The sequence below is a fragment of the Panthera tigris genome, chromosome B3 (assembly GCF_018350195.1).
Source record: "Panthera tigris isolate Pti1 chromosome B3, P.tigris_Pti1_mat1.1, whole genome shotgun sequence".
NCBI classification, from domain to species: domain Eukaryota; kingdom Metazoa; phylum Chordata; class Mammalia; order Carnivora; family Felidae; genus Panthera; species Panthera tigris.
In genome coordinates, this window is record NC_056665.1 from 143,064,341 (window position 1) to 143,287,429 (window position 223,089).

Here is a 223,089-nt window from a genome sequence, read left to right on the forward strand (position 1 = left end):
AAGAAACTGTCATCTCTAAACCAAGAGAGTGGGCAGCCTGGACTCTGGCCCTTATCATCTCTGTGTAAGGGAGGAGATCCAGGTGGATGCGGGTTGGGGGGGAGCTTTAGCCGGCAGGCATCTCATCCCCTGCCTTATGAGGACCCAGATGCTGAGGCCCATGGAATGACAGTGCCGCCCCGCTGCTAGCAGAGCAGCTCTGTTCTACATAGATGCTGTCACATAGGTCATCACAGCATCCTGGGGGGAATTATTTTGTTATTAGCAGCCAGGACCCATACCAGCTTGGCTTTATCCCATCGTTCAGATGTCATCTCTTGGCTTTACCTTACATTGCCTCTGCAGCCAGGGCTCCAGCCGCAACCTGCATTCAGGCTCCTCTGTCTTTGTAGAGGCTAGTTCCTCTGCGGGGAATATCCCCTTCCCAACCGCTCCTTTCCAGCCTAGCAATGTGGCACGCCCCTCGTCTCGTGCCCCTCTGAAAACGTTCTCCCTCTCTCCGTGCGGATCTAACAACACATATGTCATGACAGTATTTTAGCACTTAACACATTGTAGTCATTCATCCGTCCAACGCGAGGACATAGGTTAAATGCTTAGAGCAATGTCGATCACAGGCTAACTGCTCAAAAAAAAAAAAAAAAAAGTTAGCTGTCGTCATTAACACCATTTACTCAATATTTATGGAGTGTCTCAGGCTGTTCGGCCACAGCACCGAACAAGAGAGATACAGTCCCTGACCACCCCGTACCGCCCACGAGCCAAGCCAAGTTCCCACCTTCAGGGTCTGCGATGCGGGAAACGCGGGACGCGCCCAGCATGGGGACTACAGATCCCAGAAGGCTGCGCGGCGGCGTCGCCGGGGCCCGCCCGCGCGCATGCGCAACGTCGTGACGCCGGGGCGGTGAGCGGGCGCTAGTGGCTGAGGCGGCGGGTCGCGGGCGGGGCGGACCGGCGGGCGGCGGCCTTTAGGGCGGAGCCGGCGTCCGCTCCCCTCAGTCGGCCGCGGCTAGCGGACGGTCGGGTTCCGGTGCCCGTTTCTCTCGCTCGCCGGCTCGGTGCTCGCTCTCGTGTGGAGCCGCGGCCGCCTGCCCAGCGCTCCCTGCGGGTCCCGAGCGCGGCGCCATGTCAGAGCCGGGCGGCGGCGGCGGCGAGGACGGCTCGGCCGGCCTGGAGGTGTCGGCCGTGCAGAACGTGGCCGACGTGTCGGTGCTGCAGAAGCACCTGCGCAAGCTGGTGCCTCTGCTGCTGGAGGATGGCGGCGAGGCGCCGGCCGCGCTCGAGGCGGCGCTGGAGGAGAAGAGCGCCCTGGAGCAGATGCGCAAGTTCCTGTCCGACCCTCAGGTCCACACTGTCCTGGTGGAGCGATCCACGCTCAAAGGTGCGGGGCCGGGCGTTGGGGCCCGGGGGGTCCAGGGTCGGGGTCCGGGGGGAGGGTCGCGGCCGGGGCGGGAGCGGCCTCGGGGCTGCAGACGCCCCGCGGGATGGGGCCCAGAGGCCGCCCGGCGAGGCCGGCGCCACACCCCCTGCCAGGCGGGAGTGGCGGGGGTGCCCCCTTCCGGGTCGCGGGGAACGACGAGGGTGCTCCCTGTCTAGCCGTCACCCAAAACAATGGGATCGCTTTGTCTGCCCGGGCCTCAAGATGGCCGAGTTGGGTGGAGACAGCGTCTCCCGGGCTGAGCGCGGGCGGAGGCCGCATCCCGGCCTCCAATGTCACATGAGCTTTTCGGTTTCGATTTGTGGCCGCGCCAGGCCGGCCTCGGGAGGGATGTGTCAGGGGCAGACCCGCGGAGCCGTGCGCAGCCTGGGGGTAGGGGTCGGAGCTGGGGGGGGGAGGGGGGGAGCCCTGGCGGGCGGGCGTCACGGCCCTGCCCTGTCGGAGCCAGATGCTGAGGCCCACGCAGTGACAGGGCCGGCCCGGGCCCGGCGCGGAGCATCCCTGTTCAGGGTGGATGCGCGCTCCCAGGGCTGCCTCTCGGTCCGCACAGCGTCCCTGCCGCCTGGGCGTATTGCCCCATTTCACACGCCAGCAAACAGGCTCAGGCGAAGTGACGCGCCCAAAGTCACCAGCCGACTCCCCTGCCTGGACTAGACTCAGCATCTCGGTGGCCAGGACACTGCTGGGTCTCTCTAATCACACCCTTGGGTCACTGTAGTACTTAGGTGATCCTTAATGACCCTGTAACATTTGAGTCTAGTTTGCAGGTTTTTTTTTAAAGAGAGACTCACTTGGGGACAGGGAGCAAAAGGCTTGCACATTCCAGCAGTCTCCTCAAATAGGGAGGAGCCTCAAAGGCGGCTAGGTTCATCTTGAGAATCGAGCTTGTCTTCAGGGAGAGTTTCTGGACTCACTAGGACCCCTAAGATCTGGCGGCACAGTTTGGGTGTGGCGCCGCCCGTCTAGGAACTCGGGTGTCCGGGTACATTTAACCCTGGTACCGAGGGGCTGGCCACCGTGTGAAAATATTTGCGGGGCGGCTCTGTGTTGTCCCAAGACCCGCTGTCCGTGTCTGTCAAGAACAGAACTCGCTACCTGTCTCCAGACACCCCCCCCCCCCCTGCGCCCACGCTAATGTTTATTTCTGATAGTTTGTTTCTTTCAAAGGCTATTCTGGGTACTCGAGAGAGGCTTCATTGTAGCTTCTGCTTGGGTGGGAGGGTCAGAGTGTGTGAAAGAGTATGTTTTAGATTCACATGGAGTGTTCAAAGCAGAGGAGCCATTCCGAGGTATTTTTTAGACTATTAATGTTGTTTAGGGTTTTCTGTTATGTTTAGGGTTATGTTTCCAGCATGGAAACCACTAGTGTTAAAAAAAATTCACCCACCTACTCTTTTTCAGGAAGAGTGTGTATTTAGTCATGATAGAAAATTTAAAGTGTACAGATAAAGAAAAAAATCACCCGGAGTCCTTCGACCCAGATATAACCACTGCCAGCATTTTGGAATCTGTCCTTCTGGTCATTTTTCAATGAATATACATTATTTTATTAAAGTGTGTCTTAATTTGTGTTAAATTACTGTATTTTGAGTAGTTTGACCTTGACCAATTCTTGATCATATTTTCATTGCACAGTTTATGTATGAAAATTGGTGATTTCTACGTTGGGTCTCCGTTTCTTTTTATGGAAAAAAAAATAGTTTTTGCTTCTAGATTGGCTTTTCTCAAACGTTGGAACCAAACTTTGCTAAAATTATTGGGAAGCCCTATTTCTGTAGTACGCTTTCTTGTGCAGATCATCTGTTTTCTTGATGGCATATTTTCATATTTCAGTCCAAGCATCCAAATCTTGGCTCCATAATGACTTGCACTTTTGAGCGTTGACTAAGGAATGAGGGTGTCTAAAATTGAAATCCTACCTCATTACTGTATGTATAAAAATAAAAAATACTTCCAATAATTCAACCTGTCTCTAATTTGTTTTTCATTTAAAAAATTTGAAGAAAGAGTATATGGTCCCATCAGTCTTATTAGCATCCTGACTAAACTAGCATAAGGTATTTAGACATCAGTACAGACCCGGGCACTTGATAAGGAGGGCTGTCTTCCGGGTGATTTTTGAGTTAGCATCAGCCTTTGTACATTTAATCAAATGTGAGCATCCAGTACTTAGTTGCAGTGAAAAAGTAGGTTTGCTTCATAGTGTGGAAAACAGATCTGAATTGTTTAAACTGAGTAAAGACCATCAACAAGAATGAAGTCCTGATGTAGTGAACAGGGGAAATTGCTTTTATTATTCCCTTTTTTTATTCCCCCTTTTTATAGAAAGAATTTTCCAAACACTTGTAATTGAATATAGACGCATTTATTTTTACTTCTTTTTTTTTACGTTTTTTTTTTTTTTCTTTTTTTTTTTGAGAGAGAGAACACATGCGTGAGTGGAGGAAGGGCAGAGAGAGGGGGAGAGAGAGAATCCCAGGCAGGTTCCAAAATGTCAGTGCAGAGCCTGATGTGGGTGGAGCTCCCAAACCCTGAGATCATGACCTGAGCCGAAGTTAGATGCTTAACCGACTGAGCCCCCCAGGCGCTCCGGAAGCATTTTTATATGAAGATATCTATTTTTTAACTACCCCAGCTAGCTATAAACTTTTCTGCTAGAGTACAGTATTCCTTAAAGTGTGGAATAAAGGTTGTGAATTTAGCAGTTTATTTTGCTGCTTTGAAAGGATTGGAGAGTTGGTGGGAAGAGGAATATCAAATTTCAGCTCCTGATCCGAAAAACAGAATCTCTTGTCTGTAATTCCTGGCCTGTAGGAAATTGTTTTCTTCCTAGCGTACTTCGAAAATTAGAGCCAGAAAGGTGCTCATCACTTAATAGGCATTTTATAGATTTAATGATGTTCTGTGGCAGTTTTCACCTGAAGTGCGTTTTTGGTTGGGTGGTAAAGGTAGAAGCAGGTGAGAGACGCTTCAGCCTGCAGCTGGTGGTGCCAGGATTGTCTGCGGGCTCCAGCTTGTTGGTGACCAGGCTCGGATCTGGTGCTGTGGGTTTTGGGTTTCGTTTACACTCAGGTGTCTTAGCCTTGGAACTTTAAGACTGAGAACAGTGACTGCCTTTGGTCACTGCTCCTAAGGTTGGGGTTCCAGTTTATCCTAAAAGACGTAATTTAGGGGTTTTACATCTTCGTTAGTGCAGAGATGGCTAAGGACAAGAATGTGAAGGAAAGCTAGAATTCTTGCAGTACTCATCTTCTTAGAGATACGGCAGTGTGGAAGGTTTTCATGGGGAATGTTTTTGCGGATTTTAAAAATTATTTTTCTGTGGACTTAATTTCCCTAAAGGATGAAGAAATGGTGACTAAAAAGTATTCATTTCTGGCCTTTGCTTATTCCTCCAAATGGTAAAGTAAAATGGTTAAGAAATTAACAGAAAGGATTTTCTGGGACACCACACTGTCTTGTCCCTCAGCCTGGGTTCCTGCTGTCCTGTGCAGTCACGCTGGAGGTGGGCACCCTTTGTAGGACAAACCAGTCTGCAGCCAAAATAAGTTTGAATGCAGTGTAGCATAGGAAATGACATCATGTGCAGCATGGGGACAAACCATGTCATCACTTCTTCTTAAAAAGTAAAGATGGAGGGAAAGTCTGTTTGCCAGCATCATAGGGTGTTATGTGGGATTTGCCCCTCCCTTCACATTTCAGTTTTCGTTTATTCTTTTTTATTTTATTTTGAAAGAGACAGAGAGCGTGCAGGGGAGGGGCAGAGAGAGGGAGAGAGAGAGAGAATGAGAATCCCGAGCAGGCACCACACTGTCAGCGCAGAGCCTGATGCAGGACTTGAACCCAGAAGCCACGAGATCATGACCTGAGCCAAAACCAAGACTCAGGACGCCCAATCGACTGAGCCACCCAGGCGCCCCTCCCTTTACATTTCTAACGGTGTTCCGAATGGAAGTCTTCAGGTTCGAGAGAAAACTCAGACTTTCCCACCATGCCCTGAGCCTCACACCAGAGCATGGGGTGGTCGTGGCAAAGAAGTCACAGCCCCTGAGAAGGAGGACGAAGGGGTGATGGATGTTGAGGTGACAGGAAAAAGCATCAGCCGCTGGAAAGGGGGAGCTGAAGCAAACATGTGAGAGAAAAGGGGGAGAACGTGTGATAGTGATCAATCCAAATAATCTGGTGCTCGTATGTTGTGGATTTTAAGAGGAAAAGAAGATGAAAGATAAGCAGAACCAGGAACATGTAACAAGCAGCCTGGTAGTTTGAGCCAAGGAAAACAGCCACTGCCTCTGCTGGATGGGACGGGGCTTGCCCTGTGGCTGGGGGAAGGTGGGAGGGCAGGGAGAATTGAGGGAGTGACCACGGACCCATGGAGTGGGGCAGCCTCGCCTGTCCCTCTACCAGTTTGCTGTGCTCCTTTTCCTTTGTGAAACATACCCGGTCCCCCTAGGAGAGGAAGGGTGAGTCTTAAGATAATCGAGTGCACGTTTTTTTATATTCGTTAAATGAGACATAATGCTCACCTAATCACAGTGTAATGATACAAATCACTCTTGGTTTGAACTACATTAAACCAGTCTTTCAGTAGAAATATACACAGATTAGTGCTAATTGATGTTTTAAACATCTCTACAACTCAGAAGTTAACCCGAGACACGTGCGCAGGTCACTAAATATGTACTAATACAGCTTGTAGCAAAGGAACCCATGTAGCAAAGCTCAGCACTTCTGTATTGGTACTTTGATTCTTGGAACGTATTAGCAGGCAGTACAGTGTTGGGCCATCGTGTATTAACCAGTAACTTCCCCGGCATTAGGAAACTGATTCAAACTTTACTGAAAGCAGTATTGCCTGCTAAAATATGCAGATTATGTTTGTATGTAAGCTTCTAAATATAGCAGGATTAATAGCTTCTTTGTTGTTAAGAATTAACTATCCATGATCTTTCTCTCCTCGTCTGAACAATTTTAAAAAATGTTTCTGCAGAAGTAGAGTGTCAAACTATTATTATTTGGAAGATGTAATAATTTACAGGGAGGCAAAAAGGTTAATTCTTTGTTGGCAGTTTATTAAACAATGGTATAAGTTCTTTCTACTAAGAATCGGGCATTTGATCTCTGTGGAGAATAAGCATTAAAAAACGAATCCAAAATGTCTTCTATGATTTCCATAAATTATTATCATCAAGAGAAGTTAGGGTTTCAACAAAGCAGTAGAGGGTGCCTATCGGATACCCTTGTGTGAGGACGGGGTCTTTGGGCGTGCCTTCCTGAGCTCAGGCGGGGTTCTGTCGCATTGCGGTAGCCCTGGTGTGGGGCTGGGAGCTGGGCGTTCCCAGCAGTGTCGTGGAGGAGCTGGGCCGTGACTCATCGCCTGGCGAGGTGCCCGCTTCCTTTAACCCTGTCTGCGTTAGGAAGTACAGGCAGTGTGGCCAGATGCTGCATCCAGTTGACACGTTTTCTGTGTGATTTTATTTTGTATAGATGTGAATCTTGTATCAGAGAAAGAAATTATTCAAAGTTGCGTGTCTAGTTATGTCAGTAATTTCCTTTGATTTTTGAATATTACTTTTATTTTCTAGATATTGTTGGAATGCTATTTTGATGATACATATTTTATATAAATCCTAGAACAGCGTTCAGAAAATTGAAAGAGGAAATATTTCATAATCCTACCACCCTGACAATTCTTTTAGTTTGAGAGTATTTACTTATGCTCTGTTTCATGGGTTGGATTTTAGAGATGGCAATCATATGTGTGGTTGGTTTCAGGCAGTATGATCTGTCCTATCTTGTGGTATATCCACATTTTGGGAGTTAAACCAGATTGATTTGTTTAGTTTCTTTTTTTTCCCCCCTAAGTTAGTCAGGTTTAAAAAACAGCTAGGAATTACCTGGCGTACAAGACTGTTTTGCCACCTCCTCTCCCTTCCTAAAATTATACTAAAAGTAATGTTTTGGAAGTTATTGTCTTCTTGACAGATATGCTAATATTTTTTATTTTCTAATATAACCTTTGTATTTGTTTCACCTTAAAGCTAATGAGGTAAACAGTTTTTGCTCAGACCCTGTAGACCCAGATTTTCAGTTTTTGGTGCTTAAAGAACCTGTGTAGACCTCCTAATACCCCACCCTCCCCCTTCTGCTGTCCGTTGCATTTATTTTTTATTGTTCTACATTTCAGTTCCAGTGTAGTTAACATACAGTGTTATCAGGTGTACGATACAGTGATTCAGCAATTCTGTGCATTATTCTGTGTTTATAGTAAGTGTACTCTTAATCCCCTTCACATATATTTCCACCCCTCCTCTGCCCATTTTACATGTTGAATTTGAAACCCAGAGGAAGAGGGGCGCCTGGGTCGCTCGGACGGTTAAGCATCCGACTTCAGCTCAGGTCATGATCTCACGGTTTGTGAGTTCGAGCCCCGCATTGGGCTCTGTGCTGACAGCTCAGAGCCTGGAGCCTGCTTCGGAATCTGTGACTCCCCCTCTCTGTCTGTCCCCTCCCCAGCTCATGCTCATGCTCTGTCTCTCAGAAAACAAATAAACGTTAAAAACATTTTTTTTAATAAAAAAAAGAAACCCGGAGGAAGAAACATGACTTTTCTAAGATCACTTAGCTAACTCTGCTGCCTTTGCTATTACATCATGACTTCCAAGTAAAGGTGAACTGCATACATCATGTTAATCCTTAGGCAGTCACTTTGCTAACACCGCTACTCCACACGTTCCCTGTCTGTCGTTGGCATTTGCTTAGGCAGTTCCGTGTTGCTGCAAAGATAATTCACCTGGAGCATTTAGGCAACTAGTGCATTAGTATTAGATCTAGAGGTTTGGATTATTTCTAATTCTTACAAGTTTTAGGTTTTCTTTTTTTTTTAAGTTTATTTATTTTGAGACCGAGAGAAGGGGAGGAGCAGAGAGAAAGGGAGAGACAGAATCGCAAGCAGGCTCCGCACTGGGGCTCGAACTCACCAACCTTGAGATCATGGCCTGAGCAGAGACCAAGAGTCAGACACTTAACTGACTGAGCCACCCAGGCACCCCACAAATTTTAGTTTCTCAATTGTGGTTTTTAAATTATTTAGACATTTTGTTTACGTGCATCTTGAGCTATCTTAACTATTCCATTAAGCTTGAATTCCAGTAAGTTTGTTTGTTTGTTTATGTTTATTTTTGAGAGGGAGTGCTCTAACAAGGGAGGGGCATAGAGAGGAGGGTTACAGAGGATCTGAAGTGGGCTTTGCACTGACAGCAGTGAGCCCAGGTGATGTGGGGCTTGAACTCAGGAACCATGAGATCATGACCTGAGCCAAAGTTGGACATTCAACCGACTGAGCCACCCAGGCAGCCTCCCCCCCCCCCCCCCCATCCAGTACGCCTTTCAAAATGGCCTCGCTGCATAATGAGCCTCCTGGGTGGCTCAGTTGGTTGAGCATCAACTCTTGATTTCGGCTCAGGCCATGATCTCATGGTTGGTGGGACTGAGCCCCTCGTGGGGCTGTATGCTGACAGCACGGAGCCTGCTTGGAACTTTCTCTCTCTCTCCCTCTCTCTGCTCCTCCCTTGCTCTCTATCAAAAATAAATAAATACATACATCAAAAAATAAAAATAAGATGACTGCTGTGCTTAGTGTTTGCAGAGCCGAGTCTAGCATGGCCCCTGCCCACAAGAGCTCACAGTAGGGGAGTAAGATGCATCCATACATCAGCCCCGGAGCAGGCTCTGAAAAGTGGTATCTGAGCAGAGGGGAGGCTGGGTGAATGGAATGCCTCTCGGTGACCCTGGGGATGTTCCTTCATAATGGTTTTCTTGACGGGTGTTTGCCCTGGGTGGGGCTTGATGAGGGACTGGGCAGGCCGTGGACTGGGGAGGACCCCTGGTTTGGAATTACAAACTTCGGAGTTCTCCGGACAGGTGTCTGAGGGCAATTTACTTAAATTTCTTACTTGGAAAGCATGGGTAATAATAGTCATGCCAACCCTTACGGGGTTGTCATGAGGGTTAGATGTGTGACATACCTAAACTATTTGATAAAACACCTGTCATGTAGTGAGTGTTGGGTTATGAATGGAGTGCACAGAGTGGAGAGCTCCTTCTGTGTTGGGAGGGCGAGGGTGAGACTGCTGGGAGGGGTGGTGAGCTATCTTACCAGGGCCAGACCTTGCTCTGGTACCTCCAACACCCAGGTGCGCCAGTGCCTGCTGGACTCACAGAAAAAGGAGTAGAGGTACGGGGAGTTCACTACCTTGCCCAGGATTGCACAGCAAAGTGCCTGGGTCAGGATTCGGAAAAAAATGGGGAGGAAGGAAAAAGTCATGTGGGTGTTTCAATGTCAGGTTGCAGTAGGGTGAGGCTAATCATTCTCTAAGCTTTTGATAAATTAAAAATTGGTAATGGTGACTTGATACAATATTTATTGTGATTTGTAGAGGATGTTGGTGATGAAGGCGAAGAAGAAAAAGAATTCATTTCCTATAATATCAACATAGACATTCATTATGGAGTTAAGTCCAATAGGTGAGTAAAGTGAATACACTGTTGCTTGTATTATAAGCTTGTGAGACGTGAATATAGATCTTAACTGACTTAGACGAAGACGTTACGAAAACACTCGAGATTTCTGCTCTTTAAATCAGTATCTTTGAGTTCACATATTGAAATTCAGAGGATTTCCAAGTCAGTATAAACTCTAAAATATTTTTATTTTAATTGCTGTGTCATGGCATCCATTTTAGTATTGAGCCATAAATGTATTTAATGTATATAATAACAATTCTGAGATTATATCTGCATTTTCATTATTATAAATAACTAGTAAAAACCTAGTAAAGATTCTTAGGTGGAGGTCTGATTTTTCTTAGTATAAAGAAAGAAAGCATTACCGGTTAAGATGCAGTGTGTCATTAAAATCTTAATGCATGTAACCAGATCTTTCCAATCTTCTAGAAGAGCGGTGCCAATTTACACTCCAGTAGACATATCCAAATTTAAATATGTAAATGCTTAATTTATACTGTATTTGCTTTTTAAACCTTTTTATTTTTAATAATTTCAAGCTTACAAGAGTTGCATGAATTATATATAGTTGATATCAGATATCAGTTGTTAACATGGCCCCGTTTGCACTATTGTTTTCTTTCCTGAACCATTTGAGAGTTATAGACAACCTGCTCCTTTATTCCTAAATACTTCAGTGTATGTCTTAAGAACAAGGATACTCCTATTCATAGCCTCCATACAAGTTTTAAATTCATGAAGTATGGGTACAATAGTATTCTTGATGTACTGTGTATATTCAAATTGTCTCAATAATGTCCCTTCTAGTAACTTCCTTGATCCAGAATCTCACTCTGTGTCTTTCGTGACATTGACATTTTTGATAAGCACAGACTAGTGGTGATTAGATTTCGGTTTGTACATTGTTGGCAGGGATGCTACTAAGACGTCTTCCTTTTCAGTGTGTCACCGCAGGAAACTTCAGTGACTTTTTAGAATAATATAAAGTGTTATGTATAAAGTACTGGCCTGGGAACAGAAAACTCAAATGCTATTTTTTTGAACTATTAATGTAACTACCTTTGAGCACCTGTTATGTGTAAGATATGGCCGTGGGTATACAGAGAAAACTTGGTTCCCAAGAAGCTTGTGGTCTTTTGGGAGGAAGATTGGCTTGGCAGACACACAACTGAGTGTACTGCTTGGCGAAATCTTAGAAGTGCAGAATACCATGAAACAAGGAGATTGGAGAGAGTGATTCTGGTTAGGGGAGACCCCAGAGTGTTGTAATGCTGGAATTGGGTTTTGAGGGTTCCTTGGAATTTCAGCAGCTGAATGTAGATTTCTTAAGCAAAGCCACAGAGGTGCATAATGTTTAGAGAATGGGACATCTGTTCTCGGTTGTGTCTTGGGTGAGGAAGAGGGTACATAACGAGATAGAACTGGAAGAGTTGGTTTAGGCCAGGTTGTGCACGGCCCAGAATGCCCTCTTGTCACTTTAACCTGTGGGTGGCTTTTGTTTATTCAAGCCGACATGTGACTTAGTGCCATAAACGAATGGTACAAGTTAGCATAAGATCAGAGTTAATTATGTCGTGGCTTGTAACTTGCAGTTGCTACGGAGGTTCGTTTGCGTGAGGCCAAGATTATGAACTCAACCCTTACATATGGGACAGATTGACTTTGCCTGGTTTCATGGTCACATGCCAAAACCTTAATCTTGATTCGATCGATTGTTCTCACATAAGCGAGTAAAGAAAGATAAGCAATGTATTTCAGTGTCAGAAAAGCGACAATCTGATCTATTCTTACTGTGATTTTTAAATTACAACATTCAAATGAATTTTTAATTTGTGTGCGATACAGAAAGGGCGACAGTTACCAAAACTATTTAGGAGTGAGGCTCTTTGTTCTAATTTCTTCTTTTGCTTTCTTTTAGCTTGGCATTCATTAAACGCACTCCAGTAATTGATGCAGACAAACCAGTGTCTTCTCAGCTTCGGGTCCTCACACTCAGCGAAGACTCACCGTATGAAACCTTGCATTCTTTCATTAGCAATGCGGTGGCTCCTTTCTTTAAGTCCTATATCAGAGAGTCTGGCAAGGCAGACAGGTAAAAACCATTTTTCCTTTGTTGGTTTGAATGTCCTATTTCCCTGAGTGTTCTCAGGAGACCACGCGAGATAATGTAAAATTCGGGACTTGGGAAGGCAAGGCTAATATTCCAAAAGGACATAAATCTCTTGCTTTAATAAGATGCATGTTATTAATGTTTGACAGACTTAAAATAATAGGGTCTCTTTGGAGACCAACAGCACACTAAGTTTGGAGTCTTTGTTAACTTTTTTAGGGATGGTGATAAAATGGCTCCCTCCGTTGAAAAAAAGATTGCAGAACTTGAAATGGGACTCCTTCACTTGCAGCAGAATATTGAAATTCCAGAGATCAGCCTGCCAATTCATCCCATTATTACAAATGTTGCAAAACAGTGTTACGAACGTGGAGAAAAGCCAAAAGTTACAGACTTTGGAGATAAGGTCGAAGACCCAACTTTTCTCAATCAATTACAATCAGGAGTTAACCGCTGGATCCGAGAAATTCAGAAAGTAAGAGCACGGTGTTGAATGTATTATGTAAAGTACTTCACTCTTTTTTAATGTCTCTCAGAAACTGGCCTGCATTTTTGTCATTGAGGTAAAGTCTCTGATGATGTTAGCGGTGCTCCCCTTTGTCCTGGGAATGCCCAACCGAGGGCTGACGTTGGCCCAGGTAGAATGGTTAGGGGACAGTGTGGTTATTTAAATGTTCGCCCTGAGAGAGCATTGATTTCAGCTGTCTTATACCTTTGCTTTCAAGTTAAGCCACTTACAATTGACGGAAGAAAATCTACTTGAAATACAAAAATTCAGTTGTAATGCAGGAGTTTAATTAATGATATTTTTCTACTTTTATTTAAAAATAGTGAATACTCTTGAACGTTATTTATCTTTAAAGGTGACCAAACTTGATAGAGACCCTGCCTCAGGAACAGCCTTGCAGGAAATCAGTTTTTGGTTGAACTTGGAACGTGCACTGTACCGCATACAGGAGAAACGAGAGAGCCCAGAAGTCCTACTTACTCTGGATATCTTGAAACATGGCAAGCGTTTCCATGCCACTGTCAGTTTTGACACTGACACAGGTAAACGCTGGAACTAATGATGTGATCAGTAAGAGATTGATCTGGCTTTTGTGAGACCATACTGATAATTCCAGTGAAAATCAATGAATGGACCATCTTCCCTGTTCCCTCTCTTGTATCTTGTCTCCTTTTCCCCCAGTTCTAGGTAATGACAGTAATTTTCCCACATACCTTCCTGCCCCTTCAGGAGTCGTGAGAACATGTGCCAATTTCTAGACCTGAGTGTAGAGAGCCTTGGGAGTTTCCCTCCTGCTTCTCAGTTACTTGGTTTCTTGAGTAAGCAGTACTTTTTTAGCATAAAGTCAAGTGTGCTTTTGACAATCCAGGCCGGGGGACGGTTGACATTAAGCGGAAGTTGTTTGGCCACAGGGCTGTGGAAGGAGAGCTGGTTGGTGCTTTCTCTTCCTCTTTTACCTGCCCCTTTTCCCTGTTCAGCCTTTCTCCCTGTTCTGAAAAGTGGCCAAGACGAATTTAGTTTTCTGAATGGACAGCAGTGTGAGTGACGTTGTCTTGGCACACTCTGGGCACTCAACTGTTTGCATGACCGGGCATGTTTGGGCATTTCTCTCCAGCTCTACCCACCAGGGAATGTTAGAGCAAGGAGCCAGGGCTGCGGTCTTTGTCGTGTTCTTTTCCTTCCCCTCCAAAAAAAGGCGTGCTGCCCACATTTGAAATGTTAGAGGAGGTTCTAGGTAGAAACCTTCTAGTTGCTTTGGTCACACTGCACATGTTACCTGAGCATTCAGTAATGCTGAAGGTTATGCCTTGAAATTTAGATATACCTCTGAAACTTTTACTTCTTCCCTTTTTTTTTTTTTTTTTTTTTTTTTTAAATCTTAATGTTAGAGGAGTCAGAAAGTAGACTAGGACCCAGGTGTTTCTGTGATTCTGTGTCCGTAACACACTCCCTTCACTTGAGCTGTGGGTGTAACATTTTCGTTTTAGTGTTCCCAAGGATGATAACACTGTAGTTCTTCTAATCTTAATGTTATTCATAGAACATTTCGATGGTATAGAAAGCAAGAAAAGAAATCACCCACGGCCTTTAACGTATGCATGAGTTGACTGATGTTCTTAAAAAAGCAACAGTGAGACCGTCCATTCATTAACAGAGGATCATCCTGTTAATAACATGTTCCTTTTTTTCAAATATAAATGGTTTCGGTGTCACTGAATCTTCAGCAACATGAAAGTGTTCCGTCGTGAGGCTGTGTTTCAGTTTCCTTACCCAGTATTAAGCTGTAAGCAGTAGTCTCTTCGTTGTATCACTTTCTTTAAATTAAGATGTGGTTGACATAGAACATTACGTTATACCTGTGTTACCTTACATGCAAACCATTGACTGTTTCTTGGTCAATCCAGGTCTAAAGCAGGCTTTGGAGACTGTGAATGACTATAACCCCCTGATGAAGGATTTTCCTCTGAACGACTTACTGTCTGCCACTGAGCTGGACAAAATAAGGCAGGCTCTCGTTGCCATTTTCACCCATCTGAGAAAGATCCGAAACACAAAATACCCCATTCAGAGGGCACTGCGTTTGGTGGAAGCAATTTCAAGAGACTTGAGTTCTCAGTTACTCAAAGTATTGGGCACCAGAAAATTGATGCATGTTGCTTATGAGGAATTTGAAAAAGTAAGTTTTAATATATCAGAAAACCAGCCTCAGGCACCGAGATGAAAACACGGCTGTAATAATAAGCCTCCTTTCTAAAATCATATCCTAGGTTATGGTCGCATGCTTTGAAGTCTTTCAGACTTGGGATGATGAATACGAGAAGCTTCAGGTGTTACTGAGAGACATCGTCAAAAGGAAAAGGGAAGAAAATCTAAAGATGGTGTGGCGAATCAACCCTGCCCACAGGAAGCTTCAGGCTCGCCTTGACCAGATGAGGAAATTTCGACGCCAGCACGAACAGCTGAGAGCTGTCATTGTCAGGGTCCTGAGGCCACAGGTATGCGTCGCATTTTAAAACTGCATCCATGGGTGGTTTTTAGAACCCCTTCTTTCTTTTTCTTAGAATGCTAATGAACTACTGCTCCCTCTGATTCGCACCAGGTGCCTGCGTAGTTCCCTCTGCATCCTATCCCTGTCCTGTCGGTGATGTAGGGATTCTGTACCTTCAGTCTTACTACTCCTCCCGTTCTTCCCTCCCTGCAAAATGCGTGAATTCCGGAGCCAGACTTCCTGGGTTTTAAATCCTAATTCCACCGTTTAACGAGCTGTATGACTTGGACATGTTTTTTAAGCCTTTTCCCAGATTCCTCATTTGCAAAATGTAGATAATGATTGCATATGCCTGAGATTTACTTACCTATTTATTTTAATTTTTTACAATTTATTTTTTAAGTACTCTCTACACCCAGCGTGGGGTTCAAACATTGACAACCCTGAGATCAAGAGTTGCACGCTCTTCTGACTGAGCCAGCTGGGCCTTCCTATACCTGAGATTTATTAAAAGAATTAAATGACTCCTTTTCTTTGGACGTGCTTTTTTTTTCTTCTCAATTCACCTTTCTTTTTTCTTCAACAATTTCTTTCCTTTAAAAAATCCAGTCCAGATGGGGTGCCTGGATGGCTCAGTCGGTAAAGCGTCTGACTTCCACTCCGGTCATGATTTCACGGTTCGTGAGTTCGAGCCCCGTGTCGGGCTCTGTGCTGATAGCCCAGAGCCTGGAACCTGCTTTGGATCCTGTGTCTCCCTCTCTCTCTCTGCCCCTCCCCTGCTCATGCTCTGTCTCTCTCTCTCTCAAAAATAAACATTAAAAACCAGTTTAAAAAAATCCAGTGCAGAAAGAGAGTGTGGACTGATCCACACTTGACACTTGAACACCATGGGGGTTAAGGGTGCCAACTCCCTGTGTATTCTCGAAAATCTACGTGTAGCTTTTGTCTTCCTAAAAAGTTAACTGTTGGGGCGCCTGGCTGGCTCAGTCAGCGGAGCATAGAACTCTTGATCTCGGGGTTGTTAATACGAGCCCCACAGTGGGTGCAGAGATTACTTAAAACTAAAGTCTTCAAAAACAACAACAAGAACAAAAAACTACTGATAGCTTACTGTTGATCAGAAGCCTTACTGATAACAAAAAGGGCTGATTAACATATTTTGTATATCATATATGTTATATACTGTTTTCTTACAGTAAAGTAAGCTAGAGGAAAAAAATGTTATTAAGAAAGCCATAACAGAAAGAAAATATACTGTGCTGGATTGAAAAAAACCGTGTGGGGGCACCTGGGTGGCTCAGTTGCTTGAGCTTCCAACTGTGGCTCAGGTCATGATCTCATGGTTTGTAAGTTTAAGCCCCACATTGGGCTCTGTGCCGATAGCTCAGAGCCTGGAGCCTGCTTCACATTCTGTGTCTCTCTCTCTCTCTCTCTCTCTCTCTCTCTCTCTCTCTCTCTCTTTCTCTCTTTCTCTGTACCTACCCCACTCATACTCTGTCTCTGTCTCTCTCTCTCTCAAAAATAAATATTAAAAAAGTTATTTAAAAAAAAAAAAAAACACGTGTAAATGAACCCGCAGTTCAAACCTGTGTTTTCAAGGGCCAACTATATGCAGACGGGATTGAGAAGTTAGCCAATACATGTCAAAGCCAATATATAGCCAATGTTATAGACTCTAGGTGGGCGCATCTGGGTGTTCAGTCTGTCATTCTTTCAGCCCTCTTGCAGTTGAAAACTTCTTGTAGTGAAACGTTGGGGAATCCAGTCTAGAAACCATGGCATCCAAGAAGCTTTATTCACTGCATTAGGAGTGCCTGCTATTTGGGGTACATTGTGGTTTGTTTTGTTTTGTTTTGTTTTGTTTTTTAATGAACATCTTTTTTTTAACGGTTTTTAATTTATTTTTGAGAGTGGGGGAGGGGCAGAAAGGGGGACAGAGGATCCGAAGCGGGCTCTGCGCTGACAGCAGAGAGCCCAACGCAGGGCTTGAACTCACGAACCACAAGATCATGACCTGAGCCAAAAACGGACGCTCAACCGACCGAGCTACACAGATACCCCTGGGTACATTGTTAATAATGAATCCTCGGCATCTTTTTGCTTAGTGCTCACTTACTGATGTGTGTGCGGGTTTTAAGTGTTAGCCCCTTATTTTACATGTGAGAGATTTGGTTCTAGTACTGATTCCTTCCAGCCTCGGTCTGTTGTTGTTGTTTCTAAATTCGAGTTAGTTAACATAGAGTGTAATAACGATTTCAGGAATAGAATTTAGTGATCCATCACTTACATATAACACCCAGGGCTCATCCTAACAGGTGCCCTCCTTAATACCCATCGCCCATTTAGCCCATCCCCCCACCCACCTCCCCTCCAGCAACCCTCAGTTTGCTCTCTGTATTTAAGGGTCTCTTATGGTTTGCCTCCCTCTCTGTTTTTGTCTTATTTTTCCTTTCCTTCCCCTGTGTTCATCTGTTTTTGTTTCTGAAACTCCACATATGAGTGAAATCATATGATATTTAACTTTCCTCTGACTTATTTTGCTTAGGATAATACACGGTAGCTCCATCCACATTGCATATGGAGACAATTCATTATTTCTTATGTCTGAGTAGTACTGTTACGTATATATATATATACACACACACATATATGTATATGTATATATATATATATACACACACATATATGTATATATGTAAATATATATATAAATATATATTTACATATATACATATATATGTGTGTATATATATATATATATATACATATATATATATATATATATATATATATATACACACACCACATTCTTATTTATCAGTCGATGGACATTGGGCTCTTTCCATAATTTGGTTATTGTTGATAGTGCTGCTCTAAACATTGGGGTGCATGTGCCCCCTCAAATTAACATTTTTGTATCCTTTGCATAAATACCTAGTAGTGGAGTTGCTGGGTCATAAGGTAGTTCTATTTTTAGTTTTTGAGGGACCTCCACACTGGTTTCCAGAGCGGCTGCACCAGTTTGCGTTCCCACCAGCAGCACAAAAGTGTTCCCCTTTCTCTGCATCCTCGCCAACGTCTGTTGTTGCCTGAGTTGTTAATGTTAGCCATTCTGACTGGGGTGAGGTGGTATCTCAGTGTGGTTTTGATTTGTATTTCCCTGATGATGAGTAATGTTGAGCATCTTTTCATGTGTCTGTTAACCGTCTGGATGTCTTTGGAAAAGTGTCTATTCATGTCTTTTGCCCATTTCTTCATTGGATTGTTTATTTTTTGGGTGTTGAGTTTGATAAGTTCTTTACAGATTTTGGATACTAATCCTTTACCTCATATGTCATTTGCAGATATCTTCTCCCAATTTGTCAGTTGCCTTTAGTTTTGTTGCTTACTTTGCTGTGCAGAAGCTTTTTATGTTGATGAGGTCCTAGTAGTTCATTTTTGCCTTTGTTTCCCTTGCCTCCAGAGACATGTCTAGTAAGAAGTTGCTGCAGCTGAGGTCAAAACAGGCAGTTGTTGCCTGTTTCCTTCTCTAGGATTGTGATGGCTTCTTGTCTTACATTTAGGTCTTTCATCCATTTTGAGTTTATTTTCATGTATGGTATAAGAAAGTGGTCCAGGTTCATTCTTCTGCTTGTTACTGTCCAATTTTCCCAACACCATTTGCTGAAGAGACTGTCTTTTTTCCATTGGGTATTCTTTCCTGCTTTGTCAAAGATTGGCCATTTGTTTGTGGGTCCATTTCTGGGTTCTCTATTCTGTTCCATTGATCTGAGTGTCTGTTTTTGTGCCAGTACCATACTCTCTTGATGATTACAGCTTTATAATACAGCCTAAGGTATGGAACTGTGATGCCTCCAGCTTTGGTTTTCTTTTTCAGGATTGCTTTGGCTGTTCAAGGTCTTTCCTAATTCCATACAAATTTTAGTATTGTTGCAGCGCCTGGGTGGGCTCAGTTGGTTAAGTGTCTGACTGTGGCTCAGGTCACAATCTTGTGGTTTGTGAGTTCGAGCCCCACATCGGGCCCTGTGCTGACAGCTCAGAGCCTGGAGCCTGGTTCGGATTCTGTGTCTCCCACTCTCTCTTTGCCCCTCCCCTGCTCATGCTCTGTCTCTCTCCGTCTTTCAAAAATAAATAAATGTTAAAAAACATTTTTTTTTTGGATTGTTCTAGCTCTGTGAAGAATGCTGATGTTATTTTGATAGAGATTGCATTGAATGTGTAGATTGCTTTGGGTACTGTTGACATTTTAATATTTGTTCTTCTGATCCATAAGCATGGAATGTTTTGCCATTTCTTTGTATCTTCTTCAATTTCTCTCATAAGCTTTGTATAGTTTTCAGTGTACAGATCTTTTACCTCTTTGGTTAGGTTTATTCCTGTATATTTTATGGTTTTCGGTGCAATCATAAATAGGATCAATTCCTTGAATTCTCTTTCTGCTTTCTGCTACTTCATTATTGGTGTATAGAAATGCAACTGATTTCTGTATGTTGATTTTATATTCTGTGACTTTGCTGAATTTATGTATCAGTTCCAGCAGTTTTTTGGTGGAATCTTTTGGATTTTGCACATAGAATGTCATGTTGTCTGCCAGTAGTGAAAGTCTGACTTCTTCCTTACCGATTTGGTTGCCTTTTATTTCTTTTTGTTGTGTGATTGCTAAGGCTAGGACTTCCAACACTGTGTTGAACAAAAGTGATGAGAGTGGATAGCCTGGGGTCTCTTAACCCTTTTTTCCCATGTACTTCTTAGCGTACATATTTTAAGAAGTCATTTACATTTTCTTTTTATTTGTAAGTCATGTGGTACATATCCTTTATATCAGTAAAATTAATGATAAACTTACATGTGCATGAATACGTTCTCAGAATGTTTTTATTGGAGTGTTTAGTAGTCTGTTCACATTTAATGTAGTCATTGATATGGTTGGATTCAGAGCTGCCATTTGCTATTTGTTTCCTGCTTATCTCACTTTTTGCTCCTCTATTTCTCTGCCCACTCCTCTTGTGTTATTTTTAGTATATTAAATTCTTCTATAGACTCGTAGCTTTATTTCTTTGAATTTTCTTTCTTGGTGATACTATAGGGATTACAGTATACATCCTTATCATGGTATGTATACACTCTTACTTCCAGTAAACTATAGGAATCTCATACCGTTACAGCTCTGTTTCTTCCTTGTCACGTATATTACATCTTTATGTGCTATAAACCCAACAATACAGTGTTATAAGTTTTGTTTGATTTTTTATTTTTTTAATGTTTACTTATTTTTGAGAGAGAGAGAGAGAGAGAGAGAGAGAGAGAGAGAAAACATGAGTGGGGGAGGAGCAGAGAGAGAGGGAGACAGAATCTGAAGCAGGCTCCAGGCTCTGAGCTGTCAGCACAGAGCTCAAAGTGGAGCTAGAACTCTCAAGCCGTGAGATTATAACCTGAGCCAAAGTCGGATGCTCAACCGACTGAGCCACCCAGGTGCCCCATAAGTTTTGTTTTAAACAGTCACATTCATTTTAGAAAAATTAGAAGAAGAAAAGTAATACATATATCTGTTACATTTGTGCACATATTATCATTGGTCTAGTTCCCTTCATTCATTCGTGGACCTGAGTTACTGTCTGGTGTCTCTTCCCTCTAGTTTAAATGAATTCTCTTAGTATTTCTTGTTCCATAGGTCTGCCGGCAACAAATCCCCTCATTTTTTGTCGATCAGGAAAAATATTTCATTTTCATACTTGAAGGATAGTGTCTCTGGATATAAAATTCTCGGTTGACAGCAAGTTGTAAATCTCCCCAGACTGTCCATTCTTAACAGTGCTCCCCGAGGGTCTCCATAATTTATTACGCCGGCCCTTCTCAGGCTCTCCCATTTTCCGAATCTCCCCTTGAAACATTGCTGTTCTGCTCCCACCGCAAAGTGCAGAGTGCAGGTTTTCGCTGCCTGAGCTGGGGATGGGAACACCTCCGGGCAAGAAGGCCAACAGCTGTTATTTATCTGATTTGGTAGCCCTTTGTCATGAGAAAACACATCTGTTTTCTGCCTTTGTTGGCTGCCTTTGGTTTTTCTCCATTGTCCTGAAAAAACTACTTTTAATAATTTTGTTCAGTTTTTGCCCTCATACTACCGTTACTAGGAATACTTAGAATGTTCTTAAATGCAGAAAATAAAATGTATGAGTTTACAAAGGAACAATTACCAATAAATTAGAAATTTATTAATTAAATTAATAAAATCTAGTAATCTGTGTGCTCCTCTATGAACACTTAAAATAGCAAGATCTAGTGAGGGGCCATATTAATACCATAATTTTGAAGTGATGAGCATGAGCAGGATTTCAAGATATAGGGGCACCTGGGTGGCTCAGTGGATTGGGCATCTGACCTCGGTGCAGGTCATGATCCCACAGCTCATGAGTTTGAGCCCCACGTTGGGCTCTGTGCTGACAGCTCAGAACCTGGAGCCTGCCTCGGATTCTGTGTCTCCCTTTTTTTCTGCCCCTCCCCTGCTCGTACTTTGTCTCTCTCTCTCTTTCAAAAATAAACATTAAAAAAAAAAAGATAGGTACACACATAATGAAGAAGCACTTTATTGGTGACAAAGCCACAGAACCTCAAGGGACTATGTGTGACTGTTGTGTGTATTCATAATTATAGGAAATGCTAAATTTTAGTTAGGGGTTAGTGAAAATAATGATGATAATTTCCCCCAAATTCCCAGACCATCTAAATTTCATCCAAGACATCTGTGGACACAGATGAAGACCCCCACCTGGCTTTATAATTCTGTGGGAGTGTGGGCAGGAGATATGTGTGGAAGTCTGACACCTGACGTAAAGCTCACGCTCTGTTCTGCTCTCTAGGGGGGGCTTCAGGGAGTGGAATGGGGGATTCTTCTCTCTTACTGAGCGTTTATCTGTCTATCCCTCTGCTGAGGTATTTACCCACGAATTATAATTAAAGTTTTAAGAATCAAAAGGAAGGGGCACCTAGGTGACTCAGTCAGTTAAGCGTCCAACTTTTGATCTCAGCTCATGTCATGATCTCACAGTTTGTGAGATCAAGCCTCGCATCAGGCTCTGCGTGGACAGTGCGGGGCCTACTTGGGATTCTCTCTGTCCCTCTCTCTCTCTCTCTCTCTCTCTGCCTCTCCCCTGCTTACACGTGTGCGCTCTCTCTCTCTCTAAATAAATAAATAAACCTGGAAAATCATTAAAAAAAAAAAAAAGAATCGAAAACAAAGACTATGTTGGACACCGAGTTTGCACATAGCTCTCCTCTGAATTCCTGAGCTTTTCAGTGCAGTTTTAATTGTAGACAAAACACTGAAGAGGCAAATACTCAAAGCCCAGGTTTTAACATGTTATTTTAGCTTCTCAGGCACCAAAACTACATTGTCAGTAGATCTTTATGGGCAGAGTTAGAATATACTCTGTGGTATTTTTTGTGGTCTTGTTGAGTTGTGGTTCTAAAACATTTGGCTAAAAGTTAAAAACTTACAGAGCAGACTGGCTGCACTCCGGGTGCACAGCCAAACGGCAGTCTTTGTGCCGTCAACCTTTCTGTCACGAATCCTTCTCTTTCAGGTCACGGCAGTCGCACAGCAGAACCAAGGAGAAGTCCCCGAGCCTCAGGACATGAAAGTGGCAGAGGTTCTCTTTGATGCCGCAGACGCGAATGCTATTGAGGAGGTCAACCTCGCGTACGAGAACGTCAAGGAAGTGGACGGGCTAGACGTCTCCAAGGAAGGCACGGAAGCTTGGGAGGCCGCCATGAAGAGATACGATGAGCGGATCGACAGGGTGGAGACCCGGATCACCGCTCGCCTTAGGGATCAGCTTGGCACAGCCAAGAACGCTAACGAGATGTTCAGGATTTTCTCCAGGTTCAACGCGCTGTTCGTCAGGCCTCACATCCGTGGGGCCATCCGCGAGTACCAGACCCAGCTAATCCAGCGCGTGAAAGACGACATTGAGTCTCTCCACGACAAGTTCAAGGTTCAGTACCCACAGAGTCAGGCGTGTAAGATGAGCCATGTGCGCGACCTGCCCCCGGTGTCGGGCTCCATCATCTGGGCGAAGCAGATCGACCGCCAGCTGAGCGCCTACATGAAGCGCGTGGAGGACGTGCTGGGCAAGGGCTGGGAGAACCACGTGGAGGGCCAGAAGCTGAAGCAGGATGGGGACAGCTTCCGCATGAAGCTCAACACTCAGGAGATCTTCGACGACTGGGCCCGGAAGGTGCAGCAGCGCAACCTGGGCGTCTCGGGGCGCATCTTCACCATCGAAAGCACCCGGGTCCGCGGCCGAACTGGAAACGTCCTTAAGCTGAAAGTTAACTTCCTTCCCGAGATCATCACGCTTTCAAAGGAAGTTCGAAATCTCAAGTGGCTTGGTTTCCGAGTCCCGCTGGCGATTGTGAACAAGGCCCATCAAGCAAACCAGCTCTACCCGTTTGCCATCTCGCTGATCGAGAGCGTCCGCACCTACGAGCGGACCTGTGAGAAGGTGGAGGAGCGCAACACCATTTCCCTTCTGGTGGCCGGCTTGAAGAAGGAGGTGCAGGCTCTGATCGCAGAGGGCATCGCGCTGGTGTGGGAATCCTACAAGCTCGACCCCTACGTGCAGCGCTTGGCGGAGACCGTCTTCAACTTCCAGGAAAAGGTGCGTTGATCTCCTGTTCCCTGGGAGTGAACTGAACGCGGAGACAGCTCACTCTGTTCACCTGGTAGCTCTCCCACAGGAGGCCTTCCCGACGGGTGTGGCATTGGGCCGTGTGAGCTGAAGGGGAGAGGAAGCCCTTCTACTTACTGTGCTGTTTGATGGTGCTCTGGGAAGGCCGTTAGGTAACTGAGTTTAGAAACCAGCGGAGAGATGAAGAACACGGGAGTCTGACGGAGCAAAATGAGAGCTTTACTACTGATACAGCTACGCGGAGAATGGGGCTCTGGCCGTCAGTCCCCCTAGACCTAGACTTGCTTCCCAGACCCTAGCATAGCCGGATGGTCGTAAGCCGTCTGGCCTACAGGCTGGCGCTTGCGACAGAGAAGGCACTGAGCGGAGCAGACTTCTCATTCAGAGGTCACCCTTCCTGTGAGCAGGAGGGAGTAAGGGGGAGACCTTGATCATTTCCATACGTTTTCCTTCCCTCTGTGGAAACACAGGAGTGGGAATAAGTGTTCTTACACCAACAGATAGGATTAGCTATTCATGGAAAGAACTCCTTTACCGTGAATATTTGTTCATTGAGAAGAATGTACACAAGCATAAAGGAATAGAGTGAATGGCTGTTTTAAATAATAAATGTGCCTTCCTTTAGGTGGATGATCTGCTAATAATAGAAGAAAAAATCGACCTGGAAGTCCGTTCCCTGGAGACTTGCATGTATGATCACAGGACTTTCTCAGAGATCTTGAACAGAGTTCAGAAAGCCGTGGACGACTTGAACCTGCACTCCTATTCCAACTTGCCCATCTGGGTCAATAAGCTTGACATGGAGGTGAGGGATGGGAGTGTTATCGTGGTTTTCATTTTTCTACTAGCAATATAAGGGTGGACCCTATTTTGTAAGTTCATTAGTGACTGAAAAGTATTTTTCCATAGAAATTACCATCAGTGGTCCAGTTTCCCCTCCAGAAATCCCATTTAGGTAATGACAGAGCCGAGCTGTGTGGTTCTAGCAATACTCCTGTCCATTCCAAGTTGAGGTGGTGAGGTGGGGGATTCTCTTTATCTTCTGAATACCTGACAGCTTCCTGCCTGCCCTTCCCTGCTCACCTGATAAAGGTCGTCTTCCCTGGCCTTCCCTCCAGGCATCCTTCTCTGACACTCTGCCCCTCTCGACCACCCAACTTAAATGCCTGGGGGTGCCTGGCTGGCTGAGTCAGTAGGGTATGCAACTCTTGATCTCTGGGTCATGAGTTCAAGCCCCACGTTGGGCCTAGAGCTTACTTTAAAAAAAAAAAAAAAAGGAAATGCCCAGTAACGATCTCTTATTCCTCTCGTAGAGGATTGGGGCTCACCCCTGTAGGGGTCTGCGGGGAGGTTAAAGTGCACATGTGTTTGAAACATACTTAACACCACATGTGGCTTTCTCATTGCTGGACATCAGAGAGCATCCGTGGGGAATCCCGGGAAGTGGGATATTTCATGACAGAGCTGCTCCATGGGCGGTGGTGGCTAGGCAGCTCTGAAGCACCTTAGTTATCCATTTTAAAGAGAAAGCCTGTGACCCACAAAGGTGCAGTGTATCCACACGTGGAACACTGGCGGGGAAAATTAACAAAACCCACTCTTCTGAATCTACTGGAAGTCTCGGGCTTTGTCACAGCTGCCCTTCCAGCATTCCCAGGATGGTTTTGTGGCCCAAGACAGACTCTGCGCAAAGATGTATAGGTGTCCTGTTCGTAGGAAAGTTACTTCTCTCGTTCTCGATCAAGCGAGACTTTTTTCTTCGCTTGTTAAGACGGTCACCTGTATGTGGTGACTTTGCCATGTACATAAATATGAAATCATTATGTTCATCTGAAGCTGATAGGATGTTATATGTCAATCGTATCTCAACTTCATAAAAGAGAAAATGGTTTATTCTCCACATCATAGATTGCTAGTTTTATCTCTGAGGCTACCAGGAAACTACTTTTGTTTTATAAATTTTCTAATACGTTGAGGGAACGGCAAGACTGTGACTGTATCTGCTGCATTTGTGTCCGTCTCCTTGTCCCTGACGGATCAGAGGGTTGGTGGTTAGGTTACCCCCAGATGGAGGTCAGGGTCTCTGAGTCTGGGAGAGGCACAGGATGGGGAAGGGGGGGATCAGGCTGAGATGAAGGGTGTGGTAGCAACTGTGATCCTCGACCTGAAGCATCGGCTTTCTATCTGACATGCTTGCCGACCTGCCTTTTGGAAGGACACTGTTTTCTGACACTACTTTCTCTGTAGATTGAAAGAATACTGGGCGTTCGCCTACAAGCTGGCCTGAGAGCCTGGACCCAGGTGCTTCTCGGACAAGCTGAAGATAAAGCAGAAGTTGACATGGATACAGACGCACCACAAGTTAGTCACAAGCCTGGTGGGGAGCCAAAGATTAAAGTGAGTATTTCCCGGGGCGTCCGATTTGCTAGTAAATCGAACAGAAGATTCTCCCCCTTGAAAAGTACCAATGAGAAGGCCACTTCACAGTGGAGAAACCTGACAGATACCACCCCACCCTCTGTGTTCTTTGTCCCCACACCTCCCAGACTCGTTCTAATCATGAGAAAAGGTCAGACATCCCTTACAGAACACCTCACCAGTACCCTTCCAAAGTGTCGAGGTCGTGAGACAAAGACAAGGAGGAACAGATGTCACAGGTTGGAAGGGGTTAAGGCATGTGACGAGTAACTATGTTGTGGGGTCCTGGGAGATCTGAGTGAAGTCAGGATTTTAGTCAGTGTTGTATCAATGTTAATTTCTTGGTTTTGGTAATTGTGACGTGTTAGATGTTAACATTACAGAGAGTTGGTCAAGAGTGCACGAAAACTCTTCATACTTTCTTTGCAACTCTCCTGGAAGTCTAAAATAATTTCAAAAACAGACATTTTTTTTAAATGGGAAATAAATTTTAGAAAAAAATCTACACTTGGGGGTGCCTGGGAGGCTCAGTCGGTTAAGCTTCTGACTTGGCTCAGGTCATGATCTCATGGTTTGTTGGGTTTGAGCCCTGCGTTGGGCTCCGTGCTGACAGCTCAGAGCCTGGAGTCTGCTTGGGATTTTGTGTCTCCCTCTCTCTCTGCCCCTCCCCCCACTCGCGCGCGCGCGCTCTCTCTCTCGCTCTCTCTCTCTCTCTCTCTTTAAAAAATAAACATCAAAAAAAAATTTTTTAATGGAAATTGGAAAAAAACTACACTGGAAAAAAATCTCTACTTTCCAGGCATACATGCAAGAAACCATTTCAAGTACTGAGTGTAACCTAGTACAAGGAAAATTCAGACTCTGACGCTAAAATGCCACTGTTTTCACACAATCTTCTCAGAGTCATGGAAGAGTGCACCAGCACGGTGGCCTCCACACAGGACAGCAGTCTTGGTCCCCAAGCCCCCCATTTCCCATTTGAGTGAAGGAGTGGCCAGCTGGAGCCCAGCAAGCTGTCTAGAAAAGTGTGTTAATTCGAGCTGTGCTAATAGGTCCTGTCTACTAATCTGGGCGTCAGTTACAAAAGTGTCTGCCTTACAGTAGTTCATTAAGCCATACATTTGTTTTAGGTAGTTTATGGCATTTGTGTTCAATTTACCAGTAAGACTACCTCACAAAACAGAGGTCTAAAAGAACTAAAGGTAAAAACTTCGATGTGGGAGAAACAATTGGCTGCTTTTTTCCTACCCAGACGTTACCTTCTCTTTTTTTTTTTTTCCTCTTAATGCTTGAAAAATGTTTTCAGTTTTGAATATTGCACATTTATTCCCAAAGCATACTTTTTAAAATACAGAGATGCAGACAAGCAAATGGGTCTGTGTAAGCCAGAGCAGTTACCCGGTGGAGGTGGAGGTGGAAATCTTGCTCAGCTTAAAGCAGGCACTGGCAGGTGGCACAGACTCACCTTGACTCCTAAACCTACGCCCGTGCCGCATGTCTGACAGCTAATGCCAGTCTCGTGTGGCTGCATCAGTGACACAGGGTTGTGAGGTCCTGAGGTCATTATGTCCAGAGATCACCACGCATATTAAAGCAGATGGTGCCATTGAGCACCCATTGTGTGTTCAGCACCTACGCACTGGGGATCCAGGAAGCGCCTAAGCAGTGCCTGCCCTCTGGCTTCTTATCCTCTGGGGAGGGCCATGCACTCCACACATGGGCTACAGCAGACCATGATGTCCATTAAAGTAACAGACCCGTGGTTCAGACTCAAGTAGGTTCATAATTCAGAGGGAGAAAAATATTATGCATCAAAACCACTTTTTTTACTTTGAGAAAGTACTTTTTTTCAAGAAAATTCATTTAAAATTATTCTAATGCTTTGTATGACAAAAATAACTAAGCTATAATTTGTATACTTTTTACCCAATTTTGAATTTAAACTTTCCAAGCACCCAATTGTACTTGAGGGAATTACTGAGTGACGATCACGTACGTGTATATCCGGTACCGTTTGATTGAAGGTGGCCCCTGGAGGCGTTCGGTAATTTATTAGTACATCAGTGCCATGCTTCGGTATTAGATTTTTAATCCAGAAATGATCACCCTTCTCGTGAATACTGATTCTGGCGGCACAAATGCATGAAAGCCTATTATTGAAATAGATATTTGAGTAAGAAACGAAATCTTCCCTTTACAGAATGTTGTTCATGAGCTAAGGATAACCAATCAGGTCATCTATTTGAACCCGCCCATCGAAGAGTGCAGGTACAAGCTGTACCAGGAAATGTTTGCCTGGAAGATGGTTGTGCTGTCTCTGCCCAGGATCCAGAGTCAGAGGTACCAGGTGAGCCTTCCGGGGATTCGCATCACATGGCCTCTGCCCAGGCCTCCCTAGGGCCCTGGGGCGCCGCCTCTCCTCCATATCCCTGGAAATGGTGCTCTCCATATGTCTTTCAAGACTCCCTACTTGGGACTCTGCATTCTAAGGGAAAGCTAGAGGAAGGCTTATGTGACTTGGCATTTTTCCCCAGTGGCTGCTTTCCCAAATCGTTGCATCTGCAGTTCTGATTTCGGTAGTCTCTCAGAAATTTCCCCCATGAACCTGTCTTTTAATTCCCCTTTCTCCCCACCCCCACTTTTTAATATAGAAGTTTGTAGATACACACAAAAGTAGAGGGAATCTCATGAGTTCACATCAGCCTGCTTTGTATATCATGTGGCCAATTTAAATTTTTATTCCTTTCCCTCCTCCTCCTCCCCACCAGACTATTTTAAAACAAATCCCGGATATACTCTTTAATAAGAGTATCAATAATAATAATGTGCTTTTGGAGCAAAAGGAAAACTGAAAAGACTGTTTAGTCCCTGGTCTGAGCAACATTACTTCTAAACAAGACTGGTGGTTTTCGAATAAGCAGATTTCCATAACCTCTGTTGCAACAGGCTCTTCTAGAAAGTCTCAGCTTTGAATATAAGCAGCATAGGCTCAGTTCTGAGGTGTTTTTGTGGTAGCAACCCCCCCGTAGACTCAGCCTTGGTGGTGACCAGCTAATCCGAACCGAGCTATGAACCGTTCCTTTCGCTCTGGGAGTGTGCAGACTGCAGGATATTTCTCGTCAGGTGTCCGTTCACACTGCTGTCCTGTTGTCTCCACACTGAACCAAACAGAAGCCAGCCCCTCTGACGCTGGAGCCCGTGCCCCTGCTCTGTGGCCCAGCTCCCCTCCCCTCTGCTGAGCCTCCTGTCACCCTCTAGCCACCTTACTTCTCAGCTCCCCTTGGTGAAAACACAGAGAACTCGTCTGCACACCTGCTCCGGGTCCAGCCCCTCCGGCATCAGGGTCACAGGCGTTTCCCTGCTGTTATGGCAGGCTTCTCAGCCCTTGAGAAGTGTCAGTGGCAGGATGTGACGGTGTGCACCCCCCCCCCCCCCCCCCCGCCCACTTGATATGCTTGTTCCGCTTGGCTGTCCTGGTTTTCCTCCCACCTCCCTGGCCAGTGTCCTCTGTGGCTCTTCCTTGGCTCTCTCTTCTGGCTCCTACTGTTTGAGTGCACTCTCCATCCCCAGCACCTGTCTCACCTGGTCCATTGCCGGCCAGATGGGACAACTGGGCTCATACCTCCAGCCCGGCCTTTATCCTGAGCTCTAGACCCATCTCCCCAGCCCGCCCCCCCGGGCATCTCCACAAGACCGATGGGTGCGAAAACTGAGTGTGCGTCTGACCCCCTCCCTCAGACTAGCTGCCACCCCCACTCCTTTTCTCTGCCTTCAGCCTGCTCAGGGCCAAGCTGGGGTGTCACCCTTGCCTCCCACTGTTTCCATCTGCAGAGTTAACCCTGATCTTCTTTTTCCCACATCCACTGATCCCACTGGTCCAAGGTACCATCATCCCTCACTTGGATTCTTAAAGTTCCCTTCTGACAGGTCTCTGTCTGCCTTTGCCCCTGCTAAAATCTGTTTTCAACACAGCAGCCAAAGTGTTAGATTTTATGTCCGTCCCAACACTTCTTCCCAGAGCCTGTTGATGGCTTCTCGTGTCACTCCCCATGAAAGCCCATGTCCCATGGCAGAGTGCTGGGCCCCACGTAATATGCTGCTCGTTGCTTCTCTGACTTGAGTGCCAGTATCTCCCTCGCTGGCTCTGTTCCAGCCACACTGGCCTCTTGCTCTCTTCACATTCCAGGCAGGCTCCTGCCCCTGGGCCTTTGCACTTGCTGACCTCCCTGTTCAGAACCCCCGGTAGCAACATACTGACATGGCTCACTCCCTCCCTCTCCTGGTCCTGCTCAGTGAGGCCTTCCCTGACCTTCCCCAACCCCACACTCCCAGCCCTCCTCTTTCCTGCTTTATCTCCATAGTACTTCTCACCTGCTGAGAAGTATCTCTCCTCCCACAGAGCGTAAGCCCATGTGAGCAGAGTTTTTTGTCTGTTTCTTGTGCCCACAGCAGTGCCTGGCACATAGCCAGCACTCAGATCATTGAAGCGATGCATGTGTCATCGCTTCCATCATCCAAGTCGGTGTAAATATTTGGTCATGGAAATCTCCATTCTTTGGACATTGCCTTTAATGTTCTGCTCTCAGATGAGAGATAGGTCTCGAAGTGCTCTGTAGCAGTTTTTGGGTTTTCTAACTTGTGCTTGATCTGATGTCCCTTCACTGGTTGATGAGTTGAGGAGGCCTCTGATTTCTTGTGGCTGGGGTAAGCAGATGTTCCAAATGCCATTTGTGTAGCGGGCTCTTGCTTCGGTTCGTTCGAATTCGGTGAAAGGTGGCTCTGAGATGAACATCTTTGTACACACTGCTTGTGTTTCTTCTGGTTCTGCTTGCTTAGGTGGGTGTTCATTACGAATTGACCGAAGAAGAGAAATTCTACCGGAATGCTTTAACGCGGATGCCTGATGGCCCCGTTGCCCTGGAAGAGTCCTACTCTGCGGTCATGGGCATCGTGACTGAGGTCGAGCAGTACGTCAAGGTGAGAAGCTCCCCGTCTCATTGAAATACGTTGTGGAGTGTGTTTAGACATAGCGAATATGAGGTCTGATGAACACGGGAGCCGAAATCTATGTAATGTGTGTCTAATATGATGTAATTGATGACACTTGCTTATTTTAAAGCAGCCAGTGAATGGTAGGACAGATCTTACAGAATATTAACTATTATTTTAGACAGCAATAAATGTTATTCCCTTTTAATATAAAAATTCGGAGAATTTGAAGTGAATTTTTCTGACAGTATTGACAACAAGTGAGACGTGAACCTAATGCGTGTGAACATTCTGTAAGAGGCCCAGCTGTGCTATCTGACCCTCCCGTCCACCTGCAGGTCTGGCTTCAGTACCAGTGCCTGTGGGACATGCAAGCCGAAAACATCTACAACAGACTCGGAGAAGATCTCAACAAATGGCAGGCTCTCCTGGTGCAAATACGGAAGGCCCGAGGAACTTTTGACAATGCGGAAACCAAGAAGGAGTTTGGGCCAGTAGTCATAGATTACGGCAAGGTGAGCTCCGCCCCCCCGGGGCAGGGGGTGGAGGTCGCTGTAAAGGCAGCGTCTGCAGGTGACGAGGACGCGTGGAAGCGTGAACACCCCGGCGCGAGGGACTGACGATCTGTCGTCCTGGGCTCGTTCCCCCACAGGTGCAGTCCAAGGTGAACTTGAAGTACGACTCTTGGCATAAGGAGGTTCTCAGCAAATTTGGGCAGATGCTCGGGTCAAACATGACAGAATTCCATTCCCAGATCTCGAAGGTGAGGAGGCGGGATCCTGGCCGTGTCGCGAGTCTGCCGGCAAACCCTCGGCTCCGTGTTGAATTCCTGTGCTCTCTCCACACAGTCACGGCAGGAGTTGGAGCAGCACTCGGTGGACACGGCCAGCACCTCGGACGCGGTGACCTTCATCACCTACGTGCAGTCTTTGAAACGAAAGATAAAACAGTTTGAGAAACAAGTTGAGGTGAGCTCTGTGAACGGTGAAAATTCTCATCATCACCTCGTGAGGCACGGTTTCAGAAATTAGGTGCCTACAGGCCACCACCGTCTTCCTGACAGCCACCTGACGGGCTGCTTGAGGGCAGGCACTGGCATCCTGGGGATCCGCGTTTTAAACAGCTCTCGAGGTTTGAGGTCCACCGCGTTTTGCCTTTTAAAATCTTTTACTTTAGTGGTTGTTCTTCGAGTCCTCAGACTTGCGTTCTGTTTGTAATTTGGAAGGAGGGGGTGAAGCACAGCCCAACGTGCCTTCGATCCTGGCCGGGCCCCCCGGCTGCAGCCAGGCACGGTGACGCACCAGCCGCGGCGGGCCCGGGCCCCGCTGCTCCCTGAGCGCCGTGCTCTCAGCGTGGAAGGTTTCCGGAGAAGAGCAGGCGTTGTTGTGTGTTCTGTAGCCGCACGCCGTCTTCCCTTTACGTGGGGGTCTGACGACAGTCTCTGTGATTCTAGAACTACAACCACCTGTGTTCTGACCCGCGCAGCTCTACCGCAATGGCCAGCGCCTGCTGGAGAAGCAGAGGTTCCAGTTCCCGCCCTCCTGGCTCTACATCGACAACATAGAGGGTGAGTGGGGGGCCTTCAACGACATCATGCGGCGGAAGGACTCTGCCATTCAGCAGCAGGTGGCAAACCTGCAGATGAAGATCGTGCAGGAGGACCGGGCCGTGGAGAGCCGCACCACCGACCTGCTGACGGACTGGGAGAAGACCAAGCCTGTCACGGTGAGTCCCGCCAGCGTCACAGTTTGCCCTGAACCCACAGCGTGATTCGCTGTCTTTTCGCCCAAACTTAAAAAGGCTCTGCTGTGGATTAGCTTTCCCACTAATGAGGACTTCTCCTTTTTGTAACTAAAACTTGCACGTGGTCTGTTTGACAAGTGAAAGCCAACGGAGACTTCTTCTTACCCAGCAACCCCTCATGACGAGCATGTAAATCATGAGGTGGTTTTAAAAAAGTTTTTTGTTCCTAAGCTATCCTTTCATTGAGCGCTGACTGTTCTGTGCCGTGGGGATGGAGCAGTGAACAGGAAGGACAGGAGCCCCCATCCCCGTGGAGTCACATTCCAGTGGGAGACGCAGGGAGAAACGAGCAAGGAAAACGCGTGTTCGAGTCAGGTGGTGCGAGGGGCCGCGGGGAAGGGCGAGAGCTGGGAGAGAGAGTGGTGTTGGGTGTGCTGCCGGGAGGGGAAGGGGTGGGGGTGGTAAGACCTGAGGGAGGGAGGGCAGATGGTGAGGGAGGACTTCGGCAGAGGTGACGTCAAGTGCGAGGCTCGAGCAAGTACATAACGGCATACCTGGTTTTCCAGGGCAGAATTCAGGGTCATTTATTTATACATAGAAACATAGGCAGGAAAGAGAAGGGGGAAGGTGGTCGTGGGACTTTGAATGTCAGTCTGGTTTTCTAGTTTGGGTGTCACTGATCCACACCAGGGCTGGTGACAGGTCTAGCCTCCCACCATCTACTCCGTAGGGCTCTGTGCTGCCTCAGCCCTGGCTGTGATGCTGCACCCAAAGGTCCTGTTTTGTGCTCAGTTTTGGTTCAAGGGCCCGTGGTTTTTTTGTTTGTTTGTTTTTGTTTACACGAGTCTCGTACTTGTTGTATTATTTTTTTTAATATAATTTATCGTCAGATTGGTTTCCATACAACACCCAGGGCTCATCCCAACAGGTGACCTCCTCAGTGCCCATCACCCGCTTTCCCCTCTCCCCCAACCCCCCATCAACACTGTTTGTTTTCACTATTTAAGAGTCTCTTACGGTTTGCCTCCCTCCCTCTCTGTAACTTTTTTTTCCCCTTCCCCTCCCCATGGTCTTCTGTTACGTTTCTCAAGATCTACATATGAGTGAAAACATAAGGTATCTTTCTCTGTATGACTTATTTCACTTAACATAATACTCTCTAGTTCCATCTATGTTGCTGCAAATGGCCATATTTCATTCTTTCTCATTGCCAAGTAGTATCCCATGGTATATATAAACCACATCTTCTTTATCCATTCGTCAGTTGATGGATATTTAGGCTCTTTCCATAATTAGGCTATTGTTGAAAGTGCTGCTATAAACATTGGGATACATGTGCCCCTGTGAATCAGCACTCCTGTATCCCTTGGGTAAATTCCTAGCAGTGCTATTGCTGGGTCGTAAGGTAGTTTTATTTTTAATTTTTTGAGGAACCTCCACACTGTTTTCCAGAGCAGCTGCCCCAGTTTGCATTCCCACCCAACAGTGCAAGAGGGTTCCCGTTTCTCCACTTCCTCTCCAGCATCTATAGTCTCCTGATTTGTTCATTTTAGCCACTCTGACTGATGTGAGGTGGTATCTCAGCATGGTTTTGATTTGTATTTCCCTGATGAGGAGTGACATTGAGCATCTTTTCATGTGTCTGTTGGCTATCTGGATGTCTTCTTCGGACAAGTGTCTGTTCATATCTTCTGCCCATTTCTTCACTGGATTATTTGTTTTTCAGGTGTGGAGTTTGATGAGTTCTTTATAGATTTTGAATACTAGGCCTTTATCTGATATATCATTTGCAAATATCTTTTCCCATTCTGTCGATTGCCTTTTAGTTTTGTTGATTGTTTCCTTTGCAGTGCAGAAGCTTTTTATCTTGATGAGGTCCCAGTAGTTCATTTTTGCTTTTAATTCCCTTGCCTTTGGAGATGTGTCAAGTGAGAGATTGCTACAGCTGAGGTCAAAGAGGTTGTTGCCAGCTTTCTCCTCTAGGGTTTTGATGGTTTCCTGTCTCACATTCAGGTCCTTCATCCATTTTGAGTTTATTTTTGTGTATGGTGTAAGAAAGTGGTCTAGTTTCATTCTTCCGCATGTTGCTGTCCAGTTCTCCCAGCACCATTTGCTAAAGAGACTCTCTTTTTTCCATTGGATGCCCTTTCCTGCTTTGTCAAAGATTAGTTGGCCAGGTTAGTGGGTCCAATTCTGGGTTCTCTATTCTGTTCCATTGGTCTACGTGTCTGTTTTTGTGCCAATACCATGCTGTCTTGATGATTACAGCTTTGTAGTAGAGGCTAAAGTCTGAGATCGTGATGCTTGCTGCTTTGTTTTTTTCTTCAAATATTACTTTGGCTATTCGGGGTCTTTTGTGGTTCCATACAAATTTTAGGATTGTTTGTTCTAGCTTTGAGAAGAATGCTGGTGCAATTTTGTTTGGGATTGCATTAAATGTGTAGATAGCTTTGGGTAGTATTGACACTTTAACAATATTCTTCCAATCCATGAACACGGAATGTTTCTCCATTTCTTTGTGTCTTCTTCAGTTTCCTTCATAAGCTTTCTATAGTTTTCAGCATGCAGATCTTTTATATCTTTGGTTAGGTTTCTTCCTAGGTATTTTATGGTTCTTGGTGCAATTGTGAATGGGATCAGTTTCTTTATTTTTCTGTTGCTTCATCATTGGTGTATAAGAATGCAACCAACTTCTGTACATTGATTTTGTACCCTACGACTTTGCTGAATTCATGTGTCCGTTCTTTTTTTTTTTTTTTTTTTTTTTTATTTTTGGGACAGAGAGAGACAGAGCATGAACGGGGGAGGGGCAGAGAGAGAGGGAGACACAGAATCGGAAACAGGCTCCAGGCTCCGAGCCATCAGCCCAGAGCCTGATGCGGGGCTCGAACTCACGGACCGCGAGATCGTGACCTGGCTGAAGTCGGACGCTTAACCGACTGCGCCACCCAGGCGCCCCTCATGTGTCCGTTCTAACAGACTGTTGGTGGAGTCTGTCAGGTTTTCCGTGTAGAGTATCATGTCATCTGGGAAAAGCGAAAGTTTGACTTCGTCTTTGCCAATTTTGATGCCTTTGATTTCGCTTTGTTGTCTGATTGCTGATGCTAGGGCTTCCAACACTATGTTGAACAACAGTGGTGAGAGTGGACATCCCTGTCGTGTTCCTGATTTCAGAGGGAAAGTTCTGTTTTTCCCCATTGAAGATGATAATTAGCTGTGGGGTTTTCTTAAGTGGCTTTTATGATTAAGTATATTCCTTCTATCCCGCCCTTCTTGAGGGTTTTTATTAAGAAAGGATGCTGTATTTTGTCAAATGCTTTTTCTGCATCTATTGATAGGATCATATGGTTCTTTTCTTTCATTAACGTGATGTATCACGTTGATTGATTTGCAAATATTGAACCAGCCCTGCAGCCCAGGAATGAGTCTCACTTGATCATGGTGAATAATTCTTTTTATATGCTGTTGAATTCAATTTGCTAGTATCTTGTTGAGAATTTTTGCATCCATATTCATCAGGGATATTGGCCTGTAGTTCTCTTTTTCTGCTGGGTCTCTGTCTGGTTTGGGAATCAAAGTAAATCTGGCTTCATAGAATGAGTCTGGAACCTTTCCTTCTCTTTCTGTTTTTTGGAACAGCTTGAGAAGGATAGGTATTATCTCTGCTTTAAATGTCTGGTAGAATTCCCCAGGGAAGCCTGCTGGTCCTGGAGTCTTATTTGTTGGGAGATTTTTGATAACTGATTGAATTTCTTCCCTAGTTATGGGTCTGTTCAAATTTTCTGTTTCTTCCCGTTTGAGTTTTGGTAGTGTATGGGTGTTTGGGAATTTGTCCATTTCTTCCAGGTTGTCCAGTTTGTTGGCGTATAATTTTTCATAGTGTTCCCTGGTAATTGCTTGTATTTCTGAGGGATTGGTTGTGATAAATCCATTTTCATTCGTGATTTTATCTATTTGAGTCATCTCCTTTTTGACAAGCCTGGCTAGAGGTTTATCAATTTTATTTTTTCAAAAAACCAACTCTTCGTTTCATCGATCTGTTCTACTGTTTTTGGATTCTATGTTATTTATTTCTGCTCTGCTCTTTATTATTTTTCCTTCTGCTGGGTTTGGGGTGTCTTTGCTGTTCTGCTTCTGGTTCCTTTAAGTGTGCTGTTAGATTTTGTATTTGGGATTTTTCTTGTTTCTTGAGATAGGCTTGGATTGCAATGTATTTTCCTCTCAGGACTGCCTTTGCTGCATCCCAAAGCATTTGGATTGTTGTATTTTCATTTTCATTTGTTTCCATATATCTTTAAATTTTTTCTCTAATTGCCTGGTTGACCCATTCATTCTTGAGTAGGATGTTCTTTAACTTCCATGCTTTCAGAGGTATTCCAGACTTTTTCCTGTGGTTGCTTTCAAGTTTCATAGCATTGTGATCTGAAAGTGTGCATGGTACGATCTCAATTCTTTTATATTTTTGAGGGCTGTTTTATGACCCAGTGTGTGATCTATCTTGGAGAATGTTCCATGTGCACAGGAGAAGAAAGTATATTCTGCTGCTTTGGGATGTAGAGTTCTAAATATATCTGTCAAGTCCATCTGGTCCAATGTATCGTTCAGGGCCATTGTTTCTTTACTGATTGTCTGTCTAGATGATGTGTCCATTGTGGAGTATTAAAGTCCCCTGCAATTACCACATTCTTATCAATAAGGTTGCTTATGTTTGTGATGAATTGTTTTATATATTTGGGGGCTCCCATGTTCGGCGCATAGACATTTACAATTATTAGCTCTTCCTGATGGATAGACTGTAATTATTATATAATGCCCTTCTTCATCTCTTGTTACAGCCTTTAATTGAAAGTCTAGTTTGTTACTTTCTTTTGACTTCCAGTAGCATAATAGATAGTTTTCCATCCCCTCACTTTCAATCTGAAGGTGTTCCAGGTCTAAAATGAGTCTCTTGTAGACAGCAAATAGATGGGTCTTGTTTTTTTATCCATTCTGATACTCTATGTCTTTTGATTGGAGCATTTAGTGCATTTACATTCAGTGTTGTTATTGAAAGATATGGGATTAGAGTCATCATGTTATCTGTAGGTTTCATGCTTGTAGTGATGTCTCTGGTACTTTGTGGTCCTTGTGACATTTCACTCACAGAGTCCCTCTTAGGATCTCTTGTGGGCCTGGTTTAGTGGTGATAAATTCCTTCAGTTTTTGTTTGTTTGGGAAGACCTTTATCTCTCCTTCTATCCTGAATGACAGACTTGCTGGATAAAGTATTCTTGGCTGCATATTTTTCCTGTTCATCACATTGAAGATTTTGTGCCATTCCTGTCTGGCCTGCCAAGTTTCAGTAGATAGGTCTGCTACTACCCTTATGTGTCTATCTTTGTGTGTGAAGGCCCGTTTATCCCTAGCTGCTTTCAGAATTCTCTCTTTTTCCTTGTATTTTGCCAGTTTCACTATGATATGTCGTGCAGAAGTTCAAGTTACATCTGAAGGGAGTTCTCTGTGCCTCTTGGATTTCAATGCCTGTTTCCATTCTCCAGATTGGGAAAGTTCTCTGCTATGATTTGTTTAAGTACATCTTCAGCGCCTTTCTCTCTCTTCTTCTGGAATTCCTATGATACGGATATTGTTCTTTTGATTGAATCACTTCGTTCTCTAATTCTCCCCTCATGATCCTGGATTTTTTTTATCTTTTTCTCAGCTTCCTCTTTTCCCATAATTTTATCTTCTAATTCACCTATTCTCTTCTCTGTCTCTTCAGTTCACACTGCGACCACCTCCATTTTATTTTGCACCTCATTTATAGCATTTTTTAATTCATCATGACTATTTTTTAGTCTCTTGATCTCTGCAGCAGTAGATTCTCTGTCTTTTATGTTTTTTTCAAGCCCAGCAATTAATTTTATGCCTGTTATTCTAAATTCTTGTTCAGTTATGTTGCTTCTATCTGTTTTGACCAATTCTTTAGCTGTCACTTCTTTCTGGAATTTCTTTTGAGGAGAATTCTTCCGTTTTGTCATTTTGGCTAGTTTTCTGTCCCTTATGAGTTTTAAAAGCTTGTTATGTGCTCTGGACCTGTGAGCACTACAATACTAAAGTCATACACTGTCCAGGGCCTGGAAGGGCCCCTGTTTTATGGAGATCTTCTCTGTCACTAATCCTGGCACTGTAGCTCAGGCAGAATGCTAGCTCCAGCAGGGGAGTGAGTATTGATCAACAGGTGAGATTCTGGTCACCAAAATTTGAATATGTTTTCTTGCCGTTTTTTGCTAGTAATGTGTTCTAGCTTAAATTTTCAGTGATATTTTATACAGTCATTCTCAAGTTATTAAAATTAAGAGTAAGCCAATAGTACTTTAATGGTCAACTGGAGGCCGTTTCCCTGAGGACTACTTGATTTCTCATTCTTGTCTGCAGAACTGATGTAACAGCTGTGTGCCTCGGGAGTGCGTGGCCAGCAGCCTCCCGAGAGCCATGTCCCCTCGGGTCGGGAGCATCCTGCTCCAGGCCCCAGTCTGTCCTGACTCCTCTCTTCCCGTCTCCCAAGGCACTCAGTGAGACAGTGACTAAACGGAGAGGTGCTCCACCTTTCTCCTTCATACCTTTATTGACGTCAAACGTGGAAGTAGAAGTTAACACTCAGTGATGTACATGAACTGTAAGTGTACATCTTGCTGAAGATTTACATGTGTGGACATGTTCAGGGAATCACAGATTTCCAGACTCCCAGCAGATGCTTTCCACCATTTCAGAGCCAAAGCACGCACCTGTCCTGGGACCTCGCCCTGCAATTGTGCACTTTGCTTTCAGGGCAATCTCCGCCCAGAGGAGGCGCTTCAGGCTCTTACCATATACGAAGGAAAGTTCGGCAGGCTGAAGGACGACCGGGAGAAGTGTGCGAAGGCCAAGGAGGCGCTGGAGTTGACCGACACGGGGCTGCTCAGCGGCAGTGAAGAGCGCGTCCAGGTGCGGACTCGGGGGTGGGGCTCCTCATCCTGAGTCTGCCCTTGACCAGGGCCGCGTCAGGGGCTCTGCCAGAGCCGCGGTGGTTTCTTCACCCACGGTCTCACTGTTCTACTGTCGTGATTTCAGGTGGCCTTAGAAGAACTGCAGGACCTTAAAGGCGTTTGGTCGGAACTTTCCAAGGTCTGGGAGCAGATTGATCAGATGAAGGAGCAGCCGTGGGTTTCTGTCCAGCCTCGAAAGGTACACCTAAAGGAGATGTGGTGTGTGTCCTCATATGCTGACGGTCGTAGACCACTCAGGAGCTTCGCAGGCAGGGAACTGTATTGTGCATCCTCAGAATGTCACATGACGGTCATTTAGGATTTATGTGGACTGATGAAAAATCTGTTTGGAAACCTTTTTTTTTTAAGTTTTGTTTTTATTTTTGAGAAGGATACAAAGAATGAGCGGGGGAGGGACAGAGAGAGAAGGAGGAAGAATTCCAAGCAGGCTCTACCCTGTCAGCTCCGCCCGATGCAGGGCTGGAACTCATGAACTGTGAAATCATGACCTGAGCCACAGTCAAGAGTCACGCTTCATTTCCTGAGCCACCCAGGCACCCCCAGAAAACATTTTTTAAGATATTTCACCATTTAAAGAAATGTTGGCAAACTAAATATCATTTTGTGTTCCTCTTGACAGCTTCGACAAAATTTAGATGGCCTCCTGAACCAGCTGAAAAACTTCCCTGCCCGATTACGGCAGTACGCATCCTATGAGTTTGTCCAGAGGCTTCTGAAAGGCTACCTGAAGGTAGTGGTTCGGTGCTGGGGTCGTGGGTGTCTGTTAGGAACACAGCTGCACGGTAACCTTGTTTACTCTCTCCGCAGATAAACATGCTGGTGATTGAACTGAAGTCCGAAGCACTCAAAGATCGCCACTGGAAGCAGCTGATGAAAAGACTTCATGTCAACTGGGTTGTTTCTGAGCTAACCCTTGGCCAAATCTGGGATGTTGACTTGCAGAAAAATGAAGCTATTGTCAAGGATGTGCTGCTTGTGGCACAAGGGGAGATGGCTTTGGAAGAATTTTTGAAGCAGGTGAGTAAATAGACCGATAGCCCCATTTATGTCCCATTTCAGGCTGTGAGGCCAGTTTGAGCTGTGTAAAAACAAGAGCTTCATCTGCGGTCCTTTTGTCCCCATAGCACTTGGCTGCTTGTACACCTGGCAGACACCCACATACTAATAAGGTGCCCCTTTTTGGTTTTAATTCAGATAAGAGAAGTATGGAATACTTACGAGTTAGACTTGGTTAACTATCAGAACAAGTGTCGCTTGATCCGAGGTTGGGATGACCTCTTCAACAAAGTCAAAGAGCACATCAACAGTGTCTCCGCCATGAAGCTCTCTCCGTACTACAAGGTACCCTTGTTGGGCAGGCTTTCCCTCTCCGATTGGGCTTTCCCCTGCACTTTCTCTGTAATACTTTTGACTGGCAGTTACCAGAAGCCTGTTTTTTAAAGCGTGAGTCAAATAGCTTGACATAACCTGCAGTTTTTTTAGTAAGTTTTGGCATATCTATGAGTGAATCGCTTAGCAGCTGGGCTCTGCTTCCCATCTGCCTACTAGGTTTTCGAAGAGGATGCCCTGAGCTGGGAAGATAAGCTGAATCGGATCATGGCTCTCTTTGACGTGTGGATTGACGTGCAGAGGCGGTGGGTGTACCTGGAAGGCATCTTCACGGGCAGCGCAGATATCAAGCACCTGCTGCCGGTGGAGACCCAGAGGTTCCAGAGGTATGGCCTCCAGCCTGGGTGCAAAGGAGCTGAGGGGTAGGTGTGACTGGTGACCCTTCTTCACGTAAAGGCTAACGACACTTTTGATTTGATTCGTAGTATCAGCACGGAGTTTTTGGCTCTGATGAAAAAAGTATCCAAGTCTCCCCTTGTAATGGATGTTCTGAATATCCAGGGGGTACAGAGGTCTCTGGAGAGACTGGCAGACCTGCTAGGAAAGATCCAGAAAGCATTGGGAGAATACCTGGAAAGAGAGCGATCCTCTTTCCCCAGGTAAGATGATTGCTTTGACTTGCGCGGAAGTCGAGTTCAAGTTCAGGAGCCTCCCCTCTCCCCTGTGGGTCTGTGTGTTAGTCACTTTGACATCAGAAGTTTTGTTACTAGTAACAAAATGAATGTTAACTCCCTTTCCGCGCATTTATTCCTTTTTTTAAAAAAATGCTTATTTTAGAGCATGTGTGCGTGAGAGTGAAAGGGCAGGGGGAGGAGCAGAGAGAGAGATGGAGACACAGAATCTGAAACAGGCTCCAGGCTCTGAACTGCCAGCACAGAGCCCCACACGGGGCTGGGACACAACGGACTGAGTCACCCAGGCGCCCGTATTCCTAATTATAATGTTAAATAATTCCTCATTTTCTGTCTTGTGTTTGTTTATTAAGCTTCATTGAAACTATTATCCACCCTTCTAGGTAGCTTGCATCTCTTAAAAGTTTAGCTCTGATTGTTTTCCAAACGGCATTTCTTCCTTTCTGAATAGTTTGCTTACTGTAAATTGAACAGGCTTTTATTTATTTTGTTTGTTTTGAGAGAGAGGAAGAGAGTGGGGAAAGGAAACAGAATCCCAAGCAGGTTCCTTGCTGTCAGCCCGGAGCCCGATGCAGGGCTCAGTATCACGAATGGTGAGATCATGACCTGAGCCAAAATCAAGAGCAGATACTCAAGCTACCTAGGTGCCCCTTGAACAGACTTTAAAAAAATACGTTCATGAAGTAAGGTGAATGGCATGAAGTGCATGGAATCCCTCTTCAGTAGCTTGTTCAACAAACGTGTGTCCTTTGCTGAGGGCTGGAGGAAACTCGGATGTGACCTAGTTTAGATTGGAGATTGTCCATCACCATCCAAGTCTAGTTTCCCTTCCTGCAATTTGAAGTTCCATTTTGATTCACCTTATTTATGTGTATGTGACATTTTACAACTTGAATGCTATTTTAATTTTAGGTTCTATTTTGTGGGTGATGAAGATTTGCTTGAAATCATTGGAAACAGTAAGAATGTAGCTAAGTTACAGAAACATTTCAAGAAAATGTTTGCTGGCGTTTCGAGCATCATCCTAAACGAGGATAACTCTGTCGTCTTGGGCATTTCCTCCCGTGAAGGAGAGGAGGTAATGAAGTTTATGATTGTAATTTAGAATGCTTCTCTCCTGCCTTTGTACATCTTAATTCTTGTATCATATGTATTTTAGGTTATGTTTAAAACTCCTGTGTCGATTACTGAACATCCCAAAATCAACGAGTGGCTCACGCTGGTAGAAAAGGAGATGAGAGTCACACTGGCTAAACTTCTGGCTGAGTCTGTTACAGAAGTTGAGATTTTTGGTAAAGCAACTTCGATTGACCCAAATACCTACATCACTTGGATTGATAAGTACCAGGTAACGTGTAGTCGAAGTGGGCCAGCGGAGAGGCGGATGCACCGGCTGGTCTCCAAAACGATCCTTTGGGTCTCGTGTCTCCTGTCTTCCAGGCCCAGCTTGTGGTTTTGTCAGCCCAGATAGCCTGGTCTGAAAACGTGGAGACGGCTCTGAGCAGCATCGGCGGAAGCGGTGACGCGGCACCCTTGCACTCCGTGCTGAGCAACGTGGAGGTCACCCTCAACGTGTTGGCCGACTCGGTCCTCATGGAGCAGCCACCGCTGCGGAGGCGGAAGCTGGAGCACTTGGTTAGTCCCGCGCCTGCCTGACTCACTCCTCACCGGTTAGGCCCTGCCTTCAGTGCAGGCAGTCAGCGGAGATCACGCCTGGGAGCACTCTTACTGGTGGTAGGGAGAGAAGGAGGTGGTGCATTTGTGAGCTCTCTGGTGTGGGTATCGCTCTGTTCTGTTGAAAGGTAGCCTTGGGGGAGCAGGGGAGTTATGTGGACACATCCTGGGGAAGGGGAGGCGGGGAGCCTTGACCAGGACTTTTGCCTTTGCCTGTCAGCCCCTTCCCAGAGAGGCGCCCGGGTGTGCCTGCACCGGTGTTGCGCCCAGCCTGCAGGGGACAGACTGGGGACAGAGACAGCCGTTCTCCTGACACATTTCATGCTAGTTAGGTCTTCGCTTGACGTTGGGTGTTTTTGTTTGTTGGTGGTTTGGTTTTGCTGCAGCTCTTGATTCTGTGTAATTTCATTGTGGGAATGCCAGTGCTGTTTTTGGAAGGGAATTTGGGTTTGGAATATTCACTGAAAGCTATTGCAACTGGATCTTGAATCTCAAAAGTCTGCTAAATGATCACGTGCCCAGGAAATGCAGTGTCCTTGCACTCCTCCAGTTTATGACAAAGTCTTAATAAGTGACTCTGTGTTCAGATTACAGAGTTGGTTCACCAGAGGGACGTTACACGCTCCTTGATCAAAAGCAAGATCGACAATGCCAAATCTTTCGAATGGCTCAGCCAGATGCGCTTTTACTTCGACCCTAAGCAAACCGATGTGCTACAGCAGTTGTCGATCCAAATGGCAAATGCCAAATTTAACTATGGCTTTGAGTACCTGGGTGTTCAGGACAAGCTGGTCCAGACCCCCCTCACCGACCGCTGCTATTTGACCATGACACAAGCCTTGGAGGCCAGGCTGGGGGGGTCCCCTTTCGGTAAGTTACTCCATAGACCCGGACAGATGGAGAGAGTAAATGCAATTTGTAAAGTTTAAATCAACGATTTTAAATGTATTTCTTAATTACGTAGCTCATACGTTCTAGAACCTCAGATTTGTCTGCAGTTGTTACACGTCCTTTGATTTTGTAAACGAGCTGGGTAAGGCTAACGATACCTCCTTGTGGACTCAAGTACTCAGTCACTCTTCTTCAAACAATAGGGCCGGCCGGGACTGGGAAGACAGAGTCCGTCAAAGCTCTTGGCCATCAGCTTGGACGCTTTGTTTTGGTCTTCAACTGCGATGAAACCTTTGATTTCCAGGTGAGAAGATTTCTGAGTCCACCTAAAATCTAACGGCCTGAGAGGTCAGCTGGGGAGTACCACGCCTGGACTCCTCTCAGGGCTCCTGGCCTCACGGCTTGGCACGGCCCGTCTGGCCTTCTGAGTCCCAGGGATGGTGTGGTTTTGAGTGGGGTGTCCGACATACCTGCTTTGGTGTTGACTTGAGCTGCATTGTTTCTGGAAGAGACGGTTAGTGCCTATGTGTGGGAATAAGTAACTATGATGGAAAAGATTGTTTTAATCAACAAAAAGGGGCAGAATAAAAACAGCTCTATCTTTGGAATCGGCACAGGAGGAGAAAAGGTGTGATGCCCTACGTCTGTACACAGACAACCGCCATTGTTAGTGAAGCACTTCTGTGTGCAGGCCACGCACCTCCCGTGTGAACCTGATGTCACGCTCACAGCCACCCGGGGGGGGGGGGGGGTGGTAGCCCGAGGTCCCGCCGGATCAGGGCCGTGGAGCCCGCCCGAAGCAGGTGGTTTGAGCTCCTGTCTTTGTTCGGTTTCAGGCGATGGGACGGATCTTTGTGGGGCTCTGCCAGGTGGGTGCGTGGGGCTGCTTTGACGAGTTCAACCGCCTGGAGGAGCGGATGCTGTCAGCCGTGTCGCAGCAGGTGCAGTGCATTCAGGAAGCGCTGCGGGAGCACTCCAACCCCAACTGCGATAAGAGTGAGACTTCCCTTTTCCTCTGCACGTTACTTAGCGGCTGTGGAAGGAGAGTCCACGGGGGCTGGGTCACACCTCTGTGATTAGAAACGAGTGAGAGTTTCACTTCGCTCCCAGGACTCACTATTGCAGGCAGGGCAGCGGGGCCCGGGATAACACTGCACGAGCAGTTTGCATTCTCCGGACCAGAGCGGCCCAAAGCCCTAGCTGTCCTTCCCCCGGTGAGCGAGAGTCCCTGTGCTCCGTCCCTCACTGTCCGCCCGCACTGAGTGTTGGGCCGGTGAGGGCTCTCCCTGCTCCCCGCTGCACGCCCACAGAGCCAGCCTTGCTGCCACCTGTTGGCAGAGTGTTGTCACAGGGAGCTTTAGGAACACGCCCTCTGTCACCATAGGATGACCTTCTGAGAGGCTTGAGGACTGCTTCCCCTGCCTCGGGCCACACGAAGCCGGGCATGCCCGGCGGAGGCAGGGTGCGTGCTGGAGGAAGCGATGACACCTGTGGCGGACAGGGCACGTGCAGTTAATTGGCGGGGCCACTTTTGTTCCGCAATAATAGGAACTTGTCTTCCCAAAGGCCCTGTAGGCCTCCTCAGTGGAAAAGGAGTGTCCGAGAAAGCAGTACCTGTGTGCTGAGTGTTCTCTCCAAGGAATAAAGTTCAGCTGTGGGTGGTGGTGGTTTTGGTCAGTCCCCTGAAAGGGCAGTCTTCGTGATCAGAGCCAGTCAGCTGTGTGGCACGGATACGTTTTTATATCTGCACCTACCATTGCGCCGCATTTCTATCCTTGCGTTGGTCTTGTAACACACAGTAATGCACGACAGAATATGCGCCCCCCCCCCCGCCCCCGGTGACGTGTCCCACGTTCCCAGAGCTCTCGTGTACGTGAGGTGTATGAAGGTAGCCGACGTGCTGGTAGGAGGGCCAGAGAGGGGCTCCCCTGCGGTCCCAGCCTTTGGGCTTTAGAGGCCAACGGGGAAACAGGTGCTTTGTCTGGGATTTTAGGGAGATTTTAGTGTCGCTCTTGAACATCACAAGTCTCAACCCTGTTCTCTGATTTTCAGCCTCTGCCCCCATTACTTGTGAGCTGCTCAACAAACAGGTGAAGGTGAGCCCAGACATGGCCATCTTCATCACCATGAACCCCGGCTACGCAGGCAGGTCCAACCTTCCCGACAATCTGAAGAAGCTCTTCCGGAGCTTGGCCATGACCAAGCCCGACCGGCAGCTCATCGCCCAGGTCATGCTGTACTCACAGGGCTTCCGCACTGCTGAGGTCCTCGCCAACAAAATCGTCCCGTTCTTCAAGTGAGTACCCCAGACTTACCTGTTGCCGTGTCAGTAGCGTGTGCAAGATGTGCCCTTGAAGGGTCATTTCTGCAATCGTGGCACGTCGTCCCAAGTGTCTGTGTCTGATTCTCGATGTTTGCTTATGTGGCTATTGAGAGTGGACTGTTCCAAGGTAGACCTCTTCCCTTGCAGACTATGTGACGAGCAGCTCTCCTCTCAGAGCCACTATGACTTTGGTCTTCGAGCTTTGAAGAGTGTGCTGGTTAGTGCGGGAAACGTGAAGAGGGAGAGAATTCAGAAGATTAAGAGGGAGAAAGAAGAGCGAGGGGAAGCAGTTGATGAAGGAGAAATTGCAGAAAATCTACCTGAACAGGAGGTTTGTACACGTGTTGTTTGAATCACTCACACCGTAAACACTAGTATTCAAGTTCACCCTTTCAACCTCCCAGCCATGGCCTGAGAGTTCTGTTGTGATTCACATGTGCTGGGATGGGCGAGTGGAAGACACTGATACTGGTGCGGTGAACTGAGTGAGGACCACGGGAGCGTGCTGAGTCGCTCTGTCACCGACAGCCACGTCTTCCATACCTTCTGGGGATACGGCAGCGGCCGTGGGAGCCAGGCTCCCCGCCACTCAGGGCTCGGTCCTTTTGTCGCCGTTAGATTCTGATACAGAGCGTCTGCGAGACGATGGTGCCCAAGCTGGTGGCAGAAGACATCCCGCTGCTCTTCAGCCTCCTGTCAGACGTGTTCCCCGGAGTCCAGTACCACCGGGGCGAAATGACCGCGCTTCGAGAAGAGCTGAAGAAGGTGTGCCAGGAAATGTACCTGACGTACGGAGACGGAGAAGAAGTCGGCGGAATGTGGGTCGAGAAGGTAACTGGCCCCCACACACTATGCAGCCACAGCAGCCGCAGCCACTAGGAGAAGCCACACTTAATAGAGCCCTGACCACGAGGGCCAGGGAGGTACATCCCCTGGTTTATGAAGATTTGACTTGAGGCTTTTTTCTTAACTTTGACGTAGACCTAACAATTTAGCTGAAAACCTCACTTACGTAGTGTGGTTCGTTCTCTGGAAATGCTGACTGAATGTGCGATCGTAACAAAGTATTTACACCGATAAAAGTTCTACTTACAAGACTTCCCAACGTCGTAGATTAACAACATAAATCTGCTAATCGGCACATGGTTTACAGTCCTTAGTGGCATTCTCCGTTTCGTTCTTGTGGGAGATTAAAAAGTATATTATCACACAAGCTGCCTGCTGAGCGTGAGCGATGCCGTGCTGGGTCACACAGATGGCTCATCTGTTGGGTCTCTGCCCTCTCTAGAAGGGATCTTAGGTGCCTCTTCTGAGGCAGGTTGGTAGTCACCCCCTCTTCCACTGGCTCCCAGCCTTCCCGGCTTAACAAAGCACTCCCCACGATTTAGTTAAAACCTTTCTTGAAATGTTTTTTGTAGGTGCGGCCCACGTAACGTCTGCTTTAAAAACTCGAGTGCAGCACTTGCTTGCCTTTAGCGCATGTCTCCTGTTTGCTGCCACGAAGAAGGGCTGAAGAACCTTCTCGTTCTTTCTCTGGAGTGGTCAGGATGTGATGTCTTTGGCTCTGCAGGTCCTCCAGCTCTACCAGATCACCCAGATCAACCACGGCCTGATGATGGTGGGCCCCTCGGGAAGCGGGAAGAGCATGGCTTGGCGTGTTCTCCTGAAGGCTTTGGAGAGGCTCGAGGGCGTGGAGGGCGTGGCCCACATCATCGACCCCAAAGCCATCAGCAAAGACCACCTTTATGGAACCCTGGACCCCAACACCAGGGAATGGACGGACGGGCTGTTCACACATGTCCTGAGAAAGTGAGTTAACCTTGATTCCAGCGAGTGGGACCTGGGTGCTCTGTCCTTCTGTTAACAGCGGGTGTTACTTTTCCAACCAAAGACTGAATGAATGAAAATGCCACTGCGGAGGCTGTTGCAGAGTGAGCGTTTCTAATCTCAAAAAGCTGTTTCAAAACCCTTCCAAACCAGGATCATAGACAACGTGAGGGGCGAGCTACAAAAGCGCCAGTGGATTGTCTTCGATGGCGACGTGGACCCCGAGTGGGTGGAGAACTTGAACTCGGTGCTGGATGACAACAAGCTTCTGACTCTGCCAAATGGCGAGCGTCTCAGCCTTCCGCCCAATGTAAGTGGCCTTTCGTGGGGTATCAGACCAAATATCCTGTGTACTCTAGAGGGCAGGTTCCAGGTTCCACAGTGTAGTGGTCGGTTGTGTAAATAGTTTTCAAAGTTGACTGAGTCTCCTTGTGCTAGATTTTTTCCATTCCCGTGGCCAGTGGGAAATACTTCTATAGAACTTATAAGAACTTTGTACTGTTGCTGAATGTTAACCATGCTCCGTGATTCCCAGTTAATGCTCCAAACCCAGCGTTACGGGGTTGTCAGTAGGATTTGTGAAGTTCTCACACATCTGGGAAGTGGCAAAATGAGTAATTTAGATACGGAAGCTTTCCAGGCTGTCCCTTGGAAACGAGCATTTGGTCCAGGTCCTGGACACATCACTGGATAGATCAGGAAACGTGGGTGGGCCTGGCATGGGTTTGCATCCTACTGAAGGTCCAGCAGGAAAAAAACAGACAAGAGCCCTTGCTGTCCTGAGGCGTACAGTCTGATGTGGAAAGCAGACCCTCAAGGTAAACAGTGTCGAGTACTCAGGAGAAGATGAGCTGGAAGGCAGTGGTTGGTGCTGGCGAGAGCTGGAGGGTACGTGGTCAGGGATGGTGACGTGGAGGCATCACCTAGAAGTGTTCGGCATGTGAGGGAGCCGGTCCCGTGGGCCTCCGGATAGCAGGGGGTTTGACTGGGGTATGAGGAGCGAGGGGAGAAAAGGCGGCTGGACCAGAGAGGAAAGGGGCCAGATCAGGTTGGGCCCAGGGCAGTGTAAAGACTGGCGCTTGCCCGTTGGGTGAGTCGGGAGCCCTGGGAGTCTGGATCACATCCCTGACTGTCGGGTAGAGAGTAGTTGAAGAGGACGTGTGGGAGCGAGGGGACCATCCAGAGGCTGCGAGGTGGCCCAGGCACAGCTGTGAGGCAGGCCGGGCGAGCTGGCTGCACGGGAGCTGCTGAGTTGTGGTGTCATTTAAAGTTCATGCTGACGGGACTCGCCGAGGGACCGGTGGTGGGCGTGAGAAAAAGGGGGCGGTCGCTTCACAGGAGCACCTGGTGATCATGAACCTGTGAGCCAGCAATAGTGGTTGTCATCACTTGAGAAGCCAAGCCAGTGATGCCTAGTGCCAGTCTGGAAATGTGCGCTTAGCTCCGCCTGTGCCTTGACACGTCAGGTCTCTCTGTTACAACTCGTTAGGCAGTAGATCCTGACTGTTGTTGGAACGAGACTGCTCTCCTGTGAGGCGTGTCGGCACTGAGGTTAGGGCTCTGGAATCAGACCATCTGCTTTGAATATCAGCTCCACTTACCAGCAGTGGGACCTGGGTGAGGTACCCAGCCCCATCTGTGGAACAGGGACACTGTGCCTGGCTCCAGGGATGGGTGTGAGGGTCGGTGGGTTCAGGCAGGGAGCGTGTCGCCGTGCCCGGCCCAGGGTAAGGCTAGCACACATCCCCAGCTGATGCCCCCTCCAGCGGAGCTGTGTCTTGTGTCCACCAAGAGCTGGTCCTGTGGGCTCACCTGCTCTTCTCCCCACCACACACACTTCCTACCCAGGTCCTTGTGGAGGGCCTTTGGTAGGTGCTGTAGTGATGACAGCCGTAGACGGTTTTGCTTTTTGAAATAAGTGCAGAAAAACTAGATTTAATTTAATCACTCTTTCGATGTGTGTATAGGTAAAAGAATTTTAACATCCCAGTTTCTATCAAACCTACAAAATTAAACCTGCTCTATGTTTTCTCTTCAAGGTGCGAATAATGTTTGAAGTACAGGACTTGAAATACGCCACTCTGGCCACGGTGTCCCGCTGCGGCATGGTCTGGTTTAGTGAGGACGTTCTCAGCACAGACATGATCTTCAACAACTTCCTGGCCAGGCTGCGTAGCATCCCGCTGGACGAAGGGGAGGACGAGGCCCAGCGCCGGCGCAAGGGCAAAGAGGACGAGGGGGAGGAGGCGGCTTCCCCAATGCTGCAGGTACGAGGGCCGTCACTGCTCTGCCAAGTGCAGCCGCAGATCTGCAGCTGGCGGGGGGGAGGTGCGGGGGCTTCCCGCACAGTGAGGTCAGGTGTTCCACCCCCCAGGGTCTAGAAGCCAGTGGGGGGGGCGTGGTGCTGCTCATCCGTGGAAGCTGGGCCCTCAGCGTTGTCGTGTGGCAGTGCCTAACGAAGCAGTATCAGCTGCTGAAGTGAAGACCCGTTTAGGAAACTTTAAAGAGTTCTTTTAGTTATCTGACTTTTCTCTGCAAATTGACGAACAGCTGCCTTTTTCCATTACAGTGATGGACTAAGGATTGATCATTGAAGGTTATCCAGAAAAGTGTGTGCGTGCGTGCGTGCGTGTGTGTGTTTACAGGTCACGTGACTCTCTCCCGGGCCTAGGTTAGACTATATGAAAATCTCTGGGGTTTTTCAAAATGACAGACATCATCTACTGCTTCTTGCAGATCCAAAGGGACGCGGCCACCATCATGCAGCCGTACTTCACGTCCAACGGTCTGGTCACCAAGGCCCTGGAGCACGCCTTCAAGCTGGAGCACATCATGGACCTGACCCGTCTCCGCTGCCTGGGCTCGCTCTTCTCCATGCTGCACCAGGCCTGCCGCAACGTGGCCCAGTACAACGCCAACCACCCCGACTTCCCCATGCAGATCGAGCAGCTGGAGCGCTACGTTCAGGTCAGCGAGCACCTGCATTGCAGGAGAGTGGGGCTCGACGGGGGCCGGGGCACGGATGGCCTCTGTGTCTGCGAACCTCCTGAAACAACGTGCCTGCTTGGGTGTGTTCTCTTCCCTGGGAACAGGGTCAGGCTTTCGTGGGGGCCGAGAAAGGTGCAAGCATGTCCATGATCCAAGAACACTGGGAACCGCTCTTTTCGAGGTTAATGTTGCCATAAATGTCTTCATTGTTGAAATTTTATTTAAAAACGGATCCTGTTCTCTCTTTAAATAGCGATATTTGGTTTATGCCATACTCTGGTCCTTGTCTGGAGATAGTCGGCTGAAAATGAGAGCAGAGCTGGGTGAATACATCAGAAGAATCACAACGGTGCCGTTGCCCGCTGCACCCAACATACCGATTATTGATTATGAAGTAAGTGCATGAAGGAGTGGCCTCCCTGCCTTGACCTTGACATGTTGGTGTAATTCATCCTGGAGACACCTCACCATGAGCTTAATCTTTATTTCTTTTTTTTTTTTTTTTTTTAATTTGTTTTGAGAGAGAGTGCACGCATGAGTGGGGGAGGGTTAGAGACAGGGGGAGAGAGAGAATCCCAAGCAGGCTGTGCACTGTCGGCACAGACCTCGCGACCTGTGAGATCGTGACCTGAGCCGAAACTAAGAGTTGGACACTTGACTGAGGCTCCCAGATGCCCCATTAATCTTTCCGTTTCATCAAAGGATACTGTCCTTTGCTTTATGTGGTATAAGGAGAGCAGTTCTGGTTTATATGAAAGTGAGCAAGTCTCTAAGTGAGGCGTGTGGCTCCCGGAGTGACCCGCACCCCTTCTCTGGGTGCAGGTGTCCATCAGCGGAGAATGGTCGCCGTGGCAGGCCAAGGTGCCTCAGATTGAAGTGGAGACACACAAGGTGGCGGCCCCTGACGTCGTCGTGCCGACTCTGGACACCGTCCGCCACGAAGCCCTCTTGTACACCTGGCTGGCTGAGCACAAGCCACTGGTCCTGTGCGGGCCCCCCGGGTCTGGCAAGACCATGACCCTCTTCAGCGCCCTCCGGGCCTTGCCCGACATGGAGGTAAAGCGGCCGGGAGGTGGGCGGCAGGCCTTTCGGTGCTCACGTACGGGATGGCGCTTGTGACAGTCGATTTGCCTCTTCCGTCTAAAGGTTGTGGGTCTTAACTTCTCGAGTGCTACCACTCCAGAGCTCCTGCTGAAGACCTTTGACCACTACTGCGAGTACAGACGCACCCCTAACGGTGTGGTTTTGGCCCCGGTTCAACTTGGAAAGTGGCTGGTGCTATTCTGTGATGAGATCAACTTGCCAGACATGGATAAATACGGGACACAGAGGGTCATATCCTTCATCAGACAGGTTTGTGTACATCCACAAATCCCCACTGACCTTGTTCACGTTTGCCATTAATGTGCTGACCCTCCCGCTTTCCCTCAGATGGTGGAGCATGGAGGCTTTTACCGAACCTCAGATCAAACGTGGGTGAAGCTGGAGAGGATCCAGTTTGTCGGGGCTTGTAATCCACCCACGGATCCTGGAAGAAAGCCCCTCTCTCATAGGTAACACACAGCTCCGTAGATAGCACTGGCCTCACACACACACCTGTTCCAAGATTGTTTTAGACGTAGCACAGCAGAAATCTGGTTTTGGTCGTAAAAAGGTAACAAAATGCTGATTATCGTAGGGTGCCCCTGGGCTCCTTGTGCCGTGCTGCAATACTGGAAAACACACTCAAAAATAAAAGCACTGACTCTCTGGGTGGTAACGAGCTAACTGCCCCAGACCTGTCTGTGGGGCCACGATGAGGCTGTATCAGCCTGCATCGTTTTCCCATTTGGGGTTGGCTCTTTTTCAGAGTTTTTTGCACCTACTGTTAGTGTCGGCGCCCAGGCCCCAGCAGTTTGTGCGTGCTCTGCGCGAATGGGGACGTGAGGCCTGTGTGGGTGGATCGGGAAGCAGCCCTGGGTCTGGGTCCGGGCCGGGCTGGGGCACTCTCCGCTCAGGCACACTGCTGATCAGCTGGGAAGTCTGAGCCGGCCGTCCTCACGCAGATTCTTGCGCCACGTGCCGGTCGTGTATGTGGATTACCCGGGACCCGCCTCCCTGACGCAGATCTACGGCACCTTCAACCGGGCCATGCTGCGGCTCATCCCGTCCCTGCGCACGTACGCGGAGCCACTCACCGCCGCCATGGTGGAGTTCTACACCATGTCTCAGGTACGTGGGGTCGGGCGCTGCTAAAAGATGGAGCTTTATTTAGAGCTCTTGTTGAGCCGGGACTTCCAGAGCCTGTCCTCAAATCATTCTACCAGGTACCACACTGCAGACGTTTCCCTTTTTTTCTTGTTGCCCTTGTCTGCACACGTTACATACGGTATTTTTTACAAAATCGGTACTGTACTCCTCAGTTTCTCAAAGGACACGGGCGCTTGTTATTACAGCACAACCATGGGTGTGCGTGTGGTTATTTGTAATGATGATGTGTTGTCAAACTGCTCTCCGGGCAGCTGGACCACCGACGTGGCCGCCAGCATCGTCTCCATCCGCCACCCTCATTACCGCTTTCAAACCGCCTGGTGAAAGGAAGCGGTTCTCCTGCTTGGGACTCGCGCATCTGGGATGCCTTCCGGTTCCGGTGCTTCCCGGGGCACTGAGAGCTGCTGACCCCCCACCCCCGACCAGGCACAGCCGCCCCACTCCTCCCCGATTGCCTGCACGTCCAGTAGTGTCCAGAAGTGTCCAGTACCCTTCCTGGTATTTAGTTTGCTTTTCGTTCTGTGGAACTGCAACTTTTCCTGCAGAATTTTTAACATCATCAAGTGTAATAAATCTTTTTTTTTCTTTGTTCCTGCTTTTAAAATCATGCTTAGGAAGGCTTTCCCTGGACTTAGGAATTACATGCTTTAAAATCTTTTCAGAAGAGCATTGTTGTAGTTTCGTTAAATAGAATTAATTTTAACGTAAAAGTGAGCAACTTGGATGGAACTTTGTTCCAGATAGTTGTCCAGTGGTTCCAACGTTGTCTACTAATTCATCCTTAAATTTTCTAGGGTTTAGGTTGTCTGTTTTGAATATAAAAATGTTACACAGCACTTGATCTCTTAACCACTTTTCATTTGTTTTGAGGGATTTATACATACCTCCCACTTTTCTGAACCTGCAGGAGAGATTCACTCAGGACACACAGCCCCACTATATCTACTCACCCCGTGAGATGACGAGGTGGGTACGAGGGATCTTTGAGGCCCTGAGACCTCTGGAAACCCTGCCTGTGGAAGGCCTCATTCGGATTTGGGCACACGAAGCCCTCCGTCTCTTCCAAGACAGGTAAGGCCAAGGATGCGGTTAGCTCCTTGCTCCGCCTACCCTGGTGCTTATGGCCCTCCGAGTTAGGCTCTGTGCGAGGCTGGCCTGCCCAAGTTTGAGCCAGCCTCTGTTGGCGGTGGAAGGGGGCAGAGGCAGCAAGGGCAGCCTTGGCGTCCGAGCACAGCCACCCCCAGCATGATGGGTGTCAGGGCTCAGGGACTGCCCACCACCAGTAGGGGTAGGTAGGTAGGGGGTGAGGCACTTCCATTAAGCTCGGTAACTGTCATGCCTGTGCCCCATAACTTTGTCCAAGCTGGAGTTTTCTGGCGAATTTAAATGCTTTCTAGGGGCACCTGGCTGACTCAGTCGGTAGAGCGTGCAACTCTTGATCTTGGGGTCATGAGTTCAAGTCCCACACTGGGCATAGAGATTCCTTTAAAAAAAAAAAAAAAAAAGTAGGAGCCCCTGGGTGGCTCAGTCGGTTGGGCATCCGACTTCGGCTCAAGTCACGATCTTGCAGTCTGTGGGTTCGAGCCCTGTGTCGGGCTCTCTGCTGACAGCTCGGAGCCTGAAGCCTGCTTCAGATTCTGTGTCTCCCTCTCTCTTCTCTCCTGCTTGTGTTCTGTCTACCAAAAATAAACATTTAAAAAAAAAAAACACCACCATTAGATGCCTTCTAGCGACTCCCTGGCAGGTGGTGTCCATAACCAGCTCTCCTCACCCTTGAACTTTATTGACATCAGAGGGTTTGCAGCTCTCTTTATCTGTTGGCCTCTTTTCTCAGGTCTTGCCTTGTAGATTCTGAGTTTTGGGACGAGCTGCTCATGACTGTAGTGATCAGTGTGGACCATGAAAAGTTTTGTGGTTTGAGTCCCAGGAAACACCACAGTGGAAAGTTGAGTCTTTACCTCTTGAGGAATCTTGAAAATTACTGACGTTTTTAAGCCAGAATCAACTTCTTGCATTCTTTGTAGTCCAGTACAATCTTCATTTTACAGTAAATTCTTAATTTTCCTAGTTTCTGCCCTGTTGTTTTTTTTTTTAATATTTTGTGTATTTTAGCAGAGTTTTTCAGGCTCATTTTAGATTGGTGAGGAAAAGTTAAATTTGTGTTACTTTAGTTCTAAACTTCTAAAAATTAATTCTTGGCTCAGTCGGTTAAGCATCCGACTTTGGCTCAGGTCATGATCTCACGGTTCGTGGGTTTGGGCCCCACATCAGGCTCTGTACTGACTGACAGCTCAGAGCCTGGAGCCTGCTTCGGATTCTGTGTCTCCCTCTCTCTCTGCCCGTCCCCTGCTTGCGCTCTGTCTCTCTCAAAAATAAATAAAAACCATTTTAAAAACATTTTTTAATAATTCTTAATTAATTTACTATTTAACACAGCACCACAGTTTCCTTTCTTTGGGGGAATGTTCTGCCTGTGAATCGGGCTGCTCAGAACAGTGCAGGAGGTCAGGCCTCTTGTGGCCGGGCAGGTCCCCTCTCTCACAGGGTAAGTGTGAGGTGGCCGTACGCAGAGGACATAGTCCCTCTGGCCGCTCGCAGTCCCAGGTTTATGTGGTTGGTCAGTTAATGTTACTCCTGGGAGAACCCAGGGCAGATGGCTCCCTCCAGACCGAGGGTTTGGACTTGTGTGTCCAGCGGCCGCACCTCCAGACCAGTGAGTCCTGCCTCCGGGCAGCTCTTCTCACCCGAGCTCACGAGGAGTCTCAGAACTTGCTTCATCGTAAGTCTCTGGCTCTCACGCCGGGCTCCTGGGAGTCCGCTGAGTCACACAGCAGCCCCGCCCCAGAGCCCAGTGCACGGCATGAGCGAAGCGAGTGGGGGAGGGGAGCAAGGAACATCGTGTTAGTTTCTTTTTATTTAAAACAGAACAAGAAAAACTTCTAACCCTCTCTTTTTTAATAATGAAGAAATTTGATGGGGGCAGTGCCTGGGTTGCTCAGTCGGTTAAGTGTCGACTTCAGCTCAGGTCATGATCTCACGGCTCATGAGTTCAAGCCCTGCGTTGGGGGCTCTGTGGAGCCCGTTTCAGATTCTGTGTCTCTCTTGCTCTCTCTGCCCCTTCCTGCTTGTGTTTTTTGTCTCTCTCTGTCTCAAAAATAAATAAATGTTAAAAAAAATTTTTTTTAAATAATGAAAAAATTTGAGCTATAATTTCACAGATTTCCCAAAATGCCAGAGATGAAGTTGTATTAAATTCCAATTGGCTGCATTAACTATGTGACCCGCACCTGGTAGCCTGAGTGTGTCACACATTCAGCTTCTCAGGAGGTGCTCGCCACCCCCCCCCCACCCCCGGCCCATCCATGTGGACTCGTTCAGTCTTACCTGATTCGTCATGGTTTCCTTTATAAGCCCTGGGTCTCTGGCACCGCGTGTGTTGGCTGTCCCCCTGTTCCCCTGTGACCCTGGGAACTTTGTATCAGGCAAGCGTAGAAACTGGAATCACGTTGGCATGTTGTAAATCGATGTGATTAAACACTTTTAGAGGATTTTTTTTTTACTTGTTTTTTAAGTAATCTCTACACCCAACATGGCACTCACCCTCATGACCCCCACATTAAGGGTCGCATGTTCTAACTGAGCCAGCCAGGCGCCCCCTAGAGGAATTTTTTTAATGTAACGGTGCCATAGGTTTGAGGGGTTTTATGTTTAATAACATTTTGAATTGTTTAAGCTGTCTGGAGTTCAGATTCTTAGGTTTTTCCATTGGGAGAAAAATGAAAACTTCCAGTAAAGGCTAATTCTAGCCCTTGGAGTTGCCCGCAGCCCCAACAAAACGGGGTGTTCTCTCAGCACGGCTCCTGTTTGCATTGATACACACACGGCTCTTCTTCGACAGACTCGTGGAGGACGAGGAGAGGCGCTGGACAGACGAGAACATCGATATGGTTGCTCTGAAGCACTTTCCCAACATAGACAAAGAGAAGGCGATGAGCCGGCCCATCTTGTACAGCAACTGGCTGTCAAAGGTAACAAGTTGTCATTTCAGAAATACTTCCTTCTGCCCTTTCAGTTAGAATTCTCTTCTTGTCAAACAGACCTTTTTCCCAAAGTACCCTGTAAGCAAATCATTGGTTCCAGGCACAATACTGATAACTTATGGTAGACTGTCCCCGGAGTGTGCCCGGGGCTGGCGGGCCGGCCGTGTGTTTCTTATCCTATGAGATGGTTGCTGCCAGAGCCATGCAGTCCCACCCGTCAGGGGCCAGGCTTCAGTGTGTTTGCAGCAAAAGGAGTCTTCCCCTTTGCTTTCACCTCCCTCACACTCCAGAAATGAGCCAATTGTGAATAATCCGTGTAAAAACATCTCCTATACTGTTATACTATACAAAGTTGACGCTTCTAGAATAGTTGTGAGCTGTTGTTTTTCTGAGAGTAGGATTTTTAGTAAGGTGTAGTTTCAGTGTGCGTTCCATTCAGCAGGTAGTTCAGGCACAGGGATGAGGTAGCAAGACAGGTTTGGTGTTGCTAGAATTTTGTGTGTGTTTCTGGACTCCAGATACTAATCGTTCTCCTTTATAGGCACCATATTCTCCCAGTGGCTCATCTGTCGCTGTCTTTATGGTGTCTTCTGACAAGCACATGTTGTCAGAGTTCTGTCATTTAAACCCATAATCCGTGCGTGTGTGTGTGTGTGTGTGTGTGTGTGTGTGTGTGTGTGTGTGTGGAGTGAGCTACAGGTCTGTTTCCAGTTTTCCCCTGGGACGTCCTGACCCGGCGCTATTTGTTGGATGATCCCTTACTTGGCAGAATCTGTCATTATGGGTTCCCTGCCTTCACAGGTCTGTTTCAGAGTCTCTGTCCTGCTCTGTTGCTCATTTGTCACTCCCTGTGCTCAAAACTGCATGACCTTGATAGATAATGACGATGAAGTCTGATAGGATAGGCCTTCACACCTGGTTCTTCTTTAGGGCGATCTTGACCTGACCGTCCTTGGCCCTTTCCTCTTGCAAATGAAGTTTAGAATTGGCTTGTCAAGTTGTACTAAAACCACCACCGCTGTCCACCACTGAGATTGTTTGTGGCTGGGATCGTATTCACTTTCTCTGTCAAGTTGGATGGAGCTGACGTTTTTACAGCAGTTCACTCATCTCTGCACGGTCATGGTTTCTGTCTTCTTCATTTATTCAGGCCTTCTATGAGGTCTTTCAGGGACGTTCAGTTTTCTCTACAAAGATTTCCCCTGGTTTTAGATCGAGTCCCAGCTAACTTACATTTTTGTTGCTATGTTGTAAGTGATACCTTCTCGTATATTTTAATGGTTTCTTGGTACTTGGAATTGTAATTGACTAGTGTAATACAGAAGATGATTTCTCTTAGTAATTGGGTCTTAATTCTTTTTTTCTAGGATTACATCCCAGTAGACCAGGAAGAATTGAGAGATTACGTCAAGGCTAGGCTGAAAGTCTTCTATGAAGAAGAACTTGATGTTCCTCTGGTCCTGTTCAATGAAGTGTTAGACCACGTGCTCAGGATCGACCGGTGGGCTTTTTGTTGTTACAGCCTCCCTGCTCACCCACGCCACTGTTCATATAGTGGTAGGGGATCCTCCCAGCCGACCTCCCCTCACCTCCACCTCTGCCTTCTCAGCTAAGCAACCCCCCTCCCTTCTAAGTCCCGCTTCTCCGTCCCTTACTTGCCTCCCGCACAGTCGCTCGGCTCCTGCTAACAGTCTGTTCCTGCCACGGTTGACACCTCTTGTTAGATTCTGCCTTGTGTCACCTGGGTGTCTGGAGGATAGGACCACGTCCCCCACTAGGCCTGGCAAATAGCAGTCGCTCAACAAGTGGTTGACTTACCAATTTAAGTTAAAATACCTTAGAGATGTTGTAGGTTAACTCCTGAGGAAGTTTAGGACCTGAGTGTCAAAAGGAGAACATAGCCTAAAACCCTTTTGTCTTTTCTGATGCTGTCAGGATATTCCGCCAGCCTCAGGGCCACTTGCTTCTGATTGGTGTCAGTGGAGCAGGAAAAACCACCCTGTCCCGTTTTGTGGCCTGGATGAATGGTTTGAGTGTGTACCAGATTAAGGTGGGTCTGGTCGATGCCTCTTACTCCCAGCGACAGTTTCCCGATTCACGCACACGGCTCCCTGAATGAGATTGGACCTAACCTGCCGACTGCTTCCGCAGGTGCACAGAAAGTACACCGGGGAAGACTTCGATGAAGATCTTCGGACGGTGCTGAGGCGTTCCGGCTGTAAGAACGAAAAGATAGCGTTTATAATGGATGAATCCAACGTGTTAGATTCTGGATTCCTGGAGCGAATGAACACCCTTCTGGCCAACGGGGAGGTACGTGCCACATTGCGTGGTATTGGGCGGTGGTGTCAGCTTCCCAGGGCCGGTCGGTCGTAACGCCCTCTCGTCTGTTAGGTCCCCGGCCTCTTTGAAGGAGATGAGTACGCCACTCTGATGACCCAGTGCAAAGAGGGGGCCCAGAAGGAGGGCCTGATGCTGGACTCGCACGAGGAACTGTACAAATGGTTCACCAGCCAGGTCATCCGCAACCTCCACGTCGTCTTCACCATGAACCCGTCCTCGGAGGGGCTCAAGGACCGCGCGGCCACCTCCCCGGCACTTTTCAACAGGTGGGCTGACGTGTGCTCGGCTCTGGGTTACAACAGCCGATTTCTTCTCAAGGGACAGACCTGGCTCTTGGGAGCTATTTGAGACGTGGGCGTCTTTTGCAGGTGTGTGTTGAACTGGTTTGGGGACTGGTCCACTGAAGCGCTGTATCAAGTGGGCAAGGAATTCACGAGTAAAATGGACCTGGAAAAGCCGAATTACATCGTGCCTGATTACATGCCGCTTGTGTATGACAAACTACCACAGCCGCCGTCACATCGGGAAGCGATTGTAAACAGCTGTGTATTTGTTCATCAGACTCTTCACCAGGTGGGTTGTTTCAAGGTCCCGGAAAAAGCAAAACCAACCACCGTAAAGGTAAATCGATGAAGACGAGACCCTAGGGTATTGCGTATTAGGCACAATACCACTGCTCGTTGTTAACTCTGTCGGTGACACATCCTCCTACTTACCAGGCTGCACCTTCTGAGATCCTTGACCTTCGCTGCTCTGTGGATTCTGCTTCCGTAAAGCGCTCTACTCCGCTTTCCTTTTCTCGTTGCCGCTAGGTGCACGGGTCCTGGTTGTCTATCCTAGGCCAGGGGTTGGCATACTTCTCCTGGAAAAGGCCAGATAGTTCATGTTTGAGGCTTCATGGACCAGGAGGGTCTCTTGACTGCTTGGCCCTGCCTTGATACCCAGAGCCTGCACGGCCCGCATGGAAACGGGTGGGTTTGGCCGTGTGCCGCTAGTGCTTCGTCTGCAGAAACGGGCAGCGGCCAGGTCTGGCCCACTGGCCAGGGTTTGCTGTCCCTTGCCTTAGACTCCTCATCATGGAGGAGTCCCATCTGCTCCCATCTGAAAGACATTCGTAAAGACCACTCTGAGCCTGTGGGCGTCCAGTCGACCACTACCCTGCCACCCCCTGCCATACCTGCAGGCTGCCTCCACTTGCCTCTGGAAGGTAGCCCTGCCCTGGCTTCCTTGGCTGGGCTCGTGTCCTCGTGCCGTGGCCGGAGGGGCCGGAGCAGCTGGTCCCACGGAGCCGCGCCTCTCACCCTCTTCCTGGTGCCACCTCTTACTTTGGTGTCCATGGAAAATAAGCAGAAGGCCTAGGAGGCACGGCATTACACAGTGACCCCCAGCTGTACACGTGTGAGGTCGCCAGGGTCATCAGAGGTTTGACGAGCGAGCTTAGGGGTTCCCGGGGCTCCCTGAGATCTTGTAGGAGGCTGAGCTGAGACCCCAACTCAAGTGTGACTCCTTTTTTTTTTCATGTGTGTTTATTTTGAGAGAGAGTGAGCACACGTGTGCGAGGGAGGGGGAAAGAGAATCCCAAGCAGGCTCCGTGCTGTCAGCGCAGAGCCTGGTGCGGGACTCAGTCTCACAAACCGTGAGATCGTGACCTGAGCTGCGACCAAGGGTCAGATGTACGACCCACCGAGCCACCCGGTGCGTCTCAAGGGTGGTTCCTCGGGGCTGGGTCCCTGCCCCAGGTCACTCGGCGGCCTACAGAGCGGTTAGCGTTTGGAGGGCAGATGGCAGAGAACGTCCTCGAGAGCGAAAAGATTTCACTGTCTTCTCAAAGGCTAATGCTCGGCTAGCGAAGCGAGGGGGCCGGACGATGGCCATCACACCTCGCCACTACCTGGACTTCATTAACCACTACGCCAACCTGTTCCACGAGAAGCGGAGCGAGCTGGAGGAGCAGCAGATGCATTTGAACGTCGGGCTCAGGAAGATCAAGGAAACCGTCGACCAGGTACGTCCATCCCGGGTGCTCGCTTCACTTGCGGGCAGGGGGCTGGCGTGAGGACCCCTTTCCGGGAAATTTCTGCGCGGCTCTGTCCCCCTGACGCGGCGCCCGTCCCACAGGTGGAGGAGCTGCGGCGCGACCTGCGCATAAAGAGCCAGGAGCTGGAGGTGAAGAACGCGGCCGCCAATGACAAGCTGAAGAAGATGGTGAAGGACCAACAGGAAGCTGAGAAGAAGAAGGTGCTTGCCGGGCGCGGAGGTCTTGTCCCGGGTGGGCTTCAGGCTGCTGGGTGGGGGCGGAGCGCCCAGCGGAACGAGGACCGTGGCTCGGGTCGCACTCGGCAACGCGGCGCGGACCCGTAGCTGAGCCGTCCCTCTCACCAGGTGATGAGCCAAGAAATTCAGGAACAGCTGCACAAGCAGCAGGAAGTCATCGCAGACAAACAGATGAGCGTCAAAGAAGATCTCGACAAGGTGGAGCCTGCGGTCATTGAGGCCCAGAATGGTACGTCACAGCTGTCGGGGGTCTGGCTTTCTAGAAAGGGCGTCTTCTGTCCACGGGGCTGGCTGTGCAGCTTGGGGCTGTGCCCGGGTTGCCCCCAGAGGCGCGTGCGTGTCTGGAAGCATCACTGGCAAATACCTGAAGGTTTTTCTAAACACCAAAGACGGTCTTCGTTCCTTAAAGCAAATCCCCACGGGGCTGTCTGCTTCCACCAGAGCCGAGCCCCTCTCGTAGGAGACAGTTGACAAAATATGTTTTACGTGAATACGTTTGTTTTTTAATTTGACGATAATTACATGAAGACACCATTTATGAATCCGACTGGAGTTTCACCCAGAAATGCCTTAAAGTGTGTAGTGTCGTCTTGGGGTTATCTACGCGTTTTCTGGCCAGACCAGCGAATGCTAATTTGCGTACCCATGGCAGTCGCTGCCCATTCCTCATCGACACGGGCTCCTGCGGGACACCATAGCGCCTGGGCCAGGATCTGGGCCGGGATCCGGCCCAATGTCTTGCTCGCTCGCGGCCCGTCAGCGCCTGTTTCAAACGTGCGCTGTTCCTGTTACACCATCCAAACTATAGATTTTCCTTGAGAATCTAATTTCGAAGGGAACTTAATTTTTACTGCCGAGTAACCAGTGAAAAAGTGTTGTAGTAAAAGTTCAGACTGGAAAAAGTGCAGTTTAGCTTGTAGAAGGCGTCGGCCATCCTTTTTTTAGAGCTGTTAATTCTACATATTCATCCAGCCAAGCAGACAGCTTCTAGATTATGGCAGAATGTAAATATTGTTGCTTAAATTGTGTAAGGTAAGTACATAATTGAAATGTGTCAGCGTTTTAAGTGTTTATGGGGGTAAAGGAACTAACTGGGACCCGTGAGACATCGCCAAAGGCAGCTTCCTGCTTTTTACGGAATGTTCAGTGTGGCCTTTAGTGCCGGGAGAGCTTCAGAGTTATTTAAAAGGCCAGCTATTCCAGGGGGTTTAAAGACAGAAAGTCCCGCTCGCTGCAGCCTTCTGAGCGGTGGCCTCCTCCTCATCGGAGCCACGGCTCTGCTGTGCCACCGCACCTCACCTGCCCGCCCTGTCGCCCTCCCGCCCCTCCTGCCACCGTGGTGCCCAGCTGTGAAGTCGATAAAGAAGCAGCACCTCGTGGAGGTGCGATCCATGGCCAACCCCCCTGCCGCCGTGAAGCTGGCGCTTGAGTCCATCTGCCTGCTGCTGGGCGAGAGCACCACAGACTGGAAGCAGATCCGCTCCATCATCATGAGAGAGAACTTCATCCCCACCATCGTCAACTTCTCTGCAGAGGAGATCAGGTGAGCGTCGCCAGGAAGCAGGAGACAGCGCTCCGGCATTGAGAGGTTTCCCTGCTTTTGCGCGGCCGTGTCACCGTGGCCTGTTGTGTCAGGAGGTGGCGTCTGTTACGTCAACTGCACAAATGCCTTTTAAGCCCATTTCACTCAAAGCTGGCGTTGGGCACTGACGCCCGTCGGGGGAGCGTGGGGGCGGGAAGGTCAGAGACCACCATCCCCCGGAACACGGGTGGTCCGGCTCATCCTCCGTGGTCACTGGGGCAACAGAGGGGAACTGCCCTTTAAGATCTTTTGCCCCACACGTGCTTAGAAGCACAATCCCTCTTCTGCAGCGATGCCATAAGGGAGAAGATGAAGAAAAACTATATGTCCAATCCAAGCTACAACTACGAGATTGTCAACCGGGCCTCCCTGGCCTGCGGCCCTATGGTGAAATGGGCCATCGCGCAGGTAAGTGGCGTGGCCGGGAGCTCCCGTGGGAAAAGTCCCCTCCGGTCCCGTCACTCGGGAAGAGTTAATTACCGTCTGCCCTTTTCAGCTCAACTACGCTGACATGTTAAAGCGGGTGGAGCCCCTGCGCAACGAGCTACAGAAGCTGGAGGACGACGCTAAGGACAACCAGCAGAAGGCCAACGAGGTGGAACAGATGATCCGGGACTTGGAAGCCAGCATCGCCCGCTACAAGGAGGAGTACGCGGTCCTGATCTCGGAGGCCCAGGCCATCAAGGCAGACCTGGCCGCTGTCGAAGCGAAAGTAAGGTCGTCGCCGGGCGGGAGCACTCTCTCTGCCAGCTCCTCTCAGCTCTTCGTGGGCTCTGACATGAGGTGCCCCTGGCGCCTCATACACGTCCCCGTGTGTGTGCCCGCCTTCTCGTCTGCCAGCCAGCTCCGTCCCGAGAGGGCCTGCTGGCCTCCTGGTTCACCGGGCTGCGTTAATTAGGACAGGTGGACACCAGGGGGCGATCTGAAGCCAACCTGTGGGGTCACCAAGGACACGGTTGTCCGAGTCTTGCATTCACTGCTGTGTCCTTCGCCATGCCCACGCTCTTCCTGACTCCCCGGAATATTCTCATCTCCTGCCGGCAGTGTCTCTTCTCTCTAGGCCAACCCCCACCTGCTGTTCTGTCCACCCCGGGCCCTCTCCCTGCCCCGTCTCCATTCACGCACATGTCTCAAGGCTACCCCTGCTTCTCTACACCCTCTTGTGGCCCGATTAGATTCTGAGGCCCGTATCATCCTCAGTCGTGGAGGAGCTGGGTCCTCTGTCCTCTGGGACTGTGAACGGCCCTCCCAGAGCCCTATGGGGGGAACCAATTTTCACTTTCTGGTATAAATCCTGCTGGATCTTCCCCGTAGGTAAACCGGAGCACTGCTCTCCTGAAGAGCTTGTCCGCCGAACGTGAACGATGGGAAAAAACAAGTGAAACTTTCAAAAACCAGATGTCCACCATCGCCGGGGACTGCCTCTTGTCGGCCGCGTTCATCGCCTACGCGGGTTACTTTGACCAGCAGATGCGCCAGAACCTGTTCACCACGTGGTCCCACCACTTACAGCAGGCCAACATCCAGGTAACGGGCCATGGGGTTCTGGCCTGGCGCCTGGTCAGCCGTTTCCACGCTGGCCCGGAAACGGTGCGCCTGGAGCTTTGAGGAGGAAAGGAAGGTAACCGCCCTCACTTTCAGTTCCGTACAGACATCGCGCGAACCGAGTACCTCTCCAACGCCGACGAGCGCCTTCGCTGGCAAGCCAGCTCCCTACCCGCAGATGACCTGTGCACGGAGAACGCCATCATGCTGAAGCGCTTCAACAGGTATGCGCTCGTGCACAGGGAGTGGCTTGGAAGTCCTTACGTGCGGTGACCCCGTGGTTTTGTGTTTCTTCGGAATACGTCTTTGAGGAGACGAAGGGAAACTTGGAAATGGGCGAGCACGCAGGCAGGCCCAGCGCTCGTCTCTGATGGGGGCGCGGCCCTTCCCACCCCCGCTTCCCCACCGCCCGAATTGTTCTGCAGCGAAGGCCTCTCGTGCCACCTTTCAGAGCTGATTGGCGGGCTGTGTGTCAGGGTGGACGACAAAAACATAATTACAAAAATATTACAAGAACTGAAAATAGTTAGCTAAAGAGAGTTAAGGGGGAAAGTGGTTTAAGGAGGCCAGAGTTAGAGGTGGAGGGTGACTTCAGGGAGGGCAGGCTTGACACTGGCTCAGGGGGTCCTCAGGGCCCACCCCACGTACAGGGCCACACGCCCTGAGGCTTGACCCTCCTGTGTGGCAGCTCTTAAAGCCAGACGCCTCCAGTGTTTTCTGACTTTATCTCCACATCTTGAAGTCTTTGAATCCTTGAAGTATGTCACGGTCCCAGGGACACGTAGAGGATGAAGCCCCTTGCAGGTGTCATTTGATTTTATGAGCAAATCCTCAGGCCCCACCAGTGGCTCCGTGTCTCGCCAGATGTGCTGGTGAGATTATCGGTCCATCGGTGTGGTCTGCGCAGAGCTGGATTCACCTGAATGGGAAGTACACACACCCCCAGGTGCTTATTCAACAGTAGCTTGGCCCACGTGAAGCATGACAAATGTCAGGACAGAATGTGACTGACAGACTGAAAACGCCTCCCGTGCCCCTCAGTAGGAGCCAGTTAAGCGATTACGGTGCGCCTCCGTAGTGGACGGCTGGGGTCCTGCAGACCGGGCCTTTCCGAGTGTGCGTTCAGAGAAGGCTCCAGCAGACCGTGCGCAAGGGGAGTGGGTGCCGTGTCCCCGCGGACGCACGTGCCCACGCGCACACGTGTCTGCAAACACCTGACCCTTCCCCGGGTAGACAGGTCAGAAACTGGTAACAAAAGCTAGAGGAGGGAGGCGGTTCTTCTCACCGCACGCCCTTTTGTAGCTTCTGGATTTTGTACAAGCACCTGTGTGCATTATGATTTTTAAAAACTAACTGGTCACGCACGTGACTCTGGACAAATCCCTGTGGCCTCTTAGTGCCCCATCTTCCTCACGTGTAAAACAGACGTGCTCTCAGTACCTTCTCATAGGCTTCTCCTGAGGATTAAGCTGTGTCTGCTATTTGCCAGGGTCCCTGGCGGCTTGAGCCGTCTGCACCTGTTAGCGGTAGGTGCTGCTGAGCATTGGTTCTGGAAGGGCAGTAGTACATGGAACGGTAATTCTAGCAGAGCGCACTCAGCACCTGGAGAAAAGCACATGCTGGATGCTTAGAGAAGAACCTGTGTCCCAGCAGAGAAAGAGCTTGTAACTCTGGCTCTGCTCCAGAGAGTGTGTGATTCTGTTAGCTGCTTGCAGAAGTGCTTCCGGAAGGCTTCAGCATCAAGGATTTGTTACGGTTGTCTGGAAGCCGCACTTGAGTAGTGGGAACGACCTTCCCGTCGTCTTGTTGTGGGCTCCTCGAGCCTGCACTCACGTGGCCTCACCCTCAGGTACCCGCTGATCATCGACCCCTCTGGCCAGGCCACGGAATTCATCATGAATGAGTACAAGGACCGCAAGATCACGCGCACCAGCTTCTTAGACGATGCCTTCCGCAAGAACCTGGAGAGTGCGCTGAGGTTCGGGAACCCCCTTCTGGTGCAGGTGTGTGCAGCATCCAGCCGTGGGTGTGGAACAAAACTAGATTACGTGATGCGAACAGTGGTAGTTTTTTTTACCTTTGTAAGACTTCCTTTAATGCCAGAAAAAAGATAAACCTTTACAATTGTTCTGTAAAAAGGGAATCAAAAAAAGTGTTTATCTGTCATCACCGTCAACTAGAACTTTCTGCACTGATGGCAATGTTCTGCTTTGTGCCATCCAGGGTGCTGGTAGACACGTGTGGCCAATACGCTTAAGGAACTGAATTTTTTATTTAAATCAGGTCACCACGGGTGCTGGTGGCTGCCGTACTGGACGGGGAGGTCTAAGAGGCTGGGTGGCTTCTGCGGTGTGTTCATCTGGTTAGGTCAGCATCAAAACACTGTTACTTGGGTGAAGATACATGTTGTAAAACCCCAACCGTGAAACTTCCTGTGTGTGCGTCTAGGATGTGGAAAGCTACGATCCGGTTTTGAATCCAGTACTGAACCGCGAAGTTCGGCGAACCGGGGGGAGAGTGCTGATTACCCTCGGCGACCAGGATATAGACTTGTCACCATCATTTGTCATCTTCCTGTCCACCCGAGATCCAACCGTAAGGACCAGGGCACTTGGGATTCACATCTGTGGCGGTGCTCTGTGTCGCGGCTCCAGTGACGAAGCGGACTGTTCTCTTACCCTTGTGGCAGGTGGAGTTTCCGCCAGACCTGTGTTCCCGCGTTACCTTTGTCAACTTCACGGTCACCCGCAGCAGCTTGCAGAGCCAATGTTTGAATGAAGTACTTAAGGCAGAAAGGCCTGATGTGGACGAAAAGCGTTCCGATCTTCTTAAGCTTCAAGGTATGTTTCTGGCTCTGTAGCTTTGGGAGTCTCGGAGCAAGCTGGGGGCTGAACTTCCTTTCTTTCTTTGTAAGTTTATTGATTTTTGAGACAGAGGGGGGAGAGAGTGAGAATCCCAAGCCGGTGCTAGGGGCTTGATGCCGGGCTCAAACCCACAAACTGTGGGATCATGACTTGAGCCAAAATCAGAAGTCAGACGCTTAACCTTAAAACCACCCAGGTACCCCTGGGGGGGTGGGGAGGGGGCTGAACTTTTTTTTACTGTTTTTAAGTTCATTTTGAGAGAGAATCCCAAGCCAGCTCTGCACCATCGACGCAGGGCTCGATCCCACAAACCGTGAGTTCATGACCTGACTGAGCCACCCAGGTACCCCTTGGGGCTAAAATCTTAATTAAGGTTCTAGAACATGTCAGGTTTATTCAGACACTCAGGGGAGTTCTCTTTCTGGAAGAAGCAAGTGGTGCAGACTCTGGATGTCGTGACCGTTTCAGGAGAGTTCCAGCTGCGTTTACGCCAGCTCGAGAAGTCTCTGCTGCAAGCTCTGAACGAGGTGAAAGGACGCATCTTGGACGACGACACCATCATAACGACCCTGGAGAACCTCAAGAGAGAGGCGGCCGAGGTGACGAGGAAAGTGGAGGAGACGGACATCGTCATGCAGGAGGTGGAGACCGTGTCTCAGCAGTACCTGCCGCTGTCCACCGCCTGCAGCAGCATCTACTTCACCATGGAGTCCCTGAAGCAGGTGACTGCGGGAGCCACCCCCGCGGGACGGCGCTCGCTCTGTGCCTCCCGCCTAATGGCCGTCGCCCGCTGCTTCCTTTCAGATCCACTTCCTGTACCAGTACTCCCTCCAGTTTTTCCTGGACATTTACCACAACGTCTTGTACGAGAACCCGAACCTCAAGGGCATCACAGACCACACGCAGCGCCTCTCCATCATCACGAAGGACCTCTTCCAGGTAGAGAGCCCGGCGCTCGCCTGTCCCCAGGGAGGGAAGGTGGGAGGTCGTTCTCCGGGGACGGCAGCGTCTCCCGCCCTTGTCCCCAGGTGGCGTTCAACCGGGTGGCCAGAGGCATGCTGCACCAGGACCACATCACCTTCGCCATGCTGCTGGCCCGAATCAAACTGAAGGGCACCATCGGGTAAGGCCGCCACCCTGCTGCACTTGTCCCCGCAGAGCGCTGTCATTTTGCAGGTTTTCTACTAGCATCTTAAGGGCTTAAAGAGAGGAAAAAAGAGTCTTTGCTATTACTGCTCTTTGAGTGCAGAAGTGAATCTGAGACCCTTGCTAACTCGTTGCCCCCTTCCCAGGGAGCCCACCTACGACGCCGAATTCCAGCACTTCCTGAGAGGGAAGGAGATCGTCCTGAGTGCTGGCTCGACGCCCAAGATCCAGGGCCTGACCGTGGAGCAGGCCGAGGCCGTTGTGAGGTTGAGCTGTCTCCCTGCCTTCAAAGATCTGATTGCAAAGGTTCAGGCCGACGAGGTGAGTGTTCTGAACGCGTCCCAGCCTCTTCCCAGGAAGTTGGCAGTAAGGAATTGCGTGTGTCGTGCGCACACGTCAGTCGTCTGATGTATTCATCCCAACTCTCTGCCCACAAAAACGGGCTGTGCTCCGTGGCGACGCTTCTCCCGTTGTGTCCACAGCAATTTGGCATCTGGTTGGACAGCAGCTCCCCAGAGCAGACGGTCCCGTACCTCTGGAGTGAAGAAGCCCCCTCAAGTAAGCCCGCATCAAGGCCTCCCCGGTGTTTTCGTTCTGGACCCAAATGTAAAATTGGGCTTTGCCACCTGAGTGAAGGGATACCTCCGAGAAGGTCGCCAATTCCTAAAATAAGTGTCTCAGTGTAAAATCTTCAGGTCCTAATTCGTGTTCCCACTCTCACTTAAAGACCGAGAGAGACAGGTAGGAAGACCGTTGCCCGACATTAAGGGAGAGATTGGCTAGTTCCGAGTGTAGTGCCCCAGGCCCTGTGCTAGCCCGGCTCGGGCCAGTGGGCAGGGTCTCCACGGCCACAGGGCAGCAGGGGCAGGGCTGGCGGTGGCTGTGATCCTCTCTAGACGGCTCAGGATCTGTGTTCTGCCTGCAACAAATGGGTGGCGGTGGAGTCACGTGAAGTTGGTAACTGCCACCGTGCCCACAGGCCCATGTGGTAGACGTGAGCACAGGTGTGTCCGGGGGCTTCACTGAAGACAGGAGAGGGTGGCAGTTCTCCTTGGGGCAGAGAAGACCAGAGGTGGCGGCATGATTCTGAGCCGTCATCCGAGCGGGGACTTGTAGCCAGACCAGTCCTGGCGGGGCAGTCTGGGCCGTGTCCTCCCCGCAACCCTTCACATGCCTCGTTCCAGCACCCATCGGGCACGCCATCCACCGCCTGCTCCTGATTCAGGCTTTCCGCCCTGATCGCCTGCTGGCCATGGCCCACATGTTTGTTTCCACAAACCTCGGGGAGTCCTTCATGTCCATCATGGAGCAGCCTCTTGACCTGACTCACATCGTGGACACAGAGGTGCGGCTCTGGCTCCCAGCAGGCTCGGGTGGGCCTCGCCTGCCCCGGCCCCTAGGCGCCATCTTGTCAGGCCATATACCTGCTTACAGACTCCCACCCTGGCCGGCTCCCAGCCCCCGCACCTTGGGGCCGGGGGAATCTTCGCAAGGCCCGCCCCACAGGCCTCTCCTCTCCAGACTCCCGGTCTTAGTTCCGACCTCTGCATCTGCAGGTAAAGCCGAATACTCCTGTGCTGATGTGCTCTGTGCCTGGGTATGACGCCAGCGGGCACGTCGAAGACCTTGCAGCAGAACAGAACACGCAGATCACTTCAATTGCGATCGGTAAGGGCACTTGGTGGGTTTTTCGGGCCGAAGCCCCTCAGAACTCACGGTGGACACTGAAGTCCAAGCCTGCCGTGCTGACACTAAGCTTTCTGGCACCAGGCTCGGCCGAAGGCTTCAACCAAGCAGATAAAGCCATCAATACAGCCGTCAAGTCCGGCAGGTAGGCCTGTCTTGTTTGAAAAAGCCTCGGTTCCCAAGAATCCAGACCGGAAACGTGAAGTGTAGCTGTGGCTCTCGCTTCGTGCAGGTGGGTGATGTTGAAGAACGTGCACCTGGCCCCGGGGTGGTTGATGCAGCTGGAGAAGAAGCTTCACTCCCTGCAGCCGCACGCCTGCTTCCGGCTGTTCCTCACCATGGAGATTAACCCCAAGGTGTGTGCTCGGCATGTTGCTCTGAGTGCTGGTTTGCCATCTTTCTGTCCTGAAATCGGGGGTGTGTGTGTGTGTGTGTGTGTGTGTGTGTGTAGAGCCGAAGCACGCAGTTAACCAGGGCACTGACAGGAACAGTGTCTTCCTCAGGTGCCCGTGAACCTGCTCCGCGCAGGCCGCATCTTCGTGTTCGAGCCACCCCCGGGGGTGAAGGCCAACATGCTGAGGACATTCAGCAGCATCCCCGTCTCCCGCATTTGCAAGGTAAGCGTCCCTTTCTCCTGGTGCACTTTCTCCGGACAAGCCCAGGAGACCAGGTCCCTTCAGCAAATTCGGAAGTGGGTCCCCACGTCTCCCAGAAACACCAGAATGGCTGATAACCCTGGAAATTGTACTACTTAACTGTAGGCAAAATTCCCTTCCTGCGAACAGATTGAAAAGTATGCCTGCACGGTCCTGTTGTGAGGGTGTGACGGCCAGGCTCCCAGGAGAGCAGACGCCCCCAGTGCAGCTCTAACCAGAGCCCAGATTTAGGTCCGGGGTAAATGAGAAGCCTGAGCTCCTGACCATGGTCCCCTGAGGCTGGGCAGTGCCCTCCGAGGCGCCAAAGACCAAGCTCGTGGGCAGGAGGAGAGGAATTCTGAAGTACTATTTCATTTTGTGCTATAATCCCCCTTTTCTGACCATTTTAGATTTGTTTTCTGTATCATTTTCTACAGTTGAATAATTTATCTTTACAGCGTTATTGGATTACATCTTAATTAACAGGAAAACTAGCACTTAATTTCTGGCAACGGTATTAGTGTTAACGGTACTGCGTCAGAAGCCCTAAAGTTCAGTGTGGTTCAGGGTGAAAAGCTCTTTTTATTTTTGAAAGAGAGACAGAGCACAAGCGGGGGAGGGGCAGAGAGAGAGGGAGACACAGAATCGGAAGCAGGCTCCAGGCTCTGAGCTGTCAGCACAGAGCCCGACGTGGGGCTCGAACCCACAAACCGCGAGATCACGACCTGAGCCCAAGTCGGATGCTCAATGGACTGAGCCCCCTGGGCTCCCCCAAAAAGCTCTTCTTAAAACTTTGTTAGAGAAGCTGCACTGTTTTCTTGGAAAGGATGTTGCTTTCTAAGGGTTCCGTCTTTGATAACCTTCCTCACCCAGTCTCCCAATGAGCGTGCTCGCTTATACTTCCTGCTGGCCTGGTTCCACGCCATCATCCAAGAACGCTTACGATACGCACCCCTGGGGTGGTCAAAGAAGTATGAATTTGGGGAGTCTGACCTGCGGTCAGCCTGCGACACGGTAGACACGTGGCTGGATGACACGGCAAAGGCAAGTGCGGGCTGCCGTGTCAGATGGGAGGGGACGCTCGGGAGCGCGCACGGCTGTGGTGGCCGACGGTGGGGGTCGTGTTCGATGTGGGTGTGAGGAAGGACTGACCCCACCAACAGAGGGACCTGGTGTGCCAGTTCCCCTCCGACCTGCCCCCACAAACCCACCTTTCCTCACACAGGGCAGGCAGAACATCTCACCAGACAAGATCCCGTGGTCCGCTCTGAAGACCTTGATGGCCCAGTCCATCTACGGCGGGCGGGTGGACAACGAGTTCGATCAGCGTCTGCTTAACACTTTCCTGGAGCGTCTGTTCACGACGAAGAGTTTCGATAGCGAATTTAAGCTGGCCTGCAAGGTCGACGGGCACAAAGACATTCAAATGCCCGACGGCATCAGGTACAAGCCTACCTCCTGTGACCCAGACCCCAGCCGTGCCCGGCAGTCCCCGGCGTCACCCAGGGTGGCATTTCCCAACGTGCTGCTTTTCTAGGCGAGAGGAGTTCGTGCAGTGGGTGGAGCTGCTCCCCGACACGCAGACGCCCTCCTGGCTGGGCCTGCCCAACAACGCGGAGAGAGTCCTACTCACTACCCAGGGTGGGTACCCCACGGGCAGCCCCTTCCCTGTGCCGACCAGGTCAGGCCTCAGGCCTCGGCCTGCCCCCTCCCTCCGCTGGCCCTTCCGATCCTGGCCCCTCCTGGCTCCGTCCCTGGGGAGGCACGGGAACTGGAGTGGGTCCCAGCTGGTGCCTCCCCTGCAGTCTAGGCTCGGCTCTGGACAAAACTTGGTGTTTCGGTCAATGAGGTCTGGAAGTTACATCTAGGGCATCAGCTTACATTCAGACATGATTTCTTCTGTTTTGCCTAAAAGAGTCAAAAGGCACCTGGTATTATGTGAAGTTTTAAAACCGTTAGTTTTTATTAGGATACTCCTTAGAAGCTTTTTCTTTCTCCTTTTTTTCCCAAGAGTATTCAAGAAATAGCTAACGCAGAGGTTTTCAAAGTATGGTTCTCAGCAGCATTAACCTCATTGGAATTTCTTAGAAATGCAGAGTCTCAGGACCTGCCTCAGACCTCTGCAGTGGGAAGTGGGGGCCCAGCCCCCTGCTCCAACAAGCCCTCCGGGCAGCTGCTGTGTCTGCAACCTTATGAACGGCTGATCTAACCCAGACTTCTCTTTATGGGAACCGGGCCCAGAAAGAACTTGTGATTTCCCCAAACTCACACAGGTAGCTGAGGGGACAGGATCAGACAGTTCCCTTCGGGCCATCTCCCCAGCTCTGCACAAGAACCCCTACTTACCAGGCTTGCTCTCTGAGGACAACTTTGAAGGCATGCCAGGCTACCCCACCCCCACGAGGTGGCAGAGGTCCTGTAAGCCACCGAGACGAGACGCTGGCCTGCTGTGCGAGTTCGAGGCCTCGGTGCAGGGCAGGTCCTGGCAGGTCCAGGGTTGGGCCCGAGTGCTCTGTTGTACGACAGCCCGTACTGAGATGAGATCACGTAGGGTATTAACACCCAGGGCACCCGCTGCGAGCCCTACTTGGCTCCCATGACGGGACTGGTTTGTAGGATTTGTCGCTCACCCTGGCTGGCCGGAATGCCCTCCCTGTCCCTGTACTAACAAGCTCCCGCCGTCACTCCAGCCCTCTGCTGGTCACACCCAGTCCCACCTTCAGGTAGCCCTGAAGGCTTGGCTGGTGCCCACCCCACATGGGAGCCCGTGCCGGCCTGTCCTCTCTGGTCCGGCCTTCAGTGCCGCTCAGGAACTGGACTTCGAGCACTCTGGGACCCCGTGAGGGCGGGGGTGAGGCCAGACTTTAACGGGACGGGGGCCGGTGTTTGAGGTGGAGCAGGGGGGCAGACGGCCCAGGGCACACGGAGTTAGCAGCGCAGCAGCCTTCCCGGCTGGCGCCTGGCATGCCCCAGAGCCCGCCCCTCTGCAGCCTCGGTCGGGGCTCTGCCAGCCTCACGGTGAGCTCCGAGTCTTCGAGCAGCCTCGCTCTCGTCTTCGGCGCTCAGGCTGCCGGTTCAGCCCCAGCAGCCGTGACCGGATGTGGCGGCAGCTTTCCACTGCATCTGCCACCTCACCTTTTGGCCCGGCCGCTTTCTGAGCTTCAGAAACGCGTCCTCACTCGTACCTCACGGGTAGACGTGTTCTGTGGCCTCTGCATTCAAATCCTTCTTCCTCTGATCTCCCGCCCGTCCCCCTCCCTCCGTCACCGGTGGGCTGGCGGCCCAGGCGTGGACATGATCAGCAAGATGCTGAAGATGCAGATGCTGGAGGACGAGGATGACCTGGCCTACGCCGAGACGGAGAAGAAGGCCAGGACGGACTCCACGTCCGACGGCCGGCCCGCCTGGATGAGGACCCTGCACACCACCGCGTCCAACTGGCTGCACCTCATCCCCCAGACGCTGAGCCACCTCAAGCGGACGGTGGAGAACATCAAGGTGCCGGCAGTGGGCGGGGCCGCCCCTTGGCGGCTGTGGCCCCGGAGGGCTGGACGGACGGAGCTCAGTGTAGTCCCAGCGGGCCCCCGGGCTCAGGTTCAGGCGAGAGGGGGCGACCCCGTGGAGCCGGCCAGAAGCGCTCTACGAGGTGGTCCGTCCGCGCACGCCGGGCCGGCGGTTCCAGGGCCCGGCCCGCGGCAGGCTTCTGGCCAGCTTCACCCGAGGCCCGGGCCCAGGGCGAGCTCAGGCGAAGCCGTGAGCTCCCGGGCTCCCCGCGGGGGACCTGGTGTGGACGGGCCTCCCTCCCACGGGAGAGGGGGCCTCTCCCGGACTCTCCCCTTCACCCTGGCCTTCCCGTGTCTTTGAACAATTTTAGGACCCCTTGTTCAGGTTCTTTGAGAGAGAAGTGAAGATGGGGGCTAAGCTACTTCAGGACGTTCGCCAGGACCTCGCGGACGTCGTCCAAGTGTGTGAAGGGAAGAAGAAGCAGACCAACTACCTGCGCACGCTCATAAACGAGCTGGTCAAAGGTACTGGCCCTCCCGGCGTGCCCCGGGGCCCGGCCCCCCACGTCCGCCTCACGGGGCGCCGAGCAGGGCGCACCGGGGCCAGGTGGCTGCTGCCCTCCGGCGTCGGCAGGTCCCGCCCGGCCTCGCACACGTTGCCATCTGCACAGACCTGCCTGTGAGGGCAGCTGGGGGTCGGGCTTCGAAGGGCCCAAGAATTTGTTTTCCCTACTTGCTGGGCCCTGAACGTTCCCGAAGATCTTTACCGTCTTCAGGAGGGTGGCCACCACAGAGGAAAAGTGGGGGACGTGAAGGATACAGGGAGCGAACACCCAGATGTCTCAAGAGCCTGACCTATCGGTGACGCCCAGCCCCTTCCGTGATGGGGGTTAGCAGCTGCGGTGTCCCTTGGGGCCACTGGGGTCCTCCATGTACACCCCGTCAGCCACACTGGACTGAACAGGGCAGAGGTGGTGCGGGCCCAGCCAGGACAGGAGACGGTGTGGGGAGGGGGCGGGCGGAGTGCTCGCGCGCAGGCGCGGCTGGGGAAACAGGCGAGCTCTGGCAGGTCCGAGCACCTGTGCCGGGGATGTCAGAACCGAGCCTGGGTCACCTCGCTCGCAGGGATCTTGCCTCGGAGCTGGTCCCACTACACGGTGCCCGCGGGCATGACCGTCATCCAGTGGGTGGCCGACTTCAGCGAGAGGATCAAACAGCTACAGAACATCTCTCTGGCGGCTGCGTCTGGCGGCGCGAAGGAGCTGAAGGTGGGGAGCGGCTCCTAAGTGGCACGGGGGAGGGGCAGCCCCGGGACCGCTCGGGGACAGGCACAGATCCCCTGCGGCTGGTGCTCGCCGCTCACGGGGGCCCCTCCTTCCCGCAGAACATCCACGTGTGCCTGGGCGGCCTGTTCGTGCCCGAGGCCTACATCACCGCCACCAGGCAGTACGTGGCCCAGGCCAACAGCTGGTCCTTGGAGGAGCTCTGCCTGGAAGTCAACGTCACCACGTCCCAGAGTGCCACCCTCGATGCCTGCAGCTTTGGGGTCACGGGTGAGTCGGGGTCCAGGTCGGGTGCCGGTGTGGCTCCCAGTCCGTGTCTGAGGTCGCGGGAGGCAGCACGCCAGGGCCGGGCGCGGTGTCACAGATTCGGGCAGCCTTTCCCACGGGTGACAGGGCCTGACTTCTCCCCGCAGGGTTGAAGCTCCAGGGGGCCACGTGCAATAACAACAAGCTGTCGCTGTCCCACGCCATCTCCACGGTCCTCCCCCTGACGCAGCTGCGCTGGCTCAAGCAGACCAACGCAGAGAGAAAGGCTAACGTGGTAAGCGGCCCCTTCCTGTCCTGGGGTTGGCAGGGGCCGTGCGCACAGCCTCGAGTGATCAGGTGCAGCCATCGCCCCCCTTCCCCCGGGGCCAGCTCGTCACTAGGACCCCAGGGCCACGCAGAGGCAAGCCGCCCCATCACCAGGGCCACTGTCCACCGTGCCCGCGGTGTCCTGCCTCTCCCGAAGCTGGCAGTAAGGCCCTGCCCTCCCCCCCAGGTGACCCTGCCCGTCTACCTGAACTTCACCCGTGCGGACCTCATCTTCACGGTCGATTTTGAGATCGCCACCAAGGAGGATCCACGTAGCTTCTACGAGCGTGGCGTCGCCGTCCTCTGCACGGAGTGAAACCCGACTCCTGGTCCCTTTTCTGTAGTAACTATTTAACGTTTCTTCGTCATTAAACCGTTCGGAAGGAGCGGACTTGTCACAGGAAAGTCGTCGGTTCGAGGTTGGAGGAAGCGGACTGGAGGCTGAGGGACGGGACGGCGGGAAGAGGAAGGACTCGGTTGTGTGCTTGGGAGGGTCCGTAGCCTGGTTTGCTCGGGAATAAAACACTAAGCGCGATCCAGCTCTCGCCTCTTCTGTCCCCCTCTCCTCCCGGCGTGGAAAGTGGGGGCCCTTCGCAGACACCAAAACAACTCCCCGTGCCTAGAGCAGTTCTGGCCATCCTGACTTAGCACCCTGCAGGCTTGGGCCTGCTCACGACCCCTCGGGTGGTTTCTGTGTCACGTGAGGGTGCCGACGCCCCCAGCCAGCCTCCACCCATCCCGTGTCTACCCCCACACACCCCAGGGAAGCAGCTGGTTCCCACCAACTGCTCGCTGTTCACACCGGACGTGATGCATGTGGGCTCCTTGTGAAACTGGGTTGAGTGCCTTATGGCAGCTCCTAGGGTTGATCAGCGACCAGCTGAGCCTGAGCACAGCCCCCCCCCCCCCCCCCCCCCCCCCAATGACAAGAGCCTATTCTTGCTGCCGGGCCCCCCCCATGAGCAGGGCTCAACCACCAGCCGGGTAAGGAGCCGGGTCTGAGTGGGTGCCTAGGCGCCTGTCCCGGACACCGCCCCGACCTCTTCTGGGCAACTGCCAGGCTCCAAACATCCCCAGGGCTTGGCAACCAGTCTCCTCCCCGCCCGGTTCTGGAATGGTCTATCAGGGATCCTGGGAAAGCCGCCTTGCAGTCCAAAGTTCTATTTGATTGAAAATTGAGGTCCATTTTAAATGTTCTTCTCTGAACCGATAAATAAGGTTTCTTAGTTTTTCTGCAGCGGTATTCCCGAACAGGGCTATAGGCTGGGACCAGGCCCAAGGACGGATGAGGGGAGCCCACAGAAAGGCCGCCATGGGCGTCTGTCCCGCCTACCTCCTCTGCCCACCCAGCACACACAGGTGACGGTCCCAAGCACGAGAGCAGCCGTGCCCTCCCGGCACAGAGCAAGTTCCTGAACAGGGAGGACCGGACGCCAGCCCTGAGCGGGAGCCGCTGCACCTACTGGACGCCTGCCTGCTGCCCCCGAAAGCCCAGTGTGACCGTCCTGGGCCCCAGGGCCTCTGAGCCTCACCCCACTGCAAGCCCGGCCTGTGGGGGCCTCGGTGGGGGGGGAAACCCCACCTCTGGGACCACCCGCTCACCGTCCAGTCGGGAGGGTCGGGCCGAAGAGTGGCCACGGCGCTACTCCTCCTTAGCGAGCAGCGCTGGCACACAGGCCAGAGGGCCCCGGAGCCGGGACAGCGGCGCGCCTGTGCCCGGGCCGGCCCCCCGTTACCCACCTCGCACCCCGGCGCCCCGCCCACCCGCAGGAACAAGCGCTCTTCTCCTCGGGCTTCCCTTTATTGGCACTTGGGAACAGCACGGTCCTGGGGGTCCCGGGGCGTGTGGGCAGCGGCCACCCGGCACTGGCGCCAGGCTTGTGCTCAGTTCATGCCTGCTGGGGAAGAAAAGGCTCAGTGAGCAAACGCCCAGAAACTGGGAAAGGGTAAGAGAGCCATAAAAGAGCCACTGCCACCCCACTGTTTTTAAGTGGCACGTCAAGAAGGGGGCGCCTGAGTGGCTCAGTCGGTTAAGCGTCCGACGTTGGCTCAGGTCATGATCTCGCAGTTCATGGGTTTGAGCCCCACGTCAGGCTCTGTGCCGACAGCTCAGAGTCCGGACCCTGCTTCAGATTCTGTCTCCTTCTCTCTCTGCCCCGGTCCCTCAAAAATAAACATTTATAAATTAAATTAAAAAAAACACGTCAAGACCATGACGGTGTCAACAGCCAAAACCAACTGCTCAGAAAACCCTTTGTGAACAGTGACAGAGGAACAGAAACGGGGACACCGGAGGCAGCTGGTCAGGGTGCCGGGTGGGCAGTTCACACCAGAATCCACCGGTGTGTCATCCTAAATATCCTTACCTTGTTGTGTCAGCAACCCCCAGAGCCCCTCCTCTGTCCATCCCATCCCCCACCCCCCTCAGCAGATGCGCCAGCAGGGAGGAGAACAACGGGTACCACGAATTCGGGTTTTTTAAAAAAATTGTTCCACCGACGCATAAATATTTAGTAAAAGTCAAGAAATGCTCGGACTCGGGAAGTGGGTTCCACGAGGGCCACACAGGACCTTTCCTCCACCGGAAACCCGTTTGTAAGCAAACAGGTGGGCACCCAGGTGTGCATTGTTTAAGACACACCAAGGGCAAGTGTTCCATTGATACGAGTCCGTCAGCGTTGGCTGTGGCCAACGGGCACCTCCTTCCCGAGCCAACTCCGCTCACCTCGGTCTAGGCCACATACTGCTTCTTCCTCTTCCTTTTCTCGGGCTCTGCGAGTAAGAGTTCCAGTTTCCTCTTGAAGAGGATGAGCTCGGGCCCCTTGTCCTTCTCACTCCCAAGTCTGGGAGGCGGCCGGGACCCTCTGGTCCTGCCCTGCGTGTGTCTGCCGGGCTCAGAGGGCTCCGCGGCAGGGAGGAGGGGACCGGCTGCCCTGGGCCACCCCTCCTCCGTCATTCTCCGGTCCTCTGGGGCTCCGGACGGCCCGGCTGGCCACCCTGGCGCCTCAGGGCCGCTGGCCTCGACAGGCCACATGTCCACGTCGTCGGCCTCCGGGGACGCAGGGCCCCAGCTGGCAGCTTTGAGGAGGCGGTCTGGGATTTTTGAGGAGAGAGGATCTTCTACGCGGACCTCTCCCGGACTCCTGGACTTCGGTGCGTGTGAAGGCACAATACAGGTCACGTCGCCCGGACAACAGGTGCTGAGACCGTAGACAGAATGGCTGGGGGTATCTTCCGAAGACTGGCCGTCGTAAGGATCTAAAAACTGACGACATCGTTTATTTCTGAGCCAATTAGCAATTTCTACCAGGGTAAAGCACCACACACTTCTCACGCGCAGAAGTTCCTCTTTCCATCACTGATGGTGGCAAATTTTGCATATCTGCCTTGCAATTGTTAAACATGCATTAGATGGGCACCCGGGTGGCTCCATCAGTTAAGCGTCCGACTCGATTTTGGCCCAGGTCATGATCTCACAGTTTGAGTTCGAGCACCGCGTCGGGCTCTGCGCTGAGGGACTTTGTCTCTCCCTCTCTCTGCCCCTTCCCTACTCGATCTCTCTCTCAAAATAAATAAACTTAAAAAAAAATAAGTAATAGGGGCACCTGGGTGGCTCAGCCGGTTAAGCATCTGACTTTGGCTCAGATCATGATCTCTCGGTTCACAGGTTTGAACCCTGCCTTGGGGTCTGTGCTGACAGCACGGAGCCTGCTTGGAATCCTCTGTCCCCCTCTCTCTCTGCCCCTCCCCAGCTGGCACTCACTCTCAAAAATAAACATTAAAAAAATAAAAAATTGGGGCGCCTGGGTGGCTCAGTCAGTTAAGCATCTGACTTCAGCTCAGGTCATGATCTCACAGTTCGTGGGTTCAAGCCCCATGTCAGGCTCTGTGCTGACAGCTCAGAGCCTGGCACCTGCTTCAGATTCTGTGTCCCTCTCTCTTTGCCCCTCCCCTGCTCGCTCGCTTTCTCTGAAAAATAAACATTAAAAAATTTTTTTTAAATAAAAAATGCATTAGACAGATACCCCATAGCATCCAAAAGGCCTGAGGGTCCACCATCACTGGGGGCCCAATCTGAGCCCCATAACTGAAAGCCCTTATCCCAGTGCCGTGCACAGGCCGGTCCACACCACCAGGGGCCCGGGAGGACGCTGTCTGAGCTCACTTCCTCCCAGAGTCCTGTTCCTGGCCTGCCTCCCTCAGGCTCCCTGACCAAGGGGTGCAGACATGTGCCCCTCACCACCCACCACCCCCGCACGAAGGGCTGTCCAAGGCGGCCCAAAGAGGTTGAGATGAGCATTTAAGTCCAGTGGTCACGGTTTTCAAAGGTGCCCGTGCTCTGTCCTCAAAGGCCACGTGTGCAGGTCAGCAGCTGGCCGCCTCTTTGTGACCGCTGGCTCAGGGGGCCTTGGAACTCTCTGGATCCCTTATCACATGGCTCCACTGCGTGTACCCAACCTCGTACCCGAATTCCTTGACCCGAATTTCCTATTTCTGACCTGACCTCGTACCCGAATTTCCTATTCCTTACTCTAGCTTTTTACCCTCCTGCCGAAGTGGCTCTGGCAGCAAGGGTCTCCAGGAAAGTCTAAGGCCCCGCGACTGACCGTCGTCACTTCCCCCGCTGACAGTGGGGAGCTGCACCCCTGGTAACTCCCAGCGCCGCGCTGACCACCCCCCCTCCCAGCTACGCCAGGGCCCCGTGAGGACCGGTGAGGTGTTCCCCTCTCACTGACCACGCACGGGGCTTCAGTCACACCCTGAGAAAAGGCCCCGGGGCTGAGCCAATGCAGGGACCCCCGTGGGGTCATCTCACCTGGGTGGTGAAAACCTCCCGAGAGAGCTCATTTCTTCTGTGGACAGTCAACGCTGTTACGGAGTCCCCAAAACAGGGAATAAAAATAGCTAACAGCATAGTCTGTAGGCAACGGTAATCATTTCAGATTCAGAGACCGCTCAGAACTGTTGGGAGTTCACAAAGCCGGCATCGTGGGACCCCCCACGATGGCCTCAAGGCCCAGGCCCGAGGGGGTACCCGTGTGGGGGAGGCTAACGGTCTCGGCCTGCAAATCAGCCAACAGCATCCATACTTACAAACCAGGGGATGCCGGGATAGGACGTTTATCCCCTGGCTAGAATGGTTTGGGTCAGAACGGCAGGACAGCATGACCTGGTGCCTCAAAGCACCATGAGACCAAATATTCACCATCCCCGAACTGATCATGGAGATTGATTTTAATTTCGATTGAATTTAATCTACCCCAGCCGGTAGAATGTGCCACTCTTGATCTCCAGGATGTGAGTTCGAGCCCCATGCCGGGGGTAGAGATTAATTAATTTTGAGATTGCAATTACTCAAACTTATGGCCTTGTCAGTCTTCCAGGGGAAACTACTTTGAGTCTTTTTCTTACTTAAATGTTTTGGGAGGGGGGGAGAAAAAAAAGGAAACATCCATTTAAATATCAAAGTGAAGCTCCTCCTCAAATATAGTAACTCCATTCTTAACCAGAAAAGGGCACACACAGCAGGTCCCAGACCACTCTCCTTGCAAAGGCCTCCTTGAAGGGTCGGCCCGTGGCTGGTTCTGGGGACTTGGATTCGGGGAGGGCTCCACCGTCCTCTAAGTGAGGCTCTAAGTGAGGCTGCTGGCCCATTCTACCACCTACCTCTCTCCAGATACCTTCAATTAAGTCCATGTGATTCTTTTTGTGATTGGCCTGGGGAAATTTAAAGAGACAAAGACAGACGGTAATCCTTTCGATGAAGGCAGGCGGACAGCAGCTCAGCGTTCAAGAGCAAGGGGCAGAGAGAACCCACGCCCGCGGCTCCCGCCACACCGGACACTCGGCGGATGGCGGCCCTCGGGGGTGGACGAGAAGGACTTCCCTGGTCCGAGGGACTAAAATGCAAACGTGGGCCGCCATGAATAGGAAGAGTAGAACCAGGAATGTGGCAAGCGGGCGAATTCAGCAGCTGGATTTAATCGGGGAGAGAGAACCCTGGAACTTATTCTAAACCCAAAGCCAGAAGATCATGGAAGATACTAGACCATCCGTCCTAACCCCTTCCTTTACAGATGAGGCCCAGACAACAGCCAGGCCTTGCTTGCTCAGGGTCCCTCGAAGAACCCGGGGCTGGCACCAGATATTCTAGAACCCTCCTTGCTAATCCCAGGCTGCTGGGAGAAAGCAGCTCTTGCTTTTTCTCATCAATAGACAGACTCCCAAAGGACAGGAGATTGAACACCCCTGCTCTTGAGAAGAGAAGCCCCGTAAAGATGTTACCAAGAACCGCTGAGAATACCACTTCCACAGAGGGTACGGGCCCAGAGCAAGGGTTCCTGGTCTGGGGCACACGGGGTCTCCCACCCTCCCCGCCCTGCCCCCATGTCCACTAGGAGGGGAGGGGGCGGCGAGCAGGAGATCACCTTGAAGCGACGGGGTCTGTTCCTCCACCTCTTCTGGAAGCCGGCCCTGGTGCTAGCAAACGCTGCCCTGATGCAGGCGGGCCGGCCGGACCTCAGACCAGCCATGGCCGGGGCCGCTCAGGGGGGGCTTTTCACTTCGCTACAAAACATCAAGTTCACAGGGACGAAGCACAGGTCACTGGTTGCTGGGGGCGGGTGAGGGCTTGGCCGCAATAGGGCAGGAGGGAACCTTCCGGAGCTGTGGGACTGTGTGCCTTGGCTGTGATGGCGGTCGCTCTGTAGGACGCATTTGTCAGAGTCAGAGCTGCGTCCCAACGGGGCTGGGTTTCACCATGGGTGCGACCTCCCCAAGACAGATCTACAGTTTTCCGAAAGCGTTTTAGGGAACCCGCGGGCAGCTGGCGGCGGGGAGTGTAGCCCGTGGGCTTCGCCTCTGTGAGGGGAAAGCCCCTTTGCCCCGAGAAGCTCGGTCTTAACAAGCTCATTGGAAATGTCACACATTCAGTATGGAAACCAATTTGACAATAAATTTCATATTTAAAAAAAAAGAAACAAAAAAAATATCTTATTTTACGAGGAAAATATATTCTTTGAGGCTTTCATTTTTATTACGCTAACTACTATCAACAATTTCAATTTCTTTTGAAATAAAGCACAGATAAATCTAGGGAAAAAAAAAAGGAAATGTCACACATTCATGGACACTGAAAGTTCTAGACTGTTGAGGGGGGGCACCCACTCAGCTCAAATGTCTTCCCCCTTTAACAGATGAAGAACGTGAGCCCGGGATGGGGACTGACCCACCCGAGTCCGAGAGCTTTTCCCAAGTGTGAGGTTGTTAAAAAAACAACTTTTTAAAAAAACAACAGGCACCCAAAGAAGAGCGAGAACAGCAAAAAACAAAACAACTTACCAAGAGCACGAGGGGCTGCAAACCTACCTCCGCGGAGTCTCATGTCCCTCGCTTTCAAGAGTCCTTGCGGGAAGGCACCGCCAGGCCCTGAGGGGAGGCGCCACAGTCACCACGCGCACGCCTACCTCCCGCTTCCCAAAGTGGGCTCCGTGGCACACCAGTTCCGGGCCAAGGTCAGAGGAACAGGAAAGGATAAAAACAGACCCTAGAGCACAAGGCACATTAGCATCTTCAAGGCTAGAACGGTTCCCAGCAAAAATCAATTTCTTTAAGGGGCGTCTGGGTGGCTCTGTCGGTTGAGCGTCCGACTTCAGCTCGGGTCATGGTCTCGCAGTTGGTGAGTTCGAGCCCCGTGTTGGGCTCTGTGCTAACAAACAGCTCGGAGCCTGGAGCCTGCTTCAGATTCTGTATCTCTCTCTCTCTCTCTCTCCCCCTCCCCTGCTCATGCTCTGCCTCTCAAAAATAAATGTTAAATATTTTTAAAAAATCAATTTCTTTATTAACTGAAGTCCGTCTGGACTTCCTTCAGATGTCATTAGTTTTCTCCTCGCCTCCTATTTCTGCCCCCGGGTCCCACCCAGGACACTACATTCCACTCAGTGGCCACATCCTCTTAGGCCCCTCTCGGCTGTGACAGCGCCTCAGGCTCTCCTCGCTTTTGATGACCTGGACGGTTCTGAGGACCGTCTTGTAAGATGTCCCCCCACTGGGATGCGGCTGACGTTTTTCTTCCGAAATCACTAGGACTGTGGATTTGGGGAGGCCGCCCACAGAGGGGCAGTGCCCTCATCGCACGGGTGTCACCATCAAGTTTTACAGGGGACCTCGCCGTGGCCACCTGGCTGGCACGGCACCTGTCGGGTTTCTCCCTCCCGGCCCTCCTGGGACACGGTCACGCCGGCCACCACACTCAACGACTGGAGATTTATGCCCCCGCACAGACAGGGAGCGTCTACGGAGCTCCCTCCGCGTGGGAGATTTTTCTACCTGTTTATCGATTTACTCAACCACCCGTGGCAGTGTGGGTTCACGTTTATTTTACACTTGGGTTATAATAAACACGACTTCATTTTTGGGGTGCAAGAGTATGTGACTCTTGGTCTCGGGGTTGTGAGTTCCGGCCCCACGTTCAGCGTAGAGATTACTGAAAAAACTAAAACATTTAAAAATAATAACTACATACATGCTACGCGATTTAGTCCCGTTTTGGCCGGAACTCGTTCCGTTGACTCCCGTGTCCCTGTGACATGTCCAAAGCAACTTAACTTTGAACTCCGAAGGAACACGTCCTGTTTCTCAGTGCTCTCTCCAGGCCAAGTGCAGATAAAAGTATGAAAAAAGTGAAATTATAACAAGTAGAGGAACCAGACCCCTCTTTCCTCCTCGCTTTCTCTGACGGAGGTACAGGCCAGGGTCAGTGCCAACCCCACGTTTTCTAGACCAGCTGGTTGGCACCGTGTTAAAGGGCTTCTTACGTACTTTTTAACGAAAAGGTATTTCATGCACGTGGTTAAAAAAAAACAACCACCATTAAACATTATACAATAAATACACGAGGTCCCCCAGATGCTGACTGTGGGCCACCCTGTGCGTCCCCAGGACGTGCAGAGTGGATCCACATGCAGGCTTTTTTTTTTTTTTTTTAAATGTCTACATATTTATTGAGAGAGAGAGAGAGAGAGACAGAAAGAAATGTGGGGGAGGGGCAGAGAGAGAAAGGAGAGAATCTTAAGCAGGTTCCACGCTCAGTGGGGAGCCCGATGTGGGTGGGGCTCAATCTCGACCCTGGGATCACGACCTGAGCCGGAATCAAGAGTCAGCCGCTCAACTGACCGAGCCACCCAGGCGCCCCCACGCGGGCTCCTTTCTACGCACTTGTCCACGTGGCGGGGCAGGACTCTATCTCGTGATCTGTCCACAGGATGTAAGGGCTATGAGGCTCGGCCCTTTACCCCAAGGGCTGCCGCTGCCTGTCCCCCCACAGCTCCCGGGGGTGGGGGAAGCTCATGATTTCAGGGGAGCACGTGAGGCCTAAGGCAGGCTGACAGTGCTGGGCTTGTCCTAAAAAAGGCCTTCCCGCCGGGAAGCTGCGAGAACGTCAGCCCGTCCCCTTGGGCTGCATGTTTGAAAATCTGATGAAGAGTTGAGAAGTCATCACCTCTGCCCTGAGAGCCACCAAATCCCTACCTTCGAGCGAGTCCTGGGTGTTAAGCTCTAACCCTCAGTGCCGCTGCCCACCCTGCATCTGCCCAGCCACACGCGCCCACTCGCGTGCACGCACAAGCACCTGCACCCACGTCCCTGGCCCCGAGGCCCCACCCCCGCCTCTGGTGACCCTGGTCTCCACCTCCCGGCTCCGCACGTCCGGGCCTCGCCAGGATCTCTGACAGGTTCTCCCAACTTATTTGTCCAAGGTCAGCCGGCTGACCTTCCCCGAACCTGCCCCACCGCAGCCCTCCAGGCTAGGCACAGGCCGCTCTGCCGATCTTGCTGCTCAAGCTACCGTCTTCCCGTCGCCCCGACCCGTTGCCTTCCAAGCCCCGCGTCCCGTTCATCAGCCAGCTTCCAGATGGGCCCAGAATCCCATTGCTTCTCCCCACGTTCTCGGCCCAGAGCCACGCTGTTAGAGCTTGGCTGGCATCACACAGTATCCCTCCTGCCCCCTGCGGCCTCCCGGTCCCTCCCAGCTCCGCTCGTCCACCCCTCCACGGCTGGCGGTCCCCCCTCACCGGCTGAGCCCCTCGCCTCGAACCCGTCTTTCCGCTGAGGCCCCCCTCCCACGAGGCCTCGCTAGAGGCCCCCCAGCTCACATCCCAACCTCCCGCTCACGCCGCCTCTTCTCACGCAGGCGCACAACACCCACCACTGCATTTTTCTCCCTGGTCCCGGTCACTCTGGCAATCTCCGTGCCCTCCTGCTCTCTCTCTGGGATCGGCAGCCCCTTTCAACCGACTCGAACTCCGTCACCTGGACTTTTTGCTTCTCCGTCCACAGCCGTGTCCCCAGAGCCTGGCACAGCACTGACCACGGGGCCGATGCTCAACAGGTATTTCCTGGAGGCCTGTGTGCGTGCACGTCCCACAGACCCCCTCATCCGCTACGTCCCCGGCCAAGCGCATATTTTTTAATATCCGGTGGTCATGGACAATTTTACTTTTTTAAATTTATTTTAATGTTTATTTATTTTTGAGAGACAGAGAGCTAGCAGGGGAGGGGCAGAGAGAGAGGGAGACCCAGAATCCGAAGCAGGCTCCAGGCTCCGAGCCGTCAGCACAGAGCCTCACGTGGGGCCTGAACTCAGGAACCGTGAGATCATGACCTGAGCCGGAGTCGGCCGCTCAACTGACTGAGCCCCCGGGCGCCCAGCGGTGCATTTTCCTCCAAGAGGTGTCCCTGCTTCTGAGGTCTCCAGTGTAGCTACACTGACACCACCACCCACTAAGACCTGCCACCCTGTCCCAGGCCAGACAGCAGCTCCCATTTGCCAACTGCCAGATGGCTAACAGTCAACGTGGTAATTTGACATTTGCTACAAATTGAACGCTTGGCCAATTTTCCTAACAAAGCTTTACAATTTTTGCTTTATAAGTAGAACGTTTTAGTGTACTAATAAAACACTGGATAATAAAGAGCAAAGGGGTGGCTGGGCGGCTCAGTCAGTTGAGCGGCCGACTTCGGCCCAGGTCATGATCTCGAGGTTTGTGGGTTCGAGCCCCGTGTCGGGCTCTGTGCTGACGGCTTGGAGCCTGGAGACTGCTTCGGATTCTGGGTCTCCCTGTCTCTCTGCCCCTCCCCTGCCTGTACTCTCTCTCAAAAATAAACATTTTAAAATTTTTAAATAAATAAAAAATTTTTAATGAATGAATGAATGAATGAAGAGCCATTTTTACATTTTTCTAATCACAAGGTTAAATGCTGGCCAACAAGGCAGGAAGAAGAAAAAAAATGATGGGCCAAGACCTCCCCCAAACGATCCAAAGCCCCAGAGACTAGGGTGACCTCCTCCGGGAGGGGGGGCAGGAGAGGGGGCGGTCCAGGCCCAGGACTCCTTAACCTTAGCTTCAAGCTCCCTGGGACCTGTCCCGAGCCCCTTGTCACTCCGCCCCTGGAGCCACGTCCAGGAAGCGTGGCCCTGGGGGGTCAGGCCCACTCCCTAGCTGAATGAAGCTGGGTCTGAAGGTTCCTGCCTGGAGTCCAGGAGCAGGGGCTACAAACGCAAGGTGAGGTCCAGACAGCCAGCTCCCAAGCGGGGGGCCTACGGGCAGACACGCCGGTCTGCAAGGAGGAGGAACAGAACACACGCAAGATGATCTTTCGGCCAAGAGGAGTTCCGCGAGTGTACTCTCAAGATGTAGGAAAAAAGGAGGAAAAATTACGGTGAGGCCTCATCCACCACCATCAAGAGGCACAGTGGGGTCATCAGAATTCGGACCGGGTTTGTTCTAAGTTGGCCACTAAGTTGATCTCAGTACTGAAGTAAATTTTGCTTTTCTGCTTTAAAGGAAAAGCACATTTTAAAAGTTGTCTCTCAGGGCGCCTGGGTGGCTCAGTCAACGGTTAAGCGGCTGACTTCGGCTCAGGTCATGATCTCGCCATCTGTGAGTTCGAGCCCCGCGTGGGGCTCGGTGCTGACAGCCCGGAGCCTGGAGCCTGTTTCAGATTCTGTGTCTCCCTCTCTCTGACCCTCCCCCGTTCATGCTCTGTCTCTCTCAAAAATAAATAAACGTTAAAAAAAAAAATTTTTTTAAATAAATAAATAAATAAATAAATCAAAAATAATAAAAGTTGTCTCTTGGGGCATGTGGGTGGCTCAGTCGGTGAAGCGTCCAACTTTGGCTCAGGTCACAATCTCATTCTTTGTGGTTCCGAGCCCTACGTCGGGCTCTGGGCTAATAGCTTGAGCCTGGAGCCTGCTTGAAATTCTGTGTCTCCCTCTCGCTCTGACCTCACCCCGTTCACGCTCTGTCTCTCTCTCTCTCTCAAAAATAAATAAACATTTAAAAAATTTTAAGTTATCTCTTAACAATATTAATATCAACAGTTCTAGTTCAAGAACAGGCACCCTTTCCTTGCAATAAAATTTGTTCTGAAAGAATCCTCAAACTCCACATCCCCAAAAGTGATATTTTTTTTAATGTTTATTTATATTTGAGAGATAGAGAGAGACAGAGCATGAGTAGGGGAGGAGCAGAGAGAGAGGGAGACAGAATCCGAAGCAGGTTCCAGGCTCTGAACTGCCAGCACAGGGCCCGTTGTGGGGCTCGAACCCACAAACTGTGAGATCATGACCTGGGCCGAAGTCAGATGCTTAATCAACCTAGCCACCCAGGTGCCCCATCCCCAAAGTGGTTTCTAGGCGGATTGGCTTTATTCGGGTGCAGATAGGCAGTGGTAACATGGTCTATCATTTCACAGGAAGCTCTGCCTTCATTTTCTACCTGCTTGAAAGAAACTAAGATCCGGTCCAGACTTCAAACATCTGAGCCCCCCTTCCTGGCCCAGGAACCTGGGAGAGCAGGAAGCTGTTGAGGGTTGCTCTTCAGAGTATAAACACCACTACCCCCAAAACATACACATACACACACTCTATGTCCCTTTTTTCTACATTTATTTATTTATGGGGGGGGGGGGGGGGGAGGGGCACAGAGAGGGAGAGAAAGAATCCCAGACAGGCTCCGTGTTTTTAGCAGAGCCCATGAGACCGTGACCTGAGCCAAAACCATGAGCTGGACACTTAACCGACCAAGCCCCTCAGGCGGCCCCCACACTCTACGTCCTTTAGACACATGCCTGTTAGGCATAGCTTCGTTATCTCCATACACAAGTCCCTGGGCCAGGGTCAGTGCTCAGGAAATATTCACTCAAGTGTAATAGTCTCAAGTGCAGTCAGAGGAGTCTCTGGGTGGCTCAGTTGGTTAAGGGTCCGACTTCAACCCAGGTCATGATCGTTGGGGAGTTCGAGCCCCGCACTAGGCTCTCTGCGGTCAGCACAGAGCCTGCTTCAGATCCTCTGTCCCCCTCCCCTCTGTCTCTCAAAAATATTTGAAAAAAAATTTTTAATAACAAAAGAAAGACTTAAAAAAAGAAAGTGAAGTCAGAGACTGAAAATTATCCTCCTTACCTACCTGCAGGTCCTACCCTTTAAATGATGGGGTGGGGGGTGGGGGCATGAGGGTCTGTACTTTGGTACACAAATCACAGAGGTGTTCTTTTTTTAATGTTTTTTTAAACTTTAAAAAAAAATTTTTTTTAACGTTTATTTTTATTTATTTTTGAGACAGAGAGAGACAGAGCATGAATGGGGGAGGGTCAGAGAGAAGGAGACACAGAATCTGAAACAGGCTCCAGGCTCCGAGCTGTCAGCACAAAGCCTGATGCGGGGCTTGAACTCACGGACCGCGAGATCATGACCTGAGCCGAAGTCGGCCACTTAACTGACTGAACCACCCAGGCGCCCTTTTTTTAACTTTTTTAAATGATTGATTTTTGAGACAGGAAGAGACAGAGCATGAGCAGGGGAGCGGCAGAGAGAGAGGGAGACACAGAATCCAAAGCAGGCTCCAGGCTTCGAGCTGTCAGCACAGAGCCCGACGCGGGGCTCGAACTCATGGACGGTGAGATCCTGACCTGAACCGAAGTCGGACGCTTAACCGACTGAGCGGTTATGCTTAATATTTACTTATTTTTGAGAGAGTGCAAGCTGGGAGGGGGGGGGGCGGGGGGGGGGCAGAGAAAGAGGGGGACAGAGGATCCCAAGCAAGCCCTGCACTGACAGCAGCGAGCCCAATGCAGGGCTTGAACTCACAAACCGCAAGATCAAGACGCTCAACCAGCTGAGTCACCCAGGTGCCCCGGGGTTGGTTTTTTTTTTCCCTTTTCCCCTCCCTCAGTGTTAGATTTTATGATGGACACCTTCCTACCAGACTTGATATTATTTTGGCCACTTTTTCGTGCAATTATTCCGAGCTGTAATAAAAAGGAAAGACAGTGGATTTTTTTTTTTCACATTCCTTATGCCAACTGAAAAAAAGGCAAAAACTTGTAACTCCAGGGCACCTGGCTGGCTCAGTCCATGAAGCATGCGACTCTTGCTCTTGGGGTCATGAGTGCAAGCCTCACGTTAAGCACCAAGATTACTTAAAAAAAAAAATCTCAATTCCCATTCCAGACAATGTTGACCAAGCTTTAGAGGGGGGAGGGGAGGGGGAGGACACAAACGTTTCAGATGAAGCCAATTCTCACTTTACCTTGTATCTGTGAGTCAACCTCCCCAAAGCACCTGGGCTTGTATCAGAATCCATCAGATCACCAAGTTCTACGGCCAAAATAAGAACAGCTATTCAGACTGAAGGAATTCACAGAATTCCGGGTCCTGGAGCACAGGACCTCGGGATTTTATTTCTTATTTTAAATCAGGTTGCCCTCGAGGAAACTACAGGTTAAGATAACATTTTGGAGAAATCCTGTGTAGCTTTGCAGACGAACCCCAGGGTAATTCCCAGGTGTCCTAGAATTTTCCTGTGGGTTTGCAGGGGGAGGGGAACATGTCCACCAAGCTGTTTCATGTGTGAGGGCAAAGCAGGGTCAGCCCGGGGCCACCCTCCCACCCTGACCCTGACCCTGACCCTGACCCTGGGCAGAGATGGCCCAGCGCCCACCGGCCCCCACCCCTCCCCACATTGGAGGAAGGCTGGAGGCACCCCTTCTTAACCCCTCACAGGTCACGCCTGGGGGAAATGGAGGTCCCCCCCCACCTCCGTCCTCACCACACACTAGGCTCTCACTGCCCTGCAGGCCTGACTCCTGGAAGACTGGCTGCCCCTCCATAAGGGGAAAAAGGGGGGGTCTCCAAGGCAAGGACTCCAGACCCAGGCGGTGGGGCACCAACCCCCCAGGGAAGGCTGTCCTCACTCCCACGGACCCCCCCCCCCCGCAGGATCTGGACCCAGCTGCCTCGGCCCCTTCTTGCTGGCGGAAGCCCACCCGCGTCCTACCCGGGACCACGCGGCTCTACGGCCCCCTGCGGGGGCAGCAGCGGCGGGGAGGGCGCCCCCGGCCAGGCCCCGGCGCCCCGCACCTGCGCCCCCCCTGCCGGGGCTGGGGCTGGACGGGAAAAGTAGCCCCCGACGTCGCGAGGGCGTGTCGTCCCTCCGGTCGTGGGGCCACCGGCAATGGGCTCGCCACCCAGGTGGGCCCGGCCGAGGCTCCTTCAGTGCCGCCCAGGTCGGAATTCGAGGGTCGGGCGCGCGGGGCGTGAGGGCCGGCACCGCAGACTCACCTTCTGAATGGCTCGTCCATCTCGTTCCCGGCGTGGTCACCGCCGAGCCCCGAAGGGGCGGGGGGGGGGGGGGGGGCTGTGGCCGGACCTGTGTGACGTCACAGACATCTCCGCGGCGACGGGGCGAGCGGCCCCTCCCGCCCCGCCCAGACCCCCGCCCCCCGCGCCCCTGCGCCCCGCGCCTCGGAGCCGCCCTCCCGCGCTCCCTTCGCGGCCACGGAAGCCGTCCTCAGGACGTCGCTTTGTCGCGAAATCTTGAGCGACTCCCCTGTGCCCCGGGATGACGTCCAAACCTTTTAACGCGCCCACCCGCCGCCCCCCTCCGGCGGTACCCGAGGACTGCTCCCGCCCCCGGGCGGCGGCCACTTCCCGTCTCCCAGGTTGAGGAGGGCCGCGAGCCCCTCCCCCCCAACCACCCCCAGCCCGGACTTCACCCCGCCCCCACCTCTGGCTTCCTTAAACCGGGGGAGCTGAGTGTGGCGCCTCCTCCAGGAAGCCTTCCCGGACCACGGAAGTTACAAGCCCCTCCCCTGCGTTCCCACCGCCGGCCGGATCAGCCTGTGTGGAAGTGGCCCGAGGATTTCTACTGGCCCACGAGTCCATGCGCCTAAGGGTTCCAATCCCAAGGTCCCTCCCCCCCCACCCCACCCCCCCACGGTGCCCGGCACAGTAACCGCTCAAACATAGGTTTTGAATGAATGACAGGAATTGGGGAACTGGATACGCCACGAATCCTGTTAGCTGTGAACTCGCTAGCCTCTTTGGTATTTTTAACCTTTTTTTTACGTTTATTTATTTTGAGAGAGAGTACAGGCACACACAAGAACAGAGGAGAGACGGTTGCCCAACTGACTGAACCGCTCAGGCGGCAGGCCCCCTCCCGAGCCAGCTGGGATTTTGACAAGGACTGTGTTGAATCCGTAGGTCGATTTGAGTAGTATTTTGCCATCTCAACATTGTGTCAGATGCTCAACATCACTAATCGCCAGGGAAATGCAAATCAAAACCCCAATGAAAGGGGCACCTGGGGGGCTCAGCCGGTTAAGCCTCCGGCTTCAGCTCTGGTCATGATCTCCTGGTTCGTGGGTTGGAGCCCCGGGTCGGGCTCTGTGCTGTCAGCTCAGAGCCTGGAGCCTGCTTCCCATTCTGTGTCTCCTCTCTCTGCCCCTTCCCTGCTCGTGCTCTGTCTCTCTCTCAAAAATAAATAAACATTTAAAAAAATGAAAGGGGCGCCTGGGTGGCTCAGTCGGTTAAGCATCGGACTCTTGGTTTGGGGCTCAGGTCATGGATCTCATGGTTGTGGGTTCGAGCCCCCTGTTGGGCTCTGCACTGACAGTGAAGAGCCTGCTTGGGATTCTCTCTCTTCCTTTCTCTCTGCCCCTCCCCTGCTCACGTCTCTGCCTCTCTCAAAATAAATAATTTAAAACCTCAAAAACAGGGGCGCCTGGGTGGCTCAGTCGGTTGAGCCCCACGCCGACCTCTGTGCTGACAGCTCGGAGCCTGGAGCCTGCTTCGGATTCTGTGTCTCCCTCTCTCTCTGCCCCTGCCCCACTCATGATCTGTCTCTTTCTGTCAAAAATAAATCAACATTAAAAAAAACCTTAAAAACAACTTTTTTAACTAAAAAAAAATACAATGATGTGCCAGATTCCAATGAAGTGTTACTAGGTATTAGCCATAAACAGGAGCGAGATCTTGCCATTTATGACAAAATGGATGGACCCAGAGGATACTTTGCAAAGTGAAATAAGTCAGATAGACAAATTGCAAACAATTTTCACTTACATATAAAATCTAAAAAATAAAACAAATGAAAATAAAAAGCAGAAATAGATCCATAAATACAGAAAACAAACTGATATTCACCAGAGGGGACAAGGGTGGAGGGACAGGCAAATGGAAGGGAAATGGGAGGTACAGGCTTCCATTAGGGAATGAATAAGTCAAGGGGACAAAATGTACAGCATAGGGAAAATAGTTAGTGGTGTTTAAAAAAAATTTTTTTTAACATTTATTTATTACTGAGAAACAGAGACAGACAGAACATGAGCATGGGATAGGCAGAGGGAGACACAGAATCTGAAGCAGGCTCCAGGCTTCGAGCTGTCAGCACAGAGCCCGACGTGGGGCTCGAGCCCACAAACCACAAGATCATGACCTGAGCCAAAGTCAGACGCTTAACCGACTGAGCCACCCAGGCGCCCCCCCCCCCCCAGTCAGTGGTATTGAATAGTGTTGCATAGTGACAGATGGCAGCTACACTTGCTGTGAGCCCAGGATAAGGTATGGACTTGTCCAATTGTTACGTGGTCCACCTAAAACTAATGCAACACTGTGTGTCAACTAAAATAAAATACACACAATATTATCACTTCCAATCCATGAACATAGGATGTCTTTTCATTTATTAGATCTTCTTTCATGTCTTTCAACAACGTTTTACAGCTTTCAGTGTGCAAATCTTGTTTCTTTTGTTAAATTTGTTGCTAAGTATTTTCTTCTTTTTGATGCTTTTGTAAATGGAGATATTTCTTTTTTAGATTTTTTTTTAACATTTGTTTATTTTTGGAAGACAGAGCGTGAGCAGGAGAGGGGCGGAGAGAGAGGGAGACACAGACTCGGAAGCAGGCTCCAGGCTCAGAGCCGTTAGCACAGAGCCCGACGCGGGCGGGGCTCGAACTCATGAACTGTGAGATCATGACCCAAGCCAAAGTAGGATGCTCAACCAACTGAGTCACCCAGGTGCCCCAGTGGAGCTGTTTCTTAATTTTATTTTTGGTTTGTTCATTGTTAATATATAGAAATACAATAAATTTTTGTATATTGATCTCATATCCTAAAACCTTGCTGAACTGGTTGTTCTAATAAGGGTGTGTGTGTGTGTGTGTGTGTGTGTGTGTGTTCTCCTTAGGGTTTTCTACATGCAAGATTATGTCATTTGCAAATAGAGATAATTTTTACTCCTTCCTGTCCAATCAGGATTTTTTTTTATTTATTTATCTTGACTAACTGCGCTGGCTCAAACCTCCAGTATAGTGTTGAGTAGAAGTGGTGGGAATGGGCTTCCTGTCTTCTTTTTAATTGTGCATTTAATTGTAGACCAAGTACCTTGAGTATGTTTGAGTTATAAAGGTATGTTAAGGAAAAGATGAAATACTTACAGATTAAATGACACGATGAGGGAAACAAAAGGAAAAATGAACTATTGGGACCTCATCAAGATAAAAAGCTTCTGCACAGCAAAGGGAATTATCAACAAAACTGAAAGGCAACCGATGGAATGGAAGAAGATATTTGCAAATGACACATCAGATAAAGGGTCAGGATCCAAAATCTATAAAGAACTTATTAAGCTCAACACCCAAAAAACAATCCAGTGAAGAAATGGGCCAAAGACATGAACAGACACTTTTCCAAAGAAGACATCCAGACGGCTAACAGACGCATGAAAAGATGCTCAACGTCACTCATCATCAGGGAAATACCAATCCAAATCACAAAGAGATACCACCTCACACCTGTCAGGATGGCTAAAATGAACAACTCAAGAACCAACAGATGACGGCAAGGATGCGGAGAAGGGGGAACATTTTTGCCTTGTTGGTAGGAATACAAACTGGTGCAATGCTCTGGAGAACAGTATGGAGGTTCTGCCAAAAATTAAAACTAGAGGCACCTTATGACCCAGCATTTGCACTACTAAGTATTTATCCAAAGGACACAAAAATGCCAATTCGAAGGGGCACATGTAGCCCATAATTTATAGCAGCACTATCAACAATAGCCAAATGATGGAAAGAGTCCAAATGTCCATCGACTGATGAATGGATAAAGAGGATGTAATATATATATATATATATATATATATATATATATATATATATATATATATATTCACACACACAAAAGAATATTACTCAGCGATCAAAAAGAATGAAATCTTGACATTTGCAACAATGTGGATGGAACTAGAGGGTATCATGCTAAACCGTATAAATCAGGCAGAGAAAGACAAATATCATATCATTTCATTCATATGTAGAATTTCAGAAACAAAAACAGATAAACATGGGGGAAGAGAAGGAAAAATAAGATAAAGAGAAAGAGGGAGGCAAACCATAAGAGACAAATACAGAGAACGAACCGAGGGCTGCTGGTGGGGTGTTGGGTGAGGGGATGGGCTAAATGGGGGATGGGCATTAAGGCGGGCACTTGTTGGGATGAGCACTGGGTGTTATATGTAAGTGATGAATCATTAAATTCCATTCCTGAAGTCATTGTTACACTATATGTTAACTAACTAGAATTTAAATAAAAAGTAACAAAAATAAAGGATACGATGAAATTCAGGAATTGCTTCAGAAAGCCTGGGGGGGATGACGGAGGGTTCCTGCAGTGTGGATGGGCCCAAATGGCCATGATCCGTTGACTGGACAATGATAGGCACGTGAGCTTCCATACTATTCTATCTACTTTGTACCTTTGAAAGTCACATAACTGGAAAATGAAAAAAGTAAAATAAGGACTATGTAGAGCCAAAAAGAAAGAACTAAGAAAATAAGGGAAATAGAAATTCCACCGAGGAACTGGAGCCCTGGGCAAGAATCCCGGAGCAGCCGTGGCCTCCACCCTCCAGGTAGAAATACCTTCCCCAAGTGGGCCATATCGCACGCCCGGCCTCCCTGCCCCATGGTGCCACCTGGCCTTTAGGCTAAGACTGGTTGTATCCCTCAAGTCTCTTCTAACCTAGAGCTGTTTTAGTTTGTTTTAATGGCATGGATTTATGGGGGAGACCAGGCCAGATATCCTGCAGAATCTTCTGGTTTTGTCTGGCTGCTTTCTCAAAGTGTTGTTTAGCTTGTCCCTCTATCCCCCTCTCTCCTGTATTTCCTATTAACTAGTTACCAGGAGAGTCCCCATTTATTGGACAATTAGGCTATGTCCAATGTTTCCATACTGCAGTCTTGCAAAGAACATTCTTGTACGTTTCCCCTTGTGCAGGTGGGTAAGACTTTCTCTAGCACCAGCCAAGAAGGGGAAGTAAGTTCTTCATTAGAGACACCAAATTGCTCTCCAGTGTAACTCTCAGTTCACACTCCCACCAGGGCTACACGTGAGTGCCCGTTTGCCAGACTCTAGCCAAAATCTGGTAATGTCTGACTTAAATTTCTGCCATTCTGATGGGTGTAAAATGTACCTCCTTGTATTCGGTTCCCCTTTTGTGATCACCAGAGACCTTCTCACATGTCTGCTGAACTTCCAGGCTAAGGAAGGGCATTGAGACAGAAGAATCCATAGGATGTAGGGGAGTTGCAAAATAGCGTGCCTTGCTATATCCACAATGAATGGAATTCAAATATTAAGTGTTTTATTGGTTTCATCTGTTCAACTATTTAAATTTTTTTTCTTTTTTTTTTTTACTTTTGAGAGAGAGAGACAGAGCGTGAGCAGGGGAGGAGCAGAGAGAGTGGGAGACATAGAATCCGAAGCAGGTTCCAGGCTCCGAGCTGTCAGGCCAGAGCCCGATGCGGGGCTCAAACTCACGAGCCGTGAGATCATGACCTGAGCCGAAGTCGGATGCTTAACCGACTGAGCCACCCAGGCACCCCGGTTCAACTATTTTAAAAAGCAGGTAGCTAGGGGTGCCTGGGTGGCTCAGTTGGTTGGGCGACCGACTTCGGCTCAGGTCATGATCTCACAGTCCGTGAGTTCGAGCCCCGCGTCGGGCTCTGTGCTGACAGCTCGGAGCCTGGAGCCTGTTTCAGATTCTGTGTCTCCCTCTCTCTCTGACCCTCCCCCGTTCATGCTCTGTCTCTCTATGTCTCAAAAATAAATAAACGTCAAATAAAAAAAAATTAAAAAAAAAAAAAAAAAAGCAAGTAGCTGAGGGGCACCTGGCTGGCTCAGTGAGAGAGCATGCAATCTTGACCTTGGAGTTGGAAGTTCGAGCCCCACGTTGGGTGTAGAGATTACATTTATTTATTTATTTATTTAAACACATTTTTTAAAAAAAACCTAAGTTTATTTATTTATTTTGGGAGAGACAGAGACAGGTGGGGAGGGGGAGAGAGAGGGGAGAGAAAAATCCCAAGTAGGCCCTGCACGGTCACGTGGAGCCCAATGCGGGGCTCGAACTCGCCAACCGTGAGATCATGACCTGAGCCCAAACGCAAGAGTTGGATGCTTAACCAACTGAGCCACCCAGGCGCCCAAGATTACTTTGAAAATAAAAATAAAACCTTAAAAAAAAGCAGATAGCTGATTTATCCTTTCTTTCTTTCTTCACTCTGATTTGTTAGTTATTTTTAAACCTGGAATTAAAAACAAAACACACACGGTGTTGCTTTTTGGACTACATTTCAAGCCCTAGAGCGTCACTGGTCAAGTGTTGAAGCCTTAAAGAACTTCCGTAAGAAGCTAACGTATGTTCCGAGCAGACAGATACACTTGGCAGACAATACGCTCAGCTTTGCTGGCTTTGCAATAACATCATGGAATCTTTGTTCAGAGTTTGACGGTGCTATTAATATACCATGACTCACTAAGAGCTCTGCCTCCTGGAATGTTCCTCCCGGGGAGGTGAAGCCATGTTCCTTCCTATAGAAGAATAATCTGTAATCACACTTTCAAAGGTTTGAGTAGATCTTGAAGGCTTGGAAAAGGGAACAAAAAGCCTCCTAAGTTGTGCAGAATTAGTTACACAAATTGCCATCGACACAGAAAGGGGGAAATAGCCGTTAGATCAACCGGTTATTCATTCACTCCGCAAGTACGTATCAGGTGCGCCAGGCTGGCGGCGGGCACACGGGGCCCGTGCCTTCCTTCGTGGGTAGATGGGGCCGTGGAAAGGCGAGACCATCAACGAAGCCTTGAGGGACACTGGGGACAAACGCCGGAGAGAAAGGGAGAGCGTGGCGGGGGCTTTTGTGAAGGAGGCCACCTGCCTGGTGCAGAGGGGCACGAAGACCGTCCTGGGTGAAGGGGCGCGTGGAGGCCTCTAGAGGGGGCAGCCGGCAGTTTTGAGTTGCTGACCGCTGTTCCGGGGACAGTCCTACCAGGGGAGGCCAGAGGCCTGTGTCCCAGCCTCCCTTGCCCCTGGGACAAGCCGCGTAACGAGCCTCAGCCAGTCACACGCTTTGAATGGGCTCTTTGACCGGAGTGGCCGGGGTGGGAAGAAGCCGGGGTCTGTCGACAGTGTGTGTTAAAAAAATTTGCCATTTTGACCATTAAAAAAAAAATGTTTTTAATGTTTCTTTGAGGCAGAGAGAGACAGAGCATGAACGAGGGAGGAGCAGAGAGAGAAGCCGGCTCCAGGCTCTGAGCCATCAGCACAGAACCCGACGCGGGGCTTGAACCCTCGAACCACGAGATCATGACCTGCGCTGAAGTCAAGAGCTGGACGTTTAACCAAGTAAGCCACCCAGGCGACCCCAAAATGACAGCTTTATTGAGATCCAATTCACATACTGTACAATTCATCCATTTGAAGCGTGTACTTCAGGCTCACCTGGGTGGCTTAGTCAGTTGAGCGTCCAACTTCAGCTCAGGTCATGATCTCACGGTTTGTGAATTCGAGCCCCGCGTCAGACTCTCTGCTGTCACTTCAGAGCACGCTTCGGATCCTCTGTCCCCAACTCCTCCCCAGTTCGTGCTCTCTCTCTCTCAAAAATAAACATTAAAAAAAAAAGCGTATGCTTCAGTGATTTTTGAGTATAATCAGTTATTCAACCGTCACTGTAATCAATTAAAATTAAAAAAAAATTTTTTTTAACGCTTTTTAAAATTTTTTTTGAGACAGAGAGAGACAGAGCATGAACAGGGGAGGGTCAGCGAGAGGGAGACACAGAATCTGAAACAGGCTCCAGGCTCTGAGCTGTCAGCACAGAGCCCGACGCGGGGCTCTAACTCACGGACCGCGAGATCATGACCTGAGCCGAAGTCGGCCGCCCAACCGACTGAGCCACCCAGGCGCCCCCAATTAAAATTTTTTTTAACGTGTATTTATTATTGAGAGACAGACACAGAGCGTGAGCAGGGGAGGGGCAGAGAGAGGGGGAGACACAGAATCGGAAGCGGGCTCCAGGCTCCGAGCTGTCAGCACAGAGCCCAACGCAGGGCTCGAACCCACGAACCGCGAGATCATGACCTGAACCGAAGTCAGTCGCCCAACCAACTGAGCCACCCAGGTGCCCCACTGTAATCAATTTTAGAACACTTGGAGCACCTCAGAAAGAAACTCTATAGTCCTCAGCAGTCATCCTCAACCGCCCTCCCCTGCAGCCCCAGCCCATGCACCCATGCTCCTTCTTTCTGCCCCCATGCATTTGCCTGTTCTGGAAATTTCGTGTAAGTGGGATCCTACAGTAAACATGGGGCCTTTTGTGACTGGCTTCTTTCACTTAGCATGTTGTCAGCTTCCATCCATGTTGTGGTATGGATCAGCATGTCATACATCCCTTTTTACAACAATAATACAATATCTGGGATGATTTTCCATTGTATGGGTCACACTTGGTTTATCTATTCCTGTGTCGATGGACATTTAGTTTGTTTCCACCTTTTAGCTGTTCTAAGGCTACGAAAACGTGCGTGGACATTTTTGTGAACATTTTCATTTCTCCTGGGCGGACACCCAGCGGGGAATTGTTGGATCCAACGGCAAGTCTCTGTTTAACTTCTCAAGGAAACTGCCAGACTGTTTTCCAGAGCAGCGCCGTTTCACATTCCCAGCGGCGGTGCAGGAAGGCCCCGATTTCTCCACATCGTCACCAACACTTGTTACTCTCTGTTTCTCTGCTTGTGCACGTGTTTAAGAAACCCCAAAAGCCAGGGCACCTGGGTGGCTCAGTCAGCTAGGCATCCAACTCGATTTCAGCTCAGGTCACGATCTCACGATCGGTGGGACTGAGCCCCTCGTCGGGCTCTGCGCTGACGGCATGGAGCCTGCTTGGGATTCTCTCTCCCTCTCTCTGCCCCTCCCCTGCTCATGCTCGTTCTCGCTCTCAAAATAAATAAACATGAAAAAAAAAAAAAAGGAAATCCCAGAATAAAAAGAAAAAATAGAAGAAATTGGAAACTGAGTGTGTGTGTGTAAACTGAAGTGCTCTGGCTGGTTTATTAGCAAACACTTGACTGCCACACGCTGTCATGCGTATTTGGGGCAGATAGTGAACAAAACAGAGAAAGGTCTCTAATTCAAACTCAGGACAGCTTGAGCTGGCTCTCGCTGAACCGCCATCTTTGGAGGACTTGCCTCCCTGTCCTCGGTCCTCAGAGATGACCGAGTGGCAGTTGGTGTGCTCTCACTCTCGTGCTGTTCCCTCAGGTGGCCCCGCGCGCCTGCCCCCTGGCACCTCTTCCCCTGCGGGTGGGACAGGGTGGGCTTGCATGGAGTAAGGGGCCACTGGGATGAAGACCAGACAACCACAAGGAACAAGATGGCGTAACTGCCTCACCACTTCCTGGTATTCAGGCCATTCCTCCAAGGGTGGGCCCAGGCCCCGCTATTTTGAAGAGGCCGCCCACGGGCTACTGCCTTCCCACCAGGTCAGTTGTCAGCCAGAGTCTCCGTCTGATCCCAGTCTGAGGCCATGGCTAATGGCTGGCGTCCAAGGCGCTCACTCACTCACTTTTTCACCCTCCAGCTTCCTCGTCTCTAGGACCGTGTGTGAGTCCCTTCCCCAGACCGAGTGTCCAGCTTTATGTCAGCAGTGACCCCCTTCTAGGAGCTTCTGCAGGACCTCTCCCACCACAGAGTCCCTCCTTGCTGTGCTGGTACCTCAGCTGGAGACGCCGTGGCCTTCACGGTGGCCGCCATAGGTCAGCTGGCCTTCTGCAAGGACGCCGTTTTCGTGTGTGGCCCACCGAGCCATGCTGGGCTAGTTCTTAGTGGGGACTCAATACAAACTTGATGAATGTGTGCCTGCTAGGAATTCCTAACAACTGAGAAGACCGAGAGAGGATGAGGGCAAAGCAGTGGAAGAAAACTTCCCGGAGGGCATGAGGCTTCGGTCAGGCTGGGGCTCGATTACAGCCCCCAGCAGCGTGGGGTAGAAGGGAGCCTGAGCAAGGCGACCTCGTAGGACTGGCAGGAAAGGCCCTGAGAGTCCTTGCCAGTACAAGCCGTGTCACTGAGCACTTGTTCACCAGGCACCTGTTGAGCCCACTACCTAGAAAGTGCCAGGGGTATCTTTCAGGCAGTTTTTTCTTTTTTTAAATGTGTATTTACTTTTGAGAGACAGAACGTGAGCTGGAGAGGGGCAGAGAGAGAGGGCGACAGATTCCAAAGCAGGTTTTAGGCTCTGAGCTGTCAGCACAGAGCCCCACGCAGGGCTCGAACCCACCAACCGTGATAACATGACCTGAGCCGAAGTCAGAAGCTTAACCTACTGAGCCACCCAGGCGCCCCTAGGCATTATTATTTCTAATTTACAAATGAGTTCAGAGGTGTGGGAGGCCCAGTGACTTGCTTAAGGTCATTTTTGAACACCATGAGACTGCCTTCCATACTTGTTTTCATTTGCTATTTAAATAAAACACACCGTTGAAATTCACCCATTTTCAACTCAATGGATTAAAAAAAAATTTTTTTTAAGTTTATTTTTGAGAGAGAGACAGAGCACAAGCAGGGGAGGGACAGAGAGGGAGACACAGAATCTGAAGCAGACTCCAGGCTCTGAGCTGTCAGCACAGAGCCCAACACGGGGCTCAAACCCACGGACTGTGAGATCATGACCCGAGGGGAAGTTGGATGCTTGACTGAGCCACCCAGGGGTCCCTCAGATCGATGGATTTTAATATAGTCATGCAGTCATCACCTCATCAGGTTTCTGGACTTCCAGCGCTCCCCCAAAGTCCCCTCTTGTCCCTCTGTAGTCAACCCCCACCAGGACTTCTGGCCCTAGGCACCCTGCTGACCCACCTCCTGCCTTTTCTAGAACTTTGTGAAAAAGAAATCAGACCATGTAGTCCTGTCTGGCTTCTTTCACGTAGGACACTTCTAGCAAGGCACCCCATCTTACTATTGTTTTCCAACACCGAACGTTCCCTCTCTCCGCTCCGCAGTGTTTGGTGGGCAAGTCTTGCAAAACCTTTGTAAAATTTGTTTAGCTTGTTACTGTGTCTTTCAAGAGTTAACAACGGCTTGATGCTGAGTTCAACGGATCTTTGCGTGGTCTTAGGGTTTTGCTAAATTCACGTACGGTTCCAGTTCCGTTCTTGTAGCGTCCTTGCTGGCTGTGCATCAGACAACCACATAACCTGGGAAAAGCCTTCACCTTTCCTCAGATGGGACCAGTTCTGGAAGGTGTGAAGCAAGAGTGGATTTTGAGGCCACCTCTGCATCTCCCCCGCCGCGTGGAGCACCCATCCTCCCCGGGGGGGGGGGGGGGGGGCACACGGCGTCACTGGGTGGTGGTTCTAGACACAGCACACACCTGCCTCGAGCACTTTCTCAGTGACCCAGGGAGGAGGCGTTCAGTTGGATCACTTACACGCAGGTTCTCCGTTTGTGGATTCCCTCAAACACCTCTTCCTGCAGGCTTCAGCTTTCTTACCAGACTAGGGAGAAACTTGCCCTTCAAGGCCTCCTACCGGCCACTTCCACGCCCTCCTAACTGGGAACATCTTCCACTAAATGCAGAACAGCCAAACAACTTTGGGCTTTGGGGACCAACCTGGACTCAGATACTGACCCCCCCACGTAAGCAACTCCCGTTTGCGGGAGGAGAGGAAGCTCTACCTCGGGGGCTTTTAAGGCTCAAACGTGACTTCCGTTCACCTGGCACTTAGCAGCCGTCCTTCCACCGCCCCGCGTTCTCTCCCAGCCCATCCCCCTGGATTCTACGTCACGGTCTGCGGGGATCTTCGCCTCCAAATCCGGCGTGGACCCACTACTACCCAGGTGCCGAAGGCTGATTTAGTCCCTGCTGCTCCCAGCGGGGAGCCCCACCGACCCGGCCGGTTCTCCCCACCCCGCCTGCTGCTGCTCCCAGGGGTCAGAGACCACCCTCCACGCATCTCGCCAGAGGCTCAGTGAAGAGCCGGAGAATAAGCGGATTTCAGATGGGATGGAATTAGAGTTGCTAAAGAACGCGGGAGACACAAGGCTGAGGTATTAAGGAGCTATATTTAGGGCATAAGGCAGGTCTTACAAACACTACAGAAAAGCCGTTTGGACGTAAAAACCCAAGGAGAAAGGAGTCATTAGGAAATGTAACATTGGACACAGAACGCATGTTGTGTGATGGTCCCTTCTCTTCCGTGTGGTTCCAGAATACGCTCCTGACCCGAGCCGCCACCTGAGCGCGCACTGGGAAGGTCACAGATGACTTCAGGCCGGCAACGTCAACCACCGCCCTCCGTCTCCCAGCAGGCAGCATGTGTGCACCCCAATTTTTACAACCCGGGGCCACCCTGTATTTTGGAACCCCACTTCCCCACACAAAACGTTTTCGCAGAGCTTTTTTTAAATTTGTTTGTATTTGTTACAACCTTTTAAAGCAGAATGTGTCTCGAGCACTACATTTCCACTCACGAAACTTGCGGAGTTATTTCCCCAACAGCTTCACAACGCGCCTAAGCAGCCTTCGAATTTCGCTACTCTAAACAACGCTCTTCTCTTTGGAAAACAAGCCCTATAGTTACTCCCATCAAGTTGGTTCGGTTTAACACACTAGTTTCTAGAGGCCTGGTACATGCAGCAAATAACTACAGGGGACAGAAGATTTAAAAAGTAAATCCTAGAAGGTGAAAGTTGTTTCAACCGAGATTTCTCTTTTAAACACCAAGGTATAGCTCAGAACACTTCAGTGACAGACGAGTTTGGTCTTACTAGGGAATCCACTTGTCGCGAACACTTCAGACCACGCGGTTCACGGGAGGTTACGTACACCTTGCGACAAACGTTACCTCGTCCTGGAAGAGCAGCCGGCGTGGCACTAAAAACACAAAACATAACCCAAAAAAACAAACAAAACAACTAGCCGGGCTTTAGTTTCTACGCATCACAGTATCACACTCGAACAGAAAGAAATCTTATCTTCCCCGTAAGTAGCTCTCGTCATGCCTTACAGATTTTTAAAACGTTAACAAAAATAAAGAAAAACATCCTTGAAAATAGATCGTTGGAGGGAACGGGATAAAGCATCGAGTACATATACAAGGAATCCTCGGGGCGGCGCTCAGTCGACTTCTTCCATGCGCGACGTGTCATCGTCGCCTTCCAGGGGTGGCATCTCCTCGGTCACCGCAGCACTGCTGTCGTCAGCGGTGGGGTCATCTTCGTCGATACCTTTTCGGAAAGGAAACCCTCAGGTTACACGGTCCTGAACCAGTGCCTGGCGTCAGCCCGGCACCGCTCTCGGGGCGGGGGGGGCTGGCTCTTGCGAGCAGATGACCTCTTCGTCGGGGGACCCTAAGGGATTTCTCACACAGGGTGCCTGGCGAAGCTTACCCAGACCAAGTTTGATCATCCTGTAGATCCGGTTAGCGTGTGTCTGTGGGTCTTCCAGACTGAAGCCAGAGGACAGGAGCGCGGTTTCGTAGAGCAGGATGACCAGGTCTTTCACGGACTTGTCGTTCTTGTCCGCCTCCGCCTTCTGCCGCAAGGTCTCGATGATGGAGTGGTCGGGGTTGATCTCCAGGTGCTTCTTCGCTGCCATGTAGCCCATGGTGGAGTTGTCCCTTAGGGCCTGGGCCTTCATGATCCTCTCCATGTTCGCCGTCCAGCCGTATGTGCTCGTGACAATGCAGCACGGGGAGGTCACCAGTCGGTTTGACACAACCACCTGCAATGAAGACGCAGAGTGAGGACTGTGTCTAGAAAAGTCCCTCTACCACAGCTTTATCGTAAAACAGAGGGACTCCCGCTACTGTATTCACAAAACGCGAAATGCCACATACAGACCCACGTACCCACAACCCTCTCCCTGCACATCCTGACACCTTTTAGCTCCTTCAAGACGGTAGAGGGCCTTCCTGCTCATTTAGCGGGCCTAATTTTCTGCTTGTGTCATACTGTAAAAGCCGAGAGAACTTGGGAGAAAGGGGCTGTATGTTCGGACAACCTGAAAGACACCTACGGGCCTTTCAAGATCACGCCCACAACTAGGAAACCCAAGTGGAAGGAAACCACGTTCACCCACCTTTTCCACTTTTTTCTCCAAGATGTCCTTCATGATCTTGCACAGGTTTTCAAACTTTGTCTTCTTCTCCTCCTGTTTCTTTTTCTCTTCTTCATCTTCTGGAAGTTCCAAGCCCTCTTTGGTGACGGACACTAAAGTCTTCCCCTCAAATTCCTTCAGCTGTTGGACACAGTACTCATCGATCGGCTCGATCATATAGATCACCTCCAGACCGTGCTTCCGAAGACGCTCCACAAAGGCCGAGTTCGCCACCTGGTCCTTGGTCTCCCCTGGGGCATCAGTAGAAAGTTACACCTTCGCTTAACAGGAAGCGGTGTCGCTTCCTCCGGACTTTTCCCAGTCTCGTCAGCTCGAACCACAGATGCGCCCACAGACGTGGCGCACGTGGTCTGGCCGCGGTTAGTACCCAGGGGTTGACACGGGGCCCCACGTGCCTAGGGAACACACCCACGGTCGCCAGGCGGTGCCGTGCCCGGAACGAGGCCACGACGGCACGCCGCTCGCTCACCTGTGATGTAGTAGATGTGTTTCTGGTTGTCCTTCATCCTGGTGCAATAGTCCTTGAGAGACACCATCTCGTCGCCAGAGGCAGACGTGTAGTAGCGCAGCAGCTCCGACAGCTTCTTCCGGTTCTGGGAGTCCTCGTGGATTCCGAGCTGCAAGACAACGCTCGCGTCAAGTCTCCTCCGCCTCAAAAAAAAAGTCACCAAGAACCAGAGGAGCCGGTTTGATCACCGCTGGGAAGGACCAGGCTCTTTCCACGAACCTTAATGTTCTTCGAGAACTGCTCGTAAAACTTCTTGTAGTTCTCTTTGTCCTCGGCCAGTTCGGTGAAGAGTTCTAAGCACTTTTTGACCAAGTTCTTGCGGATAACTTTTAAGATCTTGCTCTGCTGCAACATCTCCCGGGAAATGTTCAGGGGAAGATCCTCGGAGTCCACCACGCCTCTAATGAAATCTGGGAAAAATAAAGCCGTCGCCGGGACAAAAATCAACAAACTCCTACACCCCAAAAACCGAAGGGGATTTCCTGCCCCACAGGCCCGAACCAACGCCCCGGAGCGGAGAGGCCCCCACGCTCAGACTTCACACCCGATCGTCCTCGGTACTCACTCAGGTATTCCGGGATCAGCTCCTCGCAGTTATCCATGATGAAAACTCTGCGCACATACAGCTTGATGTTGTTCTTTTTCTTCCTGTTTTCAAACAGGTCAAAGGGAGCACGTCTTGGGACGAAAAGCAGGGCTCTGAATTCCAGCTGTCCTTCGACCGAAAAATGCTGTAATAAAACACACGCCAAACCATCAAGCGATGATGCAAGCGACTTTGACTTCAACTAGGACTCTCGCGGCGCCAGAACCGAAAGCACTTCCAGGGAGAGGTCAAGGGCCGGGATGGCCAAGTGCTCAGCCACGACCCTCGATTTGACAAGCTCCGACAAGCCACCTGCAGAAGCAGACCAGCTCCGAAGCACTTGGGACACTCACCTTCACTGCCAAGTGATCCTCCCAGTCGTTGGTCAAGCTCTTGTAAAATTCTCCGTACTCTTCGTTAGTAATGTCGTCAGGGTTTCTGGTCCAAATAGGTTTGGTCTTGTTCAGTTCTTCTTGATCGATGTACTTCTCCTTGATCTTCTTCTTCTTCTTCTTGTCTCCGTCCTTCTTTTCTTCCTCCTCCTCGTCGGAACCAACATCTTCTATTTCAGGCTTGTCATCGGACTCCTTCTCTTCCTTTTCTTTTTCTTCCTCTTTCTCTTCCTTTTCTTCAGCCTCATCATCACTGACCTCTTTATCCCGCTCCTTCTCCACCTTCAAAAGAACATGGGAGATCACGTCACCTTTTGCATTCTGGAACTAAACGGAGCGTATGCGCTTATAACCAAAGCCCAAATTAATCAGCCACACTCAAAGGTCTGGTTAAATAACCAGAAAACCACTCAGTAACGTTTAACGCGTCTACCTAAACAATCCTGGGTACCTTGATAGTACAACAGAACTTCAGACTAGCCGGGTCAACACAAGTTTGGATTTTTCCCTCAGTAATAGATTCAAGAACTACCTTAGTTTGTTAACTTTACATAAAAAACAAGGACACTCACAAAGAGAGTGATAGGATAGCCGATAAACTGGGAGTGTTTCTTCACAATCTCCTTTATTCTTCTTTCCTCCAGGTATTCCGTTTGGTCTTCTTTCAGATGCAAGATAACCTTTGTTCCTCGACCCATAGGTTCACCTGTAAAGGAAGGAAAAAAGTGGACTCCACCTCAATCTGAATGGGCAAACCAAAGTGTTGGGGGGGGGCGGATCACAATTCAGCTCCCAATGCCATCCACACCTAACCGCTTCTGAGCACGTTTAGGAAAAGGTTATGGATGAAAGGCGTCCCATGGGAGTTTAACTGCCTTGCCCCAGCGACATCAGTAACCAGATCCCTACCATCGCACCATCATGTGCTTACTAGGCATGTTCCCAAAGAAGCCAACGAATTTTTACCAATTCCACAGCATCTTCAGGGGCCCCCTTCCTACAGCACCCGACCCTCCCCCGCGTGACCAAGTAAATCGTTCCACCAGGTGCCTACCTGTATCAGTCCTGACCGTGAACGACCCTCCTGCAGAAGACTCCCAGGCGTACTGCTCATCATCGTTATGCTTGGTGATCACCGTCACTTTCTCGGCAACCAAATAGGCAGAATAGAACCCGACACCAAACTGGCCGATCATAGAAATATCTGCGCCAGCCTGTAAAGCTTCCATGAACGCTTTGGTCCCAGACTTGGCGATTGTACCGAGATTATTGATCAAATCGGCCTTGGTCATGCCAATCCCGGTATCCACGATAGTGAGGGTTCGATCTTGCTTGTTTGGAATGAGATTAATGTGCAGCTCTTTCCCGGAATCTAGCTTGCTGGGATCAGTCAAGCTCTCGTATCTGATTTTGTCCAGGGCCTATCGGAGAAACACATGCCGGTGAGCACAGAGCTCCCGGAGGGTGGGACGCACACACCGGGACCGCGACCCCGTTCCGCAAGCCGACACTCACATCGGACGAGTTGGAAATCAGCTCGCGCAGGAAAATCTCTTTATTCGAGTAGAAAGTGTTGATGATCAGGGACATCAACTGGGCGATCTCCGCCTGGAAGGCGAACGTCTCCACCTCCTCCTCCTCCATCGGCTGGTCTTGGGTCTGGGTTTCCTCGGGCATCTGCAGAGGCCGCGGGGCCGGTTACGCGGCGCCACAGGCCTCCGGGAGGCCCGGCCCGCCGACAAAGGATGACCTCATTTCCAGCTGCGACGCCGAGGCCCGCGCGCACGCCGCCAACGGGCGCCGCAGGCCCGCGGGGACCCCCGCCCGGAGCCGGAGCCCCGGGGCCGCGGCCGGGCAGGGGTCCCCGCGGCGCGCCCTCCCCACCGCCCCTCCGGGCCTCCGGGCCCCCATACGCGGGCGGGGGTCGAGGACGCGGCAGGCCAGAGGCCTCCGCCGCCCAGAGCAGTGCCGCGCCGCCCCGCGGGGCCCGGGGACCCCCCGGGAGCCGCCTCCGCGCCCGCCGCCCCCCCCACAGGCACCCCCCAGTCGCCCCCTCACCTCGGCTAAAGGACCACACGGGCTCCGCGACGACGCAGCACCAGGACGCAGAAGCAACTGGCGCGCCGCCCCCGCGCTCCCTTTATATAGACGCGGGCCCGCCCGGCGCGCGGCGCCTTTTCCAGAAGCCTCCCGAACCTTCCGGAAGAACCCTCCCCAACCGCCGCCGCGGCCGCGCGCCTGCGCCTGCGCCCTGGCCACGGCCCCGCCCCTCCCCCGGGCGCGCGCGGGCCCGCCCCGAGCGCTCCACCCCCAACGGCCGCCGCGCGCGTCCCCGCGCCCGTCTCCGTGCGCCTGCGCAGCCCGGAATTCTCGCGAAGGTCTGGCGCCTTCCGGGACTACCGCCCCCAGCCCTGCCTCCCGCCGGCGCCCCTGCCCCCTCTACCCCGGGCGTGCGCCGCGAGCTCGGCGCGCGCGGGCGCAGTGGCGCCACCCAGGCCCGGGACCGCGTATCCGCAGCCGTTGCCTCTCTGAAGTCTGTAGAAGTAATTTGCCCTTCTTAGACGGTGTCCCCAGGCCGTGTAGGCTTCGGGACCCTCGGCGCCAGCCACCAGGGGCCCCGGGCCAGTTCTAGGGCTCTGAGGCCGGGGTCAGGGTCTCGGGGAGAGAGGAGTCCGGCCCGCAGGTATACGCCTGGGGCAGTGATCAGAGGCTCGGGGCTGGGGCTACGGCTGAGGGTTCGGGAGTCCCATGCCACGTCTTCACGGTCCTGGAAGTGGGGCAACAGGTGCCCGCCAGAGCCTCGTGGTGCGGAGCCCCCCCCCCCCCCCCCCCCCCCGTCCACAGCCTGGTTAAGGGGTGCCAAGGCGCTGGGCCCTGACAGGTGTGAGGGGTGACCGGGGCATGTGCGTGGGGTGGCCAGGCCGACCCCCGTTTCTGCCCTGAAGCAAGGGAGCCTCCAGCGACGCGGGGGTCTGTTTGGACCCGGGGAGCCCCTGGAGCCTGGTCGGACTCCAGGGACCCGGTTCTGGCCGTGGGACGAGGAGCGAGGAACACCGGCAGGTGACAGGGTCATCCCCTGCCTCTTCCCCATTGCCCTGGAACCTCCAAACGCAGGCCGCGGCTGGGGTCGGGGGCTGGTCCTTTTCTTACGCGGTGCACAAGGGGAAGTGCTGAGATGGACCCTTAGGCCTGGATTCTCCAAACCCATGCTCCATCCCTTGGGACTTTCTGCCTTTTTTTTTTTTTTTTTTTTTTTTTTCTTTTCCTTTAGTTTGAGTAGAATGTAGCGATTCTTCACTTATAATATCCAGGGCTCATCACAAGTGCCCTCCTCAATCCCCATCACCTCTACTTGCTTTTTGGTTTGCCCTGAAACGGTGTCCTTCACACTAGTCTGGAGTTTCCGGATCCGTGAACGAATGCGTGCTCGCCCAGTACACCCACCAGAATTTTGTAAAGCCGTTTATTGCCTGTTTTACGTAACTTGAGGTATCCATATGAAGTATCTAGCTCGCGGTTTGGGGGACTAACTTGCTCCCAAGGCCAATTTCTAAATGGGGATTCCTAAGGGATTTTGAACAATGGCAGGTGAGAGTCGTAAGAATCTTGGAGTGGAGGGGCCCTTGGACGCCACCCAAGTCCATACCAGGTGGCTTCTGATTTGAAGGACCCCGCCTGGAGCACTGTGTGTCCCAGAAAAAGAGCTCAGCCCTCGGCTCCTTTGTTGCTAGCTCCTCCCAGCACTCCGGCCTCACCCTCCCCCGGGAACAATCTGGAAGCTCCTTACAAGTTGTAAACAAACCTGACTGAACTCTCCTTCCACTTCCTCATTTCCCGGAAAACCCACTCTTCCCTGAACGGGGTTTTCAAAGTGGGGCTTGAGACCCACCGCGGGTGTGTGAAATCGAGGCAGGGGCATCTTGACTAGCATTAAAAAATAGAAATAGAATGGAAACTTCCAGCCACGTGGTCGGGGGGGGGGTTGTTATGCATTTGCTGGGGCACCTTGTAAAACGTATTTGTCACCCCATCTGTGTCTGGGAGCTCTTGCCCGGGTTTTCCCTGCAGCCTGGGCCGGGAGGGGGCAGGGGAGAGGAGACAAGGAGGAGGGGCAGTTAGCAGGCTGGCTCTCCCTGTGCCAAAGCCCTCTCCACCTGGACCGCACAGGGGCACTCCTGCTCCCGACCCGGAGACCTAGCCCACTTCTTCCCTTCCACCCCACTTCTGTCACAGCCCCCGGGGAAGTTTCAGGTTTCTTGTAGGTGAGCCATTCAAGGCCCCAGCTATGACATTCTCGGTTTCTGGAGACTTCACCTGCCTCTGCTCCACAGAACTCAGCCCAAGGTCACTCCTGGGATCATTGTTGCCCAGCTGATTCCAACTTGAATAACCCTCCCTCCTGCCACATCCTCCTGCCCTTTCAAGCTCTCTCCTGCCTGTCTGTCTGCTTTAGTTACTAAGTAAAAGAACTTTCTCCTCCTGCCCCTTCTTGGCCTCTGGGCAACACGTTACACCAACCCCCATTGCCCTGGGGATCTCTGCCTCAGTTCCACCACCAGCGTGCTGGCTGCCCCGCCCCGCTCTCCGGCCTTTCTCTGGAGCTGTTGGAACAGGACCTCTGTGCAGATGATGACAGAGAAGCCTGGGCCGGGACCATTCTAGTGCCACAGCTGGACACTGAGCTCACTCATTGCCCCACCTGGCTGGTCTTCTGGGACTCACTACTCAGCTAGCCGGCTATCCCACCAGCTTCTAGAACGCCCAAGCATCCCCATGGGGATCTGGTGTGAGCCCTGCCGTTTCTGCCTCCTGAATGCCTCTCGAATCCATCTGCTGCTTTCCAACTCCCTTGTCCACTTCCCTCCCCTAGTCTCTCACCCCTGTCACCACAACCAGTGGCTCGTGGAAAAGACCTCCATAGCCACCTAACTGCACCTGTCTCCACCCTGTAGCCTATGGTCCCCCATGCTCCTTGTCACTCCTTTCTAAACTTCACTGTGAACTACCCCCACGGGGCTGCGCACAAGTCATTACACTGAAAGAAACCTACCAGTCACTGATGGAACTTTAGAAAATGCAAGCCTGGACACCATTCCCTCTTTTTTTCTTCTGAGTAATGTCCCCGTGGACCGTCCCCTCCATCTCCCCAGGGGCCCTTCCCATCCCGACTTGCCTATCAGGCCCAATCCCCTGTATAAATAGGTTCTCAGAGTGTGAGACCCCCCCCTCCCCAGCGTGGCGTGTGCTCCTCCACTCCAGCCAGTCCTCTGACCCCTGCTCTCTCGTGCCCCCCTCACCTCCTTTTCCACCCAGTCTCCTCCTGCTCCCTCCTCTGGGTTCTGATCACATATCCAAATCCTAAATATTTGTGGAACTGGTCCCAAAGTGATCTGCTGTCCAGGGAACCTGACCATTTTCTTTCTTCACTTGAACCCTCCGGTGTCCCTCTGTTAAGCTGGAACTCAAGACCCTGTTGGCATGCTGGACTCTGGATCCAGGGGCTCTGGATTCAAGTGTCAGACCTGAATCTACCTGCCCATGTGACCTGGGCAAGTCACTGACTCTGTAACATGCCTGCCTCTGTAACGTGGGCATGAGAAGACTATGCTTGTAGGGTTGTGAGCCTGACGCGAGCAAAGTCTGTTTTGGGAAATGACCCAGCACAGGGCCTGGCACATGGTAACTGCACGAAATAAGTAACTTTTCAGTTTCCCTTTGATTTCTTCTTTGACCCACAGATTATCTATAAATGTGTTAGTTGCTAAATATTTGATGGTTTTCCAAAAATCTTCTTGTTGCTGATTTCTAGTATTTCATTTCATCGTGGTCGAAGAACATAGTCTCCATGATACAAATCCTTTCAAATTTATTGGGACTTGTTTTATGCCCAGATTATGGCATATACTGGTAAATATTCTGTATAGAAAGTCATTACACTGAAGGAAACGTACCAGTCACTGATGGAACTTGAGAAAATGCAAGCCAACCTTTAGTGACAGAAAGCAGACCTGTGGCTGCCCTGGGGGTGGAGGGGGGGGGCGGCAAAGGCAGGGGTAGGGGGACAGGTGCACCGAGGAAGGCTGAGGCACCCGTTCACCGTCTAATTTGCAGCACGGTTGCACAGGTGTACAAGTGTGTCGAAACATATCAGATCGTGCTTAACATGCAGTTTGTTGCATGTCGATTATACTTCACAACACTGTTTTTTAAGAATTGATCTTGTTTAGCAAACACCAAGGAGATAGGTTCAGAATCGAGTTATCTAGGGAAATTCAGTGGTTCATACTTTGGAAACAGACACAGTTGACTTGGAGGAGCATGAGTGCAGGTCTGCCTCTGGACCATGAGCCCTGTCCCTGCCACTTGCTGGCTGTGTGACTTTCAGCAAGCTGCCCGACCTCTCTGTGCTTCGGTCTTCTCATCTCTACATTAGTGATGATCGCAGTGAAGACACAAGGATGCTGGGAAAGCCTGTAGGGCCAGGCGTGCAGTGAATGCTTGAAGGATGATGTGCCGTTCTCTTAATGGGGAGCGAGGAGACAACCACCAGGTCACGGTGATGCTGTCCTGCGCTTGGGCCCCATCTGCTGGATTTGGGCTCACTGCTTGGGAGGGAAGGGGCGGGCTGAGAGCAGGGTCCCATAGGAAGTGAAAGGACGGTACGTGGAGTGACCAGGCCGTATGTTTTAGAGTTGGTCCTAAAGTGGATTTCCACACAGCGCACCAGTTTCCCACCGAGCAACCACAAAACTGGGGGCACTTTGGTACCCAAACCATTCTTCTCCCGGCAAGTTGTAACCTGCCCTTGGAGGCCCAGCCTGGGCAGCCATTCCTGGAAGTCCCAGACGGGGTTGATAACTTCCCTGTCCGTTTGCACACGCTGTCACCAGAGGGAGGCGCGGCAAGCCTTCCCTCGCCCTCCTCTCCCACTGCTGTCAGCAGAATGTGGCCATTTGATAGGGGAAACAGTATCCTGTTGTTCAATGAGAACCGTCCTTTTTTTCTTAATTTATTTTGAGAAAGAGAGAAAAAGAAAGTGGGGGGGGGGCACAGAGAGGGAGAGGGAGAATCCCAAGCAGGCTCCATGCTCATCAGCACAGAGCCAGACGTGGGGCTCGATCCCACGAACTGTGAGATCATGGCCTGAGTTGCACACTCAACCGACTGAGCCTCCCAGGTGCCCCGAGCACCATTTGATGCCTGTTTACTGAAAGCCCGTGTCCAGGCCCTGGGATGCAGTGGGTGTGACGTCGGATCACTACACGCGTGGTGGAGACGGCCATGAGGCCACCGGCAGGTGAATACGCAGATTTATAAACCGATGAGCGCTGGGAGGGTGTGGGGGCACTGCCCGAGGCTTCTCTGAGAACTGACAGTGGTGTTAGCTGCTGGAGGGGGAAGGGGGGAGGGCATCTGGGAAAGAGAACTGCGTCTGCAGAAGTGAAATCTAGAAGGAAGACAGGAGTCTTAGGGAGGAGTGAGAAGGCAGAGAAGGAAATGGAGGCTGGAAAAGCCTTTCTGTGGGGTGGGTGGGACGGGGGACACAGCCTGCGGGGGGGGGGGTGCAGGGTGACTGTCGCAGCCGAAGCAAGAGGTGGGTGCCAGATCCCGCAGGGCACTGTGCCGGGGGACTCGAAACGTGGCCCGACTGTCCCAGGGGCCTGCATTCAGATGTCCCACTCTGCCATGTGCACGGACGTCAGGCCCAGGGAGAGCTGAGTAGGGCCGGAAGCCCCCGAGCTGGTGGGTGGGCACGGGCAGGCTTGCGAGAGAACAGTCCAGGGGAGGTGAAGGAGCCTATGGGACCCCACGTGAGGGATCCCGCGTGGGGGACACTGGAGTGGCCACAGCAGCAGGTGGCCTGTTTGGTGTCACCATGTTGGGCTGAACCGTCTGTGGGGCATCGGAGGGGACGGGCATCCAGCGAACGGGACTGGGGGGGGGTGAACAGGAGTGTGGCAGGAGGGGTGGATGGGAAGGAGGGCCGCTGGATCTGCTTGGAAGGTACAGGCCTTCCCCAGGACGTGGTCTCAGTGTAGTGAAGAGCTGGGAACTTGGAGCGACGGGGAGGCTGCGTCTGTTGGTGGGGGTGCGGTGTGACCCCCTACCAGCCCCCCCCCAGGCCTCCCAGTCCCTCTCCTATGAGCCCCCCCAACCCCCCAGGCAAAGAGTCTCAGGCCGAGCCTTCAGGGGCTTACATTCTAGTGGGGGAGGGACAGACTGTAAACATGCAAATGACAAGTGGGACAGTCTGGGCCAGTACTTCAGGCCCCAAAGAATGGGCGTGGTCTCGAACTTCCTGGAAACACCGTCACTTTCCCTTGACTCACCTTTAAACCCTGTGAGTCAGCTTTGACTCATCCCTCGGCCCCCACCTTCTGACAGCTGCCAAGTGGGCTGGATTTTTCCTTTAAAATGCCCTTTCCGTCCATGCTCAGGGTCCCACCCCGCCCCAGTCCCTCAGCCTCCAAGCCCTGGCCCCCTTAGCTGGCTCTTGCTGGATTCACCTGTTCCACATTCCTGGTCTCATCTGCCCACCTCCCAGGGCAGAAATGTCCAGGGGTCCCGGGGCACCAAGCCAGCCCCTGCACAGGCGTTCAAGACCTGTGCCCCGGGCTGTCCAGCCCAGGCCGCCTCCAGGCCCCTTGCCGCTCTGCCCGAGACCCACATCCTCCCCATCTCCGCACCCGACCTTGGTGCTCTGGGGCCTGGAATGCTGGCTGCAGGACCCCCCTCCCCCCATAGACCATCTCCAGGGGGAGGCAGCACTGTCAGCCTGACCAGGTGGCCCGGAATTGAGGACGATTATAGCCGAGAAGCAGGTGCAGAGGAAGGCGGGGAGGGGCAAGAATATGCTGCTGCATTGTTTTCTGGTTCTGTTCCAGCCGCCCTCCTCCGTTCTCTCAGCCTCCACAGGCAGCCGGAATGACCCCCTTAGGCGAAATGATCGCCCTCAGGTGAAACACCTTCACCGAAGAGAGTATTGCAGCAATGCAAGGACTTGGCGGTCTGGCCCCGATCTTCTTTCGCAGACGCTCCTCTGCCCACTCTCAGTCGTCCCCCAAACATGCCTGGAACCTCAGAGCAGCTCTCCTTGTCAGACCCTTCTCTTCTCCAGGTAGACACAGGACACGCACGTGTCTACCAAGCTCAGCTGGGAAATCCCCTCCTTCAGGCCAGATTCACTCTTCAAACCTCCTCCCCTTCCCGTGGGGCTGAATTAAAATGAGACTTTGTCTTCCTCACCTCATTACCCGCCACCCCACCCCCCCCACCCCCCTCCCGTCCCCCCGCCGACAGGGCTGCAGAGAGGGCAGGCAGCTTTCTGGAAAGGAAAGGCTAGGAGTCCGTGTATGAAGGCACCAGGTTAGAGCCCTTGGGCCCAAAGGCAGTGACTACACTTTGGCGCCATCTACCGGCCAGTTGATGGGTTGTTTGGGGTCTAATTGGAAATGACTTCCGTTTTCAGGGATTTCTTGTTTCTTTATTTCTCGCGAACAAGATAATTAGGAAAGAGAGAATTATGTGAGATCCAGTCGGGATCACCGTCATTAATGTCTCACCCTGAAAAGTTCACGGCAAAGCTTCCAGCCTTTCAGTGAGCAGGGAAGAAGCTGTCTATAAGAAAACAGGAGGCAATTTTCTGAAATGAAAAAAAAATAATTGCATGTATTTCACTACTAAAACCTCACACACGAAGAAAGGCTGGCCCTTTAAAGGACTTTAAAGGCAAAGTATGAGTGCCAATATGGAGAGTTATTGTGTCCAGCCTTCCCTGCTCCTCTCCTCGACCTCCCTTGGGTGGATCTCTCTTGGGCTAACAGGGAGCTAGCCCCTGCTCCCTTCTATCACAAGGGCAGAGGTGAGACCCACTGGATGCAGCCTCTAGTTCAGCCCGTGGAAGGACAGGTCCAGCTGGCCCTGACAGGTCCCAGAGGGGCTGTTGATTCTGATACCCCCGGGTGGGGTGGGCTCAGAAACCGAAATTGGGGCTGGGGGAATGAGCAGGTATGACATCCCTGGCTGACAGTTCCTTTCTGTCTGCAGTGAGGCAGGGGTCATCTGCCTGTAAGGATCCTGCCCATGTGGCCAGCCGACCAGGTGGCGAGCACCTTGGTCTGCCCACGTTGCCACAAACGGGGTTGTCATTTTCAGCGCTGACTCCCTTATAGGGTCCCGAACTGGGCTTATCAGGCCTTCCAAGAGCTGGTCCTCCTGCTTTGCCCCTCACCCCCAACTGCTGCAATCAAGTGGCTCCCTGCCCCCTAGCATCCTTGGCCCTTTGATCTTCCCATTCACCTGCCTGGAGAAGCCCACTCCTTTATGAACCCCACGGGAGAGGTGTCTGCTCCTTTGTCCTTCTGTTCCTCCTGATTTGGGGGCATCTCTCCTCTTTCTTTTTTAATTTTAATTTTTATATATTTTTCTAGAGGTTTATTTACTTTTGAGAGTGTGAGCAGGAGAGGAACAGAGAGAGAGTGGGGCAGCAGATCTCCGAAGCAGGCCCCGCCCGCACTGAGAGCAGCGAGCCCAATGCAGGGCTTGAACTCAAGAACTGCGAGATTGTGACCTTAGCTGAAGTTGGTGGCTCAATCGACTGAGCCAGCCAGGTGCTCCTAATTTTTTATTTTTATTAGAGAGTGTGAGTGGGGGAGGGACAGAGGGAGAGAGAGAGAATCTTAAGCAGGGTCCATGCTCAGCGCAGAGCCCAACTTGGGGGTCGACGCCACGACCCTGGGATCATGACCTGAGCCGAAATCAAGAGTTGGATGCTCAACCGAGCCACCCAGGCACCCCAAGTGTCCTCCTCTTGAAGCCTCAGTTTCCTCATCTGGAAAAATGGGGGTAGGGAGGGGACAGTTGAACCAGGTACCACTTGGCTTAATGTGGTTTTAAATTCTTTCACTGGAGGACAGATGGACTGGGGTCCAAGTGCATTATTCACTAGAAGTGCACAATGAACAAGTTACTGGAAACTTTATGCATTGCAGCCCCTCGTACCTTCTCCAAAGTTAGGGCAGACAAGCATATACATGTTTTACTTCACTGTGTCTCAGCGAATGTGTGGTGGCAAATCATAAAGCAAAGTTCAGTGTTCAAGCTGCTACTGGCTACATAATGAGAACGATCTAAATTTATAAGCTGCTTCACAATTCCTCTGAGCAGCACTACAACTGCAGATGATCTGCTGCCTACAAACTCAGAACCCCTTCAGCAACTCTGCCTGTCATTTAGAAAGACAGGATGGGGACACCTGGCTGGCTCAGTCGGTGGAGCACGGTGACTCTTGGTCTCAGGGTTGTGAGTTCAAGCCCCACATCGGGCTCTGTGCCGACAGCTCAGAGCCTGGAGCCTGCTTTGGTTTCTGTGTCTCCCTCTCCCTCTGCCCCTCCCCCGCTCATGCTCTGTCCGTCTCTCCCCAAGATAAATAAACGTTGGGGCGCCTGGGTGGCTCAGTCGGTTGAGCGTCCGACTTCGGCCCAGGTCATGATCTCACAGTCTGTGGGTTCGAACCCCGCATCGGACTCTGTGCCGACAGCTCAGAGCCTGGAACCTGCTTCAGATTCTGTGTCTCCCCCTCTCTCTGCCCCTCCCCCACTCACGCTCTCTCTTTCTCAAAAATAAACATTACAAATTAAAAAATAAATAAAAATTCCCCCTTTAAAAGAGAATCGTTGGTGAACGTGAACGTCCCAATTTTTGTCCTTGTTGAGTAAGGATGGCACAGTGAGGGGAGCCAGGCTCACGGCGAGTTCTCTCCGGATTCAGATCATATGTGTCAATGATAAAGAGGGACCGCATGAGCAGCCGTGTTGGCCACCCTGCCTAAGATATAGACATTATCGATAATGTTGAACTGTTTCACCACATACATATGGGTGTCCTTAAGTGATGGATGTTTGAATTTAAGTAAAGACCTGGTTAGCACATGGATTCTGTGACTTCTTTTTCTCGGCACGATGTTGACTTGTGCACTGCTCCTTTCTCCTGCTGCAAAGTATTCTACCACAGGGCTCCACGACAATTTGTACGTCTGTTCTGTTGGTAGACATCTGGGTTGTTTCCAGACTTCTGCTATTGTAAACAGTGCTGCTATGGATATTCTAGTAATGTTTTCTGGTTTCGCTGGGTATTAAACACATCGATTTTAGCAGATACAGCCAAATTGCTTTCAAAATGATGTTATCAATTGACACTCCCAGCAGAAAATGAGTCTCTCTCAACCCACTGTCACGATCACCTGGTGTGCCATTTGAACATTTTTTTTGCCAGTCTGGTGGCTGTCAAATGGTACCTTGTTGTCTTTATGGGCACAGATCTGAATCCCTGCTCTGTTGTCAGGCTCCGGGGTCTTGGGGAGATTAATTTCTATGGGCCTCAGTTTCCTGACCCATGAAGTTCCCCTCTAGATAAATGGACTACTTTCAAAGACCTATAGACCCTGACATTGGGGGGGGGGGTCCTCCGGAAACCGCTGGGTCCTCACCCACAAACCATGAAAACTTTCCAGTCGGTATTTTAGTGTCTCCTTCTCTTGTTCTAGTTCTGAGCCCTGGGTGTGGCCCGGCTGGCAGCTGTGAACGCCCTGATGACCAAGGGAAGGTCAGTCTCTGCCTGTCCCTCTGCTTCCAAGACCACCCAACACTGGGGTCACTGCCCCCTCCTGCTGCTTTCTTGTCCCACTCCTTTTTTCTACATGACACACACATGTATCATCTTTAATTTTTAAGTTTATTTATTTGAGAGAGCGAGTGGGGGAGGAGCAGAGAGAGAGAGAGAGAGAGAGAGAGAGAGAATCCCAAGCAGGCTCTGCACTGTCGGTGCAGAGCCCGATGCGGGGCTCGACCCCACAAAACCGGGAGATTGTGACCTGAGCTGAAGTCGGATGCTCAACCGACTGAGCCACCCAGGCGCCCCCACACGTGTAGAATCTTTCCCTCCATCTATGAGGGGCTCCTGAAGAAGCAGAGGACACCCACTGTGTCTAACCAGAGGCAAAAGGGACATCCCTGGGCACCAAATGTGACAGTCCCTCTGTGGCTCAGCTCCTTCTGTGGCTCATTTTGACTTTCGGATCAAGTCCAAAGTCTTCGGCACCGCCTTCCTGGGGCCCTACCTCCATTTCCCTGCTCATCTGCTGCCACTACCAACTCCCAAGACCCCCGCATGCCGCCTCCCAGCTGTGTTCTTTCTGTGAGCAGGTGCTCAAGGTGTGGCTCTGGGAGCCGTGGGAATGGTATTGTTTTTCTGCCCTTTCTTCCCATAGCACTTTTTCCCTGCATGTGTGGTAGCCCTGTACCGTGATTATGTCATGTGCTCTCCAGGCAGGGACCTGGTACCCTCTTGGGCATTGCTGGGGCCTGGAGTGGGACCCGAGGAGCCACTGCTGCAATGAAAGAAGACTGGGCAGACAAGGGGAAGAACAAGAAGGTCACTGTCCTGCCATTCTGTGGCCCTCACCAGGTGGGCTGGATGGCTGGTTAACTTAGGAAGAATTGTTTATTTTAGAGTGACAGTGTGCAAATGTGAGCAGGGGAGGGGCAGAGAGAGAATCTTTTTTTTTTTTATGTTTATTTATTTATTTTGAGGCGGGGGGAGGGAGCAATCAGGGAAGGGGCAGAGAGGAAGGGAGAGAGAGAGAATCCCAAGCAGGCTCTGAGCTGTCAGCCCAGAGCCCGATGCAGGGTTCCAATTCACCAACTGTGAGATCATGACCTGGGCTGAAATCAAGAGTTGGACGCTTAGGGTGCCTGGGTGGCTCAGCAGGTTAAGTGTCTGACTTCAGCTCAGGTCACGATCTTATGGTTCGGTTTGTGAATTGGAGCCCCGAATAGGACTCTCTGCTGTCAGTGTAGAGCCCACCTCCAGTCCTCTGTCCCTGTCTCTCTCTCTGCCCCTGTCTGGCTCTCTCAAAAATAAATAAAACATTAAAAAAAAAAAAAAAAAGAGTTGGATGCTTAACCAATTGAGCCACCTAGGTGCCGAGAGAGAGAGAGAGAGAGAGAGAGAGAGAGAGAGAGAGAATATCTTAAGCAGGCTCTAGGCTTAGCATGCAGCTGACATAGGGCTCCATCCAGGACTCTGGAATCATGACCTATGAGGAAATCAAAAGTTGGAGGCTCAACTGACTGAGTCACCCAAGCGCCCTTAGGTAGAAAAGTTTAGAATAGTTAATTTTAAGCCTTTGTCCGTGCACCACTAACAATATAAAACAATGTAAACAATTTCAAGCCTTGGTCCATGGACCATTAACAATATAAAACAATGTCAACGACAGGAATGGCTGATCTCGTAGAACTCTGTCCCTCTGCCTTAGCTCCAGCTGAAGCCTGAGGACGTGGCGGGTGGCGCCCAGGGACCTGGAGGAACCGACAGCAGGGAGATGAGTGGTGGATCCTGAAACACACGCCCAACGCCCGAGGAAGAGTCAGGACTTTCTCTGGGCGCCAGTGAACAAGAGCCCTGATGGCAACACAAACCCCACAGAGCCATGGAACAATCTGCTGGTAAAGGTAAGGCCAACCCTGGCGATGGTGGTGCCGGGATTTCTCTAGGCATAGTAGGAAAAGAGTTCAAGCCAAAACAACTGGAGGCCTGCCTTGGGATCGTGGCCACCGAGTCATCCGGACTCAAGCTGGCGACAGAGCAAAAAACACTGGCTGGAAGGAAGGGGGGCAGAGAGGCTTTGTGGCGGGAGACTACCCCCCACCATTAGGCAGAGATAGATCTAACACCTGTACTGAGCACCTGCTGCGTGCCAGGCCCTGTAGGGGGCACTGGATGAACGTGGACCTGGCCCAGCAGGGCACACTCTGGCTTCCATAGACTTTCCCTGTAACCATCAGGTGGACTGAAATACATGGTATGTTCTCTTCCTACTTGGAAAGCCAACTTGGGAACCCAAGCGTGGGTCTGAAAGGCAGACTGTCGCGATCAAGGAGCTGGGTGACTTCACGGATGCTGTTTGGCACATACCCGCCTCCCGAGGGACTGAGGAAGGTGGCACTTGTGCTGTGGGGCGGGCGCTGGCTCTCGGTCCGGGCTAGAAGGTCAGCAGCCAAAACCAGGACGTGTTTATTTTCCCGGGCTCCATCACAGCTGTTCTGATGATGTAGGCAAGCTGCACCGAAGGGCGTAAGGTTCCGGCTGGGTTCTCAAGTTGGTGGCTCCGGGCAATCCCCCTTGAAAGTCCCTCAGGAAGGCACCTCACCGGGGCCATACAGGCCGCCTCTTTGTAGCCGAATGCAACAGATTCTCCGCCAGCCTGGAATGGGTGTCGGTGCTTCTGTGAACTCTGGATGGGGTGGGGGCACACACTGGATTTTAGGGGCCAAGCGGTCCGAAACCCAAGGCTCTCTGCTCTTGGAATCACACGGGGGCGCAGCTGACGATGCCCAGGGTGTCCGCACACAGGGTGGGCGTGATCCCCGCGCAGGTGACATAGCTGTGCCACGCGCAGACTTCAGGGAGCCGAGTGCCTGCGCGGGTCAGTCCCCGGAGATCACGAGCTCTACTCGGTATCGAGGGGCCCCGGCATCAACCAACCCGGCTCACATTCCGGCTCTGCCACACACTTGCCTTGTGAGAGTTTCTCATCAGTCGAATGGGGGTAATTGTACCTACTTCCTGCGAGTGTTCTGGGGATGCAGTTCGATGAAGTACGGACAGTGCCTGGTACGCAGTCAGTCCTCAGGGGCAGTGTGAATGTGCCGCCTGGTTTCGTCTCAGAAGCGGCACCGTTACAAAGGGCCTCTCGGGAGGGGCTGCCCTTCTCATCAGGAAGAAAACCGTTCTCGCGAACAAGCCAGTATAAGCAGGGGGGGCCCTCCCGCCCCGAGCAGGCCGAGTTTCTGCCGAGCGGCCCGGAGGCCCCGGTCACCGGCCGGCGGGGTGGACGGCCACCGTGTGCCCAGTGCCTGTTCCTCCCTGCTCTTTGTTCTTTGGTCTCACGGGGCACTCCTCACCCATCCTAGCCTGTGACTCCGGTGGGGCGACCCATCTTAGCACCTCACCCTCCCACAGGGTGGGCACCCGTCCCCTGGCTGTGGCGACCGGTTCAGGAAAGGATCAGACTGCAATCGGACCCATCAGAGCCCTTCGCTGGGCCTCTTCTGGCTGGAATTGGTGGGAAAGAACACGTGTTCCTTTTCATCTTCAAGGTTATACTGAAGCCCCCGGGGAGAGGTGGAGAGACGAGATGGCTGGTGAGAAGCTTTCGAAGATGCAGGCAGGGAAGCCCCCCTGCCCCCACATCTTCCGTGGCTCGGGCGGGGGAGGCACTAACCCGTTTCGTTTATGATGAGTGTGTGTGTGTGTGTATGTGTTCCTGTTTCTGGCAACCAAAGGAGCTCTGAATGGTGCACCAGGGCTCCCAGGCGTTTGCTGTCTGGTGGGTGGGTGTGGGGAGGACCTCAGAATGATTTTCTTAAGAGAGGCTCAGAGTGCCTTACAACCTGAATAGACGAACCTTATTTGCTAGTGAGGCAGGATTCCTGGGTTGGATAAGAAAGGAATCTGATTAATGACTCTTAAATGCTATTGACATTCAGTGGCAGACACTCCCGGTTGTTCAGTCATTTCCAACAGCCTCTCTCTGAACCGCTGGGAAGCTGAACACACACTGTACTACTTGCTTTTCCAGCCTCCAAGCCGGCAGGGTGCCACGTGACCTGGTCCCAGGAGACAAGGCAGAAGTGCAAGTCTGTCTCTGGTGGGGGTGTGTCTTAAATGCTTTTCTATTATGATTTGCCTCAAAGAATTTTTAGAACTTAGCGGCTGTACAAAAATAATGAAAAAATAGCAGATTTTTTTAATTATAAAATTTCCAGTTTCTTTTTATTCTGGATAAAAACAAACATAAGAAAGTATTTCAAACTTTCCAAAATAATTTACGGCGTAGATGAAAGAACGGACAGTAGGCATTGCGAATGCCTGATATTCCTTCTACGAGGCAAGAGATTTCATTCAACCTTCATTTGACACACACTGATCTAGGTCTGGGGACTCCAAGATCCGTCAGACTCACTTCCTGTCCTGGGACCTCACTGCTGGGGAGACAGACCCAAGAATAGGGAACTGTAAATGCTGACGTAAGTGCTATGATAAAAATAGGCTCAGGGTGTTATGGGAGCACAGTGAGGGCCAGAAGACTTTCCAATGACAACCACACCTGAGCGGAGTCGTCAGGGCCATCTGGTCGGGGCAGAGGCAGGGCATGCAGACGGGGGCCCTACGCGTGCAGAGGTGTAAAGGTGAGGAGCGTGGGGCGGGAGCAGTGCGCTGTGCGGGAAGGCGGCCTGTGCAGGAGGCAGGGTCCGTCCGGAAGGCCTGGGCCTGCCCTTGGGGAGTGTGGCCTCTGTCCTACAGGAGACAGCGGCGGGGGGCAGGGAAGGGGATCTGGGTATCAGTGTTGTAGTGGATCTTTGCAGGATGGTGGACCTGGGATGTGAGGACTGCAAACCCGGGCGCAGGGAGACAATTAGAAAGCTGGTGCAAGGGTCCAGGTGGAGAGGGGGAGACGCCCGTGAACCAGGTGCCTGGCACGAGTCATTTACACCCCACCGCACGGGCGTGAGATTCACCTTCTCCAGCTCCCTGTTTAGAAACAGACCTCCAGACCGATGGTTCTTGACCTCTGGAAACACCGGTCCATGCAGCCATTCAATTGCTCCTGGAAGTTTTTTTTGCTATTCTCATAGAATGGATATCAAAATTCATTTTGATCAAAGTATTTCATTAGCTTTTGACTTTCAGTGGGCAGAAAAGAGCCACCATTTAATCAAGAACCTTTTGTTCTGTCAGCTAATATCAAGTGAGGAGCTTCTTTAAAAAGAAATCCTGATTATACCATCATGAATAATCATGATGGAGATAAAAAGAGAGAAGTAATAGAGGAGTCCAGTGCGCCGGCATGAGCTCCCTGTTGAGCTAATTTTTTTGAGAGGATGAACAAAATATAGAGGAAAGGAAGCATAATCAGAGACGAATCCTGGAAAATGACACGATCCTGAAAAACACTGTCAGGAAGACTATGCTCTGGTTTGCTGGAAATCCCAAGGGAAACAAAAAAAAAAGGCCTTTACAGTTACTCTTAGAGCAAGAAGAACAAAGGGGCAGATCCACGGCTTAGGGGGTGATGCGAGAAGCCAGACACCCTCCCCTTCATTTCAGCAACGTTCAGGCTCCCGACAAGCTCGGTCCTTCCAGAGGGCCTGGGGATGGGGACCCTGGAAGCGACCGATGCGGGTGGGGGGCAGGGTAACAACCAGCACCCCCACGCCACACTGTCGTTTTTCCACGTGGAAGGACTTCTGGCATTTCCACAACTATACGGAATTCTTAACCTTTCGGAAGCATTGATTTCCTGTGGCTGCTGAAACGAATTATCACAAACTGGGGGGCTTAAAACAAGACATGCATTCTCTCACAGTGCTGGAGGCCGGACTCAGGCTAAGGGAGGATCCTTTCTGGCCTTTTCCAGCTGCTCCTGCTCCAGGTTTTCCTCAGCTTTGTGGTCTCTTGCTACGGCCTCCCTCCATCTGTGTGTAGCCTCCGCCTGTGTGTCTCTCTCCTCTGCCTGTCTCTTTAAGGACACTTGTCATTGGATTTAGGGTCCACCTGGCTAATCCGGGATGATCTCATCTCAAGATCCTTAATTACATCTGCAAAGACCCTGTTCCCAAATAAGGTGACACAGATGTCACGGGGCCACCATTCGACCCACTGCAGGATCATAAACCGCTTTCAGGATCTGATGAGAGCTCATGAACTCTGCATCATGTCAAGTTCCTGGAAGCTGAGGCTGAGACAAGGGTTCTTGTACAAGTAATGTATGGAGGGAGCGCCCCAAGAAGGGGCGTGAGGAAAGCAGGCTTGGCAGGGGACAAAAGCTCAGCAAGAAGTGGCCTCAGCTGGAGAATAGCTTCCTCCTGACCTCCGAGATGCCCTGGAGCGTGAACTGCACTATAGCTGTTCCCATCTGGAGGCAAGAGGTGGCCTCTGTACCTCCAAGTCCGTCAATTTCCCCTGGTGGGGGGCAGGTGTCGTCTCTCAGGCCAGGAACTCCCTTTAGGGCAAGGAGGATTCAGCGAAGGAGTGGGGAGATAGGAACACTCACGGCAGCCCTTGGGGATGGGTTACAGGGATCTATCTGGCCAGGACCTACAACATCTACTACAGGCTTTCTACAAAAATGCCACATATGGGGCGCCTGGGTGGCTCAGTCGGTTAAGTGTCCGACTGCGGCTCAGGTCATGATCTCGCGGTTCGTGGGTTCGAGCCCCGCATTGGGCTCTGTGCTGACGGCTCGGAGCCTGGAGCCTGCTTCCGATTCTGCGTCTCCCTCTCTCTGGCCCTCTCCTGCTCACACTCTGTCTCAATCTCTCTAAAATAAATAAACATTAAAAAAATTTTTTTAAAGAGAAATACCACACACACACACACACACACACACACGCACACACACCATTCAATCTCAGGGACTTCACAGACCCTTTAAAGGCATGGAATCCAGGTTGCGGGCTTGTGTCCACTTCTAGTCTCTTATCCCACCTTGCTCCCTTTCCTCCTTTCCCAGAGGAAATGACTGGTGGTGTCTGGGATGGAATCACTCCTCTTCTGCTTGCCCACCGGCAGAGCCAGCATCCTGCCCTCAGGAGGGGCCTGCTTCAGGGCGGGTGAGATGAACTCACAGTCCCTTTGGCCACAGATGCACAGCCCTCCTTTCTAGTCAGCTTTTCAGTATGAAAGCTGATAGCTTTATCTCCACCTGTCCAGCTCCTACGTCTCTCAAGTAGTTCTGAAGTCAGGCAGGGACACGAGAGACTGTTTACAAACCTCCTAAGACCCCGAGTCATCTCGTCAGAGACAGTGTCCCCCTTGAAGCATGACCTGTGGGCTGTCAATTCACGGACTGCCACCCGACCCCTCGCCCCAGGACATGGCGCTTCCTCGCTGGTGAAGCTGGCCAGCAGGGCGGTCGGCTGACCTCAGTGTGCGCCGTGATGGACAGAACTTCCGTTCTGGTGCCGACGCGCGTCCTCGCACACCGGCACTTCGAGTGGCACCGACAGAGGCGGCTGTAGGTGAATCTGGGAGGCTGAGCCCAGGGGGGCTGATGAGACAGGTGGGCACAGACTGAAGGGTTCTCATCTGAAACAGGGAGAACACGGTGACACGTTAAAAAGAGGCAAATCTGACTCAAAATGATGCAATGGTAACAAAAATGATGGGTGGTGGGTTCGCCACCACCGCTGTGTCGCGGGCTTGGATCCTGGAGGCCCGATAGGGGCGACGGACGGGCACGAGGGCTGTCTGGGGAAGGACGCAGAAGTACTTGCGGGAAAGAGGACACGACAGAGTGGAAAGCAGGGAAGGTGGTCCAGAGGGAAGTCCTGGGAGCCAGATGTGGGAGTGAGTTCGTGATTGGGAGCAGAACAGGGGACTGGTGCGTTCTGGAGAGCAGCTGGTGTCACGGCCCTGGGCGGGGGGGGGGGGGGGGTACTAAGAAGGGAAGGACTGCCACAGAGGGTCCCTCACTGGCCCGGGCCCCTTGGAAGGTTCTAGCAATATGCTCCTGATTTTGTAAATTTTGAAGCATTAAGCTATTTCACTGCAAACGGCCAACACCCCCGTGTGTCTCTGCTCCATTTCCACTCCTATCAGATGGCTACACTTAGTTTAGGTGTGGCGGGCAGCTGCTGACAAGGCTCGGTGGCTTCTCTGGGTGGTCAAGGGTGGGGGCAGAGGTTTCAAGGAGAAGTGAACGGGTCCTAGTGCGCCTGGTGACGGACATGTGTGAGGTGTGGGGGGGGAGCAGGTTTGAAATGCATGAAGCCAGGAGGTAGCTGGTGGAAAATTCTCCCAGCTGCCATGGTGTGAGAATATAAGTGGAGGATTCGGTTTCTACCAATGCCTACTCAGAACGGAAGATCTCTTCTTTCGGGGGGCCTGGGGGGCTCAGTCGGTTCAGCGCCCAACTCTTGATTTCAGCTCAAGTCATGATCCCAGGGGTGTGGGATTGAGCCCCGCGTTGGGCTCTAAGCTGAGCGTGGAGTCTGCTTGGGATTCCCTCTCTCCCTCTCTCTCTCTGCCCCCCCCCTCCGCTCTCACTCACCCTCTCTCTCCCAATCTCTCTTCCCCTCCCCTGCTCCCACTCGCCCTCTTTCTCTAAAATAATAATTAAAAAAATCCCTTTTGTTAGGAATATACTCAGTAACACTGTGAATGTAACCATAAACACATCACACAATTTTTTTCTGCTTGGAATTACATAAAATAGATTTGATCACAATTCCTGTGTCCTCTGCACAAACCGGCAGCAATACCGCAGGTAGCCAAGTACATCCGTGTGCCAAGTCTTGCGTTCTATACATCGCAGTCTATTGGAATGCAAGCCTGGGTGCCCGATGCACCTTAGTCTGATGAATTCTGGCCTGCTAAACTGTCCCAGAGGCAGCAAAACAACCTCAGAAACAAGTGCTCTGTGACAAACCTCCCACACGTTTTCATTAGTATGTCAAAGTATGAATTATAAGAACAGTTTGATAACAATAATGTGGTACAATATAGCACAGTGGTTGAAACACATTTGAATCGTTATTTGTATTCTTAGTTTCAGATCAATTTTGTATATTCTTTCCAGATTATTTTTTAATTATTTATTTATTTTTGAGACAGGGAGAGACAGAGCATGAGCAGGGGAGGGGCAGAGAGAGGGAGACACAGAATCTGAAACAGTCTCCAGGCTCCGAGCCGTCAGCACAGAGCCCGACGCGGGGCTCGAACTCACGGACTGTGAGGTCATGACCTGAGCTGAAGTTGGACGCTCAACCGACTGAGCCACCCAGGCGCCCCTCCAAATCATTTTTTTAAGCTTATTTACTCATTTTGAGAAACAGAGAATTCCAAGCAGGCCCCGCATTGTCAGCACAGAGTCTGATATGGGGCTTGAATTCATCACCTGAGCTGAAATCAAGAGTCAGACACTTGACTGAGCCATCCAGACGCCTCTATTCTTTTCAAATTATTTATCACACCGAAATTCAAATATGATAAGAAGGTAAGCTACGGGAAGCAAAACGCATGAAGTGAAAAAAAGATGAACAGAAAGTTAAGAACATTACAATATAATTATAAATATAAAGTACAATGATCACTGTATCACAGTGGACACAAAAAATTCTTACGGTCAAAATCGCGAAGATAAGGAAAAAGTTATGACAGCCAAGGAAAGTACATGATGAAACTTAAAATCATAGAGATAAAGATTATGAGAATTAGGACACTGCCATACAGGAAACAAAAAGGCAGAAGAAGACATAAAGAACAAGTTGGTACATTCAACAAAATGTACATGAAAGCCAGCAGCAGCCTTCTGGTGAATGTGGTAACTTCACCATAATCTTTCATTACGGCCTTTTACAATAAGGATCATATTTTTAAAGTTAGCAATTATACTTTTTTGTTTCCAAAAGCTCTTCTTTACACCTAGGTTATTTGTTTTTTAGAAAGAGAGAGAGAGAGAGCGAGCGAGGGCATGGGGTGGGGCAGAGAGATTGAGAGAGAGAGAGAGAGAGAGAGAGAGAGAGAGAGAGAGAATCCCAAGCAGGCTATTAGCACAGAGCCGGATGTGGGGCTCGATCTCACAGACTGTGAGATGGTGACTCGAGCCAAAATGAAGAGTCAGACGCTTAACCGACCGAGCCCTTACAGCTAGGATTTTCACTTGAGCAGCTATGGGAGTGCTGGTGCTGCCATTTATGGAGACGCAAAGGACTGGGGCAGAAGGACTTGGAGAGAGCACCAAGAGTCCTGTACTGTTTTCCGTCTGAAGGAACTGGTAGCACGACCGGATCATAGGTGACACAAACACTTCTAGGCTGTCAAACAGCTCATTAGCTTCCTATGCCTTTCCTTATCTTTTTATACATGTACTACCTTAAAGCTGTTTGTGGCAACATGGAGATGGCCTGCTCAGATCCCCTTCTAGAAAGGACCAGCTGCCCAGATGCATGGAGTGGGGTTAAGCTGACAAGCTCCATCTCAGCTTTTAAACAGAGGTCATACGATTTCTGGGGCATCTCCCAGCCAATGATTGGCCAGACATGGTAGCTAAGGGCACTCTCTTTATGGGCAGTCCCTAGTCAATGACTCAGCCAGACAGCAGTACAAGGGTCTAGCCATTTCCACCGGACGCAGGACCCCTCCATCAAGGAATCTGCTCTAGAGCTCCCTACCGGGCTGGCTGGGACTCTACCAGGTCTGCACTGCCATCTGATGGCACTCACCTTCACAGGTGTTATTCTTCAATAAACCTTTTGTAGTCCTAACTCCATCTCAGCATCTGCTTCCTGGAGAACCCAACCCGTGACACTATTAGAGACCAAAATACAACCTCCTTTTTCAGCTCTGTGCCATGTATCAGTAAGATCATAGGAAAGATTAATTTGGAATATGTATTAGTCAGCTATTGATACAATAATGCTGAGTAACAAACCACAGAAGCTCAGAGGTATACAATAAGCATTTATTTCTTGCCCATGCATATGAGAGTTAGCTGGGGTGGCTTGGCCTCAGGCTGCAGGTCTATGGAATAGCTCTGTTCCAGGAGTCACATTCTAGGACCTGGGCTGAAGTCAGAGGGAAGCTCTGCCTCTGCCAATCATGGCAGATTATTGGAGTGTAAGAGAGCAAGCCCAAATGCCCATTCACAAGCACATTTCAAGCCCCTGCTCCTATCATGTTTACTCACATTGACTAGAGCAAGTCACATGGCCAAGTGTGAAATGAAGGGGTAGAGAAAGACCTGACGACCTGGAGGCCATGGCAAAGGGATTGGGGACTATTATGGGGACTGATAATTCACCTACTCCCAGGAATGGTTCATCAAGTTGGTATAAGACTCAACATAACCAGGGGCACCTGGTTGGCTCAGTCGATAGAGCATGTAACTCTTCATCTCAGGGTCATGAGTTCAAGTCCCACTTTGGGTGTGGAGCCTACTTAAAATTAAAAATTAAAAAAAAAAAAAAAAGATTCAACATAACCATACTTAGCTCCTACTTCCCAGTTTATGCATCCATTCTGGAATACTATTAATGCTTACTTGCAGGGTTTTTTCTGGGTTTAAGGCACATAGAGCTATAGAGATAACTGGATAATTATAAGATTCCCGGGGGACTCCTAAAGATTATTCAGATTAAAATATTTTCTGGATGTACAAAGGCAAAATCTAATGCTCCTCTATTACCAATGTCATATAAAGATTGAACATGCTTCCTAGTTCAATGGAATCTGTTTTAACATTTTTGGTAGAATATATACTGTGAATCTGCATTGCTATTAAATAGCTGTTTCAGGATATATACATTTAAACTACTTTATTGAGGGATGTTTGACACACAGAACGCTGTACTTATTTAACTTAACGGATATAACTTGGTAAGCTTCAGGATATTGATGGACATTTTTCTAACGATAGCCTTGATCTATGTCCGTGTGGACAGTGTAGACATCTGATCAATCATGTTCTAGTGTTCTTGAATCTGATCTGCTACATGGATCATAAATACCTGTCTTGAATCTGTTTTCCAAACTTATAGGATTATTAGAATATAGCAGAATGTTCAGAATTTGTTATTACCTTCATAGTTCTTATTATGATCTAAAATTATTTTTTAATTAATTTATTTTATTTGTATTAAAGATTTTTTTTAACATTTATTTATTTTTGAGACAGAGAGACACACAGCATGAATGCGGGGAGCGTCAGAGAGAGAGGGAGACACAGAATCTGAAACAGGCTCCAGGCTCTGAGCAGTCAGCACAGAGCCCGACGCAGGGCTCGAACTCACAGATGGCGATATCATGACCTTAAGCCGAAGTCGGATGCTTAACTGACTGAGCCACCCAGGAGCCCCTAAAATTATTTTTTTTAAATGTTTATTTTGAGAGAGTGTAAGCAGGGGGAGGGACAGAGAGAGAGGGAGAGAGAAAATCCCAAGCAGGCTCCACGCTGATGACGTGGGGCTCGATCTCATGATATTATGATCTGAGCTGAAACCAAGAGTTCGATGCTTAACCGACTGAGCCACCCAGGTGCCCCCAGATATTTTTAAATTACCAATAGATGCTACTGACTTCCTGTTATGGTAGATGCAGATTTAGCTCTTTTACCACTTACAACCCCAACCATTACATGCCTCCCTTTTTGGATAACTTCCAGTTATTCTGTCAGTAATTGCCTTGCGTTTATGTTTGCATTGTTTTGTTTCATATAAACATTTTTCCTAAAGTCTCCAACAGATCCTTCAAATACCTATCAATGTAACATTTTCAGAACACTTAAATGCAACGATCACCTATTAATTTCCTAGACCCCTCCTTTTCACAGCCTTCCATCCTTCTCCAACCTAGGCCTGTTGCACATCCTGGCGATTCCTTTTGCTGCTCTTCTCAGTTAGGATCCTTACTTCCTAGATCCCACATCTTCTTCTTTCTTGCTTTAGCTCGTGGTTTTGCAGAAGTACATTCTCTGGGGCACATGGCAACTATGGGCAAGGATGCCGGCGGTTGTGTCAGCTGGTGCAGCTGTTCTGGAGAGCCATCTGGCAGTTTCAATCAAATGAAGACTCTGTGAACCTTCTGACCTAGCAATCTTGCTCCTGCGCACATATAAAGGCAAATGCTCACAGGGGTCCATACGAGGACATGTACGAGGATGGTTGCTGAAGTACTGTTTATGTATTTGTGTGCATAAAGATTTCTGCAGATAACTGTATACCTTGCCACTCCTTAATAGCAGTCTTTTTGGTTGATGCTGTTGGATTTTCTAAGTACTTGATCATATCATCAACAAATAGCAAAAGTTTTACTTTTTTCCCAATTTTTATACATCTGATTTCTTCCTCTTGTCTGATTGCTTTGGTTAATACTTTCAGTACAATATTAAATGGTGGTAGAGATGGAAATTCTGGTCTTGTCCTGACTTTAGTAGGACAATGGGCATTTCATTTAAATTTTATTACACAAATGGATTTCATTTTTACTTTTTTTATTTTTTATTTTTATTTATTTATTTTTAAATGTTTATTTATTTTTGAGACAGAGAGAGACAGAGCATGAACGGGGGAGGGTCAGAGAGAGAGGGAGACACAGAATCTGAAACAGGCTCCAGGCTCTGAGCGGTCAGCACAGAGCCTGATGCGGGGCTCGAACCCACAAACCACGAGATCATGACCTGAGCCGAAGTCGGATGCTTAACCGACTGAGCCACCCAGGCGCCCCTACTTTTTTTTTTTAAATGTAAATCCTATACCCAATGTGGGGCTTGAACTCATGACCTCAATATCAAGTCATATGCTCTACCAACTGATCCAGCCAGGTGCCTTTCATTATGATTGTATTTTTAAGTTTCTTTTTAAATTGTGGAATGATTCCTACATACATATAAACATACAAAAGAGTGTATATAAAATACATACGTATGATTAAAAAGAATAAAGCCAATACCAGTGTCCCATCACTCAGGCTAAGAAACAGCATTCCTAGAGGTGTCTCGGTGGCCCAGCCAGTTGAGCTTCCCACTCTCGATTTCAGCTCAGGTCATGATCTCACAGTTCGTGAGTTCAGACCTCACATCTGGCTCTGCACTGACAGTGCAGAGCCTGCTTGGGATTCTCTCTCCGCCCCCTGCGTGTGCCCTTTCTCCCTCAAAATAAATTAAAAAACCCCAAAACGTTACTAGGTCTTGGGAGCTCCCTAAGGTCTAGGTCTTAGCTCTCCCTAAGGTAGCTATCATCTTGTCTCTTGTGTTACCATTTTGTATTAGATGGGGGGTAGGGTGGAGATAAAGTGCTGTAGCAAAGATATTCAAAGATATTGCATTAGGAAATGAAGTGTTTCTTTTTCACATTTAGACTGATGTGAACAGGCCAGGTTGGTGGGGCAGCTCCTGCTCTGAGCGGTCATACTGTCTGTGTGGCGGACGCTGTGTCATTGGCACTTCTGGGAGGCAGCCAGCAGTAAAGGGAAAGAAAAATTACGGGAAAGGCACCCTAGAGTTTTAGACCCACACCCAGAAGGAGCACATCACTTCTACTTAGGCTCATAAACAAGACTTTTGTCGTACAGCCGTCCACATGCTGCTCAATTACAACTCTGTAACCAGGGGAGATGGGGAGAATGGGTTTTGGTAGACAAAACCCATCACTCATTCCTTTGATTTCCTTTGTAGTTTTACCACCTTTGTGTGTACCTTAACAGGATCTTTCAGTAAACAAAACAAAAAACTAAATGGCAAGCACGTATTTACTTGTGTTAAGGGAAAGGCAACATTACCACTATCCAAATGAAGGCTTCCAGGAAAATATAACTAGAGGGCTACATCATAGTCTGGCTTCTGCTTCCCTAACTGCTTACAGGACCCCTTCTGGGTAGGATCAGTGGGCAATGGTGCAGAAGAGTTCACACAGCAGGCCCAAGACCGCACTCCTTAGAAAGGTCTATTTGCTTGCAAGGTTGGCCCATGGCTGGTATCTGGGAACTTGGATCTTAGAAGTGTTCCCATCATTCTCTAAATGGGAAGAGTAGCCCTTCGTGCAAAAACTGTGCAAATGTAGTTTTTACGTTGAACACCTGCTTTCCTTCTGGGACTGTGAAAGTTTGGTATATGCCTGTATGACTGGCCTCCAATAAAAACCCTTGGTGCTAAGTCTCTAATGGATTATCACAAATTTGTTGCGGGAGGAATTAAGCATGTCCTGGGTGACTCCACTTGGAAGACTCCGGGCTCATACCTGATTTCCTCTAGACTTTGCCCATGGCCTTTTCCTTCACTGACTTTGTGTCCATTCACTGTAATAAAGCAAAACCTTGAGTACGACTATGTGCTGCGTTCTGTGAGTCCTCCTGGCAAATCACTGAACTTGGGGGTGGTCTTGGGGAACGTCTGCAGCAAGGTTATGAAGCCTGGGAAACACAGAGGTCACCACAGTTGGAGCGTTTGACTGGACTGTGTGTCCCTTAGGGACAGTAGCAAGACGAGTGGGATCTGCTGTACTTTCCGCTCCTTAGTTCATTCTGCTACTCCTGCTCGGGAGTAGGTCAGAGTAGAATTATTTCTACGGTGTGAAATGAAGGCTCTTAGTTAATGCTGGTGGCAGGGAATGGAAGGGAGGGCAGGAAATTCATTAGTAGAGGGTCCAGGCAAACCGAGTACAGATGAGGATCTGGGCCAGGACAACCAGGGCACTCTGTCCCTAGACAAAATGGTACGACAATGGCAGTGGGCATTGGCACCTGCTCCAATCTGAACTGGCTGCCCATTACAGCTGATGCACAACTATTATCACCATCTTCCTAGGGGTCCCCTATGTCTTTCCCTCTTGTTTCTGTACTGCTTGCCTTTCTTGTTTTGGTGGAGCATATCCTCTCATGCCTTCCTGGGAAAGGGTACATGGAGGGTAAACTGTTTGGAGACCTTACATGTCCAAGGTCATGAACAATCCACTTGATTGATGGCTTTAGTTATAGGCTGGAAGAGACTTTCCCTCAGAATTTTGGAATTATCTCTCCACTGTTCTCTTTCATTCAACAAATTTTTATTGAGAACCTAACGCATGCCTGGCAGTGCTCTAAGCACTTGGGATACATCTGTGAACAACAGAGACTAAGATACAGAGAGACAGAGTCAAAGGGCTTATATTCTAGGTGGAGTTCTGGCTTTTGGTGTAGTTGCTGAGAAGTCTGAAGCCATTCTGATTTCTGATCCTTTGTGAGGTTTTCTCTCTCTGCCAGCTCGTGGGATCTTCTCTTTATTCCAAGTGTTCAAAGAGTTCACAACGTTGTGCCTCGTATGCATTTATTTTCATCCACTTTGCTGGGTACTCGGTGGACTCATTTGCCCTGTAAATCCGTGTCCTTCCGTTCCGGACATTTTTCTTGAACATTCTGTAGATGATTTCCTCCTCCGGTGTTTGGATGCTGGACCTCTCAGGGTGGCACTCTTTCTATCTCCTTCTCCTAGGATTTATCTGGTTGCTCTTCCTGGGAGACTTTCTCAATTTTCCTTTTCAACCCTTCTAGTGTTTTTATTTCTGCTATCTACATTTTTAATATCTAAGAGGTTTTATTTTCTTAAAAAAAATTTTTTTTAGTGTTTACTTTTGAAGGAGAGAGACACAGAGCACGTGGTGGGGCAGGGGCAGACACAGAATCCGAAATGGCTTCAGGCTCTGAGCTGTCAGCAGAGCCCAACATGGGGCTCAAACTCACGGACCCCAAGATCATGACCTGAGCAGAAGTCGGGCACTTAGAAGACTGAGCCACCCAGGTGCCCCGAAGTTTTTTTTATTTTCTAAAGTTTCTTATAAAAATGTCCTGTTTGTTTCATAGATGTAATATGTACTTATCTGAGAATGTCAGCATGTTTTAAAATTTTCATCTTCTTGCCTGTTTTTTCCAACACTGCTTCCCCCCCCCCCCCAACCTCCTGCTCCCCGTTCATTTGTTTTGATCTCCAAAACTCATGTTTAGAAGCTTTTCTCTGATGTCTGGATAATCATTGGTTGCCTGCTTATGATTAAGAGCCAGGGACTAAAAAACATTTTTGGAAGATCTGAGCATATGGTTTTTAGGACTTTGAGACTTTGGGGTCACTGTAGGGTATTTTGTATGGGCCATTTGTTGGGCAAACTCTTATGCCGGTCTCTTGGGAGTTGTCAGACTCTCCAGAAAAGAATCTTTTAAAATTTCTGCATGGAGAGTAAGATTTAGTTTTCAGTGCCGGCTTAGTGAGGAAAACAGGATGAGGACCCCAGCATTCAGTAATCACATGCTCTCTCTTAATCCCCATTTTCAAGATACTACTTGTGACCTTAATTTAGCCTAGTATCCCCTGTATAGAAACTCTTTTGTTTTGCCTTTTCCAGAAAATAAAGGGTTAGATATCTGCAAGGATGAGAAATCTAGATTTCTGAGGATAAACTCCAAGAAGTGGAGTTGCTGGATTCAAGAGTACATACATTTTCTTTTCTTTAAAAAAAATTTTTTAACGTTTATTTATTTTTGAGACCGAGAGAGACAGAGCATGAACAGGGGAGGGGCAGAGAGAGAGGGAGACACAGAATCGGAAACAGGCTCCAGGCTCTGAGCCGTCAGCACAGAGCCCGACGCGGGGCTCGAACTCACGGACCGTGAGATCATGACCTGAGCTGAAGTCGGCCACTTAACCGACCGAACCACCCAGACGCCCATACGTTTTATTTTCTTAATGTCCATTTATTTTTGAGAGACAGCAAGAGAGCGTGAGCAGAGTAGGGGCAAAGAGAGAGGGGAACAGAGGATCCAAAGTGGGCTGACAGAGAGCTGGATGCAGGGCTCGAACTCACGAACCACGAGATCATGACCCAAGCTGAAATCACACGCTTAATGGACTGAGCCAGCCAGAAGCCCCAAGAATGCATACATTTTAGATTTGTTTTAATTGCTGGCAAATTATTCTTTATTGAGCTTGTATCATATATACCACCACCAGCAATATATGAGAGTATGTTTCCTCATACCTGGTAGTCACCAAACCTCTTGACTTTGAAAAAAGGTGGGAGATATTTTATCTGTTATCTTAATTTACATTTTTCTGAAGTGTGAGATTGAGCATCTTTTCATGGTTGAGAGACATGTTTCCATTTTTTTCCCTCTTAAGTGTTTGCTCACATAACCTTTGCCCATTGCATTAACTGATTTGTAGGAGCTCTTCACTTTTTCCCAGTTTCTTGTTTGTTGAATTTGCTTATAGTGGTTTATTGGAAAGGAAAACTGTTTTTTTTTTTTTTTTTTTAAACAAAGCTCTTTTATTTTCCATGCAAAGGTGAGTCAGAGAATTTACATAAAGGTGCGAGATGGGCAGCCGAGCAGGGAGCAGAGAGCTTCCAGCGTGTGGCTTGGGTGATGCTGCCATGGGAGCAGGGCCAGGGCCCCCTCCATCCACCGGCTGCCTACAGCCTCCTGCTTTCCCTGACAGGGGAGAGCCAGGGAGGCAGCCCCAGCCTCCACTGTGCCTGCCCTTCCCGAACTGCCCCGCTAGCAAGGCTTTGGGCCTGGCCTGAGCTTCATCATGGCTGAGTTTGGGGGTATTAGAAACACGGGGAGAAGTAGAAGAAAATGGCCTGCGCTGAAACACACATTCCTTTGTTTGCTTTGTTTGTTATTGTTTTGTTTTAGAGGGAAAGGTCCCTGGAAGGTCCTTGAGGGGGACCAAAATGCCATCGTGGTAGTAGGGACTGTAGCATCTGCAAGTATTGAGGAAGGAAAACATTCTTCAGTGTGGTCAAACTTATTCTATGGCTTCCGCACCCTGCGTCTTATTGAGATAGACTTTCTTCTACATTCCAAGATTATTAAAAACGTCTCCCGGGGCGCCTGGGTGGCTCAGTCAGTTAAGTGTCTGACTTCGGCTCAGGTCATGACCTCACAGTATGTGAGTCCAAGCCCCGCGTCGGGCTCCCTGCTGACAGCTCAGAGCCCGGAGCCTGCTTTGGATTCTTGTGTCTCCCTCTCTCTCTGCCCCCCACCTGCTTGCTCACTCGCTCACTCTTTCTCTCAAAAATAAACAAAACATTAAAAAAAAACTTAAAAAAAGAAGCCTCCCCCTTATTGGTCCTATTTTCTTTTTTTGTATTTTAATTTTTCATCCATTTGGATTTTTTCCCTCAGATGGCTACCCAGTTGTCCTAATCCTATTTATTAAACATTCATCTTTTACTTACACATTTTAAATAACATCAAAATAATGACAGGGGCCCTTGGGTAGCTCAGTTGGTTGAGCGTTTGACTCTTGACTTTGGCTCAGGTCATGATCTCAATGAATTCGAGCCCTGCTTTGGGCTCCGTGCTAACAGTGTGGAGCCTGCTAGGGAGTCTCATTCTCTTAAAATAAATACTTTAGGAAAAGAAACAACTTATGTACAAAATTCTTGTATATTTAGGTTTATTTCTGAAATTCTTGTTCTGTTGACCTATTCACGTGCCTGCACTACACGACTTATTGTATTTTCTTTTTAATACTTAATAGAGTGGATTCCCCATTTATTCTTTTTAGAATTTTCAGAGCTTTGTTTTTTATTTTTTCCACTTGAACTCTGATACTATCTTGCCTATTTTCCAAACATGGTTGGGAATTTAATGGAGTCACATTAAATTTATAGGTTAATTTAGGAAGAATACATTCATGATGTTGAGTCTTTCTATTCGAGAACATGGTGTGCTGTTCCACTTGTTTAGTTGTTCTTCTGAGTCCTTGTGTAGTATTTTAAAGTTTTTACTATCATGATCTTACAGTTCTTACTGAATATATTCCTTGATGTTTTATCTTATTCATGGCTATTGTAAATGGAGCCTTCCATATACCAACTAGTTGTAGCTTGTACATATAAAATATATGCAAATTCTCTTACTGTTTGAAGTTTCTCCATTCATTCTATTCCACTTTCTATGCAAACAATATCATTTGCAAATAATAATTTTACCTTTTTTCCCCAATTGGCATATTTTGCATATCTAAAATTCACTTTTTTATGTTTATTTTTGAGAGAGAGAGAGAGAGAGAGAGAGAGAGAGAAAGAGATGGAGAGAATGAGTGGGGGAGGGGCAGAGAGAGATGGGGACAGAGGATCCAAAGAGGACTCTGTGCTGACAGCAGAGAGTCTGATGTGGGGCTGGAACTCAAACTGTGAGATCATGACCTGAACCGAAGTCAGATGCTTAACCGACTGAGCCACCCAGGTGCCCCTAAAATTCACGTTCGATATCCTTTTTGCCGATAGCATCTGTATGATATTTCTTAGGGCCGCTGTAACAAAGTACCACAAAGTTGGTGCCTTAAAACAGATGTTTAAGGCCTCACGCTTCTGGCAGCCAGGGGTCTGGAGTGACGGTGTCCGCAGGGCCATGCTCTGAAACTTCCTGTCTTTTCCTGCTTCTGGCGGTGTGCTGGCAACTCTGGGTGTTCCCTGGCTTGCAGCAGCAGCACTTTTGTCACCACCTGTGTCACCTGGTGTCCCCTCCCCCCAACCAGGAGTCTTGTGTGTCCTTTTCCTTCCTTCCTTTTTTTTTTTTTTAAATTTTATTTATTTTGAGAGAGACAGAGACAGCGCAAGTGGTGCAGGGGCAGAGAGAGAGGGGGAGACAGAGAATCCCAAGGAGGCTCCGTGCTATCAGTGCAGAGCCCGAAGTGGGGCTTGAACTCACCAAACTGTGGGATCATGACCTAAGCCAAAACCAAGAGTTGGATGCTTAACTGACTGAGCCACCCAGGTACCCCTATCTTTTTCCTCCACCTCTTTTTTTTTTTTTTAACATTTTAATTTATTTTTGAGACCGAGAGAGACAGAGTGTGAATGGGGGAGGGGCAGAGAGAAGGAGACACAGAATCCGAAGCAGGCTCCGGGCTCTAAGCAAGCTGTCAGCATAGAGCCTGATGTGGGGCTTGAACTCACGAGCTGTGAGATCATGACCTGAGCCAAAGTCGGACGCTTAACTGACCGAGCCACCCAGGTGCCTCTCTTTTTCCTTCTTATTAGGATATCAGTCATAATGGATTCAGGGCCTACCTTAAAAACATCATCTTAATTTAAATACATTTGCAATGATGGTATTTCTAAATAAGATCATATTTAATAGAACCAGGGGTTAGAATATTAACATATCCTTGTGTGTGTGTTGGGGGGGGGGTGGTCACAAGCCAATCGCAGCATTGAACTGTTTTCCTCTTTATTCACTGTGAAGACTGAAGTTTATAGGAGTCCATGGATTGTTTTGATGAAGTGTCTTATCAAACCCTAAAAGTTCATATATAAAATATGGCAGGTATATGCATTTGGGTTGAGGAATCGGGTTCAAAGCTTTCATGGGTTTTTGTAGTGGGTCTGTTATCCCCTAAAAACTTAAAGAATTGTTTATGAAGACCAAAAAAAATAGTATTACATTAAGTCCATTTGGAAAAATTTATAGGTCTATTAGCTTTGTTAGAATGTGGATAATCATGGAGGTCATCCAAATTTAGCAACTTTTGATTACCATATATATGGTATATATATGGTGTATATGGTGTATTGCTGTTTAAAAAGAGATTTTTTTTAAAAAAAAAAATTTTTTTTTTTTCAACGTTTATTTTATTTTTTGGGACAGAGAGAGACAGAGCATGAACGGGGGAGGGACAGAGAGAGAGGGAGACACAGAATCGGAAACAGGCTCCAGGCTCCGAGCCATCAGCCCAGAGCCCGACGCGGGGCTCGAACTCACGGACCGTGAGATCGTGACCTGGCTGAAGTCGGACGCTCAACCGACTGCGCCACCCAGGCGCCCCTAAAAAGAGATTTTATATACACTTTGCCTTTTGAGCCTTTACATGTCATGTATAGGACACCATAATTTCCAGCACAATACATTCTGGGAAGTTACTCTCCAAAATTAAAAAGTGAGTCCTATAGTCAGTTCTCAAACTCTGGGCTTAACAAAACCCTATAGGTACAGGAGTCCCCCTTTATCCACGGGAGATACATTCTAAGACCCTCAGTGCATGCCTGAAACCACAGAGAGTACTGAACCCTACATATACTGTTTTTTTTCCTATACATACATACCTATGATAAGGCTTAATTATTACAAATCAGGCACAGTGAGAGATTAACAATGACAAAACAGAGCGCTATAATGAAATAGTACTGTAATAAAACATGTGAAACTGGTCTCTCTCAAAATACCTTATGTATTGCACTCATCCTTCCTCTTTTGGGTGAGATGTGAGGAGATAAAATCCCCATGTGATGAGATGAAGTGAGGTTAGTAACGTAGGCATTGTGATGTAGCATGAGGCCGCTACTGACCTTCCGACAACAGTCAGGAGGAGGCTCATGTGCTGTGGAACCCCAGTTAACCATGGGTAACTGAAACTCTGGAGGCAGAACCATGGGTACCACTGTATATGGAAGTGTTAACTTCTCACAAATGAACTCCCACGTACTCTTTCCATGTCAGTATGTATGGCCTTATGCATTTTTTTTTAACAACTGCAATGTACAGAATTTCCATAATTTATCTAATTCTTTATTGATGAGTATTTAGGCAATTTCCAATTTTTCACTATTAAGCGGAACAATGCTTCGTGCAAATCCTTGTGTACATAAACTTTGTACATTTGTGAGGATAGATTCCTAAGAATTGGAGTCGTTAAGTCAATGGAACTACAATACATATTTTGACAGTCATTCATAAACTGCCCTCCAAATATCAATTTACATTCCTGTCAATCCTTCTTAATACTTCTATAAACACCAAAAACTGTGGCGATATTATCAATTTTATACTGATAATTGCTATTTTCCAACGTGATAGTAAAAAGTTTTAATTTGTGTATCTTTCGTAAGAAAAGTTAAGCATCCTGGAGTGGGGAAGTTCTTTCTAGGCAGGACAGGAAACTCAGAAGTCAGAAATAAAAAGCCCGAAAAATGCAACTTTTGTGAGCTGCTTGCTAGGCCCTTTGTCTATTTTTTTCCACTGGGTTAGGTTTCCTTTCTAACTGATTTAAAGAAGTATTTTCAAGTTTAGGGATTTTGTGCACTTGCCATATGTGTTACAAATCTTTTTTCCAAGTCTGTTGTCTTTTTGAATGGTATTTTGTACCATGCAAATTACAGAATAAAAATATCCTTCGGCTTATTTGTTTGGGGCTATGTCTAGAAAAGCCTTCCCTATTTCAAGATCACAAGTATACTTATTCAAGTAGCTTCTTTTTAGATTCTTATGGTTAATTCTTTTATATTTAAATCTTTGACCCATCTGGAGTTTATTTTGGAATAAGGAGAGAAGTAGGAACCTCGATTTCTTTTATTACAAACGGCTAGTTGGTTGTTCCAATACCTTTTATTAAATTAACCCTGTCATCTTTACCGTATGCACATTCTTATCGGGGTCGAATTCCGTACTCCATTACACTGCATTCGTGTTTTCGCTAAGGAGGCTTTAGAATACATTTTAATATTTGGGAGGCAAGTCCTCCCCCAATATTACTTTTTTTCCCCCTGAATTTCCAATGATTCTCAATATCTTATTCTGCCAAATGAAATTTAGAATAGTTTTGACTGGTTCTAAAGGAAATTCTGTTTAGATTTGGACTGCATTCAATTTGCACATTAATTCCGAAAGAGCTGGCATTTTTACAGTGTTGTGTCTTCTCACCCAAAAACAAGGTGTTTCATTTAATTATTTTAGTTTCTTTACAGGTTTTATAGGATTTTTTCAAGTAGTTTCTGAAAACTTTCTAAGTATATTCAGAGACGCTGTGCAACCCAACCCCAGGGGGCACCGTCCACACTGCTGTCAATGAGACTAAAGACCCCCAGTTGTCTGTATGATGGGTACGAGCAACTGTAAGGTTAGTCCTGTATTTTAGAGTGTCATTGTGAGTGACAGGAGTTTTGTCATATTTAACAATGATGAGTTTAAATAGAACTTTTGGTATATCTAAATTTGTTACTATTGTCACATGACAAAGTTTGCATATTAATTTTATAACCTGCTACCCTGTTACACTTATTGTTTAATAAGAGATTTTCAGTTGATCCTCTTAGGTTTTCCAATATATAGTCCTAGATAAATTATGGTAATTTCACTTTGAACTTTTTCCTAGTGCACTGGCTAGCACATTCAGCACAATAATAATGGAATCATGAGGAGAACTCATGTCATGTCTTTTGGCTTTAAGTCCAATGCTCTTTTCTGGGTTCATATTCCATCCACTAAACAGTCCTGAGCACCAATGACCTTTCATGATCTTTTCTTACCCCAACAAGCAGATCTAGAGCTGCAATATTCAGTTGATAATTCTTATGCAAAATTCTCCAGCAAATTCAATATTCTAGTCTACTAAATTGAAACGTGACTCTTAAAGATAATTCTCCAAGAATATGTTTTGGTTTGGGGGGAATGGGGGGCTTTGCAGAGAAGAAAACAGACTGAGCTAGGGCTAAGGCGGTGACTGAAAAATGCGCCTGCTCAATAGGTATTTACTTGAAAGCGAAATACATAAAGTAAGCAAGGGGCTGAACTACCCCCTGCCCCACCCCCAATAGGAACTAGAAGCAGAACTATCTGGAAGTACAAGTGACGTGACCCTAAAGCAAAGTTTCACCTCAGGGCTAAGGTATGAGAAAAAGCACGAACGGGCATGTTTTCAAGTATGTGAACTGCGATCATGTGTAGCTAACAATCTAGTGAGATGAGACAGCCATGTAACAAATGTCATCATAAAGTTAAGTATTAACGTGAGTGCTAAAAGTTAGAGAATGTTTCTCAAAGGTGACTCGTTCACCTGGCAACTACATAGAATACCTCTTGAATGCCAGTACCCAACCTAGAAACAAAATGCTGAACGAAAAGAAGGGATCCCTGTTCTCAGAGAGCTTAAAGTCCACCGGCAGAGGCGGATGTGACTTAAATACACAAGTCTCGCAAAGGAAATGACAAAGCTGAGAAGATACACGGTGACATAGCCCAGAGCTGGGGTGTCAGCCAAAGCCCTTCTGAGAAAGCAGCCTTCCAGCTGGACTCTGAGGGATAACCAGGCAGAGTACAGGGCCCGGCAGGGAGAGGCAATCCGCTGGGTAAGGCCTAAAGGATGAGGCAGCAGTCTGGCCCTTGTGACGCGCACAGGTGAAAGGGACTGTGCAAAGGCACAGAAGGGCAGGCGCGACAGGTATGAGGAACCACAAGTGCCGCACCTCGGTTAGGGAACATGCGGAAACAGAAACGCCAGGAAGAGAAAGAGAAACCCCACAAAGATATCAGCAAGAAGGAAGAGGAGAAAACTAGAACTTCAACTCAGTACACGTTGAGCATCTGCTATGTGCCTCGTGATACAATAGGGGATTCTTCCAGTTCCAAAGAGTAAAGACTGGGTCCTCCTGTTAGTAAACTCTGTCTAGCTGGGTTCGTAACAGAAACATTCTTCTTTGAAGATAATCTTTCAGAGAACACTCCCTACCCCGTCCTAGACTAGATCTTTTCAGTATCGTAAACTGTATTTCTACTTTCCCAAACAGTAACTACTAGTGGAATCTGAATTGATAACAAACGCATCTTCCTTTCTGTCACAGGCCCCCAACTGCTACGTCACTGAAACCTGTGACTAGAATCACTCAGCTTTACTGGGTCCGTCTCAACAGTCCCAAAATGTCGACAAGAGGTCTCCAGGGGGGTGACCGAGAAGTACATCCTAATCATGTATTAGCGGCATGTTAATTTTTTCTCTTTACACAGAGTACACCGACTTCTTTTTTTGCCCCAAACCTCCTTTTCTCTCTTTCCTGCTTAAGGTTCTCAGAAAAAGTCAGAAACTATAAATGAGGTTATTAAACTTGAATGTCCTTGCTCTAATCTCTAAAGAGATAAAATCCACCATGTTTCCTGGGCTGCTTGGAAAGTCTGTAACTGAAGCTCTAACTGGAAAAGCTTCACAATGAAAAACAAAGCTCCACAAGCTCTAGCTACAAAAAGCGATGTCCTCATTTGGGTGCAGTGCTAAGAATACTCTAAGTAATAATCCCACTGGTTCTATGCCTGGGAGTAACAGAACGTCACAGCCTCCTGACAAACGACGCTTTCGTTTTCTTCCTATATTGCTTCTTTTGTCACTATGCTATAGAATTTCTTTTATTCCTACGGGATGGAACCCACTTTTGAGTCTTATCCCCAGGGTCTAAGACAATTAAAACCGCACACGTGGAGCCGTGTTTACGAGGGGATGGGAGACAGCTGTGGATCTTTTAAGGCTGGGGCTGGAGACGGGCGATAGAGGTGTTTCCAATCGGAGAAACACCACCGCCAAACTCTCAGGCACCACTGCCAAACAGACCCCCAGGCCCTCTTTGCTGCTACTGTTTTTGCTCAGCTTCACAGTTTACGCTGCACGGAAGGAGGCAGTGGAGCAGTGCAGTGGGAGAGCTTGTCTGGGAGACAGGGTAGGACACTGCTGGAGGGTGGCATCCGGAGGAGATAAGAGGGACCGAGTACAAGAACATGTGGAGAAATTCGTTTTGGAAAGAGATACTTCTTCCTTTGATCCTTGAAGAGCAAGAATAGATTCAGATAGAGATAAAAATGCAGGTTGAACTTGGAAACTGAGGGAGGTTCATGCCTTATGGCAGAGCTTCTCAAACTTTCTGGGTATTCAGAACCCTAATAGCTCTGTTTATTAGATGTTCGAACAATCTAGAAGTATTTGTTTCTAGTGATGTAGCAGTTTGAAAAATAAAGTGGGCACTGTATAGTCTGTTCTGGTTTTAGTTTAACAGCACATACAATTCACCCGTTTATAAAGTGTATAAATCAGTGGTTTCTAGTATATTCAGGATTGTGCCGCTATCACCTCAGACAGTAGTGAAACACTGGGGAGCCTGGGTGGCTCAGTCGGTTAAGCATCTGACTTCGGCTCAGATCATGATCTCGTGGTTTGTGGGTTCAAGCCCTGCACTAGCTGTGTGGACAGCTCGTAGCCTGGAGTCTGCTTCGGATTCTGTGTCTCCCTCTCTCTCTGCCCCTTCCCTGCTTTCTCTCTCTCTCTCTCTCTCTCAAAAAACAAACATTAAAAAAAAAGAACATTTTCATCACCCCAAAAAGAAACCCCATACCCATTACCAGTCACTCTTTCTCCCTCACCCTCCCCTCCTCTAGGCAACCACTAACCCATTTTCTGTCTCTATAGACATTTCATATAAATGGAATCATGGCTATGTCTGCCTTCTTTCGCTCGGCACACTTTTTCAAGGTTTGTCCATTTTACAGCATGCATCAGTATTTTATTCCTTCTTATGGCTGAATGCTTCGTTGCATAGGTATACCACATTTTGTTTATACGGTCATCAGTTAGTGGACATTTGCTTTTTGGCTATTATGGCTGATGCTTCAACAAATACTCATGTACAAGTTTTTGTGTGGACATGTTTTCACTTCTCTTGAGTATATACCTAAGAGTGGGATTGCTGGGTCATATGGTAAACTTTTGAGGAATGCCAGACTATTTTCTAAGGTGCCTGCACTGTTTTTACATTCCTACCAGCAGTATATGAGGCTTTGAATTTCTCCACATATTTACCGCTTTTTATTATGTGTCTTTTAAACTATCACAGTGGATGCAAAGTGGGATCAGACTGTGGTTTCTATTTGCATTTCTGTTGAGTATCTTTTCATGTTTATGAATGGCTTACTGGCCATTTGTATCTTTGGAGAAATATTCAGGTCCTTTGTCCATTTTAAAATTAGATTATTTGCTCTCTGAATTGTAGGAAATCAATGTATACAAATACCTTATCAGATACATGATTTGCAAATATTTTATCCCAGTCTGTGGGTTTTTTCTTTAAAAAAATTTTTTTTTAAATATTTATTTTTGAGAGAGAGAGGCAGAGCAGAAGTGGAGAAGGGGGCAGAGAGAAAGGGAGACAGGGAATCCGAAGAAGACTCCAGACTCTGAGCTGTCAGCACAGAGCTGGATGTGGGGCTCAAACTCATGAACTGTGAGATCATGACCTGAACCGAAGTTAGACACTTAACTGACTGAGCCACCCAGGTGCCCCTAGTTTTTCTAGTTTTGAGTTAAAAGAAAAAAAATACATGTTTGCTCCACTTGAATTGCTATTCTTCCCCTTTTAGTACAGTTTAGAAACTAGTATGTTGTTATTTTATTTATTTTTTTTAATGTTGATTCATTTTTGAGAGAGAGAGAGAGAGACAGAGCACAAACAGGGGTGGGGCAGAGAGAGAGACACAGAATCCAAAGCACGCTCCAGGCTCTGAGCTGTCAGCCCAGAGCCCAATGTGGGGCTCAAACCCATGAACCGTGAGATCATGACCTGAGCTGAAATCAGACGCTTGACTGAATGAGCCACCCAGGCACTCCAGTATGTTGTTATTTTATTCCAAGATGTTTCTCTTATGAGACCTGAATTCAAATTTTATTTCTGCTAGCTACCTAGCTCTACGGTAGTAACTTGGACGAGTCATTTCATTACTCTCTGTTTTCATACTTGTAAGAAGAGGATAAATAGTACCTACTTTATAAGGTTATGCGTGAAAATGACAGCATGTATAAGTACTTAGCATAATGCCCAGACTCCCACAAAATGGGATTTGAAGACTTTAAAAGATCTTTGAAGAGCACTTTTATTTCAAGATATGTGTGAAATATTAAGTACTGTATTACTTCATGATGATTACTGAATAAAGAATAAGATGCTTTGTGCAAATCAATTTATATCAAATCATATCCTAATTTAGTAATCCTGACTGTGTGTCAGTTTTACCATTCTGCAAATCTGAGGCTTTAGAAAGTAAGCTGGCATGTGAAGGATACTATGTTAAGTGATGTTTTCCAAATTTGTCTTCGAGTCCCATAATGGTCTTACAAGAAAATACCGAGTCATAATGTAGTAAGAGAGTAAGTTCAACCAATAAGATAAATTGGAGATTGGTTACTTTACATGAGTCAGTAAAGGGTTAAATGTGGTTCCTAAAGACACCTGTGCATGCTTATTTCTTTTTAATTTTTTTTTTAATGTTTATTTATTTTTGAGACAGAGACCGAGCATGAACGGGGGGAGGGTCAGAGAGAGAGGGAGACACAGAATCTGAAGCAGGCTCCAGGCTCTGAGCTGTCAGCACAGAGCCCGACGCGGGGCTCGAACTCATGGACCGTGAGATCATGACCTGAGCCGAAGTCGGACGCCCAACCGACTGAGCCACCCAGGCGCCCCTGCTTATTTCTTTTTAAAGAGTCACTGCGGCAACCACTCATTCTCCTCAAAGTTTAATTTTTTAAAATGTTTATTTATTTTTGAGACAGAGAGCATAAGTGGGGGAGGGGCAGAGAGAGGGGGAGACACAGAATCTGAAACAGGCTCCAGACTCCGAGCTGTCAGCACAGAGCCCAACGCAGGGTTCGAACCCATGAAGAGCGAGATCGTGACCAGAAGTCGGACACTTAACTGACTGAGCCACCCAGGCGCCCCTTCTCATTCTCCTCAAAGTTTAAAAAACAAACATGCTTTTCAGAATTTTCATGGATTAAATCTCTGAATCTGAAAAACAATGACATATTGGACCTAAAGTGAATATTCTGTCTGTATTAAGTTGCATGCACCTGCGCACACACACAAAAGCCATGCTTTAAGACATCAACAAATACTCCTCCTCTTCCTCCACACCCACCGTACCTCCAGGTCTGTCCCAATGTTCACACTCACTGTCTTGGTGATGGGACCCAGGCTTTAAATACCACCTTTCAGCTAATGACTGCCAAATGCATGCCAGCAGCTCAGACTTGTCTCCACACTTGATTATTCAATTGCCTCCTAGACACTTCCCTCAAAGGCTTAGCAGACATACCCGACACGTCCAAAATTGAACTCCCGAGCTTCTGCTAGAAACCTGCTCCTCTACAGTCTTCTCGTTTCAGTTAATGGCATTTCCACTCTCCGGTTGCTTATGTTTACCTTGGAGTCATTCTGGACTCCTTCCATTTCTTCCACAGATCCCATCTGCTCTGTTGGGAAATCCTACTGGCTTTACCTTCAGAATCTATCTAGGATCCTCTAATCTCTCTGAATCTCAACTGCTATCATCCCTAGTCCAAGTTTCCACTGTCCTTGGCCTGGATTACTACAATTAGACTCCAAAGTGACCTCCCCCTTCCAGTCTTGCTTCCCTTGGTCTAAGCAAATGGATTTAAAAAAAAAATTTTTTTTTAACATTTATTTATTTTTGAGACAGAGAGAGACAGAGCATGAACGGGGGAGGGGCAGAGAGAGAGGGAGACACAGAATCGGAAGCAGGCTCCAGGCTCCGAGCCATCAGCCCAGAGCCCGACGCGGGGCTCGAACTCACGGACCGTGAGATCGTGACCTGAGCTGAAGTCGGACGCTCAACCGACTGAGCCACCCAGGCGCCCCTGGATTTTTTTTTTTTTTTTTTTAAGAGACAGTGAGAGCGAGCATGCACACGCTCAGAGAAGGGGCAGAGAGAGAGAGGGAGAATCCCAAGCAGACTCCGTGCTGTCAGCACAAAGCCTGACGTGGGCTTGAACTCACAAACCGTGAGATCATGACCTGAGCTGAAGTTGGACAACCAACCGACTGAGCCACCCAGGTGCCCCTGTGGCTTTTAGGCTTGGAAAGGCTTGACGATGAGACTTAACTAGTTCTTGAAGAACAGAGTATGAAGAAGAAAGGAAGGGCTTTCTAAGCAAGAGAGAGAGAGCTATGGGTGAAGGCAGAAGTTTGACTGCAGTGGGGGAATTAATGTAATACTAAAAATAGGCTATGAATTGCGTGGTGTATGGCTTAATATGGTTGGTGCAAGTCGCTGACACGAGAACATAACATCTAAAGCATTGTTTCAGGAAAATTTGGTAGCTGTTTATAAATGGAGAAAAGTTGAGAAAAATGTAAAACTGGGAAATCATTCATGAAGCCGTTATATAATAATTCCAGTTTGAGGAAATGCAAAGGGAACCGACAAAGTTTCGGGACGGAGGAATCCGAGGCACCAACCCATTCAGAAATGCCAGGCTTGAAAGTGAAAATGAGAAATGAACTTTATTTAGGTCAGGCCCACTTATATAAATCTGGGTGTTATTTATTGAATCCTTCAGCGTGTGTGGGGGCAACTACAAGAGGAAAAAAAATGCTAAGAATAGAGATTATCCAAAGGCTCTGAATGGGACAAAGGGGGACAGCCTATTATTACTGTGACAATAAAATATGTCACATAAAACCTTATCGAATAAAACCTTATAGCATAAAACCTTAATCGAATACCTGAGGCATACAGGTATTATGATTAACTGAGGTTAACTGTGGTTAATTGAAGGCTAATGAGATTTTTTTGGTCTTAATTTTTGCTTGCCGAGTTTCTTTTTTCCCCCCTAAAAAGTATGTCTTATTCCCCCTCAAAAACTAGGGAACATAGCTGAATTATTTTTAGAGGATTCAGGATGTCCCCATCCCTCAAGGTGATCATCATAAATACATATTTTTAATACAAAATCACAGTTATAGGAAATTGGGATAAATCCACGGTGACCACAGTGCTTATCCTGGTATTTTAAAAGACTCTTGACATTTATTTGCCTTTCAGAGAAAGGCAGATAATATCAAAACAATTACAACCCAAACTTTCAGCTATTTTAGGGATCTCTTACTAAACAAGCAGGATTTTGCTCCAGTGTGGTTTTTTTTTTTTTTTTTTTTTTGCCAACACGTACGAAGGACACAGGATGTTAGTGTCAAATCTATTACATCATGGCAGTTTCCACTGCCATCGCCTTGCGTTGTAACAGATGCTTGCGATTCAGGCTCCCTTACTGCAGAACGTCCCTTCATGCACTAATTTTGCGACCCTCCAGCTCTGATTTGAATTTAAAGAAACACTTCATTCTTGGTGTACCAAATGTTGGCTTCCGACCCCCCGGAATTCTCCCGGGAAGTTTCTGTCGCTTTAGAAACTTTCATATTCCAGCGCAACATGCCAAGAAACGCAGGTATACGGCAGCGACCGTGGAAGGCTCCCCACGTGTGCCTGCCCTCCCACATCCGGGCCTCGCACGGTGTGTGCACACAATCACGCCGAGGTCACAATCTCGCAGATCCCACTTGAGCCTTTCTTGTTTTCCTTTTTAATCAATGGTCTCTAACTTTCTTAAAAGCTCTTGCTAAGCTATCGAGCAAGTCAAGTGACTCCGGCTTCGATTCGGTCCCTGGCTCGGAAAGCCCCTGCCCGGCCCGGCCCTCCCCTCCCCCTGTTCTCTAAACACCCGCTGAAGACAAACTCCAGAAACAGAAGTGTCTATACAACCTCTTCTCCTTAAAATTAGCCAGTGCTCTCCACAGGCAGGTACCCAGACACCGGCCTTGCAAATACACCCGCGGCGCGTACGCCCGCCCAGGGCGCTCTCCCCCTGCCCGCCTAAAGGAAGGTGGGGAAGCTGGAAACCGAGCCACCGCGCTATCTTCTCGGAAACTGACTCCGGGAGGTGCACAGGGGCGTCCCGGGGGCCGTGCGGGGGGCCGAGGGCAGGCCCTGGGGGAAGGGCCCCCCCCCAGCCTCGGGGCGTCCCCGCACCCCCCCCCCCCGGCCAGAGAGTCGGGGCTCCCGCGCCTTGCTCCCGGCACCCCACGTGCGGAGCCCGCCTGGGGCGGCGGCCGCGGCGGCTCCCTCCCTCCGCTGTCCCGGGTCCCGGGTCCCCTCAGGGCATGGCCGGAGGCGGCTGAGGAGGTCGCCCCAGTTCACCTCGGCGCTCCCGGCCGCAGCCCCGCCGCGGCATCGGCTTACCGGCTCAGCCCCGGGGGGAGGCGGAGGGGGAGGCGGAGGCGGCGGCACGGCTAGCACGACCTCCAGTCCTAGCCTCCCTCACCTGCGCGACAGCGGAACCGGCCGGGGGCCTCGCCAGGGGGAGGGGCCTCCGGACGCCCAGGCGCGCCAAGCGCGCCAGGTGAGCACGCCTGCGCAGTCCGGCCGTAAACAAGCCCGCCCCTGCCCCTCGGCCGGCCTCCGCGGGGCCGGCTCGCGGGTGGGAGGGGCCAGGAGGAAGAGGCGGGGGAGGGGGGGGTAAAGAGCGAGAGCCCAGCACGGCGCCTGCGCGGTGGGCGTGATCCGGGCACTTAGGGCAGGATGAACGCTGCTTTCCAAGATGGCGACGGAGGGAGGAGGGAAGGAGATGAACGAGATTAAGACCCAATTCACCACTCGGGAAGGTCTGTACAAGCTGCTGCCGCACTCGGAGTACAGCCGGCCCAACCGGGTGCCCTTCAACTCGCAGGGATCCAACCCCGTCCGCGTCTCCTTCGTAAACCTCAACGACCAGTCTGGCAACGGCGACCGCCTCTGCTTCAATGTGGGCCGGGAGCTCTACTTCTATATCTACAAGGGGGTCCGCAAGGTACCGACCCGGGCGTCACCGGGGCCCGCCAGGGGCGTGGGCGGAGGCCAGGAGCAGGGCGGTGACAGCGGGGCCCAGGGTGACCGATAGGGGTGGCGGTCGCTCTTACTTTTGAGTGGGCCGGTAACTCCACTGGGGTGCTCCTGAGGAAGGGGGATTCACGAATAAGGAAGGTGGTGTTTCAGAGGGGTGGAGGCGGCGGAAAGGGGCCGTGGGGCACAGGGTTCCGCCTGGGAGGCCCCAGAAGGGGACAGTTGCTTTCTCTCTGGCAGGGTCCGTCAGGCTCTGACACTGCCAGGGAGCGGGCCTGCGAGTCCCCCGGAAGAGGTGGGGTGGCCGTCTTGTCTGCTTAGACTGCCTCGCCTCCCGGGAGTTGTGTGTCTCGCTCTGGGCTAGAGAATGGGGGCGCGGGGCGGCTGGGGAAGGTCTGGAAGGCGGAATCCGGGCGGCAGCGGAGGGCTTGAGACGAGGTCGGAAAGGACCTGCTCGGCACTAAGGGCTACTCCACCTGCTACCGACCGCACTGACACTTCCTAGGAGCCTCTGCTGGTGTTAAGACTCTTTCCGAAAACATCAGAAGGAGGACGGCTGTCACTTTCTCCGCCGGGGCGCCTTCTCCCGAGAGATTGTTAAAGAGGGTCATCTTGGCCCTTATGGTGTGGGAAAGACTGAGTACTACAGTTGGGAGGTCGAAATGATGTTTTCATCAACCGGGCTGGTTCATGGGTGTTCTGTGTGAGCGTGCCCAGATTGTTCTTGTCCAGCAAGTCAGACTATGTCCCAAAGAGGGAGGGATATGCCTTAAAAGCTACTTTACAAGAATCACTTTTTTTCTTGACGGGCGACTTCACATTAATTTTGTGAAGCATGTAATCATCCTTTAAAAAGATCTCTTCAAAAGGAGCAACTTTATTAGTGCCTTTCCTTTATTGGCTGTGTTCTCACTGAGAACTGCTTACCTTTGAGATTTGTGGTCTTTGACTTGGCTTTTGGGAGAATAAGGACACTGATGCGTCCCGCAGCACGTAGGCATGGATAAAGGTGATAACAGATTAATTTTTAAGTGGTTAGCGTGAAAGCAAATCGTACACACTGAAGAGTGGACGTTCTCTAAGATGTAATGTATCCAGAAGCAGTAAGTTTGCTTGGTTTCTCAAGACCTAGGGAAAGGAGGGTGGTGTCCTGTTGTAGCCAGTTTTCTCATTTGGTCAGGGTGCATCTTTTTGGTTAGCGTTTGTGATGTGTTCTCCTGTGTTTGAGGTTTGGTATTGCTGAAGGTAAATCGCTTGACTTCATTTTTTCTCTTTTGGAATTGAGAAAGCGTCAAGTAGTTAGTAGTCTAGGAGCTAAACTTTTAGGCTCGCTCTCAACTTTTTTGCTGACTTGTTGGGTGACCTTGGATGAGTTCTTTAACTTCTATCCGCACCTCTTTAAAAAGAGAACATGGCAGTACTCACGTTGTAATTTATACTATAACCGTAATGAACTTTAAAGCCTGAAACCCTCAGCAGGTGTAAAATATAGTTAAAATGAGCATTAAGAGTAATGTCAGGGGCACCTGGGTGGCTCAGTTGGTTGAGTGTCTGACTTGAGCTCAGGTCATGATCTCATGGTTCATGAGTTTGAGCCGCACGTCGGGCCAGAGCCTGCTTGGAATTCTCTGTCTTCCTCTCTGGCCTGCCCCCGTGTGCGCTCTCCCTCTCTCTCCCTCTCTCTCCCTCTCTCTCCCTCTCTCTCCCTCTCTCTCCCTCTCTCTCCCTCTCTCTCCCTCTCTCTCCCTCTCTCTCCCTCTCTCTCCCTCTCTCTCCCTCTCTCTCCCTCTCTCTCCCTCTCTCTCCCTCTCTCTCCCTCTCTCTCCCTCTCTCTCCCTCTCTCAGTAAATAAATAAATGTTTTGGGTTTTTTTTTTTTTTTAAACTAACTGTCAAATGGGAAGCTGCTATCTTGACATTGATACTAGGACTGAAAGGATCAACTTTTTCTGTGGAAATAAGTTTAGAATTTTAAGTTACTAAAATTCATGTAAAATCTTAAAAATGCTTAACCGCTGAATTTACCAGCAATTACTAGTGTCAACGTTACCTTTTTTTTTTCTTTTTCTTTGAAGTGTATTATTTCTGAAGCATTCCGGTGGCAAACCTTATCTGGATCTGGTGGCTGTGGTTTGCATCATCAAAACAGCTCTCTTGCTTGAAAGTATCATAGTTGTGTTCTCTTAGCTGGATGCTATTTGATGAAGGTTAAAACTAGGATAGCTTTCCAAGCTGTAATTTAAAAAAAAAAATTTTTTTTATGTTTATTTTTGAGAGAGAGAGAGACAGAGCACGAGCAGGGGAGGAGCAGAGAGAGAGGGAGACACAGAATCTGAAACAGGCTCCAGGCTCTGAGCTGTCAGCACAGAGCCCGACGCGGGGCTCGAACTCACCATGAGATCATGACCTGAGCTGAAGTCGGACGCTTCACCAACTGAACCACCCGGGTGCCCCAAGGTTTAATTTTTTTTTTTTTAATGTTTGTTTATTTTTGATAGAGCACGCAAATGGAGGAGGGACAGAGAGAGAGAGAGAGGGAGACACAGAATCTGAAGCAGGCTGTAGGCTCCAAGCTGTCAGCACAGAGCCGACGTGGGGCTCGAACTCACAAACCACCAGATCATGACCTGAGCTGAAGTTAGACCCTTAACCGACTAGGCCACCCAGGTGCCCCTAGGAGAGCTTTTCAAAACCACACCCCAAAATTATTTTAAATAAGACAAATCTTAAACATGTAGATTTGCCTCTAGCTGCATAATTTATGTGAGCTCTATGACTTTTTGTGAAATTTAATTTTCATGCAGTAACATAGCATTATATGGTGGACATTTCCATTCTCTTCTAGTCATCATGATTTTCTAAAACTGTTTTCCATGAATGTGTTTGCATTTACTTACTGTTATTTCTGAGTGTGTGATTGTTTTTGAGATTATCTTTTCTGATTTTTTAAATTAAAATTTTTTTATATTGAGAGAGCATGCAGTGCATGTGCAAGGGGGGGGCGGGAAGAGAGAGAGAGGGAAGGAGGGGGAGAGAGAGAGAGAGAGAGAGAGAGAGAGAGAGAGAGAGAATGAATGAATATCTTAAGCAGACTCCATGCTTGGTCCCTTGAGGGACTTGTTCCCACAACTCTGGGATCACGACCTGAACAGAAATCAAGAGTCGGGTGCTCAACCGACTGAGCCACCCAGGCATCCCTGTCTTTTCTGATTTTAAAATAGAGCAGATAATTTCCTACTCAGATAGGAGTTATAACTCTGTTCTTACAGTTGGTCATTTTGACTGTTTTTATTCATTTTTTAAAATTGGGGCGTACAAAGTTTTACAACAATTAGTCGGATCATTTGGAAGGTCTAATTTGGAAACATACATTCGGCTTAAATCTGCATGTGAAATAAGTGGAAAATAGGTCTTTGAATACTTAAATCACGAGCTGTGTGCTGCCATTCCTAAAAGGAAGTATGGAGTTGTGGGGGAATGGAGTGGATGACGAGGTCATCTCAAATCTGAACTGAGGAGTGTATTCTTGGCCCTTTAAATAGATTTACAGGTCAGTTTGTAGAGCTAAACGGGACCTTCAGCTTTTGCAGTCTCACCGTCTCTGAGGAAGCCAAGGCTAGAACGGGAGTGCAGACCTGTGTTACAGTTTTGTTTTTTTTCTTTCTCATGGTCAGGAACATGAAGCGTAGCTGAATCTAAAGAACTGTCGTAGTGAGAAGGGACCGATCAAGCTTTTTGATCACGCGGATGCCATGGCCTCCGAGCACTGCAAGATCTACCCCAGCATTTTGCCATATATTATCTCTTCGAATCTTGATAGCAATCCTGTGAGGTACAAGAAAGCGTCTTCTTTTTGCAGTTGAAGTTTGCAGTGGAGTTCTTGTGTACGGAGATGTAGTTTTGTGAAGTTATTTTGCTTAACTGAAGATAATATGAGCACTGATTTAATCCTGACACTAATCATTTCAGCAAAGATTTGAGGGGCTACTATGATGATAATTATTCTAGATGGGGGATCTGCAGTAGAGCAAGACCCTGCCCCTCTCCAAAGAATTGTCAACTACTGGCCTTTACACCTTTTGATTGAGTGCTGGCCTTGCCTTTTTTTCTTTTCTTTTTTTTAAGAGATGGTTTTATAAAGATGCCAAAGGTAGCTGGGCTTATTGGACCAACCCTTTCATTTTATGAGATCCAATTTTACGTAAATGTGAATGGCAACCATTTCAGATCTCAGTTTAGACATCACTTCCATAGCATATCCTGCTTTGAATTCCCAGGCTAGATCAGTTTTCCTTATTACATGTTCTCATAACATCCTGAACTTTGCCTTTCTAGCACTTTTCTCAATTTGTAATTCTCTGGGTTATAATCTGTCTCTCTATAAACAAAGCTCTCTTATAAGAGACATCTTGTCTTTTCTGCTTTCACTGTTTTCCTAGTGCCCAGCACGGTGTCCACCATAAAGTAGGCTCTAACTATTTATTTGTTGAGTGAATGACTGAATAAAATATCTATGTCCATCTGTGCCATACTTTAAAAAAGATTTTTACGAGCTAAAAAGCCTATTTAATTTTGGGCTCCCAAATGGGTATTTTTAGTGGCTGACATCTTTTTTTTTCTTTCTGTTTTTTTTTTTTAAGCTTATGTATTTATTTTGAGAGAGAGAGAATGAGCAAGGAAGGTACAGAGAGAGACAGGGTGGGGGGGGGGCGCTGGAGGAGGGGGAATCCCCAGTAGGCTCCACACTCAATGCAGAGCCCAACGTGGGGCTCAGTCTCACGACCATGAGATTATGACCTGAACCGATATCAAGAATAGACGCTTAACTGACTAAGCCACCCAGGCGCCTCGTGGCTCACAGTTTAAAAAAGACATTCAAAATTATTGTTAGTAGGTAACAAATTTAGCTTTCTTACAACTGGGAAATTGTGTAGCAAGAGACCATGAAGTAATGGAAAGTAACCAAATGACACAGATTACTTTTGATCTACTTCTGTCAAACCACATTACCTAACAAATCTACGTACTAACAGACAACTTGTAAAAACTATACTCAGAACTACTTAACATTCAAATCAAAGAGACTTACTTTTCCCCTCCTATCTTCAGATTCCAGGCCACAAATGTGCTGCCCAGAAGTGTTACTGAAGCAATTCCTACAATGGGGGGGGGGGGGGGGGGGGGGAAGAGTAGAATTGGATGGCTTTCAAGGTCTTTTCGACTCTGAAGGTTGTAGGAGTCTGTGCTCAATAGTTTTTTAATGAAAATAAATACATCTTTTTATTGGGAAGATGTCTTCATGTCTTGGAATCATTGCCTACTTCTTTAATGAGAATTGAGGAGTGTGGGGCGTGTTGTGAAAGCAAGTAGAACACGTTGTGATTCTAGGTGTTTATGCTAGAAAAGTACTCACTGTGTTGACGTGAAGCTTTGGCCAGAAGAGTCATTTAATAACAGCTAGAATATTTTCAGAGCGAGAGTTGTCCAGGAGTGCAATGGGTTGGCTTGGGAGAGAATGAGCATTCTGTGTGGGAGATAGTCTGTCTTTTTCTCAAAGACTGTAGGAGCACCTGTTGGTGACTGAGGGATTCATGCTCTGTGTGGGAGGGTGAGCTAGAAGCCTTTTAAAGGTTTTTTCCACAGACTAGTTTTAGATACTGGACTGCTCCAGAGAAGGTCATGTTCACACCCTTCCCTCCATTTGTAATTTTCACATCTCTCTGCTCTCTCCATTTCTAGTTTAGAAAGAGGCTTAGGAGACCAAAGCTTTTTATATCAAATTTACTTTGAGAAGTGTTGTGCTTAATTTAGTGGGGCACATGTGAAATTGGAAATCGTAGTTTTTTTTTCCCATCAAGGGCTACTTAATGTCTTCTGAAATATTGATACTTATTTGACTTATTGATCTTATATACTGAAGGGAAGCATCTTAATTTGTCTCTTAGAACAGGCTAGAGAAACTTTCATATGATTCTTTGGTTCTGTTGACCTTGAAGAAGAGGATGATGATGAGATTTTTGAAAGACAGAATGGGTGGATATGACTGATGGTAAGCAGCTCTCAGAATGTGTCCTAGAGACCCATGAGATAGTCATGAGTGCCATTGTTTTAGTAAATAGTTGTGGGGCACGCTTAGCAGATAGGAGGTGCTCCTCTAGATGCTGGGTTTAGACGAAGTCTCTGCCCTTAAGAAACTTGTCACCTATGTTTATTGTCATTGAATTAGTCTAGTGACTTCATTTATTTAAGTATTTATTGTGCTTTGGTAGAAAACTTGAGCAAGACTCAAAACAGTGGATTTTATCACTGACTAGTTTGGCTATATGCCTAAGAACCTTGTTTTAAAAATAAATGTGAAGATTTTTGTAATCTGATATCTTAGAGAACAATTTTATTTATATTTCAGTGAGATTAGTTTGTGAAGAAATATGAAATGTGGCCCTATTTGGTTATGTAGGAATAAACTTCAAAAGCAGAAATAACTTCAATTGGCAGACATTCTCTGTTTTAATTTTCAGGAGATTTTATTTTTATTTGTTTAAATGTTTACTTTCAAGAGAGAGAAAGAGAGAGAGCTAGCAGGGGAGGGGCAGAGAGAGAGAGGGAGACACAGAATCTGAAGCAGGCTCCAGGCTCCAAGCTGTCAGCACAGAGCCTGGAGGGGCTCAACCCCACTAGCTATGAGATCATGACCTGAGCTGAAGTCTGACGCTTAAGTGACTAAGCCACCCATGTGCCCCCCCTTTTTAAATTTATTTTTTTTATTATTTTTTTTAATGCTTTTTACTTTTGAAGGAGAGAGAGACAGAGCATGAGTGGGGGAGGAACAGAGAGAGAGGGAGACACAGAATCCAAAGCAGGCTTCAGGCTCTGAGCTGTCAGCACAGAGTCCAATGCAGAGCTTGAACCCACGAACGCTGTAAGATCATGACCTGAGCTGAAGTTGAACACTTAACCAACTGAGCCACCCAGGCACCCCGATTTTCAGGACATTTTGTTTATTTATCATTAATTACTATCTTTTTAATGTTTATTTTTATTTTTGAGAGAGAGCACGCGTGAGCGAGCGAGAGTGGGGGAGGGGCAGAGAGAGGGAGACAGAATCCCAAGCAAGGCTCCAGGCTCTGAGCTGTCAGCACAGAGCCCAACATGGGGCTCAAACTCACAAATTGGGAGATCATGACCTAAGCCAAAGTCGATTGCTTAACTGACTGAGCCATCCAGGCACCCCAGGACATTTTAAATTGTCAGTGACGAGTTACCTTATTCTCTGCAAATTTGGCATCTTTGTGTTGTTTTTTTAAAGATTTACTTATTTATTATTTTTTAAAGTTTATTTCTTTTGAGAGAGAGAGAGAGAGAGCCGGGGAGGAGCAGAGAGAGAGGGAGAGAGAGAGAATCCCAAGCAGGCTCTGTACTGTCAATGCAGAGCCTGAGATCATGACTTTGAGCCAAAATCAGGGGTTGGATTGAGCCACATAGGTGCCCCGGCGTCTGTTTTTTATAATACAGTGCAAGGTATGTCTGGCTTTGGAAAAAATCCTCATCAATCAAGAGTTTATTGCAGACCTGTTATGTACAAGGTACTGGTGTCTGTTGTGGGTGTTGTGAAGGTGAAGGAAGACACTTCTGTCTGTGAGTGAGGAGCTTGTCTTTTTGTACTGATAATTGGACTACAGAGTAGAAGGCTGTGCTGTGCACATGGTATATGCGATGCAAATACCAAGTGGAGTTCGGGAGTAAAGGTGAGGTGGAGAAGTGTTTCTCTGCCTAGATGGAGAAGAATATTGGGTTGGATTTCAAACAGATGATTTGCCCTGAAGTGCGTGTAGATCGCATTTTTGTAAATTTTAAAACTTGTATCTTCGTAGTTGTAACTTCAGAAATGCTTCATCTTCATTTCTGATTGAGGTTGAGCTGGCGATCGCTCTTACCTTTTAGCATTTTTTCTCAACTTCACAGCTCCTCTGCCAATGGGTAATTTGTAAATTGAGCCCTGTTTTGCATTCTCTTTTGTAAAATGGATTTTTAAAAAGTAGGGTGTATTGTACTAAAAACATGCCAAGTCAGTCTCTGCTATGCTTTTACTTTGTAGCAGTAGGAAAATGTAGATCTTATAAGAAAGAGGCAAGATTTTGTAAGAAAGAAGCAGCCTAAGAAAGAAGCAAGATTAAGAAGGAACTTACAAGGTTTTTGTATTTTACAAGTAAGAATAGGAATATTTTCGCGTCTTCTCCAGCAGCCACATTGCAGATGAGCTCTGTGGCCTGGCTCAGTCTTTCCTTTGGTTGGTGCAGTCCGGCCTCACTGCTGCACTGCCTGTGTTTCCCTGCTACAGCAGAACTGGTACAGGTGCTCCTTCTCTTTACTTGCTTTGATCTTCATTTCAGAGGCGCAGTCTTAATGTCTCATTTGACAAATATTTGAGTGGTTTTGTGTGAAAAGCAGTACACTAGACTATGGGAAATCAAAGAAGTAGGAGACATGATCCCTGACCTTGAGAGGATTATCGTCCGACCAAGGAGATAAGATACACACTCATTCATTCTATCAAGATTTGAGTGGTTGCTCTGTGTTGTTGTTGAGACAGAAGCTCTGCCATCAAGGAGCTCACAGTCCAGCGGAACAGAAAATGACTTACTCATCCAGCTAACATGTATCGGACCTGTAGACCCAAAGACAAATAAGACGTAGTCCTTGGCCTCAAGTGCCTACCATCCAGTGGTGAGATGGGTGAGTAAGTAGTGGTGAGACGTGCACACTATTCACTTATTAGTGCTGCCTAATCGGAGTAGAATTTAGGGGATGCATCAACCTAGATGGGCAAAAACTGTAACCGAATTCGAACGTGTCCTTCCAATTGTGGATTTAGTCAGCAAATCGCAGAGGCAATGTAACAGACTTGTGACTTTATCACCAGTGAAAATCACAGGTGTTTGCGTCTCACGTTATGGTTGTTGCAGGTGGATAGATGTCACAGTCATCGCTACTTCGAAGTTACAGTGGTTAGTGGATCTGCACTAGAGCTTGTTACAATGTGACCTGAAGAAACTTTTATAACTAGCTGTTTAAAAAAATTTTTTTTAACGTTTATTTATTTTTGAGACAGAGAGAGACAGAGCGTGAATGGGGGAGGGTCAGAGAGAGGGAGACACAGAATCTGAAACAGGCTCCAGGCTCTGAGCTGTCAGCACAGAGCCCGACGCGGGGCTCGAACTCACGGACCGCGAGATCATGACCTGAGCCGAAGTTGGCCGCTTAACCGACTGAGCTACCCAGGCGCCCCTATAACTAACTGTTTTAATAATTGATCTCTTTTGTAATCTTTCGTATTTAAAAACATCGTTGTGAGAGGAGTCCATAGCACAGAAAGCTTAAGCACCCTGGTTTTGATAAGTCTCAATTTACCTTTTCTCCTGTGTCACGTGTGATGGAATGTAAGAGTGACCGGTCTCTCCTGTCCTGTTAAGTAACACTTCTAGCTGTGTGAAGAAGCGTCTGTGGTACTTGGGGTGGCTTTTTACTCAGCAGTTGATTATCTAGGATTCTAAGTTGGCCATGTCTTGTGTTGTTTTTCTTTCTCTTCTGGATCATTCCTTTACTCTTGCTGCCCTAACTAGAGGGAGGAATACAAGAAGTACTTACAAGATTGAGTCTTGTAAGAGTGTTTCATTGGTTCAGATCATAGATGATTATGATACAGTGTTACAATGTGATATTTGTCTTAGTTGCAGTAGAAAGGGAGAGGCTTTAACAAGGTGATGTTTGAACTGAGTTCTGGGGGCACCTGGGTGGCTCAGTCTATGAAGCGTCCAACTTCAGCTTAGGTCATGATCTCTCAGCTTGTTAGTTCAAGCCCCACATCAGGTTCTGTGCTGACAGCTCATAGTCTGGAGCCTGCTTCGGTTTCTGTGTGTCCCTCTCTTTCTGCCCCATCTCCCCCCGCTGCCATAAATAAACATTAAAAAAAAAAAAAAGCTTTATGAACTGAATTCTGATAGGTGGGTGGGGTGAAGGGAGAAGGGATTCTAAACCAAGGTGACTAGACACTCAAGGCCTGAGGATGTGGCATGACTCCTTGAAGAGTCACTGTGAGGGTTGAGGCTTTAGCAAGACCTGATTAGAGGACAAGATTATCTTCTTTCTTTTAAAAAAAAAAAAATTTTTTTTAACGTTTTTATTTATTTTTGAGACAGAGACAGAGCATGAGCAGGGGAGGGGCAGGGAGAGAGGGGGAGACAGAATCCGAAGCAGGCTCCAGGCTCCGAGCTGTCAGCACAGAGCCCGACGTGGGGATCGAACTCACGGACTGTGACATCATGACCTGAGCCGAAGTCGGACACTCAACTGACTGAGCCACCCAGGCGCCCCAATTATTTTCTTTCTTGACGATCATCCAGATGTTGGCTATATCCTAGCTTCTGGAACTCTTAGTATGATTTTTAAAATGATTTTTTTTAACGTGTATTCTTTCTTTTGGTACTACTTCTGAGGTAACGTACTACATTAGTATCTGGTCCTCCTGTAGGACTCCTAGCACACTGTCCTTTCGGAACTCGGGTCATCGGATTGTATCAACCCCATCCCTCGTTGGACCCTCATCACTTCCCATCACATCTCAGAGATTTTGGCTCCTGCTACACTGCCACTCTCTCCAGCAGACTCCTGTCTTAAATGCTGTGGCTAGTCATTATAACCCCCTCGCACTCACTCTCCCTTCTAACCCGGACTCAATCGACGCCAACAGCAAAAGGGAAGAAAAGGCCTTTTCTGGCCCCCGCCCACTTGGTACCTGTCCTTTGCCTCCGGGAGCTACTGCCCCAATTTCTCAACTACTTCTTAAAGCCAAGCTCCTCTAGTTGGCAGCTTGGACAGCCTCAGAGTGTGGTGCACAGACCAGCACCGTCCGTGTCATCACCTGGGAGCCTCTGGGAAGTACAGAATTAGGCCTCATGCCAGACTTCCTGAATCAAACTCTGCATTCCTGGAGGGTCTCCGGGTAGTTCGTGTGCTCACTGAAGTTGGGGAGACATTGGTGTTTACTGGCTTTCTTTAGTTCTCAGTCAGATTATCGTACCTTCCTGCCATCTATTTTAAGTGTATAATTCAATGGTTTTTAGCGAATCTACCAAGCTGCACAACGGTTACCACAGTCCAGTTTTAGAACATGAGGGATTGTTTTCAAATTTAATTTTGTGTAAGTTTCAGTTAATGCTAGATGAATAGATTCTGAAGATCTGCTCTACAGCAGTGCCTATGGTTAACAACATGGTATTGTGCCCTGCAGAATTTAAGAGGGTAGATCTAACATTAAGTGTTCTTACCACAAAAACAAAAACGAAGGGACATGAGGAAACTTTGGGAGGTGTTGGGCGTGTCTGTTACCTTGGTTATGGTGATGGTATCATGGGTGTGTGCATCTGTCTAAACTCAAACTGTATACATTTAATATGTGCAATTCCTTGTATATTAATTATACTTCAATAAATCTATTAGAAAAAATTTAATTTTATGTTTCAATTATGGAAGACTTTTATGTGCTTCCAACATCAAAACTGTAAAACAGGTTCTGTTTCAGAGACGCTTAGCTTCCATTTCTGTTCTCCCTGCAAAGCTCTCTCCCTCTGCCTATAATCATTGTATTTGTTTTTGACTCATCCTTCTGTTGCTGTAAGAATAAGATGACATTTGAGGAGAGAAGAAATTGAGGGAGCACACTATGGTATTTTGTGTCTCAGTTTTTCCCACTTAATTATATATATATTGGAGAGCTTACCATATCTGTAAATAGAGGGCTTCTTCACTCTTTTTTTATAATTGCTTTTTATTCTGTGCTATGGATACATATCACTATCTTTTTTAAATTATTATTATTACAAATAACGCTGCAGTAAATAACTTTGCATGTATATTATTTTGCACGTAGACAGGTATATTAACAGGATGTATTTCCAGAGGAGGTACTGCTGGGGCAGAGGGTTGATGCCTACATATTAAAAAAAATTTTTTTTAATGTTTATTATTTATTTTTGAGAGAGACAGAGGGCAAGAGGGGAGGGTTAGAGAGGGAGACACAGAATCCGAAGCAGGTTCCAGGCTCCGAACTGTTAGCACAGAGCCTGGTGCGGGGCTCAAACTCAGGAACCTTGAGATCATGACCTGAGCCAAAGTCGGATGCTTCACCGACTGAGCCACCCAGGCGCCCCCTTATGCATTTTTGATATATATCATCAAATCACCATCCCCAGGGAGGGGTTGTATTATTTTGTACTCCCACATGAGAATACCTGTTTTGCCACAGCCTCACCAACAGGGCATGTTGTCAAACTTGCATTTGATCTGATAGGGGAGAAATTTGTATTGTTTTTGTTTTTCCCATGTGATGAGAGTGCTTGAGCACCTTTCTATATATTAAGAATTGAATGTATTTCTTTTTCTACAGACTGTCTCATATCCCTTGCTCATTTTTCTGTTTGTTGGGTATCTTAAGTTTTTAAAAAAGGAGTTCTTTATGTGTATTAGGGAGATTAGCCCTTTGTGATATGAATGACAGATGTTTTTTCTTTCATTTGTCATCGGTCTTGTAACTTTGCTTAGGGGTGAGTGTGTGTGTATTTGTTTTTACCTTGAATAATTTTCATCCTTTTTGTGGTTAAATTTGTAAATTTTTCAGGTAAATTTTTATAGATCAACTAGTTGTCCTCCAAAGTTTGAAGATGAGGGAAGAGATTTACATTTTAATATTTGAGAATTCGGTTTAACAAAGACTTTTGTAGGAGCAAGAGATAAACATTGAAATGTGCTGTAAAAGGAGCTGGTGGGTGGTGATTTGCTGGTAGTTTTTATGACTTAATATACTTCAAATATGTTAGGTATGATTTGGTTTACGAGTAACAGGAAACCCAGCTCCAACAAGGTGTTTAAACTTTAAAGGGGATGCTTATGTTGAAAATTCTAGGGGTGAGCTGGGCTTCAGGTGCCAGCTCAGTTTTGCTGAGGTTCTCTTGGTTCTGCTTTCGACTTTGTGTCAGCCTGGCGTAAGTGGCAAAATGGTGGTAGAGGTCCAGGCTTCACATTTCTGTAACACATGGTCCAGAACGAGAGCCAGTATCCAGGATGAGAGTGAACAGGTCTTCTAGTCATTTTCTCAGGAGAGTGAGAAAGGTTGTTTTGTTGAAGCCGCTGGCAAACCTCCTCTTTGACCTTTTGCCCCAGACTGGATTACCAGCCCATTCCCATGGCCAGGGAGGTATGTACCGAGTGACTTCTGGCAAGGAGATTGGATTCTCTCATACCCTGATTTCCCTGGAGCCCACTCTGGAGCTGCGAGTAGATAGCAGACAGGAGAATAGATCTATACGTAGGTACCGGGTAGGCAACCAAGAGGTGCAAACTACACTGAGCGTCTCACACCGGCTCAGGTGTCAGGGACCCAGATGTAACAGATTTTTCCTTGAGCTCCTGGTGAGATGCAGCAATGCAATGGGGAAGGCGACACACTGCAGTTGGAGGATGGCCGGGCTGCGTTGGCCGGGCTGCGTTGTACTCCTGCGCAGTTGAGAAACCTCCTTCCTAGGGGCAGCCAGGGGGCTCAATCGTTAAGCATCCGCCTTGATTTCTGCTCAAGTCATGATCTCACGGTTCATGATCTCAGGGTTTGTGGGTTCGAGCCCTGCATCAGGCTCTGTACTGAGAGCATGAAGCCTGCTTGGGATTCTCTCCCTCTCTCTGCTCTCCCCGCCCCCCCCCCCCAAATAAATAAACATTAAAAAAAAAAAAAAAAAGAAACCTCTCTTTCCTTTGCTCTTGCTGTTTGACTGCTATGAATGCCCTTCCACTTTTTCATACAATTTGGAATTTTTTGTTTGAATCTCTGTCTCCCCCACTAGATTGTGCAATCTTGAGGGCAGAAGCCATCTTATTCACCCATATCCATCACAGAGCCTGTACATAATAGGCACATTGTGTCGATTTTAAATGAACGAATTTGTTGAGATTGTAGTCCTCTGAGGATTTATTTGAGTAAATGAGATGATCTTTTAAAATCCCTGTCACAAGCCAAATATGGTCGCTGTCAGTTACCGAAGCTTGCAGAGGCCGGATTGCCGACTCCTCTTGCTTTTGTTGCGAGGCCCCTTAGAAATTAGTCACAACCTCGAATCTTGTGCTGTTCCTCTGGGCTTTTCCAAGAGGAGGCTGTGGCTAGAGCTTTGATCATCTGGAGCTAGCTTTGTTTGGAAGCTGCATCTTCCTTGTGCTGGTGTCCCAAGCAGAATCGCTCATGCTGTCCCTTGCAGTCCCTTTTCCTTCTTCCCACTTAATCATGGGAAATTGTACAACTCCTGACATTGGGCTGTTCTTTCCTCCGGATCTTGGAGCAGGTGTGCGTGTGCTAGCAGGACCGAGGGCGGGATTAGCTCAGCTTGCTCTGAAAGTGGGGCGCAGGTAGAGCCGGAAAGGCAGAGTCCTGACTGCTGCACGGTCCATTTGCCACTCCTGGTGTCCCTCCGAAGGCTCTGCCCTTTAGACTCTTCTGCTTTTCTCCTTCTTCCTCATGGCCGCCTCTGCTCGTTGAAGTCTTTAGTCCCTGCCTCCCAGCCTTCCTTCCCACTCCGGTCCTGGCGTCCTCTGGGGAGGTTTTGTGTCCGCTGCACAGCGCCTGGGGCACCTTGGCTTCCACCTCCATCCCAGCCACCTCCTCTAGTCCACCCGGGGCACGGACTTCCATAGTGATGCCCCAGGTCTTAGTGGGGGCTGAATGGGCTTCAGCCCTAAGTTACTAGTTCAGTTAGAAACATTGTCCTGCTCCAGTGTGATCTTGGCTCCCGCTTTATTATTATTTTTTTAATTTTTTTTACTATTTCTTTTAAAGAAACTTCTTAAAAAGTTTATTTATTTAGAGAGTGCATGAGTATGAGTGGGGGAGGGGCAGAGAGAGAGAGAGAGAGAGAGAGAGAATCCCAAACAGGCTTCGTGCTGTTGGCACAGAGCCCAATGCGGGGGGGGGGGGGGGGGGGGGGGGGGGAGCTCAATCCCACAAACAGTGAGATCATGACCTGAGCCAAAATCAAGTCAGACACCCAACCAGCTGAGCCACCCAGGTGCCCTGACTTTCTCCCTTTTTGGCCCACGCCTCTCTGGCCATTCACTACTTCATCCCCTTTGCCAGTTTTTTCTTTCCCACCTACCTCACCTTGAACTGGGCCCTGTTCACTTTTCCTTGCTCTCTCCTAAGTCTCTCTGTTTTCTAAAATTGTTTATGCCTTTTCTCCCCCTTCCCCAAAGGAAAAAGTGCTTACTGCAGTAAATTAATCCAGTGGGTGTTCCCTTGAAAGCATGGATCCAGTTGTTGGGACAGGTATGTGCTCTGGCAAAGCTCCTTCTCTGTCACCATTGGCTCCAGATCCCAGACCTTCCTTCTTGATGGTGACTTTTGCCAGTTCCTTCTCCTGTTCCTGTTGCCTTTCGTTGTCTGGACCGTCTGTTGGCGATTGTGGATGTGGCCGTGACTGGGTTGGATGTGTGCTCCCCTCCTCTGCAGAGCTGTGACCTGCTCTGGGGCCCAGGCACTAGCTGGGCTTTGCCCTCTTGTTCGTATTTTAATTCTTCCCAGAACAGAGTTACAAGAGTCTGTCAACTAAGATTTTGTTTCAAATACTCAGCTACTGTTTGTGAATCTGTTGTAATCTGTATTTCCTGTCTGCTTTCTTTAGGTTTACTCTTCTTCTAGCTTTCTGATTTGACAACATAGGTTTTTAGCCCTTTTTCAAAAAGTTTATTTTGTTTTGACAGAGAGGGAGCGCACGCGCGCAAGTGGGGAAGGGGCGGGGGGAGGGGGGAGAGTATCCCAAGCAGGCTCCCCACCACCAGTACAGAGCCCGACACGGGGCTCGAACCCACAAACCGAGAGATCACGACCTGAGCCGAAGTCGGAGGCTTAATCCACTGAGCCAGTCAGGTGCCCCTAGCCTTTATTTTTAATGATATGCTCAAAACTGTAGCATTCCTTCTCAGTATTGCTTTAGCAGTCTTCTGTATGTTAGATATATGGTGATGTCATTGTTATTAAGATCTAGATATTTTTTTATTTCAATTTTTAGTCCCTCTTTAACCCTTGAATTTCTAAGCAGGCACTTTTTAGTTTCTATTCATGGTGTTTAATTTTGTTATTGATCAATTTATTTGCATTGTATGGTCCTAAAATATGTTTATTGATATTCGTTATTTGAAATGTGATGAGACTTTCCTTTGGTCCAGTTAAAATGTTTTCCATGCGTTTTAAAAGAGTGTATATTCTCTTTGTTAGGCCAAGATGACATGTCTGTGTGTGCGTGTGTGTGTATGTGTGTGTGTTTAAGTTTTTAATGCCGTTCGCAGTGTTTGTATTTTTACAACTTTTTTGACTACCAGTTTCTGATGTGATAAGTATCTCTGATTCTGGACTTGTCAATTTCTCTATCACTTTTTGCTTTTTTGAATTTTCTTTTTGTTTATTTTTGAGAGACAGAGAGAGACAGAGTGTGAGCAGGGAGGGGGAGAGGGAGACACAGAATCCGAAGCAGGCTCCAGGCTCTACCTGTCAGCACAGAGCCCGCCGTGGGGCTCGAACCCACAGACCGTGAGATCATGACCTGAGCTGAAGTCAGACGCTCAACTGACTGAGCCATCTATGTGCCCCACTTTTTGCTTTTTTAAATTCAGAATTGTTAATCTTTGTAGATTGTTCTTTGTGTTGGCATATTGTACTCTCGATCATGTCTAATTTTGCCCAAAATTCTGTTTTGAGGATTGGAAAATCTGTTTACTTTTAATTTTTTTTTTTTTAACGTTTATTTATTTTTGAGACAGAGAGACAGAGCATGAACAGGGGAGGGGCAGAGAGAGAGGGAGACACAGAATCCGAAACAGGCTCCAGGCTCTGAGCTGTCAGCACAGAGCCCAACGCGGGGCTCGAACCCACAGACCGTGAGACCATGACCTGAGCTGAAGTTGGACGCTTAACCGACCGAGCCACCCAGGCGCCCCTGGTTTATTTTTGTTAGTATTTGCATGGAATGTCTTTCTATTCCTTATTTTCAGCTTACATAGTTTTTGTTTTCAATGTGTCCTTTTAAATATTTTCTATTTCATTATTGTCTTTGGCACTTTCTTCTCTGCCTCCCTCTCTCCCCTACCCGCTTTCCCTCTGTCAGGAATCTCGGTTGATTTTTTTTTTTAAGTTTATTTTTAAGAGAGAGAAAAAAAGTATGAGCAGGGGAGGGGCGGGGGGGGGGGGGGAGAGAGAGAGAGAGAGAGAGAGAGAGAAAGAGAGAAAATCCTAAGCAGGCTCCACACTGTCAGCACGGAGCCTGATGCAGGGCTTGAACCCATGACCTGTGAGATCATGACCTGAACCCATGAGCTGAAATCAGATGCTTAACCAACTGAGCTACCCAGGCGCCCCAGTGGATTTTTTTCTTTAAGTTTTTGTTTTTTTTTTTTTTTTTTTTTTTTTTGTAATCCTCACACCCAACGTGGGGCTCAAACTCACAACCCCAGAGATCAAGAGCCACATGCTCTTCTGACTGAGCCAGCTGGACGCCCCCGGAGTCCTGATTGATTTTTACTTCTGAAATACACCTTCACTGCCCTCATGGTGCCTCCCCTGAGCACCAGCCGCTCTGACTCGTCTTCTGCTGTGCCTGTGCTCCGCTCTAACTTATTCTCTACACAGGAGCCAGTGTGATCTTTAAAAAGCGAATCTGGGGGCGCCTGGGTGGCTCAGGTGTTTAAGTGTCTGACTCTTGATTTCAGCTCAGGTCATGATCTCATGGTTTATGAGTTCAAGCCCCACGTCGTGCTTTGTGCTGATGGCACAGAGCCTGCTTGGGAGTCTCAATCTCTCTCTGCCTCTCCCCTGTGCGCGCGTGCACACACACACACTCCCTCGCTCGCTCTCAAAATAAATAAACATTAAAAAATAAAGCATATTAAAACATTAAATTAAAAGTGAATCTGTTCATCACTCCAGCCTAATAAGATCTTTCAGTGGTTTGAGTTGCTTTCAACATTGAGAACAAAGTGGTTAACATGGCCTGCTGGGCCCTGATCGAGCTGGCCCTTGCTTTCCTCCCATCCTCTTTTCCTTTCACTGTGTCTTTCTGACGTACTGCTTTCCTTTTCGTGTCTTTAACCAGGCTTCCCTACCCTCTTGCCGCAGATTCTTCCGTGCTGGCTCCCTTGTGTGGGGCCCTTCCACTCCCCATCCCCTTTCCCCTTCACTGCGTAATTCCTGCTCCTGCACATCGTAGCTCCTGTGTGGTTTGTGCCAGGCCTCTTACCCTGACCTCTAGACTAGGGCAGGTCTCCTCCTATCGTCCACCAGCTCGTGTCTCTAGCACGTGTCTTGGCAATAATGGAGTAACTTGAATTTGAAGTTTGGTGTCCTTCTTCTCTCCCCACCCCCTAAGCCAGATTGCCAGCTGAGGAGGGCTGATTTTCTCCAGTTCACTGCTGGCTTGTGCTTTTGATACGTTATAGGCGCTCCGTGAGTATCCGAATGAATGGAGAAATGTGTAAGTGACTGTCGTTTGTTTCTGGACGGTGGGAACATTAGTATTGTCGGTCATATTGTCTTGTACGTGGTTGGTATTGGGTTAAATGTTTTTAAACAAAGTAATCTCTGATCTGTCTCGTTTGTGTTTTGTGAGCTACTGCATTTAAAGAACAGCCAGCTGTTGTGTGTACCCCATTTCTCCCTTGTTCCTCTTTCCCCCCACTTCTCCCAAACATGTTTTCCCCATACACCTTCCCTTAGCACTGGCAACCAATGGAGGCATGAAAGAAAACAGAGAAATCTGTTCAGTTTTAAAAGTTTTCTTGGAAGAAAAGTTTGCTGATCAAACTATTAAGTTTGCCCTGTAAGAATTTGTCCTTCGTTGGTGGCACTAAAAAGGAAAGTTATTCCCCCTGCAGTCCAAAGTAGGGTATGTTTATGGTAGAAAATTCAAAGAAGAAAAAAAATCCCATATCCAGCAGCGGTTAGTATTTTGTTGTTTTTTCTGCCAGTCCATTTTTGGTGCTCAGTTAGGTATTTTAAGCATAATTTAGGTCCCTGCAGGGGTGGGTGCTCATTACGTATTTAGAGAATGAACCCAGGTATGGATTCTTTTTCAACTTTAAAATCTCCTGCAGCTCCCTGGTTTGGTTTGCAGATAAGCATTGCGTCTTGTTGATGGTGTTGATAACCTAGAGTAGTTGAGCTTTGTTCTTTTTAGATGAACCTATTAGGTCGTTGTAGGAAGTTGCTTGGGCTAAATTGGAGTCACCGGTGACTGCTTTCTTTTTCTCAGTGTCCAGACCTTCAGTGGTGAAGGCTTTTGGCCCTGACTTAAGATACATCCAGAATCTGATCACTTCCCACCTCCACCTTTGCCTCCCCAGTGTAAGGAAGCATCACTCCTCACTTGGGTTATTACTGGGGTGGTTTCTCAGTGGGCTCCCTGCTTCTCACGGTCTCTCCTGATGGCAGCCAGAATGATGTTTAAAACAATATATAGGTCAGATCAGTTTTTCCAATGCTGAACAGTTTCTGATGCTTTTTCATCATTAGGATCTGGCGCCTTCCCTCTCCCAAGCCCCTAGTGTGGTTTGCTACCTTACCCGCCCTTACTCCCTCCATTCTGTTCCTTGAGGAGGAGCCCAGCCACCCTCAGTCGCACGCTTACTTTCCCCGGCCAGCCACAGGGCTGCCTCCCCCGCTTCTTCACAGCTCTGCCCAAACACGAGCCTGTCAAAGAAGCTTTCTGTTACCCTGCCCGGAAGTGTGCTGCAGTCACCCTCGCACCCTTGGTCTCCGACTCCCCTTCCCCGTCCCCGTCCCTACTGTTCTCTGATGCTCACGGGTGACTTGTCTGCTGACTGTCCCCTTCTAAAGCCCACGAGAGGAGGGTTTACTGTCTTTGCTGCTGAGGCTCCCGCACCTGACACGGTGCTCGGTGCAGACAGAACTCGGTAAACTTTGAATGGATGGTGAAAGAGATTTGTTATCTCAAGTGACGTAGTTTGAAAATTTTCATTTAGGATATAGGTAATATGACTTCTCATAAGCATATTTTCTTTTCTTTTCTTTTCGTGTGTTTTTTTTTTTTTTTTTCTTTTTGAAGTAGGCTCCATGCCCAGGGTAGGGCTTGAACTCACGACCCTGAGGTCAAGAGGCACATGTTTTGGGGCTCCTGGTGGCTCGGTTGAGTGTCCGACTTCAGCTCAGGTCATGATCTTGTGGTTTGTGAGTTTGAGCCTTGTATCTGGCTCTCTGCTGTCAGCGCAGAGCCTTTTTCTCTCTGTGCGTGCATGCTTGCTCTCTCTCTCTCTCTCTCAAAAATAAACGTTAAAAAAAAAAAAAGTCACATGTTCTACCCTCTGAGCCAGCAAGGGCCCCCAGGCACATTTTACTTTTAAAATAGGTAACCTAGGGCGCCAGGGTGGCTCAGTCAGTTAAGTGTCCACCTCTTCATCCTGCCTCAGGTCTCGATCCTCAACGTCATGAGTTCAAATCATGCACTGGGCATGAAGCCTACTTGAAAACAGCGCCTAGGTGGCTCAGTCGGTTACGGCTAAGCATCTGACTTGGGCTCAGGTCATGATCTCACGGTTCGTGAGTTCGAGTCCCTCGTTAGATGCACTCGTGCGCCACTTCGGGCAAGCTCATGCCCCAGCTCGGGTGAGTCCTGCTTCTCTCTCTCTCTCTCCCTCTCCCCCTCTCTCCCTCTCTCCCTCTCTCCCTCTCCCCCCATCTCTTTCTCTGCCCCTCATGGGATATTCTCTCTCTCCCCCTGTCCCCCACCCCTCACTCATTTGCACCCTCTCTATAAAATAATAAAATAAAATGTAATATTGACATGATTCAAAATTCAAATGGCCTGCAGTGAAAAGTCTCTCATAACCTGTCCCTAGCCGCCCTGTTACCCTGCTCAGAAGTAACCATTGTGAAGTTCCTGTGTATATTTCCAGAGATGACCCCTGGTCCTACACAAAGAATCACAGACATACTCTATTCCTCCCTTTTTTTAAAAATGTAAACTTTAGTATTGGCGCAGTTTTGCACCTTGTTTTTTTGTTGGTTTGTTTTATAAAATGCATTTTGAGGATTATTCTTTGTCAGTGTGTAAAGAGCTTCTTTATTTTGCCAATAGCTGCACAATATCCCATTGTACGAATGTACAAAATGTACAATACTTCCCCTTTTGTTGGACATTGAAGTTGTTTCCAGATTTAGCTATTACAGACTATGCTGCAATAAATAACCTGTGCATATGTCATTTTGCCATGTTGCTAGTACCTGCAAGGAGTAAATTCCTGAGTGGAATTGCTGGGTCAAAGGACATGTGGGTTTGTAATTTTGATAGATACAGTTACCTTGCCTCCCACAAGTTGTTCCAATTAATACTTCAGGCACAACATACTATTATTTGATCTTTGCCAATTTGGCAGATGAAAAATAGTGTAACACTGTAGTTCGGTGTTTCTTGAACTATGAATTAAGCGTCACTTCATGTACGTAAGAGGCATTTGTATTTTTTTCCTGCATAGCTAACTTGTATCTTTTATTTTTCTTTTAATTGAAATATAGTTTATATATAATGCTACAATAGTTTCAAGTATATGCCTTTTCTGTGAGTTGTCTATGACCTATATCCATTTTTCAACTAGGATTTTGGTCCTTTTTTGTAAATTAGCCCTTAATCTGTGGTTGGACTGGCAGCATTTGGTTCCATTTGTCAGTTGTGTTCTGATTTTGCTCATGGTGGTTTTTCTTGGGTAGAATTATTTTTGTTTTTGTAGACAAATGTATTAGTCTGTTATCTTATGGCTGTGGGTTTTGGGTCCCAGTTAACCTTCCTAATTTTATTTTTAAAGATCCTCATGGTTTCTTCTTGTACTTCTGAGGTTTCATTGTTTATATTTGATATATCTTTGATATTGCTGAAATTTATTCTGGTATAAGATATGGAATAGGGTTTCAAACTCTTTTCTTTCCCCCGGAACAATCTTAGGATTTCCTGATCTCTCCTGTCTTTTTTGGAAAATAATCTGTCAGCAGTTTTCTCTGAACTTCGAGTGATGTAGACCAGTGGGCCATGATGTCCTGTGTATTTTTTCATTTTAAGTTATGTTTCTCTTTATCTTATCACTATTGACCCAAAAGTGTTGATTGAGATACAGTCTCTTCATGAGCATTGTTTTAAAACAAATTTTGTAGACTTTAACTCTGGCAAATAATATCTGCTTTCCTCTGGCAGATAGTAATAACAGGTGCAGTGATAGCTAACATTATGCACTATACTTAGGGAACACGTTCGGTAACTGAGGAGATATAAGGTTTTCCTCTCTTATTTGAGTGAATTATGTTTGCGGTCTCTTAGCTCCCCTGATTAATGCCTGGTAACACCAAATTAATAAATAGTAGGCCCTAATGGGGCTTGATTCTCCTAGCTGGTAGACCCTTTCGTGGACCACCATCTTGTAGAATGTACGTTCTAAAGGTCCTGGCTGTTGGGATAAAGGTGCTTCAGGATCACCTGTATCCCAGTCAGCAGTGCACCTTCACTGCTTTTGCTCTTTCCGTTTCCAGGCCACTTAGCCTGGCCTTACCTGCTGTCCCATCCCTGCTTGCAGTTGTCATTTTCACCATGTGGCTAACTTTCCCAGGATTCATAATGGCTCATTTTACTCAAACCACCAAATACGAGCTGAGCCTCGTAAGAAAGTTAGCCTTTGAATGGCTTCTTCAAAATCTATCCGTTCTTGCGATGAGATTCTCCCAGAGATACTAATTGGCCAAGCTGACCTTGATGTCCCTGCTTCGTCTGTCTGTCTGTCTGTCTGTCTTGGTTTTCTTCGTAGTGCCTTCTCATGCCTTTCTGCTCAACCATCCCATTGCCTAGGTATTTGACTTCTTACCTTTACAGAAACTGTCAGGCCCCTCTTCCTTCTCTCTACCCTTGGAGCGGTGGTTCTCTTCTGTGAGGTGTTCAGCCAGCCACGTCAGCACCTCTTCAGAGCTTGTGGGAAGGCAGATTGGAGGGCCCTGGCTCCCCCAGCTGACCCAGAAACGCTGGGGGTGAGGCCCAGCAATCTGTTTAGCCAGTGACCGGTGTGCTGAGGTGTGAGAGCCACTGCTTTATGGCATGTGATTTGAGGCTCTCCTTACAGTAAACCCTCCGTGAAAGCTTCTTGGCTGTTTAACATATAGATTGCGTTAATAGCTGTTGATTAATTTGTGTATCATTACAGCTACCTTGTATTGAACACGTACTCTGCTGGCATTCAGCTGGGCGCTTTCACATCCTCAGATGCTTCGTAAAATAGGTAGTGGTGTTTCCTACTTTAGAGGCGAAGGGAGACGCTGAGGAATGAGGTCACGTGCCAAGGCCGCACAGCTGGTAAGCGGCACGGGCGATCTGTCAGACTCCGAAGCCAGTGTCCTTCCTAGCACGCACACTGTCTTTCCTACAAATCCTTTTCCCCAAAGAGTGCGTGTGACTACGTGGCTGTCATCTGGGCACGTAACAAATGATTGTAATACCCATATTTCTGGATTTCCCTCATTATGTTCTTTCTTTCTTTGTTTCTTCCTTTCTTCCTCTTTCTTCCTTCCTTCCTCCCTTCCTTCCTCTTCCTTCCTTCCTTCCTTCCTTCCTCTTCCTTCCTTCCTTCCTTCCTCTTTCTTTCTTCCTTCCCTCCTTCCTTCCCTCCTTTCTTCCTTCCTTCCCTCCTTCCTTCCTTCCTTCCTTCCTCTTTCTTTCTTCCTTCCTTCCCTCCTTCCTTCCCTCCTTCCTTCCTGCCCTCCCTCCTTCCTTCCTTCCTTCCTCTTCCTTCCCTCCTTCCTTCCCTCCTTCCTTCCCTCCTTCCTTCCCTCCTTCCTTCCCTCCTTCCTTCCCTCCTTCCTTCCCTCCTTCCTTCCCTCCTTCCTTCCCTCCTTCCTTCCCTCCTTCCTTCCTTCCTTCCTTTCCAGAATTTGTTTTTAAGCAATCTCTGCTCCTAGCGTGGGGCTTGAACTCACGACTGCAAGATTAAGAGTCCCACACTCCACCAACTGAGCCAGTCGGGCACGCTCATTGTATTACTCTACTGAACAACAGCCTATCAGCTTTTTTGTTTTAAAGGGAAGCATTTTATTTCCTTTTTCTAACATTCATTCGCTTACTGTCTGTCAGAGAAGCAGGTGAGAGAGCCTTTGATGTCACAGTCCAGGCTCTACACATTCATGTACCTGACCATCACATTGTAATGTGCCACGGGTAGTTTTGTGTCAGAAATTAACCTGTACTTTCATTGAGGTACCACACAGTTCTGGCCTCTGAACTTAATTTTTACAACTTTCAAAAATTATGTTGCACTGAATTTTGGTAAAATCTGAATGGACTGAAAAATGTAATTTTGCTGGCTGTGCTTTGGTCCAGCCGTGTATGAAAGTGAACAGGTTATCAGAGCGAGCACTTCTGACCCAGGGCACAGTTGTCATTTCTGGTGAAGGGACAGGGCTTGTCATTTAGGTTCTCTGTGCTCTTTTTTACCTCTCTGACCTCCTCCACTTCTCACCCCCAACACTGACACACATTTTTGGACAGGCAACTAAATAGGAAAATACCTTTATCTTTAAAGATGTGAGGAATCAGGGACGCCTGGGTGGCTCAGTCGGCTGAGTGGCCGATACCTGATCACGGCTCAGGTCACGATCTCCCTTTTGGTGAGTTTGAGCCCTACTTCACTCTGCACTGACAGTGTGGAGCCCGCTTGGGATTCTCTCTCTCCCTCCTACCCTGCTTGCGCTCCTCTGACTCTTAAAAATAAATAAGTAAACATTATGGGGCGTCTGGGTGTCTCAGTTGGTTGAGCGTCTGACTTCAGAGCAGGTCATGATCTCGTGGTTCACGGGTTCCAGCCCCACGTCGGGCTCTGTGCCGACATCTCAGAGCCTGGAGCCTGCTTTCAGGTTCTGTGTCTCCCTCTCTCTCTGCCCCTCCCTGCTCATGCCTTGTCTCTCTCTCTCAAAAATGAACATTAAAAAAATAAAATGCCTATGAGGAATCAAAAGCTTGTTTCCTTGCTAACTCACTATTGTTTGATTGCATTTAGCAGATGTAAATTGATGTTACTTACCTAGCTCGTACTTACATGAGCACTTTGTGTTGCCACTCTAACCACTTACACATTTTAACTCCTTAGCCCTCTATACGTGGTGGAACTCTTTTGTTACCCTTATTTTCCCATTTTGTGGAAACAGTAGTGTGGAGAGGCAAATAACTAGTCTGAGCTCATAGGGCTGGGGACAGTAGGAGCTGAGTCTGACCCAGCCGTCCTAGCTCCACAGTCTGTGCTCTTAACTGCTCTTCAGAATGTAATGTAGGTTTCCAACCAGATTTTCCTCTAAAATGTTTTACTCTGCACTTTGAAATGGTGGGCTGTTCCATGTTTTTGTTTTCCCAGGTTAGGACTATGTGGACGATGGGATTGACATGTGAGCTCTCACGGAGAAATAACTCAGGTCCTTTAAAAATGTTAATTAATTGAGGTGTTTGCCGGGGACTCAGGCAGAACGTGTCCTAAAATGATGGCAGGTGGCCTTCTGGCCTGGGACACTGCGGGGCCTGAACAGCGGCCTCCTAGTGCCTTTCCAGCCTCGTCTTGTCCGGGGACAGGACCTGCCTGGCTGGCTCTCTGTGCTTTGCCATGCTCCTCCTCCTTTGGGGCCCTGGGTCGGCCATGGTTTCTTGCTGCCTGACCTTCATGCATGTGGCTTGAGGTCCAAGGACTTGTGAGAACAGTACAAGCACTTGGACTTGCTGTAGACAATAAGACACTTGGAAATGGGTGTTACATTGTTCTGTGTCTCTTTAAATTTAAAGACATACATGGTCGAAGTACTCTACATGGAAGAGAGATCAGAGATCTTTCCATACCACCCGAGAGACTGTCTTTTGGTCTGTAGCCGCAGGTGCTGCTTATAGGACCTGCTGGTGTTTGGAGCCTCAGCCTTCGTTGTGACCACACGCACCGTCAGGCTGAGCTGCGGGCGGGCGTTTTCTCTGGCTGTCAGCATCTGCAGCCTCGCTTAGGGCTCCCGCCTGTCCCGCCATCCTTTCTGCGTTGGCGCGCGTCCCTGCTGGCCAGAGCTTTCTCATCGGGCATTTGACTCTGCTGCAGAGGGAAGACTTTCCGGAAGGCAGTCAGGAAGTTTGGAAGGAGCTGTGGTAGTGGGCTTTGGCCTTGGTTGCTCAGGACACGGCCGGCTTGAAACCGTGAATTATCAAGCAAGCTATTCCCTTCTTAGCCAAGAGAAGGCTGGCAGTGGTCCGAACTTACCTGTGAGCTTTGCGCCAGCTAAAGGAGCGTCATTGGGTTTATGCTAAGCTTCATGAGCTTTGCAGAGTCTTCTGTATTTCTCTACTCTGTGTTATAAATGATAGAATTTCAAGTTCTGACAGCTAGTTACTGTTTGATGTAGAAGCACGAATGCCACAGGTGACAGGAAAGGAGACAGAAGTGAGGGCATTGGGTTAGGTTACCCTGTGCTGTCCCCGAGTTTACTGGGTATAGCCCACTTACAGCCAATAGGATCAGAGCTCCAAGTGTAGCTGCTGGGTGAATTGATTTATGATTTTAGGCAGCTTACATCTTTGGTTTTAAGTTGCAGCATCTTTTTTTTTTAACTTATTACAATTTTTTTTTTAATGTTTAGTCATTTTTGAGAGAGAGAGGAGCAGAGAGAGAGGGACACAGAATCTGAACCAGGTTCCAGGCTCTGAGCTGTCAGCACTCCTGAACTGTGAGATCATAACCTGAGCCGAAGTCGGACCCTTAACCAGCTGAGTCACCCAGGCGCCCCTTAAGTTGCAACATCTTGAGAGCAAATGTGGCTTTTTTAAAAGCTCCACTTTTATCTCTGTCCTCTGATTCCATGAATATGAGACTGAACGTTAACCAACATTCATATGAGACGCCTGTATATGGAGATCTATTACAACATTACTCACACTGGGAAATGGATTGCTTCAGTCCATAAGCAATCCATTTCTTTGTGAATAGCTTTATATTTAATTTTTAAAGCTAATATTGCACATTAAAATTTTTTTTAATGTTTATTTATTTTTGAGAGAGACCGCAAGCTGGGGAGGGGCAGAGAGAGAGGGTGACACAGAATCTGAAGAGGCTTCAGGCTCTGAGCTGTCAGCACAGAGCTTGATGCAGGACTCGAACTCACAGACCTCAAGATCATGACTTGAGCCGAAGTCGGACCTTCAGCCGACTGAGCCACCCAGGCGTCCCTAATAGTTGCACATTTTTAATTATGTATTTGATTACATGAGGTAATGAATGACAAATGGAGTGAAGCAAAAGTGCACTTGTTGCCAAATGTTAACTTTCGGGTTAGGGTTGATTTCTGCCCTCACTGTGGCACTTCCTAATCAGTTCCAAGCTGGTTGGCCTGCTAACCCACATTTAAAATACACTGCTGTCCCCTTTGAGACTATGCATACGATACTGTCCCTATTGAGCCTACCAGTTTTATTTCAGGCCTCAGAGGTTTTAGCTTTTAAGTGCTAAAATATTGCTGAATGCAGAAAAGCAAATTCCACTGAGTTACTCTTGCAGCTATTTCTTCTGGATTGAGGAAAATTTAGGATTGGGTTTTCCTAGAATCTTTAGAAGAGCTTGGGATTGATGAGGAGTTCTCAGTTCAATTCTTGTGAGAAAGATGGGGACTCAAGTATGAATCTACAGTAGGGAAAAAGTTAGGAGATAGACTTAGAACAGATTGGATTTCCCAAAGAAGCCTCTGGGCAAAGTTACTTTATTTGCCACTGTAGCAAATTCGGAGCGCACAGTGAGCCCTTCTAACACTGCAGTACTATTCGAAGAGTGAAACAGTAGAACCAGCCATGGCCTGCTTATTTGTCCTCTGAATGATTGGCTCCTTTAAAGAATTTTCCTGTCCTTTCTCATCTCATTGAGTGACATCATTGGTGCCACAGAAACATTAATAACATATTCCAGCGGTCCCAACTGGCGTGAAACTTACGATTTGCCTGGTTCAAAATATATCATCACCTGTTGGTGATATATCATCCCATTCATGCATTTGCTTGGTGTCACAGTAAGATTTCTTTTATGGTGAATTTTACTATTCACAAAGGCACATATTTTTCTGTGACCCTGCGCTAGGCCATGACATGCTTTTAAGCCACTTAAAATAATTTTGAAAGTTTTAGTGGTTTTTTTGGCCTGTGGGTTTTTTTTCCTTTTTCTATTTAAGAAATTACACAAGTAATATATAATTATTGATGAAAAGTTAGAAATTAAGATAGGCAAAAAATTATCACCTAAATACTACCCCTAACCTTTTAATAACCACGTTTCATAGTTTGATGAGTATCTATTTGAATTGCTTTCTTTGCAACTATACACATACAAATGTATATTCTAAAAGGAATCCTACTTTTTTAATTATGAAAAATTTCAAACTTACACAAAAGTCGGGAGGATGTTGTAATGAACTTCCGTACACCTGTCTCCCAGCTTTGCCATTTGTCAGCATAGGACTAGTCTCACTTAATCGATTCTGTTGCCCTTACTGCATTACTTTTTGAAAAATACTCATTTGTTTTTGAGAAAGAGCGAGCAGGGGAGGGGCAGAGAGTGGGGAACGGGGGATCAGAAGCGGGCTCTGTGCTGACGGTGGCAAACTCGATGCGCGGCTCGAACTCACAGCCCTTGAGATCATGACCGTAGCCAGTCAGATGCTCCGCTGACTGAGCCACCCAGGCTCCTGCTTTACTGCATTATTTTAAAGCAAATTCCAAGCATCGTGTCTTCTGTATTTTTTCTATGATACGTGGACTGTTCTGAGAAATGAAACTACATTTTCACACGTTAAAAATTTACATTTGAATATAGTCTGTTCTTTGACAGATTCATGAATATTCTTTACGGTTTCTTGATTCATAAGGATCTTTTAATTAATTTATTTTTAATTTTTTAATTTGAAGTGATTCTATATTCACAGGAAGTTGCAAGAACTATGCATGGAGGTCTCATGTACCCTTCATCCAGTTTTCCTCAGGGGTAATATTCTGCGTAACTATAGTACATCTCAGTATCAGGAAATCGCCGTTGGTGTAGTCCTCAGAGCTCGTTTGGATTTCACCAGTTTCAGATGCACTAGCGTGAGTGTGTGTGTGTGTCTGTGTGTGTGTGGTTGGTTGCTTCTGTGCCGTTGTATCCCATGTGTAGATTCATGTGACCACTACCACAAAAAGATGTTTTTAGTTGGCTTACTCACCTATATTTCCAAACAAGGACCACACATTACATTTAGTATACATACCTCTTAAGTCTCTCTTTTGTAAAAATTACGTTGCTGTAATTTCACACTTACAGAAAAGTGACAAGAACAGTGCCAAGAACTCCTATATGCCTGTCACCCAGACTAATTGCTTAAAATTTGCCCATTTGTTTTATCATTTGTATTCTCCCCTCCCTCTCTCCCCCTCCCCCTCTGTGTATGTAAAATATATATCATTTGAGACTGGCTTGTAGACATCGTGTCCATTTCTTTCCCCAGAACAAGCATTGTCACTCACATAACCATAGTACATTTATCAAAATCAGGAATATAACATTGATGCATTCCTCTTATCTAATCAACAGTTCACATTAAAATTTCACCAGTTACGGGGCACCTGGGTGGCTCAGTTGGTTACGCATGTGACTCTTGGTTTCCCCTCAGGTCATGATCTCACGGTTCGTGAGTTTGAGCCACGTATCAGGCTCTGCACTGGCAGCATGGAGCCTGCTTGGGATTCCCCCTTCCCCTCCCCCCCCTCCATCCCTCCCTCTCTCTCTCTCCCCCCACCCCGCCCCACTTTCTTTCTCTCCCTGCCTCTCTCTGTCCCTCCCCTGCTCGCATCAATATGCACACTCTCTCTTTCAAAATAAAACAAACATTAAATTTTTTTTCACCAGTTACCCTAGTGTTGTTTTTAAAAGAAAAATTTTTTTTTTAAATGTTTGTTTACTTCTGAGAGAGAGAGACACACACAGAGCACAAGCAGGGGAGGGGTAGAGAGAGAGAGGGACACACAGAATCCAAAGCAGGCTCCAGGCTCCGAGCTGTCAGCACGGAGCCTGATGTGGGGCTTGAACCCACAAACCGTGAGATCATGACCTGAGCTGGTCTGGTGCTTAACCGACTGAGCCACCCAGGCGCCCCACCCTAGTGCTGTCTTTTAAAAGTCATTTTTTCCTGGTTGGGGTCCCGTCCAAGTTCACACACAGCAGTTAGTTGCAAGCTCTTTAGTCTTGTTTAGTCTGGACCTGTTCCTTACCCTTTTCTTTGTTACCATGATCTTGACATTTTTAAGAGTTCAGTTATTTTGTAGAATCCCTCTCAGTTTGGATTTGTCTGATTTTTTTTTTTTTTTTCATGATTAGATTCATGGGCTGCATTTTGGGGAGAAATACCACAGAACTGATGTTGTTGTGCCCATCCCAGGGCAGCATGTCAAGAGGCACATGATGCTGATTTGCCCCAGTATTAGTGGGCAAATTAATGTTAACCTGATTAAAGCTGTATTTACTAAATTAATCTGTTGTAAAGTTCCATTTTTCTCTTTGTAATTGAGAGGTAATTTGTGAGGGGACACTTTGAGACTACGTAAGTATCCTGTTTCTCATTAAACCTTTATCCACTAGTTGTAGCATTCATTGATTTTGGCTGAACCACTTATTATTGTGTTACTATAATAGTTGCAAATGGTGATTTTCAGACTCCATTATTCTTTCCTCCTACGTTTGTCAGGTGTTAGTCTAATATAAGGAAGAGCTTTCTTTTCTCCATTTATTGATATCAGTATAAACTCAGATTCTTACTTTATTCCATGAAAATTCTGTAGTATTATTTTGATGTATTTTTTTTAAAGTAATCTCCAACCAATGTGGGGTTCGGATCAAGGGTCACGTGCTCTACCGACTCAGCCAGCCGGGTACCCCTCATTTTGATGTTTGAACCGTCCCATCTTTGTGTAATGGTAGCCCCTCTGCCTTGCCCCCTAAGTCTTTTGGGCCCAGCTTTTGTAGTCTTTGATAGCTTTCTTGCCCAGAGGTACAAAAAGATGTTCCAGATTCATTTTTTGCCCCATACCTGGTATCAGGTTCTAGGAGCCTTGGTGACTTTAAGTGGCAAATACTGTTCGAGGCAGAGTCTAGGCACCAGAAGTTGCTATTTGGTCATTGCATCTATACCCTTTTATTGCACACAGCTAGAAAATGTCTTTTTTTTTTTTTTCTTAAGAAAACACACACGGTTTTCTATTGGTCTTTCCTAGTCAATTTTTTGAAAAGGTTTATTCATTTTTGAGAGAGGGAGAGGGCGAGGGTGAGGGGAGGGGAAGGGGCAGAGAGAGAAGGAGACACAGAATCCGAAGCAGGCTCCGGGCTCTGAGCTGTCAGCACAGAGCCCAACACTGGGCTTGAACTCACAAATTGCGAGATCATGACCTGAGCCGAAGTTGGATGCTTAACTGACTGAGCCACTCGGGTGCCCCTCCTAGTCAAATTTAAGATGAATGATTTTACATTTATACCTCTTATGTGCAAAGTCTCAGCTCCTAATGACATTCACATAATCAGCTTGCTTCTACAAGGTATATTCAAAATAACGATATACTGTTATTACTAACAGTGTGATTACAGTATGAATACGATTTTAAGATGTCTTTGCAATTTTTTTTGTCTTTAGAATCCTATTTTTTATTGTTTCATTTTTCCACTTAATAAAGCATAGAACATCCTTCTTTGCTAGTAAGTAAATATCTTCATTTTAAATGGCTACATGACATATTTACCAATTTCCTTTTTGGAACACACAAGATGTTGATAATGTTTCAGTGTAAACAGAGTTGAACTAGCTGTGTTTGTACATGTGTTTGCTCATTAAAATTTCTTTTTAATTTAGGAATAGCATAAAGAAAGAAGTGTGTTAAGTGTAAAGCTGTGTTAATTTGTCACAAAGCAGAATCAATCCGAGATTTAAGGAACCGCATTCCTGGCCAACCAGCCCTATGGCCCCTTCCCCACGCTCTTCAAGGGGACCCACTGTTCTCACTTCTAGCATCGCAGATTAGTTTTCCTTATTTTTGAACTTTATATAAATGGAATTATTATATGCTTCATTTATATTTGGCTTCATTTAATATATTTTTTGAGGTTTATCCACATTTGTTCTCAGTGTGTAGCATTCCATGGTTAGCCCGCTCTTTATCTAGCCTCCTATAGATGGACATTTATGTTGGGCCAGTTGGGGGCTGCTACAAATTATGTACTTGAAAGATAGGCTAAGGATGCATTCCTAGGAGCTCAATTTGTGGTTAGAGGAAGGGAGGCATTTGCCACGTGTTGCCAAGTTGCCCTCCTGCATAAAGGCTCTGCCAGCTTATGCTCCTGCAGTGGTGAGGGGAGGCCAGCCTCTCCACGTTCCTGTAGGTGCCAGTTTTGCTGGTCCACGTCTTGAAACTGGCTGCTGTTGCGCTGCTTGGCCAATGGTACATTCCAGGTGCCTGGAGAGGCTTTTTTCTAATCTGGCAGGGAAAAACCATCAGAAACGTCTGAGTGGCTGTTACTGAGGCGGCCTATGAGAAAGTTACGCCCTCAAAGCTTTGCATTAGCTGGGGAGATGAGACATCCGTGACAAGTGACTGAGCACAAGTGCCGAGCGCGTAGTTCCGGTGATGCTGTAAAACTGTAGATGAAGGAGAGGTTGGAACTTTTCCTGGTGCTGGCATTGAGAGCAGGTCAGCTCTCCCCCGCTCCACTGATCTGAGGCTGCTCCCTTCAGCTGAGCTCTGGCTGATTAGAGATGAAGTCTTTGAATCACAGAGGCCAAATAGAATATTTCGGCCACGGCTTTTAGCGGCTCATCTCCATGGTGTAAGAGAAGTTTGGTGTTTGTTCGTTCTCTTTAGCTTTCTTGCTTTCTGTTTGGAAACACGGCATCGTACTGGCTCCAGAGTGCTGTCATTTGATATATAATTACTAGAGCACATTGGTGCCAATTAAAAGAAATTCGTCTGTTACAGATTCAGTAGTTCATTGTTCCAACTGAGATTGGGTGATTGGAAAAATAGCAGTTTGGGGCTAAAAGCACAGTTCTACGCTCTGGGAAACGTCGGGCAGACCACCACCCTTCCTTGGGCCTCAGTGTCTCAGTAGGATGAGGAAATGGGAGCTGGAAGGTGGCGGGGCCTCTAGACAGTTGGGGATTTCGGGGATTTCTGACTTAGAATGGGAGTTCCTCTGCAGATTGCTGCTTAGGTTACAAAGCAACCTGAATCGGAAAATTTAAAAGTCCTCTTGATGCCGTGCCAAGCACCACAAGCTCGTGGATGGCCTCGGTGTTAGGAAGACAGCGCGGCAGTCGTTGAGCAGCACATAGGGAGTCCTCACCGCCTCCGAGTGGCCTGCAGTTTACCAGCGTCGCAACGCTTTTAGGTCCAAGGATTCCCCGCCAAGCCCCTTTAAGGGGAAACTTTAAAAAATATATATATATATAGTATTTTCTGAGAATTTGAAGTGAGTATCTTTTGCAGAAATAAAACACTTTGCCTTTTCTTCCATTCGAGGTGTTGGCATTCCCTCAGGAACAGGAGTGCATATTTTGTGCATATTTAACAGAAGGGTTTAATAAAAAATAGGTCATTTGTGTATGTCAGCATTTTAATGTGATGAGATCTGGTGTTAGAACGCGGGCAAACTGAATTCAGCTGATGTCGATTCGTGGCTTTTCTCTAACGAAGAAATCCGTGTTCCAGTAGCCTCAGCGGCGGCAGCCATTTGTAGAATCTCCCACCGCGGAAGAGCCATGACCTGAGCGTGGCGTTCGGCTCGAGAGCTCGGAGAGTTGGCGAAGGTGTGGTAGTTCGGCGGCTTGTTCGGTTCGTCTTTGAGAAATCATCCGAGGGTAGGGGAGTCGGCTTTTGGGTGACAGGCTGCCTTGGGGAAAACGACATGGGATGACAACACACGCTTGTTGTTTCAGCAGGTCCTTGACGGCAGTGCCGGGCCAGGGGAGAAGACGCGCCGAGCAATCCCGTCCTGCTTCCTCCCCGCGGCACCCCTGCCCCGCCCTGCGCCCTGCCGACCTGCTCCGCTGACCTCCCTCCGGAGAGGGGCCTTCCCTGCCCCTGTGGGAAGCGTTTCTCTGGAGACCGGGAAGCCGCGCCACAGATTGTCGCTGTGAAAATTCAGTGAACGTATCTTGTGCGTTTTGTGAGTGGGCGACTCTTCCCGTCCTGGAATGACGTAAGGGTGGTGCCCCTCACCTTTTACGCCTCGTTTGCCTGTATTCTGAGGAGGTCCGGCTCACTGGCCTTCCCGGCTCTCTCCCTCCACGTTCTCCAGCCTGGCCGTGGCCGTGGCCGTGGCCGTGGCCGTGCCCACGGGGCAGGTCTGAGGTGGGGGCTCTGGGCGCCCCTTCCAGGGTCGGAGCCCAGCGGAAGCCTGCTAGCAGGTGTCACCCGGCAGTTTGTTTGTTTTTAGTAACGGGAAGGGGTCGGACGTCACGTGGGCATGTGCTGTTAGAGGAGGAAGGAGGCACGGAAGCTACGAAAGGGAAGGTGCTGTCTTGTTGGGGAAAATTCCGTAGAAAGGAGACCATGCCCTAAACTTGGCTTCTCCTGTTGTCTTTGTCCAGGAAATTTAGGGCAGAAAGAACCCTGTTTTCCTCCTGTATACTTCTTTGAAGGTATTAGTGAACGGTGAGGGTTTTCAAAGCCTGTCTGTGGTCGGCAGCAAATCCTCACATATGCACGAGGAGAGACGTGAGTTGAAAAGAGAACTAACTTTTCTCAAGTGCCTTTGAAGTGCCAGGCGCGACTCTAGCCTGTTCCCTCCTGTGAACGAAACAGCCCTGCGGGGTGGATGCGCTGAGAAGGGAGCCCCGGAGTCGGGGCCACACCGATCAAGGCTGGGGTGTCTGATTCCCACCCGGGCGAGTGATGGGGTTGCAGATCTAGGTGCGGCCTCAGACGGTGCCTCGTCAGCTGCCCGTCGGCGCCCCGTGGCGCAGGAGCACAGGGGCTGGGACTCCGCCTCGTCTTGACTGCAGATTCTGTTTGCCTCCTTATAAAATGCAGGGGCAGGAGTCCCCGGCACACAGATGCGTAAGGAGGGCCAAAAGAACCGATGCGCAGAGGTGCTTTGTAAGCCGGACAGTGACGTACTGATATTTGCTCACGGAGATTGTTTTCTTTCACAGACGGGCACCCAAGAAGGCGTTAGTTGTTGGTTGGGAGTTTGGTCAGCAGCAGACCACACATTTGCTTTTTTTTTTTTTTTTTTTTTTTTTTTTTTTACCCCCCCAAGTGTTTGTTTATTTTTGAGAGAGACTGGGCATGCAGGGGAGGGGCAGAGAGAGAAGGGGACAGAGAATCCAAAGCAGGCTCCGTGCTGACAGCAGAGAGCCCAGTGTGGGGCTCGAACCTGTAAATCGTGAGACCGTGACCTGAGCCAAAGTCGGATGCTTAACCGACTGAGCCACCCAGGCACCCCCACATATTTGCTTTTATGTACTTCTGGCTGTGGAAGTTTTTCCTTCCGCTTTTAGAATTGTTTCATTTCTGCAATAAATATTAATGATACCGTTTACACGCCACGCCCTCTATTAGGTGTTGGAGATAAGAGCGGTGAAGGAGGCAGATAAGTTTCTGTCCTTTTTGAAACACTGAAACTGTACAGATGATTGACATTTTCCTCCTCTTGGGAGAAGAGATCCCAAACCTGGTTGACTTCTTACTGCCCCGATACATATTTTAAGTCCGCGTTAGATAACTTTTTTTTTTTTAATTTTTTTTCTTTTAACGTTGATTTATTTTTGAGACAGAGCATGAACGGGGGAGGGTCACAGAGAGAGGGAGACACAGAATCTGAAACAGGCTCCAGGCTCTGAGCTGTCAGCACAGAGCCCGATGCGGGGCTCGAACCCACGGACCGTGAGATCATGACCTGAGCCGAAGTCGGACGCTTAACCGACGGAGCCACCCAGGCGCCCCTAGATAACTCTTTAAGTACCACTCAATTATGCAGATATTTTGGGTGTAGCTGTTGAGCTGAAGAAACCATGAGAAAGGTGGACTGGGTGGGGGTTTTGCACGATCAGCCTTTGTTTCTGCTTCCGGGCAGGGGGGCAGTGAGGACGTTTGAAAATCACTGTGGTGTTTCTGTCAGAGCCCGGGGTATTTTCCACTGTGGGGAAGAGCGCTTTGGTTAAAGAGTACTTTGAGCTTTATTCACAAAGTGAATCTACCTCAGTTCTGAGTGGCTGGAGTTGCATTTATCCGCACCTGGGACTCGGAGGGCTCCGCCACTTCCCCACGTTTCGTCCAGGATGCCCAGCTAGGTGTGGTCCAGCCGCAGACCCTGGAGACCCCAAGCCTCCCCCCTCCCCCCCCCACCCCCCCCCCGCCAGGAAAACTGGAACAGTCTTTGTAATCTGGCTTGTTTTGGATCCCAGGTCTTGAGATAGGACTCCAAATGTTCCTTCTTTCCAAGTAGGTGATCCTTTGTGGCCCTGGGAAGCTGTCCCTTGTTCATCTCTGGTTCCTGTTTTGGTTGTCTGAGATGCGGTCAAGAGGAATGATCATAGAAAGCATGGTGTCAGTTCTCTTCTGACTTTTAAATGGCGTAACGGAGACCTTTGTGTCACCGGGGCTGCTCCGGCTCTTTTCGACCAATTCATTTGGGCCTTCAGTGGCTCAGCAGCCTCCTGACTGTTTTTGCTTTTAAAAGGAGCTGGACTCACACGGTGTATGGAATGCAGTTGACATTACAGCCGATGAATGTGGCCCGTAGTGATGGCGGTCGGGGAAGGTCAGGCGAAAGCGTGCTCCCCAGTGGTGAGATGAGGAGGTCAGGACATTGGGGCCGCCGTGAGCAGGATTGTATGGACGCCGTGCATGGGGAAGGTATTCTGAGCGAGGGAAGGGGTGTGAGGAAAGGCCAGAAGGTGTAAAGAGGACAGGCAGCGTGTGAACAAGTACCTCTGGAGGGCGTGGGGGTGATGAGGCCACGGCAGCGAGGCCCGTGGGTGCCAGGCCAAGGGGTTTAGGCAGCGCCGGGGCAGGGCCACGGAGGTTTGAAATGGGAGGGCGACCGAAGGCTTCACGAAGACGAATCTGGCGTAGTGTGTGGGATGAGTCGGAGGTGCAGAAATGGGTGGAGGGTCTCTCTTCTGGCGAGTTCTGTGGGACTGGTTCTCCCTGAGGTGGTTCTCAGATGGGGAGGGAGAATAGAAGATGTAGGAAAATTAAAGCCCGCCTTGATTAGCAACACTGCCGCCTCCCGTGTATAATAACATTCTGACGTGCACTTTTCACAACCGGTCTTTCGGAGATATTTTCCATACCACATACAATGCTTCTGGGCGCTCAGGAGGGTCAAGTAGCAGGTTGCCACGAAGGGGGCTCCGCGCAGGCCCACATCCCTTCTCGGAGTTGCTCTGAGGGCTGGGCCAGGGTGCGGGACCCCGACAGTGGCGAGTAGGCCCGCTGAGCCTGTGGGGGCTCTCCTTGTGCGGGGCGTTCCCCAGCAGGCCGGGCGGGCGTCTGGGGTGCAGATGTGAGCTGGAATAAAAGGGCTGCTTCTGCAGACCTTTGTGATACTGGAAAGGGAAGCGTGACATTTTAGCGTGTACTTCTTGATCGAGGATTTTGATGACCAGCTCGTGTCTGTAGTAGGAATTCTTAAGCCATCATTTAAAACTTTCCTGTTGAGAATGAGACACTGACAAATTATTTGTAATCAATGACTCCTTACGCAGAAACGAATGAGCATGGGTAGGATTCAATCTTACCCCTGAAAAAAGTGAAATCGTTGCACTTTTATGCAGGTAGTAGACACTGAGCATTTGTGACAGACGGGATGCTCTGCTGGGGCCGAGTAACCAAGTGTGATCTAATTCTTAAAATCGGTAAGATTTTTTAACTATGTTGCACTGTAAGTTCATGTTGAAGAATTCAGGTAACTGGCAGTAATTAGGATGCAGATACATTAAAAACATCTCAAGTGTTGATAACTTATCTGTGCAGAAGTCTCCGGAAAGCTGCAACATAAAAGCTGATTTTGTGGAATAATACAGTGGTAACTACTTAATAAAGCAGCTCTCCTTAAGGGAGTTTTTATTATAATTTTTATTGTAATTGTAATTTTATTGTAATCAATGATAATGGACATGAAACAATACTGTAATAGTGTAAGCGATTAAATACTAAATTCTGTGGAACAAATGAAGTACTTGAGAGTTCGGAGGAAGGAGCCAACCCAAAGAATGGGAGTTGGGAAGAAGCCTGTTGGAGGTGGGGGGCTTGGGCCACTGGGTGAAATTCCCCAGCTGCAACCAGCGGGGCGGCCTCCCGAAGCCAAGAGAGAGGGGCCGGGAGCCTGCAGCACCCTCGGGACCTGCCCCACCAGGCCCCGGGGCCTCGGTATTCCTGCAGCAGTTCCTGCCCCCTCCCCCGGAGGGGTGGCTGAGACTACAGATGTGATGTGAGGCTGCAGGGGCCCAGGAGGTGTTCCGCAGGCAGAAGGCGGAAGTCGTGTCTGGCCTTCCACACCCCGGTGTGATGGAAGGTGAGAAGCTCCTGAAGGGTCTGACCAGAGAGGGGGGACCTGACAGGGGCAGATTCATAGGGCGGCTAGCGGCTGAGTTGTGTGCGCATGCTCTGTGCCTCAGATCCCTTGTCAGGGGGCTTTCTTCTTGGAGAGGAAGGGAGCACCTTGCCCCAGGCCTCCTGGCTGCCCAGAGGGGAGGCAAGGTTTCGACATAGGCCTGCCTGGCTCCAGAGTCCGGGTTCTTTCTTTCTCCTTCTGCCAGACTGCGTCTGCCAGGGAAGCCACCTGTCAGGGACTGATGACCCCGTGCAGAAGAGGTGTGGCCGACTCAGGTAGTTACTGCCACTACTAAAAAGGTGTGTGAGCTCACCGCCCTCCCCGCCCCGCCATCCCCAAAGAAGAGGGGAAGAGGAGGAAGAAGAAATAGGCCACCAGTAAGCACATCAGTGGGAAAAGGGAACTTGAGGATTGGCTGAAGAAGGAGGACAAGACGAGTCCCAGATGGTGGCACGGTTTGAACGAAGGCAGGTTCCGGTAACCTGACTTTCCTCGCTCTGGGGTTGGGCTCCAGAGGGTCAGGCCCCAGTGGCGGATCCTTATGGGTGGGTACAGGCCCAGCGGTCACTTGAGGCTCCGCGGTAATCCCTGCTTGCGGTAGGCGCCATGTTGCCTGGCGGGTTGTGCTGTTCTGGTTCTAGTACGACGGGTGCCGTGGGGGGTGGGGACGGGAGTGACCTCAGGTAAGAGGTGTTCCGACTGCTTCTTGGGCCTACGTCTACTTTTGTGCCTTCTAGAACAGTGCCTTTCGCCAGTGTTGAAGGATCAATTTTAAAATTTCCAATCCATTGGAACTGATACTTTTCTAAAATTAAAAACAAAATTACTGGAAAACAAAACTGAAAAAGATGTGCAGAGTATAAATTCTAATTTTTTTATTAGAGTCGACAGATACAAAATTACCCCGATTGCCATAAAAAGTTTCTAAATGTTTTTTTGAAAAAAAATTGTTTTTAATGTTTATTTTTGAATTTTTTAATGTTTATTTATTTTTGAAAGACAGAAAGAGACAGAACATGAGCAGGGGAGGGGCAGAGAGAGAGCGAGACACAGAATCCGAAGCAGGCTCCAGGCTCTGAGCTGTCAGCACAGAGCCCGACGCGGGGCTCGAACTCACGAACTGTGAGATCATGACCTGAGCCGAAGTCGGATGCTCAACCGAGTGAGCCACCCAGGTGCCCCTAAATGTTTATTCTTAATTTCTGTGCTCAATCTTGACTGCAGACCAGTAAACTGTTCACAAACTGGTACACTTTGAAAGCAGTGATCTAGGAAGAAAATTGTTAAGCAAATTAGTAAATAAGATGTTTGGGGAGTATTTACACCATTTAAGAGTAGAAGTCTTTCAGTTGGCATTTAAAATACTTGAGGCGTTTGTGCACTTATGATCTAATTCCAGATGACATCTTTTCAGTAGAGTTCCTTGGTGGGAGGCAGGGATGTAAAATAAATCTCCCAAGAACTGAGGCTGATGTGGTTACTGTGAGGGATCTGTAATACGGGTAATTCTATACTAGTGATGATACTTGGACCATCCAATCCAGAGCTTTCACTTCCTCTGTTGTCCCTGAGAGCCAGTGTGTGTTCTTTTGGTCATGTATGAGCATTAAACATTAGTATGTTTTCTCTGTCAGTTTTTGGCTTGCCTTTGAACTGATTTTTATAGTTTTGGGCATAATTTTAGATATATTCTTGAAGGGGGAAGTTCCCAAAGCAAGCTCTAAAAAAAAAAAAAAAAAAAAAAAAATTCTCAAAGAGTTATACCTGCTGATACAGAGATCATGTAACAACTTAATTGTTCCTATTTCAGATTTGTTTTTTGTCACTGGCTGCCAGTGTTTTTTCACTTTCTGTTTTGGGCACTTCTGACGTTTGCTGATACCCCTTTCCTCTGAAATGATTTGCTGTGGTCCCTTAGCCTAGCTGCTTTTTCCCTGACTTTAGGGTCCAGCCCGGCGGCGGCTTCCCACAGGCACCCTGTCCCTGTCTGGGGGGGTGGTGGCTTTCTCGGCTTCTGCAGCCCTCGGCCCTCTGCTGAGCGCGGCCGCCAGCCCACCTCCACGCTGACTCCCAGCCCCGCCGGCCCCTTTTCCTCCTTGCTGCAAAGTCAGATCTTCCTTGTGTTTTGTGTCTTTATGTTACACTTTTCAGGGCTCTTTCATGTATATATTCTCTTATTTCATCCTCCAGACAATCCCATGAGGTTGGTAGAACAGAGATTCTCATCTCCGTTTTAACTGAGGTGAGGCTGGGAGAGTGTCCGCATGGTGTGTATCTTCGTTCCTTTGCCCTGTGCTCTTAGAGTTCCTGTTCCACTCGGTCCAGACTTCCCGATGTTGGGGTTTCGAGTTTGCTCAAAGATGTCTATAATTTTGAGGTCCTCCTTTCTACTCAGTATTTATGTATGTTATTTGAAAAAATGAAACATTAGACTACTCAGCACAAGTGCACAGGCCCCTTTGGAAGAAAGAAACCTTTAGAACGTAACGCAGAGGGGTTGGTCAGCAGACAGCCGGGGCCATGGCCCCAGAGCAGTGCCCAGGGCCGGAGTGGTCGTGTCAGAGGACACGCTCAGCAACCTAGTTGTCTGTGCCTGTGACTTTCAACTAAGACTGGAGGGTGGTGTCCTTTATTTCCACAATATCAGCGTATTAGATGGCATGGAGCATTTCTCGTGAAGGAAAAAAGTCGTACTTTTAGGGATTGAGGGGGAGGTGCAATGAAAAATCACTTTTGGTCCAAGTCAGAAGTCATTTGCTTCTGACTTTGGGGTGTGTTGGGTGTGTGTTCCTCCCATGTCCTTTATGGTCAAACAGACCAGGGTTCTACATCTAGCCACTTACTTAGGTAGGTATGGTGACCGTGGCTGAGTTATGAACCTCCCTAAGCTTGTTTTCTCATCTGTAAAATGGGGCGATATTCTCTGCTCTGAATGATCATCGTAAGGGTAAAAGGCGATGTGTGTCGTGCACCTTGAGTGTGGGCTCAATAAATGAAAGGTACCCAAAAGCTAATACAGAAGAGGGACCGTGACCCAGTAAGAAGGCTCTTGCTTATAATTGGCTGCAGCAGTGATTCTCAAATCTGAGTGGGCATCGGAATCACCTGGAAGGCTTGCTGGGCCCACCCCTCTAGTTTCTGATTCATTTGGTCTGGGGTGGGGCTTGAGAATTTGCATTTCTGAGTTTCCAGGTGATGCTGCTGCTGCCACCGCTGGCCTGGGGACCACACTTTGAGAACCCCTGGGCTACAGGTAACTCACCAATGAGCGTTTAGATGCTATAGATCTATTTGCAAGCTGAGTTTTTATGTGGTTAGAGGTACTCTGTTAGAAAATGCTTGGAATGAATGCATTTGACAGATCTGAATTTAGCATCTCAAGGATTTTCCCTCCTGAAGTCCAGGAGTCTTTGTTAAAGAGATTTGAAGAAGAATGAGTTGTGAAAGTAATAGTTGTAAAGAGTCTAACGCTATCAAATTGGCTAATGTATGTGAAAGTGCTTTTACAAAATGCTGAAAACTGAAAAAAATTTTTTTAAATACCTTTGTTTTTAAGATTGAACATCATAATAGAGTATAAGATAGTGTAACTGTTAGATTTCTCATCTCAATGTGCTGTTTACCGTATGTATTTTTCTCTTTCTCCTCCAGGCTGCTGACTTGAGTAAACCAATAGATAAAAGGATATACAAAGGAACACAGCCTACTTGTCATGACTTCAACCACCTAACAGCCACAGCAGAAAGTGTCTCTCTCCTAGTGGGCTTTTCCGCAGGCCAAGTCCAGCTTATAGATCCAATCAAAAAAGAAACTAGCAAACTATTTAATGAGGAAGTAAGTAGCACCCTGTCTTAGCCGTTAAGAATCCCTTTAAGAATTTACACATTCTTACCAAGGGCAGTGGGCCTTCGTTTCCACATTGGGCCAAGCCCATTTCTCACTCTTTCAGCCGTCCTACCTAGTGTTACCCTTTCAAATGTGGTGAATTAACTCGCTGACTTCTACCTGTTCTTCCTCGGGATAACGGTTTTACGCGTTTTTTTTTTATGGAGCGTGCTCAGGTGTCTAGAGCAGGTGCTTTGAAACTCTTTCATAATGGGGGCAGGGACGAAGCTGATACTTGGTGTTTTATCATTTAAATAAGAAAATACAGAACTCCAGACCTTGTTCACATCACCAGAAAATTTCATGCAGATCAAAGAACCTGATAATAATTCCTTAGGCTGCTTAAATTGTAGCCCAGCCTTTTGTGTCTGTGTTTGACACGTGTTTGGCTAAGGAGTAGTTGTTTTTCTCTTGAAAATATTTGCTGTAAAATCACCTTTGACATAGTTTGAAGTCCTGGCACTTAAAATTGGATCACATGACACAGATTTTGCCAGTGTTACAGCATGTGCTGGGTTTCTAGTATCTCCAGTTGTGCTCTGGAAGGAGCCGTGTGTTCAGGAACATGTCAGAACTGTTAAACATGGCGGATAGAAGTTGCCAGATAGGTTCTGTTTGTTAAAGCTACCGGAGTGGCTTTTTGGCCCCAAGAGTTGCCATTGCAGATTCGAGGTTCTTCAGTGTGACTCTCCCGGCAAATGGAAAAGATACAGTGGGCTTGCTGACGTAGAAGCCCCGGGGCCGCAGCGTTAACTTGTCCCCTCAACCCTGATGTGCAAGGGTCGGGTCACCTGGGATCCCTCAGGAAGGACAGGTGGTTTTGCACTGTTGCCCGGTTTTGCTGTCATTAACTTGGAACAGAAGTGCATTATGGATTCTGGTTTATAAGAAATAATTCTTTGTGGGCAGGAATATTCAATGTGATGCAAAGTTGCAGTTAAAATTCGGATTCTTTTGTAGTTGTCGTGGCATGCCGCTGTCCACCCCTGCCGGTCCCCATCCACCGTCTCTGTCTGGCGTTGCCAGTGGACTCGGTGAGGTCTTGTGAACCACACCGTCTCCGCTTCTAGTTGCCTCGGAGTTGACTGGAGATGGAACTTGCCATATGGACCGACAAAACTATAGAAAAACAGTATTTAATCCGATTCTCTGTTTTTAAAAGTCTTAAGTAGAAAATTGTTTTATTTACCTACGTCTTTTATTAATAGTATCTGGGGAAGTGATCTCTTACTAGCCGAATGGTTTTATTGTTGTTGTTTTATTTTTTGTTCTGTTTTTTTTTTGGTGGCCATTGGCGGGGAGCAGCCGGCCTTCTCTGCACCTGCCACCAGAAACTGAATTTGGTTTGTGTCTGGGTGGGGGACACAAGGGGGAGAGATTACAGCCACCTAAAGGGCTGTTGGTAAACGAGGTCGGGGGATGCTCTGGCTGAGGATGGCACAGGATGCCACTGAGAGAACAAGAAGGGCTTGTGTGTCATCACGGGGGAGGTGGGAGGCTCAGGGCCCTGAGGGCACCGGCCGCATCCGTCCCCTGCTCTGGACAGCGGAGGGATCGCAGGCTAGGAAGCAGCTGCTCACGCAGCGATCGAAGCCTCAGTTTTCCCCTACTGGTCTTCTATTTCATGTGAAAAATGGCTGTTGAGAATGCTTGGGCTGTGTGTGCGTAAATGCCAACTTGGCGTTTATAGCTTGAGGCTGAGATTTGATTGGCTTTCACAGTAAGGAAGTTCTTTGGCTGTGCGGATACCATTCTCATCAGGTTTCGGTCAGGACGTGTAAGAGCAGGGTCGTCAGAGGCGTGTCCTCTCAGAGGCCATGGTGTAAGATTTAGAGGTTTGGGGGCGGCTCACGTTTGTCCTCCGCGCGGTCAGTCGGGTAGCTGCTGCCCTTTACAGACAAGGACAATCCAAGAGAAGGTAAGCGAGTTGTCCCAGGCAGGCAGCGAGTTGACACTAGAGTTGGAACTGGAAATCACTTCCACGAGGGCTCCCTGGTCACACACTGTAAGCCCCACCGCGTGTGGTCGCCAGACAGGCAAACCCTTGTGCTCCTAGGAGCTGCCAGTTTAGTGAGGTGGACGGACAGGGTACTGGGACGTGTGCCAAGGGATATGTGTTAACCGTATTCTTTAGCGTGTATCAAGTATCCTGAGATAAGGCAAAAGTTAAGTTCGATGGAGGAAGTCTAGAAGACTTCCAGAAGGTGACACTTCTTCTGGGTCTTGAAAGAGGCATAGGAATTGGGAAAGTGTGAGAGAGGCCTTCACAGCTGGAGAAAACAGCTTGGTGTGCCGAGGAGTGCTGGGTGACCAGGCGTGACCAACTCAGCACGAGGGCCTCAGAGAGTCGGAGCCAACAGAGAAATCGGAACCAGATGGTCAAAGTCCTGACACGCCGAGAAATGTGGATCTGACGCTGGAGGCTGTAGGGGTAGCTTCGGGCTTTTAATCAAGGGAGCGCCCGTGTCAAATGTGTCCTTTAGAACGCCTGCCAGCACTCGGGTTGGGTTGGGGAGAACGAGGGTAGCGCGGCCAGCGGGAGGCCGGGACCCCTTTCCGGTGCGAGCTGGGGTTTTTGAACGAGAGCGGTGGCCATGTCCCGTCCCGTCGGCAGACCTGGGTTACTTACCGCGTGCCCACTCCGGGCCTGCCCTACGGCCACCCCTCACGCACACTTAGCTCAAGTGCTGACGTGTGATGACGTGTGGGGAGGCAGAGGCCTGAGAGAGGCCGGAGAAGGGAGAGGAGCCGGAGACCGCTGTAAATGGGGCGGGGGAGAGCATCTCGGGTGGGAGGTGCTGTGCTCTAGGTACAGAACTGGAGACAGAGCGTCCCCGCGGGAGGCAGGGCAGGTGGGGGCCCTGGCGGAGGAAAGAGACTGGGCACAGGAGAGCCGCTCCCAGGGTGCCGGGGGAGGGCGAGCCCCCAGGGCTGTGCCACGTAGGCCGGGGCCCAGGTGTGCTCCCGGCTGGGGCGCACGAGCCCACGGAGTGAAGCAGGGGCACAGGGCCGGCAGGGGGTGGGGGGCGGGTTGGAAGATTACCGAGGCTGCTGCTTGGAGCCCGACTTCCGAGGCGGGAGCACGGGGAGGGGGGAGGGGTCTGGCTGTCACCGTTATGCCGGGTAAGCTTGGGAAGGAGCAGGTTTGGGGGAGCGGAGGCCCAGTCTGTACTTAATAAGCTTCAAAGGCCTGTAGGTGTTAGATACGTGGGCCTGGGGCCCAAAACTAGAGGCAGAAATTCGGGAGTTGGGCTTGTAAATAGCCCTCACGTGCCTGAGATTAGATGAAAGTTCTGTGGTGAAGGCGTAGTGAGAGTGAAGAGTGCCAGGGACTGTGTCCTCCCAGACCCTGGCCCCCGTCACGCTGCCTCCAGAGGAGTGCTTTCAGCCGTCGGTGTGTTTCCCTACAACTTGGGGTTGGCCCGGCGGCCGGGAACACGGAGCCTGGAGCCTCACTGTTGACCTCACCTCTCCTCACCGGGAGGACGGGAAGGACAGACCCCCCCTGGAGGTGTGGTGAGGGCAAGATGATTCGCAAAGGGCTCAGAGAGGGAGCCCTTGGTGGGCGCTCAGTAGACTTTGCAGGTAGAGGGGAGCCCCGGGAGCACCTTCCGCCCGGGGTTGGAAGAGGGGCCTCTGGGGAGGTGAGATACCAGCAGTTTCAAAGGGGGAAAGAGTCCCTTTCCAGGACCACCCAGGCAGAGGATGAGCGTGTGTGCGGCGGAGCAGCTTATCACGTTGGTCCCGCGTGCGGCTCACCAGAGTGTTTCGCGCGGCTGCCCGTTGCACGTACGTGTACTCACGCGCACACCGCGGTACTGACGATTCCACCTTCGCCTCCTTCCCACAGGTTCCCGGCACACGAAAATATCACACATGTTTGGACGGGTAGATGGATGGATGGAATGGAGTTAGAGTCTAGAAATCCACCCGACATTAAAAGTAGATGAAAATTTCTATCTAGGAATCAAGTATATCTTAAAAGGTGATTTCCCCCCCCCATTCACTCAAAAAATGAAAAATACTGTAAATGTTTGCTTATCGAGGTGCAGAGACGACAGGAGGTATCACCTGTAATTCCCAGCACACGTTGTCAACCTCATCGTCTTTGTAGTGTTTATTGTTTTCATGAGGTGAGACTGTCAGATTCACACCTTCCATCATCAGAGATGTCCGTGACCGCCTCCTCCCAGTCTGGCCAGTTGATCAGAGAGGCGAGCCCTCCTCCCTTCACCCCGCCAGTGTCCCTGTCCCGCCACAGGGCCCGGCCTCCATACCTGTTCAGCCCAGAAGAGAGGGAGCGCCGGTCCTTTTCAGCCACCCTGGGGGAGCGGTGTCTGCAGGTGTCCGCTTCTCCAGTCTCTCCGCGGCTCCTGGGTTTCTCTTTGTGGCGCTGTGTGCGCGCTAAGCCTGTGGGCCTCTGCTGGGCGTACGGGGCACATCCGCTGAGCTCCCAGACCGCGGAGTGTGCCTTCCCCACACAGGCTCCTGGGGAGCAGAGCCCCCCACCCTGCCACCCCGGGAGCATTCAGCCTCTCGTGAAGCCCCTGGAAGGGCTGGGGGTTCGCTTTTTACTGCTAGTGGTTGTGGTATCACTTTGTGTGTGATGATGAACTCAGACTTGTTTGTCTTTCTAGAAATTCTCATCATTTCAGGGGTGTATCCAGAGAGTAGTAACTTCAGAGGATCGTCAAGTATGTTTTGATCGTCGGGTAAGATGTGTGAGACGTAAAACCCCACCCGTGCTTGTCATCGTGGCTTCTGTCGTTGCTGACATGTAGTGAGACCCTTTTGTCTTCACTTTGCTCCCTCTCACGCAAGGCGAGGGCCGTCACACTGGGTGGGTCCGTGCTCCTGTGGCCTTTAGGCGCGGTCCAACTGAAGGGCCCACTGGAGGCGAGGCCACGTCTTCTCTCTCGTTGGGACACCCAGCATCCCCGGGAGGGTAGAGCCGGGCCGAGCCTTGCAGCCATCTGTCCACTTTGGGGACAAAAGAGTGGTTGTGGGTATGTTGGTCGCTTTGTTTTTGTTGTTGCTTTTTTTAATCAGAGGAAGGAAATGAGCGCATAACGATCGATCAGCTCCTTAAAGCTTTCACATAGATAAAATGACATCTGATCACCTTTTAGGTGGCTTTGAAATACCCTTTCCTCATGCTTCCTGAGGGAAGCAGCTCTCCTTAAATGCATTTACATCAGCAAAGCCCTTAGTCGCCAGTTTTCCTTGTGGCTACATTATGGCTTTTCCAGCAGCTGCTGTGGTTTTTGAATTGTTTGCTTTAGTATTTTTGTTATAAATGAATATCTGCATTCTAAAATTCACACCCATTGCCCCCCAAATAATTTTCTCCTGCTTGTCATGTTGATAGTAGTAGAAAAAAATGAAAAGATAACTAAGTGCTTTTAGCAATGATACCTTATGTTGTTACAGATTTATTTTTATTCGTGCTTCCTTTTAACTAGTTTATCATAGTTAGAAAATCTAGTCTGTTAATGCCATTAGCGATGCTAGTTTTGGTGTTTGAGTTTTACTGGATTCATATCAGAAAAGGGACGGTTTCCTCGGAATTCAGGTGGGGATTGTGCAGGGCTGCTGGCGAACACTGGGGAGAGGTGAGGGTGTGGGAGCCCACTTCTGTGGCACACATAGACAGCCTGTGGATCTGCAGATTTTGTGTTTGGTCTTTTATTGAAGCAGAAATTGGCCTGGAGTGTTCTAGAATTTGACTCTTTAATGGAAACCCAGCGGCCGGTCCAGGTGACCTACCAGAGACTGTCTGAGTCTCCCTGCCGCCTCCCTGCCCTCGGCCCCCTCCCCGAACACCTGCCTCGCTCCATCCTCCCTCTGCTGGTGTGCTGGAATGGGGCTCACACTCTCCTCCACTCCTTTTCCTCTGCCACTTGCCAGTGTCCTCTGGGCTTCTCCTCTGCAGTCTGGGAGCAGGGGAGCTTTCCTCTGGATCCCGCCTAATCCTCTCCCTGGTCCCTCAGACTCAGAACTCCCCGTGTTCTCTAAGGAAGCCTCCCTGCTCCTGCTCTGCCTGCGTGGGCCCTGCTGGAGTCACGGCCTCCTTCCGAGCCTCCCTTCCTGGTGTGTAGATAGAGCCAACCTCAGAGACTTTGTCACATGATGGTGGAACATTGTGGTTCTGCTGAGCTCCTGGCCTGGGGCAGCCACTCAGCACCAGCCCCTTCCTCTCTGATTTCCTTCATTTCTCTGATTTTCCTTCTGCTTTTGTCCTGCAGAAGTGGGTTTTTTGCAGAGCGTCACCCTCTCCTCTTCCTCCGTGCTTGGGGATCCTTCCTTGGGGATCCTGGGATGCCACAGATGCGGCTCTGCCTGTTCTCAGCTGCTTTCCTGGTCTTCCTTGCCCACTGGATGGGGACACTTTGATTTCTCCCAGCGTGACCCCAATCCCATCCTTCTTTTTGTGGCCCAGTCGCTCAGGCTCCAAGCCCAGCAGCAGTCATACCCGCTTCTCCCCGTACCTCCTGCTGCCTCCAGCCTAGTCCATTGTTAAACAGCCCATCTTGCCATGCTGCCACCATCCAGTTCAAGACCTTTTTGTCCACACACAGTTGTCACAGCCTCCTAACTGGTTTCTCCCCCCCCCCCCCCCCCCCCCGTCTTCCATGCTGTGCCTTCTGCCAGGGACAGTGGGACAGTTTCTCTTTATCCCATCGCTTTCCTCTTCAGAAGCCTTCACTTCCTCGCTGTCTTGAAGCCTCAATGTCAGTAGAAACACATTGTGAGCCACAGATTCAATCTTCTATTTTCTAGTAGCACGTTAAATAAGTTAAAAATAGGTGAAATTCAGATTTTATTTTCTCTGTATAGTCCAAATATTATTTCAACATTATGCAATATGAAATTACGAATGAGATAGTTTCCATAGTTTTTCAAGTTTTCAGAACCCAGTGTCTATTTTACACACATAGCACATCTCACTTCAGACACACTTCAAGCTCTCAGGGCTTTAAGGTCATGGCCCAAAGCCCCTTAGCCTGAGACTTCACCATCCTGAGCCCTGGTTCCAGTTGCAGACCTCATTCCCTGCAGCTCAGGGCTCCAGCCAAAACAGGTGCCACTCATGTCCCCAGACTGACCCGGACTGCTCCGTCCCGAGCCGCTCTCCATGTGGTCCTTCTTGCCCCAACTGTGCTCAGGAACTCTTCAGAAGGGCCCGGCTTCTCCCGAGGGGTTTCCTCCCTGTGCGTGTCCAGATCAGGGCCCCATCGATACTGGAGAATCCAACAGGGTAGTCCCGTTCCTTAACATGGAGCGCTAAAATTCTTTCCCTTTTTCACTAGACATTTTCAGGAGCAAAAACACACCTTTACGGTGTAGCGACCGGGCTTTGTTCTTTGTATTTATCGAATAAAACGTTCCAGGTATTTGTTTCTTAATTGAAAAAAAGGAGTAAAATGCTTTCTCTTCTCTTCCTTTTTTGTTAAACCCAAACCAAATATAACCAGAGCTGTTTAAATTCAGGGACTCCTCTAGCTAGGCCTAGAGTGTGCCTCCCTCCCCGGCTGTGCGTCCCAGGTGGGTTCGTGTCCTGTTTCTGGGCACCGGCGGGCGTTGGCCCTAGCCTTAGTCGATGCCTGTGGGTGGCACGGGAGACGGCACCCCACCCTGCCCGGTCTGTCCAACCTGCCCTGGTTCCCTTCTTTCCCTCAGATGCCCGGGGCTGGGTTCGCTGCCTGTCCCTGCTCCCAGTCTCCCACGGCACCTGGCAGCCTGCAGCCAGCCCTCACCGCCGGACAGAGTCCCGCCAGGTCCTCCTGCTCCTGCCGGAAATGGAAGTCATTGTGACTTCCTCCCCATCGGCACCGTGTCTCCTCTCCTTGCTCTGTTTTTCTCCACAGCACTCGGCACCATCGGATCTTGCGGGTCTCACGGTCTTCCCCTCCCACTCGGACGTAAATGCCACACAGGAAGGAATGTCCGTCTGTTTTAATCGGCGCTGTGTCCGTGCCCGGCATGAATGCGTTCAGTGAAGAAGAGGGTGGTGAATGAATGAGTGAGTGAACGAGCGAGCGAATGAACGGGTGAGTGGGCGAGTGAATGGGACGGCAGGGAGGTTACCTGACCTCTGTGCGCCTCTGTCTCCCGGTGGGCAGTCTGGGGAGAACATCCGCCTTTCTGTGGGGAAATGGTGCTCTTACATTGCTGATGAAAATACAGGGTTCTGTCCTCCGTGGAAGGCTATTTGGCAGTATCTGTGAAAATCATAGATGTATATACCTTTTGACCCAGCTGTTTTACTGGGGTTCACCCCGCATGTATGCGCATACCCGTGAAAACTGCCATGTATGCGGGGTCATCCACTGCGACACGCACGTCTGTCAGTGCAGCCATATCATTGAATACTCTGCAGCTGTAGGACGGAACAAGGACGCTGTCCTTTTTAAATTTTTTTAATGTTTATTTTTGAGAGAGACAGAGCATGTGTGGGGGAGGGGCAGAGAGAGAGGGAGACACGGAATCGGAAGCGGGCTCCAGGCTCCCAGCTGTCAACACGGAGCCCGACGTGGGGCTCGAACCCACAAACCGCGAGATCGTGACCTGAGCTGAAGTTGGACGCTTAACCGACCGAGCCACCCAGGCGCCCCGGAAGCTGTCTTTGTACCAGCACAGACAGATGGACAGACACGGTACTGAGCACATCCACATCGGCCTTGTCCGTGGACGGAGACGCTCTGGAGAAAGAAGCAGGGAGCTTAGTAACAGTGACTTGGGGACAGGTGCTCTGGAATGGAGGAGGGGGACGTGAGTAAGGCTTTCTCCGGCAGACTTCCGTGTGCACTGCGAATGTGTCACCTATTCAAACAAAGCAAAAGCTGAGCTTGCAGGGTCATTTTGAGGTGGAAGAGCGTGTGTGCAGAGCCCCTTCCTTACCGGGGCCCGGCACGCAGAGGAGATCCTCCAGTGGGAAGTCGGCACCGCTGTCCGGCGTGCCCCAGACCTGGAGGAGACCCGGGGACCGGCCCTCGAGGCCCGTGCTTTCCCCACGCTTGAGCCCGTGACCTGCTAGGGAGCGCCCCTTGCGCCTTCGAGCTGGCGCCGGGGGCCTTGGCCTGTCGCGGTTCGCGGTCGCCTGCGCTGCTGGGCCGGACTCGCAGGTGCCGGGGCGGACCCGTGTGTGCCCAGACGCCCCGGCGGGCGCAGAGTGGAGGCTCCGCGGTTTGTCCGTCAGGTGCGCCCACAGATCTGCTGGCAGTCATCTCCGTGCCCCTTTTCAGTCGGGAATGAGAGCTCTGAGTGGGTTCTGTCCTCCCAGGAACCTTTGCTGTAACCGTAGTGCTGGAACTGTCTCCCTTCACGCCTCACGTTTGTTGGACAGTATGACGAGTTGGAATTCCCACGAATTATTTTTGGTGTGTCTCTTTAAGCGGCACACGAAATGTTCTCCTAAGCACAGTGCTGGAAGTTTTTAAGTCTGTCCTTAAAAATTTCCACACAGGAGAGAGCGGCAGAGGTGTTGTGCTGGCAGGACCGCGATCTGGTTGTGGTGACACGTGAGGTGCAGGAACCGAGAGCCGTGGGGTCGGGGGAAGGACGGCGGCCCGGCCGCCCGGCCGCCAGCCCGCGTCGGCGTTGCAGCCCCCGACCGCCTGACCGGGCCGCCACCCCAGGGGCCGAGGGCCACAGCGGCCTGAGGCCTGCTGGGGCAGCCTGGGCCCGGTGGGTACAGCAGGGTCCGTTGGGTGGGGAAGGCCCCGAAGTCACCTCTGGAACCTCTTGTGGAGAAGCAGTGAAGGCCTGAGGGAGACCCTGCCAGAGTGGTCACTGGGCTTTTAGGTTGCCCGCGTCGGAGTAGGTCAGGTGCCTTTTGGGGGCGGGTAGGAAAGGAAAGAGGGATGAGAACGTCGGCTGTGTCCCCAAGGCCAGCTTGTGCGTCTGTGTCAATTAAGGGGGCCGGCCGGGCCGTCCTGCAGCTCCCACACCGGGGCAGTAAGCGGCGTCACCTGCCGCTGGGTGACCCCTGCCCGACCCCCCGGGCCCCGCGTGCTGTGCAGGGCCAGGCCTCCCTCCTCTCCCCTTGTGTGGTCCGGTAATCTGTAGCAGCTTGCAGGGTTCATTCATCTCTTCTGTGAAGCCAACGGGTTATTTCACGTTCTGTGATTTTCTGTAAGAGGCTGCGCACGCGGGAGGTGCGCGCCAGGCGGATGGCGGGGGAGGGAGGGCGGTTTGCGTCGGCGGCCCTGAGGCTCGGGCTGGGAGTCCCGGCCGCTGGGTGAAGCGGTACGTTCCACTCACCGGGGTCTGCCGGGCTCCCGGGGAGACGGGTGCCGGGAATGTTTGGCAGGAGGAGTGTCCACAAACGTGGGAGTCCTAGGCACCGGTGGATGGTTTCTGGTGATGTGATCGGGGACCGGGCGCCCCGCGGCCAGGTCCGCCAGCCGGGCAGCGCGCGCTTCTTGTGCCTTGGGGTGGTTTTTACTCTGGCCTTTTGTTCTCTGGTTTTAAAGGCCGGACTCCCGATGTGTGCTTTTTAAAGGAACGGCTGGTCAGTGGAGCATAAATTAGCACGGAGCAGAGTGGCAGTGGGCAGGCACATACTCCTGAATCAATCGTCCGTTTGTTTCTTTAAACACCACCTTGTTCCAGAGAAGATTTGGAGGAAGTACTTATAAAGATGCACACAGGACAGCGACTGGGAGTGAGGAAGTTTCAGTGCAGCCAGGGCTGAGGTGGAGCCCAGGAAGTGTGCGTTGACGTCCCGTGTGCTGTTGCCAGCGGCTGCACAGGGACTGCCCGCCCTGGAGCGGCCGCAGCAGGGGGGCAGGTGTAGTCAGCAATGACTCACGCCACCGTGAGACGCAGAGGGGCCAGGAGGCGTAGCGCTCCCCGCTGTGAGGACCGCGAGATTTTCCCCGGGGTCTTCGTGGAGAGGGTGCTGTGTGTAGGTGCCAGGAATCACAGATCCAGACGCTCCTAGCCTAAGAAACGAACGTGGCCCGGGGGCCGGCCCTGTGGCCAGTGCGTCCCAGCGCCTGGCACAGTGTGTGGCTCAGAGTAGGCTCCCGACAGTGTGTGTCCAATGACTGCCTCCCTCCGCGAAACCCAGTGGCCTGACGCCCAAGCGCGATTCTAGAGAGTAATTCTACAAGGGGCCCAGATGCTCTTCGCTGGCTTGGCCGACCGCGGGATAGAGAGTGCAGTGCCTGGACGGACTTCCCTTCTCACCGAGAAGCAGACACGTTTCTTGCTGGAAAAGTAGACCGTTAAGGCTTCTCCATTGTGATAACTTGTTCTCCTTTGTCTTCACAGAGACTAATAGACAAGTCACGCGTAACCTGTGTCAAATGGGTTCCCGGTTCGGAAAGCCTTTTCCTAGTAGCCCACGCCAGTGGGAACATGTACTTGTATAATGTGGAGCACACTTGTGGTACCACAGCCCCCCACTACCAGCTTCTGAAGCAGGGCGAGAGCTTCGCCGTGCACACTTGCAAGAGCAAATCCACGAGGAACCCTCTCCTTAAGTGGACGGTGGGCGAGGGGGCCCTCAACGAGTTTGCTTTCTCCCCAGACGGCAAGTTCTTGGCGTGCGTGAGCCAGGACGGGTTCCTGCGGGTGTTCAACTTCGACTCGGTGGAGTTGCACGGCACGATGAAGAGCTACTTCGGGGGCCTGCTGTGTGTGTGCTGGAGCCCGGACGGCAAGTACATCGTGACGGGGGGCGAGGACGACCTGGTGACGGTCTGGTCTTTCGTAGACTGCCGAGTGATAGCTCGAGGCCACGGGCACAAATCCTGGGTCAGTGTTGTGGCGTTTGACCCCTATACCACTAGCGTGGAAGAGAGCGACCCCATGGAGTTTAGTGGCAGCGACGAGGACTTCCAGGACCTCCTCCATTTCGGCAGAGATCGAGCCAATAGCACGCAGTCCAGGCTGTCGAAACGGAACTCTGCCGAGAGCCGCCCCGTCAGCGTCACGTACCGGTTCGGCTCCGTGGGCCAGGACACGCAGCTCTGCCTCTGGGACCTCACGGAAGACATCCTTTTCCCCCACCAGCCGCTCTCGAGAGCAAGGACACACACGAACGTCATGAACGCCACGAGCCCTCCCGCCGGCAGCACCGGGAACAGCGTCACGACGCCCGGCAACTCCGCGCCCCCGCCCCTGCCCCGCTCCAACAGCCTCCCGCATTCCACCGCCTCCAGCGCCGGCAGCAAGAGCGGCGTGGCCGACGGGGCCATCGCTTCCGGGGTCAGCAAATTCGCGACGCTCTCCCTGCACGACCGGAAGGACAGGCACCACGAGAAAGACCACAAGCGAAACCATAGCATGGGACACATTTCCAGCAAGAGCAGCGACAAACTGAACCTGGTTACTAAAACCAAAACGGACCCCGCTAAAACCCTGGGGACGCCCCTGTGTCCTCGGATGGAAGACGTTCCCTTGTTAGAGCCGCTCATCTGTAAAAAGATAGCACACGAAAGACTGACTGTGTTAATTTTTCTTGAAGACTGTCTAGTCACTGCTTGTCAGGAGGGATTTATTTGCACATGGGGAAGGCCTGGTAAAGTGGTAAGTTTTAATCCTTAATGCTGCACCAGATCTAGAACTCGAATAGGTAGTGATTTTTTTCTTGCGGGAGGGTGGGGTGTACAATGAATGTGAATGGCACTTCGTACTCTTAATGTAAATCTAAATGCATCAGAGCCATAATTTTGGATACTGCATGCCATGTAATTCTGAATCATTTGATAATTCAACTTAGAACGTTTAAAAAAATATAATCAAACTAATTGCCAGCCAAGTCAGTCACCCTCCTGGGAATATATAGAGTCCCAAGGTTAGCGTTCCTGTATTAGACGACTTCGATTTTAGGAAAATCATGACCGTGTGGGGAACAATGACTTTCAATGCTAAAATTAAAATTTCTGCTTTAACTGGAATATTTTTGCTTAACTACTCAATTAGAATGTTGTACACCTGATCGGAGTGTGTGTTCAGTATGGGCGGCCATTAATTGTCATTTATAGGCCAGTTTTTATCTTAATCATAAAATGTTTAGGAATCTATGAAATTTAACTTTAGGAACAAAGCATTCAGCAGGGTTGATTGATATTATTTTTACATTGTTCTGGCAATCCACAGAAAGAGAAGAGCCTTAATTTTTAAAACCCATTTTAGTCATTTTATGACAATTAAAATTGTTTATTAATAAACATCTTTTTTCAAAGAAGCAGTTTGTAGCACTTTGATTGAGAATCTGTGCACTAAACAAAACCCCACACTCCTCCGAGCCTGGCTGTCCGGGGGACCGTGGGCCGAGGGCGCCAGCAGCGGTGGTCAGAAGTGCCTGTTGCCACAGAAGCCGAGACCCTTCACGTTGGATGCGTTTTGCTTATGTTTTTTTTTTCCAACAAGGGAAAGGCGGTTTTGGTTTCTCTTGTGTTTTTTTTGTTTTGTTTTGTTTTTTTGTTTTCTCGTGTGTGTGTGGGTTTTGTTGTTGTTGTTTGACGATGTTTTTTGGTCAAAAAGGCACGACCGTGGCCCGGGACGGACTCCGCAGCCCCGTTTTGTGAAGATTCCAGGCGCTTCCAGAGGGGGCGCTGGTCTGGGTTTTGTTTTCCCGCCCAGAGTGGGGGGGGGGCGCAGGTGCAGGTTGCCCCCTTCTCTTCTTACTGGACGGCTGTCGTGGCTCCGCTTGGGCTCTGTCCTCAGTGGCTTCCTGCCGGAGGGCCTCACCCCTGGCCCTGGTGGCCTCGTGGCTGCTCGGGAGCCGTGGGAGCGGCCGTGGGAGCTCCCTCCGGGGGACCCCGAGCTGCTTCTGCCGGGGCGCTTCAGTCTCGGGTTCTCACGCCCGTGGTCCCGATCACCTGTGTGAGGAGTTGCAAGTTCCAGTTTCACCTGGAGGACCCGGTTCTTTGAGCTGCGTGTCTTAGGTTCAAGACGGCGGTTATCTTGTTTGTTAACTTATTTTGGTCGTTTCGGCTTGTTTTCTGTGTTGCACACCTTTGTGATGAAGCCTAGAGATGCTGCTCGTTGACACGAGTTGAGTAGTGGCTGCGATTCAGCGAAGCAGACACCGGGGGGCTTTCCTGTCCCTGCAGCGCCCAGCTCTGGTGCCGGAGCAGCGGCTCTGTGTGCTCCTCCCGCAGCCCGTCCCCACCTTCCCCGGGCCCCCGCTTCCCGGGCCCCCGCTTCCCGGGCCTGCTTGCCTCCCCCCGCGCCTCCCCCCGTGCCTCCCGCTGGGGCCATCCGCTCTACCCACCCTGCCCCTTGAATGCGAGGGGTTTCTGTTACCGATGGCAGTGCTCTGCCCCGCGAGAAGCCTGCTGGCCTGCCGGGGGCATCTCGCCCCTGCCGTTTGTGCGTCGTGTCCCCGGGTATATGTTCGTGTCCCGTTGGCTTGTAAGATACGGTCCTCTGTTCCTAAATGTTAACTGACCTAAGGTTAGCAAAGTCAGCCGGCCTTGGGGACGGTTTCAACTTTGGAAGCGAAATCAGGCTGTTGGATGGAGAGATTCGTAGCCAGCACTCCAGGTGCAGTTTTACGTCGTTTTCGAGATTTCATTTCAAATGCTTCTGAGGCATTGAGTATGCAGTTTCAAAATTCAGGACTTGTATTTGGCCCAGGTAACGAGCGGCCGGTCCCAGGTAAGTAGCCTTCGTGGGGAAGCTTATGCTGACCTGGTTCTGAGGGCATCGCTCCAAAGGCATGATGGGTGCGCTTTCTGGGGACCGGGCGCTCTCTGATCCCTTTCACCCCCTGGCACCCTTAGCTGCACGGGCTGCGGTAAGGGAGGGACGGCTCCGGGGGCACTGCTGGGCGACCCAGGCGGAGTCTGTCGGTGGGAGTCGGGGGCAGGAGAGGCAAGAGGAGGAGAGTATGGTTTCCTTAAAATCAGGCCTCGACATGTGCTAATAGGAGCCCGTGGTGTTTCTCTCCCCAACCTCCCCCCCCCCCCCCCCACCCCAGTGTTAAAGACCATGGTCCTGTCACAGTTTGGGATTTGGGGCTTGGTCACAATCTTGTTCTTCCAGTTTCTGGGGTCCCCTCTCCGGGGACCTGCTGGGTGTCAGGAGCTGGGGGGCACCGCATGGCCCGCTCTTGTGACACCCACACCCTTTCCTGCAATCCGGAGGAGCAGGAGTAGAGCTGCTGGCCGCTGGCGGAGGGGGCGCTTGGAGGGGCGGGCCTCCCTTAGACTGGCTTCCCATGATGACTCCTGCAGCTGTGGGGTGCGGGGAGGGGGGCCACCGGGGTCCTGATCTCAGGCGTGTAGGGCCCAGGGCCAAGCTGCTTCCACGGTGGCCCTGGGGTGATTTTGTAGTTTCCGCACCAAACTCGGAGCTTCCTCACTGAAACTGTTTCAGGTGTTTTTGCTTAAACGTTATCCTGAGCAAGAATATCTTTTGTAACCCAACTTCTGGAATAGAACAGCTTTTGGCAAGAGGAGGCCGTTACTGCTTGGCCAGCACAGCTTTCCTACCGTGCGTGGTCCTTTCTGCCTGCCCTGCCCCGGCTCGCCTCTCTCCAGCCTGCCGTGCTGTGGCTTCCGAGCCCCCCGGCCACCCCAGCCCTTCTCTGAGATCCTCCCTTACTCAGGGGCAGGGGGGTTAAAATCCCTTCGAGGGCTGGAGAGAGAAGCCTTTGGAAAACGCCGCCTTCTTCTAAAAGCATGTGTGTAAGAGGCAGTGGGCAGACTCCTGAAAAACAATCAGTAACTTTGGGTTCTACATTCACTTAAATAGTGGTAAAGAATCCTAATTTTGTCTCGTGTGCTGAATGAAGCTTCTGGCGTTTTTGAAATGTTCTGTCGCCATTGCCCGGAACTGAGCGTCCGCGCCTCTGACGGGAAAGGGGAGTCAGCTCTTCAGGGGCCACAGGAGCGAAGCGCCTCGAGGCTCCACCTGTCTGCGGGCCTGCACACACGTCCCGGGGGACCCGAGTCCCAGCTGGCGGGTAGCCGGGCCGCCGCACCCCCGGTTCCTCCGCTGAATCGTTAAGACCCTCGTCAGATACTGAGTTTGTGCAGAAATCGGTGGAGCCGCTCGGTCAGACGTCTGCACCGTGTACGGGGCTCCCCTCTCGCCTTGGGAGGGAGACGTTCGGTTCTTTGTTGGGGAAGCTCAGGGGGTGAGGGGGGAAAGCCTAAGGGTCAGGGAGGGCCGGGGAGGGAACCCGAGAAAGACCTAGCGGCAGAGTTCCCTGGGCTCTTCCGGGAGGGAGGCGCGAACGCAGCGTCCCGCTCTGCGCCCGAGGGCCCGGCCGAGGCCAGCCTGTCCGAGGCCCCGGCACTGCCCCGCCCCTCCTGGCCTCTGACCCACCGTCCCGTCGAGGGGCTGTGCCCACTGTCGGGGTGTCCTCCCTCAGCAGGGAGCCTCCACGTGCGTGTGGTGGGCTTGATAAGTAACCTGGCAGCGTCAGCCGTCCTGGGGACACATCAGGGACCGATCGGCGAGGCCCCCCGTCAGCACGCCTGTCGCACGGGGCTGCTTGGGACTGTCATGGGTTCGGGTCGTCAGGGGGCTCAGCGCCGTGAGCCCGGCGATGGCCCGCGAGCGCCGATGGCAGGCTAGAGAACGGGGTCCAGGGCTTGCGTTGAAAAGCACTTGGGTTCAGAGCCCAGGTTCTGAGCCGTAAGAAAATGCACCCTCCCCCCACCCTGTGGAGGGGACAGTCCCCCTGGTACCTCGGTGACACTCGAGCTGCTGCCTCTCGAAGGGTAAAGGAAGAATTTCCTGCGTTTTTTATTTCTGTATACCTAAGTTTATTAAGGACTGCTGTGTTAGGTGGCATCGTATAAAATTGTATGATTATTTACGTTTAATGAAAATCAGAAGTGAAATGTGTGTCCTTTTTTACGTTTTCATCTAACTTCTTGACAAATAAATTTGATGAAGAGCCTTCCTAACATGACATGCTGGTAAGTTCTTAACTGTTACAGTAATTAATGAGGCTTTCATGGCAGTATCGGTGATTTCTCATGTTAAGAAAACAGTGTTTGTGTGGCACTGTCTTGGGTCTTAGCTGTTCCCTCTTCCCCGTCGCGGCCGGGGCCTCCCCGCCCACGCGTGTCCCCAGGCGCTCGGGGGCCCTCTGTCCGTAAACGCGTGCCAACACCGGACGCGTAGACAGTTTCCAGTGGTCGCTTCCACAGCGAGGCTGTACGGCGGTCCCAGCTGGCCGGAGAAGGAAGCTTCTCGGTGCTTGTTCACGTCGAGAGCGCCAACAGCCACGGGAGTTCCCACGCTTCCGCCCAGTTCCGCGTCCTCGTGACTGGAGACTCACTGCTCCGAGCGGCAGGGGTGCCGACTGTCCCGTCTGGGCGAGGGCTGCCGACGGACTCCTCGGCGACGGCGCGGACGCGTGAGGGGGCGGCCTGGGCCGCCAGCGGCTCGGCGTCGGGCGTCCCGTTGGGTCCCCTGGCCGGTAGCTGGGGGCTCCGAGGCGGGCCGGCTCCTGGAGGAGCTCCTGTCCCGGGCTGTCCTCGTCTTTCTTCCCCCTCGTCTCACATGGCCCGCCCGAGGCCTCGTGGCCGCCGTGGAGCCGTCCTTCCGGAGACGCCCGGCCCACGTGGGGTGGGGAGAGTCAGCGGTTCGCCTCGTCCTGCAGGGAGGTGTCCTCCCCCAGCTGCACCCCGGCCTCTCTCTGGCCCTGAGCCCCTCGAGGCCGGACTCCAGCCTGGATCTGCAAGGGCCCCGGAGGCTGTGGGAGGTCACCTGGTCGGGCCCCGGGGCTGCTCCTTGACAGGAGACGTTCGGGCCTGGAGCTCCCTCCGGGCTGCCTCTCCGCCTGCTCGGGGGGCTGGACCCCGAACCCTCTGACGGTGCCGTCCTCCCGAGCGCCCGGCGCGAAGTGTCGTGCACTTGGCCTCCCACGCTGAGCTGCCAGCGCAGAAGAGCCTGTCGCTCGTCCGCCCTCACAGCGGCCGACCTGATCGCCCGCCACAGCAACGGCGTGTTTTTCCCTTAGCGGGGAGTAGATTTTCGGCCCTCAACGCTGCGAGGTTGACAGCAAGTTGAGAAAGACACACACGACATTTTAATCTTTTAAAAATAGTTTGTGCCTTGAAAAAATACTCCATCCTCCCGTGTCTGCCTGTCGGAAGAAACCGTCGACTGTGGACCCGTGGTCTCCTGCAAGGGACAGAGCCTCTGGAGGCGCCCCGTCCCCTCCCCTCCTTGAGTGCTGGTGGCCTCCAGACCAGCATCTCGCTCTGGGTGGGGGCCAGCGTGGCTGGGACCCTCTTGAAGCGACTCCAGCCAGAGGCACTTTTAGGGCACACGAGAGCGTCCCCTCCTCCTGCCATAGGAAGGGGGTGCTTTCTCCCCAGGCAAAGTTCTGAGCTGCCCCGACATGCTTGTGCCCCAAGAAAGCCTTTTGCCCGGATGTCTGAAAAGAGCATCATTTTCTCCGGGTGAGTTTCTCTTAAGGCATCAGGCCGAGTGGTCTCCCTGGGGGAAATTGTCACCCCCGATGTGACCTGTCGTTGGGCAGGTCAAGGCTACCACAGGGACAGGGTCTGTTTACTGCCCAGCAGGAGCCAAGGCCCCAGGCCCAAAGTGAGGAGTGGGTCGGGGGCCACGAGGGGCCCGGGGGGGGGGCCGTTGTGGGGGAGTCACCCTCGCGGGGAACCAGGGCTGTGCTGTGCCCACCCCTGACCCTGGCCGTGCGGTCTGGGGCTTCGGCTCCGCCAGGCTTCCACGGGCTCTTCATGCAGCGCTTGGGTCATGCGAGCCGTGAGGGTCTCGTGGAGGGTCAGGCAAGAGGGGTGTGTGGCTCGGGCGTTCTGGAAGAAGTTAGCCTGCTGAGATTTCTCACTGTGCCCGTGCCATCTGTAGAAGGACACCAATTTACAAATGGCATCTGCCTCTTAGTCTCTGTGTGACCAAGAGCTGGAGTATCTCCTCGCTTAATTTTTGAGTGAGATCTCTAGCGGCAATAAAACGGCAAGTCTGGTGACGGCGGGACAGCCTAGTAAATATTAGACTCCGGATTGTCACTATTCCAGTAACCTCTTCCTTCCTGGGGCCTGATAGGGTGTTAGGCAGATTCGCGGGGTCTGGGCCGGGGCAGACTTGCTGTTTGTGAAACCGGTCCCCACACCGCTGAGGACACCGACGCGGCAAAGTCGTCGGGCAGGCCAGACGGGCACGGCTGTCTCTAAACCGGGCCTGGTCTTTGCTGTCCCCTCCCCGTGAAAATAACCAGTGAGGACACAGTGAAGTGCAAGCCGGCCTCGGGAGCAGGCAGACCGGGCGGCAGGGCCACTGTGCGTCTGCCACGGATGGCGGGTCCGGGGAGCCCCCCCCCCGGGATGTGCCCCAAACTGTTCTTACGTGACAATGGCAGCTGGCCTCCCTCCTGAGAGTGGTCTGGTCTCTGTTGGGGGCCTGTGTGTGTTCTCCATCTTTCTCTTTGTCCCCCAGTAACCTTTAAACTAAAGCACGGCGTACAGGGAGAAGGTGAGCTGGACATTGAATTTTTGTTTGAGCGGCAGTCTTTCCCCGGTGCCTCTGCTGTCCATCACGGCAAAGCGAGTTCCATCTGTAGGAGGCGAACGGGTGTGGGTCTGCGTCCCACTGACCTCCCGCTGCCGGTGGTGAGACCTGGCCCTCGCCCGCTGCCTGTGTCAGACGCGCCCTCGCGCCCTCCGAGGAACGTCACGGACCCTCACCCGCACACCACAAGCACCTGCACCCCGGGGTTCGGGGCTCCCTGGGCGGGGCCCGGGTGGCCCGCCGGTGGTCCTGCTTCTGCCATTCTGTCCCTTCTCCCTTTGCTGTGGTTGAGGGCTCCAGGGAGCCCTCGGGTCTCTCACCCACAGCCGGGCCTGGCATCCCGGGCTGCTCGCCAGCTCGGTACCCGAGGGGCGGCACCCTGGGGGTGGGTCCCTGGCGCGCACTGCTGCACCGTGTCCGTTATTAAAGACTCGTTCACCAGGGTTGACATCGGAAGGGCTAATAACCCTGTTATCCGGACCCTGCAGCTCCCTGGACATGTGGCAGTAGAGGGTTGTTGTGAGGAGGGGTGGCGTTGGGGGGGGTGGCGTTGGGGTGGTCGCTCGCTTAGCTAACCTTCACGGTCTGTTTCGAGCCTGGGCCTCTCGGACAGCGGGGCCGCAGGGGGTCGTTCCTGTGGGGTTGAGGCTTCGGCCAACAGAAGCCGGAGAATGTGTGTGTGTCGCCTAGGAGGAGAGGAGAGCGGGCCTCCCTGCCGGGCCCCAAGGACGAGGCGGCATCTCAGGGGAGAGGAGATGGTCAGCCAGTGGAGGCGCCGTGTCCCTGCTGACGTCAGGCCCAGGAAGCCGGGGCCCCCGGCCACCTCCGTGCCTTAGCACCCGCCCTCCACGGGAACTGCACACCCACAACCGGAGAGAGGCTAAGGCGTGGGGCGGGTGGTGGAGGGGGTGGTGTTGGGGCGGCCAGGCCCGCGCTCGGCACCACAGCCTGTCGTCCAGGGCCACCTGTGGCCACAGAGCACCGGGAACGGGGCCGGGCCGAACGGAGATGTGCTACAGTGTCCGCCTCAAAGGCTTTGTGGGAAAAAATAACGTCAAGTCCGTCATTCGTAATTTTTAAATCGATTCTGTGTTGAAATAACATGGGATATATTAGGTTAAATATATTGTTTCACCTTTTTCTCACTTGTTAAATGTGCTACTAGAATTTTAAATTTCACACGTGGCTTGCCTTGACCTTGTGTTGGACAAGGCCGGTCTAGAGATACCACCTTCCCTAATGTGTGTGTGTGTGGGGGGGGTGCCTTTCTCAGAGTGTCCTTGGTATTTAAGTGCAGCCACCGCTGAGCAGGGTGTGCGGCTCTGTCCCCAGACGGGATCGTGGTTCTCCCGTTGGCGGGAGGAGCGGAGTACTTTTCTCTGGTTTGGAGAGAAAAGCGAGGTCTTTATTTTGTAGACTTGACAAGCTGTCCAGGACACCCCGTAGCTCCCGGAAACCACTTTGTTAGTCGGAATCACCTGAAACCTTGACGAGGGAGGCGGTGCATCCTCGTCTTAAAGGTTTCCTCACGTCGCCACCGAGAGGGCGTCGGGCCTTGCCGGCCCCCCCCCCCCCCCCCCCCCCCCCCCCGCCGCTCCGTGGAGGCTGGGAGGCGGCCCGAGGTCGGGTGTGCTGAGCCGTCTGTCCCGCGGCCCCTTGATGGGCGTGAGCGGGAAACACGGGGGGGCGCGTCAGACCAGGCTTGTGCTCCCGGACGCCCTGCGCGGGGCTCGGTTGTCACACCCGTTGGCCCTTGGCTTCCTGATCGTGTCCAGAGTCACGGAGGGGCAGTCTGAAGAAACGAGGCGTGAGTGGGGGGGCCAGCGACTTGCCCGGCTTCCCTCCGGCCAGGTGTGGGCGCGGCCCCGGGGTGTCTGCACAAGTGCAGTGGGTGAAAACACAGCCGCGATTGCGTGGAGTTCAAGGCTCGTCCTGGGTCCACGAGTCACGGACGGAAGCATTTTGGGGGCAGCGTAAGCGTGTGTTCACAGAGCCGAAAAGCCGTAGCTTCAGCGTTGCCCTCTTGTGACCTGAAACTTCTCCGCGACGGTCGCCCGCCAGCCCGTGACGGAACTCCGTGATGAGCACACGCGCATCCACGCCCACGGTTAGCTCTCGGCCGCGGCCCCGCTCACACGTGGAGTGCCAGAGGTCTGCCACCTGCCGGGAGGGGCCGCCCCGTGGCACACACACCACCTCCTACACCCTGTTCCCCGAGCCGACACAGCGCGGGTGTGGGCCGCGTTCTGGGCCTCCCCACCCGTGGCCCAGATCCTTCTCTGTCCACCGGCCGAGTCCACGCTGGTGCTAAAGCCGGGGATGGGGGGGGGGGCACCACCGTCGCACCCCAACCAGAGCGCACCGACCGGCTCGCGGGGCTGGGTGTGCAGGTGGGGTGGCCGTGGCCGTGGGAGCCAACGGGGACCTCTCCTGGGGACCTCGCCGTGGCCCTGAGCCACGGCCTCTGGGGAGGGTGGCCTACGGCCGCCCCTCGCCTTCAGGCCCACGACGTGCCGGGGACCCCGGGCCAGCCCTGCCCACCGGAGGACAGCCAGACAGGCCGGGTTCAGTGGCTCCTGATTAGTTAGGAATGTCACACAATGACATGAATGACAATGAAGTAGAGGACAGAGGACGCTGGCTGACAGGCCGACAGGGTAACTCTGGTCACGGGAGCCGGCTGGCGGAGGAGTGTGGCTTTCTTGGCTGCCCCGTGTTTTGCTGGATTAATGTAAACTGCTTTGTTTGCAGGGCTTATTGTCATCCCAAAACCAGGCCAGCTCTCCAGGTGGAACTGTAGTATAGTGACCCACGCGGTCCTGAGGGAGCGACGGACGGAGGCGGGAGCCCCGGGCGCGGACACTCGCGGAGGCAGCTGTCGCCCGGAGTCGTGGGAAGACCCTCGGGGCCCGCTCGAAACCGCCTTCTCTGCCACTCACCCAAAGAAGCCGTTGCCATTTTTAAATCGTTCTTGTGGGGCTGCAGTAAAAAATAAGAAATGGGATTTTCTTGCTTTTTACTCGAAAGTTCAATGTAATTAAAATCTCATATGTGTGTGTATATATCCATACATATATATATATATATATAGTATATACATACATAGTGTAAAGTGTTTCTTGGACAAGAAATCCCCTTAAACTCAACTCTTACAAATAGCACTTCACTCTGGTTTTGCACTGATGTCTTTATACTTAGGTGGTCAGAAGGCGACCCGGAGGGCACTCGTGAAAGTTGTCCCCTTCTGACGGGAATCTGCCATTCAGGACGGTGGATGCTGCGATCTGAGATCTTCACGAGTCGTTTGCACTTAAAATAGTTCACTGCTGTTAGGAAATGACTTTAGATACGGGTCTCACGGACTCACGGCCCTCCAGGGTGTATAGATGCTTTTTAATCTTAACATTTATTTTAATACTGTTGTTTCCAGTGTAGTCTGGCTCTGTATTATATGTACAAATAATGGAATTCTGCTTCTGGGGGACGTGATTACTTCACCAGTAATTTTCATCAATCTAAGAGTGATATTTCTAATTCATGAAAAAAATATTAATATTAAAACTATCTTGAATACACCATTTGTTTATCTTTTGTCAAGTCGGCTCCGCTTTTAATGTAACCTTTTGTTCAATTAAAGTTTGGTATAAAATCACCCGTCCTTTTTCCACCACGTTCCCGGAAGCCGTCTCCGCTGGCGGTGCCCCGGCCAGGACGGGCCGCTCGAGCGAGCGCGGCTCGGCTGCAGAGTTCCGCGGCCTCGTCTTCAGGCTTCAGGCTCACCGTCACGGCCGTCGTGGGTGCCTGCACGTGTGCGGACGGGCTCCGGCGAATCGTTCTTTCCTTCCGGCTCTAAGGCCCGGCTGTTGTCATTGGAAGCCCGCGAGCGCTCGTCCGTCCGTCGGCCTCTGGGGAGCGTGGAGGGCTCCGTTCGCCGCGGGGACTGAGGGCCCCGGGACCGTGCGGAATTCGTGTTTGGCGGAAACCGGCTCAGGAACGGCTCTGCGCGGAGGTCGCGCCACAAACACTCGTCGACCCCACAGGCGAGAGAACCGCGGTGAAGTGTAGCGGCCAGGCAGGAGAACATTCTCAGCTTTAAAAAGCCGTACGCAGCTGCACCCCGAAGGCATTTTTATTTGGTGTGGCCGTAAACCAGGAGCGTGTGACTCGCATCTAAGCGAGCACATTAGTCTGGGGCACTGCCCACACGACTTCGGGAGAAAAACGAGCGTACGCCCTTCGAGACGTGCACTCTGTTTTCTTCGTTTCTGCGAGCACAGCGACAGGACCGATGCTTCACCCCAGGCCGTGGCTGCTTCTCAGAGGAGAGGCCCGGTACAGCTGCTCACGGAGCCTCTGGGTCCCAGGGACGTGCGCTTTGGGGAAGGTGAATACCAGGAAGCACGGACACCCTGTTGTTTTAAGTGAGACACTCGATTTATGTATCCTGTACATTCGGTACGACCTGCGCATTAAACAGCACGTCCCGGAGAGTTGGCGTCTGCCCTCTTGGTCAAAGCACTGGTTTCCAGGCGCTGTCGGTGACGCACAGAACCCCAGCCCCGCAGGTCCAGAGACGCACAAGGAGGCCCACGGACTGCCGCGGGGTCACCAAGGGCCGTCTTGGAAAATGAAGTCCAGAGTTCCTCTTGTGACCCCCCCCCCCCCCCCGGGGTCGTCTCCTCTTCCTGTGAAAGGACAGGTGGAGGCCTGGCTGGGCCCAGGACAACTGTTACAATTCGGGCACGGTCAGACGACCTGGCCGTGCTCCCCGGCTTTCACCGGCCCCACGGGTCACGGCCCTCCAAGCGGGCAGGCCTCGCTCGATCCACCATCTGTGGTCACCCTTCGGTCGGGCTCTGGAGTCGACGGCCAGCCGTGTCCCAACGTCGGCTCCCGGCCCCGTGGTCCAAGCTGGCTTCCCAAACCGGACTGCCTCGTGACTGCCACACGCTGGCACCGCCACCACGGACGTGCAGCCTGCGGCGGGCCCTGGGCACGTGGCACCCGGGCCAGACTCCGGCCCGTCAGGCTCTCACACGCCAGGGAAGGAGGCGGGCCGGGCGTAGGCCTGGCCGGCCTGATACGCTTCGTATTTGCTTTCACTTCTTGCCTCGAGCTTTCCGATGCTTCTGGAGCTGGTGAGCGCACTCTCCGAGTGTGGGGACCGGTCTCAGGGAAGCTGAGGGGAGGAAGGCGCTCCAGGGAGACTCTAGCTCAGCCCTCGGCCCTGCAGCGAGCTGTGTGTGCCCGCGCCCCAGGGGTCCCCTCTCGGGCTGGGAGCGGGTGAGCCAGGTGGACGGGGTGCTGGAGCAGGACTTCCGCCCCATTTCCCTCCTGGGGCCCCGCGGCGACAACTCCTGTGCCCGGGAGCCCTTTAATAGCGTTGCCTGCAAAGGCTCAGGCGGCCTCCCTCAGCGCCTGCCCGGTCGCGAGTGAGCGGAGGCGGACGCGGCCTCCCATGCCCACCGCTGGGCCGAGAGCGGGCCGCTGCGTGCGGGCACCCAGGGGGCGCGGGACGCCCCAGCGCGGCCGGCAGCACCTTCCCGCGCTCCGAATGTGCGGGACGGTGGAGTCGCTCTGGCGCGGGGCTGGGCCAGCCGTGGCCATCCTGGGGCCCGGTGTGGCTGCTTCGCGGCGCTTTTATTCCAGAGACCGACGTTGAGCCAAAAGAGCTTCCTTTGGTGGACAGGTCACACCCCACAGGGGCCTGGCCTGAGAGGCCCTCCGTGGGGAGGGGCAGGTCTGCTTTCTCAGAAAGTCACGCGGGAGAACGTTGAAGATTTTTCCCCTCAAATTTTACACCCTTAAAGGGGGTAAGAGTTTTCCTTAACTCTGCCGCGGAGCCAGTCCCCGAGGACAGGAGCCCGTCCCTGCTGGGCCGCTGGCCCTTGGGGGCCTGGTTCCCCGGCGCCTCCCCGCCTGGGCTCACCCACAGCGGGGCCCTCTGCGATCCCGTCTCCCCGGCCTCCCGGCCTCCGCTCCCTCGGGCCTCGGAACTCCCGGATCCTCCCGCAGAGGCAGACCGGTGCCCTGCCCGCCCGCACAGCGGGGCATCGGACAGCGAGGCGGGGTGTTAAATGGGGTCAGAGGAAGCTCTTTTCAACCCCTCGCCATGTGCACCCAGCTCTCAACATCCCCCAAGTCTTGTTTCTACTCTTGACTCTGCGCTTCCTGGGCGCCTCTGCCCCCCCTCGGCCCGCACCCCCCCTGCCTCGCACACCCGCCCCTCCCGCGGCTGCCGCGTCCACCTGCGGACTGTCCTGTGAGGCCGGGCCCTGCTCCACCACCTGTGACTCGGGTCCAGAGGTGGCGGCCACCGGAGAGGACGTGACCAAGAGATCTGACCGCGTGGT

At 49.9% G+C, this 223,089-nt stretch overlaps 3 protein-coding genes and 1 long non-coding RNA gene across 28 annotated transcripts; 2 read left to right on the forward strand and 2 right to left on the reverse strand.

Annotated features, from left to right (window-relative positions):
* The first annotated feature begins 985 nt into the window (after positions 1-985).
* Positions 986-77,915, forward strand: DYNC1H1 (dynein cytoplasmic 1 heavy chain 1). Its single transcript, XM_042990573.1, has 78 exons — positions 986-1,381; positions 9,877-9,964; positions 11,883-12,056; positions 12,294-12,549; positions 12,938-13,124; positions 14,487-14,758; positions 14,850-15,077; positions 22,651-23,727; positions 24,383-24,562; positions 26,005-26,154; positions 28,376-28,522; positions 31,012-31,152; positions 31,503-31,679; positions 31,817-31,927; positions 32,013-32,132; positions 32,650-32,889; positions 39,715-39,870; positions 39,997-40,110; positions 40,552-40,662; positions 40,740-40,949; positions 41,127-41,273; positions 41,481-41,647; positions 41,747-41,920; positions 42,866-43,031; positions 43,113-43,301; positions 43,394-43,588; positions 44,215-44,497; positions 44,722-44,822; positions 45,355-45,514; positions 46,571-46,814; positions 46,989-47,172; positions 47,460-47,672; positions 48,412-48,650; positions 48,822-48,978; positions 50,708-50,935; positions 51,405-51,635; positions 51,910-52,050; positions 52,479-52,712; positions 52,803-53,009; positions 53,088-53,209; positions 53,702-53,867; positions 54,814-54,977; positions 57,805-57,934; positions 59,314-59,447; positions 59,882-59,996; positions 60,098-60,259; positions 60,341-60,555; positions 60,658-60,862; positions 62,121-62,294; positions 62,408-62,527; positions 62,672-62,792; positions 63,911-64,106; positions 64,436-64,553; positions 64,642-64,857; positions 65,460-65,672; positions 65,787-65,914; positions 67,540-67,693; positions 68,139-68,285; positions 68,380-68,530; positions 69,023-69,276; positions 69,359-69,493; positions 69,583-69,677; positions 69,847-70,021; positions 70,183-70,258; positions 70,885-71,045; positions 71,257-71,368; positions 71,471-71,531; positions 71,619-71,742; positions 71,890-72,003; positions 72,895-73,065; positions 73,247-73,464; positions 73,559-73,662; positions 75,308-75,519; positions 75,896-76,049; positions 76,650-76,792; positions 76,909-77,077; positions 77,221-77,348; positions 77,568-77,915. The coding sequence occupies exons 1-78, from the start codon at positions 1,126-1,128 to the stop codon at positions 77,694-77,696; spliced, it is 13,941 nt and encodes a 4,646-aa protein (XP_042846507.1). The 5' UTR covers positions 986-1,125; the 3' UTR covers positions 77,697-77,915.
* Positions 77,916-79,162: 1,247 nt separating this feature from the next.
* Positions 79,163-93,075, reverse strand: LOC102954783. 5 transcript variants are annotated; one of them, XR_006219099.1, is made up of 7 exons: positions 93,000-93,075; positions 91,969-92,036; positions 84,749-84,808; positions 83,809-84,084; positions 83,048-83,098; positions 80,106-80,645; positions 79,163-79,275 (listed from the first exon to the last, which is right to left on the reverse strand). It is a non-coding gene; the product is annotated as an uncharacterized LOC102954783 (long non-coding RNA). The 5 variants fall into 5 exon arrangements; XR_006219101.1 differs by having other exon boundaries at positions 79,163-79,278; XR_006219100.1 differs by having other exon boundaries at positions 84,722-84,808.
* A 12,032-nt stretch (positions 93,076-105,107) lies between these two features.
* On the reverse strand, positions 105,108-110,864 carry HSP90AA1 (heat shock protein 90 alpha family class A member 1). The gene is made up of 11 exons (XM_042990574.1): positions 110,727-110,864; positions 110,184-110,345; positions 109,723-110,089; positions 109,241-109,374; positions 108,630-108,950; positions 108,256-108,421; positions 107,910-108,100; positions 107,652-107,799; positions 107,144-107,412; positions 106,453-106,786; positions 105,108-106,290 (listed from the first exon to the last, which is right to left on the reverse strand). The coding sequence occupies exons 2-11, from the start codon at positions 110,343-110,345 to the stop codon at positions 106,181-106,183; spliced, it is 2,202 nt and encodes a 733-aa protein (XP_042846508.1). The 5' UTR covers positions 110,727-110,864; the 3' UTR covers positions 105,108-106,180.
* A 12,235-nt stretch (positions 110,865-123,099) lies between these two features.
* WDR20 (WD repeat domain 20) lies at positions 123,100-220,311 on the forward strand. Of its 21 annotated transcripts, XM_042990577.1 has the most exons (5): positions 189,004-189,022; positions 195,575-195,626; positions 197,036-197,218; positions 208,547-209,806; positions 219,488-220,311. In XM_042990577.1, exons 1-5 carry the CDS (start codon positions 189,018-189,020, stop codon positions 219,539-219,541), a joined length of 1,554 nt encoding a protein of 517 aa, XP_042846511.1. In that variant the 5' UTR covers positions 189,004-189,017; the 3' UTR covers positions 219,542-220,311. The 21 variants fall into 21 exon arrangements, 17 of the variants coding, with proteins under 17 accessions (XP_042846515.1, XP_042846510.1, XP_042846524.1 ...); XM_042990581.1 differs by lacking the exons at positions 189,004-189,022; positions 195,575-195,626 and adding an exon at positions 123,100-123,181; XR_006219104.1 differs by lacking the exons at positions 189,004-189,022; positions 195,575-195,626; positions 208,547-209,806; positions 219,488-220,311 and adding exons at positions 154,339-154,653; positions 201,120-201,254; positions 201,907-201,983.
* The last annotated feature ends 2,778 nt before the right edge of the window (positions 220,312-223,089 follow it).

What these genes read in the sequence shown, in the direction of transcription:
- WDR20 (XM_042990575.1), top strand. Translation starts at nt 154,405, where the DNA reads ATGGCGACGGAGGGAGGAGGGAAGGAGATGAACGAGATTAAGACCCAA. An exon ending in GCAAACTATTTAATGAGGAA is followed by an intron (nt 197,219 to 208,546) that starts GTAAGTAGCACC and finishes TTGTCTTCACAG; the next exon opens with AGACTAATAGACAAGTCACG. An exon ending in GGGGAAGGCCTGGTAAAGTG is followed by an intron (nt 209,807 to 219,487) that starts GTAAGTTTTAAT and finishes CTTTGTTTGCAG; the next exon opens with GGCTTATTGTCATCCCAAAA.
- DYNC1H1 (XM_042990573.1), top strand. Translation starts at nt 1,126, where the DNA reads ATGTCAGAGCCGGGCGGCGGCGGCGGCGAGGACGGCTCGGCCGGCCTG. An exon ending in AGCTCTCTCCGTACTACAAG is followed by an intron (nt 41,274 to 41,480) that starts GTACCCTTGTTG and finishes TCTGCCTACTAG; the next exon opens with GTTTTCGAAGAGGATGCCCT. An exon ending in CAAAGGTTCAGGCCGACGAG is followed by an intron (nt 70,022 to 70,182) that starts GTGAGTGTTCTG and finishes TTGTGTCCACAG; the next exon opens with CAATTTGGCATCTGGTTGGA.
- HSP90AA1 (XM_042990574.1), bottom strand. Translation starts at nt 110,345, where the DNA reads ATGCCCGAGGAAACCCAGACCCAAGACCAGCCGATGGAGGAGGAGGAG. An exon ending in AGGATCACTTGGCAGTGAAG is followed by an intron (nt 108,422 to 108,629) that starts GTGAGTGTCCCA and finishes GTTTTATTACAG; the next exon opens with CATTTTTCGGTCGAAGGACA. An exon ending in TGGAGAAAAAAGTGGAAAAG is followed by an intron (nt 106,787 to 107,143) that starts GTGGGTGAACGT and finishes TCTTCATTGCAG; the next exon opens with GTGGTTGTGTCAAACCGACT.